Source organism: Salmo salar, chromosome 01, assembly GCF_965601325.2.
Source record: "Salmo salar chromosome 01, fSalSal1, whole genome shotgun sequence".
Classification (NCBI taxonomy): domain Eukaryota; kingdom Metazoa; phylum Chordata; class Actinopteri; order Salmoniformes; family Salmonidae; genus Salmo; species Salmo salar.
Window position 1 is genome coordinate 54,520,031 of NC_138291.1, and position 285,518 is coordinate 54,805,548.

At 42.4% G+C, this 285,518-nt stretch overlaps 1 protein-coding gene across 2 annotated transcripts; it reads left to right on the forward strand.

Annotated features, from left to right (window-relative positions):
* Positions 1-29,765: 29,765 nt before the first annotated feature.
* LOC106605322 (DNA nucleotidylexotransferase) lies at positions 29,766-175,154 on the forward strand. 2 transcript variants are annotated; one of them, XM_014200816.3, is made up of 11 exons: positions 29,766-30,075; positions 34,792-34,966; positions 45,588-45,695; positions 61,203-61,373; positions 70,109-70,180; positions 70,398-70,521; positions 72,588-72,720; positions 103,188-103,290; positions 116,974-117,228; positions 117,904-117,987; positions 175,032-175,154. In XM_014200816.3, exons 1-11 carry the CDS (start codon positions 29,882-29,884, stop codon positions 175,116-175,118), a joined length of 1,506 nt encoding a protein of 501 aa, XP_014056291.1. In that variant the 5' UTR covers positions 29,766-29,881; the 3' UTR covers positions 175,119-175,154. The 2 variants fall into 2 exon arrangements, with proteins under 2 accessions (XP_014056291.1, XP_014056300.1); XM_014200825.3 differs by having other exon boundaries at positions 117,907-117,987.
* The last annotated feature ends 110,364 nt before the right edge of the window (positions 175,155-285,518 follow it).

Consider the following 285,518-nt stretch of genomic DNA (forward strand, 5'->3'; position numbering starts at 1 on the left):
CTGCCATCCAGGACCTCTATACCAGGCAGAATCAGAAGAAGGCACTAAAAATTGTCAAAAACTCCAGCCACCCTAGTGGTACCGGAGCGCCAAGTCTAGGTCCAAGAGGCTTCTAAACAGCTTCTACCCCCAAGCCATAAGACTTCTGAACATCTAATCAAATGGCTACCCATACTATTTGCGTTGCCCGCCCCCCTCTTTTACACCGCTGCTACTCTCTTTTGTTATCATCTATGCATAGTCACTTTAATAACTCTACCTACATGTACATATTACCTCAATTAATCGGTGCCCCCACACATTGACTCTGTACCGCTAGCTCCCTGTATGTAGTCTCACTATTGTTTTTTTACTGCTGCTCTTTAATTACTTGTTATTTTTATTTCTTATTCATATCCGTATTTTTTTTAAACTGCGTTGTTTGTTAGGGGCTCGTAAGTAAGCATTTCACTGTAATGTCTGTTGTATTCGGCGCATGTGACTAATAACATTTTATTTTATTTTATTTTATTTGAAATACAAAGGCCATGCAGCACGGCAAGCCCAGGTCCTCTCTGCCCTCTCTATTCCCCCACCTAGCAGAGCAACTCGTTGTGTAGCATAACTACTGTACAGTCGTGGCCAAAGGTTTTGAGAATGACACAAATATTAATTTCCACAAAGTTGGCTGCTTCAGTGTCTTTAGATATTTTTGTCAGATTTTAATTTATAAAATACTGAAGTATAATTATAAGCAATTCATACGTGTCAAAGGCTTTTATTGACAATTACATGAAGTTGATGCAAAGAGTCAATATTTGCAGTGTTGACTCTTCTTTTTGAAGACCTCTGCAATCCGCCCTAGCATGCTGTCAATTAACTTCTGGGCCACATCCTGACTGATGGCAGCCCATTCTTGCATAATCAATGCTTGGAGTATGTCAGAATTTGTAGGTTTTTGTTTGTTCCCCCGCCTCTTGAGGATTGACCACAAGTTCTCAATGGGATTAAGGTCTGGGGAGTTTCCTGGCCATGGACCCAAAATATCAATGTTTTGTTCCCTGAGCCACTTAGTTATCACTTTTGCCTTATGGCAAGGTGCTCCATCATGCTGGAAAAGGCATTGTTCGTCACCAAACTGTTCCTGGATGGTTGGGAGAAGTTGCTCTCGGAGGATGTGTTGGTACCGTTCTTTATTCATGGCTGTGTTCTTAGGCAGAATTGTGAGTGAGCCCACTCCCTTGGCTGAGAAGCAACCCCAAACATGAATGGTCTCAGGATGCTTTACTGTTGGCATGACACAGGACTGATGGTAGCGCTCACTTTCTCCGGACAAGCTTTTTTTCCAGATGCACCAAACAATCAGAAAGGGGATTCATCAGAGAAAATGACTTTACCCCAGTGCTCAGCAGTCCAATCCCTGTACCTTCTGCAGAATATCAGTTTGTCCCTGATGTTTTTCCTGGAGAGAAGTGGCTTCTTTGCTGCCCTTCTTGACACCAGGCCATCCTCCAAAAGTCTTCGCCTCACTGTGCGTGGAGATGCACTCACACCTGCCTACTGCCATTCCTGAGCAAGTTCTGTAGACTGGTGATGCCCCACTCCCGCAGCTGAATCAACTTTAGGAGACGGTCCTGGCGCTTGCTGGACTTTCTTGAGCGCACTGAAGCCTTCTTCACAACGATTGAACCACTCTCCTTGAAGTTCTTGATGATCCGATAAATAGATGATTTAGGTGCAATCTTACTGGCAGCAATATCCTTGCCTGTGAAGTTATTTTTGTGCAAAGCAATGATGATGGCACGTGTTTCCTTGCAGGTAACCATATTTGACAGAGGAAGAACAATGATTCCAAGCACCACCCTCCTTTTGAAGCTTCCAGTCTGTTATTCGAACTCAATCAGCATGACAGAGTGATCTCCAGCCATGTCCTCATCAACACTCACACCTGTGTTAACGAGAGAATCACTGACATGATGTCAGCTGGTCCTTTTGTGGCAGGGCTGAAATGCAGTGGAAATGTTTTTTGGGGATTCAGTTCATTTGTATGGCAAAGAGGGACTTTGCAATTAATTGCAATTCATCTGATCACTCTTCATAACATTCTGGAGTATATGCAAATTGCCATCATACAAACTGAGGCAGCAGACTAAGTGAAAATTAACTTTTGGCCACGACAGTATACAGTGGCGACCCGTCATTCAGGGCAGGTGGGGCAAATCATTGAGTTAATAAAGCAGCATACAAACTTGGTCTCTTTTTTGCTTTCTTGAGCAAGGCAGCTCCAAAATGCAGGTGTTTCAGCCTATCTCAGTGATTTCTGTGGTGGTGGGGCAGAGAGCGGAATATATGGAGCGTAGGGGTTGGTAATGTTCTCTAGTTGCGCTGTGATTGGCTCAGTGTTCTGTCACTCACACAATGTCACCGCAAATTCTACAGATAGAGCAAAAAAATTCAAGCACCTTGGGTGCTGCCATAGAGTTACATTAGAAGTACGTGTCCAAGAAGGCTCAAGGTCAATGTCCACAAATAAGATGACGTCAAATCAAGTTATATATCTCCAGTAGCTTTGATTGGACTGAATATGTCATCATACTTTCAAAATCTTAGCTAGCCAGCTAACAGTCATCTACATGAATCCAGTTGACAAACTACTGGCAAATCCTTTTCAATCCTTGTCATATGAAGAGAAATAATGAAGAGAAATTATAAATAAAATGTATCGTTGCTCATCGACGATTGGACATAAACATTATACAACAAGTTGGAAATCGTAAATTCAACAATGAGTGGTTTGGAAGGAATCAGTGGCTAAACGCAAACATTGCAAAGCAATCACTAGCCTGCTATTCAGTGAAGTGGGTGTGTGGTCCAGGTCTGGGTTTAAGGGTCTCTTTTCCAAGCTTAAAAGAATAAACATTCAACATTGGCCATGCGGTCAATCCTGCATGACTTCTGCCCCCCCCCCCCACCACCCTGGGAACTCGGGCTTCTTTCTAGAGATCCGACCTGAGATTACTGACGTCATCACGATTCGAGTTCCCAGTTGTCTTGAAAGCACCATAAATCCAGAGATGCCAGACTTTGATGACAAAGTTTGATGACAAAATCTGCCCACAAAGGACCACCAAGGTTCAACAAGGTGAATCCAAAAATGTCTTGTATCCTGCTGCATAAATTATGTAATATGCCAGGGAGATATGTATACTTTAGCTAAGAAAGTAATAGCTGATAATAGCCTATGTGCCTCATCCTAATAATTTGGGCCATTTTCCCCTCATAATTTAGCCTACTGTTCTGCATTGGTGGTGCACATATAATCTATAGCCTGTTTTAGAGAAATGTAATCATAGAATATTGTAAGAGTTTTCATTGTCTGCTTATGCCCCATTTATTTATCCTACGCTTCTGACTTGATGTACAGGGAGAATACTGTAAGAACGGCCCATGTTCTGAATTCTGTCACTGTAAATTTCAAGAGTGCTGAACAAATAGTTATATTTACTATGTCCGTCCTAGCTCGCTCATTAATGTCTTAATCGAAATTAAGGATTGCCTCTTATCCACTCGTCGTCCCCTTATCCCATAGTTTGTACATCTCAATTGTCAGTAGAAACCACATTTGTTTAAGCAAGTCAGCCATATCAGCTATGTTCTTTTAAAGGCAGTAAATGAGTCTGAATGAACTGTTTCGCTGCCAGAGAAGGCTCCGCTGATAGCCAGGTGTAGCAGTGGTAAGGTGTTGGGACTGCTGTTGGGACTCTGCTGTTGGAACAAATATATGTAGGACCTAACAGTTTGTGGGCCCTGTCTGTCACCCTTATATTGCAACTAATGTATTGTTTAGTGTTCTGTTGTGTTGTGTAGTGGCTTTGCTGGCATGCATCCCCAAATGTTTTGTTTGCCCCACCAAGATTTACATTAAAAAATTGCCACTGACTGTGTATATAGTACATGATGTAGTATAAAACTCTTCAACTGCTCCTAGTAGCAACCCCTTAGCAACATGGTCAATATGTAGATTTACTCCCCCAAGCTTCAGCTCACAATCATCTTGATCTTCCTCTTGGTCACAAACTAGCTCCAAAGCTAGTTTATTGTTTTTAGTCTGTAAACTGAATGGGAGAACTGATACTAAGGCAGTGACTGGGAGCAAGTTGTCTGTTTCATTTTGAGTTTCATCCTCAAAGCTCCAGAGCTTGAATATGGCAAGTTGGCATGAGAGAGAGTGATGCAGACTCTGAGAACTTTCTAAATAGCTAAATGATAATGTTAACCAGACTCTGGCATTTGTGTTCACTCAGGGCCCGATCCCGACTTAGGAATTTATGCCTTTTCTACACACGCCTTTCCTACACACACCTTTCCTACGCACGCCTTTCCTACACACTTTTCAGTATTTGGTATTCAGACTTACCTTATTCAGTCACATAACGAGCTCTGCAGTTGTGGCTATCAGGGCCAGAGCTAGAACGAATCAGTTGGACGGGCCTTTGATTTCCATAGGTGGTCACCTTTTTCACGGGACCTCCTAGGTGTGCACAACTTGCGTGTTCACAATATATTTTAATGGGTGTTATAGTAAAGACCATAGGCAGCTCGTGAGGTTCAAGTTTGGGGAAGCTTACAATTTATCCTACTATTTCTATCGATCTGCGTGCGAGTTCTTATTATTTTTATATGCACATTTTCGTGGAACAATTTCATTTAAATAATAACGTTTTTGTTTCTCAAAATCATTGTCACGTTGTTATTCATAAAAATCTCAAATTCAACTAAGGCATGGCACCAGCCTCTGCCGTATGGACACATTGATACACTGTGATTCATCGGCGGCTAAAGAAATGAGCACATATAACTCAGAGATGGCCTATAGGCCAATGCAATAGTAAGCCTATACTTCATCGTCAACTAAGTAAAATATACTGAACAAAAATATAAACGCAACATGCACAATCTCAACGATTTTACTGAGTTACAGTTCATATAAGGAAATCAGTCAATTTAAATATATTAATTAGGCCCAATCTATGAATTTCAAATGACTGGGCAGGGGCGCAGCCATCTGTGGGCGTGGGCGGACATAGGCCCACCCATTTGGGAGCCAGGCCCACCCACTGGGGAGCCAGGCACAGTTAATCAGAATTAGTTTTTCCCCACAAAAGGGCTTTATTACAGACAGAAATACTCCTCAGTTTCATCAGCTGTCCAGTTCTCTGGTCTCAGACGATCTGCGAAGAGTGTGCCAAGCTGTCATCAAGGCAAAGGTTGGCTACTTTGAAGAATCTCAAAAAACACTTTTTTGGATACTACATGATTTCATATGTGTTATTTCATAGTTTTTATGACTTCACTATTATTCTACAATGTACAAAATAGTAAAAATAAAGACAAATTCTGGGATGAGTAGGTGTATCCAAACTTTTGACTGGTACTGTATGTGGGGTGTTTCTGATCGGCTATGAAAAGTCAAATGATATTTACTCCTGAGGTGCTGACCTGTTGCACCCTCTACAACCACTGTGATTATTATTATTTGACCCTGCTGGTCATCTATGAACATTTGAACATCTTGGCCATGTTCTCTTATAATCTCACCCGGCACAGCCAGAAGAGGACTGGCCACCCCTCATAGGCTGGTTCCTCTCTAGGTTTCTTCCTAGGTTCCGGCCTTTCTAGGGAGTTTTTCCTAGCCACCGTGCTTCTACACCTGCATTGCTTGCTGTTTGGGGTTTTAGGCTGGGTTTCTGTAGAGCACTTTGAGATATCAGCTGATGTAAGAAGGGCTTTATAAATACATTTGATTTGATTTGATTTGGTGGCGGCTCCCAATAGTGGCTAATATTTAACATGATACAAATTGTAAAATAAAACTGAGGAAAGCTTGGTTATATAATCAAAACAGCCTATAGCCTGGGCCTCCAAATTTCATCTATGCAAAATATGAGGGCACACAATTCAAATTCTGAATATTGCCACAGCTATTTATAACATATTTCACTGTGTAAAAGGGGCATAATACATGTCATGTTGATATGATTTTCAGTTTGCTTCCATATGGCTAGTTTCACATTCGTCTCCAGGGATGATCAGGAAACATCATTTAAAATAATTGCTATGTCTATTTACAGTCCCATTTTCCAAACGGATTACTAATTTACCTAGCTCTTATCAATAGCTCTTATCAATTTATAAATTACAGTGCATGGAGAATGCTGTAATTTCTTTAGCTTTTTCCACTTAGAACCGGCAGGTTTGCTCTACCTTATTCATGGTTTCCTCGTGCGTAAACGTGATAAAATTATGAGGTTATTAAGTCAGGGTCAGAATATGGCTTATCTGTAGACACACTTCCGCCACACCTTCATTTATTTGAGCTACACGTCAAACGAATAGTGGGTGAACAGCATGCTATTCTCATGCTTAAATTTAAGGTCAGAATACGCATGGAGATAAAAGCGCATTAAAAGGGAATGCCTCAATGCATAAAGCACAATGTTTGATGGGACTACTGATAGCAAGAAATATTTGTGCAAAACAATCATACAATTTTGGGGGTGGGGGGGAATGGCAGGAAATGTTCCACAAGGTTACAACTGTAGCTGCCACAAACCCTAGTGGGAGAAACAACAACTTAAATATGATCCCCAATTAGAGACAACGATGACCAGCTGCCTCTAATTGGAGATCATCCCAAAAAACAACAACATAGAAATACAAAAACTAGAACACCACAACATAGAAAATTTAAACTAGACAAAACCCCGTCATGCCCTGACCTACACTACCATAGAAAATAAAAGCTTTCTATGGTCAGGACGTGACAGTAGCTCTGTGGCTTTCTCAGTGGAAGTTACAATTGTCTTATTCACTTTCACATAAGAGGCCTCACTACAGTGCATTTAGAAAGAATTCAGAACCCTTGACTTAAAAAAAATTAAATGGATTATAAAATGGATGATAAAAAAAAATACTCATCAATCTACACATAATACTGCATAATGACAAAGCAAAAACAGGTTTTTAGAAATGTTTGCAAATTTATATATATATAAAAAATTAAATATCACATTTACATATGCATTCAGACTGTACTTTGTTGAATCACCTTTGGAAGCAATTACAGCCTAGAGTTTTCTTGGGTATGACGCTACAAGCTTGGCACACCTGTATTTGGGGAGTCTCTCCTATTCTTCTCTGCAGATCCTCTCAAGCTCGGTCAGGTTGGATAGGGAGCGTCGCTGCACAGTTATTTTCAGGTGTCTCCAGAGATGTTCGATCGGGTTCAATTCCGGCCTCTGGCTTGGCCACTCAAGGATATTCAGAGACTTGTCCCGAAGCCACACCTGTGTTGTCTTGGCTGTGTGCTTACGGTCGTTGTCCTTTTGGAAGGTGAACCTTTGCCCCAGTCTGAGGTTGTGAGCGCTCTGGAGCAGGTTTTCATCAAGGATCTCTCTGTATTTTGCTCCGTTCATCTTTACCTTGATCCTGACTAGTCTCCCAGATCCTGCCGCTGAAAAACATCCCCACAGCATGATCCTGCCAGGTTTCCTGCAGATGTGACCAGTTCTTAATTTGACCATGATCCTCCGTTTTGGGCTGTTTTGTTCCGGAACCTATTTGGCCGGATCCGGTACCTCTCGTGGCATGAAAAATATGTTTCACTTTTTGCTATGTAAAAACTCGGACAAAAGCGATCAAAGTTCCTTTGAGTTGCCTTTTTGTTAATTATTCTGCGCCTCACAAAAAAACATAATATGAAAAAGTAGATTTTCAGCCTGGGCCTAATATTCTAAGAGTTGATTTGGGATGGGCCGGCCGGGTTTCTGATTTACGCAACATTGTAACCTATGTTTGAGACCAACATGTGGCCGTGGCTGTGTGAGAAGCGTGCCAGCATCTCTCACATAACTAAAATAAGATTCACTTTATATGATCTCACTCCCTATCTGCTCTGATAGACATGAGCCTGCAACTCTCGTCTCTTCAGCGTTGCACTTCATAATTCATTTTCTTATAAAATTGCATGAAGGGTTGAAAAGGAACTGCAGCACCTCTGATAAATGCAAATACATTTGGAAAAGTTATATAATTACTGCTGTCTGTTCAGAAAAAACCCCCGAAATCAATCAGAATAGCCTACTACACCATGAGCAGGCCTATAGCCACAGAGGATCAATAGCTTCTTTTTTAAATAGCCTAGCTGTGGATTGTAGCCCAATAACAAGGCATGGGCTACCAGAATATTTACAAAGTAAAACAAAAGAGAGATAGACTTTTGGCACGAGGCCATCAGACATCACCAGCGAGTGAGCTGCGTGTCATTGGGTGAGTCAGTGAAACTGGAAAGCATTTTTAGGACTATAATTTCCTCCTCATATTGTAGCCTACAATATGTCTCCACACACCTAGGCCAAGGCTATTGATGGATTCAAGACAAGGTTGTTTTTATTGATCTCAGATTCTCAGATTGTCAGTGTCAAAGTAGCCTGCCTCATCATTTATTTGTGCAGTATTAAAAAAGATTCTGCCAATGTCATGTGTCATGTAAAATTATGTATAATTGCATGATATGTGTTTATAAAAAGCCACATTTTTCTGGGACCCTAGGATACAAAAAATGTTCTACATGTGTGCAACTTCTGTAAGTGCCTCTACTCCACTGCTCTGTGTCACTTTTTTCTCATGTGTTCAAGTACCTCAAAACCTCAGAACACCCCAGGTTACTCCCCTCTCGCGCTCACTTTTCGGCATCTCCCGATTTACAAATGAAGCACTAGACGTGACGCTTGGCATTCAGGCCAAAGAGTTCAATCTTGGTTTCATCAGACCAGAGAATCTTGTTTCTCATGGTCTGAGAATCCTTTAGGTGCCTTTTGGCAAACTCCAAGCGGGCTGTCATGTGCCTTTTACTGAGGAGTTGCTTCCTTCTGGCCACTCTACCATAAAGGCCTGATTGGTGGAGTGCTGCAGGGATGGTTGTCCTTCGGGAAGGTTCTCCCATCTCCACAGAGGAACTCTGGTGCTCTGTCAGAGTGACCATCGCGTTCTTGGTCACCTCCCTGACAAAGGTCCTTCTCCCCCATTGCTCAGTTTGGCCAGGTGGCAAGCTCTAGGAAGAGTCTTGGCGGTTTCAAACTTCTTCCTTTTAAGAATAATGGAGGCCACTGTGTTCTTGGGGACCTTCAATGCTGCAGAAATGTTTTGGTACCCTTCCCCAGATCTGTGCCTCGACACAATCCTGTCTCTGAGTGCTACGGACAATTCCTTCGACCTCATGGCTTGGTTTTTTCTCTGACATGCACTGTCAGCTGTGGGACCTTGTATAGACAGGTGTGTGCCTTTCAAAATCATGTCAAATCAATTGAATTTACCACAGGTGGACTCCAATCAAGTTGTAGAAACATCTCAAGGATGATCAATGGAAACAGGATGCACCTGAGCTCAGTTTCGAATCTCATAGAAAAGGGTCTGAATACTTATGTAAATAATGTATTTCTGTTTTTTATTTTTTTTTATACATTTGCAACAATTTCTAAAAACCTGTAACCGCGTTGTTGTTATGGGGTATTGTGTGTAGATTGATGAGAGAAAAAAAAGAATGGAATCATTTTAGAATAAGGCTGTAAGGTAACAAAATGTGGAAAAAGTCAAGGGGTTTGAATACTTTCCAAATGTACTGTATTTTAATATTTCTGGGAAGTCAGAGTGGGGATTTCTTGACTAATAATGGGCTACTTCCTATACATTTTCCAGACTTTGTTTACATTTGCTTTGCTCGTATCTTATATACACTCAGGCAGCATGGAAAGGGTTGGATTTTTTGTCCAATACCAGTTAATTAACAAGGATTTAGTGAGAATGGAAAATAATGTAAACTATTTTCAGCAACAATTGCCAAAAGTGGCATTAGGGAATTGTAATTATTGTACTTCTTTCAAGGCCATAATTGCTGTAGGAATTGCATGGGAATTTAGAGTATGTCCATTGTTCACTCTGACATCATTAGAACACAAAACTGAACATGGCCAAAAGCCAAAAGTTGGAAATGTACCTGCCAGTTGCAAACAATAATGTAGTTGTTATTTTCTTATTGGTGAAAGTAGCAATACTTTTACCTGGGTCCACCTCTACTACGTAATACCACCTTCCACATACCACACACACACACACACACACACACACACACACACACACACACACACACACACACACACACACACACACACACACACACACACACACACACACACACACACACACACACACACACACACACACACACACACACACACACACCTCAATTACTTCCTACTTCTGCACATTGACCCGGTACTGGTACCCTGTGAATATAGCCAAATTATCATTACTCATTGTATATTTATTAATCTTGTTATTATTTTTCTGTTATTTCAATTGTTTCTCTTTGCCTTGTTGGGAAGGGCCTGTAAGAAAGCATTTCACTGTTAGTCTACAACTGTTGGTCTATTTGACACACACACACTTCTCCTTCCACTCACCTGGCAAAGGAAGCTGGCCACCTAAGCTGAATTCCAGTCCTCACACTGCTCCCTGGTTGGCAGGTTCATTACTGTCACCACCAAATGCAGCTCTGAAGTCCAGGCTCTAATTGGAAGTGATGGACTTACCTCTCTCACACTCCGCTACTCCACTACAGCCCACATCAGGAAGAAGACCAGGGGAGAAGTGGAGATCATCTCTCACTGGGGCAGGCCATTCTCTCTCTCTCTCTCTCTCTCTCTCTCTCTCTCTCTCTCTCTCTCTCTCTCTCTCTCTCTCTCTTTTTTTTTTCTCTCTCTCGTGTTCTATTTATGAAACCCTTACGGAAAAAATTGCAGTGAGAGTGCAGTATAACTGCAGTAGGCTGCAAGTACTGCATCCAAAATAACACCGTTTTTTTTCTGCAGTAATATTGCAGTGCAATTGCAGTTAAAGTGCAGTATAACTGCAGTTCAACTGCAGTACATTGCAGTTATTCTGCAATTACTGCATCCAAAATACCCCAGTCCACTGCAGTTACTGCACTTTTACTGCAGTTTCAAAACTGCAATCTTTTTTTGTAAGGGAACAAATGTCACACTTAATCTGCAGGTAGAAAATGGGAAACAAAGACTTCCTCATAGTCAAAGTGAGAAATTACATTTGAAAGTGAACTTTTCTGACTACATGACACAATATTGCATGACAGCATTATCCTTCTCACAGATGAGGCTGACCTCATTTATATTTTGTCAACCTGTATGTGTCTAAAAGTGTCATGTTTGACTTCAACATAATGACAGCCAACTCAATGTTTGACGCCATAGCCCTTGTCGTCACAAGAAAGAGGAGAGGCAACGCTCTCGAAACTCCATTACATTTGACAAGAACAACCTTGTAGTTTTTTGCTCAACAATCAGTCACTTTCGATACAGCTGAGGAAAAAAACTAAGCAATTTCTTTCAGTGAGACAATTATGTAAGGGGAGGGTTTCTTCTTGTATCATCCCCAATATATAATACCCACCAAGCATTTACCGACGGCAAAGTCTTTTTTTGGTCCTGTCCGGACTTGTCGTATTTCTTTGGTACAGTCCGGACCAAATCTGAACCAATCAAATCTGAATCAATCTATGTTTCACAAGTTTGGACAGCACAGTGCAGCACAGTACAGTAGAGCACAGCAGAGTATAGTACATTACAGTAGAGCACAGTAGAGTACAGTAAAGAAAAGTTATGTGGAGTGTACTGTATTGTACTTTATTCTAATGTACTCTACTCTACTGAACTAAACTGTACTGTACTGAATTAAACTCTACTGTATTGTACTGTACTCTACTGAATTAAACTATACTGTATTGTATTCTACTGAATTAAACTATACAGTACTCTACTGTACTTTACTCTACTGTACTCTACTGTACTTTTTCCCCCATGGCCCCCTTTTTCACATTTGAGATAGCCTTCTCTGAGTGTACTAAACATTAGGAACACCTTAATATTGAGTTGCAACCCCTTTTGCCCTCAGATTAGCCTCAATTCATCAGGGCATGGACTCTACAAGGTGTAGAAAGAGTTCTAAAGGAATGCTGGCCCATGCTGACTCCAAATGTTTCCCACAGTTGTGTCAAGTTGGCTGGATGTCCTTTAGGTCGTGGACCATTCCTGAAAAACCCAGCAGCGTTGCAGTTCTTGACACACTCAAACCGGCATCTACCACCATACCCCGTTCAAAGGCACTTAAATCTTTTGTCTTGCCCATTCACCCTCTGAATGACACACATACACAATCCGTACCTCAATTGTCTCAAGGCTTAGAAATCCTTCTTTAACCTGTCTTCTCCTCTTAATCTACACTGATTGAAGTGGATTTAACAAGTCACATTAATAAGGGATCATAGATTTCAAAGATACACCAGCAGCTTGATTTTGTTTAATTTAAGGGACGTAGGAAAATTGTGTTCAAGCTAATTTCCTGCAATTCTACGTAGTTTAACGAGTCATAACATATTTAATAATAATAATGGAAAATAGTCTAGAACCGATTTCCCCAAATGTTATTCCACTTCCAAATATGTTTTATTATGATCATTTATAAGAACCCTCAATTTAATTACACAAATTCTCTTTTACAGAAAGTCAATAGATCAATTGATGATGACAGTCACACATTGTGTAAGATTACTATAAGATGAATTTCTTTGAAGCCTCAACTTTAGAAGGTCATAGCTCAGCTTCTGAATGTTATAGAGACAAACCACACACTGCTCCCTGGTCCACTTGTTCATTACTGTCACCAAATCGATCAGATTTAGATCTAGTCCGCACCGACCAAATGTGTACTTGTTTGGGGACTGAGCTCATTAGAATAATACCCAGCATGCTTTGCAAGTGTTTGTTCTTACATTAACATTTTGGTCATTCAGCAGACATTCTTATTCAGAGCGACTTACAGTCAGTGCAATAAATGAAGGTACATACAACATATCACAGTCATAGCATGACTGTTTTTCTATAACTGTTACTGAGAACGCTATTGTAGTTCAATTGGTCTGTTGGTTTATTTTTGGGAGGTTGGACTAATGTGAATATCTTTGCAGCCAGCCTTAATAACCTCTTACTGCAGTGGGCTATATAAGAGGTCTTTCTACTGACTCTGAAAACCACCAAAAGAAAGATGCCCAGGGTCCCTGCTCATCTGCGTGAACGTGCCTTAGGCATGCTGCAAGGAGGCGTGAGGACTGCAGATGTGGCCAGAGCAATAAATTGCAATGTCCGTACTGTGAGACGCCTAAGACAGCGCTACAGGGAGACAGGACGGACAGCTGATCGTCCTCGCAGTGGCAGACCACGTGTAACAACACCTGCACAGGATCAGTACATCCGAACATCACACCTGCAGGACAGGTACTGCCCGAGTTACACCAGGAACGCACAATCCCTCCATCAGTGCTCAGACTGTCCACAATAGGCTGAGAGAGGCTGGACTGAGGGCTTGTAGGCTTGTTGTAAGGCAGGCCCTCACCAGATATCACCTGCAACAATGTCAACTATGGGCACAAACTCACCGTCGCTGGACCAGACAGGACTGGCAAAAAATGCTCTTCACTGACGAGTCGCGGTTTTGTCTCACCAGGGGTGATGGTCGGATTCGCGTTTATCGTCGAAGGAATGAGCGTTACACCGAGGCCTGTACTCTGGAGCGGGATCGATTTGGAGGTGGAGGGTCCATCATGGTCTGGGGCGGTGTGTCACAGCATCATCGGACTGAGCTTGTTGTCATGGCAGGCAATCTCAATGCTGTGCGTTACAGGGAAGACATCCTCCTCCCTCATGTTGGTACACTTCCTGCAGGCTCATCCTGACATGACCCTCCAGCATGACAATGCCACCAGCCATGCTGCTCCTTCGGTGCGTGATTTCCCGCAAGACAGGAATGTCAGTGTTCTGCCATGGCCAGCGAAGAGCCCGGATTTCAATCCCATTGAGCACATCTGGGACCTGTTGGATCGGAGGGTGAGGGCTAGAGTCATTCCCACTATAAATGTCCAGGAACTGGCAGGTGCCTTGGTGGAAGAGTGGGGTAACATATCACAGCAAGAACTGGCAAATCTGGTGCAATTAATGAGGAGGAGCTGCACTGCAGTACTTAACGCAGCTGGTGGCCACACCAGATACTGACCCCCCCCCCCCCCCTTTGTTCAGGGACACGTTATTTAATTTCTGTTAGTCACATGTCTGTGGAACTTGTTCAGTTTATGTCTCAGTTGTTGAATCTTGTTATGTTCATACAAATATTTACACATGTTAAGTTTGCTGAAAATAAATGCAGTTGACAGTGAGAGGACATTTGTTTTTTTGCTGAGTTTACATCACAGAAGAATGAAATATAATAAAACCATTTGGCAAAGAAACACTGGATTTTCTGAGTAAAAAAAATAAAATTATGTGATTAATTATGAAATTAAAAAAATATTTATAACATTCCACTCATGAGGCTGAGTATGACATCACAGATAGGTAGATTTGTGCATTTTACAGCAGGAAAGGTCTACAGCTTTTGAAAAAGCTAACATAAGAGCATGTGCCACGGGCGCACTGATAACTATTCTGTTGCAGTCTTCAGCTGGTTCCTCTTTCCTATACTAAGAGTCTTTCAATGTCTGGAGAAGGCGTCTTTTCACATTTCATTCAGCACCTAAAATGCACCTGACATCACTGTCCAGACGCATCTTTTCAAGGTAATTTTACTTACTGGCTGCACAAAAAAATGTAATAAAAACCAATGAAGCAATTGATTCAGGTCATATCATTTCCTTACTAAAGTCACATGAGAATGGAGATATGATTGGAGCTGGGTGTGTACTGTGAATGTGCCGGCTGTGTGAGTCTTTGCGAGTATGTCTATTTCGTCAGATCACACTGTTGGACTTGGGCCAGCACGGCACACAGCTGAGCGATCGGAGGGAAGTGGGCCGACAATTAGACAAAGCCTAGCCTGTGACACTAACCCTCAAGCATCAGGCTAATGAGAGCTATAGTGGCTGAAGACATTCCGTCATGCAGACAGGCTGGTAGCCCCATGATTGGTTGGTTCACTCTGATCAAGGCATGACATCACAGATTCCCATCAAACCAACTCCTTGAATGCCCTACCCCTTGAAGTTTGCAGTTGTGTCTAAAAAACACTATTTTGCTAAATACCATGTTTTTGTTTTACCCTTTTGTACAGAATCGTTAAACTAACACCGCACCCAACCAACAACCGCTATGTTTCTTACGAGTCCAGTGGTCACGTGACTTGTATCTGCTCTGTGATTGGATGATATAGACTGCAATGTAATATGGGATTTTGACATTTGTTTTGGCGGATCGCAACCAACTGAAAGGTGCATACACCGCCACCTACTGTACTGGAGTGTGAGGCCTCCCTATTAATCTATTTCGCTTATTTAGTCCTGTGTTTCTGCCTACTGTTCTGGAATGTGAATTCATTACAATTTGTGACACAAAAGAGAAGGGAAAAAGGACTGGGAAAAGGTAAGAAAAATCAACCAGCTCTACACCCATTATAACCTCACCATTATTCCACTACTTGGCCCCATCTCATCTTAGACCAGGCCAGCAGCCTGGGAGGATGGGACACTATCATTCAACACACCTTGTAAATCCTCTGCAGTAAAATCTTGTACACCCAAGTACTTCTCTGCAGTGGCCACCACAACCTTTATTTTCTGTCATTACATTTCTGCGGTACAGTTGATAACCATTTCTATGAAAGCTAAGCCAACCTTCCTGAAACACATGTTATTCCTATCACTCTCTACTGGCCATGTGTCACACCCTGACCATAGAGAGCCCTTGTTTCTCTATGATGTAATAGGTCAGGGTGTGACTAGGGGGTAGTCTAGTTTAATATTTCTATGTTGTGTTCTAGTTTATATTTTCTAGGTTGGTGTTTTGTATGATTCCCAATTAGAGGCAGCTGGTAATCGTTGTCTCTAATTGGGGATCATATTTAAGCAGCTATTTTTCCCACCTGTGTTTGTGGGATATTGTTTTGTGTTTGTGCACCACGTAGTCATGTTTAGTTGATCGTTTATTTGATTTATTTGTTTTTGCTTGAAGTTTCACTTTGGAATAAAGATGTGGAACTCTACACACGCTGCGCCTTGGTCCCGTTCTTACGACAACCGTGACACCATGGCCTACTTACAGGGAACCTCTTAGGATCCCTCGCCCTGGACCCATCTTCCCTCTACTACTCTTTTCACTGCATCATCATACTACACTGATCCTGGTAACCTCGACCTGCCTTTCTCTCACCGGACACTTCTGATCTCCAGCACCATGGGTACCCCTTCAGTTAACACACACAGCCTTTTCCTCCTGTTGGATTCTATCTTGAAATATACTTACTACACTAGAAGTTAATGATTACATGTATAAGGCATGTATATGGTGAGGTCAATGGAGGATGGATAAGAACTAGGGGTACGGAAAGTTAGAGTGAGGAAACAGACAATCACCTGGTTGTACTCACTAATAAGGTTGGATAGCCGTGGATTATGGAGGAGTGAGGAATTCAGGCCGAGGTCAAGTTAGATGAAGTGAGAAGGAGCAGTCCTATTACACACACACACAACTTATATTTCTGCCTAGCAACAGAAATGTATAGGCTGTCAAGATGTGGAAGGACTTGACTCCGCCTAGTAGGAGGGTATAAATACTTGTGCTGGTGTAAACATTGCTTTGTCTTTGCAGCTGTTTGACCCAGTGGGTGAATAATCTTGGTTTGAGCTTTTATTAGTTGTCCGTTAGGTTCTGACAAACAGAGTGAAAAACTAACAGTTGGCGCTGTCTGCCGGATTCGCCCCGATTTACAGTCGAACTAGAGAGTCAGAATCAGTGAAACAGGAGCCGGCACCACTCATTCTGACATCTTGGGGAGATGAGAGTCGTAGGCTGACCAATTATAGGATATGGACACAGAAAGCCAGGGCGCCAAGTCTATGTCCAAGAGGCTTCTAAACAGCTACTACCCCCAAGCCGTTAGACTACTGAACATCTAATCAAATGGCTACTGGGACTACTTGCATTGCCCCCCCCCCCTCTCTTTTACGCTGCTGCTTCTCTCTGTTATTATCTAGGCATAAGTCACTTTAATTATTCTGCCCACATGTATATATTACCTCAATTAACTCAACTAATCTGTGCCCATGCACATTGACTCTGTACCGGTACCCCGTGTATATAGCCTCGCTATTGTTATTTTACTGTTGTTCTTTAATTATTTGTTACATTTTTTCTTTTTTGTTGTTGGTATTTTTCTTAAAACTGCATTGTTGGTTAAGGGTTTGAAAGTAAGCACTTCACTGTAAGGTCTACACCTGTTGTATTCGGCGCATGTGCCCCAAAAATGTATTTGATTTATTTAGTAGGCCCATTGTGTAACTACTGGTTGGAAATACGGTATATGGTTATAGGTAGGTTCCATAAGCAGGGTTCCTGAGTGGGATTATTCCTCAGCGAGATCCATAGAAATACATGGTTTAGGGTGGGTTCCATTAGGATAGGTCCCAAGTGGAGATAGTTTCTGCGAGATCTGTGAGTGACACTACAGTGTAGGGTAAATTCCGTGTAGGATAGGTCCCTAGTGGGGTTATTTCCCTGCGAGTAAGTGGGACGAAAGTTCCAGCCGCCGTGACTGTGAGGCCATAGAGTGTGTGTGTATGGATAAATTGTCATGCATGTGTACTAGTACAAAAGGTTGGTTAGAAGTAGTCCATATAGAAGGACAAAGGAAGGAAGTGCATACTAAGGAGAATGGGAGATATCTGAAAATATCTGTGCTTTAAGATGAAACATTGTCAGTGAGTGGTAATGTGGATGGTGATAAAAGGTTGCCTACAAGGTTGCCTACAAGTTCTGGAAGAGAGCCTTGTTTGAACATGATTCGAGTGTATTAGCAGTAGCAATAAGGAGAGAGGTTGACAGATTATGTGGAAATAAGAAGATTACTGTAAATAATTTAGGTCATGTGTGTTGTCAACAACAGTGATATTTGAAGCGTGACGCTGGTATAAGACATTAGGTCTCCTGTATTCTCCAGTAGTAAATTGGCAGACACTTCAGTATTGGTTCTAATACAAGGTATCAGGTGGCGTGACCAATTAATAGGCACAAATACCATAACTATTTTCCGTGGAAATGGGTAACCCTACCTTGGAAAATTGTAAATACAATTGTATTAGAACCGTGAGTGAGAAAATCTAAACACCCTAGACACAGTCGAGAGAGGCGCAGAAATAACTACCATTGAAATGGCATCCGTGGTGTCTGACACTCCCAAAAAAGGGGGAATAGAATAGGAAAACTACAGCAAAACATGGGTGCGCTAAAAGAAGCGCAAGAGCATTCTACCAATTGGGGAAAATTGAGCAAACTGGATAAAAATTGGTCAGCATTTCCCTGCTGATGGAAAATTACAATCTAATAAAGAATTCAGATATGCTATTGTGAGTTGGCACAATGACATAAAAGAAGAATCAAAAGCTCAATACATCAGCATTTTGATGTCAATGTTCTATCAAAAGAAAAACGAAACTGATAAAAACAAAATTAGTAGTTGTACTCAGCATTAACAAGACTGGGTACGTGAGTACATTGATAGAATATGTACGTCTGCTTTGATGGCAGGTTTGACCATTATTTTCAATGGGATGAAATAGTGCAGGAAGCTTGAGAGTGGAATCTAATTCTGTCTGGACAGGGGAAAACACAATGACATCAATGCTGACACGGGGAACAAACTGAGGAACAGACAGATATAGAGGGGGCAACAAAGTGAAGGAGTCCAGGTGAGTCCAATATTGCGCTGATGCACGTAATGATGGTGACAGGTGTGCGTAATGATGGGCAGCATGGTGCCCTCAAGCGCCAAGAGGGGAGTGGGAGCAGGCGTGACAGTGCGTGTGGTTAATACAGCCACAGTGAAAGCTATTAACAGTGGCTTTAACGGCCAAGGTAAGACAAAGAACAGGAAGGAAAGGGAAGTGAATCTGTCTCAAGGCACAGAGCATCAGAACCCTGTTTTAGGTGTGGGGCCGTTGGTCATTGGAAAAGTGAGTGTAGGGCAGCAGGGAAGCCAACTGCAACCGCTCCCTCTGGAGGGAACGCTGTGATGTAGTCGTTTGCCGCATTAGAAAAAGAAGAGCAGCAGACACTCTTGAGGGCAGCGGAGCAAGGGAGCTCAAAATTGGCTACATTTGTGACAGAAAAAAGTCTTACATTTAGCGGGTAACCGGGCAGATTCAAAAGCGATACGACTAATACCCATGTCTCTGACCATATAGGACCATTCTCAAAACATCGTCTTGAATTAAATCTACTACCCCCGCAATTACCGTTTTGATCACAGGGTTCAAACCTGCCATCAAAGCAGAAGTGCAAATTCTATCAATACACTCCCGGTCCCAGTCTTTCTGTGGCAGAGTACTGGTACTCATTCTGGGTTTATCGTGATGCATTTTTTGTTGATAGAATGCTGACATCAAAATGCTGGTATATTGAGCTTTTGATTCTGTTTTGTCTTTATGCCAAGTCATAATTGCCTCCCTGTTGTCCAATTTTATCTACTTTGCTCAATTTTTCCCATATTCCAGCCGAATTGGTAGAATGCTCGTACGCTTCTTTCAGCGCCTGCATGGCTTTTTAAAAATCTGCTAGCTCTACATTACAGGGAGAATCGGAGCTGTTTTTTCGCCATATCAATAGTTATTATTCCCTAAACTCTCCCGACGGTGTTCAGGGTATCTTAGATTACTTCACTCCCGTATATAATACACACCTTCTATTAACTATTTTCTAAGATAGCACTACACACTTCCCCGGTTAATAATTAATTGGTCACGGCACTTAATACTTTGTATTTAGAACCGATACCGTAGCGTCTGCAAATGTATTACTGGAGAATATGGATGACTTATTTCCTCCAATATCCCTATTATTGATAACACACATCACCAGAATTATTCACACTTGTCTTCCTATTTCCACATAATATGCCATGGTTCACCACCCCAACAGGGCACAAAACTAACCTCCCATTCACACACACACTCACACCCTACGCTTTTATGGCCACTGCAACTGTAGCAGGGAACCAACCCCACCCAGAATTTACCCCGCTTGGACTTACCCTTCGCAGGTTTCGGCCTGCGTGGGCTTACCTTCCGGGACTCACCCTATTCTTCTAGAAGTCACATGAACTATCCCAACCAGAATTTACCCCCTAGGACTTACCCCACAGGCCTGCTTGAGTTTACCTTCCGGGACTTAATCTATACTTATAGTACTAGCAGGAACCAACCTACTAGGAATTTACCATTTACTTTATAGTACTAGCAGGAACCAACCTACTAGGGATTTACCCCCTAGGACTTACCATTTACCATAAAGCTACGACCGGTCGATATACAATGCAGTGGCGGTTCTAGACCATTTTAACTGGGGGGGGGGGGCACGTTGGGGCCAGTTGTACTGTTAGAGGGGCCAGTTACATTAGACGTTATTGTTGTCATATCGTTTTGCATGTGGTACGATACTGTTGTGTTCCGCCTAAAGCCGTCCCTCTAGAAAATGTGTGGGTTAAATTAGTGTTCCGCGTTGCCACTGTCTAATAACGGATGTAAAAAAAGAACGAGCAAAAATTTGTTATGTAAAAATGATTTCATACTCCACATTTAGGGGGGCCGCAAGGGGGTCCAAAATTGTTGTCACAGGACACTCCTCCTTCTCTCCAATCCTTACATCTTATGGTTCGACAGGAAGAGGGTACTAAACCCTTATTACTCTCTGCAGGGGGTCTGACCTGACCTCCTGACCTCAACCCCTCCTTCGCCTAATCCACAGATGTCCATCCATTCCCCTATAGCAATCCTGTGATCTCCTCTCGTCCACCCAGCACATTCCACAGCCACTCTCTCTTTCTACAGATCTCACTCCTTTATATACTATGCGTCTGATCTATCATGTCTTTAATATCTCAATGTTCAAAGTTTAGCCCGAATCCAACAATATGAAGTGTTGTTGTTTTGGTTGATTTGTTTTTGTCTTTGCTTCAATACAAACCTCACCAGATTGGGTTTGCTGCTCACCAGATTGGATTTCTCCCAAAGGGTTAGCCCTCTAACTCCCTGACCCTGTAACTCTGAGGTGAGGTCGCCAATATAATAAGGGAGTATAAGCTAATTTGTTTCAACATTGTGTTGTTATGCTCTTTGACATTAGTCTTAGAAATATTTGTATTAATAAAATTGGGAATGTAATAATTTGTCATACAGTGAATAGTTTGTCTTGATTTCCCAAATCAGAAATGCCCTATAATGTTCTTGTCTGTCCTCTCGCGAAGTTATGGTGAGAGTGACTCCAGATGGTATCTAGGTGCATGGAAGAGATATTTCGACCAAGAACAGTGTGAGCCTCACCCCCTCTAACTGGCTGAAGTAACAGCGACAATGGCGTTCACTACGGCCCTGTCCTGCACCACTTCTACCTGAGACCTTAATCTGAGCTAGCAACCTGTGTACGGGACGGCAGGAGTGCGGAATGAGTCCTGAGACCGTGCATGTGGAGCGAGCATGGAGAGAGATCATGTCCAAACTCCTCTCATGCTGCTGGTGCACTGGTCGGAAAATGAACAAGAAAGAATGGACTGTACAGAATGGTGGTGGAGGCTCAGGTGAGACATTCGTTCACTTGGGAAAAACGGATTATTCCCCAGATATTGAAATCGGGACATTATCAATGGCCATCAACTTTGACAGGCATGAGTTACATTTGTGCCATTGGGAAGATGAACTGTAACGCTATCTGAAGAAGAAAATTAAGAGACGCCAGAGGAATGAGTACCGGGAAGGAGGGGGGTGGTCAACTGTACCCGTAATAGATTTAGGCTTGCTCTAAACTGTGTATTTGTGGTATCAGGTTGATTGTGGGGGTCTGCACACAAAAAAATACATAGAGATACCGATCTGTCAGTAACATGCCACTCACGACAGTGTGAGACAGGGATAAACGGTGGCCGTGATGAGAAAAGTAAATGCTGGTAATATAAGTAGTACATACTGTATATATATTTCCCCCTGTCTGTAAATGTACATTCTGCCAGTGTCAGTGTGTGATAAGTTGAGGGTCTTGAATTCGATGATAGACTCAAAGTGAAGCACTAAGGACTGTCATTCCAAATTTGCGATGGATCATTTATCAATAGTTCTAATTATGATTTGGAAAGGAGAGAAGGAGAGAGGGAGAGAGCGTTGCCCTTAAGCTGTGAGGAGAGCACAAAGTGGTTTCTGAAACTAATTAAATATTTGTAACAATCCATTGAGTCTAGGGAGGCATTCCTCCAGGGAATCCTTATCTTTTCGTGTCCTCCGAGAGGGAGGTTATCAGAGAACCCACTAGACGGTAGCGTGAGCTAACCGTAATAGGGACATTGATAGTAGGGGCTTTGTTTTACCATTGACCTCCAAGGATGAGGAAGAAGAAGATTGGGTACAACTGAGTGGTATAACAAACAATGTTTTCTAGGTGGCGTGGAACATGTGAGTGATCATTGTGCCAGATGAGGGATTGTTGGAAACTGACTAATTGACTTGAGCATGTCTTAGTATGTTTATAACTATATGAGTGGCACAGCTGTAGTGATTAACGTGTTATGGGTTAGATGGAATAATCTAGGTGCAAATGTACCAAAAACCAAGGTGTTAACATTACAGGGAATTGGGAAAGCGGAATTTAATATGACTGGGGCGGAGATTTGTGAGGCTCATAGATTAAGGAATTGGGAAAGAGTCTCTGGGGAACGATACCACTCCTCGTGTATAGTGATACAGGGGAAAGCACATAGTAGAGGAAGGACAGCTAACTGTGCACAATATAGAGACTACTATGAAGTCAAGTTGAACGTCACACATACTCAGATCATGGTGGGAGTAGCAGAGATAGTGTTGTCATTTCAGACACTATTGTCAACTTTCAGTGAGGGGTTCATCCAAGAAGGTACAACGCTTGAAAGAATAGCCACGGATCCCTGTATACATGAGGCCACCTCACCGGAAGGGAGGTTTTGCTGTAATAATAGCATCTCCTGCAGAGTGTGATTAAGAAACATGTGAAACAGAGTTTTGTACGGTTGGATACTCTTCCAACGCCACTAATCTCGCCCCCATTCCTAACCACCAGCAAACACTTGACATATCTCCCAGAAGATTGGGACCAAGTGACTGTAAAAGGAAAGTGTTAAAAGGTTGCTGGTTATCGACCGTTGGGACCTAAAGTTTACACTGTAACGAGGGTGTTCACAAAGGGGTAGGGTATAGATTGGCTCTGGGATGAGAGATGTGTACCTAACCTGAGCACAGGGAAGTATTATTCACAGGTACCGACTGTAGCAGAACACAGGATATCATTGGAGATGTTGGTGTCTAGAAAACAGGGTATGAGTTGGGAGACAGTTAGGGAGTATCTGAAAGATTCAGCTCTCGATCTATTGGTGAACCACAAAGGCAATAGATCAGGAGCAGGAGACAGATTCAATGCAATAGCTATTCTCACGGCAGTCGCTGTAGGGACAGTAACTGAGGGAGCAGTGGTAGTGGTGAAGGATGCTATAGTAACAGCATAGAACTGGACTACGGCGCAAATTAGGTGTATTTTGAAGTATGCATCATGGGCGGTGTTAGTGGTAGCAGGGGTTAACTTGTTAGCATTGCTGGGATATCACCTTCTGAAGGCGTTGATGTTGAAACATGTATACAGTGCCGATTTGCCTCAAGATGAGGTAAAGTTGATTAAGGCCACTGCACGTGTATATCGGGTGACCATGGAGGGAGAAGAAGATGGGGGGCGAAGTGAGGATGATATGGTGTGGGAGCATATTTTCTAACCTGTGGCCTAACGGGGGAAGACTGGGTGAAAGCCTAAGGAGGTTTTTTAGGGCCTTCATTATTGTGGACCCCAGCAGAATAGTATCCCGAAGGTATATAGTCAGGCTAAGAAGGAGTGGGAATCGTCATGTTACCAAACTTTTTTTTGCATATATAGTTATGCAAAGCTTAACGCATTATTAATAGTTGTTATGTTTTGTGTTTTCTTTTCCTTTTCAAGTCTTTTGCTATCACTGGAAAGGGAAAAAGTCAAAAGCTCCAGCTGAAATGGAAAACGTCAAAAGCTCCACCTGAAATGTCATTATCAGTTGTACAATAGGAGGGGGAATAAGAGTGTACATAGTGTGATTATAAATCAGAGGCCATAAGTCTCGGAGGTGTAAACATACAAATCAACTGGGAATGTTAATCAGGTTTAATTTTCTGTTCATTTATAAGTAATTTCAAATTATATATAATGTTGAAAGGAATGGAGTTACTATTCAAAAAGGAGTGACTGTTGGATTCTCGCTTGAAATATACAGTACTTGTTATACTCGAAGTTAATGATTACATGTATAAGTATATATGTATGTATATGGTGGGGTCATTGGAGGGTGGATAAGAACTAGGGGTATGGAAAGTTACTGAGTGAGGAAAAAGGCAATCACTTGGTTGTGGTCACTGATAAGATCAGGTACCAAGGTAAGACCCAGATGCAGACGTGTCGAAGTAACAATGTTTATTACAGCAACAGTGGCAAAGGCACAGGATGGAAGGTAGGCTCAGGTCTAGCAGAGGTCGGTAATCCAGAGGTGGGGCAGAGGTACAGGACAACAGGCAGGCTCGGGGTCAGGCAGAGTGGTCAGGCGGGCGGGTACAGGGTGAGGAAAGGCAAGAGTCAAAAACCAGGAGAATGAGAAAAGAGAGACTGGGGAAAAGCAGGAACTGACACAAAACGCTGGTTGACTTGATGGTTGACAACATGAACTGGCAACAGACAAACAGAGAACACAAGTATAAATACACAGGGGATAATGGGGAAGATGGGCAAATACTGGAGGAGGGTGGAGATGTAACGGCTGTCGTAGAGAGGGGACCAAAGTGCAGCGTGTTGAGTGCTCATGATGAAATTTATTTTAACTCAAAAACACTAAAGACAAAATAACAAAGAGCAAAACGAAAGCGCACAGTTCTGTCAGGTACATAGACTAAACAGAATACAACTACCCACAAACACAGGTGGAAAAAAACCCTACTTAAGTATGATCTCCATTTGGAGACAATGAGGACCAGCTGCCTCTAATTGGAGATCATCCCCCCCCCAAAAAAACATACAAATAGAAAACCAGAACTAAACATAGATATAGAAAACATAGAAAAACACAAAACACCCCCTGTCATGCCCTGACCTACTCTACCATAGAAAATAACATCTTACTATGGTCAGGACCTGACAGGAGACAATCACAAAGACAGGTGAAACAGATCCGGGTGTGACAGTAGCCCCCCTCTAGGGGCGCCACCTGGCATCCTACCTGGGTGCATACCTGGTTGACCGGGGTGCCGGTGGTGGAAGTCGGCGCTGAGGGCTGGGTCCAGGATGTCTCTAACAGGGACCCAGCACCTCTCCTCCGGGCCATAACCCTCCCAGTCAACCAGGTACTGGAAACCCCTGCCCGATGGTCACACCCTCAGGAGGCGTCTCACTGTGTCCGCTGGATGGCCATCGACGGCATGAGGAGGAGGGGTGGGCCTGGAAATAGAAGACAAAGGACTGTGAGACACGGGCTTAATTCTACACACATGGAATGTAGGATGAATACGAAGGGTATGGTGCAACAGAAGGCAGACAGCAGAGGGGCTAATGATCTTGGAGATTTGGAAAGGGGCGATAAACTGAGGGGACAGTTTGCGAGACTCCACCCGGATGGGCAGATCCCGGGTGGACAGCCATACCTTTTGCCCGAGACGATACCGGGGAGCCGGGGTCCGATGGCAATCCGCTTGTTGTCGATACCTGGAGGTGGTCTTGAGGATGGCCGACCGGGCTCTCATCCAGGTACGATGACAGCGGCGGACAAACATCTGGGCAGAAGGTATGCTGACCTCCTCTTCCTGCTCAGGGAAGAGCAGGGGCTGATACCCCAGGGAACACTTGAAGGTAGATAGGTCCGTGGCAGAGCAGGCAAGGGTGTTGCAGGTGTATACGAACCACATAAGCTGCTGATACTACACATTCCTTTGTCTCATGCCCTGCTTCACACTTGTCACATCTAGGAATCTCCCTCCTACACACTGCTGCAACGTGTTTGAAGTTTTATGATGCTTGTATCTAAACCAAAGTAGATAATTCCAAGATTGTTCTATATATCAGTTGGGGTCGAAATAAGCTTCATTGTGAGGTCCTAAACCTAGCATGAATGCGCATCCTTGAAGTTGATATAGTGAAAATGTTTGCCTTGGGGTAAGTCAATGGCAAGTTGAGCAAGTTGAAGTGTTTTCTTCCCAGGCGTAATGCAAGGCATTATCGTTGGGATGTGAGCTAAAAACAGGGCCTGGCCTATGTTAACTTCTCTAGGGCCGGCGGGACGAAATCGTCCCACCTACGTAACAGCCAGTGGAATCCTGTGGCGCGTTATTCAAATACCTTAGAAATGCTATTACTTCAATTTCTCAAACATATGACTATTTTACACCATTTTAAAGACAAGACTCTCGTTAATCTAACCACACTGTCTGATTTCAAAAAGGCTTTACAACGAAAGAAAAACATTAGATTATGTCAGCAGAGTACCCAGCCAGAAATAATCAGACACCCATTTTTCAAGCTAGCATATAATGTCACAAAAACCCAGAAGACAGCTAAATGCAGCACTAACCTTTGATGATCTTCATCAGATGACACACCTAGGACATTATGTTATACAATACATGCATGTTTTGTTCAATCAAGTTCATATTTATATCAAAAACCAGCTTTTTACATTAGCATGTGACGTTCAGAACTAGCATACCCCCCTGCAAACTTCCGGTGAATTTACTAAATTACTCACGATAAACGTTCACAAAAAGCATAACAATTATTTTAAGAATTATAGATACAGAACTCCTCTATGCACTCGATATGTCCGATTTTAAAATAGCTTTTCGGTGAAAGCACATTTTGCAATTGTCACGTCCTGACCAGCAGATGGAGCTAGTGTTTTAGTTTTGGTCAGGACGTGGCATGTTTGTGTTGGGTATGTTTGTATTGTTGATTGGGACTTCCAATTGAAGGCAGGTGTGTTGAGTTGCCTTTGATTGGAAGTCCTATATAGGTGTGTGTGTTTTTCTTTGGGGTTGTGGGTGGTTGTTTTGCACTGCGTTTTTTAGCCTGCAAACTGTTGCTGCTGTCACGTTTATTGTTTCCTGTGGATGCTTTACTCCTTTTGTTGGGCAATTAAAAAATGAGTATAATGACCTGCTGCGCCTTGGTTCATTTCAGAAGACAGCCGTTACAGCAATACTCTAAGTAGATAGCCCGGCATCACAAGGCTAGCTATTTAGACACCCAGCAAGTTTAGCACTCACCAAAGTCAGATTTACTATAAGAAAAATGTTATTACCTTTGGTGTTCTTCGTCAGAATGCACTCCCAGTACTTCTACTTCAATAACAAATGTTGGTTTGGTCCCAAATAATCCATTGTTATATCCAAATAGCGGCGTTTTGTTCGTGCGTTCAAGACACTATCCGAAAGGGTAAAGAAGGGTGACGAGCATGGCGCATTTCGTGACAAAAAATGTCTAAATATTCCATTACCGTACTTCGAAGCATGTCAACCGCTGTTTAAAATCCATTTTTATGCCATTTTTCTCGTAAAAAAGCGATAATATTCTGACCGGGAATCTGCATTTAGGTAAACAGATGAAAGAAAATAAAGCATGGGGTCGACTCGGGCACGCGCCTAAGCCCATTGTCCTCTGATCGGCCACTTGCCAAAAGCGATAATGTGTTTCAGCCAGAGGCTGCCTCGATATCATTCAGCTTTTTCCCGGGCTCTGAGAGCCTATGGGAGCCGTAGGAAGTGTCACGTTACAGCAAAGATCCTCAGTCTTCAATAAAAAGAGCCAAGATGAACAACAACTTGTCAGACAGGCCACTTCCTGTTCAGAATCCTCTCAGGTTTTTGCCTGCCATATGAGTTCTGTTATACTCACAGACACCATTCAAACAGTTTTAGAAACTTTAGGGTGTTTTCTATCCAAAGCCAATAATTATATGCATATTGTAGTTTCTGGGCAGTAGTAATAACCAGATTAAATCGGGTACGTTTTTTATCCGGCCGTGCAAATACTGCCCCCTACCCTCAACAGGTTAACAAAGTCTGCTCCATTTTGAAGTAGAAATAAAACATTTTACTTTATTACATTTAACAAAATGTTTAATCACTTTGAAACTACAGGAAATAGGTTGACTTCTATGTTAAATAACTGCAGCCCTGTCTGCTTTGGTTGTCAACAGAATTGTGGCTACTGTAGTCTTTTGACTGTAGAAAAACAGGAATGTCAAAAGCTGTGGTGTCTGCTGAGGGGAGGACGGCTCCTAATAATGGCTGGAATGGAGCAAATGGTATGGCATCAAACACATAGAAACCATGTTTGATATATTTGATACCATTCCACTTATTCCATTCCAGCCATTACCACGAGCCCGTTCTCCCCAATTAAGGTGCCATCAACCTCCTGTGGTCTAAAGTTTTCCCAGGTAAGGCAGGCATGCGTGGGAGAGGCAACTGCGAATGTACAATTCACCGACTGAGCAAGCGAACACGGCCATTGTTTGCTACAAAGATTTCTGGAATGTATTTATTCCGCCAAAGGTTTCTATTGGACAAATTCAGGTAGGTCCCTCCCCGTTTTGTTCCATTTAAGAAACGCTTTGCAACAGAATTGGCGGAATGAATACACCCCAGGCCTCTCTTCTCTGAGGTCCCTCCCCGTTTTGTTCCATTTAAGAAATGTTTTGCAACAGAATTGGCGGAATGAATACACCCCAGGCCTCTCTTCTCTGAGGTCCCTCCCCGTTTTGTTCCATTTAAGAAACGTTTTGCAACAGAATTGGCGGAATGAATACACCCCAGGCCTCTCTTCTCTGTTTCTCACACTCTTTTGTTGGAAAACAGACATTGAATAGTTCAGAGCCATCCATTGCCATTAGACCAATTAGATTTCTCTTGGATTATGGACATTTACTTGGAATTGCCTTGGGATGACCTTTTTGAGTGTTTTTTATATCCTTGGACAGCAACTTGAACATCCATTCAAAGACTCAAGTTACAAAATGATTTCAGTCCATTCTAGTGTCTTATCTGAGGAATTGAGAAACAGCGTAAAATTATGCTTATACTTTACTGACCTAATAATGTTTCAAAACTGACCACCATATGCACATCCCCCAATATGGACAAAATAGTCCTAATCATTGACCCCTGGAAAAAGGTTTTGCTCTAACCTGCAATCCAGAATCATCCCGATTTAATAATAATCTAAATGTATTTTTTTTCTGGGCCCAGTTTCATTGGTATTGTTAACATGGCTTTGCTTTTCCTCATTAGATTCTATGTAGATACATTTTCAATCCATTCTATGTGGATTCACGAAGTCTCTCTAATAGGTCTACCATAAGTTATTTATGTTTTTTTCCCCTTTGTCATTGTTTGATTGCGGCAGTTGATCTCTGCCTAATAAAATCCAAATCATAAACACCTGTTGCTTTGCCAGAGGCTTCCTGTCTGTCAGCCCCTCACAGACCTCATTCCAACTGCCAGTTTATCCTTGTGTTGACAAATAAGAGACCAACAACTGTGGCATCACCAAACCAAGCATTTTCCTAGAGGCAAGAGGTGCGAGGCACACAATACAGACCTTTTGAGAAAGCAAAACGAGTTTCAAGTTTAAGTGCTCCACTTTCTGAAGCTCATCCCAAAGAGATGAACCATGCTGGCATGCTAGCGCGTGTGAAAAAGAGGAAGAGGCCAGTTGAGGCTGGTGCTCAGGGTCAGGTAGAGGTCAAGTTCAAGGAGGTGACGCTGTATCTGGTGGAGAGGAAGATGGGCAGCAGTAGAAGGAACTTTCTGACCAGCCTGGCCAGATCAAAAGGCTTTAGGGTGGAAGATGTCCTCAGGTAGGCCAACCAGCACACTGTAATTCTCAAGTCAAATACATTTTTTTGGTTTCCTTGTTTAACGGTCAAATGAAGGTATTGATTGTGTTATGATAGGTCCTATGTGATATTTTTCCATAACCTCCTGGTCATAATGTTGTTGCTCTATGTCTGATTGTTTGAAGTTTCTTGGTTCCAAGTAATGACATTGTGTATTAAGAAGGAATCGCCCACTAGCCACCACACAAGAGCCTGTATAACAGAGCAGGGTTGTTCCACCTTAAAAAGCACAATAAAGACACAATTTCGACACCCACCATCTCAGATTGTTCTGAAATTGTTTCTGTTGTTAGAAACCGATAAGATTAGCATTCCTGTAACATTATTTGGTTGAAATATAATTACATCTCTAAGAAATTAACCCAATTGATTGCACCCAAATTGGCTATTTTAATTTATAGCATTCATATAATATTGAATAAATATATTACCTAACATCCGATTTGGACCAAACAATGAGTTAGACATGAGGAATCCAAAGAAATGGTCAAAAGCCACAAACAGACCCACCACAACCCACACCAATCACTTATTCCACATTATTTTGTTACAGCCTGAACTGCATAATTAGTTTTACAGACAGAAAATGATCCCACCTTGTCTACCATATTTTGTTTTGTCGACATTTGGAAAGTTTACCGACTAACTTGCTGTTTCCATCAGGCCTGTTGTGAAAATGTTGTACTCACATGCAAATGTTGGATGGAAACCTCATTTGTGTAAGAACATTTTTTGGTCCAAATCGGATGTTAGGTACTATAATTATTAAATATTACAGTGCATTCGGAAAGTATTCAGACCCCTTGGCTTTTTCCACATTTTGTTACGTTACAGCTTTAATCTAAAATGGATTAAATAAAAAATATTCCTCATCAATTTACACACAATAAGCCATAATGACAAAGCAAAAACAGTAAAAAAAAAACCATAAATACCTTATTTCCATAAGTATTCAGACCCTTTGCTTTAAGACTCGAAATTGAGCTCAGGTGCATCCTGTTTCTACAACTTGGTTGTAAATTCAATTGATTGGACATGATTGGGAAAGACACATCTGTCTATATAAGGTCCCACAGCTGACAGTGCTTGACAGAGCAAAAACCAAGCCATGAGGTCGAAGGAATTTTCCGTAGAGCTCCGAGACAGGATTGTGTCGAGGAACAGATCTGGGGAAGGGTACCAAAACATTTCTGCAGCATTGAAGGTCCCCAAAAACACAGTGGCCTCCATCATTCTTAAATGGAAGAAGTTTGGAACTGCCAAGACTCTTTATAGAACTGTCCGCCCGGCCAAACTGAGCAATCGGGGGGAAAGGGCCTTGGTCAGGGAGGTGACCAAGAATCCGGTGGTCACTCTGACAGAGCTCTAGAGTTCCTCTGTGGAGATGGGAGAACCTTCCAGAAGGACAACCATCTCTGTTGCACTCAACCAATCAGGACTTAATGGTAGAGTGGCCAGACGGAAGCCACTCCTCAGTAAAAGGCACATGATTGCCCACTTGGAATTTGCCTAAAGGACTCTGAGACCATGAGAGACAAGAAACCAAGATTGAACTCTTTGGCCTGAATGCCAAGTGTCACGTCTGGAGGAAACCTGGCACCATCTCTACGGTGAAGCATGGTGGTGGCAGCATCATGCTTGGGGATCATTTACAGCGGCAGGGACTGGGAGACTAGTCATAATCGAAGGAAAGATAAATGGAGCAAAGTACTGTACAGAGAGATCCTTGATGAAAACCTACTCCAGAGTGCTCAGGACCTCAGACTGGGGAAAAGGCTTTCCTTCCAACAGGACAACGACCCTAAGCAAACAGCCAAGACAATGCAGAAATGGCTTCGGGACAAGTCTCTGAATGTCCTTGAGTGGCCCAGCCAGAGCCCGGACCTGAACCAGGCGAGACCTGAAAATAGCTGTGTAGCGATGCTCCCCATCAAACCTGACAGAGTTTGAGAGGATCTGCAGAGAAGAATGGGAGAAACTCAGGTGTACCAAGCTTGTAGCGTTTTACCCAAGAAGACTCAAGAAGTACTGAGTAAAGGGTCTGAATACTACTTCCGTTTAACATTTTTAATACATTTGCAAAAATGTCTAAAAACCTGTTTTTGCTTTGTCATTATGGGATGTTGTGTGTAGATTTGGGGGGGGGGGGGGGGGCAACTTAATCCATTTTAGAATAAGGCTGTAATTTAACAAAATTTGGAAAAAGTCAAGGGGTCTAAATACTTTCCAAATGCTATGTATATGAATCCTATAAATGTAAAATTGACAATTTGGGTGAGATCAATTAGCTTAATTTCTCAGAGATCAAATTATATTTCAAGAAAATAATGCTTCCGGGAATGCTTAACTTATCTCTTCCTCACTACAGAAACGATTTCAGAAAAATCTGAGATGGTGGGTGTCATGGCTTGCTGAATTGACGTGGAGCCAGCAGCCAGCCACAGGTTAATTTAATGATCCATTGTGCCATAGCTGGGTGGCAGCGGTAGCTAGCGATACTGAGCTGTTCAAGCCCAGCCAGGCAGATAGAGCTGTGTAGGTCTGCCTGATGGGCACCAGTGGGAGTAGCCGAACTGGGAGGCTGTAGAACAGAGCTGCTGCCAGCGCCGCATCGCACCAGGCTGGGGATGATGGCAGCATTCCCAGAAACACAGCTTGAGCGCCTCTACGGTTACACTTGGCTTGATACAATTGTTTGAAACCAACCACAGGAAATAGGCCGTGTGTGCGCCTCGAACTGACATTCTGCCTAGCAGACAATTTGATATCAGCTGCAGTTTTGATAACACCTCCCTAACACAGCCTTACACAAACAAGATATTCTCTGGAAACAAGATATTCTCTGGAACGTTATACACACACACACACGCACACACACACGCAAGCAGGCAGGCAGGCACACATACATTGTTTGGTGCGGGTGAATGCTGTTTGTGAGGTGGATGAGAGGCACAAACCCTTGTTTATAATTTATCAAGTATCTGATCAGTTTAACCACAAATCCACCATTCAAATTTCAACTCTGAAACGCAAATACACAACGCTGTATGCATTATCAAGTTTTTATCAAGAATTGCGAGTTTATCATAGGAATGTTGAGTGATGAGCTAGTTTGGGATTTTGGCTTTAGCTGCTGTGAAATTAATGGCATGTCGATAATTCTGTTATCGACACACACCTTCCGTAATCTTGATTTTGGATCTCCTAGTGGGATGCAGTAGGATGCAGTGTACACTCCAGTTAGCACAGGCGTCAGCTCTCCCTATCTGAACCCCATTGACTTTAGCCTGTCCTTGCTCACTGCGCTGGAGCTCAGGGTCCCACTGTTCCTGGGAACTCCAATCTGGTGCAGCAGGGCATGCTTGCTCATTTGCATATCTATCTGCCGTGCCATTTTACATTCACTGCTGGTCGCAAGTCAGAAAAATATCAGGATTGTGGCCTAGATTATAGGGGCTGTGTTTCTGTATGGAGGGCAGTGAGCAAAAGAGCAGTGAGGGAATGAGAGAGCACTCTTTTTTATCCTTGAGAGAGCACTCTGTTTTATTTATCCACCACGGCTAAATTCAGTACCTATCTATCAATTTAAGCACAGGGTTGAATATCTACATCGGTCCACACTCGATTGTGACATTTTGAAAGACTTCCTGTTTTTTTTGTTAAAATCAACAGATGGCGATTTAATCGGAAGGACACTTTATTTTTTCCTTTTTCTAAGAGGAAGGGTTTTACCACTTCTTTGTCTGTAAATAACAATATTCAGTACACCACAATAACTTCCAATGTTGATGTTGGCAGTGTGTAGAATTTTTTTCTTCTTCAGTTTGGTGATAATATAGTCATATTCACACCTGCGCAAAGACATTGAATTTGATTATATGCTCTATCCACTCATACTGTTTGTGTTATCTTTGATGAGCCTCACTCTGTAGCTGTTATTGTTGTGGAGCCTCTCTAAACCTGGTCTCAGCGGCAGGCCAACCAACCAACCAGCCAGTACACAGAGCAGTCAGACAGAGCATAAGTTTCACTGCTGATTTGGCCAATTAGGCCTTTGCCTCTCTCCTGAAGTGACGCTCTGTTAGGCTGTTGGGATGTCCTGGGGGGGGCGTAAGGAGCCGTTCCGCTGTTTTACCTCAGCTAGGAGACAGGAAGAGAAGAAGGAGCGTGGGGAGGATAATCATGCACGGACAGGTGCTTTGATTGGCTCATTGGTATGGTGGTTACACACTGGTGGAACAGAGAGGGTTTCCAGCTGGCAGAAAACCAGACACGTCTGTAGTGAGGATCCCTATGGAGCTGTGGGATGCTCTAAGTCAGGGATGGGAAACTTTGAATGGGGTGGGTGCCATAAAAAATCTGAACTCACCATGAGAGGCCAAAATTGCACCTTAAGTTTTCGACTATTCTAACTCGCAACATTAAGTTTCCCATTCCTGCTGTTGGTGAATGCATATCTTTATGGATCTCAATTGTGAATGCATATCTCGCCTGGCTTGCCGGTCCTGACATTTTCCTTAGTCCTCAGCTCTCTGTAGCCACTAGACGACTCCTCTGCTAGTGATGTGTAGCCCCCACTTGTAACCACATCATAAGGCATTATACCTGCAGGCTTTATGTAAAGTTTTATTGTAATTTGACTGACCTGTGACCCCCTTCTTCCTATTCCTTTTGCAGTGATGATGTCACTCACGTGGTGGCGGAGGACAATCAGGCTGAGGTGTTGTGGGCGTGGCTGATGGGACATGGTCTGAGGGATGTCTCCAGACTGGCTGTGCTGGACATCTCCTGGTTCACGGACAGCATGAGGGAGGGGAGACCTGTCAGAGTGGAGACCAGGCACCGTATTCAGGTGAGGGAACCTGTGGTCAGTGTGAGTGTATGTGGGCATTTGCCGCTGTGTGTGTGTGTGTGTGTGTGTGTGTGTGTGGTGGTACACACAAATCCCCAAAATACAAATAAAGGAATGAATAAATATCAGGATGAGCAATGTCGGAGTCTGGATAATAACTATCTATGTATATGATGGTGTGTATAGACATTATGGACAGCATATGAATAGAAAATATGTGTACATTAGTAGTTGTGTAGGATGAGCCTTGACTAGAATACAGTATATACATATGAAATGTGTAAAAGAGTAAACATTATTAAAGTGATCAGTGTTCAATGACTATGTACATTGGGCAGCAGTCTCTAAGGTGCAGGGTTTAGTACCGGGTGGTAGCCGGCTAATAACAGTGACTAAAGTTCAGGGCAGGGTACTGGGTGGAGGCCGGCTAATAACAGTGACTAAAGTTCAGGGCAGGGTACTGGGTGGAGGCCGGTTAGTGTTGACTATTTAACAGTCTGATGGCCTGGAGATGTGTACGTGTGTAGCGAGTGTGTATGTGTGTGTGTGCAAGAGAGAATATTTTGGAAAACAAAGGAAATACAGTATAGATATAATTTGTCTGAGGTGTCACAGACAATATAGGCCTCTCTCCCCACTGAAACCATTTGCTAGCAGATGGGCATCTTGGTGGGGCTGTTTGTAATACTGTAGAATTTATTAAAGATGCACTGACAAACGTTTGTATAATTTCAGCCAGTAGTTTTGAATGTGGTGCTCATTAGCAAAAGGTGGTCCCCGTTTCTTGTGTACTAGTCATCCATTTAGCAAGATATGTTATGTCCTGCAAAATATATACATGTATATATAATTTAATATAATTTGTACAATATGTTGCGAATTTGTTATTCTTAATATCCTGGAGTGCACCTTTTAATTGCTACAGAATACTATTAACATGTCTGTGATTGGTGCATTGGAGTGTTGATGTCCATTTTAGCTATGTTGATGGGTTCAAGTCTAAATCATGGCCTCTTGGCCCATGAACTTACACTACCGGTCAAATGTTTTAGAACACCTACTCATTCAAGGGTTTTTCTTGATTTTCTTTACTATTTTCTACATTGTAGAATAATAATGAAGACATCAACACTATGAAATAACACATGGAATCATGTAGTAAGCAGAAAAGTGTTAAACAAATCAATTTCTTTTATGAGATTCTTCAAATAGCCACCCTTTGCCTTGATGACTGCTTTACACACTCTTGGCATTCTCTCAACCAGCTTCACCTGGAATGCTTTTCCAACAGTCTTGAAGGAGTTCCCACATATGCTGAGCACTTGTTAGCTGCTTTTCCTTCACTCTGCGGTCCAACTCATCCCAAACCATCTCAATTTGGTTGAGGTCAGGGGATTGTGGAGGCCAGGTTATCTGATGCAGCACTCCATCACTCTCCTTCTTATTAAAATAGCCCTTACACAGCCTGGAGGTGTGTTGGGTCATTGTCCTGTTGAAAAACAAATGATAGTCCCACTAAGCTCAATCCAGACTGATGACATATTGCTGCAGAATGCTGTGGTATCCATGCTGGTTAAGTGTGCCTTGAATTCTAAATAAATTACAGACAGTGTCACCAGCAAAGAACCACTCGTGTTCCTTGGCCCAAGCAAGTCTCTTCTTCTTATTGGTGTCCTTTAGTAGTGGTTTCTTTGTGACCATGAAGGCCTGATTCACACAGTCTCCTCTGAACAGTTGATGTTGAGATGTCTGTCACTTGAACTCTATGAATCATTTATTTGGGCTGCAATTTCTGAGGCTTCTAAGTCTAATCAACTTATCCTCTGCAGTGGAGGTAACTCTGGGTCTTCCATTCCTGTGGTGGTCCATGTGAGACAGCTTCATCATAGCGCTTGATTGTTTTTGTGACTGCACTTGAAGAAACTTTCAAAGTTCTTGAAATGTTCCATATTGACTGACCTCCATATCTTAAAGTAATGATGGACTGTAGTTTCTCTTTGATTATTTTTGCTGTTCTTGCCATAATATGGACTTGGTCTTTTAGCCCTATTTGGTGTCTTCTGTATACCCCCCTACCTTGTCACAACACAACTGATTGGCTCAAACACATTAAGAAGGAGAGAAATTCCACAAATGATCTTTTAAGAAGGCACACCTGTTAATTGAAATGCATTCCAGGTGATTACCTCATGAAGCTGGTTGAGAGAATGCCAAGAGTGTGAAAAGCTGTCATCAAGGCAAAGGGTGGCTATTTGAAGAATCTCAAATATAAAATATATTTTGATTTGTTTAATACTTTTGGTTACTGCATGATTCCATATGTTTTATTTCATAGTTTTCATGTCGTCACTATTATTCTACAATTAATTTTTTATATAAAGAAAAACCCTTGTATGAGTAGGTGTTCTAAAACTTTTGACCGGTAGTGTACATCAGATAGTCCCAGCCGGTATTATATAGAACGTCGCAGTCCCACCTGCCTGTGGGGAAAACAACCTGAGTTTACCTATGTTACCCCATTACCCCTCTTGACCTTTTTCAAACACAATTTTCTTGTCTGCTTGTTTTAGTCAATTAAAAACAACATTTAAGAAAAGCACAACATGTCTAAAGATTACTTTTCAACATTGCCTGCTCCCGAGCATTCTGACTACTTAGAAAAACATAATGTTGTATGGATAACCTCCTTTTAATGACAGTGCTAGTGAGTGCTAGGTAGCTACCAAGACCAACAACACAAACAATCGGACTATACAGCTACAAGTAGTGAGTGGAGTTACAAACGGACAATGCTAAACAAGTTAAATGTCTTACCTGTGATATAATGTTTTCCACACATAGCTACGTGTAGTCTATTTGGACACTGGGTCCCCACATTTCCCGCTCTCCCACAATAAATAGCTTGAAGCCACCAGGCTCTTCCTGCAGGCTATATTTCCCTATGTGGGATCATTACAAACCACAGGTCAAGATTCTTGACCTGCATACGTGTACATTGAACAACACAGCAGCTTTTTGGCATGTTTTGTTATTTCTGTATAACAAAAAATGTTCGATGAAGTTGGCTCTTTTACAATGTGGGGACAATGTTTTCCCAATTTGTGTGCGTGGTCGAGGGGATTTCCTTCTTATTAGTGAATATCGACTCGGAGAATAGCGCAGACATGTTTTATGTTTGGTTGCTAAGAGCCCGTGTTAATTTAAAACCAGTTTTACCCATTCTATTCCATTGCCATGGCAATTCTAAATGAAAATAATACATTACGTTTGGTTGGAACTCAGTTTTGGGGCAACAGCCCCAAGACTAGGCGTGCGACTTGTTTCTGCTATCTGAGATTATACATTTATCAAAAATGGACGTCTACATTCAGCAAATTGTCCAGTATTTCCCATGACAGGGACAGTATCTTCCTGGTCTGGAGGTCTCCTCCACACAGAATAACACCTCAACCCCACCAAGCCCACTTTCTCAGGCATCCTCTGCTACAGGGAGGCGAGGTAGCCTGACTTCACAATAAGTACCACCCTACTACAGTATCTACACTGTTAAAACCTATTCTGTAACCAGGTTTCCATACATTCTTTTTATGCGGGTAAAGTACATATCAGATAAAACATTTCACGACAGGCCTGATAGAAACAGCAAATTTGTCGGCACACTTTCCAAATGTCGAAAAAACGAAAAAACAAGGTGGGATCTTTTTGTGTCAGTAAAATTATTTATGCTAGAAATGGCGGTGGAAACGCTTTTATGCGCAACGATTGATATAATAACCATCATATTGAAGTAAACTTGGTAGTGTGAATTAGTCCATGAAAGAATGATGTTTGAGAAGGAGAGACAGATAGTAAAATGCAACCTTGAACTTACTGAGTCAATTTTCTCAACGACATTTGCAATAATGCTAATTACCATATAGTAATTGATTAGTCGGTATGTCACTGGTGACGCTCAATAAAGGAGTAATAAGGATTTTATATTTTATCTAAAGTTAATATATTTAATTCTAACAGATTTTAAGGGGGCGCTTTGTGTAGGGTGTGTGTGTGTGTGTGTGTGTGTGTGTGTGTGTGTGTGTGTGTGTGTGTGTGTGTGTGTGTGTGTGTGTGTGTGTGTGTGTGTGTGTGTGTGTGTGTGTGTGTGTCAAAGAGAGGAATTGTAGAGAGAACACTTAACTTTCTCTAGCCTCCACTCACATTAAGACATTTCAGTTTGCTTGACAGCGGCAGAAGGATCCCCCATAATGCTCTCGCATGTCAAATAGACCCATCAGCGTAACATCAGGGCTCGGAGCTCGCTCCTAACCAAAACACAGATTTGTTTCTCCTGGAAGGCACTGTGGAGGCATCTGCAATAGATAAAGAAATATACTGCCTGGTTCTTCTCTTCTTCCTACCATAACTGGGTACAAATGTGATTCCAAATCATTTCAAATACTTTAGCTAGGCTGGATTGAGCTTGCCTGGAGTAATGAAACCAATAGAAAGACCCAAATGTGCAAACCCAGTCCATCTGACACTTCAGACAAGCTAAAGCAAATAAAGTATTTGAAATATTTCAAATAGTATTTGAATCCAGTTCCACTTCCCACCAGCCTCATCACAAAAGGGTTCGCAAGCCTGCCTTTCTGACAACATTATGCAAAGATATGATGAGTGTGTGCCAACGTTATATGCAACAACGGATATGAAAATGTCCCATTTCCCATTCCTGCGCAGTCATTCGTGCGATTCCATATGAAATGCTCAAATCTGGCCCATCAATAGATTTCTGGTGGCTATGTCATTAAGCAGCTGAGCTAATGATGCAATGTTAACGTTTATCGACCTGTCTCCATAGGTAACCACAAGCCTCTTTTACTGCTTATCCCGTGATGTATCCCTATTCTAAATTGAACAAGGCAATACACCATGGCATTTACGTGTGCCACGCTTCCAATAGAGAGTTATAAATCTATTTAAGAGCCTTGTGTAGAGAGACAATATTCTCAGAGCTGGCTTTGCTAACACTTTTGCCTCAGGGTCTTCCTAACACTATAAAAACATTATGCGTTTTACAACCATATATATTTCACCCTGTACCCTGCACACTGTGTCTGAGGGGAATTTTACCTATTAAAAAACTATTGAAATGTAATATTTCCGTTAGGTACATATCAGTAGGGAAACATACACTGAGTGTAGAAAACATTAGGAACATCTTCCTAATATTGAGTTGCACCCCTTTTGCCCTTAGAACAGCCTCAATTCCTTTGGGCATGGACGTCGAAGCGGGATACTGGCCCATGCTGACTCCAATGCTTCCCAAAGTTGTGTCAAGTTGGCTGGATGTCCTTTGGTGGTGGACCTTTCTTGATACACACGGGAATCTGTGAATGTGTGCCATTCACCCTCTGAATGGCACACATACACAATCCATGTCTCAATTGTCTCAAGGTTTAAAAATCCTTTAACCTGTCTCCTCCTGATCATAGCTTTCACCTGGATTCACCTGGTCAGTCTATGTCATGGAAAGAGCAGAGCAATGTTTTGTACACTCCATAAATGTATTTACTGATATCAATAACTATAATGTTTTATATCATAAAGTATTTATCAATATTAAAAAATTATATGATAATGACATTCATGGGGTGGGATTACATTTGTATGCTGTTAAATACACCTTGCACAGTTCTCATTTAGTTGCCTCAATTTTTATTAAAAAAATTATTACATTTGATTGTTTTTCCTATAGAACTACACAACTTACTCCTCATTCTCAAATTGAAAGTGAAATTATATATATATATTTTAAGATATAAAGTGTTTTGATTGTATGTCTTCACACCCCAGAGTTAATTGGTGGAATCACATTTGGCAGCCATTACAGCTGTGAATAATTTTGAATAAGATTCTACTAACCTTGCACAACTCTTAGGGCAACGTATCCATTGTTTTCAAAATTACTCAAGCTAAGTAAATTTGGTTGCGATCATTGATGGACAACAACAATAGTCTTCCCTGTGGCTCAGTTGGTAGAGCATGGTGTGTGCAACACCAGGGTTGTGGGTTCAATTCCCACGGGGGGCCAGTACAAAAAAATTTAACACAAAAAAAAAAAATTCATGAAATGTATGCATTCACTACTGTAAGTTGCTCTGGATAAGAGTGTCTGCTAAAATGTAAATATTCAATACTTGTCACTGATTTTCAAGCAGATTTAGGTCAGGACTGAAATGACTAGTCTTACAGCTGTCGTAGAGAGGGGACCAAAGCGCAGCGTGGGAAGTGTTTGTTATATTTATTAAACAATGAAAACACTAGAACAAAGAAACAAACCGAAAAGCCAAACAGTTCCATCAGGTAACGAAATACAAAACAGAAAATAACTACCCACAAAACACAGGTGGGAAAAGGCTACCTAAGTATGATTACTAATCAGAGACAACGATAGACAGCTGCCTCTGATTAGGAACCATACTCGGCCCAACACAAAGAAATACAAAACATAGAATGCCCACCCCACACCCTGACCTAACAAAATAGAGAAATAAACCGTCTCTCTCAGGTCAGGGCGTGACAACTAGACCGTTGAGGAATTCTCAACACCTTTGAATTTGTGTAATTGTTCCTCAAAAAAATCTCAGTGTTAGGTTTTCTGAAGACTATGGCAGATTTTCCTCTAACTTTTGACCTGTCCTTTGGTCCTTTCATATATATGTTGATCCTAACATACTCCACAGCCACTACCGGTAACAGGCATACCCATAACATGATGCTGCCAACACAATACTCATCTTATTCAACATGATTCACACCTGTAATGGCTGCCAATTGTGCTTCAACCAAGTATTAACAATGGCCGGGCTGCCGGAAAACGTGTGGCCAGGCGGCATTTGCCCCAGCACTTTTCAACGTACTTTGATTTATTTTATATAAAATACAGTACATCGACACAAATAAGTAAAAAGAGGGGCAAAGTATGTTTTTTGTTGTTGTCGATTTGCCTCATGATTTGTGAACTCATGCACAATTTCTCTGTTCTTCCCATTGGAGTGCTGCTGCAGGCTTTGTGTGTCTGACCAATCAGATTCAAGGAAAGTGCAGGTCTCTGAAGGTGCACTCTCCACTTTCCTCTAGTATTTATTTAGCAAGCGTGATGAAACATCACTCCAGGCACCTAAACATTAGTGATCTGACATGCTGTATTGCATGGAAATTATACTTTTTTTCATTCTGATCAACTGTAGGCTACTAACAACAGCAGCTGCATAGTCTAGCCTGCTATGCACCCTGTCCCTCTGGCCAGGGTAAACGAAGCGATAATGTTCTGTAGGCCTAGTTATAGGCCATTTGTTTGTGAGAAAATGTGGAGGGGATCAAATTTGGTTTATATTCAAACTTGGGCTGACTAGGCTATCTAGACTTTTTTAATCCAAAATGATTAACTGGAATTAATCAATAAACACAATAGCTGACATAGACTAGCTGACTTTTAATTAGGCCTACAGTTGGATAAGGCAGGATTACACGATGCAAACCTGCATAAAGCAAGCTCAGCCCTGTGAGTTTTCAGGGAATTCAGGGGAGAGGGATTTGTGATAAAGTTTTTATACAACTATTTTTTTTTTTACTGAGGATTTTTTTTTTTTTACCCATTTGCTGCTTTCTTATGTGGTTTAACTAAGGGAAAGCAGTGGTAAAATACAGAATTGGAAGATGTGAGAAAAGTCTGGTAATAAACATTTCCCCATTAAAATATCAACATCTTAAAGTGCTCACAATTACTTTTGTTAAATATTCTGCCTTTAATCATTCCCATATGTTAATTTCCAGCTGCCAAAGATAAGTGGAACATTGGGAAGTGCTCAGAAATGTCAGTATAAAGGGTACCTGTACTAGCCACATTATTCAATGAATATGCAAAAATATGATTAATAAAGGTGCAGATGAACTGATCAATCTTGTGGGTTTATAGATGAGGGGATACAGATAGCTGGAGTATAAAGTATTCAAAAAGTCAGATATCAGTGAGGGGTTCATCACTTTTAAATAAGTTTTATGTTGTAATCACCCAATAGAAAACACATTTTATCTTCATTATAAATCAAATCCAAAGTTGATGCAAGGATATCAATGAAACTACCAATAAACAATTTACCAGAGAGAATTTCTATGAAAAGAGATTCATCATCAATGTTATCAGATGTAAGTGCGAGGTTCTCTTTTACAAAGAATTGAAAACGTTTATGAACAAAAATGGACACTCCTCCTCCTACTCTTGAGGTTCTACAGTGGTGAACAGCATTATAAGGAGATGTATAAGGAGATGTGATAAAACCATGGTTGTCTCTTCAGTTAACCATGTTTCTGAAAGGGCAACAAAGGAAAATGAATGATTGAGAGAAGACAGATAATGAACAAGGTGGTCACGATTTTTAAGAATACTGCGAACGTTCAAATGAAAGTTAGAAAATAAGCTTGTCTTGGAATTAGATAAACTGCTATACAGGTTGTTAAATTGCTTAGCATTATAGTAATCACAAGTGATAGAATAATTTCTGGTAAATTTCAGGAAATTTGAATCTGTATCAACACAATCATTATATTTATTGTTCTCTTCATTAATATCTAATGGGTCTTTACATCCTCAATTCCATCGATTAAAATGTTATTGCGCCTCGATCGGTTTTCGAGGTAGTCTCCTTTGGGAAGAGTGCTTGTCAAGTGTTGTTTGGAAATTTGCGAAATCCTCAGACATGGTTTTGAATGCGGTCTGGCAGGTGACATTCGTGACCTTTATCTCCTCCACCTCCGACAGCGTAAATTCCAAACTGTGTTTAAATTCCATTACAGATCATCAACCCTTTTTGTGTGTAGAATCTATAAAGAGCTGCAGGAAGGACTTAAAGTGTATTTTCCTGCAGATCTTTTAGATCTTTATAGAACTCTTTTTGTTGATCGAGTAGTTCATGGAGTGTAGTGCTTGATAACGTATTCCCCTTTCGCATTGAGCTTTGCGGCGTTTTATGGGGTTAGCCATGCTACAAGCTTGTTGTGAGCTAAAAAGAGTTTGCGAACACAACCGACACCCCACCTCCCAAAAACAAGCTGCGCCAGTGAAAATGGCAAACACACTCAAGCAACACACACTTGTTCACACATGCACCATTGAGATCACACATGCACAATAAACAGTGAGAAAGCGTAGAACTTGCTCACTGTATGGACCCTGGCTGCACTTACCTAAACGAGTGGGAGATTACCAACTCGCATGTTAGTGTTGCAGATACAAGCAGTATGCGGGGCAGTAAGCCAAAACACAGGTCAAAGATGCTTGGGAGAGACAATGGTAGGAGTATTTTCTTACCCACGGAACGAGCAGCATGAACGAGCAGAGTGAACGAGTATCGTCCGATGTAGTTATCAAAAAAACAACAACATTGAATTATGGATATAAAAAATTCAATTAATATATGTTAAAACGGCTTTCCATCGTACAGTGGCTGTTTTGCGTGAGTGGGATGTGAAATAGGTGATGGTGAGAACAAAGAGAGAGGAGACGGTGAGTGAGAGATTGTGGGAATGGTTGCAAGATTGGAAAGAGATGTGTAAGTCCTGTGAACACAGAGACACCTGTTGTCCCTGTGTGGTGGCTGTCATCAATCTTCTGTTTAGTTAGGGCTAGTGCCCCTCCGTAGGGGGTGATGCCTCTGTGACCCCTAACCCTAGTTGACGGCCTGAACACACCTCTCTCTCTGTGTGGATACCACTAGTCTGTGTAGACACACACGAACGGTTAGTCAGAGGATTAAAACTACCACAAAGGCAGAACATTTTTTTTTATGTTACATTCTGATCTGTATAAGAGAGGAGAAAGTAAGTTTCACTTTTGATTGGCATAAAATCTGGTGCCATGAAATATATTCAGAGCTATTCAATGTTTTTTTTTTTTAAGAACAGGAGAGCCCTCTGGCTAGGGAATAACTGATGATTTTTTTTTGTATCCCTTACTGATTTATTCAGCCATCCAGTGAGAGAACCTGAGAGATGCCAAGCCCTTTTCCTTATCTTCCTTTTAACACCCCTGTTCTTTCTTTAAACGTATCTCCGCCAACACAGCATGGTGGCATTACCTCCTTACAATTATTTTCTGTCACAGTGTTCCTGAACCACTAGGTCATTTTCACAGACACAATGTTCCATTGTAGATGTCTAATTGTTTGCGAGAACATTAATATTACATCTGTAATCCTTTTGATACATCACAAATGGACAATTTCTTCTTAGGAAATGAAACAGCAATTTACAAGAGGCACATTGGATTATGGGTTTGCAGAATTCTTTGTGTTACTGGTTAGCTGGAGTAATGGATTTGGATGCCACCAGACTGTATGATGAGTGTCATTAGACTGTTGCCTTGGTGACACATTCTCAACCTCCTTTATTGTTGTTCAGCTTTCAGAACTCATAACAATTTCATGTAACTTTTTGAAATCCCCTTTTGTCACATTTTGTATGATCCAGAAACTCTGGCTGATGCGGTGACTTGTCATTGGATTGCTGGTGAACATCACTCCCACTGGAGCAAGTTTTTCCCGATTAATTCAAATACATTTTTTTTTGTTTTTGTATACAGAACACACCCACAGTGACAGACTGTTCTCCACCCACTGCTGTGGCCAATGTTTCTCAATACGCATGTCAGAGGCGGACGACCACGGAAAATCACAACAAGATATTCACAGTAAGGAAAAACAAAACACACACCCATACAAGCACACCTTCTTACTCAATTGCATGTCCCTATCTCTGTCTTTGTGAGGCTATTACACGCTCATTGCTCCCACAAAGCATCCATCCCAACCAGTTCTGCTCTGATTGGGGTTTCTTCCTTCACACACCAATGCACTGACGCTGACCCCAATTAGATAAATTAACCTACAAATGAGAAGCATCTGCAGGTAGGCCATGATGAAGGCAGAACAGCTGAGGTGCCCACGAGGATTGACACAGGCTGGCATGGGCTGACCCTGAGGCTAGGCACAGCACACTGAGATGGGCACTTGATGTAAAGCTTCACACCAACAATGACGGATCTGTCTCTATGCCATCTGGCCATCGGGCAGCTAGTGGCCAATGCCAGGGGAAAGTGGGGGGGGGGGGGGGGGGGGGGTTGGAGGCACACGTTTTCAGACAGGATGTGAGGGAGTGTGAAGGCTGGTTTACAGTCCGTCGATCGGCATGTCTGTGGACAACACCAAAAAACCCATCCGTTTTAAAAATGAATCCAGTAAATGTCAACCTAGCAAGCCAGGCAACTAAAAGCAATTTTCTAAACAATGTTTTGGTTCATTGCTAGCTAGTTTTCTAGCTAGCTGGCTAGTCACTTCAAATAATGACCAGAGTATAGCTGATGACGTATTAACTTTAGCTACTTTTTAATTCATTATTACAGGAAAATAAACCCCAACAACATAATTATTTTCAAAGTAATGGCAAGATTACAGAAAATAGCTTACTATAAGAGCGTCTGCTAAATTACTTAAATGTAAATGTAAATGTACCACAGTGTGATGAAATAAAAGGTCCATCTGTGAATTTTAGAACTCCTTGTCTCAAGAAGATTTGTTCTGGTTGCTGTAGCAGTCCGGCTGCCACGACAACGGATGTTGCGACAGTCGCAGATACTTTTTTTCATGTCTGTGCGACAAGGAAGCTGACAGTCGCAGCAACGGTCTAAAGACATTCCACTGGAATGACCAGCGATACTTGTCGCATTCTTATTGTCTACAGACATGTCGTATAAGTATAAACTAGCCTTCACACTGCAGCTTGCCATTGCTTTGTGTGCGGTAACGTTTATCTACACAATAACAATTTTTCTAAAAATATGTTTTCAGATAAATCTCATTACCAGTTTTTAATACTTTCTGCCAGTGTGTAATATAGTCTTTATGTGCACTGTGAGGGCTGTTTTGCTGAGAGTCCAAGGTGATCAAAAACACTTCAAATGAAGATAAAGTTACTTGGAGTTAGGGAATACTTGAGAGATAGTCTATGGGAGCGTAGTGTATCAAAACAAATCAAATCACATTTTATTTGTCACATGCGCCGAAGACAACAGGTGTAGACCTTACAGTGAAATGCTCACTTACAAGCCCTTGACCGTCAATGCAGTTTTAAGAAAAACTAAGTGTTAAAGTATTTACTAAATAAGCTGAAGTATACAATAAAAAATAAGAAAACAGAAAAAATTGTAATAATTAAAGAGCAACAATAAAATAACAGTAACGAGGTTATATACAGGGGGTACCGGTACAGAGTCAATGTGCGGGGGCACAGGTTAGTCGAGGTAATTGAGGTAATATGTACATGTAGGTAGAGGTAAAGTGACTACGCATAGAGAGTATCAGCAGTGTAAAAGTGTGTGTGTGCGTGTGTGTGTGTGTGTGTGGGGGGGGGGGGGGGGTCAATGCAAATAGTCTGGGTAGCCATTTGGTTAGCTGTTCAGGAGTCTTATGGCTTGGGGGTAGAAGCTGTTAAGAAGCCTTTTGAACCTAGACTTGGTGCTCCGGTACCACTTGCCGTGCGGTAGAAGAGAGAACAGTCTATGACTAGGGTGGCTGGAGTCTTTGGCAATTTTTTGGGCCTTCCTCTGACACAGCCTGGTATAGAGGTCCTGGATGGCAGGATGTTTGGCCCCAGTGATGTACTGGGCTGTACGCACTACTTTCTATAGTGCCTTGCGGTTGGAGGCCGAACACTTTCCATACCAGGTGGTGATGCAACCAGTCAGGATGCTCTCGATGGTACAGCTGTAGAACTTCTGACTACCGTTGATCTGATCTCAAACTTCCAGTGGGGCTTGGTGTGTGGGAGGTTGGTGCTTGGTGATGAAGAGTTTCTCCAAGCCTTATTAAGCAGAGCTTACTGGGAGCATATGGAGACATCTGTTTCATAATGACTTTCACTTCTCCCTGACTGACTACACATGCAGACTCTCACACTTGCACACATATTCATGCGACATGTTCATACCACCCACCCACACACCCACACACACCCACACAGACAGACCGAGACAGACACTTGAGTGGGAGTGGTGCTCGGTTCCCCTTCCCCTGTTCCTTTCCACTGCATTAGCTCTGTAATCACCAGTCTCTCTTCACTCCTCATCAGGCTGATGTTTCACTCATTATTCCACTTCAACATACATCACTCACAAGTGTTATTTGAGATAATTACTGTAATGTCAGTTCAACGTGTGGCTGTGGAGAAAGGATAAGTAATTCAACTAAATCCTAATATCCTGGGAGCAGTAGGGTTAAAGACCAGGGAGGTCTGGTGAAATATCAAAAGAGCATGAATGAACTACAGCACCTGGAAGGTTTCTCTACAAGGATGAACACATCTAAAAAGTGTGGAGATATACAGTGTGGTCCGAAATTATTGACACCATTGATAAAGATGAAAAACATTTGTTTAACAAGTAATATTTTTTTTCTCAAAAAAGGTAGGGGTCAAAATGATTGACAACCCTGTTTTCAATACCTCACTCTGTGAGGATAATGGCACTGAGCCTTTTTCTAAAATATTTGATGAGTTGGAGAACAGAATCCTTCCATATCCATGTTATCCTTCATTTGCGATTATGGACTGCCCTCTTCATTTCAAACCACAGGTTTGCAATGGGTTTCATGTCCGGAGACTGAGATGGCCATTGCTAAATGTCGATTTTATGTTCAATTAACCGTTGATGTGTGCTTGGGGTTCTTGTCTAGCTGGAAGATCCACTTGCGGTCAAGTTTCAGCCTACTGACAGAAAACAGATTTTTGGCTAAAATATCCAGGTACAGGTACATGATGCAGAAGAATGAGAAAAAAAAGTGAATACATTGAATCACACATTAAAAGCATCTTCATAAGTGTGTCTTCAGCATGGATTTAAATAGAACCACTGACTCTGCAAGCCTGATCTCCTCTGGCAGACGATCCAAAGTCTAGGGGCCCTAATGGAAAATGTCCAGTCTCCTTTTCAACCTAGACTTTGGAATGGTCAACAGTGCCATGCCAGAGGATCTCAGGCTGTTTCCTGGCTTGTAGGGAGAAAATATCAGAGATATAGGATGGGGCTAAACCAAGCCTAGTCTTAAATGTGATTCGTTTAAAAAAAAATCTAGTCTAAAAGTGACTGGTAGCCAGTGTAAAGAACCTAAACTAGGTGTAATATGGTTACATTTTCTGGTGCCTGTTAAATGTCGAGCGGCAGCATTTGGGACAAACTGTAGATGACGGAGAGATTTCTGACTGAGACATGCATTCAAAGATGTCACGGCTGTTAGAAGGAGCGGACCAAAATGCAGCGTCGGTTTCTTTCCACATATTTATTGATTAGTGCAATAACAAAGAATAAACAACAAACTGTGATGCAGGAGGAACAAACACACTCACAAAATATAATCACCCACAAAACAGGAAGAGAAAAAAACCCTACTTAAATATGATCTCTAATCAGAGGCAATGAGGATCAGCTGCCTCCAATTAGAGATCAACCCCAAACAATCCCAACATAGAAATAGAACTAGAACTAAAACATAGAAATAGAAAACATAGAACAACCAAAAACACCCCCTGTCACGCCCTGCCCTACTCTACTAATGAAAATGACATATTACTAGGGTCAGGACGTGACAAAAGAGGAAATAAAAGCATGTATACCTTTTTCCAGATCAGTGACTGGAGTAAAAGATTTGACTTTAGCTATAATTCTTAGGTGACAAAAGGCATAGTGAATAGGTGCTGGGAATGGTACTGAACCACTGAAAAAAATCTGCCACATAGATATGATCTGAACCAGTCGAGGGCAACTCCTGAGATTCCCACACACCTCTCCAACCGGTCAACAAGTATATAATGATCAATAGTACCAAACGTGGCACTGAGATCCAAAATAACTAGAATAGAGCATTCGCCGGCATCCTCAGCCAACAGAAGGTCATTACTGACTTTTAATAAAGCAGTTTCCGTTGTGTGAAGTGAGCAGAAGCCCGATTTGGAATTTTTCCAAATAAGTTGTTCATACTCAGATAAGCCACCAATTGTTTGAAAACGTCTAAAATCTTAGATGAAGAAAGCAAGTTGAGAGAGGTCTATATTTGCTCAGTGAAGAGGGGTCAAGATTAGGCTTTTTAAGAAGAGGTTGGATCAGAGCAGTTTTAAAGCAGGCTGGAAAGGAGCCAGAGGTCAGTGAGCTATTTACAATTGACACTATGTTGGGGCCAACAGTAGGCATAACCTCTTTTAGTACTCTAGTAGAGTATGGAAAGCCATTTTAACATACAGGTATATTAATTGTATTGTTTATATTAATAATTTCTTTTTTTTTACAACAATAATGTAATTTTTGATATCAATGACACATTTTTATATCAAAGTATGTATTGATATGAAAAATTAATTGAATGTTAATTATCGATATCAATAATTAGAACTTTTTATATCAATAATTCCCCATAGGATTCAATAGAGAAACACATATCAATAATAACATTTTTATATCAATAATTGCCGAATACTGCATATATTAGCATATATTTAGCATTATTAAGACTTAAACAAATCAGCTTCTAGTGCCTTGAATGTCAATGAAGAGGGTACCAAGAGACAGTCATACCATTTTGTTGTCTTAAAATTACACCTAAAAATGGATTACATTTGTTTTTTTCATACATAAACTGTCTTCAGTTTCAGTTAGCATGAAAATATCAATGTATTTGGAAATAATAAATTGCATGTGAACAACTTATTATTTAGAGAGCTTATATTCAATGAAACGATCTTGACATGGTATTCAGGGGAGTTAGAGGAACATAAATTAGGTTACTTACATTAACTGCACTATAGGACATAATATGCTTTCCATGTCCTCTGTTGCTAATTATGACAGGGAGGATTGGAGCACTGCCAGACCAAGACCGTCAGTGTCTAAAACAGTTTGCAGTTGCTGGAAATAGGGTGAATCCCATCTCTTTTAAAGATTGCTTGTTGCAAAAGGAGACCTTCTTGTTGCTGCAAAGTTCCTTTTAGGTATCCGTTTAGGGCGGCTGAAACATTTAGAACCCCTATCATGGTCCAAACAAACTATCATGGTCCAAACACACCAAGAAAGTCGTGAAGAGGGCACGACAACACCTTTTCTCCCTCAGGAGACTGAAAAGATTTGGCATGGGTCCCCAGATCCTCAAAACGTTTTACAGCTGCACCATCAAGAGCATCCTGACCGGTTGCATCACCGCCTGGTATGGCAACTGCTCGGCATCTGACCATAAGGTGTTACAGAGGGTAGTGTGTACGGCCCAGTACATCACTGTTGCCACACTTCCTGCCATCCATGACCTATATACTAGGCGGTGTCAGAGGAAAGACCAAAAAAATTGTCAGACTCCAGCCACACAAGTCATGGACTGCTCTCTCTGCTACCGCATGGCAAGCGATACCGGAGCGCCAAGTCTAGGTCCAAAAGGCTTCTTAACAGCTTCTACCCCCAAGCCATAAGACTGCTGAACAATTACAGCAAAGCAAGGGAAAACCATGAGAATAAAACATGACTTGGTAGTAGATTCAGTGCCTAATGCAACCAGGTCTAGTGAGGGGTACCACAAAACATACTGAGGCAAGACTCTGCTTTGGCTTCTTCCTGTCCAACATGCAGGATGTACATGAAGGAGGCAGATGTGGAGAAGTTGAAGTTACATAAATTTTTCTTCATTTTAGTCATTTAGCAGACACTCTTATCCAGACCGACTTACAGTTAGCGCATTCATCAGTTAGCGCATATCTAGGTGAGACAACCACATGTCACAGGCATAGAAAGTACATTTTTCCTCAATATCGGGGGGGATTATTTAAGATACTGTTTGAAGAGGTATTGTTTCAGATGTTTTGGAAGATGGGCAGGGACTCTGCTGTCCTAGCTTCAAGGGGATGCTGGTTCCACCATTGGGGTGCCAGGACAGTAAAGAGCTTGGACTGGGCTGAGCAGGAGATGTCCTCCCATAGGGGTGGGAGGGCCAAGAGACCTGAGGTGGCAGAACGGAGTGCTCGGGTTGGTGTGTAGGTTTTGAGCATAGCCTGAAGGTAGGGGGAGTTCCTCTTGCTGTTCGGTAGGTAAGCACCATGGTTTTATAGTGGATGTGAGCCTCGACTGGAAGCCAGTGGAGTGAGCGGGGTGACATGAGAGAACTAGAGAAGGTTAAATACCAGGCGGGCTGATACGTTTTGGATAAGTTGCAGGGGTTTGATGGCACAAGTGGGGAGCCCAGCCAATAGCAAGTTGCAGTAGTCCAGATGGGAGAAGACAAGTGCCTGGTTTGTGGACACCCTTTCAAATTAGTGGTTACGGCAAGTTCAGATACACCCGTTGCTGACAGGTGTATAAAATCGACTTTCAACGTGGCACCGTCATAGGATGCCACCTTTCCAACAAGTCAGTTCGCCAGATTTCTGCCCTGTTAGCACTTACAGTTGGCCGGGGAAACTCTGTTATTGTGAAGTGGAATCGTCTAGGAGTAACAACGGCTCAGCTGCAAAGTGGTAGGCCACACAACCTCACATAATGGGAATGCCTAGCGCTGAAACTTGTAGCGCGTAAAAATCATATGTCCTCAGTTGCAACACTCACTACCAAGTTTCAAACTGCGGGTCGCATTAACATCTGCTAACCATGTGTATGTGACCAATAAAATTGGATTTGATTTTTATTTGCACAAGGGAGAAGTGTTAAGGTATTTTATTATGTTTCCACAGAATATTTGGGTCCGAGCATGACATTTTGCTCTTTCACACTGAGGGGAGATTGTTATCGAGGGGGAGATTGTTGGAAATATATAAAGTGTATATATATATTTTTAAGACAATCAGAAATCAACTAAATCAAACTTTATTTGTCACGTGCCGAATTCAACAAGTGTAGACCTTACCGTGAAATGCTTACTAACAAGCCCTTAACCAACAGTGCAGTTCAAGAAGAGTTAAGAAAATATTTACCAAATAAACTGAAGTAAAAAATAATAAAAAGTAACACAATAAAATAACAATAGCGAGGTTATACACAGGGGGTACCGGTACCGAGTCAATGTGCAGGGGTACAGGTTAGTTGAGGTAATTTGTACATGTAGGTAGGGGTGAAGTGACTGTACATAGTTAATAAACAGCGAGTAGCAGCAGTGTACATAACAAATGGAGGGGGGGGGGGGGGGGGGGGGTCAATGTAAATAGTTTGGTGGCCATTTGATTAATTGTTCAGCAGTCTTATGGCTTGGGGGTAGGACTGTTAAGGAGCCTTTTGGTCCTAGACCTGGCGCTTTGGCACCGCTTGCCGTGCGGTAGCAGAGAAAACAGTCTATGATTTGAGTGACTGGAGTCTCTGATATTATTTGCGGATTTCCTCTGACACCGCCTATTATATAGGTCCTGGATGGCAGGAAGCTTGGTCCCAGTGATGTACTGGGCCGTACGCACTACCCTCTGTAGCGCCTTGGTCAGATGCTGAGCAGTTGCCATACCAGTCGGTGATGCAACCAATCAGGATGCTCTCGATGGTGCAGCTGTAGAAATGTTTGAGGATCTGGGGACCCATGCCAAATCCTTTCAGTCTCCTGAGGGGGAAAATATGTTGTCGTGCCCTCTTCACGACTGTCTTGGTGTGTTTGGACCATGATAGTTTGTTGGTGATGTGGACAACAAGGAACTTGAAACTCTCGACCCGCTGCACTACAGCCCCATCGATGTTAATGGGGGCCTGTTCGGCCAGCCTTTTCCTGTAGTCCACGAACAGCTCCTTTGTCTTGCTCACATTGAGGGAGAGGTTGTGGTCCTGGCACCACACTGCCAGGTCTCTGACCTCCTCCCTATAGGCTGTCTCATCGTTGTCAGTGATCAGGCCTACCACTGTTGTGTCTTCAGCAAACTTAATGATGGTGTTGGAGTCATTTTTGGCCACACAGTTGTGGGTGAACAAGGAGTACAGGAGGGGACTAAGTACACAACCCTGAAGGACTCCAGTGTCTAGGATCAGCATGGTAGACATGTTGTTGCCTACCCTTACTACCTGGGGGCGGTCCGTCAGGACATCCAGGATCCAGTTGCATAGGGTGGTGTTTAGTCCCAGTGTCCTTAGCTTAGTGATGAGCTTTGTTGGCACTATAATGTTGAACGCTGTAGTCAATGAACAGCATTCTCACATATGTGTTCCTTTTGTCCAGGTGGGAAAGGACAGTGTGGAGTGTGATTTGAGATTGCATTATCTGTGGATCTGTTGGGGCGGTATGTGAATTGGAGTGGGTCTAGGGTTGTTGTGGGTCTAGCTGGAGTGGGTCTAGCTGTTGATGTGAGCCATGACCAGCCTTTCAAAGTACTTCATGGCTACCGACGTGAGTGCTATGGGGCGGTGATCATTTAGGCAGGTTACTTTCGCTTCCTTGGGCACAGGGACTATGGTGGTCTGCTTGAAACATGTAGGTATTACAGACTCGGTCAGGGAGAGGTTGAAAATGTCAGTGAAGACACTTGCCAGTTGGTCCGCGCATGCTTTGAGTACACGTCCTGGTAATCTGTCTGGCCCCGGGGCTTTGTGAATGTTGACCTGTTTAAAGGTCTTGCTCACATCGGCAACCGAGAGCGTTATCACACAGTCGTCCAGAACAGCTGGTGCTCTCATGTATGCTTCAGTATTGCTTGCCTCGAAGCGAGCATAAAAGTAATTTAGCTCGTCTGGTAGGCTCGGGTCAATGGGCAGCTTGCGTCTGGGTTTCCCTTTGTAGTCCGTAATAGTTTTCAAGTCCTGCCACATGCGACGAGCGTCAGAGCCGCTGTAGTAGGATTCAATCTTAATCCGGTATGTACTCTTTGCTTGTTTGATGGTTCGTCTGAGGGCATAGTGGGATTTCTTATAAGTGTCCAAATTAGTGTTTCGCTCCTTGAAAGCGGGAGCTCTAGCCTTTAGCTCGATGCGGATGTTGCTTGTAATCCATGGCTTCTGGTTGGGATATGTACATACGGTCACTGTGGGCATGACGTTGTCGATGCACTTATTGATGAAGCCGATGACTGAGGTTGTACACTCCTCAATTCCATTGGATGAATCCCGGAACACATTCCAGTCTGTGCTAGCAAAACAGTCCTTTAGCTTAGCATCCGCGTCATCTGACCACTTCCGTATTGAGCGAGTCACTGGTACTTCCTGCTTTAGTTTTTGCTTGTAAGCAGGAATCAGGAGGATAGAATTATGGTCAGATTTGCCAAATGGAGGGTGGGGGAGAGCATTGTATGCATCTCTGTGTGTGGAGTAAAGGAGTTCTAGAGTTTTTTTCCTTTATCAGACATCCCCAAATGGGCACTTTTATACATTGTGCGCAGGCCAGTTACTATTATGTGTGCTCTGACACACTTACTCAACAATTACAAGACAGAGAAGCCAGACACACGCTCACACTGTGCGCTCCAAACAAAAGGCAACAAAGAAATTGACAAAACTCTCAAATGGTATGAAGTAAACCAAAACTTGTTTCTCACAACTGTAGCATAGGTGGTGAACACGCAAACAACATGTCCACTCCAAGAATGGTAAATGACTGTGTCGTGTCTTTGGCTATGCCGGATTAAGTGATATGACATGCAAACCTATAAAATCCTTTCTCTGTAATTAATATTACCTGATTAAGCTAATCATGTAAATGTATTAACTAGAAAGTCGGGGCACCACGGAAGAACGTTTATAGAGCCGTTATCTTCCGAATAAACTCTTAAAATACTTAGTAATATTTTACATCGGTAGCAGTCAATATTAACCCTTATCTTATTTTCAGTCTCATAATAAAAGTTGTAAATTCTTGGCTATCTTCACGAACCATGGCTAACAAGTTGAGTCAGCAATACAAAATTGGGTTTAATTATTTATTTACTAAATACCTAAACCAGTCACACAGAATTACAAATACACAGAACACAAGTGATGTCATACAGAAAACGTCCTGGTGGACGGAACCTGTATCATGGCTGGTTACACAAAGGAAGATTTAGGAACAAAGAAACAGCAGCTATGCTATCGCAAATACATTATCTTATGCATTCTAAATTACCGCCCATTTGGAAAAGGAAAATGCAATAAATATTTACTCTGAGCTGCGCTTCGGTAGATTGGTCGTAGATGCTGGCCGGGTTGGCCAACAGATCTTCCTGTCCTCGGAAGAATGTCTCTGGTGGTAAATTGGATACGTGGTGATATCTTCGTCCGTCTGTTAGACTGGTCCGTCGTCCGTCCTTTCCTAGCCCACGTCTACAGCGGCCGCTGCTAACTCAACAGCTAGGAAGTATCACTTCTGTAGTGAATAAGCTCAAAGTTCATACCATTCGCCACCAAAGCTCACGCCGAGGTTGGCTTAGTTCTGTACTTGACGTGTGTCCTTCTAACGTAGAGGCTGCAGACCTCACGTACTGCAGACCTCACGTGGTTATCTTTTCATCAAAGGCTTATATAGTGGAGAGGGGGAAGGAGGTGTTTCATCGTTTATAACCCCTGTCTCTTCACAGGGTTGGGCCACTGATCAAGCAGGGCACTTTCCTTATGAAAACCCAATTCTCTCATTTGGAAGCTAAAATTACATTTAATCTCCTAACAAACAATTTCAATATCAAACATTTCAATTGCATAACAATTCCATGTTACTCTGATAACTAGAGGGTGTATACTTTCTCAGGTACAGTTTATGTCATCCTGTCATCAGTCATAATGTCTCAGATGACCACCGAACTGACATACATACTCATTACGTTCCCAAGCATATTTCCAACTGGTTTTATTACCAAAATATGGTTCCTTTTCCCCATTTGTTTGATGTTCCCAGACTCTCTATATTTAACACAGGCTATTCAAGTCCTTCAGTAGGGTCAGAGAGGGGAAGGGAGAAAGGTACTTATGGGGGGGGGGTCATAAACCTTACCCACAGGCCAACGTCATGGCAACTGTAATAATATATTGATACATTAACAGAAATTACTGTAACCAAACGTTGTAGATTATAAATAATGGGAATTAATAGTACATTTACTTCCAGTGATGTATGTAATGGGGAATTTATACACACTAACACTCAACAATAATTCAAACAATGAAAGCACACGGATAGGCAGGAAAGAGCGCATTCTGGAAAGAGACGCACCTAATGCATCTTCGCTACACACCCTTCACCTTCATTTAAAAGTACTCTCAAGACACATTATCTTCACACATAAGAAATACCCTCACAAACGTGGTCAGGTCCAAAGCGGTAGCCAATGCAAATTCAAAACAAATGCACTTTCACTTATTTAGTCAATTTTATACAATTGTTTGGTGTAATAAGGCAAAGCCTTGGCACAGGTGCCATATGATACCTGTACTAGTCAACCAATGCCTGTACTAGACAAATAGAGCTAAAATGTCTTTCCCCATAATCAGTGGAAAGCTGCCCCACTCTGTACAGTGGTTCTAGTTAAATTATGGCTAAGGCTCCCCCTGCTACAGTAGCTACCAAGCTAGCTCCTCCAGGCAGACCAACAGTGCAGACAGAGTATCCCAGTGTAACAGTGTAGGTTCCGTCCCTCTCTTCGCCCCAACCTGGGCTCGAACCAGGGACCCTTGCACACATCAACAACTGAAACCCCACGAAGCATCGTTACCCATCGCGCCACAAAAGCCACGGCCTTTGCAACGCAAGGGGAAACCCTACTTCAAGTCTCAGAGCGAGTGACGTCACTGATTGTAAGGCTATTAGCGCGCACCACCGCTAACTAACTAGCCATTTCACATCGGTTACACTCACCCCCCCTTTGACCTCCTCCTTTTCCGCAGCAACCAATGATCCGGGTCAACAGCATCAATGTAACAGTGTAGGTTCCGTCCCTCTCTTCGCCCAAACCTGGGCTCGAACCAGGGACCCTTGCACACATCAACAACTAACACCCACGAAGCATCGTTACCCATCGCGCCACAAAAGCCGTGGCCCTTGCAACGCAAGGGGAAACCCTACTTCAAGTCTCAGAGCGAGTGACGTCACTGATTGAAATGCTATTAGCGCGCACCACCGCTAACTAACTAGCCATTTCACATCGGTTACACCAGCACAGCAGGAGCCTGCCCTCTCACCCCTCTCAATGAAGGCCTCAATCCTCTTGTTATCTCATGCTGTGAAGGGAGCCCAGCTATGCATGCGTGGGAGTGTGTTGTGTGAGTGTGCATGCATGCGTATGAACTACCTTTGTGTGTGTGTGTGTGTGTGTGTGTGTGTGTGTGTGTGTGTGTGTGTGTGTGTGTGTGTGTGTGTGTGTGTGTGTGTGTGTGTGTGTGTGTGTGTCGGTGTCGGTGTGTGTGTGTGTGTGTGTGTGTGTGTGTGCGTCCTTGTTGGTGTGTTTGAGGTCATCCTCTTGCTGCATGTTGTGAATGGGTCAGTGGAGCCTTCTGCCAGGCTGGGCTCAGGTCTTGCCTGCTGACCCGAGGCACCATGTCTGGACAGATCACCCATGGCCCGGCCACACTATTGGTGACCTGCACTGATCTAGCTCACTACTCTTCCCCAGTACCAGGAGAGAAAAAACCTGTAAACTTTCCCACATTTTGTTGTGTTACAGCCTTAATTTAAAATTAATTACATTGAGATTTTGTGTCACTGACCTACACACAAAACCCCGTAATGTCAAAGTGGAATTATGTTATTATACATTTTTACAAATTAATACAAAATGAAAAGCTGAAATGTCTTCAGTCAATAAGTATTCAACCCTTTTGTTATGGCAAGCCTAAATAAGTTCAGGAGTAAAAATGTGCTTAACAAGTAACATAATAAGTTGCATGGACTCACTCTGTGTGCAATAATAGTGTTAAACATGATTTTTCAATGACAATCCTATCTCTGTACCCCACACATATAATTATCTGTAAGGTCCCTCAGCCGAGCAGTGCATTTCAAACACAGATTCAACAAAAAGGACCAGGTAGGTTTTTTAATGCCTTGCAAAGAAGGACATCTATTGGTAAAAAAGCAGACATTGAATATCACTTTTTGAGCATTGTTTAGTAATTAATTACTCTTTGGATGGTGCATCATTACACCCAGTCACTGCAAAGATACAGGCGTCCTTCCTAACTCAGTTGCCGGAGAGGAAGGAAACCACTCAGGGATTTCATTATGAGGCCAATGGTGACTTTAAAACAGTTAGAGTTGAAGGCTGTGATAGGAGAAACTGAGGTGGATCAACAACATTGTAGTTACTCCACAAAACTAACCTAAATCACAGAGTGAATAGAAAGAAGCTTGTTCAGAATAAAAATATTCCAAAACATGAATCCTGTTTGCAATAAGACACTAAAGTTAAACAGCAAAAAATGTGGCAAAGAAATGAACTGTCACAACCTGATCTGTTTCACCTGTCCTTGTGATTGTCTCCACCCCCTCCAGGTGTCACCCTTCTTCCCCAGTATCCCTTGTGTATTTATATCTGTGTTCTCTGTTTGTCTGTAGCCAGTTCGTCATATTTGTCAAGTCAACCAGCGTTTTTGTTATCAGCTCCTGCTTTTCCCAGTCTCTCTTTTTCTAGCCCTCCTGGTTTTGACCCTTGCTTGTCCTGACTCTGAGCCCGCCTGCCTGACCACTCTGCCTGCCCCTGAGCCTGCCTGTCGACCTGTACCTTTGCCTCACCTCTGGTTTACTGACCCATGCCTGCCTTGACCTATCTATTTCCTGCCTCTGTTGGAATATTAAACCATAGTCAATTCGACGTGTCTGCATCTGGGTCTTACCTTGATACCTGATATTAACTTGATGTCCTGGGGCAAATCCAACACCACATCACCGAGTACCACTCTTCATATGTTCAAGCATGGTGGTAGCTACATCATGTATGGGTATGCTTGTCATTGGCAAGGACTAGGGAGTTTTTTGGGATAAAAATAAACGGATTCGAGCTAAGCACAGGCAAAATTCTAGAGTTCAGTCTGCTTTCCAACAGACATTGGGAGATGGTCATGTATATTGATTTTGTGGTCAATGAACCATTTCTTTGTAGATTTGGATATGTGCTTGGGGTTATTGTCTTGATGGAAGATCCCCTTGCAGCCAAAAACCTGGCTGCCTCTGCCACAGTCTCCGGACTTGAACCCCATTGAAAACCTGTGGTCTGATTTGAAGAGGGCAGTCCATAAGCGCAGACAAAGGATATCAAGGAGCTGGAAAGATTATGTATGGAGGAATGTTTTAAGATCCCTTTCAGTGTGTTCTCCAATCACATAAAACATTTTCAAAAAAGTCAGTGTTGTTATCCTTGCAAGGGTAGGGAGCCAAGAATTTTGATCCCAATTTTTTTTATTGCTTGTTACGCAAAATCTCTTTCTCTGAGCAATTTGATTAGTATAAAATAATATAATTTCCCTTTTTTTTAGCATGCAATATAGCTCAGTATTTGTATTATTTATTTTATATAGTATTTTTTGCTCATCTTTATCAAGGGTGCCAATAATTATGGACCTGACTGTACATATCTACATTTACCATGAGTCTGTTCTGTATATCAATGCAGAGCAATAGGTATCGAGTAATGAAGCTTCTCTTCCCTGGAACATGGTGTCCTCTGGGACAGCTCATGCATAAACCCGCCCCCTCCCCCCCCCGGCCAAATCCTTCTTCTGAAAATAACAAAAGGGAAAACTCCTGACAGTTGTTCTTTACTTTCGTTTGAACCACCATGTTGCTTCAGAGAGGAAAGAGCCCTGCAGGCCCCTGGGGAGCCTTTTGTCAACAAGTGGAAAATGACAGGTTCCTGTCTGGCGCACACTGACTAAAATGTCGCTGTAGGGTCATCCAGTAGAAGGCCTGTGCGCCTGGGCCTACCATGGCTGGAAGACAGATGGATGGGGATAAAGAAGGAGAGGGAAAGGAGAGAAGGAGAGGGGAACTGTGTACTCTGATCCTTGTCTGGCTGTCACCACGGGTCAGTGCATCTGATGTTTGAGTGCACACCTGACATATCTCTCTCTCTTTCCCCACACTATCGCTCCCTTTGTTTTTCTCTCTGTCCTCTCCCATCCCTCTATTTCTCTGACCTCATATCACAATTCTTTTGGGTTTCCTTTTTTCATCTTTGTTTCTCACATCCCTCTCCTCCCTCTCCTTTCATTGTGCCTTCTCTCTCTCTCTCTCTCTCTCTCCCCTCTCCTCTGTAGGATGTGATGGAGGAACTGGCTGAAAGTTCTGAGTTCAATGAAAGTAAGGGTCCATGCCTGGCATTCCGTCAAGCAGCCTCAGTCCTGAAGAGTCTGCCGTCAGCAGTGCAATGTCTGGAGGCCATCCAGGGCCTCCCCTGCCTGGGGGAACACACCAAGGCTGTCATGGAGGTAATATCATCTCCACTGCATACCACATTAACTAAATAGTATCATTATTGTTTAAATGGATTTTCTAAACTTTAACATTTAATCTAGAGAAGTATAATCTATATTGTTCTCTGTAAAGTGTTCCGTCTTGATTGTATGAATCGGAACCTTTCTGATTGATTGAATTACTTATGCATCTAATTCATTATGTTAAATTATCCTATATTTATTTTGGAAAAATAACATACGTTTCAGTGTCAAGTGTCAATCATAGAGATAAATGGAGGACTCTGGATGGATCTAACTTGTTTTAGTATAGACACTGCCATTGAGGGCTTCCACCATGTAAAAGTAGTCAACTGGGTGGGAATTCTAATGTGTTGGGAGTGATCAGCGAGTATTGTCTTTTTCAAATTAGGTTGCCTATGGTTTGTAAACCAAAGACTAAGGTAATATCCAGGAGCCAAGACAAAGATTTATACCAGGTCATTGGTACCAAGATCCAGACTCAGTGAGTTGAGACCGTAATAAGTTCAAAACCAAATTTATGTGGTCTCAAGATCAAGACCACTAGATCAATAGTCCATGGGCCCTTTCTTCATATGTACAGTACAGTTCAGTTCAGTACAGTAAATTACACTATAGTGTAGCATATTGTGTTTTGGCCAAATAGATGTCAATGTTTGGGCTCTTGGAAGATTGGAGTCTCCCTGCTGGCTATGCATCTCAATACTTGACACTTTTTCCTGATGTGTGCACTTGTCCACCACCCACATGTTGGTCCTCTGTAGCTCAGTTGGTAGAGCATGGTGCATGCCACTTTAAAATGGAGATAGCTTCAATGGTGTTGCACATTCTGTCACAGATGCCATGATGGCACAGATACAAGTTTTTCCGCACCAAATAAAAATCGATGTCTTTCAATGTGTTTCCGTTGCATTTTCAACTCTACTGATTTTGTCACAAAAACTGTTGCGTTAAATAGCAAATGTGTCTACTCTGGTCTTGGCACGTGCGCTCTAGCCAACAGCTTGCAAATACAGTGCAGGTCGGCTGTGTGGGTAGGCTAGTCTACATGATGGCATTATTATGGATAAGAGCGAGAATATTTCTGTTGTTGTCAAAAGGCAGTCAAGCATCGATCATCATGTCACCAGAATAAGACCCTCAATATTTATTGGAAAGGAGCATCAAGATCATTGTTCACTTTCACCACCCTGTGAAGTTCATCATAACTTATTTCATCTGTAGCCTAATATAACTACATGCTTTCCTGAGTTGTAGTGGGGGGACAACACACTATGTCATCACGTTACTTCGATATGATGGTTGTTATATCATTATTTGCACATAAAGACGCTTCCACCGCCATTTCTCGCATAATTTTTACCGACACAAAAAGATCCCATCATGTCGAACGAACTGTTGACATTTATAAAATTGTACGGAAACGTCCTGTTTCCATCACAGCTGTCATGATTTTTTTTCCTATGGTACAACTTTACTCACATAAAAACTGTGGATGGAAACGTAGTTACTATTAGGGGGGAAAAAAACCCATTAGAGCTGTTTCCAACATTAGGGCTGTTTTCCTAAAGAAGTTAAATCCGCCTCGTGTTTTGTTTCCTTGACACGATACTAATGAGGATCGCGATACTGGTATTGTCCCAGCCTTAAAAACTGTTTCGCTAGCACAGACTGGAATATGTTCTGGGATTCATCCGATAACATTGAGTAGTTTACCACATCTGTCACCGGCTTCATTAACAAGTTGTTCCCACAGTGACCGTGCGTACATATCCCAACCAGAAGCCATGGATTACAGGAAACATCTGCACTGAGCAAAAGGCTAGAGCTGCCACTTTCAAGGAGTGGGACACAAATCCAGATGCTTATAAGAAATCCCGCTACAACCACCTACAAGCCACGGCAAAGTGTCAATACAGGACTAAGATCGAATCCTCCTACGCCGGCTCACTCTCTGAAGCCGATGTGAGTAAGAACTTTAAACAGGTTAACATTCAGATGGATTACAAGGACGTGCACTCAGAGCATGCGCTTACCAGCTGACAAGTGTCTTCACTGACATTTCCAACCTCTCCCTGACCCAGTTTGTAATACCGACATGTTTCAAGCAGACCGCCATAGTCCCTGTGCCCAAGAACGCCTATGTAACCTGTCTAAATAACTATCGCCCAGTAGCACTCACATCTGTAGCCATGAAATGCTTTGAAAGTCATGGTTCACGTCAATACCATCATCCCAGACACCATGGACCCACTCCATTTCACATACCACCCCAACGGATCCACAGATGACACAATCACTAAAAGTATAAATCAATTCAAATTCCTTATATTAAGCAAACCAGACAGAACCATTTTTTAAAAAATGTATTGACTGAGAGCCAGGGGTACACTCCAACACTCAGACATCATTTTCAAACGAAGCATTTGTGTATAATGAATCTGCCAGATCAGAAGCAATAGGGATTACCATGGATGTTCTCTTGATAAGTGTATGAATTGGACCTTTTTCCTGGACCAACTTTAATGAGTACTTTTGAGTGTCAGTAAAAAGTACATTATTTTCTTTAGGAATGTAGTGAAGTAAAAGTTGCCAAAAATATAAATAGTAAAGTAAAGTACAGATACCCAAAAAACAACTTTAGTACTTTAAAGTATTTTTACTTAAGTACTTTGCACCACTGAAAACAACTAGAGCCTATGTGCACGTTGTAATCAAAAAGTATATATTAATTGCTGCATTTCTAACTGTCCTTTTGTGAGGAGCAGCCGGAAACTAGTTGTTTACGAGTGATGGGGTCGATAAACCAGGAGGATTCTCCATCATCGTTAAATCTCCAGTTTGGGAACATTTTGGTTTCCCAGTAGATTACAACCGTGATGGACAGAGAGTACATGTTACCACTGCTCAACCTCAAACATGTTGACACATTTACTCAGACATCACCCCAGTATTCCTACTACCAGAGCAAGACAGAAATGCAAAAAAAACAACAACACAACTTTGTCTCCCCTCTGCATTCAAGTAGCCCTTTGCAGCTGATTCTGACGGGGCCAAATAAATTACAAGAGCAATAGGTATGTTTATAGCCGTGGATATGCGCCCATTATCAGTGTTTGAGAAGAATAGGGGGGTTCAGCACCTCGTGAAAGTGCTCGAGGCACGTTACGATTTTCTCCCTTACACCCATTTCAGCAAACAGGTTAGTACCCGCTCTATATAAGCAAACTAAAGCTAAAGTTGTCAATGAATATGCCAATGCACCCTGTGTTGCGCTTACTACAGATGGATGGACCACCATGGCTACAGAGAGCTACTTAACAGTGACAGCCCTTCACATTACTCCAGAGTGGGAAATGAGAAGTATGTGTTACATACACACCCCTTTAATGAGATTCACACAAGTGCGCATATTTTTCTCTTTGTAAGAAAACATTACAGCATAGGCCTATACAATATCGGAGCCATGTTTTCATATTGATTTCACACGCATATTGCACTTCATTTTAATGTTGTTGTTGTTGTTGAGTAATCGTGTGTTTTCATTTAGGAAAATACAAAGTGTTGGTATTCCTGATTGTGCTCTCACCAGTCATTATATGACTCACGATCATTTATGGAATCGGGAATACCAACACTTTGTATTTTCTCAAATAAACCAACATTTACTACAGTAACTATTGGAATTTCAATTTCCTGCTGTACCGAAACTGAACCGAACAATGTACCCAAAACCGCAATATGTACTGAACTGTGGGTTTGGTGAACCGTTACACCCCTACTAAGGAATTAACATGGTCCACACACACCAACACAGTTGTGAAGAAAGCACAACAACACCTCTTTCCCATCAGGAGGCTGCAAAGATTTGGCATGGGCCCTCAGATCCTCAAAAGGTTCTACAGCTGAACCATTGAGAGCACCTTAACCGGCTGCATCACCGCTTGGTATGGCAAATACTTGGCATCTGACCGCAAGGCGCTACAGAGAGTACTGCGTACGGCCCAAGCTCCCTGCCATCCAGGACCTCTATACGAGGCATTGTCAGAGGAAGGCACTAGACTGTTGGTAAGCGGTACCGATGCACCTAGTCTGGAACCAACAGGACTCTGAACAGCTTCTATCCCCAAGCCAAATAGCTACCCGGACTATCTGCATTGATCCCTGTTTTGAGTCCAGGCTGTATCACAACCGGCCATGATTAGAGAATGTAAGTAAGCATTTCACTGTAAGGTTGTTGTATTCGGCGCACGTGACAAATAAACTTTGATTTGATTTGAGTCCCATAGGGCGGCACACAATTGGCCCAGTGTTGTCCGGGTTTGGCAGGGGTAGGCAGTCATCGTAAATAATAATTTGTTCTTAACTGACTTATCTAGTTAAATAAAGGCTACATATAGCCAAGTTATTGTTGGGAAGGACCCATAAGTAAGCGTTTCACTGTTAGTTTACAAAGCATGTGACAAATAACATTTGAATACATTTTAGCTACAGTACATACTGTATCTAAACACCCACTGAATTAAACATTCAAAAGCATGAAAGCTTATGAAATCACCCCAAAGCCTACCCTGAGATTATAGGATTAAGTCGTCTTTAGAGAGCTCAAGCTCATACAGAAAACATAGTGTTGCTAACGCCAGCTAAGTTACTTACATGGACGCAGGTAATCAGTCATTCGATTCCAGGTGTAGCTAACTAGTTAGTTGCCCAAATATCCAACAATAATGAAACCAGCTAGCAGCTTGAAATTATGAAGTGGTTTAAGTCCCCAGCCTTATTCAAATAGTCATTTTAATGATTAAGTATTCTGGTTATTGTGTGCAGCTAGCCATCCATCTAGCCATGCTAGCAAGCCAGTCAAATTTCCAATGTCCAAAACCAGCTAGCTAGCCACATCTCGGTTGTTAGCCAGTTAGCCAGCAAGTGAGAATGTGTTGTATCAGTTACTGTTGATGTCTGAAATCTCATCTAGCCAGTTACATAAAGCTAAAGAAAAGAACATGTCCTTGGGTGCTCCTGGAAGGAAATAATAACATTGCTTCAATGCAAATGTCAGTGTCACGCTAGCTAGCTAGCCAGCTAGGAGACAGTCAGTGAGTGGCTAGCCAGCCAGTAAATGCTAGCAAAGTAACGTTAGCTAATCCGTCTGCCATGGTTGGCCAGCCAGGCTGTTAGCATTCCTCGATCAACTTTACTCTAAGCGCCGGGCATAGATTGCTTTAGCTTTGTCTAGTCTGTCAAAGGTAAGGGTCTCTCCCTCATAAAAGACCTGAAGATGGGCAGGGTGTTGGAGCTGAAACTTGATCCCCTTTTTGTAGAGACAGGCTTTGATGACCTTCTTCATGAGGTTGGCACTCCTGTCCGGGTAAAAATGTACATCTTGCCCACTGAATTTTTGTCGATGCTCTCTCGCCCAGCACATGGCACATTCCTTGTCTTAGTAGGGATAAAGGCGAGCAATGATCCCATAGGCCGCTCCATTGGGTTGGATTTGGGGGTGGGGGATCTGTGCACTTGGTCGAGGTATCAGGAATCAAGGTAAGACCCAAGTGCAGACTGTGTGAAGTAACAATGTTTACTGTAACAACAGGGGCAGGCATACGACAGGTCAAGGCAGGCAGGGGTCGATAATCCAGAGGTGGAGCAAAGGTACAGGATGGCAGGCAGGCTCAGGGACAGGCAGAGTGGTCAGGCGGGCGGGTACAGGGTCAGGACAGGCAAGGGTCAAAAACCAGGAGGACGAGAAAAAGAGAGACTGGAAAAAAACAGGAGCTGAGACAACACACTGGTTGACTTGAACAAACAAGACAAACTGGCACAGACAGACAGAAAACACAGGTATAAATACCCAGAGGATAAGTGGGGAAGATGGGTGACACCTTAAGGGGGTGGAGACAAGCACAAGGACAGGTGAAACAGATCAGGGCATGACACGAGGTCTGGCGGCTTGTCAAAGACATTATTGCATATCACTTCCAACGAATCTACCTTTGATAGCAGAGCTGTGTTGTCTGTTTTCAGACGGGTGACAGCCTTCTCCAGTTCGACAATCCGCTCAGTGTTGTCAGTGGTGGAACCTTCCATTGTAGTGAGACATTGGCCAAAAGTGTTGACTGTTTCTCAAAAGGCATCAATGGAAGTTTGGAGAGGTGCCAGCAAGGTGCTGATGAGAGCAGCCATATCCTCTTTTAGGCTACTTTGCTCTTTAGCTAGCTCAGCTACAGGTGTGGTCATAGACAATGTCTCTGCAGCAGCAGGACTGGCTGTGGCAGCCATTTTCAGAGCTCAAACACTTCAGTTGGCCTTCGTGGATGCGTTGATCATAGCAGTTCTCTTCGGGTTTGTTTTTCCCATAGCACCACAAAAAGTGCTTTGAAGAAAATAACCAAACAATATATCAATTGGAAAACTAGATTTGGCATGTTAAATGTTAAAATGAAAATATAATGGGGAGCCTCTCTTAAATGTGTCTTCTTCAATTGCCCGACCGGAGGTTCCCTCAGAAAGATGTCTATAAATAAACAAAACTACTAATTAGAACAGTATATATCAATGTAATAATAAAACCACTCAATATGTTCTATTAAAATAATAGTGTTCGTTATACAAAAAAATGTATAGCTTTCTTTTCAAACGTAGTTTAGGAGTCAGGTTTGGGATAGCCACCCCCCGGCAAGTAGCCTAGTGGTTAGAGCGTTGGACTAGTAACCAAAAGGTTGCAAGATTGAATCCCTGAGATGACAAGGCAAAAATCTGTCTTTCTGCCCCTGAACAAGGCAGTTAACCCACTGTTCCTAGGCTGTCATTGAAAATAAGAATTTGTTCTTAACTGACTTGCCTAATTAAATAAAGGTAAAATAGGTGTATAAACAATGACTTTATACTATACAGTATGATGTAAATAAATGTATTTTTTTAATGGTGGGACTGCAATTTGCACCACTTCTGTAGAATCCCCCATATACACTTGTGCATGCACATACATACACATTTCAGACTTCAGCTGCAGTCCATGTAACATATGTGCAGTCACACACGCAGTCGCATAAATGCAGACACACACACACTTTTGAGAAGACTGTCCTGTAACATCGGGTCAATCCACCCCACCCTCCCTAAACACACGTTCGCAAACATCTTCAGGGCAGAAATCATTGCAGGCTGTACAGTGTCAGAGAATGCCTATTTAAATTGAATGCTAAGCCACAGCTGGGTGAGATCTATGGGCAAATCCATGCAGGTCTGAAATTCAGGCAATGTCTCGATACGAGAATGCATGGTGAGAAAGAAGAGAGAGAGAGCACTGACAGCTAATCTCTGAAAGCTCAGACACAGTCTTTATCCAAAAGGATGAGAATTCTTTATGTTAAGTAAAAGAAAACTGTCTTGAGATTCCCACTCATACTGTCATTTTGCATGATATAGGTGTTCGCTGAGAGTCCGTCATTACCTAACCTACTTCCCATAGTGGCTCCTTACAGAACACAATCAAAAAAACTAAACCAGTGACATGATACAAAACAAAGTGAAACTAAAAAGAGTAAAGCCCAAACGTTTCACATGTCCGTGGCCATTGGCGTGACACCCAGTAAGCAACCACTGAGTTGAGTATTATTGAGTGAACATCAGAGAGGAAAAAGCTAAAAACCAACTTAGTAGTAGCTAGTACTGAGGCAGTGGTAGTGGTGAACAATGTGTGTGTGTGTGTGTGTGTGCACCCCAATGAGAATGTGTGTCAGAGCAATATCCCTGAGCTTGAGGAGGGTTGGCCTTGGCTTGAGGGTTGATTACCAGCATTGAGCAGTGAACTCTAGGCAGAAAAGTATATTCTACTTTCAGGTCTTAGCTGCTGTTCATTGTCACAATATTAACCTCAAACTTGTAAAACGCTTCACCACTAGTTGTGTCCTCTGCGATGACCAATTATAGTTCTATTAGATAATTGTGATGTTGTTTGGAGTGTTTATCCTACACCAGGGTCCCCCAACAGGTGGACTGCGGGACGATTTTGTTTGGCCCCCCCACATTTTCTGAGCAAAAAATAATGATACTTTTTTTATCATTCTTTTTTAATGTTGGACATAAAGTGATTTTTATTTTGGAAATCTGTTCCAAAGTATTCCCACGCATAATAGAGAGATATACAGTATGGGATCATTTGCAAATGTAAGCAAGGTTTAAAATAATGATGTTTTAGTCGAATATTCAAATATCTGTTTTCTATCTTATTGCGGTAAATTTGCTTTTCTATAATCATTTGTAATTATGTTCTGGCCCCTCTGAACATGCGCTCAAGAAAAAAATCATCCCGAATCGGCTGAGTCTAGTTGATGATCCCTTTCCTACACCCTTTGATAAATGTGATATGGAGACACTTAAAATGTGACCAGCAATTGAGTTGTGCGCCCCAGAGAGGAGAACACTATTTGGCACGGGAACAAAGCCTGTTCAAAACAAACATTTGAAGCTGTGGGAAAATAACACCCTGAGCTTTTCATTACAGCTATTATGGAATTAATCCAATGCTTAACCATACCAAAGATATAATTTATAGAGCAGGAATGGAAATGAGCATCAAAGGGGTACTTGATTTAAGTATAATCTGTTCTAAAATGAAAAGCAATGACTCAAGCTATATAACTGTTTTTAGAGAAATTACTTAGAACTTACCAGCAGTTTGGCAGGTAAAATCAATATATTAATGTAGTCTACTTGATTTTCCACAGGAGATCCTTACATTTGGCCGCTCTTTTAAAGTTGAAGAGTTACGGTGTGATGAACGATATCAAGCACTTAAGGTAAGTGGCTCAAAAGGAACTTATTTAGAAATTCTTTTGAAGTCATAGAAATACCATAGCTTTTATTTACTGTACATTTCCACCAAATGATCATTGTATACACCATAAAAATGCTGCCAGCAAGTATTTAAATAGTACAAGTACCAGTAATTCCGCCTCTCAAAGAGGTCCAATCAGACAATATGTTCTCTTGAGTACATCTGTCCTTCCCTGCCAGCTGTTCACCAGTGTGTTCGGGGTTGGACCCAAAACAGCTGAGAAGTGGTACCGCAGAGGGCTGCGCTCACTCAAGGAGATTTTGACCGAGCCCAGCATCCAGTTGAACAGGATGCAGAGAGCTGGTATGAACAGGAGTGGCACACAACCTCTTCTCTTTCTTTTGATATCACAACATAAATATCCAGCTGCACTCAATGATCTTACTTTTCATATTGACCAAACTGCAGACAGTATTACTATAACGAACTCTGCTGGTATCTCTATCTCTGGGATTGTATTCGCAAGAGGTCTAAGAGTAGGACAGTTGATCTAGGATCAGTTTTGCCTTTTAGGTCATAATGAATACGATTATATGAACAGAGAGGATCCTAGATCAGTACTATTGTACTAATCTGATACGCTTTTTGATGTAATGTCCTAGGGTAGGTTCTTTACCACAGCAGTAGACCCCCAGACAATTAGCACTTCACAGAGAGAAGCTGAGACCTCAGGGGGAACTAGGTAGCCAGTAGGCAGAGGGTACTCTAGCATACATTGTCTGATTCTCTGTAATAATGGTATGGGAATAATAATGCATTTTATTTTGTAAAGTGCTTTCTTGCATCAAACAACACAACAACATTTTTAGTCACCTCCTTGTCTGAAGAACAAGTGAATAAACAGGATAATGTCAAGCCCTGCATGTTCTTTTCAAAAGTGTCATGGAATGTAGGCCTACATTGAACACCACACGTTGGCTGTTACTGTAGGCTGAATGATAGAATGTTAAAATGTTATGGGATTTTCTCCATTGTTTTTGATGGTAGACCACTCTGGTCAAATAGCCACTCTGATCAAATAGCCACAGTAGCGTACTTGACCACTGTCTGAAAATACAACTTAACGTGGGTTCAGCCTGTGTTCACAGTAAACACACACTTGAAGTTGCACAGAATTTTCACAACGTTCAAGTTTGTGCTCAGTAGACTTAGGAATGTGCTTTGTGGCAAAACATTTTTTAGGGAACATTGGTACTAAGACAAAAGAAACGTGGCACAGTGTGTAAATAATAACACATTAGTGCAGGAAATGAAGAAATTGATTAAAATGCTGGAAGTGAATGCTGGAATTAAATAATTAACTATGCAAATGAGCAAAAGCTGTGTGCATTATGGAAATAGATCCCTGGCTCAAATAGAAGCCTGTCTCTAATAGTGTTCAGTGATTTAAGCAAATAAACACCCAGGCTATTAATTGAAGTGTTAAGGTACCTTTGTTATTTTATCATTGGCTTGGCGAAGTCTTCATAAACCACTCTTTTATTATCTGTTCTATAATGGATAATAATCTTTTATTCAATTCAACTTCTACTGAGATACGTTTTTTGGAAGCGGGTGAAATTTCCAGTAAACTAAGCTGAAGTTAGAGAGTTTTAGCATTCTCTGTCGCTTTTGAGTAGTATTTTGTGAAAGAGCAACCCAGATCGTGAAACTTTTTTTCTTAGCAAGAGTACAAAGTTCTTATATTATTCTGAAACATACACTATATGTTATATTTGAATATGTTATATATATATATATATATATATATACTGTACTGTATACAGTATATATTTTTGAAACATCCATAATTGTCAACTCGGAAGAGTGGAGGAGAAAGGTAGAGAGGAAAGGCGAGGCGAGTACAGAAGTGGAGGGAAGGTCAGGTGAGAGAAAATGGCATATTTCTTATTGTCACATGAATTTAGAGTGATACCTGTAGTCCTTGAACATCAATTATGTTATATTCTCACTCTTAATTGTTTTTTTTAGGGCTTAGAGAGCTTTAGCACTTAGGTGTGCAGCGTTAAATGCATTCCCCATGTATGAAACATTTAATTTGCACATGAGTATGTCATGCAGCATGATTAGTTTCATGTAGCTTTACATCAGCACGCTTAAAACATCAAATATATTCCATGTTGAAATCTTCATATTAAACAGCAAAGTATTCACTAAGTTGATAGGTTATACTCAGGAGAATATTTAACAGATTTGTGATTCTAGTTCATATTTGTTATTTCATTATATATTTTACATGTAATGAAAATCCACAAAAGTCTTGAATATTTCCAAAATTACAGGTAAATTAATATACTGTACATCCTCCACAATTGTACTGGAGCTACTGCCCACTTCAGACAGACCGATTTTTGACATTTTCCCTTCAGGTTTCCTGTATTACAGTGACATCTCCAAGGCTGTCAGTAAAGCCGAGGCCGAAGCTCTTGGGTGCATCATCGAAGAGACGGTCCACTGGATCGCACCCGATGCTGTACTGGCTCTGACAGGTGGCTTTCGCAGGTACAGTACAACTCTTCTCTCAGCTTGTCAGTGTACATGTATTTGAGTGTTTGTAGAGTTTGAAAAAGTAGGCCAAATACAACACTGTCTGTACAGTATGCAATAGTCTTAGTTTCTTGTTGTTGTCTGATGAATAGAACCCCACTGTTGCAGGAATCAAATTACACTTGGAACATGATAGAGAATAAATTGGACAGTTCAATCTGCCTTGACTTACTCCAATATCTGTTATGCACAATGAGTTCATTCTACATACTTTAGGACATGCGTGGTTCGTTAGTTCCTGCCAAGAGAGAAGAGAGAAGAGTGTGTATAGCAGCATCAAGCATATATGGTACCCTACAGTAATTACACTCACATATACACTCACATGACATTACCATTTTCATAAAGAATGTCTACATTCACATAAATTGCCAGCTAGGCAGCTACAGAGAGGCTCTTTATGTCAGTTTCCTTTGTGCTCTATTTATGTGTGGCACAGTGTGCTTCAGTGAGTTCGGAGCTCTGGGCTCTATGGTGGTGTAAAAATGTAGCCGTGTTAAATAAATAATTTGTCCATTTGGAAGACCCACTTGCGACCAAGCTTCAACTTCCTGACTGATGTCTTGAGATGTTGCTTCAATATATCCACATAATTTTCCTACCTCATGATGCCATCTATTTTGTGAAGTACACCAGTCCCTCCTGCAGCAAAGCACCCCCACAACATGATGCTGCCACCCCCGTGCTTCACGGTTGGGATGGTGTTCTTCGGCTTGCAAGCGTCCCCCTTTTTCCTCCAAACATAACAATGGTCATTATGGCCAAACAGTTCTATTTTTGTTTCATCAGACCAGAGGACATTTCTCCAAAAAGTACAATCTTTGTCCCCATGTGCAGTTGCAAACCAGCTTTTTTTTAATGGTGGTTTTGGAGCAGTGGCTTCTTCCTTGCTGAGTGGCCTTTCAGGTTATGTCGATATAGGACTCGTTTTACTGTGGCTATAGATACTTTTGTACCTGTTTCCTCCAGCATCTTCACAAGGTCCTTTGCTGTTGTTCTGGGATTGATTTGCACTTTTCGCATCAAAGTACGTTCATCTCTAGGAGACAGAATGCATCTCCTTCCTGAGCGGAATGACAGCTGCGTGGTCCCACGGTGTTTATACTTGCGTACTATTGTTTGTACAGATGAACGTGGTACCTTCAGGCGTTTGGAAATTGCTCCCAAGGATGAACCAGACTTGTGGAGGTCTACAATTTTTTTCTGATGTCTCGGCTGATTTCTTTTGATTTTCCCATGATGTCAAGCAAAGAGGCACTGAGTTTGAAGGTAGGCCTTGAAATATATCCACAGGTACACCTCCAATTGACTCAAATGATGCCAATTAGCATATCAGAAGCTTCTAAAGCCATGACATCATTTTCTGGAATTTTCCAGGCTGATCAAGGCACAGTCAATTTAGTGTATGTAAACTTCTGACCCACTGGAATTGTGATACAGTGAATTATAAGTGAAATAATCTGTCTGTAACCAATTGTTGGAAAAATTACTTGTGTCATGCACAAAGTAGATGTCCTAACCGACTTGCCAAAAATGTAGTTCGTTAACAAGAAATTTGTGGAGTGGTGGAAAAACGAGTTTTAATGACTCCAACCTAAGTGTATGCAATCTTCCGACTTCAACTGTATATCTCCTTGTTCTTTGTTGTCATCCCCCAACCATCTCTCTCTATCTTTCTCTATATCCCACTCTCTCTCCCTTTCTCTCTCACTCTCTCTCTCTCTCTCTCTCTCTTTCTTTCTCTCTCTCTGACAGTACAGTATAATCCTTCATAATACAGTATAATCCTTTATACACCGTAAGTAAAATCGGTGGAAAGAGAAACACACTGATTTCTTTTTTCTTTCAATTTAGATTTTTTGTCTTTTTCTACTTTTTAGGATGTCCCACTCCCCACTCCCCCCAGGTTATTTCTATAAAGATTCCAATCACCTTACTGTGGATACTTCCCTCAATAAGAAATTGTGGAAGTATAGTTCTTTGTAATGCTCTGGGCAGCCACACAAGCATACTGAATTGATTAGCATTTTAGTCCCACATAGACCTGTGTGCCAATAACCTCTCATCTCCAGTGTGGTTGATCTTCTGGAAACAGCTGTAAATGTCCCATGACTCTTGCACCCTATGGAGGGATGACAGCTGGAATGATAATTGATTATGTAAATATCGTCTTCACTGGGGGGAAGAGGGTGAGATTAAAAAGTGATTAAAGCATCATGGGTAGTTAACATGATTGGAGTTGAGAGGAGGAACTGTAGCTGATTTATTTTATTGATTTGCAGCTACAAGATGTGTTTATGTTGAAGGGTCTACCCAGAAAACTGGGGACGCCCTGAGAACATTCAGCGACATTCCCATTAGGTCTGTAAGGTTCTGCTTTTCTTTTCTTTGTGTTCCTGAACGTAGCCCTGTTTCTCTGTGTTCTGGAACGTAGCCCTGTCTTCCATTTTTGTTCATTGATTTCACCTGTGTTCGTTTCTCAGCTGGTCTCATCAGCTCCCTATTTAGTTCAGTTCTTTCTGTTTTTGTGTTTGACCATTGCCTGCCTGTGACCACGATTCCTGCCTTCTGCGAAGGCTTAATAAACATCTGCTGCTCGCTGCGCATGAATCTACACTCTTTTCTCCCTGAGTATTCATTACAAGGTACCTTAAGGGTTTCGGCGCAATGTTATTCATGTGAAGTTCTGAGCATGTTCTAAGAACGTTGTGTGATTGTCCCAAGGGAACGTTCTCTGGGTGGCCTTTGTCTAGTTCTCAGTATGTCACTGAGGACCACGTCAGGACTTTTTTAGTCTGTTAGCAGGACCTTTATTTTACTAGTCCTTAGGACGTCACATGATGGTCCCAAGGAAACATTCTATGGGGGACCTTTATGATCTGGGGATGTTTTTAGGATGTTCTTGGGCCATTGTGTCATGGTCACCTGAAAGTCCTTGGGCCATTGTGTCATGGTCCCCTGGAGGTTTTGTCTAGCCCTTTAACGTGTACGAACACACGGGTGTGATCATTCTACAGTGGCCCCTGCAGCGTATGCTCAAACTGGTGTGATTAGAACACTTCATCAGAACGTCTAGTTACGATTGACGCAACAGGCAGCTTTTGAGCTGGCCACTGTTTCTTCATAGAACATTTTTCAGTCTTGACAAGGTTATGTCCTCAATTTGAGCAGTTCATTTTTAGATGTAATGTTCAGACATTCACAGTAGCAACAGCATAACATAATTTAAATTCACATCGGAAAATGTAGGCTACATTAGTCCTAGTGCTAACTGAGTAAATAGTGAGCTGACACTAGCGGTCATATTTAGCCAACTCTCATCTGATAGAAACCATAATAGGAATTAGCTAATAGCAATTACTATTTACAATTCATCACATCACGGGTGAGCTCACAAGTGATTGAAATAATTGAGCAAAACACATTCTAATAGTCTAAAGTAATCCCACGGTGGATCGAGTTTGTGCGAGCCACCATGTTTGTTTTTCTGTGTCAACCAAAGATAAGAAGAGGTGACCAGATGAGTTGGGTCTGTTTGCAGTATGCATGTTAAAGGTGACGTGGGTGTGTCATCTACAATCATTCACTTCTGGTAGTTTACTCGAAAGATGAGTGAACCAACCCTTCACCTCATTCTGCTGTAACATCCTTGGTCTGACAGACGTTTACGTGCCACCCAGAACACATTGAACGATGTCAAGAAACATTGCTCCACACATAGCCGGAAAATAACTTAGCATTACCTCATCATAATCCATACAACTTTAAAAACATGTATTTTACACACATCATATGCATCCATTACAATCTATGCAAGAATCGGAATGCATGATTTGTCACCAGTACTTGAAAACATGAATAAAACAATAAATAAAGAAATTATTAGCACACACACCATTTTCTGATAGTGATTTATTGATACAAGATGCCCCTGCCGGTGTTATGATAACATCACTGATGATTTGTCACCAGATGGTTTGTTTATCTTTCTACCATTGTGGCTAGAGGGAGTAGCTAGGCCTACAACCGCTATATCACGTTGGGGACAACTGTTGTCAACAAGGTGTTGACTCTGTCAAGAGTGCACTGGACTAGGCATCTTTGCCCTAACAGCTTGGCAGCTCTCTCTTGCTTCCTTGAAAGTGGCAACTGTCTCTCTGTTTCAGCTGCACATGTTTTAGTGAGAGTAATCTCAATCTTGCTTGTAAACTCAGCAAATAAAGAAACGTCCCTTTTTCAGGACCCTGTCTTTCAAAGATAATTCGTAAAAATCCAAATAACAGATCTTCATTGTCAAGGGTTTAAACACTGTTTCCCATGCTTGTTCAATGAACCATAAACAATTAATGAACATGCACCTGTGGAACTGTCGTTAAGACACTTGCAGACGTTAGGAAATGAAGGTCACAGCTATGAAAACTTAGGACACTAAAGAGGCCTTTCTACTGACTCTGGAAAAACACCAAAAGAAAGATGCCCAGGGTCCCTGCTCATCTGCGTGAACGTGCCTTAGGCATGCTGCAAGGAGGCGTGAGGACTGCAGATGTGGCCAGGGCAATAAATTGCAATGTCTGTACTGTGAGACGCCTAAGACAGCGCTACTGGGAGACAGGACGGACAGCTGATCGTCCTCGCAGTGGCAGACCACTTGTAACAACACCTGCACAGGATCGGTACATCCGAACATCACACCAGCGAGACAGGTACAGGATGGCAACAACAACTGCTGGAGTTACACCAGGAATTCACAATCCCTCCATCAGTTCTCAGACTGTCCGCAATAGGCTGAGAGAGGCTGGACTGAGGGCTTGTAGGCCTGTTGTAAGGCAGGTCCTCACCAGACATCACCGGCAACAACGGCGGCTATGGGCACAAACCCACTGTCACTGGACCAGACAGGACTGGCAGAAAGTGCTCTTCATCGACGAGTTGCGGTTTTGTCTCACATGGGGTGACGGTCAGATTCGCGTTTATCGTCGAAGGAATGAGCGTTACACCGAGGCCTGTACTCTGGAGCGGGATCGATTTGGAGGTGGAGGGTCTGTCATGGTCTGGGGCGGTGTGTCACAGCATCATCGGACTGAGCTTGTTGTCATTGCAGGCAATCTCAATGCTGTGCGTTACAGGGAAGACATCCTCCTCCCTCATGTGGTACCCTTCCTGCAGGCTCATCCTGACATGACCCTCCAGCATGACAATACCACCAGCCATACTGCTTATTCTGTGCATGATTTCCTGCAAGACAGGAATGTCAGTGTTCTGCCATGGCCAATGAAGAGCCCGTATCTCAATTCTATTGAGCATGTCTGGGACCTGTTGGATCGGAGGGTGACCAGAAATGACCGGGAACTTGCGGGTGCCTTGGTGGAAGAGTGGGGTAACATCTCACAGCAAGAACTGGCAAATCTGGTGCAGTCCATGAGGAGGAGCTGCACTGCAGTACTTAATGCAGCTGGTGGCCACACCAGATACTGACTGTAACTTTTGGTTTTGACCCCTCCCCCTTTTGTTCAGGGACACATTATTCAATTTATGTTAGTCACATGTCTGTGGATCTTGTTCAGTATGTGTCTCAGTTGTTGAATCTTGTTATGTTCATCCAAATATTTACACATGTTAAGTTTGCTGAAAATAAACACAGTTGACAGTGAGGATCTTTCTCCTCTTCCTGAACTGCAACTACATTAGCTTCTTTGCTCTTCAATAAGGCTGACAGCTTGATTTTCTTGTCCATCTCCAGACTGTAGACAGTATTCATCTTCTCCAGTAATGTCTCGTCCTTCACATTTGGATCCTGTAAGCAAGGCTTGAGATCTGCATATATGACATCATCTTGGAGACCTGTCATCACTGTCTGCAAGAACTGTGTTTGGATCAATTCTTGGTTGTACTGAAATCCAGCTTTAGCTCATTCTGATGCAAAGAAGACTTTCTGTCTGATGCCCATTGTATACACTAAGAACTGAATAGGGGTTTCTTTTGGTTCTTGAACTGCACTGGTCAATGAGTTCTTATTATTTGTCTCAATGAGTTCAGTGTCAACTCAGTTCTGTTTTCTAGGTAGCATTTCAGTTTAACCTCTGGAGTGATCGACTGAATGACAGCTTCAACAATTTCAGCTTCAACATAGACTTTTTTCAGATCGTTCAATCAATACTGTTGAAGTTCAATTTATCCTTCTGGCCAACTTCACCAATCTGACTACTGATTCCAAACTATTTTCTGTACGTGGGGTGTACACCTGCACTCGTATTGGCTTATTATCTGACTCAATTGCACTGGCTGGTTTGTGAGAAGAAATGCCTTTAGCAGTAGTACTATCATCCACCACAAGAGGGCATCAACTACAACCGGTTGCCCATGATCCCCATCCTGATGTACTGATGCATCTTCAACAACATCACCCACGTTTTCCAAGCTGTCAATCTGTTAATTTACTGCCAAAAGCACTGCAAGTCCCTGATCTTTCACCTGAGTAACCTCATCTCCCGAGTGGCGCAGCGGTCTAAGGCACTGCATCTCAGTGCAAGAGGTCCTAGTGCACTACAGTCCCTGGTTTGAATCCAGGCTGCATCACGTCTGGCCATGATTGGGAGTCCCAATCGCGTCATCAGGGTTTGGCTGGGGTAGGCTGTCATTGTAAATAAGAATTTGTTCTTAACTGACTTGCCTAGTTAAATAAAAAATTAATCTCTCTCTAAGTACTGAATGATAGATCTCCTTAACAAATTAGATGAATTTGCTATGTCCTCACTAACTTTTAGTTTCAGATTCTCGCATATTTTCTTTCATCTCACTCAATCACAATGCAGGCAATTTCTTCTCAATTTCGACTACAACATTTTCCCTTTCAGATGACATTTTTATCCTTTACTTGGATTGTTCACAGCTAGAAAACAAGAGTACATCAACTAACGGTTGGTAGTTTCTCTCTCCTCCATGCAATAAATCCACCACAGGATCATGCTTGCTAGCCTGTTAGGGCTAGGGGGCAGTATTTGCACGGCTGGATAAAAAAATGTACCCGATTTAATCTGGTTACTAATCCTACACAGTAACTAGAATAGGCATATACTTATTATATATGGATAGAAAACACTCTAAAGCTTCTAAAACTGTTTGAATGGTGTCTGTGAGTATAACAGAACTCATTTGGCAGGCAAAACCCTGAGACATTTTCTGACAGGAAGTGGATACCTGATGTGTTGTATTACCTTTAAACCTATGCCATTGAAAAACACAGGGGCTGAGGAATATTTTGGCACTTCCTATTGCTTCCACTAGATGTCACCAGCCTTTACAAAGTGTTTTGAGTCTTCTGGAGGGAGATCTGACCGAACAAGAGCCATGGAACGATGATGGCCCATTAGACACCTGGCGCGCGAGTTCATGTTGGGTACCCTCGTTCCAATACGGTATAAAAGAGAATGCATTCGTCCACCTTGAATATTATTCATGTTCTGGTTAAAAAAGGCCCTAATGATTTATGCTATACAACGTTTGACATGTTTGAACGAACGTAAATATATTTTTTGCCCTCGTTCATGACGAGAAGTCCGGCTGGCTTAGATCATGTGCTAACAAGACGGAGATTTTTGGACATAAATGATGAGCTTTTTTGAACAAAACTACATTCGTTATGGACCTGTGATACCTGGAAGTGACATCTGATGAAGAGAATCAAAGGTAATGGATTATTTACATAGTATTTTCGATTTTAGATCTCCCCAACATGACGTCTAGTCTGTATCGCAACGCGTATTTTTCTGGGCGCAGTGCTCAGATTATTGCAAAGTGTGATTTCCCAGTAAGGTTATTTTTAAATCTGGCAAGTTGATTGCGTTCAAGAGATGTAAATCTATAATTCTTTAAATGACAATATAATATTTTACCAATGTTTTCTAATTTTAATTATTTAATTTGTGGTACTGACTTGACTGCCGGTTATTGGAGGGAAACGATTTCCTCAACATCAATGCCATAGTAAAACGCTGTTTTTGGATATAAATATGAACTTGATAGAACAAAAAATGCATGCATTGTCTAACATAATGTCCTAGGAGTGTCATCTGATGGAGATTGTAAAAGGTTAGTGCAGCTGGTTTTATGGTTTTGGTGACCCTGTCTTTGAATTGACAAAACATTACACACAACTCTTGTAAATGTATTGTCCTAACATACTCTAAATTTATGCTTTCGCCGTAAAACCTTTTTGAAATCGTAAAACGTGGTTAGATTAAGGAGATGTTTATCTTTCAAAGGGTGTAAAATAGTTGTATGTTTGAAAAATTTGAATTTTGACATTTATTTGGATTCAAATTTGCTGCTCTTGAAATGCACCTGCTGTTGATGGAGTGCACCACGGGTGGGACGCTTGCGTCCCACCTAGCCCATAGAGGCTAGCTAGCTATATATTTCTTCCCACTGCAGTCTTCTCTTGTAAGTGTTTTAACATTTTCACGTCTTGATTTTTGTTTTAGACCGGGCGGAAACACCCTTGAAACGACTGACAACTCCAGTCCATCTTCACAACTTTATATGAGGGGCTTGGTTCAATTACTAAACTTTTTGTTTTATTAGTGTAGGTCTTCTATGATAGCAATCACGGAACTGACTGACCTCTTGCATGATGTAATTCTCAACTTGATGTTCTTTTCTAAAGAGACAGTGTACAATTTCCAATGCATTACATCTCAATAGGAAAACAGTGCTTTCACAATTAATTAACAGAATATTCCAATATATTACTTTTACAGGTATTTTACTCAACATTTTAGCTTCTTATAATAACACGTCTTTACAGGGTCACATTAGTTTCTAGGGTACAACATAAACAAACCATCTGTGGAAACACACCATCAGTATCACCACACTTGCAGCCAATCACGTCACCCCTGACACTCACTTGGAGCCATTCAGTGTTGTTGTTTATGTATGTAGCTAGTGGGTTAAGCTGTAGCATTAGCAATGTATATCAAAAGGAGATCACAGATGTGAAAATTCAGATTCAGAAAATGATTCTGAGTATGACAGTGAGGAATCAGATTCTGACAGTGAGGAGCTGATCCCCCCCCCCCCAACCTGTGGCCATTGAGAACCCTGAATTGGAGGACCACTTGCTCACCGACAAAGTCCCAGGTCCCTCTGTAGTTGCTGGTGTCGATGAAGTACAAGAGATCTGCGGTAGATGGAAGGTCTCCAGCCATTTCACCCCTCTTGGCCTTGCTGTTGGCTTTGATGAGTCCCAGTCTGGAGTGCAAAGTCCCTTGCCATCTCCCTCTGAGGCAGAGGGCTCCAAAGTTTTTCTGACAGAGGAGCTGGTGGGAGACATAGTGGAGGAGACCAATTGCTATACCTTGGGGCTACAGGAGAAGAGAGAGCCACAGGGGTGGACCACCTGACGGGAGAGTGTGTTCTTAGCTATAATTACAAAATGGGGGCAGTGAATAAGGCAGACATGATAAACAGCAAGTGGTATAAGAAGATATTTTTCCATCTGATCGACACTGCTGCCCTCAAAGAACACATAGTTCACCCCCAGCTAACAAGTGAGATGATTACTGAAGGTTTTTTGTAATTGGACATACAGCTCACATACAAATCAAATACAGTTTCATTATGCAATTCTGTTGACAATAGCTCACCCACCTCCCCACTCCCTTATCATCCTCCCTAATCCCTCTCCAAACAGTATGTTGCTAGCATACAAAAGCTGTCCTCAATCTTCTGCATGAAATGTGTCCAGTTCCGGTTATGATCTTAGCAAGTTATGTTCAATGTGTGTGTGTGTGCGTGGTTTCTGAAAGTACAGAATAAAGAGGAATTATTGCTAATTAGAATTAAATATCAAGATATAGAAATAAAACAATATTATTACAAGTAACATAATAATTTAAGAGCTCCACAAGGGCTCCACAAAAGTGTAGGGCAGGACAGAGCTATGCAGGCCAAATTAATACACAGGCCAATGCAATGGTCATGATAAGACCAGGGCAGCTTCAGATAATGTGTTTATGATGCTTTCCGGACAACTGGGAACTCAGAAAAGCAAGGTCAAATCATGATGTCCGCGATCTTCAGGTCGGAAAGTTGGAGCTCTAGACAGAGGCCTGAGTTCCCTTTTGGAATTCCGAGTTGGATGACCGTTCAAAACGATTTTTCCCAGTCGGAGCTAGTTTTTCCAGAGTTCCCAGTTGTCTTGAATGCACTGAAGTCGGAAGTCAGAGATTTCAGAGTTCCCAGTTGTTTTGAAAGCGGCAATAAGATACAACACAAGCTAATACTGCTTTGACGCCATTAGTATTGTTTTACATAACTATCAGCATTTGTTTTACTACATAAGTACAGTTGAGTATAACACCATAAAGGTTATGAAATCAGTACCTTGTGTGTCCACTGTTATAAAGGAATACATCATGCTCCATACATAAATATGGTATGCTACAGTAGAAATGACAACACAATATTCAGAAACTGTATTATGATAATGTAATAAGGCACTTTCATAGAAACATACACAGTAATTATTAGTAAGGAAAACGACAATGAAGGCAATACGGGCGCCAACCGGAAACTGCGCCAGGAGGAAAAGTTCAGGCAGGTTCTGTTCTGACTGAAGCACTGGTGGAGTACTTGGTCTGTCATCGAAGAGAGATTTGTCTAGCTCATCTAGCTAATCCTCACCCTACATTAGCATAGCATGCCTAAAACGTAAGTTGTCCGCCACAGTGAAATGGGCTTCTTTTATGTGAATTAATGAGGAGGCAGAACACACCTCAATTCAAACTGTTGTTAGAAAATCATGGAAATTGACAAGTTGAACATAGCCTATAGATAATTAGCAGAGAGCGTGCCTTGGTTTTAGGGCAGTCCTGCTGTGTAACAATCTAATTTTGGAACAGCACATAAGAAAACACACTGGGGGGACCGTTAGAGATATTTGGAACTCACATGTGAATAGAATAGTTCCCGGTTTGTCCCCGAGGACGTTTTAGGACGTTCTTGGGAGGTTGTGTCATGGTTCCCTGAATGTTCTTGGGAAGCAGTGTCATGGTCCCCTGTATTTTCTTGTGGTCATCTTTACCCCCTTTTTCTCCCCAATTTCGTGATTACGATCTTGTCTCAGTGCTGCAACTCCACAACAGGCTCGGGAGAGGCGAAGGTCGAGTCATGCGTCCTCCGAAACATGACCCGCCAAGCCGCGTTTCTTACCCGCTCGCTTAACCCAGAAGCCAGCTGCACCAATATGTCGGAGGAAAGAGCATTCAACTGACGACCGGAGTCAGCCTGCAGGCACCCGGCCTGCCACAAAGAGTCGCTAGAGAGCAATGAGCCAAGTACGCTGTTTAGCTAAAATAGTGTACAAATCTTTAATCAATGACAATATGATTTCGATTGACTTTTCAATATGACCCCACCTGAAATTTGAACTCACAACCTCTGAATTTGGGGTATGCTGATCTTTCTGGTGCTCCACAAAGTCTGTAGAATTTCAGAAGCACTTAGCAAAAGAGAACCATCTGCACTGCTATTATAGTTATCAGTTAATCTGACTATTCTCTCATTGATTTAATTTACTTATTTCAGCAGTTTGAGCCCTTAGATGTGGTATATAGGCCATATAGCACTAACTCCCGAAGTACCTTATTGTTTTTATATACCAGTTGCCAACACAGTAAGGCAAGGAACTACACATGTAAATTGAAATGTTGCTTTAATAAATAAATTCATAATAAATACATTCCGACAGAAAAGGTAGTCCGGACAAAAGTCTCATTGCTAGACTGGTTGCATTGCAACATAACCACAGGCTAGCTCGCAAGCTTACATTAAATGTATGCAAAAACCGAGCATTAGCGCCACTTTTAGAGTGACAAAGACATGGCAATTATTTATTAATGTTGATCTGGATGAAAAATTGTCCCATGTTATCGTTTGTTGTTGGCTTCCCCATGTAATCGTTTGTTGGCTCCACGCTGCTGGAAACGAATGCTGTTCTTTTAGCTGGGGGAGCTGCTGCTGTGTTGTCAGAGAACAGTATGTGCTCCACCACTTCCTCGCTTCCAGATTTGGCCTCCAGTAACTTTGAAGAGGTTGTGAATCTGTGTCCTATGACAGACAATATTTCTCGTGCCTCTAGTCAAGCTTCCAACAGTTTCTGGATCATGGTGGTTCGGAAGCAGTGGTTTGTTAAAATCTGTGAAGAGGCAGCTTTTTTGCAGTCTTTGGCAGCATTGTTGCTTGTTGTGAATTTTTGTATATATAATTTTTGTGTCCTTTTGTATACTCCATGCCAGACTGAGAGGGGGGGCCGTTGATATGTCGGTTCAAATAAGTTCTGTGTCCAGTGTAGCTGCTAATCCCATATTCTTTACTGTTCATGTTTCTCACTGAACCATAAAAGTCCCGTAGAATGACGTTCAGCTTGGTTTTTGTTGTATTCCCAAACTCACAGTGTATCCCTTTTTGCTAAACGCTTATTTTCTACATTGGCATGTTGAATTATTGTTGATGTAGGCATTTTATCGAGGTGAAAATGTGCAATGATATCAAGGTAAAAAAGATAAACATCATAGTCATGATACAGTCTCACATACTGTACACACGGCTAAAAGATGTTTTAGCCAATCAGCATCCAGTATCCAAACTACCCAGTTTATAATAAATAATAATTATTGTATGAATAAACATACAGAATGTAATCATTTATGTCAAAGTGTGTCAAATATGTAAGTTAAAAGCACTCTTTGTGTGTAAAGAGCTGTGACTGGATCAGTGGTTCACCAATCAGAGCCTTGATGGGCTTGGCAACAGTATCAAGGAGTGATGTGTTAGGAAACTATGGTGCACGTGCCCTGGGTAGAACTTTCTGTTTGTTTGTTGGGAGAATGTTTCTTTGCGACCATCAGGTGACATCCACGGGACAAACCTGGAACTAGACAAAAACCTTCATTACACAACATCCCAAAACCTTGAGGGAGCCTGCAAGGGACCATGATCCAACATCCCAAGAAAGTCCTAAAAATGTCCTCGGGGATGTCCCTGGGACAAACCGGGAACTAGACAAAACCTTCAGGGGACCATGACACAACTTTCCAAGAATGTCCTAAAATCATCAATGGGGATGTTCCTTGGGACCAATCGGGAACTAGACAAAATCTCCAGGGGACCATGACACAACATCCTGATGACTTTAGGTGACCGATTCGTAATATCCCAGGACGCCATAACGACTCATTATTGTTTGCAGGGTATGAGGAAGACATTTAAAGTATTCAAAGCTCAATGGAAGAGAGAAACAATCTAAAGCAGCCAGACCTGGGTGACCTTTTTACCTGCCTGGATTGTCGGGTGGGTGGGGTTTGCACTTTTGGGACTTTTCTATTGGTTCCATTGCAAGCTGAAGCAAGTACATCTAAAGTATTTGAAATGATTTCAAATTGTATTTGATCCCAGGTCTGGAAGTAGTTCAAAAAGCAAAAACCATCATCTAATTTGCATCATGATGTCACACGGGTCGTCGAAAGGGGACCAAGGCGCAGCGTGTAAAGTGCTCATATTTCCTTTATTTATGATGACACTTAAACAAAATAACAAACACGACAGCCAACAGTTACGTCAGGTACATCGACAAAATGGAAAACAACTACCCACAAAACCCAAAGGAAAAACAGGCTGCCTAAGTATGGTTCCTAATCAGAGACAACGATAGACAGCTGCCTCTGGTTAGGAACCATACTAGGCCCAACACAAAGAAATACAACACATAGAATGCCCACCCCACACCCTGACCTAACCACATAGAGAAACAAACCCTCTCTCTCAGGTCAGGGCGACACATGAACTGGTTGCTATAGAGTTGTTCATCGAGCCAGGTGACCCCCTGAAGTTCATAATTGAACCATCGACTGGCGAGAGAACATGCACATCGCCATTGAGATATTCTCAAGGTTGATGAAACACATTTGCAGTGGAGACCTATTATACCAAAAATAAATGTTATTACATAATTCAAATGTTCTTAACTTCTATGGGCTAGGTGGGACGCTAGAGAGGAGAGGGAGAGGGAGAGTGTGTATAGCGGGAGTAACTGCAGGTCAGGAAGACACCGGATGAACACCAGAGGGCGTAGCAGGAGCAGATGTGACAATTAGACACACTAGCTACAGTAGATGGATGGGGTCGAGCTGAGTGTGGGTTGGAAATGTCCATGATTGAATTCAAATGAGACAAGGGGGAGTGCGGAGAGGGGATATATCAAGCCATGACAGATGGGGAGATTGTGTGAGGTGAATGGCCTTCATGGGGCATGCCTTTCCTGGTCACCTGTATCGCTTAACTTCTATGGGCTAGGTGGGACGTAGCCAGTGAAATATCAGGGCGGCAAATTGAAAAACAACAAAATGTCATAATTCAACTTTCTCAAACATACAACTATTTTACACCATTTTAAAGATAAACTTCTCCTTAATCTAACCACATTGTCCGATTTCAAAAAGGCTTTACTGCGAAAGCAAAACATTAGATTATGTTAGGAGAGTACATAGACAAAAAAAATCACACAGCCATTTTCCAAGCAAGGACATGTGTCAATAAAACCCAAAACACAGCTAAATAAAGCACTAACCTTTGACGATCTTCATCAGATGACACTCCTAGGACATTATGTTACACAATACATGTATGTTTTGTTCGATAAAGTTCATATTTATATCCAAAAACAGCATTTTACATTTGTGCGTGATGTTCAGAAAATGTATTCCCACCAAAACGACCGGTGAATGTGCACATAAATTTACAAAAATACTCATCATAAACGTTGACAAAATATATAACAATTATTTTAAGAATTATAGATAGACTACCCCTGGATGCAACCGCTGTGTCAGATTTTTAAATATTTTTACGGAGAAAGCACATTTTTCAATATTCTGAGTACATAACTCAGCCATTACGGTGAGCTATTCAGACACCCGCCAAGTTCGGGGCAACCTAAACTCAGAATTAGTATTAGAAATATTCTCTTACCTTTGCTGATCTTTGTCAGAATGCACTCCCAGGACTGCTACTTCCACAATAAATGTTGTTTTTGTTCCAAATACCAAATACCTCCGTTTTGTTGGTGCGTACAGATCACTTGACGAAAAGTCAAAATGTGCCATTACCGTACTTAGAAGCATGTCAAACGCTGTTTAAAATCAATCTTTATGGTATTTTTAACGTAAAATTGCGATAATATTCCAACGGGACAATAGCATATTCATTCAAGAAGAAAAAGAAGGAATGGCGTGCTCGCGTGACCGCGCATATCCAATCCCTTTGTTGCCAGGCAGACCACTCAGTAACTGAGCTCCTATTATCTGCCCAGTGACAGGAGAAGGCTCAAACCACTTTCTGAAGGCTTTAGACAGCCAATGGAAGCCTTAGGAAGTGCAACGTCCCCCACAGGCACTGTAGCTTCGATAGAGAATCAAAAGAAGAACTACAATTCTCAGACTTTCCACTTCCTGCTTGGAATTTTCTCAGGTTTTTGCCAGCCATATGAGTTCTGTTATACTCACAGACACCATTCAAACAGTTTTAGAAACTTCAGAATGTTTTCTATCCAAATCTACTAATAATATGCATATTCTAGTTTCTGGGCCAGAGTAGTAACCTGTTTAAATTGGGTATGTTTTTCATCCGGCCGTGAAAATACTGCCCCCTAGCCCAGACAGGTTAACAGTGAGGGGCCCTCCACTCATCCTCCTCTACATCCCATAAAGGAGGTCAATGTACGGAATGTTATTGCTAAACTATTCTGTAGCCCTTTTTATCTATCCGTCCATCCATGTTATATGGAAGCATCCAAGTCATACTGTATTAGATTTATGATTCATATAAAGCGAATAACCTTATAAACCCATTGTTTTGTACATTTAAGTACTGTCATTAAAAGCAAAACGGAGTGGCTGTGTTTCTGAATTCTATGGAAGCCTCTTTCCACTATCAGAAAAATGTCAGTTTCTGTGCATGTGCAGGATTTTGTACTTTATGCACAGCCTGTCTCTGCTCTACTCGTTTGGCTGTCCAGATAACAGGCTACTCTGGTGAATGGTGTTCGTTTAATAAAGTTGAATCAATGTCTACAAGATCACATACTGGCAGTATTCTACTTAACAGAACATAATGTAATAGCATAATATAACGTTACTGTAAGACAAAAAACATCACCTAATTTCTTATGAGATTATAGGATGGTTGTGCGAATGGTCACATTTTTTTCCTAATGGGGCCAAAACTCAACAGCACTCACCACTAAGCAAAATATGTGCTTCGCTAAAAAATTCAAAACAACACTGTACAAAACTCAAGAAGAATGGTTGGCATGGAGATTCTGCATGGACGTTTCACTGGTATAACTTGAATAATTATTATTCATGATTGACAGTGAGAAATGTGAATGGAGGGTGACCAGAAATGTGACCGACTTGCTCAATTCGGTCTTATGTAGCAAAATTTGAAATTGTGTTTTTTATATTGGATAAAAGTAGAGACTCCAAGCTATACAATTGTATATCATACATTGCAGTTGAGGAACAATGGGGAAGTAATTCTGCTTTGAAACTTGAAACCCCACTTTGGATGTAACCCCACTTTTCCAGTAGAAATTTGGTACACCTACTGGAGAGCTCTTCTTTGTCTACACCCATTCAGCATCGTTCAAACCCTCTTAAGCCTTGTCCCCAACCATCTCACACACTATATCAAATAAAATCTATGTTTATTTGTCACATGCACAGGATACAGAAGGTGTAAACGTTACAGTGAAGTGGTTACTTGAATAGTACATTGAGGGGAAAAAAGTATTTGATCCCCTGCTGATTTTGTACATTTGCCCACTGACAAAGAAATGATCAGTCTATCATTTTAATGGTAGGTTTATTTCAACAGTGAGAGACAGAATAACAACATAAAAATCCAGAAAAACGCATGTCAAAAATGTTATAAATTGATTTGCATTTTTATGAGGGAAATAAGTATTTGACCCCCTCTCAATCAGAAAGATGTCTGGCTCCCAGGTGTCTTTTATACAGGTAACAAGCTGAGATTAGGAGCACACTCTTAAAGGGAGTGCTCCTAATCTCAACTTGTTACCTGTATAAAAGATACCTGTCCACAGAAGCAATCAATCAGATTCCAAACTCTCCACCATGTCCAAGACCAAAGAAAACTCCAGCTCTCCAAGGATGTCAGGGACAAGATTGTAGACCTACACAAGGCTGGAATGGGCTACAAGACCATCGCCAAGCAGCTTGGTGAGAAGGTGACAACAGTTGGTGCGAATATTTGCAAATGGAAGAAACACAAAAGAACTGTCAATCTCCCTCGGCCTGGGGCTCCATGCAAGATCTCACCTCGTGGAGTTGCAATGATCATGAGAACGATGAGGAATCAGCCTAGAACTACTAGGATCTTGTCAATGATCTCAAGGCAGCTGGGACCATAGTCACCAAGAAAACAATTGGTAACACACTACGCTGTGAAGGACTGAAATCCTGCAGTGCCCGCAAGGTCTCCCTGCTCAAGAAAGCACATATACATGCCTGTCTGAAGTCTGCCAATGAACATCTGAATGATTCAGAGGACAACTGGGTGAAGATTATGTGGTCAGATGAGACCAAAATGGAGCTCTTTGGCATCAACTCAACACGCCGTGTTTGGAGGAGGAGGAATGCTGCCTATGACCCCAAGAACACCATCCCCACCGTCAAACATGGAGGTGGAAACATTATGCTTTGGGGGTGTTTTTCTGCTAAGGGGACAGGACAACTTCACCGCATCAAAGGGGCGATGGACAGGGCCATGTACCGTCAAATCTTGGGTGAGAACCTCCTTCCCTCAGCCAGGGCATTGAAAAATGGGTCGTGGATGGGTATTCCAGCATGACAATGACCCAAAACACATGATCAAGGCAACAAAGGAGTGGCTCAAGAAGAAGCACATTAAGGTCCTGGAGTGGCCTAGCCAGTCTCCAGACCTTAATCCCATAGAAAATCTGTGGAGGGAGCTGAAGGTTTGAGTTGCCAAACGTCAGCCTCGAAACCTTAATGACTTGGAGAAAATCTGCAAAGAGGAGTGGGACAAAATCCCTCCTGAGATGTGTGCAAACCTGGTGGCCAACTACAAGAAACGTCTGACCTCTGTGATTGCCAACAAGGGTTTTGCCACCAAGTACTAAGTCATGTTTTGCAGAGGGGTCAAATACTTATTTCCCTCATTAAAATGCAAATCATTTTATAACATTTTTGACATGCGTTTTTCTGGATTTTTTTGTTGTTATTCTGTCTCTCACTGTTCAAATAAACCTACCATTAAAATTATAGACTGATCATTTCTTTTTCAGTGGGCAAACATACAAAATCAGCAGGGGATCAAATACTTTTTTCCCTCACTGTAGCAATATGAAAAACAGAAAGTGTTGAGAAAAATATTTAAATATTTTATCATTACTAGATGATGCGTACCCAACACACGTCTAAATTGATGGGTCATGTGAAGGAAAGTCTATAACCACCCCCCAGCCACATCTAGCTAAGTGGATGTGTCACGATTGTCTAGACATGTACACATGTTCAGGAAATCCAATATACGGCCGAAATGACCCCCAGACACACCTGGCTAATTTGATGGATTATGTAATAATCCGTCTGAAGTGGAGTCTTTTGTTTAGACATGTAGCTAGCTAGCTAAACAATGAACTGCCATAATCCCAACTCATACTACTACCAATTCAAACATTGTCATAGCTGTAGTATAAATTTGCAGCTACCAAACTTGGTTCAATGTTAGCTAGCTAAGCTCAGGTAATAACTAGCAATGAAAATGGATTTCTGATTCGAACAATATTACTACACAGATCAAACACGTAATGTTAGCTAGCGAGCCAGCAAGCTAACATTTGCTAGCTAACTAACAGCATGCTTTAACTTGCAATAAAAACTACTTTCTGACAAAATTGAAAATGTAGCTAGACTCTTACCCGTATATGTGGATGAACGCTTCACGGCAGAATTGGAGCAACATCTTGTTTGGCCAGCATTGTGTCAAGTCACGCCAGTCCACACTGACCATGGTGTGTGCAGAAAGTAGCCCATCACTTTTTCCAATTGATCCGTCGATAGCACCTGCTAAATTCGGGGGATCAATGTTATTGAGAAACGGCGCGGTAGAAAGGACTGTCAACACATACTGAACACCTCATGTTATAGACAGAAGCATGCTACATGGCATACCAATCCAAACTCATCTCCCGGCATGTCCTGCCCATTCATTTTCTCAGCCAGTCATGGCTAATGGGAAGGTTCCTGTCTTTTTCCGTGGCTAAACCTACTAGGCTCGTAATTTAACAATTTTATTCATATTTATGGATGAAATACAAGTTTGTTATTAAGGCACATTAAAGTTCATATGTTCCAGAAGACATTTTAAATGCCACTCCTGTGAAGTAGTGACGTGCAACATAGGCCTAGTTTCCTGAAACAAGTCACAAATGTGGGCATTAAGTAGAGGTAAAGAAACACGTGCAGAACGTAATACTGAGACTTCCAGGCGTCAGGAGGGGGTGGAACGGGGCGGATACCTTTGGAAACGCAGCCTCTTCCTAAAAGAAAATCTCCACTAAGCATAGAGAATAACAATTTGCCATTCAAAGTTTCTGAGGTCCTGCACTCCTGCACAATCTACAGCCCATAGCCTTGATGACACTTCAGTTGGAGAAGTGTGTGAGGATTTGTTGACGTTAGTGATTTGATGCTTGTGACGTTCACCTTTATGGAGAGGAAAGCTGTGGAAGGAGGGTAACAAGGAGGATTAAAAATAGATACAGAAAAGCTGTCTGCCACTTCAGAGTGTGAAAAGACTGAGGTGTCAATAAGGTGCTGTTTTTATTTGCAGTGATGTTATCACAGATCCCAGCCATGACATTGCTTTTTTGTCAATGACTTTTTCACTTAAAAAATGCATTAGCTCAACTTGCTCCATTGAACTGCAACTTCCTCTGAATTGTGGAATCGTATAGGAAGTATTTGAATTATTTATAGTGTTTGTAGAGTTCTCTCTGGCATCCTAAGAACGTTTTTGAGGATAAGTCATCACTTAAATCCTTTGCCAATTTTGTGACACATTTTGGGAAATAACATAATGCTAGAGGCAACTATGCATATCCTTAAGGATACTGACAGTATGTGGACTCACCCACTACAGTATGTTCAGGTGTATCATCTTAGCCAACAAAACTGTTCCCCAAGATGCTCAAGAATATAGGAGCTGTTAATGAAAACACATTAAAGAGTCAGGAAACAGCTGTAAGTTCTCTTGGCAGGTATTTCTAGCTGCCATACCATAGCTAACTTATTAAAATGTGTTTTTTAATAAGATTCAAAGCACAGCAAAACAAGCGACAAATCTATTATTCATCCGTGTCGCCCCTGTCATTTACTTGTAAATATCCATTTATATTTTATATGTTCTGTACAGAAATTATCAATAATATTACAGTTTTTCCTAATGCAGTAGTGTTATAAGCTGTATGTACAGTAACTACATATCAGGTATACAGCCCACAGTAGTAGATGTAGTTGTCTCAGCAACTGTTGTTGCTTATGCCGGTTAACTTGAACACAGCCATGGTTTCTGGGTACAGCCTTTAAAACATCCATCAGTCTTTCTATTCAAGAAGTCGTATAAGCACACTTTTAGAGCCGTCTGATTGAGTTGGAGTAGATGCTTAAACTAAAGCTAAATAAGAATACAGTGTTTTCAGGGCATACCATTAGAGATACAAAAAATCTCTTTGCCGGGATTGGGACTCAATGAAATGCTGTCATTTATTTTTCCGTTAACCAGGGTTGATTCAGCAGTATCTGCCGATTGTAGATGAAAGAAAGCCTCTAAACTGATGCCATGACTCAGTGACTGTACTGTAAAAGCTGCCTCTTCTTGGTAATGGAGCTTTCATCCCATTTTAGCAACCTGGACTCAGGGGTAGACGTAACATAGTAAATGGAAATCCATCGCTCTCCATTTAGTATGATATTTTACGTTTCATATGGTATGTATTAATTTGTGGATGTCCATCATCCATTTCATATGATATGTTACAAATTACAATTTGTTATGGGTAACTTTTGGCTAGGTGGCTAACGCCAATGTTAGCTAGGTGGCTTACGTTAGCTAGAGTTAGGGGTTATGGTTAGGTTTATGGTTATGTAGTGAGGTAATATTTAACCTCTATGGGCTAGGTGGGACGCAAGCGTCCCACCCGTGGTGCACTCCATCAACAACAGGTGCATTTCAAGAGCGCCCAATTTGAATCCAAATAAATGTCAAAATTCAAATTTTTCAAACATACAACTATTTTACACCCTTTGAAAGATAAACATCTCCTTAATCTAACCACGTTTTACGATTTCAAAAAGGTTTTACGGCGAAAGCATAAATTTAGAGTATGTTAGGACAATACATTTACAAGAGTTGTGTGTAATGTTTTGTCAATTCAAAGACAGGGTCACCAAAACCATAAAACCAGCTAAAATGATGCACTAACCTTTTACAATCTCCATCAGATGACACTCCTAGGACATTATGTTAGACAATGCATGCATTTTTAGTTCTATCAAGTTCATATTTATATCCAAAAACAGCGTTTTACTATGGCATTGATGTTGAGGAAATCGTTTCCCTCCAATAACCGGCAGTCAAGTCAGCACCACAAATTAAATAATTAAAATTAGAAAACATTGGTAAAATATTATATTGTCATTTAAAGAATTATAGATTTACATCTCTTGAACGCAATCAACTTGCCAGATTTAAAAATAACCTTACTGGGAAATCACACTTTGCAATAATCTGAGCACTGCGCCCAGAAAAATACGCGTTGCGATACAGACTAGCCGTCATGTTGGGGAGATCTAAAATCGAAAATACTATGTAAATAATCCATTACCTTTGATTCTCTTCATCAGATGTCACTTCCAGGTATCACAGGTCCATAACGAATGTAGTTTTGTTCAAAAAAGCTCATCATTTATGTCCAAAAATCTCCGTCTTGTTAGCACATGATCTAAGCCCGCCGGACTTCACTTCATGAACGAGGGGAAAAAATATATTTACGTTCGTTCAAACATGTCAAACGTTGTATAGCATAAATCATTAGGGCCTTTTTTAACCAGAACATGAATAATATTCAAGGTGGACGAATGCATTCTCTTTTATAACGTATTGGAACGAGGGTACCCAACATGAACTCGCGCGCCAGGTGTCTAATGGGCCATCATCGTTCCATGGCTCTTGTTCGGTCAGATCTCCCTCCAGAAGACTCAAAACACTTTGTAAAGGCTGGTGACATCTAGTGGAAGCAATAGGAAGTGCCAAAATATTCCTCAGCCCCTGTGTTTTTCAATGGCATAGGTTTAAAGGTAATACAACACATCAGGTATCCACTTCCTGTCAGAAAATGTCTCAGGGTTTTGCCTGCCAAATGAGTTCTGTTATACTCACAGACACCATTCAAACAGTTTTAGAAACTTTAGAGTGTTTCCTATCCATATATAATAAGTATATGCATATTCTAGTTACTGGGTAGGATTAGTAACCAGATTAAATTGGGTACATTTTTTTATCCAGCCGTGCAAATACTGCCCCCTAGCCCTAACAGGTTAATATCAATGCATTTATTATAGATAACACTATGCAATTAATATGATCAAAGTCTTTTCAACTGAATATCTGACTCCATTTAACATTATAGAAAAACCATGTGCAATCAAGTATTATGCGTTTAGCTGACTAAGATCAAGGAATATTCATAAGAAGCGAATATCAAAGAAAATATTATTTATTCACTTTGTAAAATGTATTAAATCGCATACAAGACATAACGCTTAACCTCTTACATCTAGATGTTCCGCTAGCGGAATGCCTCACCAATATCCAATGGTAGAGCGTTGCGCGAATTACAAATACCTCAAAATCCCAAAACTTCAATTTTTCTAACATATGACTATTTTACACCATTTTAAAGACAAGACTCTCCTTTATCTAACCACATTGTCCGATTTCAAAAAGGCTTTACAGCAAAAGCAAAACATTAGATTATGTCAGGAGAGTACCCAGCCAGAAATAATCACACACCCATTTTTCAAGCTAGCATATAATGTCACAAAAACCAAAACCACAGCTAAAGGCAGCACTAACCTTTGATGATCTTCATCAGATGACACTCCTAGGACATTATGTTATACAATACATGCATGTTTTGTTCAATCAAGTTCATATTTATATCAAAAACCAGCTTTTTACATTAGCATGTTTTGTTCAAAACTAGCATACCCACCGAAAACTTCTGGTGAATTTACTAAATTACCCACGATAAACGTTCACAAAGAACACAACAATTATTTTAAGAATTATAGATACAGAACTCCTTTATGCAATCGCGGTGTCCGATTTTAAAATAGCTTTTCGGTGAAAGCACATTTTGCAATATTCTGAGTAGATAGCCCGGCCATCATGGCTAGCTATTTTGACACCCACCAAGTTTGGCACTCACCAAACTCAGATTTACTATAAGAAAAATCGGATTACCTTTGCTGTTCTTCGTCAGAATGCACTCCCAGGACTTCTACTTCAACACCCAATGTTGTTTTGGTTCCAAATAATCCATAGTTATATCCAAATAGCTGCGTTTTGTTCGTGCGTTCAAGACACTATCCGAAGGGTGATGCGCCGGCGCGTATCGTGACAAAGAAATTCAAAATATTCCATTACCGTACTTCGAAGCATGTCAAACGCTGTTTAAAATCAATTTTTATGCGATTTTTCTCGTAAAATAGTGATAATATTCCAACCGGGAGATGTTGTATCCGTTCAAACACTGAAAGAAGTAAAATGCAGTCGTCACATGCATGCGCGCACCAGTGTCATTGTTCTCAGATCGACCACTTTCCAAAACCCCTACTGTTTTTCGCCCAGGGACTGCAGAGTTATCATTCCACGTTCTGGCGCCTTCGGAGAGCCTATGGGAGCCTTAGAAAATGTCACGTTACAGCAGAGATCCTGTATTTTTGATAAAGAGGCTATAGAAGGACAAGAAATGGTCAGACTGGGCACTTCCCACAAGAATCTTCTCAGGTTTTGGCCTGCCATATGAGTTCTGTTATACTCACAGACACCATTCAAACAGTTTTAGAAACTTTAGGGTGTTTTCTATCCAAATCAAATAATTATATGCATATTCTAGTTTCTGGGCAGGAGTAATAACCAGATTAAATCGGGTACGTTTTTTATCCGGCCGTGAAAATACTGCCCCCTATCCTAAACAGGTTTTAAGATGCGAAGAATTAACAAGCATTACAAGGCATTATTCTAGGCATACAGATCTTAGAGTTACCAGGCAAAGCATGAACAACAAGATGCCTAGAAGCCTAAGAAATGAGAAAAAAATTATACAATCTTTCTCCAATGGAAAATATACAGAATAAGAATACCACAGACCTTCATTTTTTACTTCTGAAAACCAACCACCATTTACCAATCAAATGATACCAAGTTTACAGTAACCTGATCACCCAGGCCCAATCTCTACAGGATGTCACAGGCTTATATGAGGGAGACCAACGTAAATAAGAAGTAATGCCTGAGAGGACAATAAAATCCCTTTGCATGAAGTAATTTAAAATTTCCCCTATACAAATACAAGTTACCACAGAGATCCTACATCTGTATAGATGGCATCAGCCAGGCCGCCATGATTCCCTTTTATCGCTGAGCCGAAGCAAAGAAATTAATCTCAGGACTCAGCTGCTTTCCATAGTGTCAGTGATTAGATCAAATGCTCGAAAAATACGTAATGGCAATAGGTTGAGTCAGAAAAAGTCAAATCTGAAATCAAAGTAATCGCGTAAGGGAAAATAGTCAATCATCATTATAACAACAAGCAAACAAATGTAAACATAGGACACTCCTATCAAATACCTTAGACCATCCCGTGTAGCTTATCAAAAAACAGCCACCCAGCTCGCCACTGGCTAGCAGAGCGGTGGGACAAAACTCATAACTCACACATATCTTCACATATCCAATGGACTTGGCCATATGCACAATACGCATAGGAATAAAAATCACACTCAATTGATTACCACACAACAATAAAAGGGTTAAATGTTATAAACATATGTTTGAGACTACATTGTCTCAGCCTACCCGGCTATGTTAGAATTACAGTTAGACAGCGCGTCTGAGCTCCAGGCAACTGCATTTTGAGTTTTAAACATTGGGGTGAGTCTGCACCATTTCTTAAACAAGTCAGGATATTTATTACCCGCTCACACCACGCATTGAGAGGATGTTTATACATTGTAATCACAAATGTTTAAACCTGTCCTATGCGCAACCAAGACAACCACAGCATAATAGACACCCACCTTTCCAAAAAACACTACGGTTTGTCCAATGATTGCGTTTTCATTTAAAAATTGCTATTCATGCTAACAAGGAATGGTTCATGAATTACAGTGACTTCAGACCTTTTGACTTTACCAACATTTTGTTGAGTTACAGCCTGAATTTAAAATTGATTAAATAGAGATTTTTGGTCACTGGCCTACACACTATGACGAAAGCTAACGCATATTTGTACATCGCGCTGTTCCGTACAGTTGACCTTATTTTAGCGCCCCAAAAACATAATACTTCCAGGTCAACTGTAATAGGAATACCATTGTAAAGCACAATTTCTCCCAATTCCAGCAAAATGAATGAGGAGACCTTCATGCTGCCCGTCTCTGCATGATTGAAGGCAATGGAGCTATGTCTGGTCTTTTAAAAAATGGCGGATAGGAAAGAGAAAGCTTCTGCATCATAGTGAAAGGGGGAGATAGTGTGAGGAAACTGCTTTTTTCACCCGATTTTGCCAACTTATCACCTCAAATATAAATGAAAGACTATAAAGAGTTTATATAATGTCTCATTACATACCTGTTTGTGTAGGGTTTTTAGGGCGGCGGCAAATTTCTCTTCACAATTAATCTGTGGCTGTCACGGTTTTTGAGAGTCATGATGGCTCGCAGTGATAACGCGAAAAATTAACAATTAATTGAATTAACTATTGATGAACTCACGAGTATTTTACACTCACCGTTGATCATTTCTTGTTTTTAATCTGCGAGAGAAGCGCTACACCTGCTGGAAAGAGGCTGTACGGCACAGAATTAGTTGAATAATGTGTGCTGTACGTTACGGGACACGCCACACTTTAACGTACAGCATCAGCGGGGTCAGTTTTTTTCAACTTTTCTCCAATACTATTGGTCCATTACCATGTCAATCAACGCTGAATCGAAACTTAGTTCACACCCTGGATTTTGATGCCAACACAGTTGCTACAGTCCCATTTAGTTTTCATTGTAGCCTCGTTTGAATGCTGCGGTTGCGCAAATGTGTACGGATTGGGGTTAGCTACCTTTACCCCATAATGTCAAAGTGGAATTATGTTTTTAGATTTTGTTTTTACAAATTCCCTAAAAAATGAAAAGCTGAAATGTCTTGAGTCAAAAAGTATTCAACCCCTTTATTATGGCAAGCCTAAATAAGATCAGGAGTAAAAATGTGCTTAACAAGTCACATAAGTTGCATGGTGTTTAACATCATTTTTTTAATGACTACCTCATCTCTGTACCCCACGCATACAATTATCTGTATCCTCAGTCAAGCAGTGAAGTTCAGACACAGATAGGTATCCCCTTTCCCTTTCCTCAGATGTTCTGAGGACAAAAGGGGAGTCAACTCAATATTAGGGAAGGGAAAGGGAAAGGGGGATACCTAGTCAGTTGTACAACTGAATGCATTCAATTGAAATGTGTCTTCCGCATTTAACCCAACCCCTCTGAGGAAGGTGTTCCTAATATTTGGTATAATCAGTATAGATGGCATCAGAGTTCTACTCAGACAAGTTTCAGATGGATACCAGACATGGATACTATAATATTATTCTATTACACATTCAATAGTCAGTTCTCTGGATACTGTAGAGAGAGATACATTTTGGCCCCTCTGACAGCTTTGTGTCAAATTTTAATAAAGATTCTCTCCTCCTCACTAGTGTCATGATCAAAGATATGATCAAGAGCCTCACATACAGTATATTGTTTGGTCATTGTGCTACCACAGAATGAATTGTGAGCAAGGCCTCAAAAAAGCTTTATATACCAGAGCTGCGAGAAAAGTTCTATATAGTATTGAAACAATGTTGCGATTGTTTGTGAGAATGCCAACAGGTTTGGTTCACTTGGGGGAAAGATTATTTTGGGGAAAGGTTCCCGTGGGGGTTGCCATGGAAGCCAAGAAGGGGAGTGAGGTGTGTGTGTGTGCGTGCTTAAACACACATGCATGTGGGAGTCTGGGAGAGGAAGCCTGTCCATCTGATGAATGGGCATGTGCCTGAACTAAATTGTATACATTAATTGTAATCTCACCCATTCATTTCTAATGACTGGTCATTTTTGACCGGGAACACCACAGGTGTACAAAAGTTAAATAAAACACCCAAAATTTAATGAAAATCATCAAAATGTATTTTGTGTGTTCAGATGCCCGGAACCTTATGACAATCATATTAAATGAACTACATTTTTCAGAGAGAGAACTTGTAAATCGGTCCAATTCGACCGGAACACAGCAGGAGGGTTAATCGAAATTACTGATTGCCTCTTGTTCGCTTGTCGTCCCCTCATGCCATAATTTGCCATCTCAATTGTCAGTAGAAACCACATTTGTTTAAGCAAGTCAGCCATATCAGCTATGTTTTTATAAAAGGCAGTAAAATGAGGCTGAATTAACTGCTTCGCTGCCAGACAAGGCTCCTCCTGATAGCCAGGTGTAGCAGTGGTAAGATGTTGGGACTGCTGTTGGGATTCTGCTGTAGGGACAGCTTTATGGGGGCCCTAACAGTTTGTGGGCACCGTTTGTCACCGTTATAGTGCAATTAATGTATTGTTTAGTGTTGTGTTGTGTAGTGGCTTTGCTGGCATGCATTCCACTTTTTTGTTTTTGACCCACAAAGATTTACATGCTAAAATCATCACTTGGTATGACTCTACAAGCTTGGCACACCTGTATTTGGGGAGTTTCTCCCATTCTTCTCTGCAGATCCTCTCAAGCTCTGTCAGGTTGGATGGGGAACGTAGCTATTATTTTCAGGTCTCTCCAGAGATGTTCGATCGGGTTCAAGTCCAGGCTCTGGCTGGGCCACTCAAGGACATTCAGAGACTTGTCCCGAAACTACTCCTGCGTTGTCTTGTCTGTGTGCTTAGGGTAATTGTCCTGTTGGAAGGTGAACCTTCGCCCCAGTCTGAGGTCCTGAGCGCTCTGGAGGAGGTATTCATCAGGGATCTCGCTATACTTTGCTCCATTCATCTTTGCCTCGATCCTGACCAGTCTCCCAGTCCCTGCATGTACTATGTTAAGACTAGTCTATGAGACCAGACTGAAATTTGCTTCTGGAGCACACACTTCGATAAATCCTTGGTGTTTGAGATTTGATTGGAGGCAAACTGAATTTATGCTGATGATTTTCCCCCGGCCTCCAGTTTTGCTATTCATGACACACACTTACGTGGTGCAATCAAGTACATTTTGCTAGCACAGCAGAGACTAGCTCAGAGATTTACTTAACCACACTGCCTTGGTATTAGGCAGAAGTGTGTTGTGGCATATTTGCATGAAAGTAGTGTCCATTTATTAGATGTGTGTGTTTCCAAAAAGTTTACTAATCTTTACTAGCTCTCTCACCTCACAGCTTCTGTCTCTCATTGAATCCGAATGTGGACCTCAGAATGATAGGTCTCAGTCCTTGGTAATTCACTTCAAATTACTCCAACTTTACAATTTGGCACATGATGACTTACTTTTAAATCAAAATGTTGCTTAGTGGTTAGATGGAAGTGCTTTTCAATCGGCTTGAGCAACAGATTGTCCGTGATTGTGTAATTGTGCATCAGACTGGCCATAGTACTTTGAAAGCGTAAAATGCCCTGAATCTATCACAATAAAGCTGTGACCTTATCTTAAGTCAGACTAAACATGTGAGCCAGGTACTGTCTATGTCTGCGAGGTAGACCTCCCTGCTGTGCTACAACTGAGCTAGAGACATTAGCATGCCTTGTTGAGCTCTAAGCAGCTGTTGTCTCATTCCTTGCCCACTGAATTAGACACAATGACCTTTTGCTGCAGACTTCTCCCTCAGACAGTCTGTTTGTCCTCTCCTTTTTCTTTCTTTGACGCCCTGCTGCTCTGTTACTCCCATCATTCAGATGGCGGCGATGGCGGTGGTGGACGAGATCAAACGGCGCTTTAAGACACAGGACAATTTGGTGTTGTTTTGATGTGTTGTTAACCGTAAGATAGGCGCTTATGACTGTATGATTGTGGGTGCTTGTTGATCAAAGAGGGGCGATCAGGAACTGAAAGAAACTTGTGGTTTGCCTCAGTGCCCTGGGATGACACCAGCAGGGTTATCTAGAGCCGCCTAGGCCCAGGTTCTGAGGGGGCATGCTGCTCCTCTATAAACTACCTACAGGATGACAATCAGGCATAACTTCGCTATAAGCCTTTGAGGGCCAACTCCAACAGTCACAGGCAATGCTTAGGTTCTTTGTATCAGTGTACTCTTTGTTCAACTCACTGTTGATACCATCTAAGCCAGAGACTAGTAGAGCGGGTGGGTTTCCATGATTTAATACACTCTTTGGATCATCCTCTCAGGGCAGCTGGTTCCAATTAGATTTGTAGCAGAAAAATGGAGACCTCCAGATCTCTTATTTGATAGGTAGGTTAAATAAGGTCTTTAGGCCTTTAGGTCTAGAAACAGTTTTTTGAGGTTGTCCTAATAGGAATCAGTACATTTCACTCCACTCATCTGACATTCAAGGGCCACGGCACATCTGTGGTTGATATGTCTCAAAGCTTGAGTACATGTCAGAGAAGCATTTTTTATTTGTTCTATTCACTTATTTCTGTCTATCTTGTTCACTGCTCACATTTCCGCTGACATTGACAGACTATATATTGTGTGTGCAGCCATGCTCAGTACGAGTGTTCTTTACTACAGTAATCCAAGTAGAAAATTATGATTCTCATAAAAGGGAAGGCTCTGCTGACAGCTGAGACAACAAAAATGGGCTTTTGAACTTAATGACGCAGGACAAATTGCTTGTTTGAATAACAGAAAAAGTAAAATCCATTAATATACTCCTTTCTCCTAATGGCCAGGCTGCCATCTTACTGTGTAACAGTTATCCAGTGTGACTAAAGATATTCTCATAGAATTATTTATTGCTTGCGTTGACTGGTGACAATAGTCTTAAATCACTTTCTGTCCCCAGGGGGAAAGAGTATGGGCATGATGTGGACTTCCTCTTGACTATGCCTGAGATGGGGAAAGAAGAGGGGCTACTGCTTCATGTGATTGACAGACTGAGGGACCAGGTAAATGAATGTATTATTGCATATACAGTAGACAAAGCTCAATGACTGTGATTGAACAGGATAAGTCGCTCTGGATAAGAGCGTCTGCTAAATGACGTAAATGTAATAGCAGTTATACAGGATATACAGTAAAACACATATCAGTCCCCTCAGAAGGTTCCAGGGTGGTTAGTTACCCTTTACCAAGATTAATAGTAGAAAAGCACAGCACTAAGTGATGTTTGGATTGTGGCAACATCAAGTGGAGTATCACTTCAGTAAAGATTGGAGTGTGCTGTTTTGGTGAAGGTTTGTTTTATTATAAAAGGTAAATTCTACTTAATTGCATTCTTTCAACAAAAAGTTGAAAAGAGAGTTAAACCCTTGATTAGCAGCTTAGTCAGTGCTGACAAAGAACAACTAGTTTGTCTCCTCAAGGCATGGAACTTGTGATTCCTCTCACATCTGTCCTAGTGCACATACACTACCGCAAAGACTGAGTATGATGTGCCTAACTGTAATGAACACGAGGGGAGACAGAGAACTGGTTTCAAGCGCAGGGCGCAGCAGGTGTTTACTGTAAAGGACCACAGGAGGAGGCAGGTAGCTGGGTCCAGGGGCAGGCACAAGATCATACACAGGGGGTCCAAAAGGGCAACAGTACAGGCAGGGAAAAGGCTAGTAACATTGTCCGGTAGATCAGGCAATAGGTAGATATCAGGAAATCCGATAGGCTAAAATACAGGCAGGGAATACGCTTAAGGCGTCGTTAGTGAGACAGGCAAAAAGTATCATACACGGGAGGAGTAAATCACGTTAAACACACCCCCCCCGAAAGCCGTGTGTCACAAAACAAACAATACCTCACAGGGATGGGGTGCAAAGAACTGAACTAAATAGTGTGTGATAATGACATACAGGTATGTGAACAGGTAATTAGAATTCAGGTGATTGGGATCTGGAGAGTGAGCTGCGTTCAGGGGATCTAGGTGTTTGAGAGTGTGAGCTGGAAAGTGGGCTGGAAAGTGAGCAGCGTTCAGGGGATCTACGGGTTTGAGGCTGTGAGTTGGAAGCAGACGTTACACTAACCCTCCCGACTTACTCACCCCACACCACTATATTTTCACACCTCAGAAAGAAATGCGTTGAAACAAAACAGAGAAAAAAATTGAGAAAGAATGTTCTCAGAATGCAGTAGAGAAAAAAATAAAGAAATGTTTGTAGAGTTGAGAGAGTAGTATGAACAGAGAAAAAGAGGAGAGGGCTGAGGGGAATTGGGTTAGTGCCCTACAGTGTGGAGAGGGATAAAGTGATTGGAGGAGAGGATGATTACAAAGCCAAGTGCATATGAGTTGGCACATAAGGAGGTAATAATAAGATGGTCACACCAATATCGAGGGCCTCGGCCCAGGAAATTATTATTTAAATGTGGTTTATACAGTTAACCTGGCTTTGAGTGAGAGAGTCAGAGAGAGAACGAGGGAGTATGGGGTATGGGGGGACGTGTTCTTTGGTACCACCATGCTCCTCTCCTCTGAGACAGCTGATGGATTTCATGTTGGAGGGGCTGAAAAGAGAACAGTGTTTGATGAAGAGCAGGGCTGTGGTGTCTACTGTAGCTGCAGGCTTGTTTTTGTCATCGCTGCCTGGCTTTTAAAATCCTTCCCCTTTCCTTCCACCCCCAGCCTTAACTAGCTTTAATGGGCCATTCTTCTGATAAAACCTCCTATGCTAACACGCGCGCGCACACACACACACACACACACACACACACACACACACACACACACACACACACACACACACTCTGGTTATTGCTGTTTCCTCCCACCCTTGGGTGAGAAGAGGGGGGGTGGGAAGAAAGGAACTTCCCCAGATAGCATGGGGAAGGAATATGACAAGTCCATAGGAAAGGGAGCACAGGAGAACGTGATAAAGTGGAGGTAGCAGAGGTTGACTCTAAGTCGTGTAACCTTGTCATCTTCGAACTGGTCACCTGGGGGCCACATGTCTTCAACTCTTCGCCTAGGCTGAATATCATGGCTGTTTTTTCCCCTTAAGCCCTGGGGGGGGGGGGGGGGGGGGTAAAAATCTATCTATCTGGAAATGTCCTTGTGAAAATGGGCTTCAGCATTTCTTCTGATGGATATGAAAGCATAACTTGGGGGGGCACAAGCAAAGGTCAGCCAGACATTTCGATGGTAGACAGATGAGATGCAGCTATTTGCCCTGGTAATAGCAACGGAGAATGTGAGAGGGCGATGCCTCATCCACCATTCACCAATCATCTGCTCTAACTGTCCAGGTGGTGGTGGTAGATTAATTTCCATTGTAGTGCACTATGTAGATCAAGTACTGATGTAATGATATTATATGATTATGGATATGTTGGCCGTAGTACTTTCAAAGCAACAATAGTAGCCAGAGGGCACATGAATTACATATGTTATGAGGTTTGAGTCCCATAAACTGTAGACTGTGCAGTTAGGACATGTGTATAGAGACATTTTTGAGAGACAGCAATACTGGGGTTATTTAAAAGTCAAGGACAATTATTTGGTTTTATCAAGTCATACTCAAAACACACTAAAAGCACCCCAACCTCCTGAGGATTATGCACAGTCCCGCCATATTTAAAATGGTGAAGTTATGGCATTTTATTTCCATGACAAGTTCCAATGATCAAATCAAATGTATTGCACACATACACATGTTTAGCAGATGTTATTGTGGGTGTAGCGAAATGCTTGTGTTTCTAGCTCCAACAGTGCATTAATATCTAACAAGTAATATATAACAATTTCACAACAATACACACAATACACACAAATCTAAAGTAACGAAATGGAATTAAGAATATATAATATTTTACAGAGGAACTTGAAGCTACCCACCTTCCACTGCGGTCCCGTCAATGTGGATAGGGGGTGCTCTCTCTGCTGTTTCCTGAATAAAATCAAATGTATTTATAAAGCCCTTCTTACATCAGCTGATATGTCAAAGTGCTGTACAGAAACCCAGCCTAAAACCGCAAACAGCAAGCAATGCAGGTGTAGAAGCACAGTGGCTAGGAAAAACTCCCTAGAAAGGCCAGAACCTAAGAAGAAACCTAGAGAGGAACCAGGCTATGAGGAAAGATATGTAGGAGGAAGCCCATGTAATGCCTTGTAGGTTAGCAGTAAAACCTTGAAATCAGCCCTTGCCTTAACAGGAAGCCAGTGAAGAGAGGCTAGCACTGGAGTAATATGATACATTTTTTGGGGTTCTAGTCAAGATTCTAGCAGCCATGTTTAGCATGAACTGAAGTTTATTTAGTGCTTTATCTGGGTAGCCGGAAAGTGGAGCATTGCAGTAGTCTAACCTAGAAGTGACAAAAGCATGGATACATTTTTCTGCATTATTTTTGTTCAGAAAGTTTCAGATTTTTGCAATGTTATGTACATGGAAAAAACCTGTCCTTGAAACAGTCTTGATATGTTCGTCAAAACTTGATGATTGAGTTGGAGGCGTGCGTGCCCATGCAGTCATTGGTGAACAGGGAGTACAGCAGAGGGGTTGAGCAAACACCCTTGTGGGGCCCCTGTATTTAGGATCAGCGAAGTGGAGGTGCTGTTTCCTACCTTCACCACCTGGGGGAAGCTCGTCAGGAAGTCCAGGACCAAGTTGCACAGGGCGGGGTTCAGACCCAGGGCCCCTATCTTAATGATGAGCTTGGAGAGTGGAGCTGTTGAATGCTGAGCTATAGACAATGAACAGCATTTTTACATAGGTATTCCTCTTGTACGATGGACAGTGCATCGTCTGTGGATCTATTGGAGCAGTAAGCAAATTGAAGTGGGTCTAGGGTGTCAGGTAAGGTAGAGGTGATATGATCCTTGACTAGTCTCTCAAAGCACTTCATGATGACAGAAGCATGTGCTATGGGGCGATAGTCATTTAGTTCAGTTACCTTTGCTTTCTTGGGTACTGCAACAATGGTGGACATCTTGAAGCATGTGGGGACAGCAAACTGGAAGAGGAAGAAATGTAATATGTACGTAAACATTCCAGCCAGCTGGTCTGCGTATGCTCTGAGGACGCGGCTTGGGATGTCATCTAGGCTAACAGCCTTGCGAGGGTTCACACGCTTAAATGTGTTACTCACGTTGGCCATGGAGAATGAGAGCCCACAGTCCTTGGTAGCTGGCCGCGTCGGTGGCACTGTGTTATCCTTAAAGCGGGCGAAAAGGGTGTTTAGCTTATCCGGAAGCATGATGTCGGTGTCCGCGATGTGGCTGGTTTTTCCTTTGTAGTCCATGATTGTCTGTAGACCCTGCCATATATGTCTTGTGTCTGAGCCATTGAATTGCGACTCCACTTTGTCTCTGTACTGACGTTTTGCCTGTTTGAGGGAATAACTACACTGTTTGTATTCGGCCATGTTCCCAGTCACCTTGCCATGGTTAAATGTGGTGGTTCATGCTTTCAGTTTTGCACAAATGCTGTCATCTATCCACGATTTCTGGTTTGGGTAGGTTTTAATAGTCACAGTGGGTACAACATCTTCTATACAATGTCTGATAAAGTAAGTCACCGTATCCGTGTATTCGTCGATATTATTTTCAGTGGCTACACAGAACATATCCCAGTCCATGTGATCAAAACAATCTTGAAGCATGGATTCCGATTGGTCAGACCAGCATTGAATAGCCTGTAGCATGGGTACTTCCAGTTTGAGTTTCAGCCTATAGGAAGGGAGAAGCAAAATGGAGTCGTGATCAGATTTGTCGAAGGGAGGGTGGTGAAGGGCCTTGTAGGCATTTTGAAAAGTTGAGTAGCAGTGGTCCAATGTTTTCTCAGAGTGAGTGCTACAGTCAATGTGTTGGTAGAACTTTGGTAGCGTTTTCCTCAGGTTAGCTTTGTTAAAATCCCCGGCTACAGTAAATGCGGCCTCAGGATATGTGGTTTCCAGTTTTCATAGGGTCCAGTGTAGTTATTTGAGGGACATCGTGGTAAAGGCTTGACGGGGAATATACACAGCTGTGACTAACCGAAGATAATTCTCTTGGGAGGTACTGCGGTCTGCATTTGATTCTAAGGTATTCTAGGTCGGGTGAACAAAAGGACTTGAGTTTCTGTATCTTATCACAATCACACCATGAGTAGTTAATCATGAAACAGATTTATATTCCTGTCTGTGTGATGTTCGTCGTTAGGAGGAGACCAAGGCGCAGCGTGAGTTGGGTTCATCATAATTTATTTTCAATATGAACCAGCAAAAACAATAAACAATACAACGAACGAAAAGCTGGGCATGTAAACACATGCAACACCAAGACAAGATCCCACAACTGACTGTGGGAAAAAGGGCTGCCTAAGTATGATTCCCAATCAGAGACAACGAATGACAGCTGCCTCTGATTGGAAACCATACTCGGCCAATCAAAGAAAAAAAAAACATAGACATACAACACATAGAATGCCCACCCCATGTCACACCCTGACCTAACCAAACAGAGATAAACGGCTCTCTCAGGTCAGGGCTTGACAATCTGTGTGATGAACTGAGAACCCAGTTCGCTGTATGGACTCAGACAGTATATCCCGAGAGAGCCATGTTTCCGTGAAACAGAGTATGTTACAATCCCTGATGTCTCTCTGGAAGGAGATCCTAGCCTTGAACTCGTCAACTTTATTATCCAGTGACTGAACATTAGCGAATAATATACTAGGAAGTTGTGGGTGGTGTGCGCGCCTCCTGAGTCGGACTAGGAGTCCACTCCGAATACCTCTTCTCCGCCGGCGGTATTTTGGATCAGCCTCTGGAATCAGTTCAATTGCCTTGGGGGGTACAAACAAAGGATCCAATTTGGGAAAGTCGTATTCCTGGTCGTAATGCTGTTGAGTTACCGCCACTGTGATATTCAAAAGTGATTTCTGGTTGTATGTAATAACACCCAAAGAATTCTGGGCTACTAATGTAAGAAATAGCATAAAAAACGAAATACTGTTGCTTAGGAGCTAGAAGCATGGCTGCCCTATCTGTCGACGCCACTAAGGGCAATGCGATTGCCTATTACCATCTAACAGGCTCGGGACGAGCTAGGGCATTGGGGATGGGGTTGAGAATGGCCTTAAACCAAATGCTACGGCTTCGAGCATTGCAGGTTCAATACCAGTGCTAGGCATTTGTTTTGTAATTGTATTTTTCTGTTTTAACCCTATCCCGAACCTTTACCCTAACCAGTCGGAATTTTGCCTAAATGTACGTTTCGGTTTCACTTTTGCCCAGTTTGACTGCAAAACACGCCGTAATAAAAACAGCAAGACACTCCATATCTCTGTTGCCTGCAGTTATCACAAATGTCTCCATTTGCTTTGTAGGTTGCGTTGTCTAAAAGAAAACTACAGCTGATTTTTGTACTTTCACTGACATTGGATGAACACACACACACACACACACACACACACACACACACACACACACACACACACACACACACACACACACACACACACACACACACACACACACACACACACAGTCTTGAATAACTGACCTTGTGGGGACACCATCCTATTTTCCCTAACCCCTAACCTTAACCTGAACCCAAAAACCTGACCTTAACCCTAAACCTAACCCTAAATCTAAATCTAATTCTAACCCTAAAACCCTAACCTTAACCTCCTTAGAAATAGCATATGACCTTGTGGGACTAACAAAATGTCCCCAGTTGGTCAAATATGTTTTTGTTTACTATTACTGGACTTCTGGTCCCCACAAGTATAGTTAAACACGTCTACACAGTACACACAAACACACAGACAGACGTTTCAAAATGCTCCACTTTAATTTCAGTAATCAGACCGGACTGTTCCGGCAAAGCTTTGAATCAAAGGAAAACACAGTTCAAACATAGCCTGCTAACACACACTAATCTGGGACATGAAGGGAGGGTTTGTGCTCTGATTCAGAGAAAATTTGACATTAAATCACAGCGGCCCGTGTCCCTGCCACCGCTGTGACCGCCGCTGTGACCACCGCTCTCTTTGTCCTCTGGGGCAAGTGGCCACGGTGGCAGCCTGCTTGTTCTCTGGGGCAGACTGCCATGGTGGCAGCCTGCTTGTCAGCCGTTTGTCACACACTTGAAAAGAACGAAACAAAATAAAATAATCAAATAAGAATTTTTGATCAATTTGGCAAGCCGCAGAATCCCATCACTTGCATTTGTGTTGTGTTGTTTTCTTGTCTTAAAGGCAAAACTTCAAAGATTAACTCCCTGCAATATGTCTGCCTCAGTAATTCCCTCTGTAAACAGTTCTGGTGAAATAAGCTTACGATGGGATGCTCTCTGACATTACCTGCTGCGTTGAAGAACATTACAGTGTGGTGTTGCACTAAACAGCCATCCTAGACAAACTTTAAGACGTTGCTTTTTCATGGTGGGGTTGTGTGCGTGGGGCCATAGGCTTCATCAAAGGAAGGGCACCCATGTTTAGACATATATGGTCTGTAAAACTGTCGCTAACTCATTAATCCTTTCGCTCAAGGCATTCTTAGTGATTCAAGGTTAGAAAATAAATGTACAGAAATATCCAGCAGTATTTAAATAAGTGACCTAAATTAAAGCCTTTTAAAATATGCACATTTTCTTAATCAATGACTTGTGATAGGAGATTGCCTAAAGGGTTTATCATAGTCCAAAATGTGTACACATACGCACAGCAGTGTTCTAGAGTATTGACTTTCAAACTGTAACAAAATGGTGACTGTCTTAACAATGGAACTCTAGTAGACTGGTATCATGTGTACTTATGTCAGTCTCATTAAGACTGTAAAACTGGCAGTGTACAAGCTTAACCTTTATTAAAAGAGTACAACATAATACATGAACTGGCATGACACTTTCACCCACAGTTGTCACAACAGAGTTAACCAAAGGCCACGCCTCCAACAAGCCACACCTCCAGATCCTCTAATGGGTCAATTGTCCCCTACAACCCCGAAATCCAAAACAAAATGCTGAAACCTGGATGGGGGTCTTCAGCGGCAGATTCGTGGTTGTCATTGAGGGGTGCCATCCTGACCTCGAGATGGGAGCCTGCGACAGTGGCTCCCTCGTGACTGCGGCGGAGTCCCATTCTGACCTTGCCCCTCAGGTGAGGAAACCGCTGTGTTGTCCAATGATCCAGGGCTGTGAGGAGGAGTAACCACCTCCTTGTCCTCTCTTTCCACTTTACGTGGTGCATGAGGTTGGTAAGGTGCCAGCCGATCTTGATGGAGGACCACAACTCATCCATGAGTCTGAAGCTGGATGCAGTACACCATGTCAGAAAGTCATTCCAGATCCCTGCATGGGCCTTCCCAGTGACTAATTTGTTTTGGGATCAGACCAAGCTTGTGCCGGGGACTGTACACCCACACTTTTTGGCCAGGCTGTAAATGCTGACCTTGGCAGCAGGTGTTGTATGCCCACTTCTGCTTTACCCCTGCTTCCGTCAAGCGATGCCATGCAAAGTCGTGGGCCGTGTCCAGGTGCTGATGACGGTGGTGGAGGTACTCCAAGCCTGAGGCTCCAGGAACAAGGACAAGTCCATTGGAGTGCGTAGTTCTCTGGCCACTTGGTAAAATAGTCCATGGCCACAGGTAGGTATCGATTGCCTGCCTCTGTCATGGGGAAAGGACACAGGATGTCCACAGGGGCCCCCACATGATATTACTGCAATGGAGCATGGGAGCGTCTGGTTGGTCCTTTGGGCAGTGCAGGCGTCACAGGCATGCACATACTGTTATGTGTCTTGGCGGCACCCAGCCCAGAGTTTCCTTCAGAGTCGTTGGATGGTCTTTGTGTACCAGAAGTATTCTGCCCCCACCGACCCATGGACAGCCCTGAAGGCATGGGCACACATGGAACAAGGCACCAGCCGCTACCACACCACCAAGTTTTGTGTTGGTTCCCTTCATTTTCGAAACATCACCCCATTGTGAATGGCAAGGTTGTCCCACTGGGAGTAGTAGGCCTTGGCTTCAGGGCACAGGGGTGAGACACTGTTCAAGGCAGGCCACTGACTGGTTTCCAACCAACCTCGAATAGTTGCCAACACCCGGTCACCTTCCTACTCCCTCTTCAGGTCCTGGTTATTCCAGCTCTCCAAGCGTGTTGAGCTCCTGTCTCCCATCTGAATTGTCACCCATGTGGGCAGGAGACCCTCCTTTTGTTCCAAGCATGGGCAGTGCTTGCAGTCATCCTCTTCACACGGAAGCCAGTGGCTGGTGAGACAACGCATCAGCGTGTGTGTTGCATCTGGTAGTTGCATCTTGCTCCTGTAACTCTTCTTTTTTTTAAAATATATTTTATTTTTGCATTTTCCAATTAAGAACATTCAAAACAAAAGTGAAAATATGTTAGACAACAAAGTACAAAGTGACGGTAACAGACGAGCGTAATAAAAAAATACAAATGATATATACGGACATATATAATACATAAAAACATACATGATACATAAGTCATAGTAAAGAGTAAAATAAAAAATAATAATAATGAGACATTGAATCATATGGTCACCTGCCGTAAGCTACATATTATACATTACGTGTGAAACATTATATAATAATTATATAGAGATTCAATCAATGTGATGTTAGAGGAGATTCTCCATATAGTCAATAAAAGGTTGCCAAATTCTGTAAAATGTCTTTAACTTATTCCTCAAGCAGTAAGTGATTTTCTCCAGTGGGAGGAATCCGATTTCCATTTCAAGGCAATACATTTCTTGGCAATCGCTAGCAATATTTCTGTTAGCTTTATAGTATGGCTATGCCTAAGATTGGTGTTAGTATAGTTACCCAGTAGACAGACCTCTGGGTCTAAAGGGAATGCAACCCCGTGGATTGAGGATATGGTATCGCACACCCCCTGCCAGAAACCGTGTAGTTTTGAACACTGCCAAGTGGAATAGAGGAATGTTCCCCCCATCTGAGCCACATCTAAAACATAGGGAGGAGATATCAGGGTTGAACTTGTGCAGTCTAGATGGGGTGATATAGAGCTGATGGAGGAAATTAAACTGGATCAGTCTGTATCTGGAGTTCAATGTGGATGTAACACCATCCCTGCATAGGTCACTCCATAGGCCCTCATCAAGATCAATACCCAGATCTTTTTCCCTCCTGTAACTCTTCTAACCAGCGAGCCACCTGGCCCTCTGATTCTTGGAAGTTGAGAAGCCAGATAAGTGAGGCATGAGGAGGGGGAACTGGGTCCAATAGAAGTAGAGTCGGAAATGATGGAGTGCATCGACCACAACCAACAACTATCGCCGGGTGACACAGTAGTTGCGCTCGGCAAGGTTGAGGCACCGACTGTAGAAGGCCGCCACCCATTCCCCATCCGGCCCCTCCTGTGAAAGAACGCCCCCAATGCCCACATTGCTGGCATCTGTGTCCACAATGAATGGGTGCTGGGGGTTGGGGTATGCCAGGACAGGAGCCTTGAATAGGGACTGATGCAGTTCAACGAATGCTGCCGTGCAGTCATCATCCCAGTCAAACCGCTGGTCCTTGTTTATAAGGCGTGTAGAGGGCTGGCTACTGTTGCTAAGTCCTTGATGAACCTCCGGTAGTAAGAAGTTAGGCCAACGAAGCTTCTCAACTCAGAGAGGTCCTTGAAGGTCACCCAGTGCTGAACCGCAACCACCTTGGCTGGATCAGTTGTGACTCTGTCTGCCCCAACGAAATGGCCTAGGAACTTGACCTCCCACTGCTATAGGTGACACTTCTTGTGAAGGAACTTGAGTCCTGCCTACCGGATGGCAAGCAGAACCTCACACAGATTATGTTGCATGCACAAGGAAGTCTTCCAGGTAGACCACACACTTGTTGCGGAGGATTGTGTCCAACACTTGCTCCATAAGACACTCAAAAGTTGGCTGAGCTTTGCAGAGCCCGAAGCGTATCACAGTGAACTGCCACCAGCTCCACTTGCCAATAACCGCTGCGGAGGTCGAGGGAACTGAACCATCGTGACCCTGTGATGTAGTCCAATGCATTATTTATGCGCGGGAGGGGATAGGAAATCTTCCTGGTCACATAGTTCAGCTGCCTGTAGTCTGTACAGAAGCACTATGAGCAGTCCTTCTTCTTGACAAGGACTACGGTGGGCCTCCCAAGGGCTGTTGGATAGCTTGATGAACCCTGTCTCTGCCGTCTACCGGATCTTCAGCTCTGCTATTTATCTCTTAGCCAGTGGCAAGCGATGGAGTGCTGGACCAGACTGGTTCTCTGGCAGTCTTCATCTCATACTGCAAAGACATCCACAAACTCTGCAAACAGTGCTTCCAACACATCCCGCTGCTCAGGCTCCAGCCCTTCCTAACACCTCTACCCTTGTTCCAGCACAGCTTGCCGGGTAGCTTCCGAAGGTGTGTCCACTGTGCCACTGGTGACCTGCTGGGGCACAATCACCTCTTTGGGGGTCTTTAGTTGCTCCTTCTCATCTGGGGGAAGGATCTTTGTGGGGCTGTCTGTCACCAATTCCTGACGTGTCAGCTGCGGCTGCCGGTGTCTTCTTCCACTGCTCCGAAGTCCCATCATGGAGTCTTTCATCTGGAGGCTCCGCATTCCAACATCTAGGCACTTGACTGAGTGAATCCAACCCTAGGATGCAGTCATCTTGGATATCGCCCAACCAGAACTTGTGCTCCATCAAGACATTGCTGACTCTCACCGATAAGGACCGCCGGTGCTTCATTTCCGCGAGATCCCCTGTCACAGTGTGAAGATATACCAAGGTAGGGGTCCAACCCAGAGGGGAAGGGCCCACTGTGTCTGAAAGAACACCAGGCCGGACAAGGGATATTGTGGAACTGGTGTCAATCATCGCCTGGCAGGCCTCACAGCTGATGCTGCATGGAAGGTAGAGGCCCTGCGTCTCTCTGTGCTAGTGATGGCTGTTTAACAATCTGAAAAAGAAGCTGTTTTTCAATCTCTCTGTCCCAGCTTTGATGCACCTGTACTGACCTCGCCTTCCGGATGGAAGTGGGGTGAACAGGCAGTGGCTCGGGTGGTTATTGTCCTTGATGATCTTTTTTGCCTTCCTGTGACATCGGGTGTTGTAAGTGTCCTGGAGGCAGGTAGTTTGCCCCCGGTGATACGTTGTGCAGACCGCACCACCCTCTGGAGAGCCCTGCGGTTGTGATTTGTGCAGTTGCCGTACCAGGCGGTAATACAGCCCGACAAGATGCCCTCGATTGTGCACCTGTAAAAGTTAGTGATGGTTTATGTGGGGAGGTGCACATTCTGGCTGCAGATTATGGTCTCAGAGACGCTTAGCTATGTCACAATGGGACATCGGACTATCGTCTCTCAGCGTCTCAGGACTATGATTCACGCTTAAGGCTATACATTTTGATGGAAGATTGTTTTTATTAAGTATTTAAGTAATTTCAGTTTCTTTGGCTTCATAATCTACAGTATGTTGAAATGTAGGTAATGAGAATGTATGTAGAATGAATGATGATGTATCCAGTATGTGAGGGAGTTGGAGGCTTTCTAATCTGTTCGTATCCTTGTGGGAACAGTAATTGCAGATAGAGAGGGTTTCTGTGGTTCAACAGGGGTGACATCAGGGGTTTCTCTCTCAGTTCTGAGGACAAGCCGATCGGCGCCTGAAGCTAATTAGAGGAGCTGAGGTGTAAGGAACGAGGGGCAGGGGAAGAGGGATGAGGACAACATCTCTGAGTGCAGTCCCCACATGTCACTCACTCAGTCTTTCCGATGTCATCAGTTAATGACTCAATCATCACCTCCACTCCCGATGCCCTCTGGGAAACGCTGTCTCTTCTAATGAAGCGGAGAAACACGGTCAAACAAGACCAGGCAGTACTGGCTCAGTAGGGTTTAATGTCTCTTGATTGACCTCAGTGTCTTGGTTGGATAGGAGGAGCAGTTACAGCTGCACTTCCTCCTGCAATTATTGCTCTTTGAGGAGAGCCTGGCAGATTAATGGTCAGTAAGAGGAACACAGTATCCCAACAATTACTGTGGGTGCTGGAATTAAATTGACAATTTGTAATGTTAATCACCTTAGCGCTCCTGGACTGGGGGAGCTGCATAATCAGCCGGGCCAAAGCCCAGAGGAAATCAATCCTCTTCTTCTTCCTGCTACTGCCTACTCTCCACTATCTATACTCCAAGTCATCTACTCATCTACTCCTCTCCCTCTTTCCATTTGTCTTATCCAGCCGTATCCTCACTGATTCTCTATATCTCTCCCAAACCGTCTACTTTCTTTCTCTCTCTTTCTCTCTCTCTCTCTCTCTGCTAAAAAGGAATGTCTTACTTGGGAGTGATTTTCCATGGAGTGGAATTGTGTGCCATTGGGTCCGAATGGCCCCACTATGTTCGGAGTCTTGAAGGTTGTAATTTAGTTGCAATCTCACAATTGGCATATTACACTAAGTGGCAGACACACTGTTTTTATATGCTTCTACTGCGAGTGTGTATAGAAATCCTACAAACCCATTGCAGGCTCTAGATGACAGCATGTGCAAATACGCAACTACATTTTCATAATTACATACATCAGGCACTGAAGTACGGTAGCAGCATAAACCAATTCCATTACAAAGTCAATATCTATATTATATTTATAATGTCAATATCTATTTTATTAGTGGTGACAGTGACTATGTCCACGCTGATTAATATTCTCTTCTCACAAGGGCATTCTGCTGTACTGTGAGTACCAGGGCTCCACCTTTGATGTGAGCAAGCTGCCTAGTTGCAGGTTTGAGGACATGGACCACTTCCAGAAGTGCTTCCTGATCCTGAGGCTGGAGCAGGGCCAGGTGGAGGGGGAGAGAGGGCAGCAGAGGGACCCAGGGGACAGCAGGGGCTGGAGGGCCGTACGGGTGGACCTGGTGGCCCCACCTGTTGACCGCTACGCCTTTGCCCTCCTGGGCTGGACCGGCTCCAGGGTAAGCTTGGATCAAATGATTGTGAAATAAATGTGGATGCCAAGACACACAAAGATACATTGACTAAAATTGTTAATACATTTTGATTTAAAGACAGCTGAGTTAGGAAACATTTAATTTGCAAAAAACAAATGATCCAATTCACATGATGATAGTGCTTGACAGAGCAGTCAATAACCAAAAATAAAACATTGATAATGAGAAATTAATAGCTAAACACGAACAAGAAAGTTACTATTGGAACACATATGATATGGCAGATGTATTCCCTGCTGATAAAAACAGCATAGACCAGCATACATTTCAAGCTGGTCTATGCTGGTCCATGCTGGCCTTCGCTGTGTTTTGGACACTGGTCTGATCAGCATGGCCTAGCTGGTTCTGCTAGCTGACCAGCATGGTCTAGTTGGCCAAGCTGGTCTGACCACCAGCAAAAATGGTCACCAGGGAAAAGGCAACGAAGGCTGGTCACCTGCGAATTTACATAGAAGGCTGGTCACCAGCGAAAACATAACATGGGCTGGTCACCAACCTATGCTGGTCTATGCATATTTTTTTCTTCTGCAGGGTTACTGTTGGGGAATACAACAAGGGTTGTAAGGTGGCAGGAGGGTGGCAGGAAAGGGGGATAAATGGATAACAAGAGATATGATTATCAATTATTTTCTTCCACAGCAGTTTGGGAGAGATCTGAGGGCATTTGCCCAGAAGGAGAGGCAGATGCTTCTTGACAACCATGCCCTCTATGACAAAACTAAGGTACTGTGTGTTCTCTCATTACAGTGCAATTGATAAATACAAGGCTCAACCATTGGTTTTAGACCGGTCTTGTCCCAATGGTGGTGATGCTCAATATATCTTTACCACTGAGGCAATTTTTTTTGTCACCTACAGTATTGTGCTGAACTAGTACAAATGTTTTAGTTGTCGTGTTGGCTCTCTCTTTCTCACTCCAAAGCCTAGCCTCCAGAGTGTGTGTTTATGAATCTGGGTGGTGAATTACAGCAAAGCCCTTGTCCTCAAACGTTATTGGAGGGATTAGGCTTGGGTGTTAGAATGCCTGTGCTGGGAATACACAGACACATTATCTTGAGTAATTTTATAACAATATGATTCTCCTCTGAGTGAGCAGAAACTAGATACTGACGTGAGGGCAACATTTTTAATTACAGTTCTGCTTGCTGTGAAGGGGCATGATGCACCCCACACACACATGCGCACATGCATACGAAGGCATGCACACACAAACAGACAAACACACACCCATGCACGCACACAGGCATGCACGCACACACACACCGGCAGATGCATACACGCATGTAAGCAACACACATGAACGCACATACACACACATGCATGTACATACACAGACACACACGCACAGTCTTGCATAACTAACGTTGTGGGGACACACAATTCAGTCCCAATCAAAATCTTATTTTCCCTAACCGCTAAACCTAACCGTAACCCTAACCTTAACCTCAAAACATAACCTTAACCCTAAACAGAACCCTAGCTCCTAACCCTAAAACTAACCCTAGGTCCTAACCCTGAACCTAATTTTCTAACCTTAACCCTAAACCCCATAGAAATAGCATTTGACCTTATGGGGACTAACAAAATTCCCCAAGTTGGTCAAATTGTTATTTGTTTACTATTCTTGCGAGGACTTCTGGTCCTCACAAGTATAGTTAAACACGTCCACACACACACACACACACACACACACACACACACACACACACACACACACACACACACACACACACACACACACACACACACACCTTCTAAAATACATACTCTAAAATGAGAAGAAATAATAACACATCAGCATTAAGTTATAAGTGAATCAAATCCATCTATTGGTTTCAATATATGAGGTAGAGGCTCGTTAAGGTGAAGTTAATTGTACTGGGAAGCGCAAGGTTAATTTACACATTTCCAAATGAATTACATTTGCATCTCAGTTTCAGCCAACAGATTGATTGAGAAACTGATATGATAAAAGGCTATTATATAAATTTACATCTCATTAGAATTCCAATGACATTAACCCTCACTTGCCCACACAGCAAGAGCTAATTACACTCAGTTTAATACCTCTTGAATGATAGGGCAAAATGTACATTTCTGCATAAATAGACATATCCAAAAGTAATAACAATAACTGGTAATGCTGCATAGTTCTAGAAAAGGCTGGAACTCTTTTAATTTTTTTTTATAGATTGTGGACATGTACTCACCTTTGAAGACACAAGCGCAGTAGATGTATTATGAAAATACGAAAATATGAAAAATAATATATGATTTCTTTCCTGTTCAACAAAAGTGGTGCAAAAGGGCTTCTAATGACTGAAATGTTTAGTAACAATCAAATTATAAACATCTTACTATAACATGTCACCTTTCTTATATCTGTAAATATGATCATACTTAGTGACACAATATTGGTACCATTTCATATTACTGACGGAAGAGACTTTTTTTCCCAAATGTCCTCTGAGACGTGCTGAGACACCATTAATATGTGTGCGGTCTCGTCACAACAGTGGTGTTAAACTAATTCCATGGAGGGCCTAGTGTCTGAGGGTTTTAGTTTTTTCCTTTCAATTAAGACCTAGACAACCAGGTGAGGGGAGTTCTTTACTAATTAGTGACCTTAACTCATCAATCAATTACAAGGGAGGAGTGAAAACCCGCAGACACTCGGTCAACCGTGGAATGAGTTTGACACGTGTTCTACGTGGTCTTTAGGCTGAGCCACACTGGGTGCGTTACAACTTCAGCTTCAAGCACAAAGTGATTTCGTCTGTCTGTGACCAAGAGAAAATGCTCTTGATTAAATTGTATGAAATTATTATTTTTTTTAAATCCTGTTGATAGCTATAAATCCATCTGAGAACGTCACTATTGTTGCATCCGCTATATGCAATCTGCACTATTGCAAGCGCAGCTGTGAGTTTCACAGGCACAGGAAATCGTTATTTTGTCTGGATAGGCCAGAAAATATGACTTGTCGCTCCTTATGCAAATAGCCAATTTCCTGTGTCCGTGAAACTGATAGCTGAGCTTGCGATAGCATATATGAATTGGAACAACCAGTGCTTTTAGAGATTGTAAGGCAATTGATGTTGCACCATTTACAGAGCGCATCGTAAACAGAATTATCAGTCGGAACTGGTCCAGAACTGCTCAAAGTCCCAAATACTGTATAGGGGACTTAACATCTAAGAGGTTTTAATTCATGACACATTCTTCTTTGTTTAGATACATGATGTAATTCATTTGTTTTTATCACGAAGGTTTACTACTATCACTATGTTACTATTGCACTACATGCTAAAGACTATGGCGTGAAGTTGGGGGTAGACACGTTTTAAATAAGAGCGCTTCTTTTTTTGATCACTTAATTTCAAGCTTATACTAAAATCCCTCTGAACAAATATGACACACTGTAAGAGAATGTGTCACATGAAAAACATAAATATGTTTATTACAGTCCCAGATGACAGTCAGTGCTGAGGTTACGCATACACTTAGCCTTGCTAAGAGCATGGCATCCTGCAGCAATGCATCTTGGCTCATTTACATGCACAGGGCTGGGGGAGCATGGGGACAGGCATCTTGAGGAGTGAGTGAAGCAGGACAAGGGCACCGGGCATGTCACCCGACTGACCGACAGGGGGACACACTGTCACCACAACGTCCCCATTACCCCCTTCCTTGGGAATGGGGGTCAGGACATAGAGAGAGCAGGGTGGCAGCTTTATGACACATATTATACAGATGCGGCCATCTCAGAGATTGTTTATTCAAACACAAGGGCAGAGGTAAGCACACAGGCTGTGCAGCGATCTGGGTGCTGGCGGTGACAGGGTGATTGGATCACATACACTTACACTCAAAATTAGATCTGGGGTCAGGTCAGATGAGTGTGTTGTGTCTGTGACTATCATTAAATGTGAAGACTGTTATTTAATCAAATCAATTCTCTCTGTGTAATTATTATTACGTGATTAAACTAATCATGTAAACTTTAATTAACTAGGAAGTCGGGGCACCACGGGAAAATGTTTATAGAGTCTCTATGTCCTGAATCGACTCTTTAGATATTTTCATATCTTATCAAAACAGTTGCTTATTAATGAATTGTACCTCATCAGTTCGCATTACTGAACATCGCAAACCCTTGGATATCTGCACGAACCCTAGCATAAATTATGAATCAGCGATATACAAATTGGTTTACTTATTTGTTTATTTACTAACTAACTAATCAAGTCACAGAAATACATGAAAACACACAATTAGGTCATACATGGGGTATTACATGATACAAAGGAAAAAGTCCCTAGCAGACGAAACCGATATGACGGCTTGGTAGACAAAGGAAAGGGGGTGTGGACCGCTCAAGAGCGGGAAACTCATAGCTGATAACTACACTCATAGAAATTGCTAATACTTTACATGAATGACTGCTCATTCGAAAATAAATTGCAATTGACATATTTACAAGTGTTGTCTTGTTGTCTCTCTCTGTGGTCGCCGGTTCGTCTGCTGGAGGGTCAATCGACAAAAAAATCTCTTGTTGTGTTCGTAATGGATACGTCGGGTGTACCCATGGTTGTTGCATAGAATAAATGTTTTGGCGGTTGTCAGTATTCTTGTCCTAGACTTTGTACATTTCCGGCTGCATACTGGTAGTTGGATTTCTTACTTCTGTAGTGAATCGATAGTCTCAGATTTTAACCATTTCTAGCCGTGTAGCCAGTGCTCCACGCTGTATGGTCTTGTCCTTTGGTAGAGTTGTAGTGCCAACCATTTCAACATGTAGCTACCGCTTTATATTTTCTGGTCTTCAACCATTCAACCATTTGCAACCTTAGCTTACACCGTGGTTGCGTGGTCTGGCATGAATTGCGTCACAGGGGCTTTTATACTTCGGTAGAAAAGGGGCCATCTCTTCATGTTTGTGCCCACCTGGGCATGGCTACTGACTGTGTATAAGTCACCATAAAACAAGCAATTCTCATTTAGAAGACTAAATCACATTGTTATCTTTTCAAAAGTATTCTTATACTTATTCATCCATCTTACACAACATTCAGAAGTAAACCTGACAGCTGGGAAATGTACACTTTAAGAGATATAGTTTTGTGTGTTTCCTGTCCTTCATGAGATCACCAAATGAAACACACTCGACATGACTGTCCCTTCAGTGTCCACGGACCATTCCCACATTCTCAAAAATATAAATATAGTTTAATTCTCCAGTTTTGGAGATTAGGAGTTTTGGGAAGAAGAATGTCTTTGTTCTCCATAGGCTCTCTCCCTCCATACTCCATGGCAGCGAAGAGAGAGAGTTTCTAGCCGGAATTTATGACCGCTGTAAAACCTGAGAAAGAGAGTGAGAGATGTGGGGATCCACGATATACACCCCAAAAGGGCCACGTTGTGACAAGTGTATGGTTGAGTTTTCGAGTTTGATGAGGAAAGTGGTCGGAAACTTTCTGATTAATTGAGATGTTGACGTTATCTGCGCACACACACACACACACACACACACACACACACACACACACACACACACACACACACACACACACACACACACCACACACACACACACACACACACACACACACACACACACTTTGGCACAGACTGCAGTTTCACTGCTAGTTTCAAGGTCAGCAGATCGCTTAAAAGGGTACGATCTGACAATATCATTCAACAGTGTGGCCCATTTTTCAGCTGTCAGCTCGACATTACAGCCATAATTACGGTAATGAAGATCAATTCACTTTCTAAGTCGCCGGGCTGCCTCCTTCTCCACAGATCGTTGACTATTCCTTCTGTTCTTCTGTTCGCTCTAGGCAGGGAGGAGTGGTCCCTCTCTGTCTGGTCCTCATTAATTGGATGAGCGTATGGCCGCCACCACTCAGATAATGGCACTTTTATCTTTGCAGCCGTCATAATTGACCAATCTTTTTCCCCCAGAGAGTCGATGCTCTGCGTCTGACTGATGTCAGGACAAACTGGAGAGATATGGGAATGGGCTGATTGGGAGGGAGGGGGTTTCAGAGAGAGAGGGGGTTACTCGTCGCCACCTAACCATTGAAGACCAAACACGGTCATTTAGAGGACTTCCATCTTGTCATTTGCTTTAAAGAGCTCTTCCTGGATGGATGCACATGACGACGTGCTCTGTCTCACTGTAATATGGAATAGCTTAGAGACAATATGGCTAAACTCACACTAATTATCCCAATTAAGGAAGGACAAGCCCAGGGGAATAGCCTTGAGAAAGCAATGCAACAGCTTCCAGAGACAGCTTGTCATAATACAATAGCAATACCTGGCGGACAGTTGGACTTACTATACAAACGTCACATCGTTGGAGTGCTACAGTCATTCTGTATGTTGTCCATATTACAACAGCAGAGAGTCCCAAGGCCTTAGATCAATATAGTACTACTGCAGCTGTATTTAAAGCATACATTAGCCTTTGAGTGAGGTGTGACGTGAGGGCCTGTGTTCTATTGGAGCAGGGAGTTGGGTTGAGTGTCTGTCCTCTGCTGTGAGGCTGAAGGTGTGGGATAATTATTATGTTTTGTGGGCTTGATGAATGAGGACAGGTGGAGGATTTCATCAGCCCCAGACAAACTGACTTCCTCCCCAATCAGGAGGGCTCTGTGACCTGTCCAACACCTTCTATACAAAGCCCTCTACTGCATGGTGTACCCTTAAAATTCCTTACATGTGGGAGTATGTGTGTGTGAGAGAGTGCATATGTGTCAAGAAAGGTATGTGAGTATTTGTCTGATACAAATGTGTATGCAAATGTAATTCACTACTGTATGTGCTAGTGTGTAAGTATGAATGTGTGCTGCATATGTCATGTACGTACATACAGTGTGATTATATATTGTGTGTGAGTGTCTTTTGAGTGTTTGTATTGGTGTGAGTATGTGTGTGTGTATGTTTGTGCGGTCATACAGGGAGGAAATTAATATTCTCTCACCTAAATGTAATGTAAATTGATTGACAGATACATTTCCTCTTATTTAGGCTACTGTATATCCTGATATCCTGTATATCCTATTAAACACTTATTGTTTTCAAGAGTGAAGCAGGGCTGTTTCTGAGTTCAAAACCTGGGGTACCTCATGCAAGGTTAGAGGTATGTCTGAAACGCATCACTGCATTTTGCCTTGCAAATATGCAAAGCTCGTGTTAGAATTGACAATTTAAACATTTAATGAACTTCGCACACTGTGAAAAGAAAGTGTTTCATGACCTAAATTCCCCAATGTGACCTCGTTTTTCACTTATCCCTCAATACGTCACACATTTAGAGGAAATTCTCAGCATCACAAGCCAGATGTGACCTCTCTGTTGAGGTCACATCTGTTACAGTCGTAACATTCAGTATCACATCTTTCCTCCAGAAACACTAGTCAACAGTGAGTTGAACTGCCTGTCCGATTTCAGTCGTAGCATGTGGAGTGTTCACAACTCATCTTCCTCCCCCTCCCTCCTTTCTCCCTCTATCCCTCCATCCATCTCTCCCTCCATTCTCAGAGAAGCGGATGGGTAGACAAAACCCGGAGCAATTGCACTGGGCTTTGGGGAGCGTAATTTTTTTATGCTCCCCAGCTGGTGCTGAAAAGCACTGTTTGCAGACAGGATGAAAACTGTCTGGAAAGAGGCCCTTCACAGAAAGGAGAGGAAAGGCAGGAGAGGATGGGGAGGAAAGGCTCTGGGTTTAATTTTGCGACTCGTGCCACAGTGCCCTCAGAGGGTCACATGTACACCTCTGAGGTGTGACAGACAGACAGGTGAGAGGACAATGGAGGGTGGAGTGCCTTTATGCATCATGAGTGGTCGTTTGAGATTTGGAGCGTTAATGTTTTTATAATCTTTTGTGGTCAATTAACCATTTCTATGGATTTTGATGTGTGCTTGGGGTTATTTTCTTGCTGGAATATCTACTTTCGGGCATGTTTCAGCCTTCTGGCAAAGGCAACCAGGTTTTTGGCAAAAAATGTATTAGTATACATTTCACATTTACATTTTAGTCATGCAGCATGAGCTTTTATCCAAAGTGACTTACAGTAAGTGCATTCATCTTAAGATAGCTAGGTGAGACAACCACATATCACAGTCGTAGTAAGTACATTTTTCCTCAATACAAAAGTTATCAGCAAAGTCAGTGCTAATAGGAAAAGACAAGTGCACAATTTCTTTATGGGGGTGGGGATAAGGTAGGTAGGGTTTCAGTTGTTTTCAGAAGATGGGCAGGGACTCTGCTGTCCTAGTTTCAGGGGGAAGCTTGTTCCACCATTGGGGTGCCAGGACAGAGAAGAGCTTTGACTGGGCTGACAGGGAGCTGACCCCCGTACAGGTGGGACGGCCCAGAGAACAGAGGTGGCAGAACGGAGTGCTCGGGTTCGGCTGTAGGGTTTGAACATATCCTGAAGGTAGGGAGGGGCAGTTCCCCTTTCTGCTCCGTAGTCAAGCACCATGGTCTTGCAATGGATGTGAGCTTCAACTGGAAGCCAGTGGAATGTGTGTAGGAGCGGGGTGACATGGGTATCAAATTATATACTTTTACATTTGTTTGAACATACAAAATAGCTCAGTATTTCTATTATTTCTTTTATACAGTCTTTTTTGCTCATCTTTATCAAGGGTGCCAATAATTTGGGTCGTGACTTGTGACTGTAACTTACAATCTCCACTTAAATTACCTACACTGATTTCAGAAAGTATTCAGACCCCTTGACTTTTTCCACATTTTGATAGGTTACAGCCTTATTCTAAAATGTATTAAATGCATTAATCTACACACAAAACAAAAACAGGTTTTTAGTCATTGTTGCTAATTTATATATATAAAAAACTGAAATATCACATTTACATAACTATTCAGACCCTTTACTCAGTACTTTGTTGAAGCACCTTTGGCAGCGATTACAGTTTTGAGTCTTCTTGGGTAAGAAGCTACAAGCTTGGCACACCTGTATTTGGGGAGTTTCTACCATTCTTCTCGCAGATTCTCTCAAGATTTGTCAGGTGTGATGGGGAGCATTGCTGCACGGCTATTTTCAGGTCTCTCCAGAGATGTTTGATCGGGTTCAAGTCCAGGCTCTGGCTGGGCAACTCAAGGACATTCAGAGACTTGTCCCAAAGCCACTCCTGCGTTGTCTTGGCTGTGTGCTTAGGGTCATTGTCCTGCTGGAAGGTAAACCTTCGCCCCAGTCTGAGGTCCTGAGTGCTCTGAAGCAGGTTTTCATCATGGATCTCTCTGTACTTTGCGCCGTTCATCTGTGCCTCAATCCTGACTAGTCTCCCTGTCCATGCTGCTGAAAAACATCCCCACTGCATGATGCTCTCACCACCATGCTTCACCATCGAGATGGTGCCAGGTTTCCTCCAGACATGACGCTTGGCATTCAGGCCAAAAAGTTCAATCTTGGTTTCATCAGACCAGAGAATCTTGTTTCTTATGGTCTGAGGGTCTTTAGGTGCCTTTTGGCAAACTCCATGCGGGCTGTCATGTGTTATTTACTCTATCTGGCCACTCTACCAGAAAAGCCTAATTGGTGGAGTGCTGCAGAGATGGTTGTCCTTCTGGAAGGTTATCCCATCTCTACAGAGGAAGTCTAGAGCTCTGTCAGAGTGACCATCGGGTTCTTGGTCAACTCCCTCACCAAGGCTCTTCTCCCCCGATTGCTCAGTTTGCTGTATTCGTTGAGTCTCTCTTGTAATGGTTTTACAAGATTTAAATCTCACAGTATCAACTTTGCTGTCCGTTCGAGGCTTCTTTTTACAGTCTATTGCTCAAGGAAACGGTGCACACGGTGATCTGAGTTATCTGATTGGCCAGTGGTTGGCCTATAGGCAGTGGTGGAAAACATACTCAATTGTCATACTTGAGTATTTTTACTAAAGTACTTTACACCACAGCATATAGGTGCACTTGATTTGTTCTCTGGTCCTGCTTGGTAGGCAAAGTTCTACCTTCAGACACATGAAATGGTTCAAAATGGGAATACTTTGCCTTCCCTGCGCTAGGGCTGCTGAATCAAGTGCACCTACAGCGAACAGAGTGAAATTAATACAAAAAAAATAGGAATGCAAAGCTTTATTGTTGGGATTTTTACAGAAATGTTTGGTGATCGACTAGGAATGCCTTGGAGATCGCGATCGACCGGTTGGTGACCACTGTTTTACAGGGTCAGCCATAGTAGTACGGCATCCCTGGAGCAAATTAGGGTTAAGTCAATCAAATCATGAAATGTATTTATAAAGGTCTTTTTACACCAGTCGATATCACAAAGTGCTATACAGAAACCCAGCCTAAAACCCCAAACAGCAAGCAATGCAGATGTAGAAGCACGATGACTAGCAAGTGCCTTGCTCAAGTGCACATCAACAGATTTTTCACTTACTTCACCTTGTCGGTATTCGAACCAGCAATCTTTCAGTTACTGGCCAAACGCTCTACCGTATTTGTTCAGCTCCTGATAATACTTTTCTCGGACTGACGTCCGAAATCTGCCTCAGACTTCATGGTTGTCAATTTGTTTGCACTATGACGTCGACATCATGTCTTTAGCTAAGCATTAGGTTGAAGAAGTTTTCTTCCGTTTTCTGTGCCAAAGATTGTGAGTCTCCCAATCTGGATTGACAGACAGTAGATGTTTCCAAGTAAATAACACATAATATGACTGAACCCACAAGTCCTAGAGCAGCAATCAAAGTTTTGATTGAAGTTGTTGTTTTAAAAAGGAATAATTTTTGTTGTTGCATAATTGGTAATCTTATGCAAAGTCTTTATACTATACCATAGACCCACAAGAAATTAAATTCAGAGATGAGTTCAGGAATTGCCTGAATAGTTTTTGAAGTTTTTGCAGTACACACACACACACACACACACTCACAATGAAGTCGATATCTTATCTAAAGCACTAGAGGCTTGACTGTTCAAATATTTTTTACAAACCCAGGAGCTTGTGTTGAATTGAGTTGCGAATTGTATTACGCAAGTGGTGAGGCAGACAGCCAAGGCCAGGGTTCCCCAATTGGCCCTCCAAGTTTTCTGAGCAAAAAATAAAAAAACAATTATTATATGTTTTATTTTATTTTAATTGTTAGACATAAAAAACTGTAAAAACCCCATGCATAATAGTATTCCCACACATAATAGAGAAATACTGTATATGTGATAGTATACAAATATAAGCAAGGTTTGAAATGATTATGTTAGTAATATGTTATATATTTTTTAGCTTCTTGTAGTCAATTTGCAGTATACAGTTTTTTGTAATTATGTTCCGGCCCCCTGATCATCCACACCAGAAAAACTACATTCTGCCACCTGACAATATGTTGACACATGTATTTTCCCTGACTCCTAGTTCACGCCTGCAAAAGTGCAAGCCAGTATTTGTTTACGATATTTAAGTAAACAATATCAGTTCATTATTACATTCATTCAGGATTTCTTTCATGTAGACCATGCGCAGGCCATACAAAGTTTAAACCTGTGTGGCATTGCCTACATGATTCTGGGAATTGATCATTTAAGTTTAAATTAAGTGTGATTGTTTAAACAATATTGAAAATTATTTTGTTATGTCAGCTACAGTCTTTTATTAGGTAGGAAGAAAGCTAATTAAAAGGCTCTTTCTCAAAGCGATTTGAGTTGTCAATGTCATTTGTTATTTTATTAGCATTCCCATTAGCTGTTGCAAAAGCAGCAGCTTCTCTTCCTGGGGTCTACACAACATAAAAATGTACATAATACAGAATAAAAATAGACAAGAGCAGCTCAAATACAGGACTACACACATTTACACATACGATGTGCCACATGGCATTGTGAAAATAAGAAGATAGGCCTATCATTCTTAATTCATGGAAAATTAATTCAGGAAGGGGAATAGCCTAAAAACGTACTACTCTGGAGTCTGGAGTCATAATTACCTTTTGTATAAATTGATGTTCCAGGAAAAATGATTAATGCAAGCTCGTTCATGATGTTTGAGCTAGAGTCTTGGAAAATATTGGGTTTAAAGAAGTTGGTCCATTGAAGCCATCTTGCAAATCTGCCATCAACATAGTATTCAAGAAAGTAGTCAACATAATAAAAAATGGTCTAAAATCAATCAAAAGCATATTGCACGATCTGTCTGATTTTGAGTTCTAATATTTGGCAGGTGTTGTAAGTAGATCATCCAAAGGCAATGAGTCAAATTTGCCCTGATGGTGGTACGGTGGTGCAATAGGGTTTGAACCTCGCAATGGCTGCTTGCAGCTATAATTTCTTGTATTTTTATTACTATGTAAAGTGACCCCAGGTACTAGAAAAGCTCTATAACAATACCATGTCATTTTATTATTATTATTATTATCTCAGAACTAGATTTCCACAGATAGAATGTTATAAATCCAAGGTCTCGTTGTACTCCATCACAGCATACTTCTGTTCAATATTATTCAACATCTGCTTGTTGTTCATGAACTCGCCATGTGTCTTCATGAAGCTTTTGAATGGTCTTTTTGTCTTTCTTGGTTTCATGTGTCCTTTTCCCCTGTCGTGGTCAAGGTAAGAGCAGATTCCTGGACACATGATACAGGTGCCATCATCATCCATCATGGCAGAACTTTTGATGTCATCCTTGTTAGGGAGAAAGCAGTTGCTGTGACATGTGAACTTGCAGACCTGCAGTTTGTAGCAAAGCAATTTAGTTATAGAAGCCACTAGAACCTCTCCCTCTATCTCAAAGTCTTGGTTTTGTTTCATGTTCTTGTCATCATTCTCTAGACACTGTTTGAAGCTTTTTGTGATTTAGCTAACCCAATGTTTCCAACGGACCTTGGCTAAGGCATCAACCGATCTGGCAACCAGGCTAGTTAATGGCTGATGATTAGTTTATAAAGTTTATATCAGTGATTCTAACTTGCACATTTTTATTCCAGCCCATTAATCTGTGGAAATGTTTCCTAAAGCCTTTGTAGTTTAAGTAGTATTTTATTTCTCTCCACTACCCAGCCACGCAGAAGAGAGAGTAAAAAGTATAACATTTTGATGTGTGAATGAATTAAATTAGTAAAAGTAAGCACTTTGCTGTTCTACGAAAGTTTGTCTGGGTGGTTGAGAGAAATAAAGTACATTGTTAGCTTTGAATGCTTTGTGAAACCCACCCCAGGTGGATCAGGTGTGTTTGTACTGGTCTAAAACAAAACGTAAAAAGACAACGTATGTAAATTAAGCTGTCAATTAGAACACGGTATAAAGCATGATGGTGCAATACATCTTGACATCTTGACTCTTGACCCTATATTAAGTGACTGGAGTTGAGAAACGCAGCTCTAAATTGCCTAAGGGTAAATATGTTCCCATAAGGCGTATTGGTGGCTGTGCCTGTAGTTGGTAGGTGATGATTAGTTAAGAGAAACAGCAGTGGTTGACGAAACTTCTCATGGGGAAGTATGTTCACATGAGTCGTTGTTGTTTAACCAGAGTAAGGTATGTACCAGGGAGGCTGGAGACAGTATGTTACATCCTACTGCAATGTGCAAATAAGCATGATGTGTTGGGCTTGGTGTGTTCTGGCCCATATTGGGCTGGTGTGGGATTGGTGTGGGCTAGCCTGTGTTGGGCTGTGATGGCTAGCCCATGTCGGGCTAGTATGGCATTGGTGTGGGCTAGCCTGTGTTGGCTGGTGATGGTGACCCCGTGTCAGGCTGGTGTGGGCTTTGTTGTGGGCTAGCCAGTACTGGGCTGGTGTGTGCCAGACCGTGCTCACCTAGCCAACTGAATACCCACATCGGACCAATGGGGCCATGTTTGCTGGGCTGTTTCTCAACCTCCGTGGGATGTTGCTAGCCGGTCCCTGAGATGGCTAAATTACACCAATTTAGTGAGTTCTACAGTGCTTTTTATGTAAGAGGTCCCCCAAAGAGGAAAAAATAAAGCTTATTGAGACCACCTATTGAGATGTTCCTTTTGTTAAGTAAATCAGGTGATAAAGGTCAACCCGGTTACGTGCACTGAACTCTCATATACTGTATATCTTAATCTGTTTGAGTCAGTCAAGGAATATGGCACACATGCTAAGGGATGTGAGTCTACTGTAGCTACCCTGTATAATATGTGAGCTCATTGGCTTATAGCGACCATAATGTTTGAGATAGTCTTGGTATCTCCAACACAGGTGACCTATTCCCAGAACAGGATTTTCAAAAAAAAATTAAAAGTCAGATTTGAAAAGTTCCCAGATTTTTCCCCAATTGGAGGTTGCGTTTAAGAAAATCAGCCTCACCTTTAACTTTGCATGTTCGGAACGGAATGGCCCACAGTTAACCTCGGTCTCCTCGGGAACGATCAGCAAGCGGAGTTAGCATCCCACTTCTGGCAACTCATTTCCAGAGAAATTCTATAGGAACAACAGTTTTATTGTAAGATTTGCAAAAATGCCTAGTTAAACCATTTATTTAACTAGGCAAGTCAGTTAAGAACAAATTCTTATTTACAATGACGACCTACACCGGCCAAACTCTAACCCGGAGGACGCTGGGCCACTTGTGTGCAGCCCTATGGGACTCCCAATCACTGCCGGTTGTAATACAGCCTGGAATCGAACCAGGGTCCGTAGTGACACCTCTAGCACTGAGATGCAGTGCCTTAGACCGCTGCGCCACTCCGGAGCCCAAAACCATTACCAAGAATGGTTCAGAGTTGAAAGCTTAACAAACACAGTCGGGTCTCTGCATTTATAGAAAATGTACAACCTCTTGTCTACGTGGCAGTTTAGCAGATGTGTGTACACAGGGGAGGAAGATAGTATAAAAGGCGATTGGTTTGTCTGTGCAGATTAAGATACCCCTCCGGTTGATAGCACGATGGCTCAACCGTACAACTGCGTTTTGTCACAGTTCACACTATAACATGCTCCTTCCTGCAAGGTTCAACACAGCTGAATTCCTGCAGATAGTAAACCCACGGGACGTCTCATATTGTGCGGTCTCACCTAAACGGATCTTAGCTATATGCCCAGTCTTATGACCAAGTCACACAAAGACAAGTTTGTATCAGGTTAGAAAAAACACTGATGAAATTGGCTATTCTACGCCCTAAGGTTAAAAGACTATATGAACATTGTTTCCAGAGAAAAGTGATATATTCCTTGGTATCCGGAAGTATGACCTGTCAGATTCAATGAAACTCTCATGTTCTATGACTAAGTGGAATTTCTTCGAATTGCACTGAATTTAATTTGACTTCCTGTCACTCAAATTCAAAATCTAAATCCTACGGGGTGTGGCCAATTCAATTAGAATGGGAATCAACTGCAAAATTCTGAATTGAGCACAACCCTGTTTGCCACAACACCTTGCTTGTTTCAGCATGGGGCAGAAAAGTTTCATCAAGTTGTTAAGAGTACATGTTATTGCAGAAAAGGACTTAACCGCATTAATGCTCGGCTGTCCTGTTTTCAGTCAGCTGTTCATTCCTAAAAAGTACAAAATAAATAATTTTAATATTGAGATGCACCACCCTTTTGCCCTCATAACAGCCAAAGTACATCCAGCCAAATCTACATAACTGGACACCCATTCAAATTAGTGGATTCGGCTTTTTCAGCCTCACCCGTTGCTGATTGGTATATAAAATCGAGTACACAGCCATGCAATATCCGTAGACGTTTGAATCACCAAGACTTATAACTAATGTAGATGCAGTACATACCTCCTCTTAGGCCACTGCCCATCACGCACATTCAACAGAGGTCAGCAACAGTTTTGTAATGGCTTCATGAAACATAACACCCTCATTTGACTCCACACTGAAATACTGAAATAAAAGTAACAATTGGCTAATTGCCAGTGTCAGTTTAGTTTGCAACAGCACCGGTTTGTATTAACCTTGCTGTTTGCCTCTCTGACCTCTGCAACAATGTTGCAAAATAAGAATTTGATCTCCCCCTGCCACTTTAATAATAATGCCACTTTAATAATGTTTACATATCTTGCATTATTCATCTCATATGTATATGCTGTATTTTATACCATCTATTGGATCTTGCCTATGCTGCTCTGTCATTGCTCATCCATATATTTATATATAAATTTTCTTATTCCATTCCTTTACTTAGATTTGTGCGTATTAGGTTGTTGTTGTGGAATTGTTAGATGACTTGTTAGATATTACTGCACTGTCGGAACTAGAAGCACAAGCATTTCGCTACACTCGCAATAACATCTGCTTACCATGTGTATGTGACCAATAAAATGTGATTTTATATGATTTGAACTGTGTCGGACGAGACAGCTAGCCATTTTTCTGACCAGGCGAGATCATACAGTAGCATCATTAATATGGATAGCCTGTCAATGTCATGCAAAACAGCTAAAACAAAGGAAAAGGCACCTAGTTAGGTGTCATTTCAGAGTTTGACATGACTATGTTAGCTTTTATTTGCTGTCGTTGGCTAAAATACACATTACACTGTGAGGTAGAGGGATAGAACCCTTAAGGGGTGTGCGTGTGTGCGTATGTATCGGGCTTACATTTCATATTACTCAGCACAGTGACAGAAAGCAAGGCAAACTATTATGAGATGTGTGTGTGTGTGTGTGTGTGTGTGTGTGTGTGTGTGTGTGTGTGTGTGTGTGTGTGTGTGTGTGTGTGTGTGTGTGTGTGAGTGTAGTTTTATTGCAACAAATAAACAAAACAAAATATATATATACAATCATCACAAATACAGCCAGAGAGGTACATGTAAAATGGACATACATATTGGTTTTCTCTAGCCTTGAGCTTATAAGACAGATCAAATTTGTCAACATGGGCCAACATGGAACGTTTTTGACACCTTGTAGTCCATGCCCCCAATGAATTGAAGCGGTTCTGAGGGCAAAAGGGGGTGCAACGCAATACTTGGAAGGTGTTCCTAATGTTTTGTACACTCTGTGAATATTGAATTTTAAATTCAATTCAAATTGAATTTTGAAACTGAATACAATATTCATTTAGTTAAGTTTCAAATCTTGAAATAAAACTTGAATTGATTAACTGAATTATTGTGCATTACAAAATCAAAAATATGCTTGGCCCTCCATTTCCTGTAGTCACGATCATCTCCTTTGTCTTGCTGTCATTGAGGGAAAGGTTGTTGTCCTGACACCACACTACTAGGTCACTGACCTCCTCATCGTCGTCCGTGATCAGGCCTACCACCATTCTGTCGTCAGCAAACTTAACCTTTTACTGCATTGGGCTAAATCAGGGTCCCACAGCGTGTTTCTTGGTAGTCTTAAACAAAGTCTACTTTGAAAGAAAAGTTTACACCTCCCATACTGGTTATGTGAGGTGGGCTTAAAAGGAACTGCATCTCAGTGCTAGAGGTGTCACTACGAACCCTGGTTCGATTCTGGGCTGTATTATGGGCTTAAAAAAAGGAAGACACCTGTACCGTGTCAGATATAGAGTTGAAATGTATTCAATTTGGAGTTTGCATTCCAATATTACACTTTATATACATCACAGAAGACTGATGTTGAAAATGTCGGTGAAGTCACTTGCCAGCTGATCAGTGCATGCTCTGAGTAGGCATCCTGGTAATCCATCTGGCAGGGCAGCCTTTAAAGGTCTTTTTAGAGGTCTTCCTCACATTGGCTACGGAGAGCGAGATCACACAGTTGTCCGGAACAACTTGTGCTCTCATGCATGGTTCAGTGTTTCTTGCGAGCATAAAAGGCATTTATCTCGTCTGGTAGGCTCGCGCCACTGGGCAGCTCGCGGCTGGATTTCCCTTTGTAATTTGTGATAGTTGCAAGCCCTGCCACATCCGACGAGCATCAGAGCTGGCATAGTAGGATTTGATCTTAGTCCTTATTGACGCTTTGCCTGCGGAATCTTTTATAAGGGTTCGGATTTGTGTCCTGCTCCTTGAAAGCGGCAGCTCTAGCCTGTCATCGAATGAACTTATTAATGGAGCCGGTGACTGATGTGGTAAACTCCTCAATGTTATGAAACCCGGGACATATTCCAATCTGTGCTAGTGAAACAGCAAAACAGTTCTGTAGCTTAGCATCCGCTTCATCAGACCACTTCCGTATGAGCGGGTCATTGGTACTTCCTGTTTGAGTTTTTGCTTGTAAGCAGGAGTCAGGAGGATAGAGTGATGATCAGATTTGCCAAAGGGAGGGTGAGGGAGAGCCTTTTATGCATTTCTGAGTGGGGAGTAAAGGTGATCAAGAGTTTTTTTGCCTCTAGTTGCGCATGTGACATGCTGGTAAAAATTGGTTAAAACAGATTTCACTTTCCCTGCATTAAAATCACCGGCCACGAAAAGCGTTGCCTTTGGATTTGTATTTTCTTTCTTGCTTATGGCCCTACACAGGTGGTCACTGAATCAGCCTACACCTTATTGTGGTGCCTCAATCAGCCTACACCACTGCACACACCTGTCATTACTATGACAACTAGCATAGCCATGTCAGCGAATGACTGCTGTCTGAACACACACAGATCCGATTTGGTCACTTGTAACTTGTTGTTTGGACAGCCAGGATTTGAAAAACAAAACTGATTTGAGCATTAGGGCCTGCAGTGTGAATAAGGCTTAATAGTCCATTTAGGCCCCCTCATCCGCAGCACTGATTGATCCTCATTTGCTGCCTCCTGAATCCAATCTGAGTGCAGCTGCTGTAACCAGGGCCTACTCTGCTGGCTTGAACCAGACCAGGCCTATTGGCACAGTCAGATAGAAATGCACGTTTCTTTTAGTGTTCCATAGCATGCCCTAATGAATAGAACCCAGATTAAAACTCTCAATCACTCTTCTTGACCAGGAGAAACTGGCCATTCTGTATAACAAAGACCAGGAGGCAGTTTAGCTTAAAAAACTTTCAAACATGTACAGTCTTCAGCCAGTCAAGAGCAGCTCAAGGACTTTGCGGTGTGAAACATTTGCTTTGATCACACCAAATGGATTTGGACATTTTCAATGGCTTATCCCTGGGTGTTTACGTTCAGAGCGGGTTGGAAAGCTCTGGCTTTGAGAGGGCAGTGTCAGGGATTTGAGGAGATGGCATAAAACTAGGTTGAATCTACAGTAGATGTGAAAAATGTGAGCTTTGGTATATATTTTTCTTTCAAATCTGGCAATATACTTCACTTAAAAGGGCAATCCACAGTATAAACAATATCAAAGCGTAATCCCCACCACTGTTTTGGTAAAAAGCTGAGGGATGGGGCTGGATAAATGTAACCACTCTCAAATTCAAAGACAGACCTATTGAGGCAAGGACTGATTATTCATGATATCAAAATTATAGTTTTAACTATGTTTTGATGCTATTGAGTGTTTATATTTACTTTGTCTACAAACATTGGAGTAAAACAAGCGTATATATTTTTGGTTTGATTTATTTTGTAATTTTTTGTTGGGGTTTTACAGGCACAATATCAATTTCAATCAGTGGAGGCTGCTGAGGGATTAATAATAACGGCTGGAATGGAGCAAATGGAATTGCATCAAACACATGGAAACGATGTGTTTGATGTATTTGATACCATTCCATCGATTCCGCTCCAGCCATTACCATGAACCTGTACTCCCCAATTAAGGTGCCACCAACCTCCTGTAATATCAATTCATATATTTTGGCTGCCACTCAAAAGAAAAACAAAGGTTAGAAATACATGTATATAAATGATATTGATCAAACAGGATTTTTTTGGTAGTAAAATTCAAATCAAATCAAATTTTATAAGTCACATGCGGCGAGTACAACAGGTGTAGACCTCACAGTGAAATGCTTACTTACAAGCCCCTAACAAACAATGCAGTTTAAAAATATGAATAAGAATCTGAAATAAAAGGAACAAGTAAATAAAGAGCAGCAGTAAAATAACAATTTATAGCGAGACTATATACAGCGGGTACCGGCACAGAGTCAATGTGCGGGGGCACCGGTTAGTTGAGGTAATTGAGGTAATATGTACAAGTAGGTAGAGTTATGTGTGACTATGCAAATAGTCTGGGTAGCCATTTGATAGATGTTCAGGAGTCTTTTGGCTTGGGGGTAGAAGCTGTTTAGAAGCCTGTTGGACCTAGACTTGGCTCTCTAATACCGCTTGCCATGCAGTAGCAGAGAGAACAGTCTATGACTAGGGTGGCTGGAGTCTTTGACAATTTTTAGGGCCTTCCTCTGACACCGCCTGGCATAGAGGTCCTGGATGGCAGGAAGCTTGGCCCCAGTGATGCACTGGGCCATACACACTACTCTGTAGTGCCTTGCGGTCAGAAGCTGAGCAGTTGCCATACGAGGCAGTGATGCAACCGGTCAGGATGCTCTCGATGGTGCAGCTGTAGAACCTTTTGAGGATCTGAGGACCCATACCCTCTCTGCTGAGGGGGAAAAGGTTTTGTCGTGCCCTCTTCACGACTGTCTTGGTGTGCTTAGACCATGTGAGTTCGTTGGTGATGTGGACACCAAGGACTTTGAAGCGCTCAACCTGCTCCACAACAGCCCCGTCGATGAGAATGGGGGCGTGCTCAGTCCTCCTTTTCCTGTAGTCCACAATCACATTGAGGAAGAGGTTGTTGTCCTGGCACCACACTGCCAGGTCTCTGACCTCCTCTCTATAGGCTGTCTTGTCATTGTTGGTGATCAGGCCTGCCACTGTTGTGTCATCGCCAAACTTGATGATGGTATTGGAGTCGTGTCTGGCTATGCAGTCATGAGTGAACAGGGAGTACAGGAGGGGACTGAGCATGCACCCCTGAGTAGCCCCTGTGTTGAGGATCAGCATGGCGGATGTGTTGTTACCTACCCTTACCACCTGAGGGTGGCCCGTCAGGAAGTCCAGGATCTAGTTGCAGAGGGAGGCGTTTAGTCCCAGGGTCCTGAACTTATTGATGAGCTTTGAGGGCACTATGATTTTGAACGCTGAGCTGTCGTAAATGAATAGCATTCTCACATAGGTGTTCCTTTTGTCCAGGTGGCAGTGTGGAGTGCAATAGAGATTCCATCATCTGTGGATCTGTTAGGGTGGTATGCAAATTGGAGTGGGTCTAGGGTTTCTGGGATAATGGTGTTGATGTGAGCCATGACCAGCCTTTCAAATCAAATCAAATTTTATTTGTCACATACACATGGTTAGCAGATGTTAATGCGAGTGTAGCGAAATGCTTGTGCTTCTAGTTCCGACCATGCAGTAATATCTAACAAGTAATCTAACATTTTCACAACAACTGCCTTATACACACAAGTGTAAAGGAATGAATAAGAATATGTACATAAAAATATATATGGATGAGCGATGGCCGAACGGCATAGGCAAGATGCAGTAGATGGTATAGATTACAGTATATACATATGAGATGAGTACTGTAGGGTATGAAAACATTATATAAAGTGGCATACTTTAAAGTGACTAGTGATACATTTATTACATCCAATTTTTAATTATTAAAGTGGCTAGAGATTGAGTCAGTATGTTGGCAGCAGCCACTCAATGTTACTGATGGCTGTTTAACAGTCTGATGGCCTTGAGAGAGAAGCTGTTTCTCAGTCTCACAGTCCCAGCTTTGATGGACCTGTTCTGACCTCGCCTTCTGGATGATAGCGGGGTGAACAGACAGTGGCTCGGGTGGTTGTTGTCCTTGATGATCTTTTTGGCCTTCCTGTGACATTGGGTGGTGTAGGTGTCCTGGAGAGCAGGTAGTTTGCCCCCGTTGATGGGTTGTGCAGACCTCACTACCCTCTGGAGAGCCTTACGGTTGTGGGCGGAGCAGTTGCCGTACCAGGCGGTGATACAGCCCAACAGCATGCTCTCGATTGTGCATCTGTAAAAGTTTGTGAGTGTTTTTGGTGACAAGCTAAATTTCTTCAGCCTCTTGAGGTTGAAGAGGCGCTGTTGCGCCTTATTCACCACGCTGTCTATGTGGGTGGACCATTTCAGTTTGTCCATGATATGTACGCCGAGGAACTTAAAACTTTCCACCTTCTCCACTACTGTCCCGTCGATGTGAATAGGGGGGTTCTCCCTCTGCTGTTTCCTGAAGTCCACGATCATCTCCTTTGTTTTGTTGACGTTGAGTGTGAGGTTATTTTCCTGACACCACACTCCGAGGGCCCTCACCTCTTCCCTGTAGGCCGTCTCGTCGTTGTTGGTAATCAAGCCTACCACTGTAGTGTCGTCTGCAAACTTGATGATTGAGTTGGAGGCGTGCATGGCTACGCAGTCATGGGTGAACAGGGAGTACAGGAGAGGGCTGAGAACGCACCCTTGTGGGGCCCCAGTGTTGAGGATCAGCGGGGTGGAGATGTTGTTTCATACCCTCACCACCTGGGGGCGGAGCATCAGGAAGTCCAGGACCCAGTTGCACAGGGTGGGGTCGAGACCAAGGTTCTTGAGCTTAATGACGAGTTTGGAGGGTATTATGGTGTTAAATGCTGAGCTGTAGTCGATGAACAGCATTCTTACAGTATTCCTCTTGTCCAGATGGGTTAGGGCAGTGTGCAGTGTGATTGCAATTGCGTCGTCTGTGGACCTATTGGGGCGGTAAGCAAATTGGAGTGGGTCTAGGGTGTCAGGTAGGGTGGAGGTGATATGATCCTTGACTAGTCTCTCAAAGCACTTCATGATGACGGAAGTGAGTGCTACGGGGCGATAGTCATTTAGCTCAGTTACCTTAGCTTTCTTGGAAACAGGAACAATGGTGGCCCTCTTGAAGCATGTGGGAACAGCAGACTGGGATAAGGATTGATTGAATATGTCCGTAAACACACCAACTAGCTGGTCTGCGCATGCTCTGAAGACGCGGCTAGGGATGCCGTCTGGGCCGGCTGCCTTGCGAGGGTTAACACGTTTTAATGCTTTACTCACGTTGGCTGCGGTGAAGGAGAGCCCGCAGGTTTTGGTAGCGGGCCGTGTCGTTAGCACGGTATTGTCCTCATAGTGAGCAAAGAAGTTGTTTAGAATGTCTGGGAGCAGGACATTGTTATCCACAACGGGGCTGGTTTTCTTTTTGTAGTCTGTGATTGACTGTAGACCCTGCCACATACCTCTCGTGTCTGAGCCGTTGAATTGCGACTCTACTTTGTCTCTATACTGACGCTTAGCTTGTTTGATTGCCTTGCGGAGGGAATAGCTACACTGTTTATATTTGGTCATGTTTCCGGTCGCCTTGCTCTGATTAAAAGCAGTGGTTCGCGCTTTCAGTTTTGCACGAATGCTGGCATCAATCCACAGTTTCTGATTGGGGAAGGTTTTAATAGTTGCTGTGGGTACAACATCACCGATGCACTTGCTAATAAACTCGCTCACCGAATCAGCGTATTCATCAATGTTATTGTCCGACGCTATGCGGAACATATCCCAGTCCACGCGATTGAAGCAATCTTGAAGCGTGGAATCAGATTGGTCGGACCAGCGTTGAACAGACTTGAGCACGGGCGTTTCCTGTTTTAGTTTCTGTCTATAGGCTGGGAGAAACAAAATGGAGTCGTGGTCAGATTTTCCGAAATGATGGCGGGGCAGGGCTTTGTATGCGTCACGGAAGTTAGCGCATTCGATATGCTGATAAAATTTAGGGAGTCTTGTTTTCAGATTAGCCTTGTTAACCTCTCTAGGCTAGGCGGGACGAATTCGTCCCACCTACGTAACAGCCACTGCTATCCTGTGGCGCGATTTTCAAAACCTTAAAAATCCTATTACTTCAATTTCTCAAACATATGACTATTTTACAGCCATTTAAAGATAAGACTCTCGTTAATCTAACCACACTGTCCGATTTCAAAAAGGCTTTACAACGAAAGCAAAACATTAGATTATGTCAGCAGAGTACCAAGCCAGAAATAATCAGACACCCATTTTTCAAGCCAGCATATAATGTCACCAAAACCCAGAAGACAGCTAAATGCAGCACTCACCTTTGATGATCTTCATCAGATGACAACCCTAGGACATTATGTTATACAATACATGCATGTTTTGTTCAATCAAGTTCATATTTATATCAAAAACCAGCTTGTTACATTAGCATGTGACGTTCAGAACTAGCATACCCCCCGCAAACTTCCGGGGAATTCGCTAACATTTTACTAAATTACTCACGATAAACGTTCACAAAAAGCATAACAATTATTTTAAGAATTATAGATACAGACCTCCTCTATGCACTCGATATGTCCGATTTTAAAATAGCTTTTTGGTGAAAGCACATTTTGCAATATTCTAAGTACATAGCCCAGGCATCACGGGCTCGCTATTTAGACACCCGGCAAGTTTAGCACTCACCATAATCATATTTACTATTATAAAAATTTCATTACCTTTTGTTGTCTTCGTCAGAATACACACCCAGGACAGCTACTTCAATAACAAATGTTGGTTTGGTCCAAAATAATCCATCGTTATATCCGAATAGCGGCGTTTTGTTCGTGCGTTCCAGACACTATCCGAAATAGTAAAGAAGTGTCACGCGCTTGGCGCAATTCGTGACAATAAAATTCTAAGTATTCCATTACCGTACTTCGAAGCGTGTCAACCGCTGTTTAAAATCAGTTTTTACGACATTTTTCTCGTAGAAAAGCGATAATATTCCGACAGGGAATCTCCTTTTCGGCAAACAGAGGAAAAATCCCAAAGGCGGGGGCGGTCGGGGTCACGCGCATAAGCTAGTGTCTCTTGATCGGCCACTTGAGAAAGGCGATAATGTGTTTCAGCCTGGGGCTGGAATGACGACATTCTGTTTTTTCCCGGGCTCTGAGCGCCTATGGACGACGTGGGAAGTGTCACGTTAGAGCAGAGATCCTTAGTAAATGATAGAGATGGAAAAGAAGTTCAACAAATGGTCAGACAGGCCACTTCCTGTAAAGGAATCTCTCAGGTTTTGACCTGCCATTTGAGTTCTGTTATACTCACAGACACCATTCAAACAGTTTTAGAAAATTTAGGGTGTTTTCTATCCATATGTAATAAGTATATGCATATTCTAGTTACTGAGTAGGAGTGGTAACCAGATTAAATCGGGTATGTTTTTTATCCAGCCGTGTCAATGCTGCCCCCTAGCCCTAACAGGTTAAAATCCCCAGCTACAATGAATGCAGTCTCAGGATATGTGGTTTCCAGTTTACATAGAGTCCAATGAAGTTCATTCAGGGCCATCGATGTGTCTGCTTGGGGGGGATATATACGGCTGTGATTATAATCAAAGAGAATTCTCTTGGTAGATAATGCGGTCGGCATTTGATAGTGAGGAATTCTAAGTCAGGTGAACAAAAGGACTTGAGTTCCTGTATGTTGTTATGATCACACCACGTCTCGTTAATCATAAGGCATACCCCCCCGCCCTTCTTCTTACCAGAGAGATGCTTGTTTCTGTCGGCGCGATGTGTGAAGAAACCAGGTGGCTGTACCGACTCCGATAGCGTGTCTCGAGTGAGCCACGTTTCCGTGAAACAAAAAACGTTACAATCTCTAATGTCTCTCTGGAAGGCAACACTTGCTCGGATTTCGTCTTCCTTGTTGTCAAGAGACTGGACATTGGCGAGTAGTAAACTCGGGAGCGTTGCGCGATGTGCCCGTCTACAGTGCCCGTCCTGCCACGCTGTTGTTTTGCGTTGTGGGCTGGGATCTGAACCATTGTCCTGGGTGGTGGACCAAACAGAGGATCCGCTTCGGGAAAGTCGTATTCCTGGTCATAATGTTGGTGAGTTGACGTTGCTCTTATATCCAGTAGTTCCTCCCGGCTGTATGTGATGAAACGTAAGATTTCCTAGGGTAACAATGTAAAACAAAATACTGCATAGTTTACTGAGAACGCAAAGCGAGGCGGCTATCTCTGTCGGCGCCGGATAGAGCTAGCACTTCATGGCTACAGACGTGAGTGCTACGGGTCGGTAGTCATTTAGGCAGGTTACCTTGGTGTTCTTGGGCACAGGGACTACGGTGGTCTGCTTAAAACATGTTGGTATTGAGGGCGGAGCTAGCATGTTGGAGTGAATTGGAGTGTTTGAGAGAGGCTCCCGCAATCTAACTTAACCTACTTTACAGCACTTTTCACAATGTAAACCTCTTTCTATACAATATTGTAACTTTTTATGTGAACATGCCAAGTAATAGGCGACTAAAGGATAATAAATCCTCACCGGCGGCCTCCACCCCACCAAACAATGAGGTGACAATTTCTGAACTTATCGGGCCTCTGGGAGAACTATGTGTTGCTATAGCTGAGGATTTTAAGGCTACTATTGCTGAACTCGACACCAAAATCGAGAGAGACTGGTGTTTTGCAGGTACTATTTAATGAAGCTGCCAGTTGAGGACTTGTGAGGCGTCTGTTTCTCAAACTAGACACTCTAATATACTTGTCCTCTTGCTCAGTTGTTCACCGGGGTCTCCCACTCCTCTTCTATTCTGGTTAGGGCCAGTTTGCGCTGTTCTGTGAAGGGAGTAGTACAACGCGTTGTACGAGATCTTCAGTTTCTTGGCAATGTCTCACATGGAATAGCCTTAATTTCTCAGAACAAGAATAGACTGACGAGTTCAGAAGAAAGTTCTTTGTTTCTGGCCATTTTGATCCTGTAATCGAACCCACAAATATTGATGCTCCAGATACTCAACTTGTCTAAAGAAGGCCAGTTTTATTGCTTCTTTAATCAGGACAACAGTTTTCAGCTGTGCTAACATAATTGCAAAATGTTTTTTTTTAATGATCAGTTAACACAATGTGCCATTGGAACACAGGAGTGATGGTTGCTGATAATGTGCTTCTGTACGCCTATGTAGATGTTCCATAAAAAATCTGACATTTCCAGCTACAATAGTCATTAACAACATTAACAATGTCTACACTGTATTTCTGATCAATTTTATGTTATTTGAATGGACAAAAAATATGCTTGTCTTTCAAAAACAAGGACATTTCTAAGTGACCCCAAACTTTTGAACGGTAGTGTACGTAATGAATTTTAAGTGTTTTTACCCCGGGATAGCCTGCTAATATGATCCATAATAGGGAAGAACATTTCTTGTGTGCAATTCGATCTACAGTACATCTACACCATGATAGGAAACATTGATTTGAACCTTCTGACCAACTAATTGTATCAGGTGCGTTCACACCATCTTAAGCTTTAGCCCCACCCATCTCTTTAAGGATTCACATGTGAGGCCATGTACTAAACAACCAAAGATTGCAAGACTAAAGGCTGGATTATACTATGGGTGGGTTCGTACATTTAATCTGGAGTGCCAGAGTGTGCTCTAGGCATTCGTAAACTCAGAGCGTTGTCAGATTGTCCGTTGGTAAATTCAGAGCATTACACTAACTGAGCGTTCGGAGAGCACACTGGACGTTCTGGCCGAGGAGTAGGGTTGATCAGAGCGTCTTAACAACAGCAGTCAAGCACCCAAGCTAACTGGCTAACATTGACTAGCTTGCTAGCTACTTCCAGACACAAATGAGACAACAGCTCACTCTGACCATTTTACTCGACCTAGCAGAGCTGGTTAGGAAATTTTTATGTTATCTAGAGAGTTGGTGACTGCAACTGTGCTGCAATTACGCTTTTTTTGCCAACGTTTGCTGACACTGGCTAGAGTGCTCTGAAATCGGAGAAGATAGCCAGAGCAAATTTACCAGCTACGTCTATCGACAGTTGTCGCAGTGACATCATAAACATTCTATTGAAATAGTTACTTGCATAGTGAAGTATTTTGTTTAGACCTAGCTAGATAGCTAAAAAAATGTACCATAATCCCAACTCATAACTTTACTATACTGCATGAATCTGCAGGTAGCTAACCAACCAGGTATGATGTTAGCTAGCTAACATTAGGCTATAACCTGCAAATGGCTCTGAGATATGAATTATATTACTACACAGATCAAAAACGTAACGTTAGCTAGCCAGCCAGCCAGTACCCTTTAACTTGAAATGAAAATTGCTTTCTGACAAAATTAGAAACGTGTAATATCTGAAAATGTCGCTAGCTAGACTATCTTACCCGTTTACATGGATGGACGCTTCTCCCTCTCTGTCATGGATGCCATGGTTACCCTTAGTTTGAAGATGTAATCCGGAGACAGGTGATTTATACAACAGCCTTCTGTGTGTTCTCTTTTTGACTCCATCTGCATACTTGCAACCAAATGCCAGAATTTTCTTAATTTCCTTAGCTATCATACTCTTATTCCACTGGTTTCAAAACTTGGTCCTCCAGAAAGTGGAGAGCAACACACATACAGTTCTGCTACGTGATATCTTTCAAAATAGCTACGTTGGAAAGGATTACCTACACATACTGACCAGCTCATATTATAGACAGAAGTGTGCTACAAGGCAGACCAATCCGAACTCATCTCTCAGCATGTCCAGCCCACTCATTATCTCAGCCAATCATGTCTAGCGGTAAGGTTGCTGTACTTTTCCGTGGCTAAACCAACTAGGCTCGTAATTTAATTGTATTCATATTTACAGATTTGGAAACAAGTTTGTTATTAAGGCACGTAAAAGTTCCAGAAGGTATTTCTACCAAAAAATGCATTTAGATAATTAAAAAAAAGTTTATGTTCAAATGGCGCTCCTGTGAAGTAGTGGCGGGTGACATACTCCTAGTTTCCTGAAACGAGTCACATATAATGAAAGTATTTACAGATTTTAAGCATGGTGTGCACACTGAGAAATGTAAAAAAAAAAAAAATTAACTCCTACGAGCCAACGTTTGGATTCAAATTTGCCATGACTATATACAGTTCATTCGGGAAGTATTTAGACACCTTGACTTTTTCCACATTTTGTTAAATTACAGCCTTATTTTAAAATAGATTTTCCTCATCAATGTACACACAATAATCCATAATGACAAAGTGAAAACAGGTTTTTAGAAATTTTTGCAAACCTATTAAAAATAAAAAACAGAAATACTTTATTTACATAAGTATTCAGATCCTTTGCTATGAGGCTCGATATTGAGCTCAGATGCATCCTGTTTCCATTGATCATCTTTGAGATGTTTCTACAACTTGATTGGAGTCCACCTCTGGTAAATTCAGTTGATTTGATATGATTTGGAAAGGCACACATCTGTTGATATAAGGTCCCACAGTGCATGTCAGAGCAAAGACCCACCCATGAGGTCGAAGGAATTGTCCGTAGAGGCACAGATCTGGGGAAGGGTACCAAAAAATGTCTGCAGCATTGAAGGTCCCCAAGGACACAGTGGCCTCCATCATTCTTAAATGGAAGAAGTTTGGAACCACCAAGAGACTTCCTAGAGCTGGCTGCCGGGCCAAACTGAGCAATCGGGGGAGAAGGGCCTTGGTCAGGGAGGTGACCAAGAACCCGATGGTCACTCTGACAGAGCTCCAGAGTTCCTCTGTGGAGATGGGAGAACCTTCCAGAATCAATCAGGCCTTTATGGTAGACTGGCCAGATGGAAGCCACTCCTCAGTAAAAGGCATATGACAGCCCACTTGTAGTTTGCCAAAGGCACCTAAAGGACTCTCAGACCATGCGAAACAAGATTCTCTGGTCTGAATAAACCAAAATGTAACTCTTTGGCCTGAATGCCAAGCGTCACATCTGGAGGAAACCTGCTCCAGAGCACTCAGGACCTCAGACTGGGCCAAAGGTTCACATAACAACAGGGCACTGACCCTAAGCACACAGCCAAGACAATGCAGGGGTGGCTTGGGGACAAGTCTCTGAATGTCCTTGAGTGGTCCAGCCAGAGCCCGGACTTGAACCAAATCGAACATCTCTGGAGAGACCTGAAAATAGCGGTGTAGCGACGCTCCCCATCCAACCTAACAGAGCTTGAGAGGATTTGCAAAGAAGAATGGGAGAAACTCGCCAAATACAGGTGTGCCAAGCTTGTAGCGTCATACCCAAGAACACTTGGGGCTGTGATCGCTGCCAAAGGTGCTTCAACAAAGTACTGAGTAAAGGGTCTGAATACTTACTTATTTTATTTGGCTTTTTATTTGCAAAAACTTCTAAAACCTGTTTCTGCTCTATCATTATGGGGTATTGTGTGTAGATTGATGAGGGGGTAAAAAACAATTCAATCAATTTTAGAATAAGGCTGTATCGTAACAATATGTGGAAAAAGTCAAGGGGTCTGAGTACTTTCCGAATGCACTGAATCGTCTGCCAATTTCTATTGTGAGGAGATTGCCATGCTTTTAATACAGATATCTCTTCAAAGCAAACCCTTCACAATGCCTCTCACTCTTCCTCTCCTTGAACATGGAGCCTTTTCTCTCCATCCACCAAAGAAATCACACCCCCAGTGACAGGGGAACAATGCAAATATGGACTCTCATTTCAGGCTACAATTGCTGTGTGATTGGGTCATTTTCCATGGAGGTCAGAGAGACAATTAAGGCTGGTGTAATAGGAGTGATAGGAGAGAGTCAGGGAGAGAGAGCTACAGTGAAATTGATGGTGTGCAATGAGAGAGGGACAGGAGCAGGGTGTTAAACTGATGGCCTGTGGTGGTACAGTACTGAAACTACTGAAAGCTGATTTATGCTTGATCAGGCTATGCGGTCAGAGGCTCTGTACGGAGGGTGTGAGCAATTGCGTAACTTCGTTCACCACGCTCTACTGGGCGAATTGCACGTAGTATGAATGCCCTGACTTCTTCCGAGGCCATATCGCCGGAAATGCCACCCAGATTGACTATAAATTGACTTTGAATGTACATGTGGGTAAAGTGCTGAACGCTGCCGGTGGTGATGGTGACTCTGAGTAATCAAAAAGTTGTGTGTCTGCGTGCGTCTGTTTTGCTTGTACTTTTTTTCAGGGTTGAAATTTTACTTTTACTTTTGATTCGATTCTACTGAAAGATCAGAAGCCACAGCTGTATAGTGCACATTTAAATACTGTTGTAACAATATTAAATTGAAATGTACTTTTTACTTCCAGATCTGTACAGACTGTTCCTGGTAAGGCCATGCTAAGCAATGTCTGTGTTGTCTGATCATATTCTATTAAGGGACCATTATTCACAATGAATTATTCTGAAGGTCAGTGCCTCTCTGTAGCTTCGTACGAACCATCTGGATCTCGCAAACTTACATTTCGCTAAACGAATACAGACTGGTCATAACCAGATTCAAATCCTTTGAGCTGATCCCTTCCCTCCAGGGTATGGTTAGACCAATCAGTGTTTTCTGATAATCTGTGGGGGTGTTTTAGTTGATGATGGAAACAGAAGTCGAAAATCATAACAACAATAGTTGCTCTTCAGGAGGTTGGTGTTGATGCTGCTATAGCATCAGTTATATCAAAACTGGAGGGCATAACTTCATTGAAAGAAGAGCAAATAACTGCGTTGAAGGCTTTTCTCAGAGGAAAGATGTTTTTGCTCTTCTCCCGACTGGGTTTGGCAAGAGCTTGATTTACTAGCTAGCTCTGCTGCTAGTTAAGAAAAAGAGACTGATCAAAGATCCAATTTTCATTGTTGTGTCGCCGTTGGTCGCCTTCATGGAGTACCAGATGAGGGAGGGTGCGAAGCTGAGGATCACTGCTATGCAGCTCGGTGTAAATAATGAGGCGGACATCCTCCATGGACGTTGCCAGGTTGTATCGAGAACCTCATGGGGATTGTTGTGGATGACGTTCATGTCACATACAAATGGTAAATATAACTACATCATTTTATATCAAACGAGTCCATGCTATGTTAAACATTCATTGGACTCCTAGCTAGCAGCTCGTTAGCTAGCTAGTGCACAAGTAAGACTTTCTCAAAGACAATAAGCTACTGTAGCTAGGTAACTTTAGACTTGCTCTAACCTCACGCTACAATGTTACCGATAGTAATGGACAGTATGATGACTTATTTTTGCAAGTCCGTAATTATATATGTTATTATTATACTTTCTGATCTACACTCTAATGTTGGATCTTATTTTCTTTCAACCAGGGGAGAGAGTGCAAAAGGGGATTAGCTTTCAGAGAGAGCTTTACAAACCTGGGAGAACTTCGATCCATTGCCAAAGAGGGTGAGTAAATATTGTCACCAAATAAAACCAGTGCCAGTTCATGTCCTGGGCTCATATTCCTAAAGTGTCTTAGAGTAGGAGTGTTGATCAAGGATCAGGTCCCACCTGTTTGTAACTCTTAAATCTGGGCCCTGGTAATTTTCACTTCCTCTCAACCCGATCCTGTAGCCCTCAAATTCAGGAGGAAGCCTAACCAACTGATTTCCCATAATTTAACAGACAATATCTCTATGTCATGCTGGGTTGAGAGCCTCTAGGTCTGTGTGAGGGACATGAAAGAACACAGTCATGTGCACTTTTGATATCAGTAGTGTTAGCTAAGATGATGGATAAAACGATTTCAAATAAGCTTTGTGTTATGTATTGAGGTTGTGCCGCAGAGCATCATGGGAGTTGAATGTGTTGAGATAATCACTTTCTGGATAAATGGTTGAACTAATTCCTGTCTCCCGTCTAAATTAATTATTGAATTGTTATAAAGACGTGGTTTTGAAACCCACGAGACATAACCAAAGATTGGCGAAGAGGAAGTCTGAACCTGCAGGAACTATTCTGTCAGGAAGAAGTCATTTTTTATATGTTTAAAACTATTTTCCGTGGTACAGTCTAAGATAATGTTAGCACAGTGTATTGCTAGTAGAGGCAATAGTTGAGCTAGCTAAGAGAGAGAATTAGCATCGTCATGGACGGGAGAAAAGGATTAGAGACAGACGTCGGGGTGGGAAAACAATGTGATTAAAAAGTGAGAAATATACAGTAAGTACAGGAAAGGACATTTATTCAACTGTGAAGACTAACTTTGGAATTAAAAACTGCTAGATGAGCGAACTTGAGGAGGAAATGTCAGTGATTGAAGATCACTTAACTGAGGAAAATATTTCAGTGGTTAAGGACAACATTGAAGTGAGTGATAATCAGGATCCTATTTAGAAAGGAAAAATGTCTGGACTTGTTGGAAACATTGGACAGTTTGATGAAAGTATTGAACAGTGGAGCTCATATACAGAACAGTTTGAATATTGTGTCCTTGTAAATGACATTGATGGGGGCAAAACTGTTGAGTGTAATGGGGCCAAGAACATTTAATTTACTAAGTAGCCTGCAACAGCCAGACAGGCCAGGTAATAAGACGTATGGGGATATTTGGAAATGCTGAAAGGATACTTTTCACCAAAACCGCTAGTTATTGCTGAAAGGTTTAGGTTCCACAGAAGAAATCAGGAAGCGGGGAATCAATTACAATGTTTGCTGCTGCTTAAAAGAAATTATCAGATCACTGAGATGAATGATGTTCTAAAATACACCATTAGAGAGAGACTAGTATGGGGGCCACAGAGTGAAGCTACACAAAAGAGACTATTGACTGAAAGTAATCTGACCTTGGCAAAGGCCATTGAAATCAGTGTGTCCATGGAACTACTGTAGCTGCTAAAGAGGTTCAGCAGTTAAGTTCATCAGGAAAAGTGCACGGAGTTGCAACTGAAAATCAGAGACAGGGAAATCAAGAAAGTGGTTCATCAGGCGTCTACATGCTGTTGTAAAGACATGGATTGCCGAGCATGTGGTAAAAACGAATCACGTCAAACGAGTCTGCAGAAACAAAAAGAGCTCAGAGAAAATGTCGAAGACTGGAAACAAGAGACATTCCAACGAAAGAAAAACAGACATGTTCATGCTGTTTAACAGAAGAACACAGAGGTGGGTGACTCATCAGACGAGGAAGTCACACTGGGTATACTGACTGTTGCTCAGGGGCCGCACAGCTACTATGTCTCTGAATTGCTAGAGGGGCGGCCGGTGCGTATGGAGAGGGTGGAGAGTTTTAAGTTCCTCGGCGTACACATCATGGACAAACTGAAATGGTCCACCCACACAGACAGCGTGGTGAAGAAGGCGCAGCAGCGCCTCTTCAACCTCAGGAGGCTGAAGAAATTCGGCTTGTCACCAAAAACACTCACAAACTTTTACAGATGCACAATCGAGAGCATTCTGTCGGGCTGTATCACCGCATGGTACGGCAGCTGCCCCGCCCATAACCGTAAGGCTCTCCAGAGGGTAGTGAGGTCTGCACAACGCATCACCGGGGGCAAACTACCTGCCCTCCAGGACACCTACACCACCCGATGTCACAGGAAGGCCAAAAAGATCATCAAGGACAGCAACCACCCGAGCCACTGCCTGTTCACCCCGCTAACATCCAGAAGGCGAGGTCAGTACAGGTGCATCAAAGCTGGAACCGAGAGACTGAAAAACAGCTTCTATCTCAAGGCCATCAGACTGTTATCACTAACATTGAGTGGCTGCTGCCAACATACTGACTCAACTCAAGCCACTTTAATAATGGGAAAATTGATGTAATCAATTTATCACTAGCCACTTTATATTATTTATATTAGATAATGTTTACATAACCTACATTATTCATCTCATATGTATATACTGTACGCTATACCATCTACTGCATCTTGCCATCTTGATGTATTAGATGTATCACTAGCCACTTTAAACAATGCCACTTTATATAATATTTTCATAACCTACATTACTCATTTCATATGTATATACTGTACTCTATGCCATCCTGATGTAATGTATCACTAGCCACCTTAAACAATGCTGCTTTATATGTTTTCATACCCTACAGTACTCATCTAATATGTATATACTGTACTCCATACCATCTATTACATCTTGCTTATGCCGTTCGGCCATCACTCATTTATATATTTTTATGTACATATTCTTATTCATTCCTTTACACTTGTGTGTACAAGGTAGTTGTTGTGGAATTGGTAGATTACTTGTTAGATATTACTGCATGGTCGGAACTAAAAGCACAAGCATTTCGCTACACTTGCATTAACACCTGCTAACCATGTGTATGTGACAAATAAATGTGATTTTGATTTGATTTGACACGGGGGCAGCTGTATCTCTTGTGTCAGATGCAGTCTGCAAAAAGACAATGAAACACCTTCAACTTCAGCCAGCACACATCTTGTTAAAAACTTTGAACAGGTGAATGTCACCATGAGAGGTATCACTGATGTCACAGGAAATGGCCACGTTTATACCGGTGAATGGCTTACACCACATCAGGTCGGCACCGTATAATCCATCCACCAACGGGCTTGCACAGAGGTTTGCACAGACCATGAAACATGCCTTAAAAGCATCTCAGGGTCAAGGGGCACTACACTAATGTTTGAACAGCTTCCTGCTATCCTACAGGAACACGCCTCACGCAACCACCAAGGCTTCACCTGTATCGCTACTCATAAAGAGAGAGCTACGCACAAGCTTCAACCTATTCAAACCTCAGAACGCAAAGGAGACAGTGCAGCATCAACAGAAGCGTCAAGTCAAACATTGTGAACTGAGATTAAAGGACAGAGCTTTCAATCCTGGAGAAACTGTCTTAGATTGGAACTACCTCAAAGGACCAAAGTGGGTTCCTGCTACAGTCACTGCTCAGACTGGTCCTGTGTCCTACACTGTCCAGACTGCAGAGGACGTCATCTGGAAAAGCCACACAGATCAGTTACTGTTGAGTAAAGCAACACCGACAGAACCACAAGTCGTGAGTGGTCCAGAACTGTTAATGGGTGACACCCTGACCCAGCAGTCGTCACCTAGGAGCTCACAGTCACGTAACTCAGGGCACTGACCCAGCCGCACCACACAAGTGTGTGACAAGACTGGGACACAGGCGACTCACATGCCTACACCTGTGTCAATGCCACAGTCTACAGTCAGGTTGACCGCCATTATCCTACAAGAGATAGCAGGGCACCTAGACACTTGGTAGACAGTTCATGTAGGAGGGGAGGAGATGTTATGTTTTGGGGTTGTACCGTAGAGCATCATAGGAGTTGTATGTGTTGAGATGATCACGTTCCAAATAAATGGTTGAACTGATTCCTGTCTCACGTCTTATCATAATTTAATTGTTATTAAGACGTGGTTATGAAACCCATGAGACATAACACTTTGCACATACACCCCTGTTCAATTTTTTTTTAAATCTGGAAACACACCAGTGTGTCTATAATATTTTCAAAAACATCCGATAAGACACAGGTATGCCTTTGAGAACTTTCCCGAACTTCAGGCTTTTATAAATGGCTATTATTACTTATTCATTGGTGCATGTATTTGTCTTTCAGGTACACCAGTGTTGGCACTCACAGCATCAACATGCAAGACAAATTCTGCACATCATCAGTGAAGTTTTGGTAACATTGACGGTGTAGAGCCTACTTTCCGTCAGGATAGCTTAACTGAGCCAGATGATGATTACATTGGTTAATTTGATGAGGAAGATGAGGACTTTGGGATGGAAAAACAACACAGCAGCTTCGACTCAGACAGATAAATAAAAGGCACACAAACGTGGCACCACTGGTTAGCAGTAGGCCACCAGAACCAAAGTTGCTATAACATCATTTTATGGGGGGGATGGGACGTTGTCCTCTATAGATTTAGTTGAACGAGAGTTAGTTAAACGTCTGTTCAGAAATGAGACTGTGTTACTATCTGTATGTTGTTACTTGTTCAACAACTGTCATAACTGTTGCTCAAATCTGAGGTATTTCAACTGTTAACATTATGGAATTTTTCAAATGATTTATTATGGATTTTTTCAAATGTAACTTTGTTACAGTACAACAGAACAATGATGCATGAAAAGTTATACAGATAAAAACAGATACAAGTTATACTGATAAATACAAATAAATACAAAACTTAAATAAATTCAAATACAGATCAATACGAAATATTAACAGTGACAACATTAGTTGACTTAGCCTACTCCTTAACTCCCAATCGCTATCTACCGCTTGGAGAGGGTTCGATGGTCAGACTAAGCAGCCCACATCCCCAGCTAGCCTGGCACATAAGTTGTTTCAAATCGAACTGGAACATTTCTCCACTCCTTCAATTTGGACCTCACCCACCCCCACAACTCACTGTACTTCACTTTTGAGAGACGGTTTCTGTTAAAACCAGGGAATGCTGTGAACTCTCTGCCTGGTTGGGTTTTGAACAGCTCGGCCCCCCTGATAACCTCCACAAGGGCTAGAATGTCCTCGGTTTGCCTCTTGCTTTGTCATGTTTGGACCCAGCCCCTTAAAAATGACTTCAAGAAGTTGTTGAGGTGGTCTAGGTGTAAGTCAACAGGGATATTCTTTCCCTTCCCATTCTAAAACCTGTTATAGGTAAGACTGTGTGCCATCTGAAGGGAGGAGTGGCATTGACTTACAAGGTCAGTAGAAGGGTGCTGTAGGCTATCTGGCCATGACCATAGGCCTTGTTGAACAACAGAGGTACAGTGTATAACCTCATCAACCTCTCCCCATCTCCCTCTTTCACTTCATCCTGCTTGTTGGACAGGAAGAAGCCAACGCTGAGTCTTACCTCAGTATGTTGTTGTTTGTGGTCCACCTCACTAAACCTGGTTGCATCTGGCACTGGCACTGAATCTATTACCAAGCCATTATATTTTTTTCATGGTTCTCCCTTGCTTTGCTGTATGTGTAGACATTTCTACAACTTGGCATACGGCATGGGATGCTTTATCTGTAGAGGTTGGCCCCTGGAGGTATTTCTGACACCGGTTGCAATGTCAGTGATGTCCCCAAACATGACGAATCTGTCCACAATTGTGACACAGAGGCATGGAGCCAGCTCATCTTCATATCAGGTGAATCGCTACTCACGTTGTCAGGAATACAACCGTGTGGGACATCTGTTGAGATAAAATTGAAAAAAGTGTAATAATGACAATGATAAATACATATCAAAAGTGTAAAAAATGCAATAGACATGACAAAATAACTAATATTGAATTGTGTTTGATAGTCAACACAACCGCATATCAACATTTAAAGGGTATCTATTGCTTGGACAGTTTCATCTGAGCCACTGGCTTAATCCTATTCTTGAACTTTTATTTGGTATTTTAGTTGGAGACGTGAATCCAATATAAAATTTGATAACTTGTTTTTAATAGGCTATTTACTGTATTGCAAAAGTGATATGGAATTGCGTTTTCAAATCAAATCAAATTGTATTTGTCACATGCACCGAATACAGGTGTAGACTTTTACAGTGAAATGCTTACTTACAAGCCCTTAACCAACAATAGAGTTTTTAGAAAAATAAGAGTTAAGAAAAATATTTACTAAATAAACTAAACTAAGAAAGAAAAGAGGTTCAACAAATAACAATAACGAGTCTATATACAGGGGGCACCAGAACCGAGTCAATGTGCGGGGGTACAGGTTATTTGAGATAATTGAGGTAATATGTACATGTAGGTAGGGGTAAAGTGACTATGCATAGATGATAAACAGCAAGTAGCAGCAGCGCACATTTTTTGTTGTTGATTAGACCACACTGCCAGGTCTATGACCTCCTCCATATAGGCTGTCTCCTCGTTGTCGGTGATTAAGCCTAGCCACCATAGACAGCAAACTTAATGATGGTGTTGGAGTCATGCTTGGCTACGCAGTCATGGGTAAATTGGGAGTACAGGAGGGGACTAAACATGCACCCCTGAGGGGCCCCCATGTTGAGGATCCACGTGGCAGATGTGTTGTTGCCTACCCTTAACACCTGGGAGCAGCCCATCAGGAAGTCCAGGATCCAGTTTCAGAGGGAGATGTTTAATCCCAGGGTTCCTTAGCTTAGTGATGAGCTTTGAGGCCACTATGGTGTTGAACTCTGAGCTGTAGTCAATGAACAGCGTTCCTTTTGTCCAGGTGGGAAAGGGCAGTGTTGAGTTTAATAGAGATGGTGTCATCTGTGGATTTGTTGGGGCGGTATGCAAATTGGAGTGGGTCTAGTGTTTCTGGGATGATGGTGTTGTGAGCCATGACCAGCTTTTCAAAGCACTTCATGGCTACAGACATGAGTGCTACGGGTCGGTAATCATTTAGGCAGGTTACCTTGGTGTTCTTGGGCACAGGGACTGTTGGTCTGCGGAAACATGTAGGTATTACAGTCTCGGCCAGGGACAGGTTGAAAATGTGAGTGAAGACACTTGCCAGTTGGTCAGCGCATGCTCAGAGTACACGTCCTGGATATCCGTCTAGCCCTGAGGCCTTGTGAATGTTGACCTGTTTAAGGGTCTTACTCACATTGGCTACGGAGAGCATGATCACACAGTCGTCCAGAACAGCTGGTGCTCTCATGCATTTTTCAGTGTTGCTTGCCTCGAAGCGAGCATAAAAGTAATTTAGCTCATCTGGTAGGCTTGTGTCGCTGTGCAGCTCACGGCTGGGCTTCCATTTGTAGTCTGTAATAGTTTGCAAGCCCTGCCACATCCATCGAGCTTTGGAGCCGGTGTAGTATGATTCAATCTTAGTCCTGTATTGAAGCTTTGCCTGTTTGATGGTTCGTCTGAGGGCATAGCGGGATTTCTTATAAGCGTCCGGATTAGTGTCCTGTTCCTTGAAAGCGGCAGCTCTATCCTTTAGCTCAGTGCGGATGTTGCCTGTAATCCATGGCTTCTGGTTGGGGTAACTACGTACGGTCATTGGAGACAACGTCATCGATGCACTTATTGATGAAGCCGGTGACTGATTTAGTGTACTCCTCAATGCCATCGTATTTGTCCTGGAACATATTCCAGTCTGTGCTACAAAAACAGTCCTGTAGCTTAGCATCTGCGTCATCTGACCACTTCCGTATTGATTGAGTCACTGGTACTTCCTAATTAGAATTGACAAATGGAGGGCAAATCATTTTGTGCCAATGATTTAGTCTGGCTTTAATTCCAATTTGTCTACAAATGTATAATTGATATGTTGGATTCACATCTCCATCTCAACCAATAATTAAAGTTAACTTCACTAGGGTAGGGGGCAGCATTCGGAATTTTGGATGAAAAGCGTGCCCAAATTAAACTGCCTGCTACTCAGGCCCAGAAGCTAGGATATGCATATAATTGGTAGATTTGAATAGAAAACACTCTAAAGTTTCCAAAACTGTTAAAATGACATCTGTGAGTATAACAGAACTGATATGGCAGGCGAAAACCCGAGGAAAATTCATCCAGGAAGTACTATTATTTTGAAAGGCTGTTTTTCCATTGAAAGCCTATCCACCATACAAAGTCTTAGGACCCAGTTCATGATCTCTATGGCTTCTTCTACATGTGGCCAGTCTTTAGGCATTGTTTCAGGCTTTAACTCTGAAAAATGAGGGAGATACAGCACTTTTAATGAGAGGACAGTAGAAATTTCCAGACATGAAGCATGCGCATGATCGGGAGCGCGCCTTTCTTGTTTCTCCTTTTCTATTGACGAAGCTTTTGTCCGGTTGAAATATTATTGATTATTTATGACAAAAACAACCTGAGGATTGATTTTATACATCGTTTGACATGTTTCTACGAACTTTTATTGGTCTTTTTTTACTTTTCGTCTGGATGTTGAGAGCGTGATTCATTTAATCGCTATTTCTGACTTTTGTGAGTCCTCTCCTTGGCTGGAAAATGTCTGTATGGTTTCTTGTGGCTAGGCACTGTCCTAACATAATCGCATGGTGTGCCTTTGCCGTAAAGCCTTTTTGAAATCAGACACTGTGGTTGGATTAACAAGAAGTTTATCTTTAAAATGGTGTATAATACTTGTATGTTTAAGGAATTTTAATTATGGGATTTCTGTTTGAATTTGGCGCCCTGCAATTTCACTGGCTGTTGTCCAGGTGGGACGCTAGCGTCCCAATGATACCAGAGAGGTTAAAGAATAGGAATAAGTCAAATCAAAAAATGTTTAAAGTGCATTTAAAGTTTTATTTGATTTGGTCTTATTATTTAACTTTTACCAAGACTCTGGGCTACCGAAAACAACCTGGCAATGTCTTCCATGAGGGCGAACAAAGGCCACAAAACAATGAGAATTGGTTCCTCGATCTGTCACATTTTCTTCACTACCAGAGGAGGCAGGTGGTAAATCAAGCTCTTGCCGACCCAGCCGGTAGAAAAGCCAAAACATCTTCTCCCCTGAGAAAAGCCTTCAATGCAGTTGTTTTCTGTTCTTTCAATTAAGTTATGCTCTCCTGTTCTGATATAACTTCTGCTACAGCAGCATCAACACCAACTTCCTCAAGATCAGCCATACGGTGGAGGGAAGGGAGGGACTCAAATAGTTTGAATCTGGTCATGGCCAGAACCTATCCGCAGCTGTGCAACCAGTTTTATAATTGGAATGTTGTACAAAACGTGCTTTAGGACCATGCGGACGCCTCCGAGCGGTTGCTTAGGCTGTTTGGATTGTTTATTCAACTATATAAAAGAAAATCTTTATGTTATGTCTAAAACCAAAGTTGTGCCCCTGTGTATCCGTGTAGCAAAACAGAATGTAAGCTCGCAAGAGTTCGTACGAGGCTAGCGTTTCTGAGGGAAGCAATGAAACTGAGTTTGAGATATGGATGGAGAGATCAAGAAACCTTGTGAGAGAAAAGAGAGAACAGAGACATACAGACCGAGACAGAGGGAGGGGGAGAAACACACATTAGAACATTCCCCCCACCAGGGTGACAAATACCACACTGAAAGTTCCTCTCACATCCCCTTTCTTTGCCACCCCTCTCACCATCGCCCCTTCATTTCCTCACCTTTCCCCCCTCCTTCCCATCCTCCCACACAAGGCCCATTATCACTATCCTGGGAGAGAAAAGGAGTGGTATTTATAGATCCTATTCCTTGCAGATGTTTTTGTGTCGAAAATGAAATTCAATCTCAAACTATTATCCCTGAATACACAACTATTGTTGCAATCTATAATTATGGAATTATAAAAAGAAGAAAAAATGTTCTGAACTCAGAAGAGAATATGAGGGGGAGGATGAGAGAGATGGGGGGGAGTGGGGTGTCGTCAATCGGGCTAACTCTAGAGACGGATCCTGCTGCATTATTGATGACAGTCAATGGCAGAGGTTTTCACTCCAGCTCCGATGTTGGGTCTGTCTGCCTGTCATGTAACATTAATTGACATGGCCCTTGGGGTGGGTGGCACCCATCCATCCATATATCCAATTTCAGTTTGGACCATGAATAATTCACGGGACACTCCACTGAACATACATTGAAATGTTCTGCATCAGATGGAACGTCCTGCTTTTGTGTGCAGTACAGTAACCATGACATGATCTATGTGTTATGTTACTACAGTGAAAAGCTAGAGTCAGACATGTGAAGTTTCACATGTACATTTGTCATGTTTATCGTTATTTTTGACCACTTCCAGATGCATCTGGTCTCCCATCCAGGGGCATACCAGGACCAACCCTGCTTAACTTCTGAGTCAACCCAGCAGTGTGATGCAGGGTGTTATGTTGATCCAGGAAGCGATTCTCTGCTGTTACCAAGAGAAGCTTGATTTTGCAAGAAGCTAACCACTTAGCTAATAACTAGCTACTAAATTAGCAAACCAAATTCATAACTGCAGAGCATTTAGCACATTTTAGACAATTAACTTAATAGTTATAAGATATCTAGCTGACAAACATTTAGTTGTGAATTCCATAGTGTAACTAGATCACCTGGCACGTGCTGCACAACCGTACGTGATTCACAAGGCTTGTTGTTCACTTGTCATTGTGTGCTTGTAAACAAATACCATGTGGCTGAAGACTACTGGCAAGCTTCACAATGAAGTATAATGTGACAGGTGAAATGAAGAATGCGATCTGCTTTATCGCCTAACATGTTGCACAAGTTGACTGCCGGTAATTACTTAAAAGTAGCTACAAATATTCAAATGTATTAAACTTTAAAGAAATAGTTTCAACGGTATTGAAAAACCATCCCATGACTACTTCCAAATATCCCAGTATATGGTATAAATGGAATTACCGTCCAAGCTTAGAAATGGCAAATGTGATTCTCATATGTGAATTTCTTTCACTTGAAAATGCTATTCCACATGTGAAAGTGAGATTTACACGTGGAGTTTTTTTACATGTGAAACGGCAAATGTGATTTTCACATATGTAACTGCCATTCACGTGAGGTGAAAACATGTTATTCTCCTCATGTGAAAAGGTGGTGATGACATGTGAACAAAATTTAATACATATGATATTATGGTTTTACATGTGACATTTAGGTAGGCTCAACATGTGAAAACAGCTATTTCACATGTGAAAATGCGACTTTTACATGTGAAACGGCAAATTTGACGTTTTTTATTATTTCAACAGCAACTTTTCTTATACAATAGAATAAACATTAAAATCAGTTATCCCCCTAGAGTCGATTGATACACCTGTGCGTCAATCTAAGTAACATAATTTAAAAAAAATCAGATGAATCTCAATCCACGGCATCCACCTACTGTATGTCACACTTTCGTATCTACATTGACATTTTTGTCATTTAGCAGACACTCTTATCTAGAGCGACTTACAGTAGTGAATGCATACATTTCATAAAAATGTTTCTCCATACTGGTCCCCCGTGGGAGTCAAACCCACAACCCTGGCGTTGCAAACACCATGCTCTACCAACTGAGCCACACGGTGCGGTGAAAGGTGGCAGAGCTAGGGCGGTGTTTGTCAGACTATGAGACATTCCAAAAATCAGACTTCTCACGTAAACGTCTGTAGCGTCCGAACGGTTTGACCTACAAAACTATGGTGAGCACTCTATGGAAAGAGAAGTCTCAAGAACCTGATGGTGGTTTTGTTCTACGTCACCCACAAGTGTCACAGGACTCGTCTGAAGGTAACCGGTACCGGTTTTAAAAAATGAATGAAAGTATGAAGGTAGTTTTGTGCCTACCCAAAAAAGGGGTTAAATATGTGTTCAAATAAAATTATGATCATATTTCCTGAGCTTTCTTATATCTCCTAGATATAGGACAGACACTTTACAAACCCGGTTTCTTATTATACATTTTTTGACTGCCTTTTTTGCCATTTATGAATGTGTTATTCAATGCATTTCTCTGGGCTATATTAGTAAAGTCCAAATTAAATATTTTATCAAATAATTGTTTTATATATTTTTTTTATACCTAAAGGGGTCCTAAAATTCTAATCAAATAGTTAAATGATACCCCCCATCCACCACAGCTTATACTTTTAAGAATGAACAAAGCTCATGTTTTGCAGATACTTTTTTAATTGAGCAGAACCTTCATTCTGCTGATGCAGCAGCATCGGATCACATTGTCTGGATGCAGAAAGAATTAAATTGGTCATGCAAAACCAGCCCATTTAGAACAAACCAATTCATTATTTACAGGCTTCAGTAGACCAGTGAAACGTAATTTATTGTAATCATTAATGGAGCATTCTGTTGGGGTCCGTACAAGAGAGAGCCGGGAAAAACACCCAGGGCTCTATTTTAACAAACCTTATTCAATGGTGAGTCTAAGCGCTGGCAGTAGCACTATAGATGCGTGGGTGTATGAGAAATATTTTTCGCTATTTTCACAGCCATTATTATGAGCACAATAGCTGGCGGTGGTGCGAAAGGGCTGGATTTGATGAATAAACAAGTTGTAAGTGTGACGAGGGCTTGGCCACTCACTGGCAATCAAGGTGCAATCAAGTTCTGTATGTTATTGACAGTCTTTGCATTGTCATCAACTCCAATTTCGGCAGGGGTAACGGCATATTATCCTCCTAGTCCATTATTGTTACAGGCTTTGGTTTTTCCATTTATATTTCAAGGTTGGACGTTAGCACATGGGATGCGCACAGGTTTGTCATCTCGTTAGTGCGTAGGTGTTTCACCTCTGCTGACCCAGGTGATATTTAAGAGTGGTTGGCCCAGTGCTCTAGTTGTCTTGAGAGATGTAGAGGGTTAACTCCTTTAGTTGTCTCTCCCTATTTGATTTATTGAAAAAAATACCTTTATCTGATCTTCCCTGTTTTCATTTTGCTCCACTTTTTGGTGTGCTTCCTGTCTTTAAGTTTGGTGTGGGTTTTATTTTTGTTTGCCTGTTTTTCAGCTTTGGTGCACCAGTACTGACCTCGCCATCTGGATGATAGCGGGGTGAACAGGCAGTGGCTCAGGTGGTTGTTGTCCTTGATGATCTTTTTGGCCTTCCTGTGACATCGGGGGGTGTAGGTGTCCTGGAGGGCAGGTAGTTTGCCCCTGGTGATGCGTTGTGCAGACCTCACTACCCTCTGGAGAGCCTTACGGTTGTGTGTGGAGCAGTTGCCGTACCAGGCGGTGATACAGCCCAACAGGATGCTGCGCCTTCTTCACCACGCTGTCTATGTGGGTGGACCATTTCAGTTTGTCCGTGATGTGTACGCCGAGGAAATTAAAACTTTCCACCTTCTCCACTACTGTCCCGTCGATGTGGATAGGGGGCTGCTCCCTCTGCTGTTTCCTGAAGTCCACGATCATCTCCTTTGTTTTGTTAACCTGTTGGGTCTAGGGGGCAGCATTTGCACGTCTGGATAAAAAAAATGTACCCGATTTAATCTGGTTACTAATCCTACCCAGTAACTAGAATATGCATATACTTATTATATATGGATAGAAAACACTCTAAAGTTTCCAAAACTGTTTGAATGGTGTCTGTGAGTATAACAGAACTCATTTGGCAGGCAAAACCCTGAGACATTTTCTGACAGGAAGTGGATACCTGATGTGTTGTATTGACTTTAAACCTATCCCATTGAAAAACACAGGGGTTTAGGAATATTTTGGCACTTCCTATTGCTTCCACTAGATGTCACCAGCCTTTACAAAGTGTTTTGAGTCTTCTGGAGGGAGATCTGACCGAACAAGAGCCATGGAACGGTGATGTCCCATTAGACACCTGGCGCGCTACTTCATGTTGGGTACCCTCGTTCCAATACGTTATAAAAGACTATGCATTCGTCCACCTTGAATATTATTCATGTTCTGGTTAAAAAAGGCCCTAATGATTTATGCTATACAACGTTTGACATGTTTGAACGAACGGAAATATATTTTTTCCCCTCGTTCATGACGAGAAGTCCGGCTGGCTTACATCATGTGCTAACGAGACGGAGATTTTTGGACATAAATGATGAGCTTTTTTGAACAAAACTACATTCGTTATGGACCTGTGATACCTGGAAGTGACATCTGATGAAGAGAATCAAAGGTAATGGATTATTTACATAGTATTTTCGATTTTAGATCTCCCCAACATGACGTCTAGTCTGTATCGCAACGCGTATTTTTCTGGGCACAGTGCTCAGATTATTGCAAAGTGTGATTTCCCAGTAAGGTTATTTTTAAATCTGGCAAGTTGATTGCGTTCAAAAGATGTAAATCTATAATTCTTTAAATGACAATATAATATTTTACCAATGTTTTCTAATTTTAATTATTTAATTTGTGACGCTGACTTGACTGCCGGTTATTGGAGGGAAACGATTTCCTCAACATCAATGCCATAGTAAAACGCTGTTTTTGTATATAAATATCAACTTGATAGAACTAAAAATGCATGCATTGTCTAACATAATGTCCTAGGAGTGTCATCTGATGGAGATTGTAAAAGGTTAGTGCATCATTTTAGCTGGTTTTATGGTTTTGGTGACCCTGTCTTTGACTTGACAAAACATTACACACAACTCTTGTAAATGTACTGTCCTAACATACTCTAAATTTATGCTTTCGCCGTAAAACCTTTTTGAAATCGTAAAACGTGGTTAGATTAAGGAGATGTTTATCTTTCAAATGGTGTAACATAGTTGTATTTTTGAAAAATTTGAATTTTGACATTTATTTGGATTCAAATTTGCCGCTCTTGAAATGCACCTGCTGTTGATGGAGTGCACCACGGGTGGCACGCTAGCGTCCCACCTAGCCCCAAGAGGTTAACATTGAGTGTGAGGTTATTTTCCTGACACCACACTCCGAGGGCCCTCACCTCCTCCATGTAGGCCGTCTCGTCGTTGTTGGTAATCAAGCCTACTATTGTTGTGTCGTCTGCAAACTTGATGATTGAGTTGCAGGCGTGCATGGCCACGCAGTCATGGGTGAACAGGGAGTACAGGAGAGGGCTGAGAACGCACCCTTGTGGGGCCCCAGTGTTGAGGATCAGCGGGGTGGAGATGTTGTTTCCTACCCTCACCACCTGGGGTCAGCCCGTCAGGAAGTCCAGGACCCAATTGCACAGGGCGGGGTCGAGACCCAGGGTCTCGAGCTTAATGATGAGTTTGGAGGGTATTATGGTGTTAAATGCTGAGCTGTAGTCGATGAACAGCATTTTTACATAGGTATTGCTCTTGTCCAGATGGGTTAGGGCAGTGTGCAGTGTGATTGCGTTTGCATCGTCTGTGGACCTATTGGGGCGGTAAGCAAATTGGAGTTGGTCTAGGGTGTCAGGTAGGGTGGAAGTGATATGGTCCTTGACTAGTCTCTCAAAGCACTTCATGATGACGGAAGTGAGTGCTACGGGGCGATAGTCATTTAGCTCAGTTACCTTAGCTTTCTTGGGAACAGGAACAATGGTGGCCCTCTTGAAGCATGTGGAAACAGCAGACTGGGATAAGGATTGATAGAATATGTCAGTAAACACACCAGCCAGCTGGTCTGCGCATGCTCTGAGGACGAAGCTGGAGATGCCGTCTGGGCCGGCAGCCTTCCGAGGGTTAACACGTTTAAATGTTTTACTCACGTTGGCTGCAGTGAAGGAGAGCCCACAGGTTTCGGTAGCGGGCTGTGTCAGTGGCACTGTGTTGTCCTCAAAGCGAGCAAAGAAGTTGTTTTGTTTGTCTGGGAGCAAGACATCGTGGTCTGCGACGGGGCTGGTTTTCCTTTTGTAGTCCGTGATTGGCTGTAGACCCTGCCACATACCTCTCGTGTCTGAGCCGTTGAATTGCGACTCTACTTTGTCTCTATATTGACGCTTAGCTTGTTTGATTGCCTTGCGGAGCGAATAGCTACACTGTTTGTTTTCGGTCATGTTTCCGGTCACCTTGCCCTGATTAAAAGCAGTGGTTTGCGCTTTTAGTTTCGCGCGAATGCTGACATCAATCCACAGTTTCTGGTTGGGGAAGGTTTTAATAGACGCTGTGAGTACAACATCACCGATGCACTTGCTAATAAACTTGCTCACCAAATCAGAGTATTCATCAATGTTATTGTCCGACGCAATGCAGAACATTTCCCAGTCCACGTGATCGAAGCAATCTTGAAGCGTGGAATCCGATTGGTCAGACCAGCGTTGAACAGACCTAAGCACGGGCGCTTCCTGTTTTAGTTTCTGTCTATAAACTGGGAGCAACAAAATGGAGTCGTGGCCAGATTTTCCGAAGGGAGGGCGGGTGTCACAGGGGTCGTTGAAAGGGGACCAAAGCGCAGCGTGTAAAGTGCTTATATTTCTTTTATTTATGATAACACTTCAAAAATAACAAAACGACAGCCAACAGTTCCGTCAGGTACGTATACAAAACGGAAAACAACTACCCACAAACCCCAAAGGAAAACAGGCTGCCTAAGTATGGCTTCCAATCAGAGACAATGAAAGACACCTGCCTCTGATTGGAAACCATACCCGGCCAAAACCTGGAAAACAAAACATAGAAATAGAATACTAGAAAAACCCCACATATAAACAGAAAACCCAAAACCACCCAACACAACCACATGTCACGTCCTGACCACTCTACTATGGCAAATGACCTCTTACAAGGGTCAGGACGTGACAGCGGGGGAGGGCTTTATATGCGTTGCGGAAGTTAGAATAACGATGATCCAGGGTTTTGCCAGCCCTAGTCGCGTATTCGATATGCTGATAAAATTTAGGGAGCCTCAAAATAAAGTGCATGGTTATTGATTGCCTTGGTTCAAATTATTCACATCTGGATTAGAGATTGAGTGGGTCAAAAGGGAATTAGAGCAATTGTTTTAAACTTCTCTACTTTGCTAAGTAAAGTTTTATGGTTAAAACGTTTCTTGGGATGTATAGGCTGTGTTTGTTCTGACAATTAGGTTACCTATTTGAAAACAATGGCAGCCTACCTGTGTTGATTTCGATCATAGGCATTACAGCCTAGGCTACGGCTGGAAAACTCAAGGATTGAGGTAACTCCGATTTCAAGAGAGAATACAACTGTTTACAATGGCTTTTCATCACAATTACGCTGGCGAACACTACACTGTCTTTGTGAATTAACGGTCGCTACTCTCGCATACCCAAAATTCACATCGTTGACGGATGTCCCTCCGTGTGATTTGGACTTATGTTAGTTGTATGACAGTGATGTGTTATGTAGGCCTTATGAACGATTGAAGGAAAGTGTTAGAGGAGATAGAGAATTCTGCTTAATAGACAATGAGATATAGTGAGGTCATATTACACTGGCTTAATGACCTTGTCTTCCTTTGCTTGTTACATTTGGACACTAATCAACAATTATGTATTTTTTACTCATGTTTATGCGGCAAAACTCTGGCGGCCAAATAAACTCATTTTCTGTGTATGATTAAACGGTTGATTATCTGGCACTGTTTCCCCTTACTGCCCAGTTTATTTGGCTGATTAGCAGGCTGAGAGAGTTAGGCAATGTAAACCACATTCAGCTCAATAGCCTTTTTATGGTTCAGAGTGGTTCATGATGCTAACAGTAATTGCTGGGTTGATTAGTGAGGTGTCTGAATCATCTCCTTTCTCTCCCTGGTTCTATTCTGCTGTCCCAGTGTGCCTGAAGAAGGCTAGGTGTGTGTGTGTGTGTGTGTGTGAGCGTGTGCGTGTGTGTGCTGATCGTGGGTGGATCGTTTCAGTAGGACAGCAGAGGTACTAATCGACTCCCACTTTTCCGCCACTGTCAGCCCTTTCCTGTGAGCTGCAATAAAGATAGATTAACTTAGAGACAATCAAAATATTTTTCGATTCATCACTCTCTTGGCAATAACATGTTTCCAGGTGGTGACAGTAAGGAGAAAAATATCTAAACAAAGAGAGGGAGGAAGGCTGTGGCCCACGCTGGTATGCCTTATGTCATAGTCCTGATGTGGTTTGATATCTATGGATTTCTAATGGAGAGACCCACAGGACTAGTACACTATGGATACGGAGAAAAATGATACAGTAGACTATAGGTGGATGTATATGTTTCTCTCTTACAGAAACAATGTGTTCTTTAGTCCTGGGGGATTTTTCAGTGTCAAACAGTTGGACATAAATGTAAATGGGTGATTTTCAAAGGTGACTATGTCAAAATACTTATTTTCCTTTGAATAATTTAAATTCATTGCTTGCTGTCCATCAGAGGAAAACAAACGCAACAGTCCTGAATTGCCATATCCTTCAGACATACTGCCAGTGTATTATAGATTATGAATATCAACACTGAATACAAGTACTCTCTGACACCTGTTGTGTATGTTTGTAGTGTTTGTGTAACATCTGTATTTACATGTTCCTATGAGTTGTTCATTTAGTGTGGATTTGCATATTATTCAACTGTGTTTGCATATCACTGTGTCTGAGGACCCACAAGCCAGCAAGTCTGTGTGTGTGTGTGTGTGTGTGTGTGTGTGTGTGTGTGTGTGTGTGTGTGTGTGTGTGTGTTTTTGGTTTTACTATCCTTGTGGTGACTCACAAGCATAGTAAAACAAGGAAAATTCGGACATTTCCCCACACGGAAAAATACTAGTTTAGGGTTAAGAGTTAGGTAAAATAGGTTTTTGAATGGGAATCAATTGTTTGGTCCCCATAAATATGATAAAACAAATGTTTGAATTTGTGGGTGTGCATTCATTTGTGTGGATGTGCATGGCTCTTCGAGTGGCAGCCAATCATTTCCATCAGGCCCATCCATCAGCCTGTGTGTCATGGCATGGAGGCAATGACAGAGGGCAGATGTTAATAAGAGGGCCTGATGTCTGTGTTCACATCCATGAGTGCTGTAATTATGCAGCGGGAAGAGGAAATACACAGCTGATTAGCCGGTCACCAAGGCAAGGACATTGACATGCAGTAACTAACACTCCAGCTCCTCTGCCCTTTGGCCTGAGCTGGTATTGCTGCACTTACTCTGTCAGAAATGGAGTGATAACCATAGTTCTGTCTGAATAAAGTTGTACTTATTGTAATACATGGTAAGTAGGCTTATATTTGGATGGCATATGCTCCTTATGGAGTAAAAGGGTTTAAGTCAAGTAAGGCAAGGCTCAGAAGAGCAACAGCATGTTCTTGGTCAAAGCTTTCAGAGAGTTTGCTGTGGTCAAAACAAATCAATTCAAATAGCGAGGCTATATACAGGGCGTACCGCTTAGTCGAGGAAATCTAACCAGTGCCCCGCTATTGGGGCACAAATAACTGACAAGTTAATATAGACATAACTTGTCAGTAAGTTATGAAAAAATTGGAGGAATTGGACAGAGTTCACATTTCCTTTGTTAGTTGGACGTTGCGCCTTTTGAACAGTAAGCATGCATCTTGTTAGGGATGCCTGAACATGATGCTCTACGAACTATATCACCTTCAGATCTGACTGTCCAAAGCCCTTATATGTGACTACTTCACCAGTTCATTTACATTTACATTTACATTTAAGTCATTTAGCAGACGCTCTTATCCAGAGCGACTTACAAATTGGTGCATTCACCTTATGATATCCAGTGGAACAACCACTTTACAATAGTGCATCTAAATCTTTTAAGGGGGGGGGGGGGTTAGAAGGATTACTTTATCCTATCCTAGGTATTCCTTAAAGAGGTGGGGTTTCAGGTGTCTCCGGAAGGTGGTGATTGACTCCGCTGTCCTGGCGTCGTGAGGGAGCTTGTTCCACCATTGGGGTGCCAGAGCAGCGAACAGTTTTGACTGGGCTGAGCGGGAACTGTGCTTCCTCAGAGGTAGGGGGGCCAGCAGGCCAGAGGTGGATGAACGCAGTGCCCTTGTTTGGGTGTAGGGCCTGATCAGAGCCTGAAGGTATGGAGGTGCCGTTCCCTTCACAGCTCCGTAGGCAATCACCATGGTCTTGTAGCGGGTGCGAGCATCAACTGGAAGCCAGTGGAGAGAGCGGAGGAGCGGGGTGACGTGAGAGAACTTGGGAAGGTTGAACACCAGACGGGCTGCGGCGTTCTGGATGAGTTGTAGGGGTTTAATGGCACAGGCAGGGAGCCCAGCCAACAGCGAGTTGCAGTAATCCAGACGGGAGATGACAAGTGCCTGGATTAGGACCTGCGCCGCTTCCTGTGTGAGGCAGGGTCGTACTCTGCGAATGTTGTAGAGCATGAACCTACAGGATCGGGTCACCGCCTTGATGTTAGTGGAGAACGACAGGGTGTTGTCCAGGATCACGCCAAGGTTCTTAGCACTCTGGGAGGAGGACACAAGGGAGTTGTCAACCGTGATGGCGAGATCATGGAACGGGCAGTCCTTCCCCGGGAGGAAGAGCAGCTCCGTCTTGCCGAGGTTCAGCTTGAGGTGGTGATCCGTCATCCACACTGATATGTCTGACAGACATGCAGAGATGCGATTCGCCGCCTGGTTATCAGAAGGGGGAAAGGAGAAGATTAATTGTGTGTCGTCTGCATAGCAATGATAGGAGAGACCATGTGAGGATATGACAGAGCCAAGTGACTTGGTGTATAGCGAGAATAGGAGAGGGCCTAGAACAGAGCCCTGGGGGACACCAGTGGTGAGAGCGCATGGTGCGGAGACAGATTCTCGCCACGCCACCTGGTAGGAGCGACCTGTCAGGTAGGACGCAATCCAAGCGTGGGCCGCGCCGGAGATGCCCAACTCGGAGAGGGTGGAGAGGAGGATCTGATGGTTCACAGTATCAAAGGCAGCAGATAGGTCTAGAAGGATGAGAGCAGAGGAGAGAGAGTTAGCTTTAGCAGTGCGGAGAGCCTCCGTGACACAGAGAAGAGCAGTCTCAGTTGAATGCCCAGTCTTGAAACCTGACTGATTAGGATCAAGAAGGTCATTCTGAGAGAGATAGCAGGAGAGCTGGCCAAGGACGGCACGTTCAAGAGTTTTGGAGAGAAAAGAAAGAAGGGATACTGGTCTGTAGTTGTTGACATTGGAGGGATCGAGTGTAGGTTTTTTCAGAAGGGGTGCAACTCTCGCTCTCTTGAAGACGGAAGGGACGTGGCCAGCGGTCAAGGATGAGTTGATGAGCGAGGTGAGGTAGGGGAGAAGGTCTCCGGAAATGGTCTGGAGAAGAGAGGAGGGGATAGGGTCAAGTGGGCAGGTTGTTGGGCGGCCGGCCGTCACAAGACGCGAGATTTCATCTGGAGAGAGAGGGGAGAAAGAGGTCAAAGCACAGGGTAGGGCAGTGTGAGCAGGACCAGCGGTGTCGTTTGACTTAGCAAACGAGGATCGGATATCGTCAACCTTCTTTTCAAAATGGTTGACGAAGTCATCCGCAGAGAGGGAGGAGGGGGGGGGGAGGGGGAGGAGGATTCAGGAGGGAGGAGAAGGTAGCAAAGAGCTTCCTAGGGTTAGAGGCAGATGCTTGCAATTTAGAGTGGTAGAAAGTGGCTTTAGCAGCAGAGACAGAAGAGGAGAATGTAGAGAGGAGGGAGTGAAAGGATGCCAGGTCCGCAGGGAGGCGAGTTTTCCTCCATTTCCGCTCGGCTGCCCGGAGCCCTGTTCTGTGAGCTCGTAGTGAGTCGTCGAGCCACGGAGCAGGAGGGGAGGACCGAGCCGGCCTGGAGGATAGGGGACAGAGAAAATCAAAGGATGCAGAAAGGGAGGAGAGGAGGGTTGAGGAGGCAGAATCAGGAGATAGGTTGGAGAAGGTTTGAGCAGAGGGAAGAGATGATAGGATGGAAGAGGAGAGAGTCGCGGGAGAGAGAGAGCAAAGGTTGGGACGGCGCAATACCATCCGAGTAGGGGCAGAGTGAGAAGTGTTGGATGAGAGCAAGAGGGAAAAGGATACAAGGTAGTGGTCGGAGATTTGGAGGGGAGTTGCAATGAGATTAGTGGAAGAACAGCATCTAGTAAAGATGAGGTCAAGCGTATTGCCTGCCTTGTGAGTAGGGGGGGAAGGTGAGAGGGTGAGGTCAAAAGAGGAGAGGAGTGGAAAGAAGGAGGCAGAGAGGAATGAGTCAAAGGTAGACGTGGGGAGGTTAAAGTCACCCAGAACTGTGAGAGGTGAGCCATCTTCAGGAAAGGAACTTATCAAGGCGTCAAGCTCATTGATGAACTCTCCAAGGGAACCTGGAGGGCGATAAATGATAAGGATGTTAAGCTTGAAAGGGCTGGTAACTGTGACAGCATGGAATTCAAATGAGGAGATAGACAGATGGGTCAGGGGAGAAAGAGAATGTCCACTTGGGAGAGATGAGGATTCCAGTGCCACCACCCCGCTGGCTCGATGCTCTAGGGGTATGCGAGAACACGTGGGCAGACGAAGAGAGAGCAGTAGGAATAGCAGTGTTATCTGTGGTAATCCATGTTTCCGTCAGCGCCAGGAAGTCTAGGGACTGGAGGGTAGCATAGGCTGAGATGAACTCAGCCTTGTTGGCTGCAGACCGGCAGTTCCAGAGGCTGCCGGAGACCTGGAACTCCACGTGGGTCGTGCGCACTGGGACCACCAGGTTAGAGTGGCAGCGGCCACGCGGTGTGAAGCGTTTGTATGGCCTGTGCAGAGGGGAGAGAACAGGGATAGACAGACACATAGTTGACAAGCTACAGAAGTGTTGTTTCTTGTATTATTGTCTCTTGTGTCTTTAGAGAACTGTTTCACTTTGATATCCTTTTTCTTCTGTCGTGATTTTCTCTTTCTTTTCTTCTGTTAACTAGATATTCTTTGTTGTTCTTCGTTAGCTAGCTAGCTTCTTCCAAAAGAGTCCCTAGCAACTGCTAAGTTCCCCAATCACTGTGTGGATGTTGTCTTATTTACTTCCTGAGAGGAAAAAAGTCTCTGGTGGTCTGCTCTGGTACGAGGAAGATGTTGGGAAGAATATAGCAAATTGCACCTCTGTGGAAAGATTTTAATCTGCTGTAACCATGGGGGTATTTTCTCTAGAGTTTAATGTATGTGAAAGTTAGTGAGGGTGACCTGCAGAGAACCAATCATCCACTTAGCTGGTGCTGAGACTTAAAGTGTGTGTGTGTGTGTGTGTGTGTGTGTGTGTGTGTGTGTGTGTGTGTGTGTGTGTGTGTGTGTGTGTGTGTGCCCCTGTCAGACATGCGGGCATGACTGCGTTTAATGAGTGTCAGGTCATAATCAAATTTAGATGATCAAGATTTAAACCTTGACTCTTTGTTTGTGAAATTGATTTTATCAACAGAGACAGAAGTCAAATGAAGACCGAGGGAGTGATATTTACACAGATTGGACCTGGGCTGGACTGACTTCTTTTACCCAGCATGCACTCAGGGCCTGTAATGTCCCCCTTGTTATTTACATTGTAAATAACGGGCTAGAATGGCAGGATACATGCCTAGAAGTACTTTTACCTCTCTCCTACCAGTTATGATTGTTTATCATCTGCCATTAGCTGGCAGAGGGGCCCAACACATACCCGTTTTCCCTCTCTTCTAATTTCTGTGTGTCAGGTCTAGCTTAGCACTTCAAGGATTACAGCTTTTCACCGGGAATCTCACACTCACAAGGCTCGCCACCCCAATGTAGCTATATAGACATAACTTGTCATATGATGCTTGTGTAGGCCAAACCATTAAAATCCCTCCCATGATTTGTCAGTGAAAATGATTGTCTCTTCAAGAGTGGCGTAACTTAGAGCAAGGTCAGAGTTTTTATGACTGTGAGGAGGACGCAGACAGCTGGATATAAATATGGGTGCTCACACTATGGTCAGTGTTGGCACATTTACTGTGCCATAAGATTGATAGCCTCCATTCTACTTTATGAGTTAATGTACATATTGATAGGTTTGATTTTCATCAAATCATAGCAACTGTGCACACTTGGTTCTAGGGGTGCTGTTGTGAGTCAGAAGAGAAAAGTCTGAAGGGAAGAGGGCAACTGACTTTGTTGACCCATGGATACAGTGCCTTGCAAAAGTATTCATCCCCCTTGGCGTTTTTCCTATTTTGTTGCATTACAACCTGTAATTTAAATAGATTTTTATTTGGATTTCATGTAATGGACATACACAAAATAGCCCAAATTGGTGAAGTGAAATGAAAAAAATGAAAAATAATTAAAAACGGAAAAGTGGTGCGTGCATATGTATTCACCCCCTTTGCTATGAAACCCCTAAATAAGATCTGGTGCAACCAATTACCTTCAGAAGTCACATAATTGGTTAAATAAAGTCCACCTGTGTGCAATCTAAGTGTCACATGATCTCAGTATATCTACACCTGTTCTGAAAGGCCCCAGAGTCTGCAATATCACTCTTCAAGGGGCACCACCAAGCAAGCGGCACTATGTAGACCAAGGAGCTCTCCAAACAGGTCAGGGACAAAGTTGTGGAAAAGTACAGATCAGGGTTGGGTTATAAAAAAATATCAGAAACTTTGAACATCCCACGGAGCACCATTAAATCCATTATTAAAAAATGGAAAGAATATGGCACCACAACAAACCTGCCAAGAGAGGGCCGCCCACCACAACTCACAGACCAGACAAGGAGGGCATTAATAAGAGAGGCAACAAACAGACCAAAGATAACCCTGAAGGAGCTGCAAAGCTCCACAGTGTAGATTGGAGTATCTATCCATAGGACCGCTTTAAGCCGTACACTCCACAGAGCTGGGCTTTAGGGAAGAGTGTCCATTGCTTAAAGAAAAATATAAGCAAACACGTTTGGTGTTCGTCAAAAGGCATGTGGGAGACTCCCCAAACATATGGAAGAAGGTACTCTGGTCAGATGAGACTAAAATTGAGCTTTTTGGCCATCAAGGAAAACGCTATGTCTGGCGCAAACCCAACACCTCTCATCACCCTGAGAACACCACCCCCACAACATGATGCTGCCACCACCATGCTTCACTGTGGGGATGTTTTTCATCGGCAGGGACTGGGAAACTCATCAGAATTGAAGGAATGATGGATGGCATTAAATACAGGGAAATTCTTGAGGGAAACCTGTTTCAGTCTTCCAGAGATTTGAGACTGGGACGGAGGTTCACCTTCCAGCAGGACAATGACCATATGCATACTGCTAAAGCAACACTCATATGGATTAAGGGGAGACATTTAAATGTCTTGGAATGGCCTAGTCAAAGCCCAGACCTCAATCCAATTGAGAATCTGTGGTATGACTTAAAGATTGCTGTACACCAGCAGAACCCATCCAACTTGAAGGAGCTGGAGCAGTTTTGCCTTGAAGAATAGGCAAAAATCCAAGTGGCTAGATGTGCCAAGCTTATAGAGACATACCCCAAGAGACTTGCAGCTGTAATTGCTGCAAAAGGTGTCTCTACAAAGTATTGACTTTGGGGGGGTGAATAGTTATGCACGCTCAAGTTTTCAGTTTTTTTGTCTTATTTCTTGTTTGTTTCACAATAAAAAATATTTTGCACGTTCAAAGTGGTAGGCATGTTGTGTAAATCAAATGATACAAACCCCCAAAAAATCTATTTTAATTCCAGGTTGTAAGGCAGCAAAATAGGAAAAATGCCAAGGGGGTGAATACTTTCGCAAGCCGCTGTATAGTGATGTTATCTTTGTGTTCATCTGAGACTAACATGAGTGACCTCTGATCTGCTCATACTTGGGCTTGTATGGTTTGCAACTTGAGATGTTTCAGTGCGTGTGTGGCATCTTGCCGTCAAGCCATGTCAACTCTCACAGTCTCTCACATATCTCTTATGTCTACCATATTTCTCAATCCAACCATCAATTTTGTCTTTGTTCTTTCTCCAGCAACTATTCCTACCGGTGACTACTGAGGAGGACATCTTTGCCCATCTGGGTTTGGAGTATGTGGAGCCTTGGCAGAGAAATGCATAAGCATCTTCCTCTTACAGACACCCATACAATACCACCTTTATACAAACAGTACATTAGGGCTTCCCAAACTTTTTAATTCTCAGCCTGCCTTCCATCATTGGGAAACACATTTTGCCATGGGGTGGAGAAATATTTTGCCGTTTTAAAGCTCATTTCCTGCAGTTCTACAGATTTTGGCATGTCTTATTTGTGTTTATGTAATATCTGAGTGAGTTAAACATTACAACAAAATCAATGGGCTAAAAGCTAGCTAAAAACGTTAGCTGACATGGGCTAGTTGATCTGGACATTTATGACAAGTTATAAATAGCCATCTAATCACTGACATGACAAAAGGAAAAACTGCTGATGCACTACCCAATTTAGAAATTGCAGCTTTCAGGAGTAAGTTGAAAGCACGACTGAGTTCCTTAAAAAAATATATTTTGGGGAACTCCGCGCCACCCCTGCCATCCCCTTGTGCCCCCCACAGTTTGCGAACCACTGCAGTACATAATTCCCATCTGTCTCCCCCCTCGGCAACACACTACTGCAATCTCATTTCAAAGAGCCTAATCTGGGTTGATTATTATACTTGTGTTCTGTTGTCAGACTACATACTGATGTATGATTCATGATTCTATTCTTTTCATCGTGCCTGGCTGTTTTCTGTTAGCCTCTTAGCAAATAAAAATTCTGCTCTGTCATTCAAAACCCGTTTTTCTCTGAGCATTCTTATGTGATTGATACATAACTATATAAATCAAATGGCTACGAGGTTAAAAGGGAAAGAGGAGAGGGGCATAAGCGCGGGCGAGAGAGAGAAAGACCCTTGTTGAGTAAAATGGTTGTAATCACCCTCCTCCTGGTAGGACAGCGCTCGACGTGAACCGGAGCCAAGCCTCCTGGGAACGGAGAGGAGGGTAATGAGCTGCAGATAGAGGTGCATTCAGCATCCCCGTTTAGCCTCGGTTAGTGCCTCCACATCCACTAGAGGGCATTTACTGTAGCAACCGCTCGCTACTGCTACAGCCTCCTCCACTCAGTCTGCTGTGTCGCAATGAATCCCTTCCTTAGGTTCAGGAATGAATTGTGCCGATTAAGGCCAATCAACTGTACTGGAGATATATCACCAGGGTTCGTATGACAGGTCAGTTTACATTGTAAATACAGTCATTTACAGATGTAGAATCTTAATTTGAGACAGTTTGCTACAGCTGGAAAATAATCCTGCAGCAACAGGAAATGGCCTTTATTATGTGGATTATAATTAATGGACATTTTTCTAGGGGTTGAGAATTTTTTTCTTTGGGCAAATCAAGTCAGAAATGTCAAACTGGAAATGACAAACTTTAGAAGCCAAGTTGGCATTTCTTGCTGTGCAGAACAATTCTCAGCAACAAAGGAGTGATCAAATTAACATCCTACATCTGTAGTAAGTGTTGGTTGCTGCTTTAAGGGCCTCTTATTAGGAGGCATGGTATTACTCTTATGGTAGCTGTGCTGGGTCATACAGATTAATCTGCTGAAGATATAAAGAGCACGGTCCTCCAGCCGTACAGTACCATGGCCTGCTGTCCTGTCCACAACCTAGCCCAGTTTCCCATGATGCTCAGATCAAGCACATCCCATGATACCGCTGAAAGATCACTGGGGCTATCACATCCTAGTGAATCACCCTATTTAAAGATCTTTAAGTAGAGCATAACAGGCACTTTGAGGACTCGACCCCAGGGCCTAGCTCTCCCTCTCACCCCCCTCTCTCCCCTATCCTGGCTGGCCGGTCAAACAGAGCCACACTAACTGCATTCTGAGACAGGCCTACACAGTGGTGTTGAAACTGGAGCTCTTTCTGGCTTTCTCTGGAGGCCTGGGTCATTGGGTTGTATAATAATAAAACAATGGTATGAACTTTTCACTGTCCAGCTGAAGCAGTTTATCTAATACTGCATGGACAAATACTTTTTAGCTGTGATGTCTTCAGTAACTATGGGAGGAATTCAAACCCGAGTTACCTGTGAGTAAATTTAACTTAATTCAATTTTTATGCACTTTTCTCTCTACCCGTATTCTGACCTTGAACTTACACATGGGAAAAAGCCAGTGCCAACAAGGTACACATTTGAATAAGGATACAATGAATAAGGTTGCGCAACCTGTTGGTTCCAAGTGGAAAAACATCAAATACATTTTTTCCTGACATAAATGAAACCATTCTCCATGCACTGTAATTTACTAATTGGTAAGAGCTATTGATTGGAAGTTTAGGCTTGATTTCTGTACAAGCACTTTGACAACTGCTGATGTAAAAATACATTTATAGATACATTTGTTTTATGATGAGCGCTAGCTAAATTAGTAATCCTTTTGGGTAAGGGGATTGTAAATATAAATTAAAATTGTTTTAGATCTATTTTACCTTATGATTGTTGGAAACAAATGTGAAGCCAGTCATATGGCAGCAAACTGAAGCATATCAACATGACAGGTAGGCTGCGTGTGCCCCTTTCCCACAGAGAAGTATATGAAATGCTGTCCCATTATGCAGAAATTAAATTGTATGTCCTTGCAGGGATGAATCTTGGAGATGTGAGCCAAATGAGATGACAAGCCAAATCTGTACAGAGTGACAGTCGAGCCAAATGTAATCTTTGTGCGCTCCAGAATGTTTTAATCTCAGTCTGGACTGTACTCAGGGTTTTTTTTAAACTATTTGTATCATGTTAAATATTAGCCACTATCGGTAGCCACCGTCAGTAACACCCACACACATATATAATTATCACTTTAGTGTTAGTTCCCTTCAATTTGTAGCCTACATTTGGCATCATTACATTACATTGTTCGTTTCCCTTTCTTTCCTCTGTCATGTCCGTGTGGTTGATCCCGAGTGTCGCTAGTAATGATCGTGAAAAATATTTAACGTTTTACAAGTTGTTCAATAATTTGGGACATGCAGCCCACTTCATGGAATCATCATGGAATGCAGACCAACCCCAGCAATTTAAACCTGGTGCCTGGCGCATGGTTTACAATGACTGGATCATTGTCATATCAGTACCATGATCAGTGAAGATTAGGGTAGATTTACAGGACTATTGATCAACCCTTATTGTCACAGTTTTCTCCCCTTCCTATATTTAATGGATCAAACAGCTGAATGGCAACTTTCAGAATGAATCAAGCCACTGTATTTTTGACTCACCAAAATATTTTGTGCGTAAAGGCTCTCCAAACCAGTTTTTTTATGATGTAGGTAGATTCCTAACCCTAAATAATCTAAATGATCCAAGATTTTTAAAATCTACCAATAAGTGCTGAAACTGAGATGTTCATAGGCCTATATTTTGATGGATTTCTTTAATTGATCCCTAATATTCGGAACCTATTCTGAAACCATTCTCTGTCGAGAAAATTCAAATTAAGGGTAAACCGTATTTAAAGTGATGGCTTTAGATAAATTTACTGCAACCCTCATTTAATGAAAACTCCATAAGGAAATCTGTTTGCCAGCCACTGGGAGGGTTTGCAGTGGTTAAATAAAATGTATTCAAATCAAATCTAATTTATTTGTCACATACACGTGTTGAGCAGATGTTATTGTGGGTGTAGCGAAATGCTTGTGTTTCTAGCTCCAACAGTGCAGTAATATCTAACAAGTAATATCTAACAATTTCACAACAATACACACAAATCTAAAGTAAAGAAATGGAATTAAGAATATATAAATATTTGGGTGAGCAATGTCAGAGTGGCATAGACTACATTTACATTTTTTACATTTTAGTCATTTAGCAGACGCTCTTATCCAGAGCGACTTACAAATTGGTGCATTCACCTATAATATCCAGTGGAACAACCACTTTACAATAGTGCATCTAAATCTTTTAAGGGGGGGGGGTTAGAAGGATTACTTTATCCTATCCCAGGTATTCCTTGAAGAGGTGGGGTTTCAGGTGTCTCCGGAAGGTGGTGATTGACTCCGCTGTCCTGGCGTCGTGAGGGAGCTTGTTCCACCATTGGGGTGCCAGAGCAGCGAACAGTTTTGACTGGGCTGAGCGGGAACTGTGCTTCCTCAGAGGTAGGGAGGCGAGCAGGCCAGAGGTGGATGAACGGAGTGCCCTTGTTTGGGTGTAGGGCCTGATCAGAGCCTGAAGGTACGGAGGTGCCGTTCCCCTCACAGCTCCGTAGGCAAGCACCATGGTCTTGTAGCGGATGCGAGCTTCGACTGGAAGCCAGTGGAGAGAGCGGAGGAGCGGGGTGACGTGAGAGAACTTGGGAAGGTTGAACACCAGACGGGCTGTGGCATTCTGGATGAGTTGTAGGGGTTTAATGGCACAGGCAGGGAGCCCAGCCAACAGCGAGTTGCAATAATCCAGACGGGAGATGACAAGTGCCTGGATTAGGACCTGCGCCGCTTCCTGTGTGAGGCAGGGTCGTACTCTGCGAATGTTGTAGAGCATGAACCTACAGGATCGGGTCACCGCCTTGATGTTGGTGGAGAACGACAGGGTGTTGTCCAGGGTCACGCCAAGGCTCTTAGCACTCTGGGAGGAGGACACAAGGGAGTTGTCAACCGTGATGGCGAGATCATGGAACGGGCAGTCCTTCCCCGGGAGGAAGAGCAGCTCCGTCTTGCCGAGGTTCAGCTTGAGGTGGTGATCCGTCATCCACACTGATATGTCTGCCAGACATGCAGAGATGCGATTCGCCACCTGGTTGTCAGAAGGGGGAAAGGAGAAGATTAATTGTGTGTCATCTGCATAGCAATGATATGAGAGACCATGTGAGGATATGACAGAGCCAAGTGACTTGGTGTATAGCGAGAATAGGAGTGGGCCAAGAACAGAGCCCTGGGGGACACCAGTGGTGAGAGCACGTGGTGCGGAGACAGATTCTCGCCACGCCACCTGGTAGGAGCGACCTGTCAGGTAGGACGCAATCCAAGCGTGCGCGGTGCCGGAGATGCCCAGCTCGGAGAGGGTGGAGAGGAGGATCTGATGGTTCACGGTATCAAAGGCAGCAGATAGGTCTAGAAGGATGAGAGCAGAGGAGAGAGAGTTAGCTTTAGCAGTGCGGAGAGCCTCCGTGACACAGAGAAGAGCAGTCTCAGTTGAATGCCCAGTCTTGAAACCTGACTGATTAGGATCAAGAAGGTAATTCTGAGAGAGATAGCAAGAGAGCTGGCCAAGGACGGCGCGTTCAAGAGTTTTGGAGAGAAAGGAAAGAAGGGATACTGGTCTGTAGTTGTTGACATCGGAGGGATCGAGTGTAGGTTTTTTCAGAAGGGGTGCAACTCTCGCTCTCTTGAAGACGGAAGGGACGTAGCCAGCGGTCAAGGATGCGTTGATGAGCGAGGTGAGGTAGGGGAGAAGGTCTCCGGAAATGGTCTGGAGAAGAGAGGAGGGGATAGGGTCAAGTGGGCAGGTTGTTGGGCGGCCGGCCGTCACAAGACGCGAGATTTCATCTGGAGAGAGAGGGGAGAAAGAGGTCAAAGCACAGGGTAGGGCAGTGTGAGCAGGACCAGCAGTGTCGTTTGACTTAGCAAACGAGGATCGGATGTCGTCAACCTTCTTTTCAAAATGGTTGACGAAGTCATCCGCAGAGAGGGAGGAGGGGGGGAAGGGGGAGGAGGATTCAGGAGGGAGGAGAAGGTAGCAAAGAGCTTCCTAGGGTTAGAGGCAGATGCTTGGAGTTTAGAGTGGTAGAAAGTGGCTTTAGCAGCAGAGACAGAAGAGGAAAATGTAGAGAGGAGGGAGTGAAAGGATGCCAGGTCCGCAGGGAGGCGGTAATGTAATGTAAATAATGTTAGCGTTGTTAAAGTGACTAGTGTTCCATTATTAAAGTGGCAAGTGATTTCAATTCTATGTATATAGGGCAGCAGCCTCTAATGTTTTAGTGATGGCTGTTTAACAGTCTGAGGGCCTTAAGATAGAAGCTGTTTTTCTGTCTCTCGGTCCCAGCTTTGATGCACCTGTACTGACCTCGCCTTCTGGATGATAGCGGGGTGAACAGGAAGTGGCTCGGGTGGTTGTTGTCCTTCATGATCTTTTTGGCATTCCTGAGACATCGGATTCACTGGAGGGCAGGTAGTTTGCCCCCGGTGATGAGTTGGGCAGACCGCACCACCCTGTGGAGAGCCCTGCGGTTTGCGGATGGTGTAGTTGCCGTACCAGGTGATGACACAGCCCGACAGGATGCTCTCAATTGTGCATCTGTAAAGGTTTGTGAGGGTTTTAGGTGCCAAGACAAATTTCTTCAGTTTCCTCAGGTTAAATTGGCACTGTTGCACCTTCTTCACCACACTGTCTGTGTGGGTGGACCATTTCAGTTTGTCAGTGATGTGTACGCCAAGGAACTTGAAGCTTTCAGCCACTCCCAAAGAGCTCGGTGCGCACCTGCGTAAGGTAAGTCTGAATATTAAATACTGAGAAGTGCTTAATTAGAACCCATAGCGGCCATCGACGGCTTTTCTTTAAATTACTATAGCGGACGCGAACTGCCTAGTGTTTTAAACAATAATATCTCTGTCAATATCGCAAAATGAAGTTGCTAACAACCTGTTGTATTCACGTGGTTGTTGTCATCAACCAGAAACCAGAAACAGAGCATGCTGTCAATTGAATACATTTTTTTAATCATTACTCAAAATGACGACTCCGAAGCAGACAACTTTTCACTGTGAAAGAGGCTTTATCTATGTTGGCTAGTGATACAGATTCTCACACATCCTTGCACTTTGAAAAGTGATGATCTTGAGTGAAATAAGTAAACAGATATATGTTTGGTGTTGTCATTGTTTGATGCTGTGAAACTTGCGGAATAGCTCACAGATTAACAAATGCTGTCATGTCATAATAACTTGGTACTTTGAGGTGGAGCTTGAATGATTGCTCTCTGTTTCATAGAAATAGTTGCAGTGCCTAGCCATATATAATCAGCTAACTAGTTGGTTGTTTTGTCTTGTTTCTACCGATGCAATTTATTTGGAAACTGTCCCAGCTTCTTAACTAATCAGAGAGAGAGAGAGAGAGAGAGAGAGAGAGAGATGAGATGACAAGCCAAATCTGTATAGAGTGACAGTCGGCCCAAATGTAATCTGTTCCTGACTACAATGTATCCTATTTGTTGCTCTTCTCCTTTCCCTCTGTTACTCTGCTCCTCTAGGTCAGTGAACGTGAGGTAAGTGATGTGGAGAGTCAGGGCTCAGCAGCATAAGGCAGGTAGGAAGAGGAGTTAGAGATGATTGGAGGGATAGAGATGTGGCGAGAGGAAGAGGAGAGTGAAGAGGAGGGAGAGTAGAGGGAGAGCAGAAGAGGCGAGTGAAGGAGAGGAGAGTGGAGTGAGTGGAAGAGGGAGAGGGAGAGGGAGATCACACCCGAGAGGGGAGCCTACGTTTCCATGGCATGTGTCTGCCCCAAGTCCCACCATTCACCCTTGTACCACACAGCCTGGGCCTAAAGTGACAGTGGCAGGGGTTTTGAAGTTGTTTTTAAAAGTGGTAGGAACTTGTATCTGTTCCAGAGCTTGTAATCAATTACAACAAGAAAATGGGTGGGGTTGACCATCTTGACCAACTGAGGAGCTATTAGAATGTTGGACGCACAGCAGAAAATGGTGGAAGTCTGTGTTTTGGGGGATGCTCAACATTTCCATCATAAATGCGTACATCGTGTGGGGGACAATGCAAAGGCCCCTTCTCAGAAACTGCAGGCGCTGGTCCCTGAAGGCATTCAAAATGCAGCTTTTGTATTCACTTTGTGATATGGGTACAATGGCAGGAAGTGCGGAGCCAAGAACGTGGCACCAGGGTGTGTGGACCAAGTTACAACTCATTTGAAGGCAGGTGAAGTTTGAAGGGCGCAAGAGAGGCTGTGTGGTGTGCATCTGAAGTGGAGGCAGGGTAAAGAGTGGGAGATGTATAGAAACCTCCTTTAGGTGCTCTACGTGTTCTGTGCCACTTTGCAGGGTAGGGCTGTGCTTCTAGAAGTTCCATGACATGCTGTAGGCTAAATGCAAACACTAAAGTGACCGTGTGAAATATGAATTTATCCTACAAATCTTTTATTGTCTCTGAAGAGTTATGTTTTGTATCTTCGCTCTTTATCTCTCTCTATCTAATAGTTGTTGCATCCAGTGAATTGTTGGCAAAGTAGGCTGCTATTTCTACATTTTGTGTCAGGCCTGGTCTGTACTAAATCTTATTGAGCGAAGTTACCTACATTTAAGTGATAATGCCTGAGAAGCCGGTGTTTGGAGGATATGTTGGCAGGGGTGTTGTTAGGCCCAAGACAAAGGATTTTCCGGACAATACATTTTTTGGACATTTCTGACCGGGACAGAATTCCCCAAGCACTTCCCAATTGTTTGTGCAGTTCAAGTCTGCAGACATTTGCGCATCTTCCATCAGAACAGGATCTGCACACACGTGTTCACATTTTCCATCTGTTGTCCGCATCGCTGTCATTGTTATTTTTGTTTCCAATAATAACTTTGGAAATGTGTGTGTTTCTTTCAAAGTAAGTGCCTTATTGCGTTATAATAGTTTCTGTATGTCGTGTTATGCCATTTTTACTGCAGCTCACTGTATGTATGGAGCATAATATATTTGTGTATATTCCTTATAACCGCAGACATGCGAGGTAATGTTACTCATTTCATAATCTTTATGGTGTTATGTTCAATCGTGCTTATGTAGCTAGCTACATTCTACTATTAGCTCTGCAAAACAATGCTAATTGCGTCAGAGAAGTATTAGCTTGTGTTGTATTTTGAAGCTACCCTGGCCTTATGACTTCCAAGTGGCGCAGCGGTCAGCATCTCAGTGCTAGAGGCATCACTACAGACACCCTGGTTCAAATCCAGGCTACGTTTCTATCAAAGTAAGTGCCTTATTACGTTATAATAGTTTCTGTATGTGATTTGTATGTGAACTGTACGTCCAATTCCCAAAAAATACCTTGTTCAGTAATCATCTCACCTGTTAGATTGTATATAGACTCATTTTTCGACTGTATGTTTGTTTTACTCCATGTGTAACTCTGTGTTGTTATATGTGTTGAACTGCTTTGCTTTATCTTGGCCAGGTCGCAGTTGTAAATGAGAACTTGTTCTCAACTTGCCTACCTGGTTAAATAAAGGTGAAATAAAAAATAAAAAATATTTTTTAAATAGATGGCGGTGAACTATGTGGCCATTGAGGGCAGCAGTGTCAATCAGATGGAAAAATATCTTCTTATACCACTTGGTCATTTTCCAAGTGCATTCCACAAAGCTGTTTATCATGCTGCCTTATCCACTGCCCCCATTTTGAGGTTATAGTCAAGCACGCAGTCTGGTTTGATTTCTCTCTCTCCCATCAGGTGGTCCACCTTCCCTGTGGCTGACATGGTTGCTGTATGTACAGTGGAGAGGACATGGATGTCTCGTTTGTCATGCCACTTTACTGCCAGCTGTTGACCGTTCTCCTTGAACTCCACCTCCCCTCTCTGCATCCGAATGCCGGCATCCCCTTCCTGTTCGACCTAACTGTGCCACAGGCCCCTGTGCTGTTGGAAAGCAGATGCTGGAAGAGTGTGGGACTGCTGTAACAAAGTGTGTCCCTTGCTGAGATGAGGAGCCAGCATGGTCATCACCATGGACCCGGACACCCCAAGCCCCTCATAATGTTGGATGTCAGTGGTGGACCCTGTGTAAACTATAATGTTCTGGACAAATCCTGTCTTCACGTCGCACATGACAAAGAACTTGACCCCAAACCTGTGCCTTTTGGAGGGAATATATTGACGGGACGCCAGCCTACCATTCCATAACATCAGGGACTCATCAATGCATAAGTCCTTCTATGGCACAAAGACCCGACCAAATGCTAATGTCAAGCTGGTAAGAGCATTTCTTATTTTGTATAATGGGTCATTTAGGATGGCAATCGCATTGTTGACGAAATGCTGGCATCGCAGCAGAGCTAGGAAGCGGTCTTGGGAAAAGAGGGTGGCAAAGAAGGGTGTTACAAACATAGGATCTGTGCTCCAGTATTCTCTTAGGGAGTTGTTCTTAACTATCCCCATGAGAAGGACTGTCAGCAGGAAGGTATACATTTCACTAATTGTGGTTGTTACCCATTTAGCGAGTTTCCCCCTCTGGCCCTCTCTTCTCCTGTAGCTCCAAGGCATAGCGATTGTTCTCCTCTACTATGTCTCCCACCAGCTCCTCTGTCAGAAACAACTTGAAGCACTCTGCCTCAGATGGAAATGGCAAGGGGCGTTGCACTCCAGAGTGGGACTCATCAAAGCAAACAGCAGGGCCAAGAGGGGTGAAATGGCTGGTGGCCTTCCAGCTGAACCTTTCCACAGAACTCCTGTACTTCATCGACTGTCTGTCTGCCTCCATCACCACCAGCTTCTTCAAAGGGACCTGGGACTTCGTCAGTGGACAAGGAGTGCTCAGATTCAGGGTTCTCAATGGCAACAAGGTTGGGGGGCAGCTCCTCACTGTCAGAATCTGATTCCTGACTTTCATACTCCGACTCATTGTCAGAATTAAAAAAATCTCCAGAATTTCTGCATTTGTGAGTTGTCTCCTTTTGAAAGACATTGCTAATGCTACAGCTTATCTCACTAGCTATATACATAAACATACATAAACAACAACACTAAATGGCTCAGAGTGGGAGTGAGAGGTTACGTGATTGACTGCCTGCACGCGCCACTTGTATCAATAAATCACTATCAGAAAATATTTTGTGTGGAAATTATTTATATATTTACTGTTTTATTCACATGTTTTCCAGTTCTATTGACAAATCATGCATTCCGATTCTTGCACAGATTGTAATGGGCACATATTATGTGTGTAAAATACTTTTTTGAAGGTTGTACTGATTATGATGAGCTATGCTAATTCCAGCTATGTGTGGAGCCATGTTTGTTGACATACAATGCATTCTGGGTGTCACGTGAATGTCTGTAGGACCAAAGATGTTATAACAAAATGAGGTGAGTAAGGGTTCATTCATTTTTTAAGAACTTCCGGAAGTGAATGGTGGGATGTGAATGATGGTAGATGACACACCCCCTTCAACATGCATACTATAAACAGACCAAACTCATCTTGTCTCCTCTTATCTTTGGTTTCTGTGAGAGACAAAAAGCATGGCTGCACGCAGAAATTACCCATCATAGTAGTTACTGTCCCGACACAAATTTGGGGTTGCTTCCCAAGCAGGCTGGTCGTTTGTTCCATTGGTTCGGTTGCCAGAGATGGGACCCAGTTGTTCAGTCTTTTTGTTCTGTATCTATGGACGCAACCCAGTCGTTCATTCTAAGTGTTCCATTGCCATACTGGCTGGCAACGTTCTCATCCTTTGCTTGCTAGCTAGCCAACTACGGCTCATTTACAGTCATGTCAAACATCAAAAAGAATAACAACAGTAGCTGTATTTTCATTTGTTTAAGCTGTTTTCTAGTGACATTTATTTGGATACATCTGTAACAATGAGCTAATGAGGCGTGATTTCACCAGGCATAGAAAATGTGCACTCTCGTCAGGACACTGTTGTTCAGAGGAGCTAGCCAACAACACAGCTAACACAATCACTTCAAACACTGAAGCTCTAAAGACTGCAAACTAGCTGCACTTCACTTCGTTTTACCTTTTTTCAATTGGCATTTCTTTGTATATGTCACACCTTGATCTGTCCTTGTGATTGTCTCCACCCCTCTCCAGGTGTTGCCCATCTTCCCCATTATCCCCTGTGTATTTATACCTGTGTTCTCAGTTTGTCCGTTGCCCGTCTTGTTTGTCAGGTCAACCAGCATTTTTGTTCTCAGCTCCTGCTTGTCCCAGTCTCCCTTTTTCTCGCCCTCCTGGTTTTGACCCTTGCCTGTCCGGACTCAGAGCCCGCCTGCCTGACCAGTCTGCCTGCCCCTGAGCCTGCCTGCCGACCAGCACCTTTGCCCCACCTCTGGATTGTTGACTTCTGCCTACCCTGACCCTGAGTCTGCTTTCCATCCGGGCCACTTCGCTCCCGCCGCACCGACCTTATGACTGCGGGATTGACCTTCTCCCTAGCACAACTCCGCCCAGAAGACAACTGTACTCTATCGGGACCAGAGACCAAGGCGATGGAGACCTACATTGGGGACTCACCTTGCTGCAGGATTCATCCATCCTTCTTCTTCTCCCGCCGGCTCAGGGTTCCTCCTTGTGGAGAAGGACATGACCCTGTGCCCGTGCATCGACAACCGGGGTCTCAACGACATAATGGTGAAGAACCGCTACCCGCTACCACTCATCTCCTTGGCCTTTGAGCCGCTCCAGGGGGACACCATGTTTTCCAAGCTGGATCTACAGAACACCTACCACCTGGTGCGGATACGGGAAGAGGACGAGTGGAAGACCGCCTTCAACACGGCCAGCGTGTCACTACGAGTATCTGGTTATGCCATTTGGCCTTACCAACGCCCCTGCTGTGTTCCAGGCTCTGGTCAATGATGTTCTCCGCGACATGTTGAACCGGTTCATCTTTGTATACCTAGATTACATCCTCATCTTCTCCCGTTTCACCCAAGACCATGTGCTCCACGTCCGACAGGTTCTCCAATGCCTCCTGGAGAACCAGCTGTTTGTAAAACAGAGAAGTGCGAATTCCATTGTTCCACCATCCCTTTTCTGGGTTTCATCATCGCCACAGGGAGTGTGCAAATGGATCCTGGGAAGGTGAGAGCAGTGGTGGATTGGCCCCAGCCTTCCAGGGTGCAGCTGCAACGCTTCCTGGGGTTCACCAACTTCTATCGTCGCTTTTTCCGGAGTTACAGCACCCTGGCTTCCCCCCTGTCCACACTCACCTCGCCCAAGGTTCTGTTCACGTGGTCTCCAGCTGCTGACCGGGCGTTCCTGGATCTCTGATATCGCTTCACCACAGCTCACATCTTGGTTCATCCGGACCCATCCCGTCAGTTCGTGGTGGAGGCTGATGCTTCTGATGTTGGAGTGGAGGCGGTCCTGTCCCAGCGTTCTGCCCTGGACCTCAATCTACATACCTGTACCTTCTCCTCCCACCTCCTCAACTCCAAGTAAAATAACTATGATGTGGGGAATTGTGAGCTTCTCGCGGTGAAGATGGCTTTGGAGGAATGGAGGCGCTAGCTGGAGGGGGTGGAACACCCATTCATCGTGTGGACCGACCACAAGAACCTGGAGAATCTCCGCACCGCCAAGCTCCTCAACTCCAGGCAAGCCAGATGGGCCCTGCTGTTCACACGGTTCAACTTCTCGCTCTCGTACCGGCCGGGGTCCACGAATGTCTTGCCAGATGCACTGTCCTGCCGCTATAGCCCCACGGGTACCACCCCAGAGTGTGAGACCATCCTTCCCACCTCGTGCCTGGTGACAACACTCAACTAGGGTATAGGGAAACAGGTCTGGGAGGAGCAGCGGTCCTAGCCGAACCCTGGGGGGGGGGCCCTGATAATCAGATGTTTGTGCCTGACGCTGTCCACTCTGTGGGCCTGGAGGCTTGCCTGCCACCCGGGCTCCCATCAGACCCTGGCCTTCGTGCGACATGCTTTTGGTGGCCTACGATGGTTCCGGATGTCGCCACGTTTGTCTCCGCCTGCATGGTCTGTGATCAGAATAAGACTCCTTGGCAAGCTCTGACTGGTCTTCTGCAACCACTGCCTGTCCCTCACTGTCCCTGGTCCCACATAACCCTGGATTTCGTCACGGGTCACCACCCATCTGAGGGCAACACTGCCATCCTGACTGTGGTCGACCGGTTTTCTAGGCCGTTCACTTAACCTCTTGGGGCTAGGTGGGACGCTAGCGTGCCACCCGTGGTGCACTCCATCAACAGCAGGTGCATTTCAAGAGCGGCAAATTTGAATCCAAATAAATGTCAAAATTCAAATTTTTCAAAAATACAACTATTTTACACCATTTGAAAGATAAACATCTCCTTAATCTAACCACGTTTTACGATTTCAAAAAGGTTTTACGGCGAAAGCATAAATTTAGAGTATGTTAGGACAGTACATTTACAAGAGTTGTGTGTAATGTTTTGTCAAGTCAAAGACAGGGTCACCAAAACCATAAAACCAGCTAAAATGATGCACTAACCTTTTACAATCTCCATCAGATGACACTCCTAGGACATTATGTTAGACAATGCATGCATTTTTAGTTCTATCAAGTTCATATTTATATCCAAAAACAGCGTTTTACTATGGCATTGATGTTGAGGAAATCGTTTCCCTCCAATAACCGGCAGTCAAGTCAGCGTGACAAATTAAATAATTAAAATTAGAAAACATTGGTAAAATATTATATTGTCATTTAAAGAATTATAGATTTACATCTCTTGAACGCAATCAACTTGCCAGATTTAAAAATAACCTTACTGGGAAATCACACTTTGCAATAATCTGAGCACTGCGCCCAGAAAAATACGCGTTGCGATACAGACTAGACGTCATGTTGGGGAGATCTAAAATCGAAAATACTATGTAAATAATCCATTACCTTTGATTCTCTTCATCAGATGTCACTTCCAGGTATCACAGGTCCATAACGAATGTAGTTTTGTTCAAAAAAGCTCATCATTTATGTCCAAAAATCTCCGTCTCGTTAGCACATGATGTAAGCCAGCCGGACTTCTCGTCATGAACGAGGGGAAAAAATATATTTCCGTTCGTTCAAACATGTCAAACGTTGTATAGCATAAATCATTAGGGCCTTTTTTAACCAGAACATGAATAATATTCAAGGTGGACGAATGCATACTCTTTTATAACGTATTGGAACGAGGGTACCCAACATGAACTCGCGCGCCAGGTGTCTAATGGGACATCATCGTTCCATGGCTCTTGTTCGGTCAGATCTCCCTCCAGAAGACTCAAAACACTTTGTAAAGGCTGGTGACATCTAGTGGAAGCAATAGGAAGTGCCAAAATATTCCTAAGCCCCTGTTTTTTTCAATGGGATAGGTTTAAAGTCAATACAACACATCAGGTATCCACTTCCTGTCAGAAAATGTCTCAGGGTTTTGCCTGCCAAATGAGTTCTGTTATACTCACAGACACCATTCAAACAGTTTTAGAAACTTTAGAGTGTTTTCTATCCATATATAATAAGTATATGCATATTCTAGTTACTGGGTAGGATTAGTAACCAGATTAAATCGGGTACATTTTTTTTATCCAGACGTGCAAATGCTGCCCCCTAGACCCAACAGGTTAAAGAGACAGTCCAGCTCATGGTGGAGCACAACTTCCGGATACACGGACTGCCCGTGGACATGGTCTCCGACTAGTTCTGGAAGGCCTTCTGCTCCCTCATTGTGTCACACCCCCACAAATCATTACAAACAGTAACAAGCCAAGTAGAGGAGTTACACAAGTCAGAAATAGTGATAAAATGAATCACTTACCTTTGATGATCTTCATATGTTTGCACTCACAGGACTCCCATTTACTCAATAAATGTTCGTTCTGTTCGATAAAGTCCATGTTTATATCCAAAAACATCCGTTTTGTTTGCGCGTTTTGTTCAATAATCCACAGTCTCAAACAACATCCGGTGAAATTGCAGAGCGTGAAACTCAACAAAACAGAAATTCTCATAATAAACATATATAAAAGATAGAAATGTTATACACCAGCTTAAAGATAAACTTTTTGTTAATCCAACCGCTGTGTCAGATTTCAAAAAGGCTTTACGGCGAAAGCAAACCATGCAATTATCTGAGAACAGCGCCCAGCAGACAAATCATTACAAACAGTTAGCAACCAAGAAGAGGAGTAACAAAAGTCAGAAATAGCGATATATTTATCACTTACCTTTGATAATATTCATATGGTGGCACTCCGAAGACTCCATGTTACACAATAAATGTTTGTTTTGTTCGATAATGTCCCTCTTTATGTCCAAAAACCTCAATTTTGTTGATACGTTTTGTTCAGCAATCCATTGGAACAAAGCGTGGTCACAACAGACAGACGAAAAATCAAAAAAGTACAATAAAAGCTCGTAGAAACATGTTAAACGATGTTTAAAATCAATCCTCAGGTTGTTTTTGTCATAAATAATAAATAATATTTCAATCGGACAAAAGCTTCGTCAATAGAAGAGGAGAAACAAGAAAGGCGCACTCCCGATCGCGCACTGGACTCATGTCTGGAAATTTCCACTGTCCACTCATTGAAAGTGCTGTATCTCCCTCATTTTTCAGAGTAAAAGCTTGAAACAATGCCTAAAGACTGGCCACATGTAGAAGAAGCCATAGTGATCGTGAACTGGGTCCTAAGTCTTTGTATGGTGGATAGGCTTTCAATGGAAAAACAGCCTTTCAAAAGAATAGTACTTCCTGGATGGATTTTCCTCAGGTTTTCGCCTGCCATATCAGTTCTGTTATACTCACAGACCTTATTTTAACACTTTAACAGAAACGTTAGAGTGTTTTTTCCCAAATCTACCAATTATATGCATATCCTAGCTTCTGGGCCTGAGTAGCAGGCAGTTTACTATGGGCACGCTTTTCATCCAAAATTCCGAATGCTTCCCCCTACCCTAATGAAGTTAAAATCACATTCCAGCCGGTCTCTTTTCCACAAGTTACCACCAGCTGTCACATCTGGTCCTGCAAAGCCCTCTACTGCTCATCCTGTGTAAAAGAAGTAAGAATCGTTGTCAATCAAATAGCCTACTTTGTGTGTGTTTTGAAATAAACCTTTTCTGAATATGGTCTTCTGGTCACATTTTGGAAACTTTTATTTATTTATATGTAAATAATATATTATACTTGGTACATTTTGAGTGAGATATTTAGTCAAATTTACTACAATTTAAATACTCTAGGGTTTTTTGTTGTGTTGGGTGTTAACCGTTTTTTGCTAGTGAGTGTCTTTACACAATGGAAGACAAATGAGTGTTATTCCTAATGACATGAAGAGGTTGTGAGAAGTTGTGCTTTTTAAAACTAAGTTAACTTGTAATTGTCATTTGTTCTTTGTTTTTTAGCTTTGTCTGTTTGTTTGAAATGTGAGAAAATGTGCTTTATTTTGAAAATGTTCAGTAATCTCAGCAGTATTCTTGAATTATATTGGTGTATAAAGGGTTGAATCAAAATACTTAGGGAAGGCATACATTTCCTACTGCAAGTCTTTACAGTTTCACAATCTTACCATTAAAGTTATCTAAAATGCTCCTGTTTGCCTTAATTAAAGACGAGTGGTCACACCTATCACACACATTTTACAGTGTGTATTCTGTGATGCAAGGTGAGAAACTGTGACAGATATCACTGTATGAGAAAGTGTATTACCGGTGATCTCATTCATACATTGTTGTGTTTGTTTGCTCTGCTTTACAATGAACCAACAGACCAGCATCCAGGAGTCGCCTCTTCACTGTTGACGTTGAGACTGGTGTTTTGTGGGTACTATTTAATGAAGCTGCCAGTTGAGGACTTGTGAGGCGTCTGTTTCTCAAACTAGACACTCTAATGTAGTTCTCCTCTTGCTCTGTTGTGCACCGGGGCCACCCACTCCTTTTTCTATTCTGGTTAGAGTCAGTTTGCGCTGTTCTGTGAAGGGAGTAGTACACAGCATTGTACGAGATCTTCAGTTTCTTGGCAATTTCCCGCATGGAATAGACTTCATTTCTCCGAACAAGAATAGACTTTCAGAAGAAAGTTCTTTGTTGCTGGCTGTTTTGAGCCTGTAACCGAACCCACAAATGCTAATGCTCCAGATACTCAACTAATCTAAAGAAGGCCAGTTTTATTGTACTTTAATCAGAACAACAGTTTTCAGCTGTGCTCACATAATTGCAAAAGGGTTTTCTAATGATCAATTAGCCTTTTAAAATGATAAACTTTGATTAGTTAACACAATGTGCCATTGGAACACAGGAGTGAGGGTTGCTGATAATGGGCCTCTGTACACCTATGTAGATATTCCATTAACTTTCAAAAACAAGGACATTTCTAAGTGACCCAAAACTTTTGAACGGTAGTGTGTATATATATATTATTTTTATGGAAACTCAGACAGGGTCTCAACTTACAATTGAGAGTAAGAATAGTAGAATACACCAGATGCCATTTAGAAATGTGTTTGTGCATCAGCTTTTCTTTTGTTATGCCAGTCACTGACAGTAGTTAGCCATGTCAGCTAAGAATTTTTTGATTGGTAGTTAGTCTAGCCAGCTATATAAACATATAGTAATCATGGCTGAATACCGACCGGACACGCAGGGGCCATGACCTCCAGAGGGCCCCCATTGATTTTCTTAGTCATTCTCGATCAGCTATCATATTAACATGGCATAAGTCATTACAAAATGTGTAGAATTGCAGGAAATGTATTTAAAACTTCAAAATTGTCTCTCCACGACCCATGGGAAAATGTGTAGAATTGCAGGACAATAGCTATACAACTAAAAATGTTCTCTCCACCGTCAAGAGGGGGCCCTACCCCCAACCAAATCTCGCTTAGGGACCCCAAAACGGACACTACACCTTTACGGCTGAAAATTGACTTGGACGCTTTTGTGTGCTATATTTGAAATCCTTTATAAAGAGTATGGGCATACTGTAAGTGTGTTTGTGTATATGCTTGTGTTTGTGTATTACAGTACACTTCCAAAGATCATATAGGTTTGCATCATATTATAACCTAGAGAATAGCTGTCACAATAACTGTATGGGCTTTCACTCCCAACGCAATGTGACACATTACTGTCCATGCAGCAACACTGTCACAATATCACTGTGCTGCTTTACTTACTGACAAAAGTTTTCTTTCTACTCAGCCATCACATAAACTAAAAGAGGAGAGGAGACAGAAATAGATTAGGTTGAAGGCTGGTAATTTCATAGCTCCTTGAGTAAACTTTTCGGTATTGTATTAGAGGACAGTGATTTATTGGATGTGTTGTAAGTGCTAGAATGCATCATGTCTGGGCCAGTTAAAGCCAATGGAGGAGGGTGACAGAATAAGGACACTATGTATCCTTTCCTCTCATGTCCTGTCAGTCCGTCAACTCACTCGCAGAGAAGTGAAACCGATACATGTCTGCAGTCTATGTGAAAAATATAAGGTAGAGGGGGAAATACTCCGATTCCTTGGCTTCACAGCTCGGAGATATTGGAGTCACTCACACAAAGAATGACAGGCATTTAGGAGGAGCTGCTGTTGGCCCTGCAGGACGGTCTTTCATGGGTGAAAACAATCGATCAATCTGATTTCTACTCTAACTCTAACTTTTTCCTCTCGTCTTTTCTCCGGATATCCCCCACATCCACTGAGAATTATTGCCACCACGTACTATGTCACTTAAAACATTGTTTTTGTATTTAATTCTAGGAAAGGTGCCATTTGGTCTCCATCAATTGTCTTCATCAGTACAAACAGTAATGATAGCATCAAGGTTTCACATTTTCTTTAGGAATCATATCTTGTTCATGAAAGGGTAAATAAAAGGGAATCAGAAAGGACACCTTGCTTGACCTGACAATGATACTGAGCGTGCTGTGGAGTAAAGTGTGGCATGGATCTACTGTACAGTGTGTGTGGATTTCAGTGATAAATGACCTGCATCCTGGTTCCTGGGGTGGGTGGGCTGAGCCTCAGGAGGTGTCCACCTCCGCAGGTGGAAGAGGAGAGAATGAAGAGAGATGGAAAGAAAAAAGGAGTAAGGAGGAGATATGCCATCTGCTCCACCATGTCACCTTGCTACCCTCCACCTTCTGCTGTGTCTAATGGAGGGGCTGTGGTGACCTTCTTGCCCTTCCTCAAGCTGTCTTCAACCCCCATTCTCTACCCTCCCTCTCAGCCCACTGTCTGGTCTGGCAGCTACGGCCCTCCAAATGTCCTGATAGGCCCACCACCTTCTGGAGATTGTAATTAGGCAGAGATGCTCATTTTGCCGCTCTTTGAATAGAGGGCCAATCGTTTAACCCCTCCCAAACCCCCCTGTTGACCTACTGTATTTTTAGACATCCCCTCATTTCACGCCATGGTAAACACCTTCGCCAGGAACCTTGGGGGCAAGACCACAATTCGACAAGGTGGATTTTTTAAATAATGGAGTCTGATTCAGAGCAATTTTAGAGTTGATTCATGTGAAAATTGAGCCGTTAGCATGTCGGACCAGCAGGGAATTTACAAAGGTGCATTTAGGCTACACAACTGTGTCTGTGTGAGTAAGTGCATAATGTCTATCAGAGCAGGTGAGTATCTGAATCAGTAATGCGCAGGTAGCTTCTCTCAGGCCAACAATGCCCATGTGTTCTATGAGTAGTAGGCTTCCTGACATACAGTATGTGGCTCCTGCATCAAGGGTCAACCTCTTTCCACAGGTCATTCCTCCATCATGTACGATTTGCTGAGATTCTCTTTGGACCCTTTTTCTCTGTTCTGCCTGTGTTCCACTGATCTGACAACTCAACCAGTTCGATCCCCTAAGCAGACAAGACACACTAAAATAAAAACGATCTAACAGCAATTGTAAATATTACAACACTAAGTGAAAATAAACACCCATCTGTTTAGTTTAAGTTAACTTCAAATGTGATGGTGATAATTAGGCAAGAGAAGACAGTTACCAGCGTAAAGAAAAGGCTGCACACAATTTGTAATGTGTGATGACGGCACCTGATTAACCACTTTAAGTTCCAATACTTGAATCACAAAATGAATCTCTGGGGATCTTTAATTGTCAATCTAGTGCTATGCCTGTCCCTGTCCTAATTCATGTAGCTACATTTTTTAACACACATCTCAATCAATACATGAGAGCTCATCAAGATAATGAGCATCTCATTGGTTCGTGCCCACACTATTCTTCGCACTCAAGCTGCATCTTGATTTGACACATTTTAGTCTGGAGAATGTTATTGTGACCATCATTATTCAAGGATGTTGAAAAAGCAGTGGTCAGAGTTACTGTCCAAAGTAAAGATCAAAGCAATCAGAGAGACAGAGACAAACAGGCCTGATTAGTCTGCCTCTGCCTCTTCCTCTTTCCCCCCTCACTCTCTCTCCTTTCCCTTTTGTCTCTCCTCATCTCATCTCATATCACCTTCCCTCGCATCTCACATTTGCTCAATTGCGTAGGGCTTGCTCATGCTTCCTTCCGAACCATAGTGTTATTTTGCAGTTGTGAAAACCCATGACGGGTAAAGCTTTTGAAATGAGTGGCTATGAATTTCTCCCCACCCCACCACTCCCTACGGTGCTCTCTGCAAATAACAGGACATATAATAATGTGTGCGATTAACTATAATAAATGGCATCTTTAAATTGGCTACGCTTGTGACCTTCCAATTTCCTCTTATCTACACTCAAAACACCGCTCTCACAAACTATCCATGGAGATGTGAGGCAAAGACGATTGCATGAGATTAGGAGAATTAAGTGATCAGAGAAGCAATAAGACATTGAATCAAACATTCTGAACCAGAATGAGCACATTTACTTAAGGCTTTTATTTTGACAGGGACAGTGCGCATTCATCAACATTTCAGTGTTCACGTTCATTTAAATATGCTGGAGTTAAAACAGAAGAGCAAACTTTCATCCGTAACTCAAGCAATGAATCACGCCAACGATACCAATAGAAGTGTTAACCTGTTCACTAATTTGCTGTAATATCAGGGTGTGGTCTACAAGATAACGTTGCAGCCTGATTGGGGTAAACCTCCTGAAGAGATAATAACAACAGTATGACCTGTCACACTGAGACGGATGAACAACTGCTATAATGTTACTTGGAAAAGGAAAACAAGTTTCCTCCCACCTCACATCACCTCTCACTATTATGAACATCATAGGCTATGGCAGCGCCGGATAATTCACTTTGCTTCATAGCTTACAGAAGGGGGTTGGAGAATGTAAAGGTTGGAGTGCAAGATCTTGGTGTAAAATCTATCATTGATCTCCAACCTTAAGTGTCCTGTTCATGGTGACATTATAATGATCCATGGCCTTGTACCCCCCAGCTAATATAAGTGATATTTAAAAAAATAAAAATGTTTTATATACTTTCCTGGTAGGGCTCACTCCCACACGTTTCGAGTTACAGAAAGCCAGAAATGAGTTGTTCCACAGGGTGCTGAGGAGGTGATAGGGACATTTGTTTTATTCTCCCACTGTCACACCCTGATCTGTTTCACCTGTCTTGTGCTTGTCTTCACCCCCCACCAGGTGTTTCCCATTCGTCCTCATTATCTCCTGTGTATTTATACCTGCGTTTTTTGTTTGTCTGTGCTAGTTCATCTTGTCTTGTCAGGTCGTTCCAACGTGTTTCCTATTTTTCCCTTTTTCTCAAGTTTTGTTTCCTAGTCTTCCCGGTTCTGACCATTCTGCCTGCCTGCTGTTCTGTCCCAGATTGACTCTGCCTTGGACTACTGACCTCTGCCTGACCTCTGCCTGCCGTTTGCCTGCCACCTGATTTATAATAAATATCTCAGATTCTAACTGTCCGCCTCCTGTGTCTGCATCTGGGTCTTATCCTGAGTCGTGACACCCACTCGTTTCTTGCTTCTCTCCTCCTTTTCTCTCTTCCACTCCTCTCCAGCTTGGAGGAGAACAAAAAGCTCTCATCTGTGGTAGTGTATAAATAACAGTTACCGTGACGACAGGAAAACTAGTGTAACACACCATCTGGCTCTCCACCGATGTCTGCTGCTTCAGACGCAGCAAAGGGGGAGGATCACTGGATGGAATCACTCGATGGTTTTGTCGCTTCTGCTCCTCAAACTCAAGAGGTGTGCCGTGTATGAGCCAAAGTAAATCTATAGCAAGGAGGTTTTGTTCTAATGAGGGGGGGGGGGGGGGGGTTCTACGAAATTACAGTAACATATTTGTTACTGGAACTGTTTTAAAATGGTCATACCGTGGATCATTTAGCTAATTGAGTTGGAATTTTAGGACGCCTGTAGGTATCCCCAATATTTATATTTTTTATGATTTGATGAAACATTGAATTTGGCCTTACTGCTATTAGCCCCTAGAAAAACATTGAATAACAGATTCATACATGTAAAAACAGATGCTCAGAAAATAAATCAAAAGGAAGTACTATATGTTTTCAAGTGTCTGTCCTATATCTGAAAGTCTTGTGAGCTTTCGATGGCGGTGTCTGAAATACACCTCTGTAGCTCTGCTAGATTCCACTGCAGATGCAGAAGGCCGATATTGTCGGATGCAGTGGATTGAGACTCAGCCCATGCAAAAAAATATCTCTATCTTTAGCAGACGGATTTTGATGGGGATTTTTTTATTGTAATTAGATTTCCATGCAGGTGCGGACGTCGACTCTAGGGGGTAGTAATATAAAGTGAGCACTATTTATACTTTAGAAATACTTTATACATGTTTTGAATGACAAGTGTAATTTCTGACATAAAGATGGGCATGCCATAGGTAAACATTCCTGCAGTACCTGGTAAAAGAAGAAGCACAGAACACAGAATGTTTAAGGAAATATGTATACATGTGTGAATAACTAGCTTACTAACATTTACAAATGTGGGAGTAATGATTAATAAACTGTAGCTAAACAAATGCCCTATAAATGGTTTATTATGGACCATTTTTATACTGTTTCTGAAACAAGCTTAACCATATGGTTCTACTGTTGCTCTAATTCTATCAGTGTGCTTACAATTATTATTATATTTTTTATTTGGGAATGTCACGTCCTGACCATAGTAAGATGTTATTTTCTATGGTAGAGTAGGTCAGGGCGTGACGGGGTGTTTTGTGTTTTTCTATGTTTTGTATATCTATGTGTAGGTTCTAGTTTTCTATTTCTATGTTGTGTTTTTTGGGATGATCTCCAATTAGAGGCAGCTGGTCCTCATTGTCTTTAATTGGAGATCATACTTAAGTAGGGTTTTTTTCCAGCTGTGTTTGTGGGTTGTTGTCTTCTGTTTCGTTTTCTGTTCCTGACAGAACTGTGCGCTTTCGCGTTGTTATTTTTGTTTAGTGTTCTGAGTTAAAATAAATATTCATCATCAGCAATCAACACGCTGCGCTTTGCTCGCCTCTCTACGACAGCCGTTACAGGGAAACAACTGTTAAGGCATAATTTGTGTCACTTAGGCTTAGATACTGTCAAGAAAATGAACTACATACTCCCAGAATTTTCCTTAGTGTTGATATCACGTTTTAGGGAAGACCCAGATGCAGACAGTGTCGAAGTAACAAAAGTTTATTACTATAACAGGGTGCAGGCAAAACAACAAGTCAAGGGCAGGCAGAGGTCGGTAATCCATATCAGAGTCCAATAGGTACAGAACGGCAGGTAGTCTCAGGGTCAGGGCAGGCAGAATGGTCAAAACAGGAACTATAAACAGACAGGAGCAAGGGGAAAACCGCTGGTAGGCGTGACAAACAAAACAAACTGGCAACAGACAAACAGAGAACACAGGTATAAATACACTGGGGATAATGGGGGAAGATTGGCGACACCTGTAGGGGGGTGGAGACAAGCACAAAGACAGGTGAAACAGATCAGGGTGTGACAGTTGAGGTCTTTTCTGCCTGGATCTCCTCCTCTGTTTGTCTCCTCGTTCATTTCTTCCATGTCCCACTCGGATTGATTTTCATCATTCGCATGAATCCCTGTCGATTCTTCTTGCCCTAGCAAGTACCATTACTGATAATTTCTCATCTACGGCTGTGAGAAAATAAATATTAATCAATGTAAGCTTTGCAACTAGCAACCTTGTTATTCTTCAAAGCCAAACAAAATGAGAATTTGGCTGTGTTCAGGTCTCATTATTAAGATGAGCATGGGAACAGACGTTATACAGAGCTATTGATCACAGCGTGAAGACAGGCCTACACAGATAATACCTGCATGGAATAAAAATTATCTGTATCCAGCAGAGAAAAATGCTTCCTTTCACTTGCTCTTTTGTTCTGTTCCTTTGATTCTCAGTGGCAGTCCATTCTCCATAACTTGTCAAGAAGGCAAAATATAAAACCCCAATGGTGACCATATAACCAATGGTTTTCAGGAATGTTTTAATTAATACATTTTGCCCAAATGTTTTTTTGGTTTGTTTAATAATTAATTTGAGATTCAGCAATTTTTTTAGCTCACAAGGTTAATAGTTCATAGTTTCACTGTCACGTCCTGACCAGTGAAAAGGGTCATTTACCATAGTAGAATGGTCAGTGTGTGGCAGGGGGGGTTGTTTTGTGTGTTTTGGGGTTTGTTTGTTTCTAGGGGAATGTGTTCTAGTTTTCATTTTCTATGTTTCGTTTTCCAGGTTTGGCCGAGTATGGTTTCCAATCAGAGGCAGGTGTCTTTCGTTGTATCTGATTGGAAGCCATACTTAGGCAGCCTGTTTTCCTTTGGGTTTTGTGGGTGGTTGTTTTCCGTATAGTGTTCTCTCAAAAATAAATGAAGATGAGCACTATACACGCAGCGCCTTGGTCTAATCCGTTCAATGCCTGTGACATTCACGGTATATTATTATCCTGATCACAATATTCCAGCAAATAATTCGTCTGATTTAATTTTGCTTCTCAATCCCTTAGTTTGTCCCTATCAAATCTACTCTAATCCAATTTCTCCTAAACTGTTACATCCAGATATTAGATTAGAGATTTTAATAGTCACATGTACAGGGTTGCAGATGTAATTATAGGGTACAGTGAAATTCTTGAGCTCCGAGCTCCAACAATGCAGGACAAAGTGAAATAAAACAATACAAATATAATAAAAATAGATAATAATAAAACATAGAAAACTGTTACAATAATAAATTCCCCCAAGAGGGGCAAGCGGTGGACGGGGGAGCAGACACGGTCTGTGCGGAGCAGACACGGAGACAGAAGAGAGAACACGTGATTGAGAGGGATAGAAAGCAGTTTCTTCGTGAGCCTGGACATACATGATCTAAGTGATTGATAGGTGGTATTCAGCAGTTATAACAGTATGCCTTACTAATTTGAGTGCCTCAACAGCACTAGCTTCCGTCCTCCTCTTGGTACGTTGACTTCAATACAAAACCTAGAAGGTTCTTGGTCCCTAGACTTACACAGTAATTATGACAACTTCCGGAGGATGTCCTCCAACCTATCAGAGCTCTTGCAGCATGAACTGACATGTTGTCCACCCAATCAAAGGATCAGAGAATGAATCTACAGTAGTACTGAAAGCATAATCTACAGCTAGCTAGCACTACAGTGCAAAAAATGTGGTGAGTAGTTGACTCAAAGAGAGAGAAAGACAATAGTTGAACAGTTTTCAACAAATTAATTTCTTCAAAAATGAAGGAGAAGCAAGAAAGAGAGAGAGAGTGAGAGATTGTCATGTTTTTCAGTTTCTGATGGCCGAATGGTAAAGAACATCAAGCCGCTCGAGAGCACCCTTACCTGCCGATCTATAAGTTATGTCTCTGTAATCTAGCATGGGTAGGATGTTCATCTGAATCAGGGTTAGTTTGGCAGCTGGGGTGAAAGAGAAGCGATTATGATAGAGGAAACCAAGTCTAGATGTAACTTTAGTCTGTAGCTTTGATATGTGCTGAGAGAAGGACAGTGTACCGTCTAGCCATACTCCCAAGTACTTGTATGAGGTGACTACCTCAAGCTCTAAACCCTGAGAAGTAGTAATCCCACCTGTGGGGAGAGGGGCATTCTTCTTACCAAACCACATGACCTTTGTTTTGGAGGTGTTCAGAACAAGGTTAAGCTTGTTGGACACTAAGAAAGCTTTGTTGTAGAGCATTTAACCTCTCTGGGACATGTGGGACGCGTCCCACCCGCAGGACACACTATTCAACAGCCAGTGAAATAGCAGTTTCACTTACTTAGCTAGCAAATGCCGTTGGCTAGTTTAGCCTACTCAAACACCCAGCTCAAACAGAGGGATGCTATGTTATCTAGCTGGCTATGACTATTCAACACAACACTGGAACTCTTCCAAGTCAAGGTCAGCTTTTGGTTTTATTAATTTATTGCCACCGGGGCCTGCCGGTGTAAATGCTAAACTGCTTACTGACTATACACTGTAAAGTTACCGCATGACTGTAGCGGGTTTACTAACACATTAGTTCTATTAGCTATGTTGACTAGGATGTTACTTTAGCTAATATGGGGACAACAATGTAGGCTGTGTGTAGCGGTTATGACATGGTTTAGCTTGGAAAGATTTTTTCACCTGGACACATACAGCTGATGTGTTGTGCATTGAAGTCCACAAATGAAGGGAAAAGGTGAGAGGAGGAGAGTGCATAGAGGCGAGAAGGAATACAGTGTGACTGCTATGAAAGTGTGTGTTCATGCGTAATCAGGGGTGTATTCATTCAGAAATTCTGTTGAAAAACGTTTCTTAAACGGAGGCAAACAAAACGGAGATAAAAATACATGAATTTGTCCAATAGAAACTCTCATTTGCAACTGTTGGACAAATGATTACACCCTAGATAAGATAGATGCAGGCAAGAGTGTGCAAGGCGTTATTGAATGTGTCACTGACTGTCAACTCCAATTTTTCTCTGGACCTGTGTGAACCTATGTTGCAAACTTTCCTTCATAGGCTAGGTTGTAGCATAATGTAATGGCCTAAACATATCGATGTTACATTGAACTGGGTGAATGGAATCTGAATGACAGTCATCCAATATGCTGTAATAGAAATAAGGCCTCATGAAAAAAATAATGTGTCCTCCCTCATCATAAACAGCACTGACCGCCACTGAGCCTGACAGTATGCCCTCAATGGTGCTCCTGTGGAACACTGTGAAGGCCCTAGGGGATATGTCTGTATTTCATTTTCTATACATTTGCAAACATTTCTAAAAACATTTTATCACTTTGTCATTATGGGGGTATTGTGTGTAGATGGTGAGAGAAAAAAATATATTTAATATATTTTTTATTCAGGCTGTAACAATAAAATGTGGAATAAGTCAAGGGGTATGAATACTTTCTGCAGCTCAGTATTTGTATTATTTAAACTGGCCAGTGAGTGTATTACACCCATCTAGTACCGGCTCAAATCCCTCATTGCCTCCAGAACAGCCTGAATCCTTCGGGGCATGGATTCTACAAGTCGGAAACGTTCCACAGGGATGTTGGTCCATGATGATGTGATGGCATTATGCAGTTGCTGGAGATTGGACGGTGGTACACCACCGCCACCAGCCTGTACAGTTGACACCAGGCAGCATGGGTCTATGGAGCCATGCTGCTTACATCAAATCCTGACTCTGCCATCAGCATGACGCAATAGGAACCGCGATTCATTGGACCGAGTAATGTTTTTCCACTTCTCAATTGTCCAGTGTTGGTGATACCATGCCAACTGGAGCTGCTTCTTCTTGTTTTAAGCTGATAGGAGTGGAACCCTGTGTGGTCGTCAGCTAAAATAGCCCATCTGTGACAGGATCAACGAGTTGTGCGTTCTGAGATGCCGTTTTGCACACCACTGTTGTACTGCGCCGTTATTTGTCTGTTTTTGGCCCGCCAGTTAGCTTGCACGATTCTTGCCATCATCCTTCAACCAAGAGGGCGGGCGTTTCTGAGATACTGAATCCGGTGTGCCTGGCACCGACGATCATACCACACTCAAAGTCGCTTAGGTGGCTCATTTTGCCCATTCTAACGTTCAATCAAACAGTAACTAAATGCCCCGATGCCTGTCTGCCTGCTTTACATAGCAAGCCACCGCCATGTGATTCACTTTCTGTAGGAGTGATACATTTTCGTGAACGGGGTGTGTGTACCTAATAAACTGTCCAGTGAGTGTATTTTATAGTATTTTTTGCTTTATCAAGGGTGCCAATAAATTTGGACCTGACAGTGAAGCAATTATATATATTTGAGGCTCTATACTCTAGCATTTTGGATTTGAAATATAATGTTTCATATTTATGTTTCATATTAGCTAACAGTACAGAATGTCATCTTTTATTTTAGGTTATTTTCATATATATCTGTTTTACCATTTAGAAATCATTTTATGTACTCTATCCAGTCAAGTATTTGGACGAAATCACTTTAATAGTATTTGTTAAAGGTTTTAGTAGTCAGAAGTTTAGTATTTAGTCTCATATTCCTTGCAAACAATGACTACATCAAGCTTGTGACTTACAAAAAAAAAACATGAAAAAAATCACGTGAAAAAAACATGTGATGGCCAAACATGCGTGAACACATGTGTGATCAATCACATGTGAAAAATATAAATGTTGTTGTTGAAATGCTGTTGAAATGTTCACAAGAGTCAGACACGTGGTCTTCGGACACGTGTGACGTTTCACATGTTAATAATTAGTGTGTTTTCCCTCGTAAAAAACACACATTACATTTTTTTCATACCTATATTTTTCACCACTTACTGTTAGATCTGGTCTCCTATCCAGGGAGTGACCAGGTGTGACCCTGCTTAGGTTCATAGGACAGCCAGAAGTGGGATGCTAGGTTACTGGAATGAATGTGCCAAAAAATGCAAATGGACAAAGGCAGTGAAAGCAAAGGCTACGGAAACTTAACCAAAGATATGGAAAAATGCAGGAAAGAGGGATTTCAATTATTTTTTCCTTGCAATATTTTTTATTTTAATTGTACCTTTTTTTAACTAAGCAAGTCAGTTAAGAACAAATTCTTATTTACAATGACAGCCTAGGAACAGTGGGTTAACTGCTTTGTTCAGGGACAGAACAACAGATTTTTACCTTGTCAGCTTGGTGATTCAATCTAGCAACCTTTCGGTTATTGGCCCAATGCTCTAACCACTAGGCTACCCGCTATCAATACTTTTGGGTTTATGTTCTACTTTCAATATAATTATTTTTGTTTGCAATACTAAGAATTTTGTTCTCGACTTCAGGAGTTTTGCTTGATATATATATACTGCTCCAAAAAATAAAGGGAACACTTAAACAACACATCCTAGATCTGAATGAATGAAATAATCTTATTAAATACTTTTTTCTTTACATAGTTGAATGTGCTGACAACAAAGTCACACATAAATAATCAATGGAAATCCAATTTATCAACCCATGAAGGTCTGGATTTGGAGTCACACTCAAAATTAAAGTGAAAAACCACACTACAGGCTGATCCAACTTTGATGTAATGTCCTTCAAACAAGTCAAAATGAGGCTCAGTAGTGTGTGTGGCCTCCACGTGCCTGTATGACCTCCCTACAATGCCTGGGCATGCTCCTGATGAGGTGGCGGATGGTCTCCTGAGGGATCTCCTCCCAGACCTGGACTAAAGCATCCGCCAACTCCTGGACAGTCTGTGGTGCAACGTGGCGTTGGTGGATGGAGCGAGACATGATGTCCCAGATGTGCTCAATTGGATTCAGGTCTGGGGAACGGGCGGGCCAGTCCATAGCATCAATGCCTTCCTCTTGCAGGAACTGCTGACACACTCCAGCCACATGAGGTCTAGCATTGTCTTGCATTAGGAGGAACCCAGGGCCAACCGCACCAGCATATGGTCTCACAAGGGGTCTGAGGATCTCATCTCGGTACCTAATGGCAGTCAGGCTACCTCTGGCAAGCACATGGAGGGCTGTGCCGCCCCCCAAAGAAATGCCACCCCACACCATGACTGACCCACCGCCAAACCGGTCATACTGGAGGATGTTGCAGGCAGCAGAACGTTCTCCACGGCGTCTCCAGACTCTGTCACGTCTGTCACGTGCTCAGTGTGAACCTGCTTTCATCTGTGAAGAGCACAGGGCGCCAGTGGCGAATTTGCCAATCTTGGTGTTCTCTGGCAAATGCCAAACGTCCTGCACGGTGTTGGGCTGTAAGCACAACCCCCACCTGTGGACGTCGGGCCCTCATACCACCCTCATGGAGTCTGTTTCTGACCGTTTGAGCAGACACATGCACATTTGTGGCCTGCTGGAGGTCATTTTGCAGGGCTCTGGCAGTGCTTCTCCTGCTCCTCCTTGCACAAAGGCGGAGGTAGCGGTCCTGCTGCTGGGTTGTTGCCCTCCTACGGCCTCCTCCACGTCTCTTGATGTACTGGCCTGTCTCCTGGTAGCGCCTCCATGCTCTGGACACTACGCTGACAGACACAGCAAACCTTCTTGCCACAGCTCGCATTGATGTGCCATCCTGGATGAGCTGCACTACCTGAGCCACTTGTGTGGGTTGTAGACTCCATCTCATGCTACCGCAAGAGTGAAAGCACCGCCAGCATTCAAAAGTGACCAAAACATCAGCCAGGAAGCATAGGAACTGAGAAGTGGTCTGTGGTTACCACCTGCAGAACCACTCCTTTATTGGGGGTGTCTTGCTAATTGCCTATAATTTCCACCTGTTGTCTATTCCATTTGCACAACAGCATGTGAAATTTATTGTCAATCAGTGTTGCTTCCTAAGTGGACAGTTTGATTTCACAGAAGTGTGATTGACTTGGAGTTACATTGTGTTGTTTAAGTGTTCCCTTTATTTTTTTGAGCAGTGTATATATATATAAAAAAAGTAACTCACTTACTAGAGGATTGCAACATATAATAACACTATTACTCTCAGCAATCCTTAATTTAAACATACAGTCGTGGCCAAAGGTTTAGAGAATGGCACAAATATTAATTTCCTCAAAGTTTGCTGCTTCAGTGTCTTTAGATATTTTAGCCAGATGTTGCTATGGAATACTGAAGTATAAATACAAGCATTTCATAAGTGTCAAAGGCTTTTATTGACAATTACATGAAGTTGATGCAAAGAGTCAATATTTGCAGTGTTGACCCTTCCAAGACCTCTGCAATCCGCCCTGGCATGCTGACAATTAATTTCTGGGCCACATCCTGACTGATGGCAGCCCATTCTTGCATAATCAATGCTTGGAGTTTGTCAGAATTTGTGGGGTTTTGTTTGTCCACCCGCCTCTTGAGGATTGACCACAAGTTCTCAATGGGATTAAGGTCTGGGGAGTTTCCTGGCCATGGACCCAGAATATCAATGTTTTGTTCCCCGAGCCACTTAGTTATCACTTTTGCCTTATGGCAAGGTGCTCCATCATGCTGGAAAAGGCATTGTTCGTCACCAAACTGTTCCTGGATGGTTGGGAGAAGTTGCTCTCGGAGGATGTGTTGGTACCATTCTTTATTCATGGCTGTGTTCTCACATGTGAAACTGCACATTTTAGGTGTTTGTTTTGTAAGAGTACAAACTTCTTGGGCCCGTTTGCAGTTTATTTTGGTTGTGTTTTGGATTATGTTTTGCCCAATAGAACTGAATGGTTAATAATGACTTGTGTCATTTTGGAATCACCTTTATTGTAAGTAAGAATAGAAGATGTTCCTGAACACTTCTGCTACTACGATGATGGATAATCATAAATTAATTGTGAATAATGATTGATGATAAAGTACCTCCACTGTTATTTTGGTAATGGTGAAATGTTAGCATGTTTTGTTGTAGTTTCTCACATCTTAATCATTAAATGGCATTATCAGGATGTATTTAGTAGTGTTCAGAAACATGTTATCGACCTAAGAAAAAAAATTACTCCAGTCATCATTCATCATTCAGTTATTGGGCAAAAAAAACAACCTAAAACACAACCAAAACAAACTGCAAATGCACCCGACGAGTTGACGTAGTAATTGCGTGCAAGGAATATGGGTTGTCGTATTCTTCACAATAATATGCCTGGCAATTACGTTCGTCGCTGTCGTCGTGGCTGCTGTCGTCGTGGCCGCTGTCGTTTTATTGAGCTATAAGGTTGAGCTTCAGTGGGACAAGGTAAGTCGTAGTCTGTGTCTGAGAGAGAGAGAGAGAGAGAGAGAGAGAGAGAGAGAGAGAGAGAGAGAGAGAGAGAGAGAGAGAGAGAGAGAGAGAGACTATTATTGTAGGCAGTTGCTATTGAGGATCCTTTTTTGGTCTCTATATAGAATGGACACCATGGGATTCACTCATCACCAGCACATCATCCCCCTATCCTCACCAATATGCATCTTTCTGTATCACTGTATGCGTGTCTTAATAATAGTGTAGTAATATTTAATTTCCCTCCATGTATTGACAATAATACTCTGTCACATTCCCAATAAATGTACCACTCTTAGAAAGTCGGAATGTGAATGTTTCTCCATAAATTTTTACTTTGTCCTGATAGATGATAGATCATGTTAGTGGATAAACAATGATGATGTGTATTCATGGCAGCAATTATGTATTCTTGACATGGTGTTTTGTGATCCTCCAATAAACCTATTGCAAGTGGCATCATATTAGCCGTGCTGCCATTGTGGGAAGACGTACAACCCTCAATCTCTTTGCTCATCTCATTGACATGCTTTCCCTGATTGACTTGGTTGTAATTAATGGTGGGCAGTAGCCAGTTTTTCCCACTGTCTATAAATAATCCAGACTGAATATCTGTCTGTTTCACTATTGTTTTACTTTACTGATTCCATCAAAACCATTTCCTATATCTCTAATGAATGGTGTTTTGCAAACCACATTTGTCAGCAATTGGTCCACCTTCAACCAATCAGTAGACTGCTGCTGGGTGACAATACAGCAGAGCAGAAAAGTTAAACAGCACCATACAGGGGAGAAAATAGGAGAAGAAATTTAATCGGATTGCATTAACAATTTAATATCCTCTGTATTGATGTTCACTTAACAATGAATTGTGTTTAATCACATTTCACTACGCTATCACTTGTGTGAAGTTGATGCATCTTTATAAATCATTGCATTTTAGAATTGTCTATTTCACTAATAGTCCACCGAATGATTTAGGATTTAATAATGCCTGCTGAACCAACTTTATGATTTGAGTTATTAATAGTTCCCACTGGGCACAAACTGATTGAATCATAATTTCCACCTCATTTCAACAGAAAAATGTTACGTGAATCAACGTGGAAAACTGTTTGGATTTCCAAAAAGGAATTTATGTCTTTTTTTAAATCTAAATCCAATGACTGTTTAACATTTTTGTTGATTTTACTTTGAATTCCCATTGGTTGACAATTCTAGATGTTGAACTGAAGTCTGTGAACTGAGGTCTGTGTCCGGTGGGTTATACTGTATTTGTCAGTGATATTTAAATAAGCTACAACATCTAAATGGATTTGACAGCACTGTCAGTAAGGTTTCTGACAGTTATGGTACCAATTATAATAATAATTTTTACTACTATTATTATTATTATGAATTATGCAAGTAAATATGTTTGTGTTCCCATGGCATTGGTATGCTTACACCATCTCTTCATTTATCTGATGAAACAATTGCTTCAGTATAAGATTCATAACATTTCTGATCACAGAAAAATAAAGATCTCAGCACAATGATATTCTGTTCAAACATTTGGTGGCAGCACTGTGATCCAGTATCCACCTTGTTCTCTATATCTCTCTTTATTTCATTCAGATTATTTGCCCCAGTTTTGCCCACGCTAAGTCACTGAGTGACAAAGCTTTGTGAGTGACAACCAACAGTATAACTTGAAGGTTATTAGCTCTGTGAAGAACTCTTGATGCACACTTTGATGTACAGTATCCTTCTTTGCAGGCGGTGTAAAGACTTTTTTATTTTTTACCAAGGGCGCTCTCCTCAAGGTTATTAGCTCTGTGAAGAACTCTTGATGCCACTTTGATGTATCCTCCTTTGCAGGCGGTGTAAAGACTTTTTCATAATTACCAAGGGCGCTCTCCTCCATGCACCATCATGAAATTGGGCATAATTAATGCAGAGGTGTCTGCACTGTATGGGCTTTTCCACTTCAAGTGGGATTAAATATAAACAGATTCACAATTAAAGATGCATTTTGTTTGCAGCCTTCGCCCCTCCTCCAAAGCCTCCTCCTCCCCTGAGCCTCGTTTGTAATTCCGCTGTAGTCCCGCTAGCACAGGTGCAGCCCGGAACCTTGACTTGGACCAGAAACACTCCATACGCTATGAAGCACAAAGCATTAGAACTTAAAAAAAACATGAATTATTCACATCTCCAAAAAAGACAGCAGCATGTTTGTGTGTATCTGTGTGTGTGTGTGTGTGTGTGTGTGTGTGTGTGTGTGTGTGCATGTTCTCTTTGCAGCATAAATACACAAAATTCATGATAAAGCGTTTAATATTCAGTGTGATACGATGGAGGCCTGCCTAATGCTGCTTGACCCTGAACCATATAAAGAAACCATTACTACAGATGCACCTGGAGCCGACTGCAGTCCCATGCACATCTCTAATAACCCAGGTAGCACAAAACATTCTAAGAATCATCAGAGCATGGTTAGAGTGTGATTGTCCTATGGTTATCTGGCATAAGACCTTCCCACAACTTGTCACAGGATAGTTGCTTGGCTTTGGAACAAAACCCCCTAGAGTTGATTGACACGTCACGTCATCAGATTTGATTAAATAGCTCCCTGTGTGTTTACACTAGAGACTTCCCGTTTCTTGCATAGGCTCTGTGAGATTCTACTGATTTCGCAGGTACCTAGCTGCCAGTTGCCTAGTCCATAGCCTGGGGCTTGTGAATGTGGTGTTTTTCCAGACATGGGAGGATCCGAACAAAACAATCGTCACAACATCATCTGTAAAACCCAAACACTTTGAGCTAGAAACTAATATGACACCACCATAGAAAGCTGAGACGCTCACAAACACGAGGGTGTCAGTTGTTTTTGCTGTATAACACACACAAGCTTTTTGGGAGTCATCTGAAGGTAACCCAGTACCGGCTTGTAAAAATGACAAATCGAATGGGAGGTAAAAAGTGCCATGAGTAAAGCTGTTAAAATCCTGAGTTTTCTTAAATCTCTCAGATATAGGACCGACACTTCAAAACATACTTTCTTTTGATACATTTTTTGACTCTCTGTTTTGCCATGTACGAATGTGCTATTCAATGCGTTTCCATGGGCTATTGCTCAATTCAATGTTTCATCAAATACATTTTTTATATTTTATTTTTTTATCTATAGGGGTCCTAAAATTCAAAATCAAATAGCTAAAGGATCCATGGTAGGACAATCTTGAAACAATTCCATATGTTAGCTAAGTAGATATCACCATCTGAGGGCTTAGACCTACGAAACTTTACATTTGTTATTTCATTACTTTGTTTCCTAAGTTCACACATGAATTTCAAAAACTTCAAGAAACAACGTTGATTTCATGAACTTTCAGTACTTGAACACGTTTCCAACAGGTTCACTCATGGTTCTTTAAAAAAACATTCTTGGGGTATATTCTGGGAACGTTCTCAAAGACAGTGTGACATTCTCTGAATGTTCAGAGAACTTAGAGAAACAACATTATTTTTCCGGAATTTAACCCTCTAGACCTCATAACAGCCACGAACGGTCATTCTACATTCTACTGCAGTGGCCGCTGCCGGCCATCACTTTCATTCAGTTATATATTTGTATTTATTTATTTAACCTTTATTTAACTAGGCAAGTCAGTTAAGAACAAATTATTATTTACAATGACGGCCTACCAAAAGGCAAAAGGCCTCCTGCGGGGACGGGGGCTGGGATTAAAAAGACAAAAAATTGAATAAAAATGTAAATATAGGACAAAACACACATGACAATACAACACTACATAAAGAGAGGCCTAAGACAACAACATAGCAAGACAGCAATACATAGCATGGTAGCAACAGAACATGACAACAACATGGTAGCAGCACAAAAGGCAAGAAACAACAATACATCACATAAAGCAGCCACAACTATCAGTAAGAGTGTCCATGATTGAGTCTTTGAATGAAGAGATTGAGATAAAACTGTCAAGTCTGAGTGATTGTTAAAGCTCGTTCCAGTCGCTAGCTGCAGCTAACTTAAAAGACGAGTGACCCAGGGATCTGTGTGCTTTGGGGACCTTTAACAGAATGTGACTGGCAGAACGGGTGTTGTATGTGGAGGATGAGGGCTGCAGTAGATATCGCAGATAGGGGGAGTGAGGCCTAAGAGGGTTTTATAAATAAGCATCAACCAGTGGGTCTTGCGACGGGTATACATAGATGACCAGTTGAGGAGTATAGAGTGCAGTGGTGTGTCCTAAAAGGAGCATTGGTGGCAAATCTGATGGCCGAATGGTAAAGAACATCAAGCCGCTCGAGAGCACCCTTACCTGCCGATCTATAAGTTATGTCTCTGTAATCTAGCATGGGTAGGATGTTCATCTGAATCAGGGTTAGTTTGGCAGCTGGGGTGAAAGAGAAGCGATTATGATAGAGGAAACCAAGTCTAGATGTAACTTTAGTCTGTAGCTTTGATATGTGCTAAGAGAAGGACAGTGTACCGTCTAGCCATACTCCCAAGTACTTGTATGAGGTGACTACCTCAAGCTCTAAACCCTGAGAGGTAGTAATCCCACCTGTGGGGAGAGGGGCATTCTTCTTACCAAACCACATGACCTTTGTTTTGGAGGTGTTCAGAACAAGGTTAAGCTTGTTGGACATTAAGAAAGCTTTGTTGTAGAGCATTTAACCTCTCTGGGACATGTGGGACGCTAGCGTCCCACCCGCAGGACACACTATTCAACAGCCAGTGAAATAGCAGGGCGGCAAATTCAAAACAACAAAAATCTCATAATTCAAATTTCTTAACCTGTTATGGCTAGGGGGCAGTATTTTCACAGCCGGATAAAAAGCGTACCCGATTTAATCTGATTATTACTCCTGCCCAGAAACTAGAATATGCATATAATTATTAGCTTTGGATAGAAAACACTCCAAAGTTTCTAAAACTGTTTGAATGGTGTCTGTGAGTATAACAGAACTCATTTGGCAGGCCAAAACCTGAGAAGATTCCATGCAGGAAGTGCCCTGTCTGACAATTTCTTGCCCTTCTTGATTATCTCTATCCATTACAGAGGATCTCTGCTGTTACGTGACACTTCCTACGGCTCCCATGGGCTCTAAGAAGGCGGCAAAAAGCTGAATTGTGGCTTTGCAGGCTCTGGTTGAAAAAAAGTAGCGCGTTTGGGTAGTGGCTGGTTACAGTACTGTGAGACTCAGGCGCGTGCCCGCGTCGACCGAATGCTTTGTTTTCTTTTGTCTGTTTACCTAAATGCCGATTCCCGGTCGGAATATTATCGCTTTTTTACTAGAAAAATGGCATAAAAATGGATTTTAAACAGCGGTTGACATGCTTTGAAGTACGGTAATGGAATATTTAGAATTTTTTTGTCACGAATTGCGCCATGCTCGTGACCCTTATTTACACTTTGGATAGTGTCTTGAACGCACGAACAAAACGCCGCTATTTGGATATGACGATGGATTATTTTGGACCAAACCAACATTTGTTATTGAAGTAGCAGTCCTGGGAGTGCATTCTGACGAAGAACATCAAAGGTAATCAAACTTTTGTAATAGTAAATCGGAGTTTGGTCGGGGCTAAACTTGGTGGGTGTCTAAATAGCTAGCCGTGATGGCTGGGCTATGTACTCAGAATATTGCAAAATGTGCTTTCACCGAAAAGCTATTTTAAAATCGGACACCTCGATTGCACAAAGGAGTTCTGTATCTATAATTCTTAAAATAATTGTTATGTTTTTTGTGAACGTTTATCGTGAGTAATTTAGTAAATTCACCGGAGGTTTGCGGGGGGTATGCTAGTTCTGAATGTCACATGCTAATGTAAAAAGCTGGTTTTTGATATAAATATGAACTTGATTGAACAAAACATGCATGTATTGTATAACATAATGTCCTAGGTGTGTCATCTGATGAAGATCATCAAAGGTTAGTGCTGCATTTAGCTGTCTTCTGGGTTTTTGTGACATTATATGCTAGCTTGAAAAATGTGTGTCTGATTATTTCTGGCTGGGTACTCTGCTGACATAATCTAATGTTTTGCTTTCGTTGTAAAGCCTTTTTGAAATCGGACAGTGTGGTTAGATTAACGAGAGTCTTGTCTTTAAAATGGTGTAAAATAGTCATATGTTTGAGAAATTGAAGTAATAGCATTTCTAAGGTATTTGAAAATCGCGCCACGGGATTACACTGGCTGTTGCGTAGGTGGGACGATTTCGTCCCGCCTAGCCCAGAGAGGTTAATGCAACCGCTGTGTCAGACGTCGAAAGCACACTTTGCAATAATCTGAGTACAGCGCTCAGACAACAACAACAAGCAATACAGATACCCGCCATTTTGGAGTGAACTAAAATCAGAAATAGCATTATAAATATACCTTTGATGATCTTCATCAGAATGCACTCCCAGGAATCCCAGTCTACAATAACTGTTTGTTTTGTTCGATAAAGTCCATCATTTATGTCCAAATACCTCCTTTTTGTTCGCGCATTTAGTCCACTACTCCAAATGCAGGAAGCGTGCGCAAAATATCACGACGAAAAGTCAAAAGAAGTTCTATTTATGTTCGTAGAAACATGTCAAACGATGTTTACAATCAATCCTTAGGGTCTTTTAATCATAAATCTTTGATAATATTCTAACCGGACAATAGCGTATTCATTACAGAGGAAAAAGTAGGAACGGTGCGCCTGCGTGACCGCGCAGTAAACAACTCATTGGCCTCAGGCAGTCCACTTGTTGAGTCAGCTCTTATTCTCTCCCCAGTCACAGTAGAAGCATGAAACAACTTTCTAAAGACTGTTGACATCTAGTGGAAGCCTTAGAAAGTGCAAAATGAACCCTAAGTCACTGTATACTGTATAGGCAATCACTTGAAAAACTACAAACCTCAGATTTCCACACTTCCTGGTTGAATTTTTCTCAGGTTTTTGCCACCATATGAGTTCTGTTATACTCACCGACATCATTCAAACAGTTTTAGAAACTTCAGAGTGTTTTCTATCCAGATCTACTAATAATATGCATATCCTACCTTCTGAGCCTGAGTAGCAGGCAGTTTACTACGGGCACGCCTTTCATCCGGATGTCAAAATACTGCCCATTCCCTAGAGAAGTTAAATGTCTTACTCACGTTGGCCACAGAGAAGGAGAGCCCACAGTCGTTGTTAGCGGGCCGCGTCGGTGGCACTGTATTATCCTCAAAGCGGGCAAATAAGTTGTTTAGTTTGTCTGAAAGCAAGACGTCGGTTTCCGTGACGTGGCTGGTTTTCTTTTTGTAGTCCGTGATTGTCTGTAGACCCTGCCATATACGTCTCGTGTCTGAGCCGCTGAATTGCGACTCCACTTTGTCTCTATACTGACATTTCGCTTGTTGGATTGACTTGCTGAGCGAATTACTACACCGTTTGTATATGGCAAAAATCCCAGTCACCTTTCCATTGTTAAATGCGATGGTTCGCACTTTCAGTTTTGCACGAATGTCGCCATCTCGCCACAGTTTCTGGTTAGGGTAGGTTTTAATAGTCACAGTAGGTACAACATCTCCTTTGCACTTCCTTATTATCAGAGAACCGGGATTACGAAAGTAACCTTAAATTATCTTTTATGTCAGTTCTTGGTAATATTCTGGCAATGTTCTAAAAAAAATATTCAGAATGTTACCAGAACATTAAAGGACGAGTTCACCTTATTAGAACCAAATCTGTGTTTTGGATGTAAATGGCATCCTTTAGAAGTGCCCAGACACTTTTTTTGCAATCTCACATGTTTTTGAGAGATTTACCTCACCAGCTTCCATATGTTTCCATATGCTTGTTCAGCAGTTACAGGGGCACATGAACAAAGGCTCTAAAAATTCACAAATTAGAAATCGCAACGCTCTAAGTATACAGTCATGGCCAAAAGTTTAGAGAATGACACAAATATTAATTTTCACAAAGTCTGCTGCCTCAGTGTCTTTAGATATTTTTGTCAGATGTTACTATGGAATACTGAAATATAAATACAAGCATTTCATAAGTGTCAAAGGCTTTTATTGACAATTACATGAAGTTGATGCAAAGAGTCAATATTTGCAGTGTTGACCCTTCTTTTTCAGGACCTCTGCAATCCGCCCTGGCATGCTGTCAATTAACTTCTGGGCCACATCCTGACTGATGGCAGCCCATTCTTGCATAATCAATGCTTGGAGTTTGTCAGAATTTGTGGGTTTTTGTTTGTCCACTCGCCTCTTGGGGATTGACCACAAGTTCTCAATGGGATTAAGGTCTGGGGAGTTTCCTGGCCATGGACCCAAAATATTGATGTTTTGTTCCCCGAGCCACTTAGTTATCACTTTATGGCAAGGTGCTCCATCATGCTGGAAAAGGCATTGTTCGTCACCAAACTGTTCCTGGATGGTTGGGAGAAGTTGCTCTGGAGGATGTGTTGATACCATTCTTTATTCATGGCTGTGTTCTTAGGCAAAATTGTGAGTGAGCCCACTCCCTTGGCTGAGAAGCAACCCCACACATGAATGGTCTCAGGATGCTTTACTGTTGGCATGACACAGGACTGAGGGTAGCGCTCACCTTGTCTTCTCCGGACAAGCTTTTTTCCAGATGCCCCAAACAATCGGAAAGGGGATTCATCAGAGAAAATGACTTTACCCCAGTCCTCAGCAGTCCAATCTCTGTACCTTTTGCAGAATATCAGTCTGTCCCTGATGTTTTCCTGAAGAGAAGTGGCTTCTTTGCTGCCCTTCTTGACACCAGGCCATCCTCCAAAAGTCTTCGCCTCACTGTGCGTGCAGATGCACTCACACCTGCCTGCTGCCATTCCTGAGCAAGCTCTGTACTGGTGGTGCCCCGATCCCGCAGCTGAATCAACTTTAGGAGACGGTCCTGGCGCTTGCTGGACTTTCTTGTGCGCCCTGAAAACTTCTTCACAACAATTGAACCGCTCTCCTTGAAGTTCTTGATGATCTGATAAATGGTTGATTTAGGTGCAATCTTACTGGCAGTAATATCCTTGCCTGTGAAGCCCTTTTTGTGCAAAGCAATGATGACGGCACGTGTTTCCTTGCAGGTAACCATATTTGACAGAGGAAGAACAATGATTCCAAGCACCACCCTCCTTTTGAAGCTTCCAGTCTGTTATTCGAACTCAATCAGCATGACAGAGTGATCTCCAGCCTTGTCCTCGTCAACACTCACACCTGTGTTAACCTCTCTAGGCTAGGCGGGACGAATTCGTCCCACCTACGTAACAGCCACTGCTATCCTGTGGCGCGATTTTCAAAACCTTAAAAATCCTATTACTTCAATTTCTCAAACATATGACTATTTTACAGCCATTTAAAGACAAGACTCTCGTTAATCTAACCACACTGTCCGATTTCAAAAAGGCTTTACAACGAAAGCAAAACATTAGATTATGTCAGCAGAGTACCAAGCCAGAAATAATCAGACACCCATTTTTCAAACCAGCATATAATGTCACCAAAACCCAGAAGACAGCTAAATGCAGCACTCACCTTTGATGATCTTCATCAGATGACAACCCTAGGACATTATGTTATACAATACATGCATGTTTTGTTCAATCAAGTTCATATTTATATCAAAAACCAGCTTTTTACATTAGCATGTGACGTTCAGAACTAGCATACCCCCCGCAAACTTCCGGGGAATTCGCTAACATTTTACTAAATTACTCACGATAAACATTCACAAAAAGCATAACAATTATTTTAAGAATTATAGATACAGACCTCCTCTATGCACTCTATATGTCCGATTTTAAAATAGCTTTTTGGTGAAAGCACATTTTGCAATATTATAAGTACATAGCCCAGGCATCACGGGCTCGCTATTTAGACACCCGGCAAGTTTAGCACTCACCATAATCATATTTACTATTATAAAAGTTTCATTACCTTTTGTTGTCTTCGTCAGAATACACACCCAGGACTGCTACTTCAATAACAAATGTTGGTTTGGTCCAAAATAATCCATCGTTATATCCGAATAGCGGCGTTTTGTTCGTGCGTTCCAGACACTATCCGAAATAGTAAAGAAGTGTCACGCGCATGGCGCAATTCGTGACAATAAAATTCTAAGTATTCCATTACCGTACTTCGAAGCATGTCAACCGCTGTTTAAAATCAATTTTTACGACATTTTTCTCGTAGAAAAGCGATAATATTCCGACAGGGAATCTCCTTTTCGGCAAACAGAGGAAAAAATCCCAAAGGCGGGGGCGGTCGGGGTCACGCGCATAAGCCAGTGTCTCTTGATCGGCCACTTGAGAAAGGCGATAATGTGTTTCAGCCTGGGGCTGGAATGACGACATTGTTTTTTCCCGGGCTCTGAGCGCCTATGGACGACGTGGGAAGTGTCACGTTAGAGCAGAGATCCTTAGTAAATGATAGAGATGGAAAAGAAGTTCAACAAATGGTCAGACAGGCCACTTCCTGTAAAGGAATCTCTCAGGTTTTGACCTGCCATTTGAGTTCTGTTATACTCACAGACACCATTCAAACAGTTTTAGAAAATTTAGGGTGTTTTCTATCCATATGTAATAAGTATATGCATATTCTAGTTACTGGGTAGGAGTGGTAACCAGATTAAATCGGGTATGTTTTTTATCCAGCCGTGTCAATGCTGCCCGCTAGCCCTAACAGGTTAATGAGAGAATGAAGCTGGTTGAGAGAATGCCAAGAGTGTACAAAGCTGTCATCAAGGCAAAGACTACTTTGAAGAATCTCAAATATAACATTTTGTTTGTTTTGTTGATCACTTTTTTGGTTATTACATGATTCTCTATGTGTTATTTCATAGTTTTGATGTATTCACTGTTATTCTACAATGTAGAAAATAGTAAAAATAAAGAAAAACCTTGAATGAGTAGGTGTGTCCAAACGTTTGACTGGTACTGTACATGAACTAATCAGTTGGTCTTGGTGGAAATTAACGCACAGGAAATCTGTCCAGAGCCTTATCGGTTTGTGCCCTGGCATAAACATCCCCACCGGACACAAAATTGGTAGCTCACTAGATGGATCTCGCAGAGGATATTTTCAATTAGTGTATTTCACAAATGAGGACACATGCACCATGACAGCTAACATTAGCGTTACAAGCTTACATCCACTGACTGGCTGTGGCTATAATTATCCTAGCTATCTGCACAGTGTCGGCCTCTGTCATTTCCAAGGGGATTATTTTTGAAGAGCATAATTCCCGCTTGCATTTAAAATCCGCCTACCCAAAATCGTGATTGCTTGGAAGAGTTGTCTGTCTGAGGGGCACCCTCCCCAGAATTTTATTCACCCCTTCGGAAGTTGCCGAGGAAATCCCCAATGTTCCCCAGCCCTACTGTTGGTCTGGGATTTCCGAGGCTGTAGGTAAATGCTGATCACTAATCACTGTTTGCAGTGAGTAAAGTATTGATCACCATACCTTCAATGCATCCAGAAAAGGTGGGTAAACACTCGTGCAAAATGAAAAAGTTGCATAAACGATGTTTACGTGCATTTAACTTCCACTACATCACTGGTTATAATAACATGTACAGTGGTTCCTCCTTTAAAAGTTGCGAGCTCCAGACCACCGCAAGGGGGAGTTAGAGCACTCATTATGCATTTGGATGCCAAGGTTTTTATATGACCAATCATATCGAGTGGTTCCAGTGACGAATTTGACGCGAGCCATCTGTCACTTGTAACTTTCTTCAGCAAAGTTGGCTGACAAAACATTACGGTGGAAGCAAATGTAAGTAATTATAACGTCATATCGAGTCAAGCTAAAAATTTACAATTGAGAGGACTATGTTAGTTAATGTAGAGACAAACGATTGTGCATATTTTTTGTCATAAAGTGAATTTACGAAAATTGCTATTTAGCAAGTTAGCTGACTAGCTAAAATTAGACAGCTAGCTAGCTAGTGCTAAGGCATGAGTATGAAATTGAAATTCGTGTTGTTTAATGTTTCAGGGACTCCTGAGAAAACCAGCAAACCAGTGTGTCATCTTGTGAAACAGTGGATGTAAAGAATCTAGCTAGCTAAAGCATTTACTGTATATTTAATTTACAATTGTGTAAGCTTGCCTTGCTTATATTTGCAATGCAATGCAGCTGAAGTAACATAGCTAGCTAACTATAAAAATAACTGTATGCCTATGATTGTGTAGCTAGCTACAGTATGTAGCCGATCTGTGTATGGACCCTAAAACGTTTGGTATGAATATTAGTTCAGAACCTATGAACCTCAGCTATCATAGTTGTTGGATCGACTTCAAGTCTGAATGGCATTAATGAAGCCTATGGATTGAGTAGAATATAATACTTTATTGTGCCAAGGATGCAAGTCCTATATACATGTACTGTAGTTATTATCAAGCATGAGATCCCCCACATTGTAGCCTGTACATTGAATATATTAACTGATCATGTACTCTTCCTTGGCAAATAAAGGTGTGGTTCTAGTATGAATCTCTGAGACGTTTTTTTTCCAGTCATATCCAATACCAGGTGCATCAAACTCCATTCTTTGAATGATGCTGTGTCTGCATGTATGTATTACAATTATACATTTCAACCGTGTTTACCACTCCTGCTCCTGGGACATCAATGATTACACATTGTAACTATGCAGTAGACTAGAAACATGATTTAAGTTAAGGCTGATTTGGAATTCATATATACAGAAAAAACAGTAGTCTACACCTCCTATGCATATCTAACTCCCTTCATCTGCATTAATCTGAGGACACAGGATAGGTGTAGTATTTCAATGAGATAGTTAATTTCAACCAGTGGAGAATATGAAACGCTTTATTGAAAGTTCATTATCCAGGTGTTATAAATACGCAATACATGCATTCTAAATATTATAATTGTAATATCATATTATAAATACAAGTTCAATCTGTACTTCAATGTACATATGGTGTGCATTATAAAACAAAGAGGAAGAAAGAGGAGGTGGGGAGAGAGTATAGAAGACAGAAAAGGAATGAGGTAAAATAGAGGAGCAGGGAAGACAGCATATGATTAATGAATTACAGTGCTACCCTAATATTCTCTCAGTTCATCACAATTATATAGTGTCTCTAGCGATGTCTCCTAACCAGCCTTGGGCTCCCAGTCGGCCCGAAGGTTATTTTAAGAGCGGATAAGGTGGCGATGATGGGACTGGCTTTCTCTCTCACATCAAAACATACCTGCAGATGAGAGACAGATGTATAGAGACAGAGCATGATTAAGCTTTGTTTTTTTTATTCTAACACGGTCAGTCATCATAATCATCAGGAGGTGAAATGCAAAACTGACCTTGGACCATTAACTCTGGGACTACTACATCTCTATCTGTATTTCAATGTAAAGCATTTCTTTAATAATACTTCCTGTTGACCCGACCAATTGACCTCTCACCTATGATCATGCTGTGCTCTCTGTGTTAGCCAGTTCAGGTGCGGGATTGGTTCACCAACACAGCTGATATAACCTAGAGGATTTAGGGAGAAGGTGGAGAGGGATGAAGTGAAGGACAGAGACTGTTACTGAGAAAATAAGGTAGTTAAAGAAACTGTGTTCAACAGGAATCTGTGTGTGTGTAGTCTCACCTGGTGTCCACACTAAGTGACTACAGAGTACTTTATGCTGAAAAACAGACACATGATGACAAAAAATAGAAGATAATGTCATTAGACTTTTACATTACCAGATTACAAATAAATACATAAATATCACTTGAAGTTTGATGATGACTTGATCATTTGAATCAGTTGTGCATTGCTAAGGCAACAGCTGGTGAGGTGTCAGGTTCACCTCTGTACTTAAAGGGTGATTATTCCAACTCTCTGTGAAACGCTGCAGATCTGCCCGCAGACGAGGTAGGAACACATATCCCACACAGAAGAGGTGGATAGAATTGACAGGTCAAGGTAACCTTCTTCCTCCAAACTGTGCAGCAAGTTGTAGTACTGACATGTCACAGCACTCCAAACATCTGTCCATAAGCGTTCCACTCTAACAGAGAGAAAGAAAATGTTTTGGGGGGGCGGTGAAATGGCTGTGTTTATGTGGTGGAAATCTGAAAATTAGCAGCTGACATCTTAAGGGTTTTTTAATGAATGCATGTGAGACAGGTTCCATGTACAACAAGACAGGCAGAGAGGAAGAGAGAAAAAGAACACAGAACAGTTTAATTACCTCTTCCGGCGCCAACAGAGATGGCCGCCTCGCTTCGCGTTCCTAGGAAACTATGCAGTATTTTGTTTTTTTATGTATTATTTCTTACATTGTTACCTTAGGTTTTATTACATACAGTTGGGAGGAACTATTGGATATAAGAGCAACATCAACTAACCAACATTACGACCAGGAATATGACTTTCCCGAAGCGGATCCTCTGTTTGGCCTACCACCCAGGACAATGGATCGGATCCCAGCCGGCGACCCAAAACAACGACGCCGTAGAAGAAGGGGCAGACGGAGCAGTCTTCTGGTCAGGCTCCGTAGACAGGCACATCGCGCACCGCTCCCGAGCATACTACTCGCCAACGTCCAGACTCTTGACAACAAGGAAGACGAAATCCGAGCATGGGTAGCATTCCAGAGAGACATCCGAGACTGTAACGTTCTTTGTTTCACAGAAACATGGCTCACTCGAGACACGCTATCTGAGTTGGTACAGCCACCTGGTTTCTTCACGCATCGCGCCGACAGAAACAAGCATCTCTCTGGTAAGAAGAAGGGCGGGGGTGTATGCCTTATGATTAACCTCTATGGGCTAGGTGGGACTCTTGCGAAATCGTCCCACCTACGAAATCGTCCCACCTACGCAACAGCCAGTGTAATCCCGTGGCGCGATATTCAAATACCTTAGAAATGCTATTACGTCAATTTCTCAAACATATGACTATTTTACACCATTTTAAAGACAAGACTCTCATTAATCTAACCACACTGTCCGATTTCAAAAAGGCTTTACAACGAAAGCAAAACATTAGATTATGTCAGCAGAGTACCCAGCCAGAAATAATCAGACACCCATTTTTCAAGCTAGCATATAATGTCACATAAACCCAAACCACAGCTAAATGCAGCACTAACCTTTGATGATCTTCATCAGATGACACACCTAGGACATTATGTTATACAATACATGCATGTTTTGTTCAATCAAATTCATATTTATATCAAAAACCAGCTTTTACATTAGCATGTGACTAGCATGTGACTAGCATTCCCACCGAACACTTCCGGTGAATTTACTAAATTACTCACGATAAACGTTCACAACGTTAACAATTATTTTAAGAATTATAGATACAGAACTCCTATATGCACTCGCTATGTCCGATTTTAAAATAGCTTTTCGGTGAAAGCACATTTTGCAATATTCTGAGTAGATAGCCCAGCCATCACAGGCTAGCTTATTTTGACACCCACAAAGTGTGGTACTCACCAAACTCCGATTTACTATTATAAAAGTTTGATTACCTTTGGTGTTCTTCGTCAGAATGCACTCCCAGGACTTCTACTTCAATAACAAATGTTGGTTTGGTCCCAAATAATCCATAGTTATATCAAAATAGCGGCGTTTTGTTTGTGCGTTCAAGACACTATCCGAAGGGTAAATAAGGGTGACGCGCCCGATGCGTTTCGTGACAAAAAAATTCTAAATATTCCATTACCGTACTTCGAAGCATGTCAACCGCTGTTTAAAATCAATTTTTATGCCATTTTTCTCGTAAAAAAGCGATAATATTCCGACCGGGAGTGGTTGTTTTCGTTCAAAGAGAGAGAAAGTAAACATGGTGTCAGCTCGGGCACGCGCGCCCCAGTCTCATTGTTCTCAGATCGACCACTTACAAAATGCGCTAATGTTTTTCAGCCAGGGCCTGCAAAGCCACCATTCAGCTTTCTGGCGCCTTCTGAGAGCCTATGGGAGCATTAGAAAATGTCACGTCATGCCAGAGATCCCTGTTTTGGTTAGAGATGATCAAGAAGGCCATGAAATGGTCAGAGAGAGCGCTTCCTGTTTGGAATCTTCTCAGGTTTTGGCCTGCCAAATGAGTTCTGTTATACTCACAGACACCATTCAAACAGTTTTAGAAACTTTAGGGTGTTTTCTATCCAAATCAAACAATTCTATGCATATTCTAGTTACTGGGCAGGAGTAGTAACCAGATTAAATCGGGTACGTTTTTTATCCGGCCGTGCAAATACTGCCCCCTAGCCCCAACAGGTTAATGAGACGTGGTGTGATCATAACAATATACATGAACTCAAGTCTTTTTGTTCAACTGACTTAGAATTCCTCACTATCAAATGCCGACCGCATTATCTACAAAGAGAATTCTCTTCGATCATAATCACAGTCGTGTATATCCCCCCCAAGCAGACACATCGACAGCACTGAAAGAACTTCATTGGACTCTATGTAAACTGGAAACCACATATCCTGAGGCTGCATTTATTGTAGCCGGGGATTTTAACAAGGCTAATCTGAAAACAAGGCTCCCCACATTCTATCAGCATATCGATTGTGCTACCAGGGGTAGCAAAACCCTGGATAATTGTTATTCTAACTTCCGCGACGCATATAAGGCCCTCCCCCGCCCTCCCATCGGAAAAGCTGACCACGACTCCATTTTGTTGCTCCCAGCCTATAGACAGAAACTAAAACAGGAAGCTCCCGCCCTCAGGTCTGTTGGTCCGACCAATCAGATTCCATGCTTCAAGATTGCTTCGATCACGTGGACTGGGATATGTTCCGCATTGCGTCGAACAACAACATTGACAAATACGCTGATTCGGTGTGCGAGTTCATTAACAAGTGCATTGGTGATGTTGTACCCACAGCGTCTATTAAAACATTCCCCAACCAGAAACTGTGGATTGATGGCAGCATTCGTGCAAAACTGAATGGTGAACCACTGCTTTTAATCAGGGCAAGGTGACTGGAACCATGACCGAATACAAACAGTGTAGCTATTCCCTCCGCAAGGCAATCAAACAAGCTAAGCGTCAGTATAGAGACAAATTAGAGTCGCAAATCAACGGCTCAGACACGAGAGGTATGTGGCAGGGTCTACAGTCAATCACGGACTACAAAAGAAAAACCAGCCCCGTCGCGGATCACGATGCCTTGCTCCCAGACAGACTGAGCAACTTTTTTGCTCGCTTTGAGGACAATACAGTGCCACTGACACGGCCCGCTACCAAAACCTGCGGGCTCTCCTTCACTGTAGCCAACGTGAGTAAAACATTTAAACATGTTAACCCTCGCAGGGCTGCAGGCCCAGACAGCATCCCCAGCCGCATCCTCAGAGCATGAGCAGACCAGCTGGCTGGTGTGTTTACAGACATATTCAATCAATCCTTATACCAGTCTGCTGTCCCCACATGCTTCAAGAGGGCCACCATTGTTCCTGTTCCCAAGAAAGCTAAGGTAACTGAGCTAAATGACTACCGCCCTGTAGCACTCACTTCCGTCATCATGAAGGGCATTGAGAGACTAGTCAAGGACCATATCACTTCCACCATACCTGACACCCTAGACCCACTCCAATTTGCTTACCGCCACAATAGGTCCACAGACGATGCAATCGCCATCACACTGCACACTGCCCTAACCCATCTGGACAAGAGGAATACCTATGTAAGAATGCTGTTTATCGATTACAGCTCAGCATTTAACACCATAGTACCCTCCAAACTCGTCATTAAGCTCGAGACCCTGGGTCTCGACCCCGCCCTGTGCAACTGGGTCCTGGACTTCCTGACGGGCCGCCCCCAGGTGGTGAGGGTAGGTAACAACATCTCCACCCCGCTGATCCTCAACACTGGGTCCCCACAAGGGTGCATTCTCAGCCCTCTACTCTGCTCCCTGTTCACCCATGACTGCACACCTCCAACTCAATCATCAAGTTTGCAGACGACACTACAGTGGTAGGCTTGATTACCAACAATGACGAGACGGCCTACAGGGAGGAGGTGAGGGCCCTCGGAGTGTGGTGTCAGGAAAATAACCTCACACTCAATGTCAACAAAACAAAGGAGATGATCGTGGACTTCAGGAAACAGCAGAGGGAGCAGCCCCCTATCCACATTGACGGGACAGTAGTGGAGAGGGTGGAGATTTTTAAGTTCCTCGGTGTACACATCACGGACAAACTGAAATGGTCCACCCACACAGATAGCGTGGTGAAGAAAGCGCAGCAGCGCCTCTTCAACCTCAGGAGGCTGAAGAAATTCAGCTTGTCACCAAAAACACTCAAACTTTTACAGATGCACAATCGAGAGCATCCTGTCAGGCTGTATCACCGCCTGGTACGGCAGCTGCTCCGCCCATATCCGGAAGGCTCTCCAGAGGGTAGTGAGGTCTGCACAACGCATCACCAGGTGCAAACTACCTGCCCTCCAGGACACCAACACCACCCAATGTCACAGGAAGGCCAAAAAGATCACCAAGGACAACAACCACCCGAGCCACTGCCTGTTCACCCCGCTATCATCCAGAAGGCGAGGTCAGTACAGGTGCATCAAAGCAGGGACCGAGAGACTGAAAAACAGCTTCTATCTCAAGGCCATCAGACTGTTAAACAGCCATCACTAACATTGAGTGGCTGCTGCCACATCCTGACTCAACTCCACCCACTTTAATAATTGTAAAAGTGATGTATTCAATTTATCACTAGCCACTTTATATTATATAATGTTTACTTACCCTACATTACTCATCTCTTATGTATATACTGTACGCTATACCATCTACTGCATCTTGCCATCTGATGTAATTAAATGTATCACTAGCCACTTTAAACAATGCCACTTTATATAATGTTCTCATACCCTACATTGCTCATCTCATATGTATATACTGTACGCTATACCATCTAGAGGTCGACCGATTAATCGGAATGGCCGATTCATTAGGGCCGATTTCAAGTTTTCATAACAATCGGAAATCTGTATTTTTGGACGCCGATTTGGCCGATTTAAAAAAAACGTTCTTTTTTTAAAATCTTTTTTTTTAGACCTTTATTTAACTAGGCAAGTCAGTTAAGAACACATTCTTATTTACAATGACGGCCTAGGAACGGTTGAGGACCCCTTCCCGCTCTGATCCCGGTATTGGGATTTATTGACAAGAGACCATGGCGGGAAATTCAAAACTGCAAGAATCGAATAATTTCAATTTCTCAAACAATCAACTATTTTTCACCATTTGAAAGATAAACATCTCCTAAATCCAACCACATTGTCCGATTTCAAAGAGGCTTTACGGCGAAAGCATAAAGTTAGGTTATGTTAGGAGAGTACATTGAAAATAGCTGTGTGTAATGTTTTGTCAATTCAAAGACAGGCGTCACCAAAAGCAGATAACCAGCTAAAAATATGCACTAACCTTTGACAATCTTCATCAGATGACACTCCTAGGACATTATGTTATACAATACATGCATTTTTTGTTCCATCAAGTTCATATTTATATCCATAAACAGCATTTTACAGTAGCGGTGAAATTCAGAATTTTGTTTCCCTCAAATGCTTCCGGTGGATCAGCGTTACAATTTACAAAATTACTATTCGAAAACATTGGTAAATTATAATATTGTCATTCAAAGAATTATAGATTAACATCTCGTAAATGCTACTGCATTGCCAGATTTCAAAATAACTTTACTGGGAAATCACACTTTGCAATAAACGGGGTGCTATGCTAAGAACAATAGGCTAGGATATACAGGTTAGCACCATAATATCAATAATACTATTGTAAATAATCCCTTACCTTTGATTATCTTCATCAGAAGGCACTTTCAGGAATCCCAGGTCCACAACAAATGTGGTTCCTTTCGACAAAGTTCATAATTTATGTCCAAATAACTCCAAGTTGTTCCATGTTGTTAGCGCGTTCAGTAGGCTCCTCAAAAGTAGGGCGGGGGGGGGAAAGTCACGACGAAAAGTTTAAAAAAAATCTATTTACATTCGTTCAAACATGTCAAACGTTGTTTAGCATCAATCTTTAGGGCCATTTTTAACGTGAAACATCAGTAATGAAAAACGTTTTGAAAAATGTCTCGCCTCACATGCACGCACAGGTGCGCGCAATAATGAAGTGACGACATCCTAGGGACGTCAACTTCCCTTCATTCTAATTCGGTCTCTGTTCATCATAGACGCTTCAAACAACTTTATAAAGATCGTTGACATCTAGTGGAAGCCGTAGGAAGTGCGAAATGAATCCTTTGTCACTGTGTGATCTATTAGCAATGACTCAAATAGTACAGCCACACAATTGTCATTTCCTGGTTGTATTTTTCTCAGGTTTTTGCCTGCCATATGAGTTTTGTTATACTTACAGACACCATTCAAACAGTTTTAGAAAATTCAGAGTGTTTTCTATCCAAATCTGTTAATAATATGCATATCCTAGCTTCTGAGTTGGTGTAGGAGGCAGTTAAAAACTCCAATTTCATACATCATTGAAAATCTTTGTATGAATAAGTAAGAATAAAAAAGTTTAAATAACTTCTAAGATTTGATGTAGACATTATACATCTTAGTACCTTATCGATTTATGATTTGTATCAATGTGAACGAGAGACAGGGGAGCAGGTACAGAGTATTTTTGCCGAGCAATGCAACGAAGCTGGATCATTCTGGCAATGATACCTGCACCATCTACACGCTGCAAAGACTCCCTAACTCTTTGCCATTGTACCCGATGGTCCATTGCTCTGAGACTTCCTTTGACCATTCTAAAGCCCACATGGGGCATCCTTGCCTTAATGGCCCTGACTTTCTGGTTTAACCCTTCATCTGACATATCAGAATAGCATTCTCCGACAGACATATTGTGTTCTTTCATCCTTCTGTAAAAAAGCTAACTGTTATACTGTCATGCAATATGATTATATTTCAACAATGAAACAAATAGGACATGGCCTGCTTATGAGTTGCCATGAAAGAAAGTTTGATGAATTCAACTGAAAATGGCGAGAACAGGTGTTCATAGCTAAATGTTTTTGGTTAGCTTGAGAATAATAATTGCATGATTTATCATTCTACGGTATGTATGTATGTATGTATGTATGTATGTATGTATGTATGTATGTATGTATGTATGTACAGTGAGGGAAAAAAGTATTTGATCCCCTGCTGATTTTGTACGTTTGCCCACTGACAAAGAAATGATCAGTCTATAATTTTAATGGTAGGTTTATTTGAACAATGAGAGACAGAATTTAAAAAAAAAAATAAAATACGCATGTCAAAAATGTTATAAATTGATTTGCAATAAGTATTTGACCCCCTCTCAATCAGAAAGATTTCTGGCTCCCAGGTGTCTTTTATACAGGTAACGAGCTGAGATTAGGAGCACACTCTTAAAGGGAGTGCTCCTAATCTCAGGTTGTTACCTGTATAAAATACCTGTCCACAGAAGCAATCAATCAGATTCCAAACTCTCCACCATGGCCAAGACCAAAGAGCTTTCCAAGGATGTCAGGGACAAGATTATAGACCTACACAAGGCTGGAATGGGCTACAAGACCATCGCCATGCAGCTTGGTGAGAAGGTGACAACAGTTGGTGTGATTATTCACAAATGGAAGAAACACAAAAGAACTGTCAATCTCCCTCGGCCTGGGGCTCCATGCAAGATCTCACCTCGTGGAGTTGCAATGATCATGAGAACGGTGAGGAATCAGCCCAGAACTACTAGGATCTTGTCAATGATCTCAAGGCAGCTGGGACCATAGTCACCAAGAAAACAATTGGTAACACACTACGCCGTGAAGGACTGAAATCCTGCAGCACCTGCAAGGTCCCCCTGCTCAAGAAAGCACATACACATGCCCGTCTGAAGTTTGCCAATGAACATCTGAATGATTCAGAGGACAACTGGGTGAAAGTGTTGTGGTCAGATGAGACCAAAATGGAGCTCTTTGGCATCAACTCAACTCGCTGTGTTTGGAGGAGGAGGAATGCTGCCTATGACCCCAAGAACACCATCCCCACCGTCAAACATGGAGGTGGAAACATTATGCTTTGGGGGTGTTTTTCTGCTAAGGGGACAGGACAACTTCACCGCATCAAAGGGACGATGGACAGGGCCATGTAGCGTCAAATCTTGGGTGAGAACCTCCTTCCCTCAGCCAGGGCATTGAAAATGGGTCGTGGATGGGTATTCCAGCATGACAATGACCCAAAACACACGGCCAAAGCAACAAAGGAGTGGCTCAAGAAGAAGCACTTTAAGGTCCTGGAGTGGCCTAGCCAGTCTCCAGACCTTAATCCCATAGAAAATTTGTGGAGGGAGCTGAAGGTTCGAGTTGCCAAACATTAGCCTCGAAACATTAATGACTTGGAGAAGATCTGCAAAGAGGAGTGGGACAAAATTCCTCCTGAGATGTGTGCAAACCTGGTGGCCAACTACAAGAAACGTCTGACCTCTGTGATTGCCAACAAGGGTTTTTCCACCAAGTACTAAGTCATGTTTTGCAGAGTGGTCAAATACTTATTTCCCTCATTAAAATGCATATCAATTTATAACATTTTTGACATGCGGTTTTCTGGATTTTTGTTGTTGTTATTCTCTCTCACTGTTCAAATAAACCTACCATTAAAATTATAGACTGATCATTTCTTTGTCAGTGGGCAAACGTACAAAATCAGCAGGGGATCAAATACTTTTTTCCCTCACTGTATGTATGTATGTACATATGTATGTATGTGTAACGGTTGTCCGAAGGAGTAGACCAAGGTGCAGCGTGTTATGTGTTCATCTTGATATTTATTTTAACTCTGAACACTTAAACAAAATAATAAACAATGGAAAACGACCGTCACATCTTGCAGGCTTTACAAAGCAGTACAAAAATAAGATCCCACAACTCAAAGGGGGAAAAAAGGGCTGCCTAAGTATGGTTCCCAATCAGAGACAACGAATGGCAGCTGCCTCTGATTGGAAACCATACCTGGCCAAAACATAGAAATATAAATCATAGAATGCCCACCCCACACCCTGACCTAACAAAATAGAGAAATAAACCGTCTCTCTCAGGTCAGGGCGTGACAGTATGTATGTATGTATGTATGTATGTATGTATGTATGTATGTATGTATGTATGTATGTATGTATGTATGTATGTATGTATGTATGTATGTAATATAGTAGAATGTTATGAACCGACACTGAAACGTAGGAGCTAACTACTAGCTATTTAGAAGTTGTACGGAAGAACACCCAGTTCTGCTTACCTGAGATGCCATCATGACACAGTCCTTCGTAGGTGTCCGCTATGACTTCCTTTGTGTTGGAAAGAAAGGCTAAACAGTATTGGTTGTAGCCAAACTGACACTCAAAAAATGGCCAAAATGGAGGGTGGTTGATAGCGAAATGTATTTTTTGTTTTCAAATACATTTTTTGTTTTTAAAATAATTTTGGGGAACAAAATGCATAAAGTTTTGAGCTCTATTACAAAATATTTGATTGCCTCATTTTTGCTTTCGGAACAATTATTTTTGAGTGAAAATAAAAAAGTTTTGCTCTCGACAAAAACACACAATGTACCTGCATAGTATATAATAATTTGCCTGTGAATAACCAGACCTTCATACAAATTTGCTATGCAGAATTCTTGACGTACAACCGAAGGTGCTGCCATATCCTGCCAGAACGCCCACAATCCAGCCACTCAGGCGGAGATTGGCGTGTGGAAGAGGGCGAGGAAAGAGATGGGAGTAACCACAATTTGTTGCAAGTTGGGGAGGGGAGCTAATAGCTGAACAATAGACTATTCAACCTTTACTAAAGAATAGTCTAATTGCCAAGCTAGGTGTGAAAACTCCCCCTCCTATCACAGACCAGCTTTGCCCTAATGACTGAGGGGGAGTTAGAGCACTGATTATGCTTTTCGTCCCAATGCACTACTGTATCTCTAACTGACAATGAATGGGAAATATAAACCAAATAATAAACTGATAATTGTGCACGACTTCCAATGAAACAAGCAGGGAGCAGATTTCGAACCCTCAACATTCTTGCCCAAAGTTCAGCGCACTATCGACTGTGCACCAAAAGCATGCTCAAGTCGTAGAGTTGATAGAGCGCGTCCTCGTGGTAGCTTGCTACTCAAATTAATAGCAATGACTTTTCAAATAAGTTACCTTACACGTTATGTTGGCTGACATTTTGTTAGCTACGCTGTCCTTACGAACCACATAGCATATCATTACAGCAGTGTGTACCGGTATGTTAGCTATCTACCTAACGTTAGTAGTTATACATCAAACTTGCCAGTATATTAACTATAGGCTATCTAACTACCCAACGTTTATTGACTTGATTATTCCCATCATTCTTAGCTTAGCTAAATGGTATAGTCGTTGTGCATTCTCAATGGACATTCGTGTACTTTCGTAAATTCGCTCTGGCTATCTACTCCGATTTCAGAGCACTCTCGTCTGAGTGTACCAGAGCGCAGAATAATGAATTTACGAGCACTCAACACCTGTTGAATTTGGTCGATGTCAGTAAACGTCTGTAAAAAAACATAATTAAATTGTTTCCAGCTGCACAGTTACAGTAACCAAAGCTTTGGTTAACCTGAAAACTGCCTAACCAGCTCTGCTAGGGCGAGTAAAATGGTCAGAGTGGTCTCATTTGTGTCTGGAAGTAGCTAACAAGCTAGCCGACGTTAGCTTGGGTGCTTGAGAATTTAAGAACACACCCAAAGTCGAAAAATGTCTAACTAATAATTTGTTATGATAACTAGCGAGCAAGAGGTTGCATAGCAACAGCATCAACTTCTGGTAGAGAAGTAGAGAAGGCAAAGAGCAAGTATGCTCAACCTAAAGTTCGGTTACACTACAATTAGGGTGTGGAAATGTTATGCCCCTGAGATATTAATTTAGAGTTCTCCAATCCTCTTATGCTGTAGCCTACTCCCGACTGTAACGTTGTACAGCGCCACATTTCCATTCCATCCTAATGGAAACCCTGAGGGTTTCAATTTTTCTTGGAATAGAAACACCATAATGTTAATCAAATTAATTAAGACAAATTTCTTAAAATCAATCCCATATACCATGTTATTTCAAAATAATATAAAACATCTCTGGTAATGCCAATATGGAAGACTATCAAATGGTTCTCAAAGATGCACTCTGCTGGTCAAACTGGAACTAACTCGCATTAACAGAAAAAATGGCTGACAAATATATAAAGTGCCACAGAATGCTGCAGCAGCCCGCAACGTGTGCTGCAGTATGACACAACTTTTAAAGGAGGAACCACTGTAATTTCCCAGTACTTTGCAAAGAGAAAGTGGAGAGAGTACTAAGGGCAGTAATTGACATTGTACACTAACGTCTCCACCCTGTTTCACCCTCATTGTTCCATCGATGATTGGCAGCGACATGTAGCAATCATAACGTTTTAAACCAAAAAATGTACAGACCAAAAATGAGAACACCAGCAATTATGAAGAAAGATAATAATTCCCAGAATAAAAGCACATATGGGAAAGGAAAGTGAGAGGATGCATTGAGTTGAAGAACCATTCTAAAGCTTCCGGCCTGGAAATGTGAGTTTATTCCAATGTGATTTATGTTTGCATTGTGCTAAATGGGGTGTGAAGCCAGTCTTTCCTTTTCAATTTTAATCATTTGATGATCTCTCACTGGGGATGGCGGTGGTGGAGCGGCACTCTACTGTTAATGGGGCCCATGTGTTGGAGTGTATGAAGTATTGAGGGACAAAGGTGGGCGAGGCTTTCTGCTCTAATTGATATCCCCATTGTTCCTACTCTGTCATCCATGGCCCACTGCCTATACCGCAATAGCAACTCCATCGGATGAATGTGTTACAATTCACAAAGTATATCAGCGCAGAGCTGTATGTCTTAGTAAAATAAAATGTGACAGCGGGAACTATTGAGGAACCTGAATCAGTAAAATCATCCTCTCAAAAGTCTGCCTACATTATGCTTTGTCCATTTCCCACGCTGCTCCTTGGTCAGTATGTGTCACATTGTGATGATGGGAACAATTTGCATAGTGAAGAGGAATGCAAAAAGTTGATTACCCTCAGCCAGACAGAATGTAAATCTACTGTATGTTAGGAACAGTGGGTTAAGCTAAATGGTTCAGAAGATTTCCTCAGAGACGCATATGATTTATTGATTATACATTTACATACATCTTGTAAATGTATGCATATCTTTTTGACCTTGCTTTGGTTTAGTCATGGAAGCCCAGATCCCCTTTGGTCTCCCATCCAAGGTTCTGACCAAGCCCAGCCTGCTTAGCTTTGATATTTGTCAGCAGTAGTGTAAAGCACTTAAGTAAAACTACTTTAAACTACTACTTAAGTAGTTTTTGGGGGTATCTGTACTTTACTTTACTATTTATATTTTTGACAACTTTTACTTCACTACATTCCTAAAGTAAATGATGTACTTTTTACTCCATACATTTCTCTGACACCGAAAAGTACTCGTTACATTTTGAATGCTTAGCAGATCAGGAATATTGTGAAATTCACACACTTATCAAGATAACAAGTGGTCATCCCTACTGCCTATGTTCTGGCGTACTCACTAAACACAAATGCATCTTTTGTAAATAATATCTGAGTGTTGGAGTGTGACCCTGGCTATCCATACATTTTAAAAACAAGAAAATGGTGCATTCTGGTTTGCTTAATATAAGGAATTTGAAGTGATTTATACTTTTACTTTTGATACTTAAGTATATTTTATCAAATAAATGTAGTTTTGATACTTAAGTATATTTAAAACCAAATACTTTAAAACTTTTACTCAAGTAGTATTTTATTGGGTGACTTTACTTTTACTTGAGTCATTTTCTATTAAGGTATCTGTACTTTTACTCAAATATGACAATAGGGTACTTTTTCCATTACTGTTTGTCAGTGACTATTACCAATGTGCTATCGTGAGAATGATTGTTGAAAGATCTCCACTTAAGAACTAAATAGATTTACTATTGCTATCGAAGTCATTCCAAAGAGTAGGTTTAACAGAGCAAATGAACTGTGACCATACTTTATTACTCATATCAGGGGCGTCATTTCAGCTAAATGTAGGGTATGGCAAAGTGACAATTGTCACGTCCTGACCAGTATATTATTTGTTATGGTAGTTTGGTCAGGACGTGGCAGGGGGTGTTTGTTTTATGTGGATCAGGGTGTGTTTTGTGTATGTGTTTAGGTAGAGGGGTATTTGATTTATTAGTCCGGGGTTTGTTAGTCATTGTTCTATGTTAGTATATTTCTATGTTCTATCTAGTCTTGTATATCTATGTTTAGTTTATTGGGGTTGGACATTCAATTGGAGGCAGCTGGTTATTGTTGCCTCTGATTGAGGGTCCTATAATTAGGAGTTTGTTTTTCATGGGTTTCGTGGGAGATTGTTCTTGTTTAGCTGTTTGCCTGACAAGACTGTCTAGTTCGTTCGTGGGTTTTTTTTTTTTTTTTTAAATATGTGGTTTCCTTCTTCCCCATAATAAAAGAAGATGAGTATACATTTTCCCGCTGCGTCTTTGTCTCTACCCTACGACACCCGTGACAACAATCTTCCAAGGATTTTTTTTAAATTGAAGCTCATTTACTGCATTTCTACATAGTTTAAAACTATTAAATGCAATTTGGAGAACAGCAAAAACATGCAAAATTGACCCAAGTCATTATCACCTTGTTACTGTAGCTTCATTCACCTCAATTAATAGGGGACTTAAAATGGAACTGACAGCATTATAACAACATGAAATGTTATAAAAAAATCTGTTCATATACACCACCAAGAAGAATATGACACCATTTTCTGACAAGCCAGCATTTAGATATGGTCATTTTCATGTTTTCATAAATTCATAGAATGCTTGGGAATGATGTAGAGTAAGGAATTTGTGAAAATTCTACAGCAATACAGAGTGGGAAAGCGACCATGCCTTTGGACAAGTAGTAGACACTGCAATAAATAAAACCTAATAAAAACATCTGTCTTGTCCAGGACCGGATTTTACGCAGACCAGTGCACCATATTCAATCAGAGTTACAGCAGGCCTTTATGCAAATAAGCCATTTTCCACATGGGCCTACCATCATACACTTTGAACTGGACTGTGTGTTTACAGGCAGTAGCAACAGCACGACTTTAGATAATTAGAATGCATTCACAAAAAGCCACAAAATACACCAGAATGGATTTCGGCAAATATGTAAATACCAGAGGTGTGGACTCGAGTCACATGACTTGGACTCGAGTCAGACTTGCGTCACAAATATGATGACTTGCAACTCGACTTTAACACCAATGACTCGTGACTTATCTTGGACTTGAGCCTTTTGACTCAAACTGACTTGATACCCTCCCGAGCCCAATATTAAAAATGATGCTATTAAAAAAAGCATGAACTCTTCATTTAACGAATTACAGTTTGAATCGGACAGCAGCCAATCAAATTGTGCCAGCTGGGAAAAAGTTGTGCATGGTAGTGCAGATGAACGTCAGGGGGTGAATTCAGATGGAGCTCTTGGAAAGATGATACCCAAAATTATTATTTTTGGTTATAAAGACTACGGTTGTATCAACAAAAAACGGATTGCAACTTGCAAAACATGTGGGAAGAAAATTACAGACGGAGGCGCAACAACTTCCAACTTTGTTCGACATTTGAAGCTGCACAAAGAACGGTAAGCCGTTGCTAATATAGCCGACAACTAACGTTATATCATTTATAACTTTGCTATTGTAGCATGTAGGTTAACTTAACGTTAAATCAATGAGCCTCCACACAGTCAGTCAGAACGTGATCATTGCACCCAAGATTGAGCTACAACTGGCTAGGCAGTTGGTAGCCTAAATCCTGCCTGATGTTACTGCTGTTCCTTAAACCATTGACATACGTTAGCCTGCTGTAACCACACACAGAGAGGGTGTGTGTGTGTGTGTTAAGGTTGGGCGATTGTGTACAAGCCTACATCGCCCAATTGGCCCCATAGTGATCCTTGATAGTTGATCGCTAAGGGGGGGTCTTTCTCATGGCTACCCATGTATTTCCATGGAAATATAATGTTTATTTGGAAAGTAATAATATATATATATATTTTAAAAACATTCATGATTTGCATGAATGTAATATACTAACTACTGTATTACTCTTGTTAAAAATATGAAATGGTATTACATTTGGTGAAGAGCACATTATGACTTGTTTAGAACTCAAAACTCAAAGTTTAGGACTTGAGACTTGACTTGAGACTTGTCGGTCTTGACACTTGACTCGGACTTGCCTGTCTTGACTTGGGACTTGAGTACTAAGACTTGAGACTTGTGACTTGTAAAATTATAACTTGGTCCCACCGCTGGTAAAATACCACAGGAGTCCTCTTACATTTGGGAACTTCACGGTCCTATTGATAAAAAAACATGAAAAGGTAGGCTCTCTCTCCGTCAGTTATCCTCATTAACAACAAGATCGACAACTAATGCTAGCCAGAACGAAATGAGCAAAAGAATCGAACGAGGGAACATTAGATAAACCCTTTCAAATTTGTTCAGCTAGTTGGCTGTCAAAAGTGACACTGAAAACGCGATGGGGAATAATAACCTGCTCGTCCTTCAACAGCTTACCTGCCAGTGCATGCTTGTCCCAACCCACGTTTTGACAACTGAATGGGAACTTCCCTGCCTGCCCTTCCATTTGATCGATGCCAAAATACATTTGATTAACAACTAAGGGTGCGGTTGTAAATTGCTTCCAGTGTGTCAGAGTGCACTCTGGGTCATTCCTAAATTCAGAGCATTGTCAGACAATCTGTTCGTAAATTCAGAGCGCACACTGCACTATTGACACTGGACACTCTGGCCGAGGAGTAGGGTTGATCCAAGAATTCCTCACAACTGCAGTCAAGCACCCAAGTGGCTAAAGTTGGCAAGCTTGCTAGATACTTCCAGACACAAATGAGAGAACACCTCACTGGCCATTTTACTCGCGCTAGCAGAGCAAGTTAGGCTGTTTACATGTTAACTAGAGCATTAGTTACTAACTGTGCTTCTGACTACAATTTACAGTGCCTTCGGAAAGTATTCAGACACCTTGACCTTTTTCACATTTTGTTAAATTACAGCCTTATTCTAAAATGGATTAAATAAATAAAAATACTCACCAATCTACACACAATACCCCATAATGAGAAAGCTAAAATTGTTTTAGGGACATTTTTGCAAATATAACAGAAATACCTTATTTAAATACAGTATTCAGACCTTTTGAAATGAGACTCGAAATGCATGTCACAGAAAAAAACCATGCCATGAGGTCGAAGGAATTGTCCATAGAGCTTCAAGACAGGACTTTGTCAAGGCACAGATCTGGGGAAGGGTACCAAAAAATGTCTGCAGCATTGAAGATCCCCAAAAACACAGTGGCCTCCATCATTCTTAAATGGAAGAAGTTTGGAACCACCAAGACTCTTCCTAGAGATTGCTGCCCATCCAAACTGAGCAATCGGGGGAGAAGGGCCTTGGTCAGGGAGGTGACTTTGCCAGAAGGCACCTAAAGACTCTCAGACCATGAGAAACAAGATTCTTTGGTCTGGTGAAACCAAGGTTGACCTATTTGGCCTGAATGCCAAGCACCACGACTGGAGGAAACCTGGCACCATCACTACGGTGAAGCATGGTGGTGGCAGCATCATGCTGTGGGGATGTTTTTCGGTGGCAGAGACTGGGAGTCTAGTCAGTATTGAGGCAAAGATGAACAGAGCAAAGTACAGGGAGATCCATGGTGAAAACCTGCTCCAGAGCGCTCAGGACCTCAGACTGGGGCGAAGGTTCCCCTTCCAACAGGACAACGACCCTAAGCACACAGCCAAGACAACGCAGGAGTGGCTTCGGGACAAGTCTCTGAATATCCATGAGTGGCCCAGCCAGAGCCCGGACTTGAACTGGTCTCTCTGGAGAGACTTGAAAATAACTCTGCATCAACGCTCCCCATCTAACCTTGAGAGGATCTGCAGAGAAGAATGGGACAAACTCCCCAAATACAGGTGTGCCAAGTTGGTAGTGTCATACCCAAGAAGACTCGAGGCTGCAATCGCTGCCAAAGGTGCTTCAACAAAGTACTGAGTAAATGGTCTGAATACTTATGTAAATGTAATATTTCAGTTTTTTATTTTTAATACATTTGCTAAAATAAAAAAAAACAGTTTTTGCTTTGTCATTATGGGGTATTGTGTGTAGATTGATGAGGGGGAAAAAAACGATTTAATCCATTTCAGAATAAGGCTGTAACGTAACACAATGTGGAAAAAGTCACGGGGTCTGAATACTTTCTGAATGCACAGTCATCACTTTTGGCATACGTTTCCTGACACCAGTCATATTCAGTGGTTGTCGTGCGTTCGTAAATTCATCAGGTATTCTGCGCTCTGGCACACTCTCACAAGAGTGCTCTGACATTGGATATACAGAATGAATTTACAAACGCATCCTGGATAACATTTATTCAAGTTAAGCATAGCTCGCTAACTAGCTAGCAAAGCAATTCCTATTTCTTACTAGATAACCAAATGACATTGAGTCATTGAGACTAAAACAGTGAATTACATGAATCATGCATTGAACTGGCCTCCCGAGTGGCGCAGCGCTCTAAGGCACTGCAGTGCTTGAGGTGTCACTACAGATCTGGGTTTGATCCCGGGCTGGCTGAACCGGGAGACCCATGAGGTGATGCACAATTGGCCTAGAGTTGTCTGGGATAGGGGAGGGTTTGGCCGGTCGGGATGTCTTTTTCCTATCGTGATCTAGCGACTCTTGTGACGGGCCGTGCACATGCATGCTGACACGGTCACCAGTTGTATGGTGTTTCCTCAGACAATTTGGTGGGGCTGGCTTCCGGGTTAAGTGAGCAGTGTGGCTTGGCAGGGTTGTGTTTTGGAGGACGCATGGCTCTCGACCTTTGCCTATCCCATGTCCGTATGGGAGTTGCAGCAATGGGACAAGACTGTAATTACCAATTGGGGAGAAAAAGGGGTAAAAATGTTTTCAAATCATGCAATGAACTGCATCCATCTATTCTGCCTTAATGTACATCATGGACTTTTGAGTCAAATATCATCTATTTTTGAAACTTCTTATGAAGTTGGTTTTGTATTATAAACTGTGAGTTTGACATTTTTTACTGATATTATGATTGTCTGTTTCATATCTGCAAAGTAGTTAAAACACTGTCAGATACACTTTAACGTTCTACAAACATGTCACACAAGAATTACCTGCCCGCTACACACTAGCTCAGAACCGGGATCAAAACTCTAGCTTAGTTTCATGTTGAGTCAAACAGCAGTTACCATCTACTACAGACATCTTTACTTCTGCAATGTGTTGAGAAAAAGTCCCGCTGTTCCCTGCAGCTGCATCCATGCACTCTCCACAGAGAGGAAAAAGCGAAGCGAGAAGTTTCACTCTCGACAACATCTGTCTAAAATAAGCCCAATGATTTTTGGGGGGTTTATTTTGGACCTTAAACTTGCCTCCTGCTTCCCGCCTTTAGAACAACGACTCTCATAGGTCGTCTCAGGTTTGTGGAGATCTTTACAATTGCTGTAATAATCTCGAACTTGCACCATGTAATCTCAACTGCAAACCAGGTCATTTGGTTATGCTATTGGATGAAGCGCAGTGATAACATTAATCTGTTGTATAAACAAAATATCTGACATTGTTTTCCTGTTTGACTTTTGCTTTACTTTTAAATGGTTGAAAGCACAGTGATAGACATTTGCGTGACTAAACCAAAAATCTGAAATTGTTTTTCCATTGGAATTTGGTTTTGCTTTTAGGTGATTGAAAGCATAGTGATAACACATTGTAAATTCAAATAATTTGGGCTGTTTTTTTGAATGGGTGAATATAGGTTGTAATCTCATTGATCAATGTCTCAACCAAATATTACCCAGTTATCCACGTTGACATGACGTGGTGTGCCCAGTGGGCTAATTCTTCTGAGCCTATGAGAATGCATCTCTGAAAGCTACTTTGCTGCTTAGGGCCGATACAAACTAAACATACATAGTTGTACGCACGTGCGTGTGCTTGGGTAGAGTCAGTGCATACTACAAGGATGAAAAACGACACTCACGTGCTGCATTATGTTGCATTTAGATTTGTTGCTTGAAGCTTGTATCGGCTTTTGGGCCACCCTACTGAAGAGCTACAGAGCATTTACCCTGAATCACCTGTCAGCCCACAAATTATTCAGTTTGTATGTTGCCGAGCACATTCACACATTGGTGTTATGGAGAGTTCATAACCCAAGTGCTCTGCACAGGTGGACTCCCAACCCCCACGGGTTGGCTAGAGAAGCAGTTGGCACCTCATTTGAATACTAGTGTGTGGGTGTTGCATGTGGAAAAACTGACTGTGTGAACACTGTGTGGTAAAGCATGTGCTCTTCTGATGAGCCTCTGAAAGGTTTGGATAAATCAAATCACATTTTATTGGTCACATGCACATGGTTAGCAGATGTTATTGCGAGTGTATCGGAATGCTTGTGCTTCTAGTTCTGACAGTGCAGCAAAATCTAACAGGTAATCTAACAATTCACCAACAACTACCTAATACACACAAATCTAAGTAAAGGAATGGAATTAGAATATATACTGTATGTAGGAAACAGCCTCTCTGTGTTAGTGATGGCTGTTTAACAGTCTGATGGCCTTGAGATAGACTGAAAAATAGCTTCTCCCAGTCCCAGCTTTGATGCACCTGTACTGACCTCGTCTTCTGGATGGTAGCGGGGTGAACAGGGAGTGGCTCGGGTGGTTGTTGTCCTTGATGATCTTTTTGGCCTTCCTGTGACATCGGGTGCTGTAAGTGTCCTGGAGGGCAGATACTTTGCATGGATGGTTTGCATTGTGTTTATGTGTATTGGGGAAATTGGGCACATATGCATACGTGTTGTTTGCTATTGTACTTTGTTACGTTTCCATTAACCATATGGGGATGCAGAGAAATGCAGAGATTGTGGTTTATCATGGTTGATCACGTTAAATTACCTTCTAAAACAGTGAAAAGAAGCCATCTTTAATCACACCAGCGCTCTCCTTTGTCTTGTTGCCTATTGTGCACTGGGATGAACCCAGTTTCTGTCAATATTCTGATTCAGCTCATTTCTTAAAATTGCATTGGAACACTAACAAAGATCTGGCCTTGTTGAATCCATTAGAGTTTAGATGCCGTAGGAAAGAGCTATATAAAAGCAGAGTTCCCTTTGTATCAATCAATGACATACAACCACTTTTGATTACAGAGGTCAGATGTCAATTTATTGTGTTGATGCAGGCTAACTGCCGTACATCAGGTTCTTTACAGGCATGGCTCACTCAAAGCAGAGCAGAGATAGTTTCCAAGAAAGTACAAACATCCTCAGACAAAGATCTACTATATACCAGCGATCACTAACTTCGATTTGGATGAAGTTTTCTACTTTAACGAGTCGGCAGCTGTGGATGTACTGCTCATACCGGACAAGGACCTAATCCCCCTGACTCGAAAGAGGAAGAGACAGAGCAAGAGAGGCAGATGAGTGGGCTCCATGATGAGACTATGTCGATGAGTAAATAAACCGCGTACACAATCCGTTCTATTGGGGAACGTACACTCACTAGAGAACAAGCTGGAAGAGCTCTGTTCGAGACTTTCCTATCAACGGGACCTGAAGAACTGTAATATCCTATGTTTCTTGGTGTCGTGGCTAAACAAGGACATGGATAATATACATCTAGCTGGTTTTCCTATGCATCGTCAAGATCGAATGGAAGCTTTGGGTAAGGTTAAAGGGGATGTGTGTCTTTGTTAACAACAGCTGGTGCGAGATCTCTGTTAAGGAAGTCTCATGGTTTTGCTTGCCTAAGTTAGAATACCTCATGATAAACTGCAGACCATACTATTTACCAAAACAGTTTATTCATATATTTTTCATAGCTGTCTATTTACCAACTGATGCTGGAACTAACACCACACTCATAAGCAAACAAGTAAATGCACATCCAGAGGCGGCACTCCTAGTGGCCAGTGATTTGAATGCAGGAAAACTGTGCAACTAGAGGTAAAAAAAACTCTAGGTCACCTTAACTCCACACATATAAAGTTATCTCTCACCCTCCGTTTGGAAAATCTGACCATAACTCCATCCTCCTGATTCCTGCTAACAAGCCATAACTCAAACAGGAAGTACCAGTGACAAGCTCAATCTGGAAGTGGTCCGATGAAGTGGATGCTAAGCTACAGGACTGTTTCGCTAGCACAAACTGGAATATGTTCTGGGATTCATCTGATAACATTGAGAAGTTTACCACATCAGTCACCGGCTTCATTAATAACTACATTGACAATGTTGTCCCCACAGTGACCATAAGCACATATCCCAACCAGAAGTGGGACACTAATAACAAATCCTGCTATGACCTCCAATGAGCCATCAAACATTTAAAACGTCAATACAGGACGAAGATTTAATCATGCTATGCCGGCTCTGACGCATGTTGGATGTGGCAGGGCTTGCAAACTATCACAGATTACGAAGGGAAACCCAGCTACGAGCTGCCCAGCAACGCAAGCCTATCAGATGAGTTAAATTCATTCTTTGCTCACTTAGAGGCAAGCAAAACTGAACCATGCATGACAGCACCAGCTGTTCTGGATAACTGTGTGATCTCGCTCTCTGTTACCGATTTAAGACCTTTAAGCTACAGGGCCAGAAGGATTACCAGGACACGTACTAAGAGCATGTGCTGACCATCTGGCAAGTGTATTCACTGACATTTTCAACCTCTCCAAGACCCAGTCTGTAATACCTACATGTTTCAAGCAGACCACCAAGGTAACCTGTCTAAATGACTATCGCCCCGTAGCAATCAAATCAAAATCAAATCAAATGTATTTATATAACCCTTCATACAACAGCTCATATCTCAAAGTGCTGTACAAAAACCCAGCCTAAAACCCCAAACAGCAAGCAATGCATGTGAAAGAAGCACGGTGGCTAGGAAAAACTCCCTAGAAAGGACAAAAACCTAGAGAGGAACCAGGCTATGAGGGGTGGCCAGTTCTCTTCTGGCTGTGCAGGGTGGATATTATAACAGAACATGGTCAAGATGTTAAAATGTTCATAAATGACCAGCATGGTCAAATAATAATAATCATTGTAGTTGTCGAGGGTGCAACAAGTACGTCCGGTGAACAGGTCAGGGTTCCATAGCCGCAGGCAGAACAGTTGAAACTGGAGCAGCAGCACAGCCAGGTGGACTGGGGACAGCAAGGAGTCATCATACCAGGTAGTCCTGAGGCATGGTCCTAGGGCTCAGGTCCTCCGAGAGAAAGACAGAAAGAAAGAAAGAAAGAAAGAGAATTAGAGAGAGCATATTTAAATTCACACAGGACACCGGATAAGACAAGAGAAATACTCCAGATGTAACAGACTGACCCTAGCCCCCCGACACATAAACTACTGCAGCATAAATACTGGAGGCTGAGACAGGAGGGATCAGAAGACACTGTGGCCCCATCCGATGATACCCCCGGACAGGGCCAAACAGGCAGGATATAACCCCACCCACTTTGCCAAAGCACAGCCCCCACACCACTAGAGGGATGTCTCCAACCACCAACTTACCGTCCTAAGACAAGGCCGAGTATACCCCACAACGATCTCCGCCATGGCACAACCCAAAGGGGGGCGCCAACCCAGACAGGAAGACCACGTCAGTGACTCAACCCACTCAAGTGACGCACCCCTCCCATGGACGGCATGGAAGAACACCAGTAAGCCAGTGACTCAGCCCCTGTAATAGGGTTAGAGGCAGAGAATCCCAGTGGAAAGAGGGGAACCGGCAAGGCAGAGACAGCAAGGGCGGTTCATTGCTCCAGCCTTTCTGTTCACCTTCACACTCCTGGGCCAGACTATACTTAATCATAGGACCTACTGAAGAGATAAGTCTTCAGTAAAGACTTAAAGGTTGAGACTGAGTCTGCGTCTCTCACATTGGTAGGCAGACCATTCCATAAAAATGGAGCTCTATAGGAGAAAGCCCTACCTCCAGCCGTTTGCTTAGAAATTCTAGGGACAATTAGGAGGCCTGCGTCTTGTGACCGTAGCGTACGTGTAGGTATGTACGGCAGGATCAAATCGGAAAGATAGGTAGTAACAAGCCCATGTAATGCTTTGTAGGTTAGCAGTAAAACCTTGAAATCAGCCCTTGCCTTAACAGGAAGCCAGTGTAGGGAGGCTAGCACTGGAGTAATATGATCAAATTTGTTGGTTCTAGTCAGGATTCTAGCAGCCGTATTTAGCACTAACTGAAGTTTGTTTAGTGCTTTATCCGGGTAGCCGGAAAGTAGAGCATTGCAGTAGTCCAGCCTAGAAGTAACAAAAGCATGGATTAATTTTTCTGCGTAATTTTTGGACAGAAAGTTTCTGATTTTTGCAATGTTACGTAGATGGAAAAAAGCTGTACTTGAAACAGTCTTGATATGTTCTTCAAAAGAGAGATCAGGGTCCAGAGTAACGCCGAGGTCCTTCACAGTTTTATTTGAGATGACTGTACAACCATCCAGATTAATTGTCAGATTCAACAGAAGATCTCTTTGTTTCTTGGGACATAGAACAAGCATCTCTGTTTTGTCCGAGTTTAAAAGTAGAAAGTTTGCAGCCATCCACTTCTTTATGTCTGAAACACAGGCTTCTAGCGAGGGCAATTTTGGGGCTTTACCATGTTTCATTGAAATGTACAGCTGTGTGTCGTCCGCATAGCAGTGAAATTTAACATTATGTTTTCGAATGACATCCCCAAGAGGTAAAATATATAGTGAAAACAATAGTGGTCCTAAAACGGAACCTTGAGGAACACCGAAATTTACAATTGATTTGTCAGAGGACAAACCATTCACAGAGACAAACTGATATCTTTCCGACAGATAAGATCTAAACCAGGCCAGAACTTGTCCATGTAGACCAATTTGGGTTTCCAATCTCTCCAAAAGAATGTGGTGATCGATGGTATCAAAAGCGGCACTAAGATCTAGGAGCACGAGGACAGATGCAGAGCCTCGGTCTGACATCATTAAAAGGTCATTTACCACCTTCACAAGTGCAGTCTCAGTGCTATGATGGGGTCTAAAACCAGACTGAAGCGTTTCGTATACATTGTTTGTCTTCAGGAAGGCAGTGAGTTGCTGTGCAACAGCTTTTTCAAAAAAAATTGAGAGGAATGGAAGATTCGATATAGGCCGATAGTTTTTTATAATTTCTGGATCAAGATTCGGCTTTTTCAAGACAGGCTTTATTACTGCCACTTTTAGTGAGCTTGGTACACATCCGGTGGATAGAGAGCCGTTTATTATGTTCAACATAGGAGGGCCAAGCACAGGAAGCAGCTCTTTCAGTAGTTTAGTTGGAATAGGGTCCAGTATGCAGCTTGAGGGTTTGGAGGCCATGATAATTTTCAATATTGTGTCAAGAGATATAGTACTAAAACACTTTAGTATCTCCCTTGATCCTAGGTCCTGGCAGAGTTGTGTAGACTCAGGGCAATGGAGCTTTGGAGGAATACCCAAATTGAAAGAGGAGTCCGTAATTAGCTTTCTAATGATCATGATCTTTTCCTCAAAGAAGTTCATAAATTTATTACTGCTGAAGTGAAAGCCATCCTCCATTTGCGAAGGCTGCTTTTTAGTTAGCTTTGTGACAGTATCAAAAGAAATTTCGGATTGTTCTTATTTTCCTCAATTAAGTTGGAAAAATAGGATGATCGAGCAGCAGTGAGGGCTCTTCGATACTGCACGGTACTGTCTTTCCAAGCTAGTCGGAAGACTTCCAGTTTGGTGTGGCGCCATTTCCGTTCCAATTTTCTGGAAGCTTGCTTCAGAGCTCGTGTATTTTCTGTATACCAGGGAGCTAGTTTCTTATGACAGATGTTTTACATTTTTAGGGGTGCAACTGCATCTAGGGTATTGCGCAAGGTTAAATTGAGTTCCTCGGTAAGGTGGTTAACTGATTTTTGTCCTCTGACGTCCTTGGGTAGGCAGAGGGAGTCTGGAAGGGCATCAAGGAATCTTTGGGTTGTCTGAGAATTTATAGCACGACTTTTAATGCTCCTTGGTTGGGGTCTGAGCAGATTATTTGTTGCGATTGCAAACGCAATAAAATGGTGGTCCGATAATCCAGGATTATGAGGAAAAACATTAAGATCCACAACATTTATTCCATGGGACAAAATTAGGTCCAGAGTATGACTGTGGCAGTGAGTAGGTCCAGAGACATGTTGGACAAAACCCACTGAGTCGATGATGGCTCCGAAAGCCTTTTGGAGTGGGTCTGTGGACTTTTCCATGTGAATGTTAAAGTCACCAAAAATTGGAATATTATCTGCTATGACTACAAGATCCGATAGGAATTCAGGGAACTCAGTGAGGAACACTGCATATGGCCCAGGAGGCCTGTAAACAGTAGCTATAAAAAGTGAGTGAGTAGGCTGCATAGATTTCATGACTAGAAGCTCAAAAGACGAAAACGTCATTGTTTTTTTTTTGTAAATTGAAATTTGCTATCGTAAATGTTAGCAACACCTCCGCCTTTGCCGGATGCACGGGGGGTATGGTCACTAGTGTAACCAGGGGGTGAGGCCTCATTTAACACAGTAAATTCATCAGGCTTAAGCCATGTTTCAGTCAGGCCAATCACATCAAGATTATGATCAGTGATTAGTTCATTGACTAATCACATCTGTAGACATTAAATACTTTGAAAGGCTGGTCATGGCTCACATCAACACCATCACCCTAGACACCCTGGCCCCACTCCAGTTCGCATACCGTTCGGATTAGTCATGCGCGGCACGCACCCTGTGTTGAGGGTCAGCATGGCGGATGTGTTGTTGCCTACTCTCGTCATCTGGGGGCAGCCCATCAGGAAGTCCAGGATCCAGCTGCAGAGGGAGATGTAAAGTCCCGGGAGTTCTGAGCTTAGTGATGAGTTTGGAGGGAACTATGCTGTTGAATGTTGAGTTATAGTCAATGAACAGCATTCTCATGTAGGTGTTTCTCTTGTCCAAGTGGGAGATGGCAGTGTGGAGTGCAAAATTATTATACCTTTATTTCAACCAGGAACACAGACTGAGATCAGGCAGCCATATCAAACTCTGTACAGATCGCATGGGCCTCAAGTGTAATCCATGCTTGAGACCTGGTTTCAGGAATTATAATTATAATATTGATGAGTGATAATAAATAAGAAGGTCGTTTTTCAGAAGTGCTTTATAGGGGAGCGAAGTCCAACCAAATTTTGATATAAAAGACAGTGGTGAGTTCTGTAGCTAGTACCCATAATAAACCTAAGTGTGCAATGATAAGTAGCATCCAGCGATTTAAGTGTGGATGCCGTAGCATGCATGTAGATAATATCCCCATAATCTATAACAGACATTAAAGTAGCTTGCACAATTTGTCTTCTATTTGTAGAGGACAAACATGTCCTGTTTCTATAGAGGAAGCCCAGCTTGATTTTTTTTGCCGTTTACAAAGTTCGTCAACATGCATATTAAAAGACAGTTTATCATCCAACCATATCCCTAAGTATTTATATGCAGAGAACTGATTAATTCGAGAGCCATCTAAGCTCGTAAGTGCAAGTGTATTTTCAACCAACTTCTGAACCTATTAAACTCTCTCGGGTATGTGGGACGAAATCGTCCCACCTAGTCAACAGCCAGTGGAATCGAGTGGCGCGAAATTCAAAAACCTTAAAAATGCTATAACTTCAATTTCTCAAACATATGACTATTTCACACCATTTTAAAGACAAGACTCTCGTTAATCTAACCACATTGTCCGATTTCAAAAAGGCTTTACAACGAAAGCAAAACATTAGATTATGTCAGGAGAGTACCCAGCCAGAAATAATCACACACCCATTTTTCAAGCTAGCATATAATGTCACAAAAACCAAAAACACAGCTAAATGCAGCACTAACCTTTGATGATCTTGATCAGGTGACACTCCTAGGACATTATGTTATACAATACATGCATGTTTTGTTCAATCAAGTTCATATTTATATCAAAAACCAGCTTTTTACATTAGCATGTGACGTTCAGAACTAGCAAACATACCGAAAACTTCCGGTGAATTTACTAAATTACTCACGATAAACGTTCACAAAAAACATAACAATTATTTTAAGAATTATAGATACAGAACTCCTTTATGCAATCGCGGTGTCAGATTTTAAAATAGCTTTTCGGCAAAAGCACATTTTGCAATATTCTGAGTAGATAGCTCGCCATCACGGGCTAGCTAATTTGACACCCACCAAGTTTGGTGCTCACTAAACTCAGAATTACTATTAGAAAAATTGGATTACCTTTGCTGTTCTTCGTCAGAATGCATTCCCAGGACTTCTACTTCAACCACAAATGTTGTTTTGGTTCAAAATAATCCATAGTTATGTTCAAATAGCAGTTTTTTCCATGCGTTCAGATCCCTATCCGAACGGTGACGCGCGGACCGATGTCGTGAAATTTATTTTCAAAATATTCCATTACCGTACTTCGAAGCATGTCAAATGCTGTTTAAAATCTATTTTATGCGATTTTTCTCGTAAAATAGCAATAATATTCCGACCGGGAGACGTTGTTTTCGTTCAAAGACTGAAAGAAGAAAATGGTGTCTTCACGTGCACGCGTGCGCCCGTGTCATTGTTCTCAGATCGACCACTATCCAAAACCCCTACTGTTTTTCAGCCAGGGACTGCAGTCATCATTCCCCGTTCTGGCGCCTTCTGAGAGCCTTAGAAAATGTCACATTACAGCAGAGATCCTCTGTTTTCGATAAAGTTCTGTTATACTCACAGACACCATTCAAACAGTTTTAGAAACTTTAGGGTGTTTTCTATCCAAATCAAACAATTATATGCATATTCCAGTTTCTGGGCAGGAGTAATAACCAGATTAAATCGGGTACGTTTTTTATCCAGACGTGAAAATACTGCCCCCTACCCAAGAGGTTAAAAATCATAAAATGTGTTTTCTTTGCATTTAAAACAAGTTTCAGTTGAATAAAAGACCCTTGTAATATCTTAGAATCTGTCTCCAATTGTGATAATGCTTGGTCAGCCATTGAAGCAATAGAGTACATGACGGTGTCATCAGCGTATAGATGAATATTACACTTTCTTATCTCATCACCGATATTGTTTATGTAGAGAGTGAACAGTAATGGACCAAGTGTAGAACCTTGTGGGACCCCTTTAACCAATTCCAATGGCTCCGACTGGATGCCGTCGACTCTAACAGCCTGACTTCTATCCTTTAGATAGTCATGAAACCAACGACAGGCATCCGATCCCAGTCCTATTAATGACAGCTTACCCAAAAGTATCGCATGGTCTACAGTGTCAAAAGCTTTAGACAAATCTATGAACAAGGCGGCACAGTACTTTCTATTATCTAGGGCATTAGTAATATAATTTACAACACGTACAGTGGCCGTAGGGGTACTGTGTTTAGGTCTGAAGCCAGATTGATTGCTAGAAAGAGTATTGTTTACAGTTAAAAATGATTGTAGTTGCCTATTCACCAATGACTCTAGAATTTTAGCCAAACAGGAGAGCTTAGAGATGGGCCGTTAATTATCCAATTCACTACCATCACCTCCCTTGAGGAGTGGTAAAACAAAAGCTGTTTTACGACTGTTTTTCTACGACTAATGTTTGATTAAAGATATTTGTCACTGCACTAGCAATAATAGGTGCCGCACACTTGAGTAAATGTGGATCCAGATTGCCAGCACCTAACGATTTCTTAGAATCTATAGCAGATAGTGCAAATAGCCTTCCCTGTAGCTCAGTTGGTAGAGCATGGTGTTTGCAACGCCAGGGTTGTGGGATCGATTCCCACGGGGGGCCAGCACAGAAAAAAAAAAGATGTATGAAATGTATGCATTCACTACTGTAAGTCGCTCTGGATAAGAGCGTCTGCTAAATGACTAGAAGTGTAAATGTAAAATAAGACCTCATCTTCTGTGACTTTTTGAAAATTAAAAACCGGCTTACTGTTTTCCACATCAGCTGAAGGCCGAGGGGCTGAAACAATAGATCAGGATCATGTTGGCCATTTTTTTTTTCAAAAAGAAAACCAGCAGAAATAAAGTGCTTATTAATAAAAACATCACAAATTTAAGTTCGGTCACTGATGATCCCAGATTCCGATGTAATTTGCTTCAGCAGGGAAGTCGGAGATCCTCGTTTAAGTTAGTTAACAGTTTTCCAGAATTTAGAGAGATCACCAGCAGACTTTGTCATAGCATCAATAAAATACCTAGATTTTGCCTTTTTTATTCCTCCGGTCCATTTATTTCTAAATTGCCTAAAAGCAGCCAATCAGCTGTTTTAACAGTTTTCCTCGCCAAGGCCCATACTTGATTATTTTGCAGGAATCAGAGAAGAACCAAGGATTAGTTACATTTTTTACCCTAAGTCACTTTAACGGGGCATGTTTATCAGCCATGGAGGTAAAAAATGTATGAAAAGAAAGAGAATGCTAAAATTGGGTCCATTGTCCTCTCTGGGCTAGGTGGGACGCTTGCGTGGAATCCCGTGGCGCGATATTCAAATACCTCAAAAATGCAAAAACGTCAATTTCTCAAACATATGACTATTTTACACCATTTTAAAGACAAGACTCTCGTTAATCTAACCACACTGTCCGATTTCAAAAAGGCTTTACAACGAAGGCAAAACATTAGATTATGTCAGCAGAGTACCCAGCCAGAAATAATCAGACACCTATTTTTCAAGCTAGCATATAATGTCACATAAACCCAAACCACAGCTAAATGCAGCACTAACCTTTGATGATCTTCATCAGATGACACTCCTAGGACATTATGTTATACAATACATGCATGTTTTGTTCAATCAAGTTCATATTTATATCAAAAAACAGCTTTTACATTAGCATGTGACTAGCATGTGACTAGCATTCCCACCGAACACTGCCGGTGAATTTACTAATTACTCACAAAAAACATAACAATTATTTTAAGAATTATAGATACAGAACTCCTCTATGCACTCGCTATGTCCGATTTTAAAATAGCTTTTCGGTGAAAGCACATTTTGCAATATTCTCAGTAGATAGCCCGGCATCACAGGGCTAGCTATTTAGACACCCAGCAAGTTTAGCACTCACCAAAGTCAGATTTACTATAAGAAAAATGTTATTACCTTTGCTGTCCTTCGTCAGAATGCACTCCCAGGACTTCTACTTCAATAACAAATGTTGGTTTGGTCCCAAATAATCCATAGTTATATCCAAACAGCGGCGTTTTGTTTGTGCGTTCAAGACACTATCCGAAAGGGTAAATAAGGGTACGGCGCATTTCCTGACAAAAAATATCTAAATATTCCATTACCGTACTTCGAAGCATGTCAACCGCTGTTTAAAATCAATTTTTATGCCATTTTTCTCGTAAAAAAGCGATAATTCCGACCGGGAAAGCGTGTATACGTACAAAGTGAGAGAAAATAAAAACATCTCGTGCCCTTGTGCACGAGTCTGAGTCTCAGAGTAATCTGACCGGCCACTATCCAAACGCGATAATGTGTTTCAGCCTGGGGCTGCCTCGATATCATTCAGCTTTTTCCCAGGTTCTGAGAGCCTATGGGAGCCGTAGGAAGTGTCACGTTACAGCAAAGATCCTCAGTCTTCAATAAAAAGAGCCAAGATGAACAACAACTTGTCAGACAGGCCACTTCGTGTTCAGAATCTTCTCAGGTTTTTGCCTGCCATATGAGTTCTGTTATACTCACAGACACCATTCAAACAGTTTTAGAAACTTTAGGGTGTTTTCTATCCAAAGCCAATAATTATATGCATATTCTAGTTACTGGGCAGGAGTAGTAACCAGATTAAATCGGGTACGTTTTTTATCCGGCCGTGTAAATACTGCCCCCTATCCCCAACAGGTTAAGCAGTTTATGGATAAAAGCTATGAGTAATAAAGGTCATGGATAAAGGCTTGCTCTGAGAAGTGTTTATAGTTTCTCTTTAGAATTATACGGGGGTCAGGGTTTTTAGCCTAGTATCTCTCATACATGCAATAGGGCAGTGGTCACTAGCTATGTATTTGTAAGGAGTATTTGTTAAGATAAGGTCTATTATTGTAGATTTTTTTCGGGTCTTTTGGATTAGGACAGGTAGGTATTGTTATTAGATGAGTAAGATTTAGCTCGTTACAAATGTCTTTTAATTTAAACAATGCTGGCATCAGCCAATCCAGATTGAGATATCCGATAGTCAATAATTCATAGTTTGAATAATTAGACATTAACTTATACAATTTGCATAGAGCAGATACTGGAGCTGAGAGAAGGTGTTAAACTCCCGCTAGCGTTAATAGTACATTATGGCCAAGGACCACATTTAGAACTAAGCATTCATACTGTTTCGGAACAGAAGTTGAAATGGACACAGTGACATCTAGGTTGCATTTAACATATATGGCAATACCTCCACCCCTACCCACTCTGTCTGCTCTGTAGATATTATACCCAGCTAACAGAACATCTGAGCCTGGAACAGAGACACAGAGCCAGGATTTAGATATAATCAATATGTCAGCATGTGATTGTGAGACCAGTATTTCAATAAAATCAAACTTTTGGATCAAGTTTCTAGCATTCAAATGAATAATTCCAAGGCCACTGTTTCGAGAGCTCATATCAGATGGAACATTCAAGGTAATATTAGATGAGCGACGCTTCCTCGTGTAGCTACTGACAGGCCTGAGTTGAATGGAGACGAGATTACTTCTAACAATACCCTCTGCCTGTGCGAGGAAGTGGCAACACGGTACCTTGACAATAGTGTACCAATAACATTAAGTCCATCAAAAGTTTCATCCATGTTAGCTGCACATGTAGAGCTATATAAAGCTATGGGGGAGCAGTGAGTATAGTCTGATGGGGAATCGACCAATTCCGAGTATCAACCCCCATGGCTATATATTGTCAATTCTCACATGCTCTGTATGAGGCTATAGTGAGAGCCAGGTTTGAGGAGAGAATGCTTGTACTATACCTATTCACTAATCCATCAATTCGGTCGATGTATAAAAGCTGTAAAATTGTCCACATATTGTGTGCTTATTGAACAACAATAACCTTTAAGCCAGATGTGTAGCTGGCGTATACGACTGCAATTATTATCCGTAGAGCGTGGAAACGGGAGTGGACCTGAAATAATGCATTGTTTACCTGATTTAAGTAGAGTATGAATCAGTGATTTAAAGTCCTTTAGAAGTTGCTCAGATTGCTGTAGGTTAATATCATTTGACCCTACATGGACAGTGATAGCTGAAGCAGTCGGGTGTTCACTAATGAGTAGCGGAATCATACAGTCAGTGTCCTGGATCCAGGCACCCGTGTAACAGATGGTCTCTGCTTTCCTAATAGAAACATTTTGGATCATGGATGAGCCCACAATAAGGACAATGGGACTGCTGCTTGGTAAATTTTTTAAGTTGCGTCTCTTTTGAGTTATCTTCCTCCTAGAAAGTTGTTTGGGGCTAGTTGTAGGGCTGTTTCGTTATTATTGTTTAGATGGCAGGGGTCCACTTGCTTCTGCGCAGAGTTGTTTGTTCCTTTGGGGCCAGCAGCAGAAACCTCCGACTCTTCCAATACCCTGTATCTGTTTCCCAGTTCCAAGGCATCACTTTGCCTTGGCGTTTTCCTGCCAAGATTTTTTGGTTTTCGTACAGTAATCCATGGCTCCTGAGGCAGAGCAGTAATCCATGGCTTCGTTCACCACGTTTTTGGCGGAATCAAGCAGAGAGTCAATCAGCTCTTCATCTTCTTTAATCTGATGAAGAATAGACACTCTACCCTCCAATTCAGCGATTTTCTGGGTCAGTTGTTGGCAAATGGCACATCCAGGGGTGAGTATGGTCATTATTCTGAGTCGTTAGCGTTGCTAGCTAACTAGTTTGGTGTGGGGGTAGGCCCAAATCGAGCTAATATGCTAGCCAGCGTTACGGCGCTACCGCGAGTCCAATACGATTTTCTTTGCAGATAGTCTGTTTGTAACTCCACTCACTACTGTGTGTAACTCCACAATAGGGGCTTAGTGTTTTGAGATTACCTCTGTAAAGCAGGGCTGAATAAGGCTTGAACACTATTATTGCAGACAGTGAGCCCGTGCAACTTATGTGACTTGTTAAGCAAATCTTTACTCCTGAAATGTATATTGCATCAAATCATCATCTGTTGATTTGTTGGGGCAGTAGAGGAATTGGAGTGGGTTCAATGTGTCTGGGGTGATGGTGTTGATGTGAGCCATGACCAGCCTTTCAAAGCATTCCATGGCTATAGTCATTTAGACAGGTTACATTGGCGTTCTTGGGCACAGGGATTAGGTTGGCTGTAGTGGAACGGGTTAAGAGCTTCAAGTTCCTCAGTGTTAATCAAACTCTGTATGTTAAATATGCAACCAGAGGGAAAAAAACTCTGGACCACCTTTACTCCACACACAGAGATGCGCACAAAGCTCTCCAAATCTGACCATAACTCTATCCTCCTGATTCCTTTTTACAAGCAAAAACTAAAGCAGGAAGCACAAGTGACTCAGTTAACCTGTTGGGGCTAGGGGGCAGTTATTTGCACGGCTGGATAAAAAACGTACCCGATTTAATCTGGTTACTACTCCTGCTCAGAAACTAGAATATGCATATAATTAGTAGATTTGGATAGAAAACACTAAAGTTCCTAAAACTGGTTCAATGGTGTCTGTGAGTATAACAGAACTCATATGGCAGGCCAAAACCTGAGAAGATTCCATACAGGAAGTGCCCTGTCTGACAATTTGTTGTCCTTCTGTTGCATCTGTGCTGTAACGTGACACTTTCTAAGGCTCCCATTGGCTCTCTAAAGCCGCCAGAAAGTGGAATGGGGTGTCTGATGTCTCTGGGAAAAGTACAAAAGCTCTGTTTGTGAGTGGTCAGCCTGGGGACAGTGAGACTGAGATGCGCATTCATGAGAATTCTCAATTATTTTCTTTCAGCCTTTGAATGAATACAACGTTGCCCGGTTGGAATATTATCGCTATTTTACGAGAAAAATAGCATAAAATTGATTTTAAACAGCATTTGTCATGCTTCTAAGTACGGTAATGGAATATTTTGACATTTTTTGTCACGAAATGCGCTCGCGCATCACCCTTCGGATAGTGACCGGAACACACGAACAAAACGGAGCTATTTGAATATAACTATGGATTATTTGGAACCAAAACAACATTTGTTGTTGAAGTAGAAGCCCTGGGAGTGCATTCTGACGAAGAACAGCAAAGGTAATCCAATTTTTCTAATAGTAATTCTGAGTTTAGTGAGTCCCAAACTTGGAGGCTGTCAAAATAGCTAGCCGTGATGGCCGAGCTATGTACTCAGAATATTGCAAAATGTGCTTTTGCCAAAAAGCTATTTTAAAATCTGACACCGCGATTGCATAAAGGAGTTCTGTATCTATAATTCTTAAAATAATTGTTATGTATTTTGTGAACGTTTATCATGAGTAATTTAGTAAATTCACCGGAAGTTTTCGGTGGGTATGCTAGTTCTGAACATCACATGCTAATGTAAAAAGCTGGATTTTGATATAAATATGAACTTGATTGAACAAAACATGCATGTATTGTATAACATAATGTCCTAGGAGTGTTATCTGATGAAGATCATCAAAGGTTAGTGCTGCATTTAGCTGTGGTTTTGGTTTTTGTGATATATGCTTACTTTGAAAATGGCTGTGTGATTATTTTTGGCAGGGTACTCTCCTGACATAATCTAATGTTTTGCTTTCGCTGTAAAGCCTTTTTGAAATCGGACAATGTGGTTAGATTAACGAGAGTCTTGTCTTTAAAATGGTGTAAAATAGTAATATGTTTGAGAAATTGAAGTTATAGCATTTTTGAGGTATTTGTATTTCACGCCACGCGATTCCACTGGCTGTTGACTAGGGTGGGACGCTATCCCATAGAAGTTAATAAATAGTGGTCAGATATGGCAGATGCTAAGCTATAGGACTGTTTTGCTAGCACAGACTGGATTATGTTCCGGGATTCTTCCGATGGCATTGAGGAGTACCCAACATCAGTTACTGGCTTCATCAATAAGTGCATCGATGACGTCGTCCCCACAGTGACTGTACGTACATACCCCAACCAGAAGCCATGGATTACATGCAACATCCGCACTGAGCAAAAGCTGCCGCTTTCAAGGAGCGGGAATCTAACCTACGTTAGAGTCTAAGTTTATAAGAAATCCCACTATGCCCTCCAACGAACCATCAAACAGGCAAAGTGTCAATACAGGACTAAGATTGAATCGTACTACATTGGCTCCGATGCTCGTCGGATGTGGCAGGGCTTGCAAACTATTAAAGACTGCAAAGGGAAGCACAGCCGAGAGCTGCCCAGTGACACAAGCCTACAAGACGAGCTGAATTACTTCTTTGCTCACTTCGAGGCAAGTAACACTGAAAGTTGCATGAGAGCATCAGCTGTTCCGGACGACTGTGTGATCACACTCTCTGTAGCCAATGTGATTAAGACCTTTAAACAAGTCAAAATTCACAAGAACGCAGGGCCAGATGGATTACCAGGACATGTACTCTGAGTGTACTCTCCGCTGACATTTTCAACCTGTCCCTGACTGATTCTGTAATACCAACATGTTTCAAGCAGACCACCATAGTCCCTGTGCCCAAGAACACCAAGGTAACCTGCCTAAATGACTACCGACCCGTAGCCCTCACGTCTGTAGCCATGAAGTGCTTTGAAAGGCTGGTCATGGCTCACATCAACATCATTATCCCAGAAACCCTAGAACCACTCCAATTTGCATACAACCCCAACAGATCCACAGATGATGCAATCTCTGTTGCACTCCACACTGCCCTTATCCCCCTGGGCAAAAGGATCACCTATGTGAGAATGCTATTCATTGACCACAGCTCAGCATTCAACACCATAGTGCCCTCAAAGTCTTCAATAAGCTAAGGACCGTGGGACTAAACACCTCCCTCTGCAACTGGATCCTGGACTTTCTGACCGGCCACCCCCAGGTGGTAAGGGTAGGTAACAACACATTCGCCACGCTGATCCTCAACACAGAGGCCCCTCAGGGGTGTGTGCTCAGTCCCTTCCTGTACTCACTGTTCACTCATGACCATACGGCCATGCACGACTCCAACACCATCATTAAGGTTGCCAATGACACAACAGTGGTAGGCCTGATCACCAATAACAATGAGACAGCCTATAGGGAGGAGGTTAGAGACCTGGCCATGTGGTGCCAGGACAACAACCTCTCCCTCAACGTGATCAAGACAAAGGAGATGATTGTGGACTACAGGAAAAGGAGGACCGAGCACGCCCCCATTCTCATCGATGAGGCTGTAGTGGAGCAGGTTGAAAGCTTCAAGTTCCTTGGTGTCCACATCACCAGCAAACTAACATGGTCCAAGCACACCAAGACAGTCGTGAAGAGGGCACGACAAAACGTATTCCCTCTCAGGAGACTGAAAAGATTTGGCATGGGTCCTCTGATCCTCAAACGGTTCTACAGCTGCACCATCGAGAGCATCCTGACTGGTTGCATCACTGCCTGGTATGGCAACTGCTCGGCCTCCGACCGCAAGGCACTACAGAGGGTAGTGCTTACGGCCCAGTACATCACTTGGGCCAAGCTTCCTGCCATCCAGGACCTCTATGCCAGGCGGTGTCAGAGGAACGCCCTAAAAATTGTCAAAGACTCCAGCCACCCTAGTCATAGACTGTTCTCTATGCCACCACATGGCAAGCGGTACCGGAGCGCCAAGTCTAGGTCCAAGAGGCTTTTGAACAGCTTCTACCCCCAAGCCATAAGACTCCTGATCATCTAATCAAATGGCTATCCAGACTATTTGCATTGACCCCCCCCCCCCCCCTTTATGCTGCTGCTACTCTCTGTTATTATCTATGCATAGTCACTTTAATAACTCTACCTACATGTACAAATTACCTTAATTACCTCGACTAACCGGTGCCCCCACACATTGACTCTGTGCCGGTACCCCCTGTATATAGTCTCGCTATTGTTATTTTACTGCTGCTCTTTAATGACTTGTTCCTTTTATTTCTTATTCTTATTCGTATTTTTTTAACTGCATTGTTGGTTTTCCTGTTTCTGCAAATAACTGCCAGTATCTCTCGAATTTTCACAAAAATAGTAATGGCCTCTAAAACCTCCAGCTGTCTACTGGAACCTTTTCCAACTAAACGACTGAATGTGCTACTTCCTGTGCTTGGTCCTCCTATGTTGAGCATAAAAACGTCTCCTTATCCTCCGGATGTGTACCAAACTCACTAAAAGTCACGCCCTGATCTGTTTAACCTGTCCTTGTGACTGTCTCCACCCCCTCCAGGTGTCGCTGATTTGCCCCAGTGTATTTATCCCTTGTTTCCTGTCTCTCTGCCAGTTTGTCTTGTATGTTTTTCAAGTCAACCAGCGGTTATCCTGTTTTCCTGCTATTTGCTATTCTCCTTTTTCTAGACCTCCCGGTTTTAACCCTTGCCTGTTTCTGGACTCTGTACCCGCCTGCCTGACCATTCTGCCTGCCTTGACCACGAGCCTGTCTGCCACTCTGTACCTCCTGGATTCGGATCTGGTTTTGACCTTTTGCCTGTCCACGACCATTCTCTTGCCTACTCCTTTTGGATTAATAAACATTGTAAGACTCCAACCATCTGCCTCCTGTGTCTGCATCTGGGTCTTGCCTTGTGTCATGATAAAAAGTGACAGTAATAAAGCCTCCTGAAAAAGCCAAACCTAGTTCTAGGTTCCAAGAAACAAAGAGATTTGCTGTCAGATCTGAAAATGAATCTCTGTGACTGTACAGTTGTCTCAAATAAAACTGTAAAGGACTTTGGCGTTACTCTGGACCCTGATCTCTCCTTGGACGAACATAACAAATACTTCAAGAGCAGCTTTTTTCATCTTCGTACCATTGCAAAAAATCTTTAACCTCTATGGGCTAGGCGGGACGAATTCGTCCCAACTACGTAACAGCCAGTTGAAGCCTGTGGTGCGATATTCAAATACCTTAAAAATCCTATTACTTCAATTTCTCAAACATATGACTATTTTACAGCTATTTAAAGACAAGACTCTCGTTAATCTAACCACACTGTCCGATTTCAAAAAGGCTTTACAACGAAAGCAAAACATTAGATTATGTCAGCAGAGTACCAAGCCAGAAATAATCAGACACCCATTTTTCAAGCTAGCATATAATGTCACAAAAACCCAGAAGACAGCTAAATGCAGCACTAACCTTTTGATGATCTTCATCAGATGACACACCTAGGACATTATGTTATACAATACATGCATGTTTTGTTCAATCAAGTTCATATTTATATCAAAAAACAGCTTTTTACATTAGCATGTGACGCTCAGAACTAGCATACCCCCCCGCAAACTTCCAGCGAATTTACTAACAATTTACTAAATTACTCACGATAAACGTTCACAAAAAGCATAACAATTATTTTAAGAATTATAGATACATTACTCCTCTATGCACTCGATATGTCCGATTTTAAAATAGCTTTTCGGTGAAAGCACATTTTGCAATATTCTAAGTACATAGCCCGGCATCACAGGGCTAGCTATTTAGACACCCAGCAGGTTTAGCACTCACCAATATCAGATTTACTATAAGAAAAATGGTCTTACCTTTCCTGTTCTTCGTCAGAATGCACTCCCAGGACTTCTACTTCAATAACAAATGTAGGTTTGGTCCAAAATAATCCATAGTTATGTTCCAACAGCGACGTTTTGTTCGTGCGTCCCAGACACTATCCCAATGGTAAATAACGGTCGTGCGCACGGCGCATTTCGTGACAAAAGATTTCTAAATATTTCATTACCGTACTTCGAAGCATGTCAACCGCTGTTTAAAATCAATTTTTATGCCATTTTTCTCGTAAAAAAGCGATAATATTCCGACCGGGAATCTGCAATTAGATAAGGAAAATATATCACTGGGTCGAATCGGGCACGCGCCTAATTCCATTGTCCTCTGATGGGCCACTTGGAAAAGGCGATAATGTGTTTCAGCCTGAGGCTGCCTCGTCATCGTTCAGGTTTTTCCCGGGCTCTGAGAGCCTATTGGAGCCGTGGGAAATGTCACGTTACAGCTAAGATCCTGACTCTTCAATAAACAGAAGCAAGAACAACAACACCTTGTCAGACAGGCCACTTCCTGCATGAAACCTTCTCAGATTTTTGCCTGCCAAATGAGTTCTGTTATACTCACAGACACCATTCAAACAGTTTTAGAAACTTTGGAGTGTTTTCTATCCAAAGCTAATAATTATATGCATATTCTAGTTTCTGGGCAGGAATAATAATCAGATTAAATCGGGTATGTTTTTTATCCAGCCGTGAAAATACTGCCCCCTAGCCATAACAGGTTAACCTTATGTCCAAATTTGATGAAGAAAAGCTAATCTATGTTTTTTTGTCACTTCAAGATGAGACTACTGCAATGCTCTACTCTCCGGCTACCCAGATAAAGCACTAAATAAACAGCTAGTGCTAAATATGGCTATGTATCATATTACCCCAGTGTTACCCTCCCTACACTGGCTTCCTGTGAAGGCTAGGACTGATTTCAAGGTTTTACTACTAACCTACAAAACATTACATGGACATGCTCCTAACTATCTCGCCGATTTGGTTCTGCCGCACATACGTACATGTACCCTACGGTCACAAGACGCAGGCCTCGTTACTGTTTCTAGAATTTCTAAGGAAACAGGTGGAGGCAGGGCTTTCTCCTGTAGAGCTACAGTGCCTTGCGAAAGTATTCGGCCCCCTTGAACTTTTTGACCTTTTGCCACATTTCAGGCTTCAAACATAAAGATATAAAACTGTAATTTTTTGTGAAGAATCAACAACAAGTGGGACACAATTATGAAGTGGAACGAAATTTATTGGATATTTCAAACTTTTTTTATGTAATGGTCTGCCGATCCATGTGAGAGACGCAGACTCGTTCTCAACCTTTACTGATGACTCATCTCTTCAGTTGGTCCTTTGACTGAGTGTAGTCTGGCCCAGGGTTGCAAGGCACTTGCTGTCTCTGCCTATCCGGCTCCCCTATCGCCACTGGGATTCTCTGTCTCTAACCCTATGACGGGGGCTGAGTCACTGCTTGCTAGCGCTCTTCCATCCTTCCTGTCCTCTGGCTCGTGCAGTGGGGAGATCTTTGTGATCTATACTCGGCCTCATCTCAGCATAGTAAGTTAGTGGCCTGTTGATATCCCTTTAGTATGTGGGGGCTATGCTTTGCCAAAGTAGGTGTGGTTATATCCTGCCTTGTTGTCCCTGTCTCAGTCTCCTGTATCAATGCTGCAATAGTCTATATGCCATGGGGCTATATCTGGTGTACTTCCCCTGTCTTATTTGACGTCCTGTGTGATTTTAGATATGCTCCCTCTAATTCTCTCATCTCTCTCTCTCTCTCCTCCCAGAGGACCATGCCACAGGACTACCTGGCCTGATGACTCCTGGCTGTACCTAGACCACTTGTTCGTGCTGCTGACCCAGTTTCTGCTGTTCTGCCTGAGGCCATGGAACCCGGAACTTTTCGAGCTCTAAGTGCTGGGCTATGAAAAGCCAACTGACATTAACTCCTGAGGTGCTGACCTCTTGCACCCGTTACAACCACTGTGATTATTATTTTACCCTGCTGGTCTTCTATGAACATTTGAACATCTTAAAGAACGTTCTGGAATTATCATGGTCCACACACACCAAGACAGTCTGGAAAAAGGCACGACAATGCCTCTTCTCCCTCGGGAGTCTGAAAGGATTCGGCATGGGCCCTCAGATCCTCAAGAAGTTCGACAAATGCACCATTGATATCCATCTTGACTGGCTGCATCACAGTTTGGTATGGCAACTGCTTGGCATCTGACCGCAAGGCGCAACAGAGGGTAGTGCGTACAGCCCAGTACATCACTGGGGCCGAGCTTCCTGCCATCCAGAACCTCTATACCAGGCGATGTCAGAGGAAGGCCCTAAAAATTGTCAAAGACACCAGCCATCCAAGTCATAAATGATTTGTTCTCTCTGCTATCGCATGGCAAGTGGTACCGATGCACCAAGTCTGGAACCAACAGGACCCTGAACAGCTTCTACCCCTAGCCATAAGACTGCTAAATAGTTAGTTAAATAGTTAACCAATAGCTACCCATACTATCCGCATTGACTCTTTTAACTCAACACATACGCTGCTTCTACTGTTTTTTTATCTATCTAAAGCTATAGTCTTGAATTACCTATGCAGAGAAATGTTTGCAAGAATTGTTTTGCATACCAGCAGCAATATTTTATTTTGTTAAGACATTTAAAAGCGACCCCTTTTGGGGGCCCTAAGCAAGATTTGGCTGGGGAGCCTACCCACCAAGCGGGCAACAGTTTTAGTAAGGAGTTCCTGACTAATTAGTGACCTTAATTTGTCAATCAATTACAAGGGTGGAGCGAATCGCCGCAGACACTCGGCTCTCCGTGGAATGAGGTTGACACATCCTACAGGATAACCACAGTGTGAAAAGGCCATGTTTTAATGGTAATTGCATTTGCACTGATGTATTTCTGTGTTGGGCGGCAGGTAGCCTAGTGGTTAGAGCATTGGGCCAATAACTGAAAGTTTGCTGGTTTGAATCCCCGAGCCGACAAGGCTCTGTCGATCTGACCATGAACAAGGCACTTAACCCTAATTGCTCCTGTAAATCACTCTGGATAAGAATGTATGTAAAAAATGTGTGTGATTGTTTGATGACTGGAGGCTATGAAAGTATCCAGCAAGAGTGAGAAGCAAAATGGTTGGGGGATGTTCCGGAGGGGGGCTGGGCCCCCCATACATAAATTGGAGAATTTTCCTACTGGGCTCAGACGTCAATTCAACGTCTATGGGTTTAACGTAATTTAATTGAAATGAAGTGGAAAAAGCATTTATTCAACCAAAAACTTTTTCCGGCAATCTAGAGCCATAATCATTATGCTTAATGTCAAAAATATGTTTATTATTCTGCACATCCAGGAATACCTCTTGAGCTGTCTGTATCCTCTTGACTGGTGATTCTTTTTTTTTAAAGAAACTAAATAAGTTTCTCTGCATCTCTGCTAAAATCTGGGTAAAATATTGAAAGGAATATTGAAAGGAATGTGAGTCTTAATGGTACATTTTGTAATTGCTTGCTTTTCTCAAGTCTACCAACCTTACCAGCAGGCATGCCAGCTAAGATAGTTAGACAAGCTAGCTACTCTAACTTAATTGATAGCCTAAAATGGCTTCTTGGTAGCTAGTTATGAGGTTAGCTAAAGCCAACTTCATAAAATTGCTGGGTGTCTAGTAGTATTACAGAGAAACAAAATAACAAAATATTAACACATTTTTTATTGTATTATTATAATGATTTTTAAACAGGACAAATCTGAGGGGGCACGTGCCCCTGTACACCCTATGAGCATGACGCCTCTGCCCCCCATGATTCTATCATGAAGTGGTATATTATGTGTGTGCGTGTGCATGGGCACATACATGCATGTGTGTGGCTCTGGCTAAAGGGGAGGGATTGTGCACTCTGCAGATGAAGTCACATTAATATGTGAAGCAGGGAAATGGAATGCTATTTTAGAAGTATCCTAAGGGTAAACACAAATGATTCTGTAAGTAACAGTACACCTAGACAATGTCAATGAAACTGATGCTAACTGAAGTCTGACGTCAGAGTGTAACAACAGCTTCACATTGCATCCACGTCAGTTCAAATATAGGAGTATTGAGAGCAAGTATAGGGAAATACAGTTTGAAGTCTTTAAGTTTTGTTCTTATTTGGTTCTATTTTTATCTCTGAACGTGTTCTCATGCTGCTTAAATGTCTTCACTTATTGGAGTATTTGCATAAAACTGTACTATAAAACCAAGAGTTGAGACAGGCATCAGCTTACTTTGAACTAATGATCAGATTGTTTGTGATGAATTAATAGATTAACCAGAAAACATGTGTTAATTAATTGGCAGTTAGCTTAAAGTGGCAGAGAGGTGAAAACAGAGATAGGAAAAGGTGCTAATTGGCCACGGTAAAATAGAAGGCAAGCAGGGTCATTCTACGAATAGATTGCCTTTTAGGTAGTGTAATTTTGTAAAAAACAACTATTTATTTCACCTAAATGAAACATTCTGCCATGAAGAGCACATGTTCAACTTCATAACAAGCATGTTTCCCAATCTCAAGGTTAAATTAAGAACAATTACTATAAAAGTGACTATAAAAGTGAGTGTTAACCATAACAGGACCTCAGGAATGTCCACCAGAACTGCTGCCAGAGAATTGAATGTTCATTTCATTTCTCTAAAACGTTGTTTTAGAGAATTTGGCAGTACGTCCAACCGGCCTCACAACCACAGACCACGATTAACCACGTCAGCCCAGGACCTCCACATCTTCTTCATGATCGTCTGAGACCAGCCACCTGGACAGCTGATGAAACTGTGGGTTTGCACAAAAGAAGACTTTCTGCACAATCTGTCAGAAACCGTCTCATGGATGCTCATCTGCATGCTTGCCCTCTTCACCAGGGTCTTGACCTGACTACAGTTCGGCATCATAACTGACTTCAGTGGGCAAATGCTCACCTTCGATGGCCACTGGCATGCTGGAGAAGTGTGCTCTTCACAGATGAATCCCAGTTTAAACTGTACTGGGCAGATGGCAGACAGCGTGTGTGGCGTCGTGTGGGTGAGTGGTTTGCTGATGTCAATGTTGTGAATAGACTGCCCCATGGTGGCGGTGGGGTTGTGGTATGGGCAGGCATAAGCTATGGACAACAAACACAATTGCATTGTATCGATGGCAATTTGAATGCACAGAGATACCATGATGAGATCCTGAGGCCCATTGTTGTGCCTTTCATTCGCCACAATCACCTCATGTTTCGGCATGATAATGCACTGCCCCATGTCGCAAGGATCTGTACACAATTCCTGGAAGCTGAAAATGTCCCAGTTCTTTCATGGCCTGCATACTCACTAGTCATGTCACACATTGGGCATGTTTGGGATGCCCCAGATCGATGTGTACGACAGCGTGTTCCAGTTCCCGCCAATATCCAGCAACTTCGCACAGCCATTGAAGAGTAGTGGGAAAACATTCCACAGTCCATAATCAACAGCCTGATCAACTCTATGCGAAGGAGAAGTGTCATGCTGCATGAGGCAAATGGTGGTCACAGAAGAAATCCATAGGTTTTCTGATCCACTTCCCTACCTTTTTTAAGGTATCTGTGACCAACAGATGCATATCTGTATTCCCAGTCATGTGAAATCCATAGATTAGGACCTAATGGTTTGATTTCAATTGACTGATTACCTTATAGGAATTGTAACTCAGTAATATTGTTGAAATTGTTGCATGTTGCGTTTATATCTTTGTTCAGTGTATTAGTATAAAATAACATAATTTCCCCTAAAAATGTGGCATACTCATACTCATACTCATAGCTCAGTATTTTAATTATTTATTTTATGCAATCATTATTGCTCATCTTTATTGAGTGTTTTATCAAAATGTACACACAGAGGGCTCTATCAAAGAGTTTTCCTACTAACCCAATATTGAACATATCCTGTCATTTCCAATGGGCGAAAAATGAATCCTAGTGGGCAGAACAATAGAGGAAGTGGGCAGAGCCAAGCACGAGCTAGTGAGATCCTATTGGCGCATTCTAGCATTATTTACATATTTTCGTTAGGGAACGCTCTGTGAAGTGCGCAATATCTACATTCACCACTGCACTCCTTCTAAACAACACAATCTTTTGAAACTTTGTCAAAGGGTAAAGTCTACAAAACAGAGTCCACTCTGATAGATGCAGATTCTACTTTTGGAGAAAGAAAACTGTATGGAGATCAAATATTTCATCAATGAGAAAATTAGCAGAATGTCAGCCAAAATCCATCTCGCTCCATCTTCTCCCACTACCAGCCACTGGGCTGAAAATCTTCCTCTGATTTGTCATCCAAAGGGTCCCAGTGTCAAGGTGTGGGTGTAGCTGGTGCGTTGGAAGTCAGGCGCAGGAGAGCAGAGTGGACAAGGCACTTTACTGAGGCAATATACGAATAGAACGCAACCGCGTCACAAAAACAAATGCCCTCAGAACAAGTGAGGTAGCACTAAGTACAAAACAACAAGGTACAAAGTACAGGCTGTCAAAAAGCACGGGTGTAAAATATAACCCGGCGCAAACCAGCCGGAAGAGTGCCAACCTGACAAACAATTACACACACAGACATGGGGGGAACAGAGGGTTAAATACACAACATGTAATGAGGGAATGAATACCAGGTGTGTCGGAAAACAAGACAAAACAAATGGAAAATGAAAAGTGGATCGGCGATGGCTAGAAGACCGGCGACATCGACCACTGAACGCCGCCCGAACAAGGAGAGGGACCGACTTCGGCGGAAGTCATGACACCCAGCCAAAACATGAAGTGTTGTTTTGTTAGTTAAACCTGTTAGGGATAGGCGGCAGTATTTTCACGTTCGTATGAAAAGCATGCCCAGAGTAAACTGCCTGCTACTCGGACCCAGAGTCAAATATTTGCATAGTATTAGTAGATTTGGATAGAAAACACTCTGAAGTTTCTAAACCTGTTTGAATGATGTCTGTGAGTATAGCAGAACTCATATGGCAGGCAAAGACCTGAGAAGAATCCAACCAGGAAGTGGGAAATCTGAGGGTTGTAGTTTTTAAGTGATTGCCTATCCAAACTACAGTGTCTGTGGGGTCATTTTGCACTTCCTAAGGCTTCCACTAGATGTCAACAGTCTTTAGAACCTTGTTTCATGCTTCTACTGTTACTGGGGCGAGAATAAGAGACCATCCAATCAGTGGACTGCCTGAGGACAATGACTTGTTTACAGCGCTGGCACGCAGGCGTGCCATTCCTTCATTTTCCTCTGTAATGAATACGCTATTGTCCGGTTGGAATATTATCAAATATTTATGATAAAAAGACCCTAAGGGTTGATTGTAAACATCGTTTGACATGTTTCTACGAACGGTAATGGAACATTTTGACTTTTCGTCTCTGGTTTTGCGCTCGCGCATTTTGCCTTTGGATAGTGATCTGAACGCGTGAATAAAAGGAGGTATTTGGACATAAATATGGAGTTTATCGAACAAAACGCACTCCCAGGGAGTCCTGGGAGTGAATTCCGACGAAGATCAGCAAAGGTAAGTGAAGATTTATAATACTATTTCTGAGTTTTGTTGACTCCAGAACTTGGCGGGTAACTGTATAGCTTGCTTTGATGGCTGAGCTCTGTACTCAGAATATTGAACAATGTTCTTTCGCCGTAAAGCTATTTTGAAATCTGATACAGCGGTTGCATTAAGGAGAAGTGTATAATTCTTTCAATAACTGTTGTAAAGTTTATCAATGTTTATGATGAGTATTTTTGTAAATTGATGTGCTCATTCACCGGAGGTTTTGGAGGCAATACATTTTCTGAACATCACGCGCCAATGTAAAATGGGGTTTGTGGATATAAATATGAACTTTATCAAACAAAACATACATGTATTGTGTAACATTGAGTTCTGGGAGTGTCATCTGATGAAGATCGTCAAAGGTTAGTGATTAATTTTAGCTCTAGTTCTGGTTTTTGTGATGCCTCTCCTTGTTTGGAAAATGGCTGTGTGGTTTTTCTTGTCAAGTTGATGTCCTAACATAATCTAATGTTATGCTTTCACTGTAAAGCCTTTTTGAAATCGGACAATGTGGTTGGATTAACGAGAAGTTTATCTTTAAAATGGTGTAAAATAGTTGATTGTTTGAGGAAGTTGAATTATGAGATTTTTGTTGTTTTGTATTTCGCGCCCTGCTATTCCATTGGCTGTTGGCGAGGGGTTCCGCTAGCAGAACGTCTGTCCATAACAGGATAAAATCCTTCTTTATATCCCAAAAAGTCTGTTTAGTTGGCGCCATTGATTTGAATAATCCACTCGTTCAACATGCAGAGAAAGGAATCCGAAAATCTACCTCTAAACTTTTTTTCAACAAGTCAAAATACATTTCTGTTTACTCCTCAGATACCCTAAAATGTAATCAAACTATAATATTTCTTATGGAAAGAAGTATGTTCAATAGGAAACTGATTTTAGCAGATGCGTCTTCATCGTGTGCAAAAACACATATTTCCAAGACTGTGTCCCTGTACTAAAACTGAGATTTCTTGTTTTTTTTAAAGTTACAAGCCTGAAACCTTGAACATAGACTGCTGACACCCTGTGGAAGCCATATGAATTGCATCCAGGGAGCTAATTCTCAGTATGACCTTATACTTGCCATTCTAAGAGACTGGTTGCTTTTGCTTTGGATTTTCTCCTACCATATCTATTGTGTTATATTCTCCTACATTATTTTAACATTCCTACAAACTTCAACGTGTTGTCTTTCCAATGGTACCAATTATATGCATATCCTGGCTTCAGGGCCTGAGCAACAGACAGTTTACTTTGGGCACATCATTCAGGTGGAAATTGAGAAAAAAGGGGCCAAGCCCTAAGAATTATTAAGATGAATGCACTAACTGTAAGTCGATCTGGATAAGAGCGTCTGCTAAATTACTAAAATGTCAAATTATACTCATGGCCACTATCAACAGGGGGTGTGGGTTACAAAACCACAATAGACCAGACTACATGCAACCAAATAGGCCTACCCCATGTGGTTCCTGGGGCCATGTATTTCACGCAAGGCTATACAGCTGCTAAAAGCATGAAATATTGTAATGCAAATAAACCATGGCTAGACAAATTATGATTATGAAAAAAAGTGAGTAGACCCAGTCCTAAATAATAAAAATGCAACACCATTAATTTTTTGTTTGTCTATTCTGCAATGTAATATAACACAATTACTGTATGTTACAATGTAAGGTGACACAATTACTGTCTATCTCCTGAACCACCTTGTCAAAAAGATATGGCACATATGCTAACCGGTAGAGCACCTAGGCTATGTCTACATGATATGGTGCAATCTATACCTCCGCATGCTCGCTTTTACACTTTCTCTTTCTTTTGGCACGGCACCAGATCCAAACCATTGGAATACAGAAGGAACAGCTGTGTCTTTTGAGTTTAGTAGTCATCATCTATGAAGTGCCTACTACACACCGATAGATTTGTAAGATTGGCTACAGGAGTGTTTACATCGTATTTGCTGTTTTTTATCGCTACTAGCCATCTTCTGCATCTCTCTGTATCTTTCAATGGAAAACTGTGACATTTTGTGCCTTCTGCCCTAGATTTCTTATATAAAGTGCAGTCACGCACCGAACACCAGCTTGCTCTTGCTGCCATCGCTTTGGATTTCCACTTTTCAGAACTAACTTTAGGCTACCAGTGATAAGTCTTTCCATGTCAAGCTACAAATGCACAGTTGTTACCCATCTCCGCTGTTGTTGCAGTTGGCCAGATAAAATAATGATATAATCTGACTCAAAACTGAGAGTTTTAGCTAATTCCGCAGTACGCTTTCAATAAAACAAAGAATTTGTCAACAATTCGAGTATTTCGCTTTCGCCTGTTGTGGCTGACAATGGAGCAGAGCTAGCAGTGCACAATATCAAGTCACGAGTCACGTGTTCAACATGTTCATTTGGCCTAGCTACTTTTCTTGTACATTCTACCTTGGGATTCAGTTAATGAATACATTTCTATATAGTTGTCCAACAAATAGCTGGAAATAATGATTGAAAGGTGCATAATTGTGGTATTCATAGCCTACTTGTTTGTCTCTATCTTTTATAAACAATTTCCCATGTTTCTTCAACATTCATTCAACCAATTTATTAACATTATTCATTGTACTTTCTATGGGAGAACAAAAAGAAAATGATAATAGAAACATGATGATATCATGTTGCAAACATTGACAACACATATTTTTCTATTCAGATATACATTTCCCATACATTTTTCATGCCTTAATTCGGGCAAAAGTACATGACATTTTTTTTAAAGAAGGAAGGGAGAGAGAGCAACAGAAATAAAAGTACTGTTTGTTTACAATTTCTGTGTCCTTAAGCTGTATCACATCCCAGTCTTTTTTTCACAGAAGGGCCATTTAAATTCTTCCCACACACTTTATAGTGTATTGGTTAGGGAGCATTTAAAAAGAATGATGCAGATCATAGCAATCATCATGTTGTCTTGTTCACTTGTCAGATGGTTACTTAAACAAATAGATCATGGCTATAGCCTACCAATTAATGGGTTGCCATTTAAGCTGCTAAGTCAATAGTAATCAAAGTGTTATTGATTTATTTGGGGTTGTAACCAGTTGTAGACCCTGGCTGCAGCGTGTGTCATCTAGTCAGAATTGTAATTTCTTAATTCACATGTTTTATACCCCCAGGGTAGAAATGGGCGTTTCCGTCTTCATGGCAAGTTCTCTGGGGCGTATCTAGTTACGAGGCAAGGTGTCATGATTTTCTCTGATACAGTTTAGACAATTAAATTCACAGTTCGCTTTTACAAAAACATTCTCTTTGATCTGAACACTTTCCACACAATGAACAGTATGTAAACATCATGTAAATATTATGAAAACTCTTCAAGTTACAATGTTTTCGTTATAACGTCGTCATTTAACTTTTAATAACAGAAACGACATTCATTTTCATATTCCATCTATCGTTATTACCACAATTTTGGCTGATTAAATATATTGTCCCAAAGTCTATTTATTGCATGTTACTGTTCTGAGGTAGATTCTCCATAGGCCCATCATACATTCCATTCCCCCACACAGAGGACAAAGGATTTTGTCTGCTGCCTTAAGATTTACAATGGGCGTGAGGTGTCATAAACCCCCCCCCCCCCCCACACACACACAAACACAAACACACACACACACACACACACACACACACACACATCAATCCTCTATAACTCTCCCTCTATGGTGGGAGTAAGAGATGTCTCTGTAGGACTGTGATCTACAGTAACCAGACCCGAACAGGACAGTCATGACAGTCCCCCTCTGGTGGGTTCAACTTGGAAGGATTCTGCATTTTGCCAACTTTCCGAAAATGTGGATTGCTTCCGTCCCATGGGTGATCCTAGTATAAGACCTCATTAGGTCTTCCATTGCATGTGTGCGCCTTCATACGTAGTACTGTTGCCGGACACTCTGGACGAGGTACTGTTGCCGGACACTCTGGACGAGGTACTGTCGCCGGACACTCTGGACGAGGTACTGTCGCCGGACACTCTGGACGAGGTACTGTCGCCGGACACTCGGGACGAGGTACTGTCGCCGGACACTCGGGACTGGGCTGACGCACTGGAAGCCTGATGCGTGGGGCTGGTAGTGGAGGTACCAGCCTGGGGGACACGCACCTCAGGGCTAGTGCGGGGAGCGGGAACAGGCTAAGTTGGACTGGGCTGACGCGGAGGCCTGGTGCGTGATGCTGGCTGTGGATATACCGGACCTTGGAGGCGCACAGGCGGTCTTGATCGCACCTCCTGCACAACCCGTCCTGGCTGGATGGAACTAGTAGCCCTGCACGAGCGGAGTGCTGGTACACGGCGAACTGGGCTGTGCAGGGGCCTGATGGTTGCCGTGCGTAGAGCGGGTGTAGGGTAGCCTGGAACCTAGGAGGCGCACCGGTGACCAGATGCGCTGCACAGGCATCCTCCTTCCAGGCTGGATGCCCACTCTAGCACGGCACTTGCGAGGGGCTGGGATCACTCGCATCAGACTGTGCGTGTGCATGGGCAAAATCGTGCGCACTTCCGCATATTCCAGCGCTCTCTTCTCCACCTGTTCCCCATAAAAAGCACGGGGAGCTGGCTTAGGTCCACTGCCTGGCCTAGCCAACCTACCCGTGTGCCCCCCCCAAACATTTTTTTATTGGGGCTGCCTCTCCGGCTTCCTAGCCAGCCGTGTTCCCCGTTAGCGTTCCCGGTCCTCACCAGACTTCCTCCATGGGCCCTCTCCGGACAAAATCTCTTCCCACGTCCAAAACTCCCGATTAGTCCATATAATTATCCCTGTGCTCCTTACCCCGCTGCTTGGTCCTTGGTTGGTGGGAGATTCTGTCACGGTTGTCGTAGGTTAAAGTGGACCAAGACGCAGCGGGGAAATGTGCACTCATCTTCTTTTTATTTAAATGGACAAGAAGGTGAACCAAAAATAAATACGTACACAAATAAACACAATGACAAATAACAGGCCGGTAAGGCACAGAGCTATACACAGCACAATCTCCCACAAATACTAGAACAAACACATACCTATTTATAGAACCCTCAATCAGAGGCAACGAGAAAACACCTGCCTCCAATTGAGGGTTCAACCCCCAATTAACTAAACATAGAAATACAAATAACTAGACTGAACATAGAAATACATAAACATAGAACAGTGCCCAAAACCTGGAATACTAAATCAAACACCCTAAAACTAACACAACCAGCCCGAACCACATAAAACAAATACCCCCTGCCACGTCCTGACCAAACTACAATAACAAATAACCCCTATTACTGGTCAGGACGTGACAGATAGGCTTAAGACCACAAAGACGCTCAGTGTTATCCCTGACGAACGGTTTGCTAGGACAGATGTAGTGGACGTCTTTGGTTAGAGTACACATTAACAGGTTAGGGGTGAGATAGAAATCCGGATTGTTTTCCTGATAAGCTATGACTGGGTGTGTGGTAATTTTCAAGTTGGTACTGTTGCACCAAAATCCTACATTTAGAACCGTTTTACATCTATAGATATTCTCCAGTTCAACAACCGGCAGCGTCAGTAAAAATCCCACTTCATTACGATCAACATCAATGTGTATTGGGATTGCCGATCCCAGACTATAGGCCAAATGTAATGGCCTTGTGGTTGTCATCGTTGTCGTAGCTGAGGTCGTAGCTGAGGTCAATATGTCGTGCACCATTGAGAGGGGCACTAGATATGTGAGGATTCTGTTCATGTCCAAGTGGTCCATAGAAGAACTAACTTCACAGAGTAAATCCTCCAATAACAATCGAACCAATTGGACATGGGCATAGTCATGGTTCATGACCTTTACTAACTTTCCTACAGACAGGATGGTTTTGTTCAGGAGAGTAGCGTGTGTGTTTATCACCGGAATAGTGTCCTGGAGAGACTTTCCCACATATTGCAACCTGAGTGCCTGTGCTTTCATCTGTTGCTGGATAAGTGGCATCTCTTCAGTAATCTCCCTAACATTTCTCTTGATTGTGGCTAGACTGACTGCGTTGACGACAGTGGTACCTAGGGCAAATAGTGACCCTACGGCTGCACCTATCAAGAGTAGCGCCCCGACAAATAGTTTTTCCTCGCCTGGGCTCTTCTAGTTCTGACTGTGTGACTGAACTTTTGGAGTTGGGCCAACATATGGGCAGTGTCTAGCTGGGCGTGCTTAACTGTTTGGTGTATATATAGCAGGTTTGGTGTATATATAGTACCACAACTTATCCCTAACTTCAAACACCTGGTGTGAGGCCTTTTGTCGTAATAGGTCTTGTCACCTTCTGCACTTCTTTCCAACTTTCCTTGAGCGTACGCAAAGTTAGTCTGGAGGTGGGTTCGCAAGTCTGTCACATATTGATGAGCCGTGTAGGCGGTGGCTTCGGCGACATCTCCCGGTTGGTACAAGAGATGCAGTGGAAGTGTCATTTGCCGGCCTGTCATCATCTTTAATTGTGTTATTCCCGTAGACCTGTTGCATGTGGCTCTGATCGCCATCAGTACCAGTGGGAGTTTGAGGTCCCAATCTTTGTGGTTGGCTGCCACATATTTCCTCAGGATTCTGACAATTGTCTGGTTGCTCCTTTCTACCCTGCTGGAGCTCCTAGGGTGGTACGCGATCTGGAGTTTAGCTTCCAGGTGCCGCCACAGTTAGGTCATTACAGCTGTCGAAAAGTGGGTTCCTCTGTCGCTGTCCACGGTTTCTCCTGGCATGCCGAAACGACTGAAAACGTGGTTGAGCAAAACAACAGCCGTGGTCTCCACTGTGTCATTGGTTGCGGGCAGGCACTCCATCCACTTTGTGAATGCGCAAGTCACTGTGAGGAGATACTTGTTGCCTATGGCCGACCTGGCAACTGTGCCGACGCAGTCGATCTGGATCAAGCTCCAGGGGTAAGACATACCCTTGCATTGCAGGGGTGCTCTGTGAAGTGGCTTGGAGGGTTGAAACTGGCAGAAAACTAAACAACCGCTCATGTATTGTGCCATGTCTTGTTTCATGTGAGGCCATGTGAGGCCACCTGTCGCAATGTTTCACATGTAGCCTTGACCCCCCTATGGCCTCCACATGACTCGTCGTGGCCATGAGCTATCATTATTCCCCTCTGTGTTTTAGGAACCACCCACCTTCGTGTGGCGTCGGTTTCTGAAACATAAACCAGTAGGTCATCTACAAGTGTGAGGTGCTGTTTAGTTGCATACAGTGAAAGCAAGTCGTGTGAACCTGCCAAAGCCAGTTCTGACACTGGGTGATTGACAGGATCAGACAGGAAAGCCATCAAAGTGGCGAGGGACTCATCTTGGTTTTGCATTGCTACCAGGTCACCATTTCAGGAATGAATGAGTTAGCAACATATTATGTTCGTGCGAAGACATTTCCTGCAGTGCTACATGGCTACGCATTAATGCACACACCATGGCCCCCTCGGTGATCATTGCGTCTTGAGCATCAAACACCCAAGGGGTGCCGTGAATTGCACCAAATTTCGCTGTCGGCATGGTCGTTGCCAAGTTTGTCACGACTAGGTGATTTAGAGTGTCCCTTGGCTTTCTTCCAATACACCTGTATGTCGTGTTTGGTTATGAGGTCATTGCAAGCTAGAATGAGCTCTTTGTTTTTAACTTCTTTGCCACTTGAAGTAGTCATGTGCTTTTGTTTCCAAAATGGCAAGTGGCATAAGAAGGTGAGTCTGGCGTAGTTTGAGTCATTGCAGACCGCCAGCTCTGACAATTCGTGTTTCACCGCCGTTAGTAGTGTGAACTGGCTGGTCTTGTTGCCTAGCTGAGATTGAAGCGGTTTGCACGGAATGTCGTTGTGCCATACCAATCCCACACCAGCTTGCAAGTGGTCTAGATGTCAGTAAGAACAGCCATCAACAAATGCCATCGGCATGCCAAGACACACGTTCTCTTCTAAGTAGTGATGTTTCTAAGGCAATGGCGGTGCGATGTCACGCGGGGGTGGTGCGAAATCGGTTTCATCGTCACCACAGCGTTGACACACCACCAAAGCCCTGTCCAAAGGCAGGTTTTTGGCTTTTACGTAGTTGATTACTACATCATGGCTTTGCAGCGTCATCAGCCAAGCCTCTATTCTGCTGTTGTGTACAGCTCCCTCACGTATTCGTTGGCTTTTCAGAAAAGTCACAGGCTGGTGACATGTTTCTATGATCACCTTTTGTCCACCGACATAACTGGTGAAGTGTTTCACCGCCCAGACTGTCGACAGCAGAGCTTTTTCACAGTCTGAGTATTTGTGTTTGGCAGGGTTGAGTGTTTTGCTCGCGTAAGCAACCACACGTTTGTCTTGGTTGTATTTTTGGTACATCCCAGCACTAAGGCAGTGCTCTGAGAAACCGACTTCCAAAAATAACATCTTTGTTGGGGTATATCCCAACAATGAGTGCCATCCCAAACTAATGGGGTGTCTTTCTGAAGAAGATGGGTCAAAGGCTTTGACAAGTCGATGTAGTTTTTGAGGAATTGATGGGAGTAATTACATACTCCCAAGAAACTGCGCACCTCATGAAGGTTTGTAGGTGTTTTGATGTTGCGGACTGCTTGGATTCTGTTAGACTGTGGCAGGATGCCCTCAGCACCCACCAGAAGCTCAACGTAGTTTAACTTGGTCCTGCACCATTGTCCTTTCATGGTGGCCAACATAGCCCCTGCTGCCCCGAGTTGGGTAAGAACATGGTCCATCTCGTTGAGGTGATGTAACCAAGTCTCACTTCTCATGAGAAAGTCGTCCACATAGATTATCGTCCCTCTGGAGGCTGTAAGACGCCATTTACCCGTTGGTTTCAGAACAGGCCACACGGGAGCGCTGTACGTACTGTTACATTCCCTGATATCCGTTTAGCTAATAGGAAATTGATAATCTCTTGTACCGCTGCATACGCTGCAAGCTGAATTTTGTATTGTCTCACAAATGTATGAGCTGCTCCGGGTGGCATAGAAATACGCACCACATGAATACCCGCAACACCGCAATCCAGCGAGTCTGTCGACCAGATCTCACTGTGTTTGTGTTAAACAACTCTCTCAACTGATGTGTCATTGATAAGTGTCAGCCTCCAACAGTAGTTGTACAACCTGTGAATGGAAACCAGGAATCGTTTGGCAACATCGTACAGGTCTTCATCAGGTGGTGACGGCATGTCAATGGTGGGAGCATCATTGGCTGTTGCCTCACAAGAGTGTACCTCACATGGAGGAGGAGATGCGGTATCGTCCTCTGTGACGATGGAGTATATTAACAGGTTGTTGTCAGAATCGCATCCAGCCTGAACGTCGATGTGTCATCAAGTGGCAATACGGGAGTTATTGCGATTGCTTTTGACAGGCAAGTAAAAAGCATACCTCCCTCGCTACTTAGGTCAAGGGAGGATGGAAGAGGCCCAATCATGGGAACATCAAGTTCAAAATCATGTAAGGAGTAATCGATGAATGTTCATAGCTGAGTGCCAAGGAATGGGAATATCCACTTGAGTCAGATTCTGTACCAGGAGGTAAGTGGATCTAGCGTTGAGTTCCAACAGCGGGTTGCCATTGATAGTTAGTCCCAAGTCGAATAGTCGCAGAGAGGGTAGGAAGAACGCAGTGGTGCCTTCCAGCCTGTAGCCGGGCGCCAGGTTTAGTCTTACAGAAACCTTTGTGGTTCTTGCCGGAATCACAATGGCGGACTCAGTTATCACCTTGCAAGCTTCAGGAATAGTCTGCTTGGATGCCATTCGCCTGGGTCGAAAGACAAGGCATGTTGATTTGGCTGCGCCAAAGACCAAAGAACTTGGTGTATGGTGTCGGGTTTAACACCAAATCTTATCAACATGTACAGTCATGGCCAAAAGTTTTGAGAATGACACAAATATTAAGTCTGCTGCCTCAGTTTGTATGATGGCAATTTCCATATACTCCAGAATGTTATGAAGATTGATCTGATGAATTGCAATTAATTGCAAAGTCCCCTTTTGCCATGCAAATGAACTGAATACCCCAAAAACATTTCCACTGCATTTCAGCCCTGCCACAAAGGACCAGCTGACATCATGTCAGTGATTCTCTCGTTAACACAGGTGTGAGTGTTGACGAGGACAAGGCTGGAGATCACTCTGTCATGCTGATTGAGTTTGAATACAGACTGGAAGCTTCAAAAGGAGGGTGGTGCTTGGAATCATTGTTCTTCCTCTGTCAACCATGGTTACCTGGAAAGAAACACGTGCCGTCATCATTGCTTTGCACAAAAAGGGTTTCACAGACTTGGATATTGCTGCCAGTAAGATTGCACCTAAATCAACCATTTATCGGATCATCAAGAACTTCAAGGAGAGCGGTTCAATTGTTGTGAAGAAGGATTCAGGGCGCCCAAGAAAGTTCAGCAAGCCACAGGACCGTCTCCTAAAGTTGATTCAGCTGCGGGATCGGGGCACCACCAGTACAGAGCTTGCTCAGGAATGGCAGCAGGGAGGTGTGAGTGCATCTGCATGCACAGTGAGGCGAAGACTTTTGGAGGATGGCCTGGTGTCAAGAAGGGCAGCAAAGAAGCCACTTCTCTCCAGGAAAAACATCAGAGACAGACTGATATTCTGCAAAAGGTACATGGATTGGACTGCTGAGGACTGGGGTAAAGTCATTTTCTCTGATGAATCCCCTTTCCGATTGTTTGGGGCATCCAGAAAAAAGCTTGTCTGGAAAAGACAAGGTGAGCGCTACCATCAGTCCTGTGTCATGCCAACAGTAAAGCATCCTGAGACCATTCATGTGTGGGGTTGCTTCTCAGCCAAGGGAGTGGGCTCACTCATAATTTTGCCTAAGAACACAGCCATGAATAAAGAATGGTACCAACACATCCTCCGAGAGCAACTTCTCCCAACCATCCAGGAACAGTTTGGTGACAAACAATGCCTTTTCCAGCATGATGGAGCACCTTGCCATAAGGCAAAAGTGATAACTAAGTGGCTCGGGGAACAAAACATTGATATTTTGGGTCCATGGCCAGGAAACTCCCCAGACCTTAATCCCATTGAGAACTTGTGGTCAATCCTCAAGAGGCGGGTGGACAAACAAAACCCCACAAATTCTGACAAACTCCAAGCATTGATTATGCAATAATGGGCTGCCATCGGTCAGGATGTGGCCCAGAAGTTAATTGACAGCATGCCAGGGCGGATTGCAGAGGTCTTGAAAAAGATGGTTCAACACTGCAAATATTGACTCTGCATCAACTTCAACTTCAGTAAAAGCCTTTGACACTTATGAAATGCTTGTAATTAATACTTCAGTATTCCATAGTAACATCTGACAAAAATATCCAAAGACACTGAAGCAGCAAACTTTGTGAAATTTTATATTTGTGTCATTCTCAGAAGTTTTAGCCACGACTTTATTTTATGTGGGAGGTCTGCGACAATCAGTTGGTAGTGAGATTCTTCCTTGGTTCCAATGCAGATTGATAGCGCACACACACCCCTATAGCGGTGAGTGTCGTCTGGGGAGTCATTACCAGTGGCAATTTGAACGTTTACGAAGGATGGCAGTTAGGGATGGCAGTTAGCCATTATCGAAATTGAGTTGAACATTTCCAAATTGAATGCAGATTTTTCTGACCAGGTTGCCAGTATGGCATCCTCAACCATAGTGCCGTTTAGGTACACGCCACCTATCAGAGGAGGGCAGTATGTTTCGGCTGGTGAATCACCCAAGCCACAGAGGAAAACCTCATGTAACGTTAAGTTCCGAGTTGAACTTGTCACCTTGTCATTTGCCACCAATGGCGGACTCATAACGAAGTTCACCGGGTTGCGTCAGTTGCTGACGTCGAACCCACGTCATTGCACAATGTATGGCATGTAGCCTTGGATGAATGCGGTGAAGTCAACGGAGTTGGCATAGTTATTTGTGACAAGACTTGGTTGGTTTTCCAATCCATTAGTGGTACCAAACGGTCAATTAAATCTATCCCAATCGGCATCCATTCGGTGTCAATGCTAGTCATGTACACAGGGTGAATCAGTGATACGCTTCGAAGTTGAGTTTAATTAGGAGACACTTGGTTAGAGGCGGGGTAGCTTGAGTGAAACCTCAAAGTTTTGTGTTGCAATGTTCTGTATTCAACCAACGTTTTTCTGGGTCCACTGCCCTTTTGAGTTCATTCAGCAAAGTTTCAGATATGAGGGAAATTGTCAAACCCGAATCTATCAGATCACCACAGTCCTCCTGCTTTAAGGTATGGCCTGTTCGAGTTGGTTTTTCTCATCATATCCCCAACAAAGTGCAGTGGTTTGGAAGAACAGAACGGTTTATTATCTGTGTCGATTTTCAAGACAGAAAACTCTCCTTCGTGGCCCAGTGGGTCCTCTATCGGAACGGGAGAGGAATAATCTGTTGCAACACTGCTTACCTTCTGCGTCTCCACACCCATATCAAAGTCTGTAGACAAAACCTGTGGGCTTCTGTCTAGAACAAGTCCTGTCCCTGGACAGGGATTTGAGTGAGGGTGGGGGTAATGGGAATGTTGATGTCCTCGCTGTCACGGTTGTCATCGGTGAAGGAGGACCAAAACGCAGCAGGTAAGTGCAGGCTCATCTTGATGTTTATTTATTTTCAAAATGAATGCCAAAATAACAAACCACGAGAATGAACGAACAACCAACAGTCTGGCAAAGCATAGGCTCAACACAGAACAATCACCCACAAATAACAAACACAAACACACCCTCATATATGGGACTCTCAATCAAAGGCAGATAGACAACACCTGCCTTCAACTGAGAGTCCCAACCCCAATTAACCAAACATAGAAACAGACATACTAGACAAAATCATAGAATACCTGAAAACCAAACAGTGCCCAAAAACCCTGGAATACTTAAACCAAATGCCCCTTCAACAAAACACACCACCCCGAACCACATAAAACGAATACCCTCTGCCACGTCCTGACCAAACTACAATACCAATTAACCTTATACTGGTCAGGACGTGACACTCGCAAATGGTGTGAATTTCGGCGGACTCGGGCGCCAACAATTTTACGCCTAGTCATGATGACTTATCCTTGTCCTCTTTCTCAAATTTATTCCGCTGCAGTACATCTCTTATCATAGCTTCTAGATTGTTTCGGTTAAGGTTTAGATCTTTGTTGAACACTTTGTTGCCCTTGTTACGCTTGTAACCCTTGTGTCCTAACCCTTTGTGAGGGTTAGTTGCAGGGACGTAGCGGCCAGGTTGATCTCTACGGGACCTGTTAGGTTGGGGACGTTCATCATAGCTATTGTTACTGCGGTGGTTATCGGTGTGGTGGTTACTTGGTAGCCACACCCTTTGTGCGTGATCTTTTAATGCACCTTTCCCTGATGCCGCACCTTCCAATTGGAGTGATTGTTCCCCCCCAAGCTCGAAAACCAAGCTGTCCGGGCTAAGAGCCCAGCTTGCTTTCGATGCTTCAAAAGTTGTGCTCGCAAGCTCTGAGTGTCGAGATCGGCAAACCAACGTGGGCAGTAAGGCCCAAGTAGTTCATGAAGTTGGGAGACATGTTTGACAGAATGGTAATAGCTCATCCATTCCTGTTTCAGTGAACATGCCAAAGTAAGCTGAACGAAGCCTATGATAGTAGACTTGTGGGTGTTCATTTCAAGCTTGTTTGATATTGTTAGCCAACGAGCTGTCGTGTTTGCAAGCTGCAGAACAACTGAATTCTATTTTCAAAACCGTTGCAAGTTTAGCGTAGTCGTTTTGCACACGTTGCTCTTGTAGACGGATGAACCTTGTCACGTGTATGTTGGACGTTTGCTTCAACAGGTAGAGCCTGTCGGCATTCGTAGCATTTGGTTAGCCATCCAAGGCGTCCTCAATGTCTGCTAAGAACATCTCGGTGTCGTTTGGCTTTCCTGGAACGGGGTCAAAGATGCGGAAGGTTTTGACAAGGTTTTGTCAAGTTGATCCCCCGCCAAGTGCGCGGGGAGCATCTGCTTCATCCTGTGGGGACTTGTGGGCCGAAAGGCCTAGAGGAAAAGCCACGCTTTGGTTGTGTTGCCAAGGAGGGGCTATGTCACTGTGGGCCGAATAGGCCAAGAGGAAGAGACTGAAGGACCCCTAAGAGAGGTGAAGTCTGAAATCTCCTACATTCCCCGGTTCCCTGAGCTCCGGATGTGCTTGGTTCGGTAGTCCCACGATAGCGTGTGACTGTTCTGGAGTTCCTCCAGATGATACCTAAGGGTGGTATTCTGCTGCATCGCAGAGTCCACCTGGGAGAGGAGGGTGTTTCTTTTTGACATGTAGGTGTTGCACTTGCTCCGCTCGGCCTCATACTTATCTGTCATGGTTTGCAGGGAGATGTCTCGAGTGTGGAGCGAGAGATCCAGTGATGAGATGTTCTCCTTTTGCTTAGAGGTCACATTTTCCAACTTTCTCACCTGGTCTTTCTCATCCTTCATTAAATCAGCAACTTCAGGGAGTTCTGCTGTTTTGTCATCCAAGTTGGTCATTGTGTTCATTAACTGATCATCTTTAGTCTGCAACTTTTGGAATAGAACATTATTGCTTTGAGTGGTTTCATTCAAAACCGTTTGCAGGGCATCAAATTGTTCGTCCCTGTTTTTAGCTAGCTCGTCAGATTCATCTAGTTTTGCGTGGACTTCATCGTATTTATTTTTGGCTAAAACGAGTTGTTCCTGTAGAATACGGACTTGGTCAAGAGTTTGTTCGCGTTCTTTGTCATAAGTGTTAGCCAGATCTTTCAACTGATCTGTCACACGCAGTTCCTCGGCTAGCAGTAGCTTGTCTTTGGCAGCTCTTATCGCCAACTTCCTGGTTCTCTCCACCTGTCCCTTGAACTCCACAGCTTCCTGCTCGTGCCTCTGCTGGACACTGAGGTATTGGACCACTATCCATCTCTGCTGTTGGGCATAGTTTAGAGATAAACTGGAGAGAACCTTCACAAGACCTGCGCCTGATGGTCTATTTCTTTAACCTTGTGTTACGTTTTGAGGTTGCGACTAATTGTAGACCTTGGCTGCAGCACATGGTCATCTAGTCTGAATTGTAAATTCTTAACTCGCATGTTTTATACCGCAGGGTAGATTTGGGCGTTTCCATCTTCATGGCATATTCTCTGGGGCGTATCTAGTTACGAGGCAAGGCGTCAAGATTTTACTCTGATCCCGTTTAGACAACTAAATTCACAGTTCACTTTAACAAAAACAATCTCTTTGATCTGGACAGTTACAATGTTTTCGTTATAATGTCGTCATTTAACTTTTAATAACATAACAAAAACAACATTCATTTTCATATTCCATCTATCGTTATTACCACCATTTTGGCTGATTAAATATATTGTCCCAAAGTCCATTTATTGCATGTTACTGTTCTGAGGTAGATTCTCCATAGGCCCATCATACATTCCATTCCTCCACACTGAGAGGACAAAGGATTTTGTCTGCTGCCTTAAGATTTACAATGGGCGTGAGGTGTCATAACCCCCCCCCCCCGCCCCAATCAATCCTCTATACCTCTCCCTCTCCGGTGGGAGTAAGAGATGTCTCACTCAGTAGGACAATGATCCACAGTAACCTGACCCGAACAGGCCAGTCATGACAGGGGTCAGTGGTCAAGTTGTTGTAGTGTGTCTGCAGACTGTCAATGAACCCAGATTAATTCACAGCCATCGCTATGAAACTGATAATCCTCATCACCATATACCCACTTGTTGACATTTACGGATGTGTGACAATGTAACGTTTGCCATGGTGTCAGTAGCGTTACGCAGCCATGTCACAACCAAAATAACTGTTCAGGAAATCAGAGTCCACCTAAAAGCCTAAACACTGACCTGAAGAGGTTCCTTCAGCCGTAAGGACATCTTTACCTTTTCATACCATATTTTGATGGAACCGTATTAACACAAGCGGATGTATTCCTACAAGTATTCTGAAACTCTGGCTGACTTTGTCTGCTTAATGAAAAATGCATCAGCTGGAGTCTTCACCAGCCCAGGACAATGCTCCTGTTGTCACCCTGCTAGGGACGGAGATGACAGAAGCACCAGCACACAACAGAGACACTTACAACATGTGATTCCTCAAAATAATATATCATTATTAATATCAATATAATATTGATGCAATTTTGGTAATCACTCAAAGCTGACATATTTGGAAATCAATATTATTCCTTTGATGGTCACTTAGTGACATATTTCTATGGGACTGAGCAGGAATCAAAGATTGCAATAAATATTTTTCAAAGTGTCACCTCTTTAAATCATACACTTAGAAAAAAAGGTGCTATCAAGAACCTTAAAGGGTTCTTTGGCTGTCCCCATAGGAGAACCCTTTGAAGAACCATTTTTGGTTGCAGCTAGAACCCTTTTGGTTCCAGCGAGAACCCTTTTGGGTTCCATGTACAACCCTTTCTACAGAGGGTTCTACATGGAACTCAAAATGGTTCTACCTGGAACCAAAAAGGGTTCTACTTGGAACTAAAAATAGTTATCCTATGGGTACAGCCAAAGAACCCTTTTGGAAGCCATATTTTCAGCTGAATGAATCCCCTGGACCCAGAGAGGTGTCTGTGCAGATCAACACTGCTCAAAATAACATTTCACTTGATGTCTTTATCATAGTCTGCACATAGCTTTACAGCTCTCACTATCAACCAGTGTCAGAGCTGAGAGAAGTCTGTCTGCCACTCCTGTCTTTAGCTTTACAAACCATGCAATTTTAACAAATCAAATACTTACGTGGATGTTTTTTTATTCTGTCTCTCTCCTTCTGTCGGCACAGAGCTGCTGAAATATAGATGTGCCCCCTGTTTGCCCTCTCTTTGACTCTCAGAAGAGGCAGCAGGGCTAGCCAAGTATAGTGACACATATGTTTTAGTAGGTTCAAGTTAGTAGGCCTATAGTGAAAGTAGATGTGCCCCCTGTTTGCCCTCTCTTTGTCTCTCAGAGGAGGCTGCAGGGCTAGCCAAGTATAGTGACACATTTTTTACTAGGTTCAAGTTAGTAGACCTATATTGAACATGAATGTAGTAGGCCGTGTCTGTGGTGAATGTGTCGTCAAGCTGGAAGTCGTTGTTACACTTGAGGAAAGGACAGCATAACAGCAGGCGATAGATTCCAGGCGTGTTTGACTCCCTCTATTGAAATAGCTTACAGGTGTTTT

What these genes read in the sequence shown, in the direction of transcription:
- LOC106605322 (XM_014200816.3), top strand. Translation starts at nt 29,882, where the DNA reads ATGAACCATGCTGGCATGCTAGCGCGTGTGAAAAAGAGGAAGAGGCCA. An exon ending in AGGGTGGAAGATGTCCTCAG is followed by an intron (nt 30,076 to 34,791) that starts GTAGGCCAACCA and finishes TTCCTTTTGCAG; the next exon opens with TGATGATGTCACTCACGTGG. An exon ending in AACGATATCAAGCACTTAAG is followed by an intron (nt 70,181 to 70,397) that starts GTAAGTGGCTCA and finishes CTTCCCTGCCAG; the next exon opens with CTGTTCACCAGTGTGTTCGG.